Here is a 288358-nt window from a genome sequence, read left to right as displayed (position 1 = left end):
CACAGTGCCTGACATACCAAGGCTGCAGATACTCTTGCTACAAGAATACACAGTACAATTTGTGGCATGGTTAGAAGCAAGTGGCTTAATAGATTTTGCTGAGTGTACCAAGGGGAAATTAACCAGTGGCCTGGATGACACATCCCTGGAGCTCTGGTGCTGAGCTATCTGACTGAACAACAGAAACACAAAAGTGGTGGTCTCCCAGGAAACAAACATAATTGTGTGTTTACCTGAAAAATTTACCTCTAGAGCCAAGGCAATTCACTACTAATGCTGAGCATTTCATTTTAATGTATCTGACATTCAGCACTTTCTTTTAATAAGCAACAGCCTCTTAAGTGCTGGCAGATGGTCAAGGTTCTAAGTTCTGCAGTAAACTGAAATAATAAGAGATGTACTGCAAAGTTCTAGGGATAGAATTGAAGTTTTAGTAAGTATTTAAGGCCAGGTGATATGGGGGTCTGGCCTAGTGGGAGTTGCAATAAAGTGAGCTTTAAGGTCCAGACTATTCTATGATTCTGTGATTCTCTGAACATCTTCCTTCATTTATAAGAAATAAATACAGATGCAATGATACATCATTAACACCACTGGAAAGCTCAGACCTTTACTCAACTCTAATACTAGTTAGCATTACATTTAATTTTATTTTTTGAAGATCTTTGTCCATGCTTCTAGGAGTTCTGTTTCTTTACTTATCCTAAGGACATGATTGTCCTTCAGCTTCCTGTCTGAAGCTGAGTTTTCTCTGACTTTTGTGAATATTCCTGTGATTCAATGATAGCTAAGAGCAGTTGAAGCAGCTGGTGTATTTTTAACTTAGAATCTGTACTTTACCTCCTATCCTAGCTTAATCTATACTATGACATTTTTTAACTAGCAAGCTTCAAGCAGCTACAGTTTAAGAAATAGCAGTGAAAGTATTTATGCTACATCTCAGGAATCTGACAGAAGTCATCACAGAAGATTCCTATTTTAATACATTCCAAGTGCTGCTGCAATGTCATTCTTCCAGACACCAACACGTGTCCAAACTATCTGACAAGGTGTTAAGGGATATCCAACATTCAGGTGAATTAAGATGTTAATTTCCACCACCTCTTGTTGTTACTCTCCACAGTCTATCGTTCTTCTGGTCTGGTCTGGAAAAAACACTGCAGGCAGAAAGCTTTGACAGGTATTTAGAAAGAGGTTGTCTTTGTTCTGCTCCCTCTGTATCTTCAGTGAACTCTGTTTCTTGCAAATGTTTTGTGTTTTTTTTTTTCCCTTGTGCCCTGGCCATATGGCCAGAGCACTGTATAAACAGTGAGAGACACACACCAAAAAGACTGCATTCACATTTTAAAGACGTCAAAAATGTTCCCAATGACAGTCCTCAGAGCAAGGTGTGCTGCACAGCAGCATCCTTCCACCAGTGCAAACTGCAGTGAGTTTGCATAAATTGAGGTACAAAACTAACCACTGTGAACAAAACCAAACACAATCAAGTGTTTACAGGCATTTGGGATGGCCCATTTGCAGAACAACAGAATATAAGCACACTATGAGACAGGCAGATTGTAAGATATTATGTATTAATAGAAGGGCATTCAAATCTACTTCATTCCTGCATAATGTGCATATAACTTATGATAGATTAAAGATATTCAATAAATTGCAAGTAATTACCACAATTACCTTCCCTGCAAACTGCAATTGCCTGCTTGAGGAAATATTTGCAAATTGGTTTGGCCTATTTAAAATAAAAATAGATTTTTTTCTTCTTTTTCTTCATTTTTTGTTTTTCATAGGAAAAGGTCTTTCTACTTATCTATTTCCCTTTGAGTTTGTTTGATAAGTTTGTCAATACAAGTGCACACAGCTGTAGTTGAAGAGCATCTGAGAGGCATGTCTGTGCCAATGCATGAAAAGGGGAATTAAATACATTCTGAAAAGGCAAAGTCATTGAAGCTGCCAAAGCTTTGACTATGCAAGCTTTGATTTTCAGCTCATAGTAGCAGACTAAACTACAGGATCAGAGCACTTCTCAAGTTTGCTTTTAGGGGGGAGAGTGGGGAGAAGAGATCAAGCAATGCTGATTGGAGCTAAATGACAAGTTTTTATGAATAAAATGCACATCTACCACCAGACTATTTTAATAATGGATTGTAAGTGCCTTTCAAATCATCTAGAATAGCAAAAGGTCTCCTAAAGGTTGCATCATATTTACAGCTGAAAATTTCTATTGTCACCTTCAATGCAAATTTCTTTCTACTATTGTATGTAGTTCAGTGTGAGCCACTCTCTCTTCTCAATGTATCCAGGATAAATTCAAAGGCACTGCACTGCAGAGATCTTACATTTCCAAAGCATGTTTCTTCAACTGTAAAACTAAATTGCCAGTACTTACCAGCCTGCAAAAAGAGTTTTTCTGTGGAGTCTTCCAGACAAGGTGTGATGACTGCATGGTACTGCATGCAGCACTGAACTGCTACATCTTGCCATAAAAAGTTCTTAGCTGGCACAGAGCATGACCTGGATGTTATTTATAACCTTCCATCATCCTAAGTAGTTATTTTTCATATGAGACCATTCCCTTTCCAGTGAAATCCGGGCATCTGTCTATTTATTTAAACTGCTTTCATGGGAATTGCATGCAGCAACTGGAAAAGTCTTTGCTGAAGGCTTTCCCTGTTTCAGAGGGCTTCTTTCTGCCTAAGCTGAGTGTTGCAATTAGAAGAGAGAATCCTTCTTAAACAGCAAATAATTTTAAACACACTCAACAAAGTGTGCTCCTCACTGGAAACTGATGCCTTTCTGGTCTTTCCCAGCAGCACTGTCAGTGGAATTATATGCTTATTAATTATTGCATGAGCTTGCTTATCTGAAAGCAACTTTAAAATGTTCCAGCAGCTGAGCAAATTTGAAAGTGGATGGACCTCTTAATGTTTTGCATATATGAGCACCATATGTTATCAAGAATGTAGTAAATAAACAAGTACAAGAAGCCCCAAAAAAGTGGTTATTAATCACTGACCAATCAAAAGTTACAGAAACAATCATTTATTGTTACTTTTCATATTCCACTGGGAGTAACAATAAGTCATAATGATTATGACTACAAAAGAAAGTGGTGGTTAGAGAAACATTTATTTGTTTAAAGTACAACCTAACACACAATTGAGACAATTCCTATACTATCTCCTCCCCATAAGAAAATGTCAAGTTAGACCTAAATTTTTTATTATTCCGCAAATACAAGTTTGATCACCCCTTGCAATCCTAACCCAAACCCAATCCTTGTCACATCTCCTGGAATAAAGGTCCTGGAAAAAAAAGTCCAGAATTGTGCAAAGTGCATTCAAGAATTTAAAGGGAAGGAAGTAATGCCTACAGTGTGGCACAGAACTTTGCTATCAGTGCTAGAGTCCGTAAGTCTCTGCTTTTGCTACTCTGGGTAAAAGAAGTCAAGAATCCAATAATACATATACCTGGGGCTGATCACCCCCTGAATGTTTGCTGGGCACCCTCTCTAAAGATTTCCACTCTTGACAAAACAATCCTTGATCACCTGAACAAGGAGTGCTGAGGAAGCTTCTAAAAAGTCAGGAATACATAAAAATAGCAAGAGAGGTAAGTAGCTATACAACAGAGACTTCAAAGCAATTGCTCAAATATTAACTACATTGTTTTACACCTTCAGTTGGTGAAATAAATCTCCACCTCTATTGTCTTACAACAGTATTTGTAGGTGCTGTTTTTCTGCTATGACTAATACCTATAGTGAAATGCAGTTTGCAGACTATAACTAATACAGATAAGCTTATTTTTTTTTACCTTAACCCTATTGCTGGATTTGATAATATATTTTTGCTTTCTTTTACACTGTTTTGTTTTTATTCCTTTTCTCTTTGTGGAGCTTCAGAGATTTTTTGCAATTATTTAACTATTTTTTAGAGTCTAAGATGTCCTAAAATTATGTATTCAAAAAGAATTTATATGAAAATAGAGTACTAAATGATCATATTGATCATATGTCATTGTACCATAGGCTTAAATACTGGTGGTTTCTGGGTTTGAAATTTTTTTAATACCAATTAAAACTCCTGGCTTAAATAAGTAGGTAGATTGTAGTTACAGACATCCCTAATTTAATGTAAGCTATCTGGAAAGTATCCTGATATTGTCAAGATTTATTTCCTTTGTCTATTTCTGTAGTTGCTAGTCAGCCATGTTCTTATGTATATATGCTTATTACTTATATAATATTTCCAATCCTACCTTAGATTTCCTGTAAAATCCCATTCTCCTCTGTTTACCATGGGATTATCAAAATATCACAGCCTTGACATTGGACTCACATAATTTCAAGCAGTTCAACTGATAAATGAAGTGAAAGCCAACCAGGTCTAATAGTTTAAAAAATCCCCTGTAAATCTTTAAATGGGAATTCTGATAAAGATTTAAAGTTTACCAGACTCATTAAAGGCTGAAACATTCACCATTCCTTTTATAATCTACAAGGACCTAAAAATATGTTTGTAAATATCCAGAAAAATGAAATGTAAGTTTTGTCATGAAAATAAATAAAAAAGGGAAAGCAGGAAATGGATTGAGATTGGCTTGCTTGGAGTTCCACGGTCAAACTGTTAAAGCTGTACTAAGGCCTCTTAAGAATGGAAGAGTAATTTTATCTGCACAATAAGAATTATGGTGTTTATCTTAGCTAACAATATAAAGAATCCTTTAAATAAATTTTTTCTTTAGCTATTTTCTTTCTATAATAATTTTGTATATAAGTAAATATTTAAATAAAACATTACTTTTAAACAATTTTTCAATCATTTTAGATTTTGGCATGTTTTTTTTCCTTTTGCTTCTTTCAAAATCACAGGCAATTACTTAAATTCTTGCAGTTTAAAGTCATTCAGTCATTCTTTTTTCAACTTGATTGTGTTACAAGTCTCCAATTCAATACCATTTTATGAATTTTGCTTTCTAAAATAATTTTTAAATGCATCAGTTGCCCGTAAAATGGCTTTGTAAACACTAGTAAATCAATAATCTATAGAAACAGGAAAATGTTTTGTCATCCTCGATTGATTCAGGGAAAGTAGAAATGAGCAGTGCTTCTGTACCATATTACATTCCCTTTCAGTGAGGAATCATCTACCTTATATATATCTGCTGTGCAGCTGCTCATGGAGTACATAATAGACCATAACAGACTATCAAGGCACGTCCCACTCAGGAATTTAGATACACCTGGGATATGCCTATGTTGTCTTCTCCAGCCAGCACTCACATCTCTGTGATTGAAGTTACTGCAAACCAAATTTTATTCTGAAATTAGTACATAACCAATTTCACGAGAGTTTGGCTCAAGGTGAAATGTTCAATATTAACATCAACAAACATTTTTTATGTCCAGACACTGCTAAAAAGTGATGCAGATAAAAATGTGTTTCTGATTATTTTCTTCACCTAATAAAAAATTATAGTTCTTACATCTCCTTTTTAACCCATATAGAAATTTATGTCTTAATTTTTTTTATTAACAGGATTAACAAGATTATAAAAGACTTAGTTCCATGTGCATAATTGTAAAATATATTAGTAACACTGTTTCTCCCTACACTTTTTCCAAAATAATTCCTTCAAGTGCTGTGTATTTCTTTCAAAATATTGCAGTGCAGAATATTTTACCTGAATACAAGTTAATCTGAAAGATAATAAAACTTTTCAAAATGCCAAAGTGGTTTCTTAAGTATGAAATCCCATAATAAACTAATATAAGAAAAAGAGGACATAGTTTGTTCTATTTATCAGGCAGAAATTTCATGAGGAATACCTGATACCTTGCTAGATGTTCTGCTGATTATTAGTAAGGGCAATTACTGCAGATCACAGCAGAGCAGATGTGCAGTCAACAAAATTCACTGTTCATTAGTTATTTGCTATTTGGACTAAATTCATCAGATGTGCTTCACTAGAATATTAGAAGAACCAAAGGTACTAAGCTCTAGACTAGGAGGTCAAAAGCAGAAATAAAGGCAACAAGATACATTAAGTAGACCTCAAAGTTCAAAACACAGGACTACAGCCATAGTTCAAAAAGTAAGATACAGGAGGAGTTTCAGCTTTTGAAGGAACATGCTGCTGTTTTGACTGTGCTTGGAAAGGGATAAAGAACAAATGTGAGATTATCTTCTAGAAACCAGTTAAATGAAGTTGAAGAGTTCAGTAAGAAAGGCCCTCAGGGAGTTCAGACCTGAGTGCATGATACTGCAAGAAATTTATTGGTGGAGTTATCCTAAAAAATAATCAAAAGTGTACTTTTCTATGTTACAGTCATAGTGAAAATCTGTACTCTCGAATAGTGGAAAATGGAGGGAGGTGGTCTGTAGCTACAGAGGTGAAAAGTTTTGCTTGCTTGCTTTCTTTTTGCTTTTGCACACAAGCATACAAGATTAGCCAAACAGAACATCTATTTTCAATGCTAAGCAGCACGAAAATAATGTTCCCATATCCAAAAATAAAGTGGGTAAAGGCATCTGAATTACAAAGTCAGTTAACACTTGAGTTCAAACAAACTTTTATAGTATTTGATAAACTCTTAAGGAAAGTGGACAAAATTCCTGAATTTTCACAAAAAGAAGCAGAGGAAGTACATAAGCAAAAAGCCTGTGAATTATCAAGGGATATCAGAGATATTGCTAAAGATGAGCCTTATTAAAAGTCACTAGAATTCAGTATGTGACAAACAGCATATGCCTGCACTCTACAACCACCTAAAAGTGGCTGCTCTCAACCAAAAGGAGATCTTGAAAGATGTCAACATGGCAATTCCTCAGCTTGACATGAAAGAAATATTTTTTAATATACATGAAAATCATCTATGATCCAAAAGGTTAACAACTAAATATTTTTCCCTGGGTTCATATGACTAAAGGCACTACAAAATGCATACAGCCAAAAATAAGCCAGGCAAGTAAAAGAAATTATATTCCCAATGCTGTTTAAAATAGCCCTTGGAAGAGGAAACAATTTATTGTTGCCAGAAAAAAAAAAAATAATCTATTAACTTCCCTGAGAGATGCCTACCAAACACAAGTAAATAGGAAATTATGCTTATCCAGTCTTTCATTTTTAGATGAAGTATGTGTTATGAAATTACCTGGAAGACACATTTTACAACAGAATACAGAATCCTACCTCTCACTATTACCATGCAAAATGTCTTAGTGGAAAATACCAGGAAAATAATAAAATACCTTCTACCAAAATGATGCAGACAGGTTTTGATGCTTTTGTTAAAAAGCAGAATAACACTGGTAAAATACAGCTTACCACCACTAACTTTTTAAGACCTGCATTAGAAATTAGCATCAGGATATCTATTGACCTGCTGCTGTGTATTGAAAAAGAAAGCAAAACAATATAGTCAAAATATGAGGTTCCAGGAATTACTAGTATTTTTTGAAAACCAGGTTGTATCCACCTCTGGTGGAAACAGTTGTCACTTACAGCAGAGGCAGGCAGCAGTCAGACATAAATGGGCACCTACAGCACCTACTGATGTCTGCAGATCCAGCAGACAGAATTTAGCTGTCGAGATGTTTGCTCAAGAAATCCTCATAGACACAATTATTACATTAGGCTGTAATAAAGTCCCAGAACATACCAGAGCTAAAAGCAATAAATTAAACAAATCTGAACAATCTGCTGAGATCCACAGAGCACTTCATATAAAAGCACTTCAGGCTTGCTCACTGGCTATTTATCAAATTTATTATACAGTGTTGATGTTTATTAGCTGTTTGTTACATTTGGCTGGGAGGAAGGTGACAAACAGTAGTAATTTTTAAGAGCATATAGCCCAAGCCATATTGATTAACAAAACCTCTTGATCAGCAAGATAACTAATGATCCACGTGTGTTTTGAATTCCCAGATTTAGGGTGGCTTTTCACGCTGAGACAATCTTTACACCGTAAAGAGATGACTTTCCCAAAATGAATTTTTTCTTTTGGAAAAGTACACAAATATCAGTGGGTTTGGTACCACTACAAGGAAATCTGAAGGTCAGCCTCTTCTCAACTTCACTGCTTTCAAAGCTTTATAATTGTTGAAGACATCAGGGAGAAGAAGGCAATAAAATGGGGAAGATATATCTCACTCTCTTGAGTCCAATGCCATGCATGTTCATCAAAAGGCACATACTGGAAGATTCCTTGGTTGTAGCCATAACAAACTACAAAATACATATAGGTTTCATACCATCCATGCCTCATTTATATTTTGACACTAGGCTTCAGCCAGAGCCCTCTGAGAACAGGCATATTTTATTATCAGCCCACAACATAATTGTGTGAGTTTCATGGTTTTTCTTTAACACAGTAATATAAGATTTGTCAGATTTGGTGAAGCATCTGACCAACAGTTCCCATAAGTTTGCTCTATCTTCATGTTCTTGGAGTAAGATTATTCTCTGCTTTTGCATGTTTCTCTGTCAGAGCCCTTCATTACTCTGACAGCAATTTGCCTGTGCCAGAATAAGTGCAGACAACTGACACCAGACTTAATTATCATAACAAATTTCTCTCAATGCTATTTTCTACTGCACTTCACAAGCTTCACTGTGGACAAAGAAACAAGAGCAACAAGGGCAAGACCTAGAATACCACAGCAATCAGGATTTTCTGCAGGTGAACCTAGTCACTAATATATTTCCCATTGCCAGAAAAAAAAAAAAAGAAAAAAAAAAAAAAAAAAAAAGGAAGATTGATTGTGACCTATGAGCTTTCCATGTCTCCTCAGCAGCATTTCATACACCATGATACAGAATATTTCTCTTTCCGTTATCAGAAGTTTAATAAAACCACAGAGCATCTGAAGTGCTCTCACAAAAGTTTTGTCCCATACAGTTATCTTCCTGTCTTGTCTTTTACACGGTATTCTGATTCCATGTCATGTTAGAAACACTGTTGTAGAAAGGTGTGATAAGGGTAAAGGGAATTGATTTGAGGTGATTGATATTAGATTGGACATGAGGAAAAATTTCTTCAACAAAAGAATTACCAAACATCAGAATAGCCAGGCTGACAAGAGATGTAGATGAGTCACCATCCCTGGGGTTATTTAAAAAACCCATACATATGGTGTTTAAGGATGCCCTAATAGTGGATGGTTTAGTGATGGACTTGAAACTATTCCATGTTGGTAAGCTCTTGACCTTTCAGAGTACAGCCACATTGATTTCATCTTCTACTGACCTTTCCTTTTACTGCACAAACTTCCTTTCAAATCACTTCCACAGAATAATCTGATGCAGTATCATGCATTTTGTATTTAGAACTGTAAGACTGTTGTGAGATATGGCAAGGAGAAAAAAATTCTGTGGTAGAATAATAATTTGAAGTGTCATATTGACAAAAAGCCCCTCATGCTCATGCACCATCCTTTTTAGTACTTCAAAGACTAAATTGATGTCTTCCTCTTGTTTTGCTTTTAGGCTTAGTGGCTCAAGTGCGTATTTGAGGAAGAAATAGAAAACTCTCCCTCTAGAGAACACATTTTAGCTGCACAAGTTGCTGGAGTTTTTATCTTTCTTTCTTTCTTTCTTTCTTTCTTTCTTTCTTTCTTTCTTTCTTTCTTTCTTTCTTTCTTTCTTTCTTTCTTTCTTTCTTTCTTTCTTTCTTTCTTTCTTTCTTTCTCTTTCTTTCTTTCTTTCTCTTCCTTCCTTCCTTCCTTCCTGCCCTTTCTTTTCTTCTCTTTCTTCACAGCAAACACACTACAGTAGTTCCAAGAATTTTTCTTAGTTGATAACAATGTGATGATTATGAACATTGCAATGCTTCTTTAAAAGATCTTTTTACTGAAAAAAATATCTCAGCACTGATGTATTTCTTTACATCCTCACAGACATTAAAGGTTCCCTTTAATAATTTGCTTACTTGTCTCAAAAATTGAGAGAATCTTTAGTAACAACCTTTAGTACTTTGATTGCTCAGCAAAAGACATATTTAGACCTAGTGAGCACTGTACACAGCCAACCCGGTTATAAAAAAAAATGTTGGCAATATGAAATGGTTATTTCCTCTCTGTGGGTGCATAAGTAATAAACATACAATTATAGTCAATGACAGCACGGAGACTTCATTGACAGGGTCAAAAACCCAGGAAAAGAAATGACAATGAGCCAGTGTATTTATATTGAAAACTGTGATATCCCAAAACTGGATTCAGGAAATCAATAATGAAATCATTAAATTCAAATAAATGTATTTAAGGCAAAGAAATTTATGATTGAATGATTGGATGACTTTTCAGTCTCATCTAGGATGCCTAGTGATAGGCACGAAAGCCGTTTTATGCTGACACCTCCTTTGTACAAAGACTAGATTGTGCTCTTTGAGTTAAATTTAAGTTGACCCATCAATAAGACAAAGAAAGCCTACACAGAACTCATCAGTTCCCAGCTGTAATCTGCCTTAAAGTAGGCTGCTCCTGGCACATGTGATCTAGATGTCAAATCAGAACTCAGCAAGATGCCCTAGAGATCATCGGGTTTTCACTGTGTCAATAGAGAGAAGTGTCAGAGAAGGGCACAATAAATAGTTTATCTGAATTTACTGGCTTCATAGACTCATTCTTTTAAAATTTCTGCTTGACATTTTCAGGCAGTTTATGTTTCTGCTTTCTTCCTATGGTTATATTTATTCTTGCACCATTTACAAGTATTTCTTTGTCTATTTACATTTACAAGCAAATCTCAGTGTCTGCATAGGTTCTGACTTACTAAAGACAGTTCACCTATCTGAGATACTTACATGTATAAACACACTGGGTTTCCACACAATTTAATTGTTTAGATTATATATTCTGGCACATAGTAATTTTATGCAACAAAGCCCATAAGAGAATAATTAATATTAAAACCTGAAAATAATGTATTTTCAACAAAACATTCTCACTTGACTTTGCATATCCAACACTGCTTTCTAAGAAGTGAAAAATGTTTCCTTATGAACTGTGCAAATCCTAGTCTGCCCCTCTTTCAAGAAGAAGAGTACAACTTTCTATTTCTATGACTAAATAATCTTTTTCTGTTTTGTAGTTAAGTTCATTGCTCATATGAATGGCTGTAATAGAATAACATCACTACAGTGCATTTTTTTGAGTATGTACAGAGTAAATGTTTGCTATCACATTTTTGTACCCATGTTTCTCAGAGTGATATTGCAGGACATTGAGTCCTTATGAGACAGTAAATAATAGAGGCAATAGAAAATAGCTGTTATCTAAGTTATATGCTATTAAAAATATCTGTAGTTAAGGCGGAGATCTGCTCATTGGCAAGTACCCAATGCCAATCTTTTAATCCTCTGCTCCACTGCAGGGTGACAGCAGGGGGACCCTTGTCTGCAGAGATAACCATGCTGACTTCTTGTGTCAAGCGGGCATGACCAGCGGGAGAAAAGGCAGTGCAGAGCCAAAATGCCTGGAGACTCCACCTTCACTTCCACAACTGGATCCTGAGCCCAGCACCAGCACCTACTGCGCGCCAGTGCCAGCCTAGACCTCGACCCCCGTGCAGATCCCTGAGACCAACCCCACCCTCTCCATCTCCAGCTGAGAAGCTGCTGCAATTCTTTAATCTGCTGCAGGAGCACTTGCAGCTCCTAAGGGGAAAAATGCCTCGAGCAGCACGATGGATCAGCTCCAGTGCAAGCTGCAGTGAGGACCACAACCCTCTTCTGGGACAATGCATGCTGATCCAAAAGTATCCTAAGTGCCTAAACCATCTCTGTCCCACCATGACCCTCTCTGGATCCATGTAAATTTTGTTATGGACTTAGTTGTTGAAACAAAATTGACTGTTTTCTCAGCTAACCATGTTTGCAGTTCTCTTCAGTCTCCTGACAGTTTCCTAAGTATCATTTTGCATGATAAATCTGCATGGATGCGTGATAAATCTGCATGCACTATATATTTTAGCAAATAATCACTTTGAAAAGATATGAGTTTTCATGTGTCACATGAGATAGATCATGAATGGATGGGAGAAAAAACAAAAAACCTTTTAGCTTTACTGTTACAGCATGCCTGAATGTGGATTATTCAACAAGCTTTTAAGAAAACAACAACATTCTTCTTTTTCTGCACTACATCTTCACCTTTTTTATTTCATTATCTGCATTACAATAAGTTTTAGCAAACTGACAAGTAAAATCATAGGCCATAAAGCTGCTTTTGGAAAGGATAGCCTAAAACCAAATTGTTCCAGATATTGCTCTCGGAGTTTATCACTGGAAGACATATACCCGTGTATTCTTCATGCAGTGGTAGTGACAGCTAATATTCTTCTACAAAAAATGTTTTTTTAATCAAGTTAGATAATGATTTAGTAGCTATTTACTCACTCTAAAATTTATAGACATATTCTTCCAAAGAATCATATTGTTTAATGAGATGCATATGGTTTTAGCAGTCTTAAATCCCTCTAGTAAAAAGAAAGTTCTCACACAAAATACATAAAAATGCCCTCTGATCTGTTACTTTCAAACATACTATATAAAGCAATTATTATTTCTCCCACATTTCTTAAAGTTTTGTATCAATGCACAAATAAATAGTTTAAAAGAATAAGCACTTCCAGAGCTTGAGATTTCTACAGTTATCCATTAGCTAACATAATAGCTAAAAAGAAACAACAGAGACAACAAAGCTTTTACTATGGAAATAAAATATTGTAATATATAATTTATGAATAGAAGTTTGCAATTATGCTTTTCAGATTTCATTGTTTTATATCTACTTGTCATTGTTACAAGCTTAGTCCCTTCTGACCACAATATTATCTAAATTAAAACTGACTTTGAATTCTGAAATTTAGATGTTTTTTCACTAAGAGCCTCAAGACCTTATGCCACATACTCTGCCCATTTCGATTGACTCTATTTCCCTGCCTTCAGTTCCACACTTTGTTATAACACTTGTAAAAAATCAATCAAGTGTCAGAGATTGTGATCTCAAAACACTTTTTACATAAAGATGTGTGCACATTTACATGTGAAAGGGAGAGAAGAATAAGACTTGAAGACTTCTGGAAGAACTACAAAGTTACAAGATATTGAATTTTCTAACTCTTGCAAAAAGTGTCTGTTAAACTGCTGTTTTTAAACTGAATCATAAAAACATGAATGGAGAACAACTTAAAGACACAGAAAACAGAAAACCAAGTAAATATAATTTATTTAATTTCTTTGCTTAAGTACTACTTATTCTATGTGTAGATATAGAGAGCTGTCTCAAGAAAGACTAGTATTAATTTGCTTCTAGAATTTGATTAATTCTATTATCACTGCATCAGAATCCAAAATCTTCCAGTAAATTTACATGATGAGTCTTTCACTATGTTTCCTTTTGTTCCTGTTGTGGGGAAGATATGACCACAGAGGTCAGAGGTACAAAAGGCATACAGCCATTAGAGAAAAAAAAAATTTATACCACACAGCTTAAACACAATGTAGTTCTAGAATAATGTCATCAACTATTTTTATGAATCATCTTGATCTTACATCATTGCAGAATGGTCTCCCAGCCTAAATTACCTTTGCTCTTCCTCTGTTTTAACATAGTGTTTATGCCATTTGGACTAATAATAACATTTTCTGTAGTTCTGGTACATGTATTCTTCATTCCCATACTTAACTTTTCACCACATATGAACAATTCATCATTGATATTTACCTTACCTTTGGGTGGTCCAACAACTGCCACACATTTTGTTTGCAAAACGTAGAATTTAAAAATCAGTCCTGCAATTATAACTGAAGAATTTTAGGAGAAAATTAAATGACATTGGATTTTTTTACTAAATCTTCTGACCAAAAGTATATGGTACATTTATTGAAGACAATGTTTTGAATTGCTTTATTGTTGACTGGGACACAGAAGAGAGAAGAAGCTGTCATAAAACATGGAAAAGCTCTGTACTGGGGCTTTTCAGTCTCCACAGAAGGGTGATCGTGGAGGTGGGGAATCAAGGGTAAAAAGACCAGAGAATCAGCATGGAGATGAACACCCATGGCTGAGCAATTCTTCAGAGTGTGCCTCCACTTCCTGACAGTACACAGAGATTTTTGTAAACAGCACATACTGCAGAAACCTCCTCTACACTATACAGACAAATTGTACTATTCATCCAAGCCAACCAGGACAAATGGGTTTTTTTTCCATGAATAGAGACTGTATTCAAAAATCTTTCTGGATGAATTCACCTAGCTTTGGAAACCTTACTGCAGTCTAGTAAAGACCTCTTTCATAATGTCCCTTTATAAGTCTTGGCTAAAATTATGTAATAATGAGTTTAGGTCCAGCAGCTAAAAGGACTAATTTTAACAATGAGGTCAGTAAGAGGCAGAAGATGATGACGTATGGTTTGGTGGCTCAAATCCAGTCCAAATAGTCAGTAAAGTAAAGTAAATAGTTCTAGTCTGGCTTTGGTCTGCTCTTCCTTTGGTCTGCACCTGCTGAAAGACTTATTGATGTACAGTATATGAAATTGTTACATCCTGTGTGCAATATTAACATGCTCAGTGCTCACAAAAAGTCATAAGATTGCAACAGTTTAATTTGTTTATTAAGGAACTAACCACCTATTCTTGTTACAGGAGATATTTAGGATTTGTTTCCACTGTGCAGGTTGCACATCAATACTGTCTTAAATAATAAAAAGCAAAAGTATAATCTCTAAATATTATGACAGAACTGTACAGAAAAAAATCCCAATATTTGCATGTATTGAACTATAGCCCTATTGTACTTCATTTTCCTAAACAGAGAAAGAGAGGTTAAGGAAAGAGAACTAGTGCTCCCACTGAGTTTCACTGAATTTCATACTTCCTTACTGATATAGCCAAATCATTTATTTTAAGATCTGTGGTAGTCTGTTATTTTACAGTTTGTTCTTCTGTAGTATGTTTTAACATTCCTTGTTATAAGTTTGTATTGGTTCGTTCTATGTACCCCATTTGGCTCCTTCTATGTACCCCATTTGGTTCAGTCCTGAGTTGTTTACCACAGTTTTCCCCACCAAAATGTATGTCAATCCACCTGTATACTTGCCTTGTTCCCTTGTCTTACCCCTGTCTCTCAAAGATAGCACACTCCTTTGGTTCTGGAGTGTTCCCTGTCTTTCATCCTTTCCTCAAAGCAGAATTGGATTGTGAGTTCTGCTCTCACCCCGTGTTGGCTTCTGTTGGGGAGCCCTTACCCTGCAGCCCTCCCCTAATGCCCTCCTATTGCTCAAAGGTTGTGTCCTCCCTGTGTTCCCCCTCCCCTTTAAAAGTAGCCCCTTCAGGGTCAGATGTGTCACTTGCTCTGCCCTCCTTCAGGATGAAGTCTTTGGAGACTCGGACAAGTGTCCTTCCCTCATTGCTGTGCCTCGGTTTCCTCGTGCTCTGTGCCTCTGCTGTGCTCCCCACGCCGCAGCAATCACCGCCACCCGCGGCAGTCTCGGCACAGACTCGGGGCGGCCGCTCGCGTGTCTGCCCTGCGGCCACCAGCGGGACAGCCAGCCGGCCAGCCTCCGTCCCGTGGCCGGAGAGAGATGGATGCAAAGGTCCTTAAGAAAATCTAAGGAAGCTGCTATTTTGAAGCAGTCTTTACTGAAAATATAATAAATAACCCAAACAAATATACAGTTGATATTAAAACTTCAAGTCTCATCTTTTAAGTGCTTAGATCATTGTCGTTTCCATTGAGTAGTTCCTTCAATTCAGAACTTTCCTTTCCTAAACAAAATGATGCTGAATGACAGATAACATCATCAGGGCACTATGGATGAAAGAGGAATTAATTTCACATAGGGCTAAAATTCCAGATAGGGAGCCATAGTCAGAGATTATTTTGGATCCTAAAAATAAATTAGAAGAATTGATTTCCATCTGAACTATCTCTTGAAACACTTCGATAAAGCTGTGTATACACCTTTGGCTATACCTAAATATGCTCTATCATGCAATGAAATAAACATAAGCCAGAAATACTGCTCTTGCAGTAGTCTGTTCTGAAAGAGCATTATGTTTTTCTGCAAAGTTCTTCTTCCACATACATCATAATTTGAGTGTATCTTTCTGGTCATGCAAAGTGATTTCAAGGCTGCAGAGGTAGGGAAGAACTTGGGTATTTCTCCCAGTCTCCAAATTCCAGTTTTGCAAAGACACAGTGAAAGGTCACCATCTTTGTCTTCATGTGATCTGATTGATGCCTGCCATGACAAGACTACTGACTTCACATTGCCAAACATTCTTTGTCAAGTGAGAAAGTGTGGAGAGTAGTCAAATACCGCTTTTAAATGTTCAGGGTAAATTTTCATGAATGGTGAAAAAAGTGATATTTAAAAAAACCAACAACTTTAAAGTTCTATTTGAAATTATTCTTGACATTTAAGGACTGTGGTGCTTCCCACTAAATTCAGTGCTGGGAGTTAGTTGCTGCCTGTGTATTACTGTGATTAATGTCTCATAAGTAATAAAATGGGCCTTGAGGGGCCACTGAAACTTTCAGCAACTAAAGTGACCTGAATACTGGAGAAATGTCAAGGTATTTGCAATGCAGTTCCCTGTATCAATAACTATATTACACATGAGGTTAGGCATAAGGAACTACTCTCTTAAAGAGTCTGTTATAAAAGAGAAAAACTCTTCAATATCTCTCAGTAAATAATTCCCTGTAGGCTATAACTGTAACTTTAATATATAGCAGATTTGCTGGGCTGTTTCCCTCCACGTTCCAATTGACTAAACACTGCAAAATTACTGTGTAAAAGCTCTCTTGGCTTCCATGCTGTACCCAGGAGTTTGTCTAAATGCTATTTAACTATTATGAAGCAGGGGCCACAGATGAATTATCAGCTTGCTACTTAGTTACATAGTTATTAACAAGAAAATGCTCATCATGTCTTTGATCTCTAGCTACAGACATGTTTATCTTGAATACAATTTCATAATACATTGTCATGAATTATCAGTGTGTTTCAAGACTACTACATTCCCTAAGGGAGCTGATCTTTTACTTACTAAACAGCAGTTTTGTCCTTGTCAGTATTAAATGCAAAAGTAACCAAAGACTTCAGTTGTGTCAACAGGCATGAAATGGAGCCATTACACAGTTCTCTACCTGACCAGGCCAGAGAGAACAAAGAGAAAACACAGTTATTAATAGTTTATATTTAATCTCAAGATCTTTAGGTTCATCTCTTTCTATTTGCAAATTGCTGTACTACCTAGCACCACAGACATGGTTGAAACAAAGATTTCTAGGTATACTGAAATTTAGAATTGAATAGATCCTTTTTCCTATTATGGTTTGCCTCCAGTACCTTATTGAATGTGAAGCTTCAGAGGTAGCAATACAAAAATCCCAAAAAACTTTTGTCTAAGTTTTGCTGGGATTTGTAGTAAATTACAAAATGAGACATGTCTAAATAAAACTGGTCTTTACATTACTTTTTGTGGGTCATCCCTATGTCATCCGAATAGCTTTTCAGGATCCAGAAAATGCTTGGTTACAAAACTTTTCATGTTGTGAAATAAAGCCCACTACTGGGACAATTGCAGTAGAAAGATAAGAATGAAATTGGTTACATGGTGTTTACTCTCTAAGTCAGACTGATCCTCACAATGAATTTTGAATCAATGTTGATTCTGACAAACAAGATATTACCCCAGCAAAATAATTCCTGTGATAGAAGAGCAGAACAAGACCATTCAGACACTTCACTACCAAAGTAAATCAATCAAAAGTTGAACAACTGACATATTCAGAAGTTACAATGGATCTGCAGCCATGCAACACTAGCAAAAGTATCCATCCTTCTTTACAAAGGAAGTTATATTTATATCTAATTCTTACAACCAAATACTCTATGAGCAGCCAGAGACAAACATCACCACTGAGGTGATATGGGTCTTGGAAGACTATTTTTGGTTCACAAAGCTATCACTCTCTGAGTACAAAGATCTCTAAAATGAACAGTCACTGCACTAAATCTAATTAGTTCACTAGACAAGAATGAAAAACAGATCTTGTTGGACAGCTCACAGAGTAAGTGATAAATTTCAAGCTGTCTAATCTGACAAGATATCTTACAATAGCTTTTTAGCTTTGAATCCTCTTTTATTTGCATTGTTAGGCTGAAAATTACTAGGAAGAATGAGAGGATAAGGCTTTCACTGATGTGGGCCCGCAGGTCCAGAGGCACTTAACTATCCTAATGTGTACTAAAAAGAGAATACAAGCAGCACATAAGCAATGAAGATAGTTCATGGAGGACATCAATGCCCAATTCCTGAGCCATCTGTAAAGAAACCAATCATGATAGGTACAGGTCTGGATCTCATGTACAAAAATCAGGGAGGGTCTCATTGGGACTGTGGAGGCTGAAGGCAGCCTTGGCTGCAGGGACCATGACTTGGTGGGGGTCAGAACCCGTAGACAAGAGAAGGAACGGTACAAAAAGTATGATCACACCCCTGAACTGCAGCAGAGCAGAATTTGACCTCCTAAAAAATATCCTTGGAAGTATAAAACAGGTGACACCCTGCAGGGAATAGAAGTCCAGGAAATCTGGTCAATATTCAAGGATCAAAATGTCCAGGCTCAAGAGTAAGCCCTCCTAAAGAGGAGGTGTCCAGGCAGAAATGTCAGAAACCCTATGTGAATGTGTGATATGCTCCAGGTCCATTAAGGAAGAGGAGGTGATAAGGAGTAGTCAGAATGGATTTACCAAGGAGGAATCTTGCTTGACCAACCCAACAACTTTCTATGATTCTGTGTCTTACAAGGAAGGCCTGGAGCAGGCAGGGCTTGGGGAAATCTTATCAATGTGTTTATACACCCAGAGAGGATACAGAGAGGATGGAGCCAGGCTCTACCCAGTGTTGCCCTGTGACAGGACAAGGGCAATGGGCACAAACTAAATTGCTGTAATGAATTCTCTGTAGAGAAATTGAGAAACACATTTTTACTGAGAGGGTACTGAGGGACTGAGCACTGAGAGGTGCCTGGAGACACAAAAGAGTCTTCCTTCTTGAAGATCTTCAAAAGTCATCTGGTCATGATCCTGAGTGAGCAATTCTAGTTCCATCTGCTCAGCTCAGGCAAGTTAAGCTCAGATCAGATAAACTCCAAACTTGTCTTTTAATCTTAGTCCTTCTGAGTTTATGTATATGTGGGTGTTAGAAATGGGCTTCTGTAGATGCTACAATAAAGATAACAGGTAGGAATATATTGGATTCTGATGAAATTACATTATTTTTTTTGCAGGTCAGGTGTTCCATAGGAGGGTGTGCAGATGTCCATTGATACTTTTTCTAAGTATATTACTATCTCCACTCTCTTGTGTTCTTGCATATTAGTCCACTATATGGGTTTTGGTGGCTATGTCCATGCTCAAGGATGAATACATAGCAATGTGGGCTGAACACAAATTAGGTGTGTAAAACACCTGAACATCAGGAAACTCTTCTATACTGTAAGCATGAAAAGGTAATGACACTTCCACAAGCAAGTAATATTTGAAAATTATTGTATCCCTACAATAGGGATACCCTACAAAAGGTAATATTTTTTTTAATTGGATTCTGTTTACCAGTGGATTAATGGATCAACAATAAAGAAAAGAAGCAGGCAAGAAAAAAAAATATGTCAAAAATATTTTAAAGATTTACATGACTGGAAGTAAAATCTAAAAGCTTTCAGGTGACAGCTCACAGCTGGAGAAAAGCACAAGTCTCTTCTGTTTTCAGGACCATATATATTCATAAGCAAAACAAAAGAAGCATTTTTAGACTGTCTGATGATGTAGGAAATTGACCATCACAGAGGCAGCAGAGCATTCTTTTGGTGACTTTCTGTTGTGTTAAGGAAAAATAACTTTACCTAAGCCTAGAAATTAAGCCACTCAAACACAGAAAAGGGGTAGAAAAGGGAAGAGGAACATTTTGTCATTTATCTGATGTAGATTCTCTTACACTGCCTCACTTCCTATGAATAATGGAAGTGCCAGTGCAGAATGGCACCTCTTTCCTTTATTGTTCTCATTTTTATAAGCAGCTTTTGGAACTCCTTTTCTATAATTTTCAAAATAAAGTCATACTACATGCTATTAAACAATATATTTTTTTTGTTTGTTTGTTTGTTTTGGGTTTTTTTGGGTTTTTTTTTTGTAAAATAGTCTGACTGAAAAAGTGACTTGCATTTCAGTTTTCTGGGTATGCATCCTCAATTATGTTATAGGATATGCTGTTCCAATTATAGTCACCACCCAAGACATCTATATCATTCTTTAAAATAACCTCAGTTAATAATCACTTCATTATTTCAGCCCAGCTGAACCAGCAACTTGAATGTGCAATACAAAGTACCTAGAAGAAACTATTGAAAAGTGTGCAAATTAAGATCCATCTATAGAATTTTTTTCCGGACATAGTTCTAATAATGGCATATATTATAAAAGTTATAAAGAACCCCTGGGAAAACACAAATAGAGGCTGAATATCATAGTAGAATTTATTTACGGGAAATATGTGATACTCATTAAGTGAAGGGCAACTGCAGGAATAATATAAAATCAAATATATGTTCATCAGCCCTCACTGATTCTTCATGTGCAGACATATTCTCCTAATCAAGAACTGCACAGTGCTAGTTTGCAAATGACTGGCAAAATCTCCTTTCTTCCATTTCTTTTGAGCTATAGGACTTCACTGGTAAATGTTTGAACAACTTGTGGAGCTTACAGTGTGAGACACAATTAGAATGATTTTGTGATATTGCAGCATCATATCTGTTCTTTGTCAAAGAGATTCCATTAATCTCTGAAATAAATAGATTAAGTAAAGTTGTTAGATTCAAGTGCATGTCAGAGAAGTTATTTATCTGTCCTGAAATGCATGACTATATATTCTTGTAATTTAGTTCCATAGCCCCATTAATTTTACTGCAGCCAATTATATATTGTACCTTATGGAGGTGCATTCCTTCAGATACACCTTTATAACCAAAATGGACTAACTCTTCCCTGAGAGTTAATTTCCAGAATTAAACTGATGCAGAAAACCAGTCCTCTCTGCTGTAATGGGAGTAGAGTAGTCAAATGGTGCAGGCTGAAGCCTAAATTATGTAGGGATAGAAGAATCATAGCTGTTTTGCTTGCTTTTTCAGAGGAATTACTTTTATAAAATGTTCTATATTCCTGACTTACTGACACAATAACCAGCAAGTGATCTAGCAATCTACAATGACTGACAATTTTTTTAACAGATCTTCTTGATAACAGACCAAAATTGTTTTTAGTGGTCACAGATTACTAAGAATGTAGCTTAAAAATATTGACAACAATTTTATTGTTAAAGCTCTAAGAACTATGCACCTAAAGAAAAAACTTTCATCCACATTTCTTTTCCATTTGCCTGGAATAATTTAGTACTAAAAAAAAAACCTCAGGAAAATATATTAAATGGTTTCCTGTGTATGTACAACAGAATCCTTCAACTCAGGCCATGCCTATTATGTTGAATTTAAGACTGCAGAAGTAATTAGCCTTTATTATGATCAATTCAGATGAATTACTTTGAAACTTTTAAGATAATTCATTCACATTTCAGTATATATGTAAATGAAAGTCAGATGAATCAACAAATCAAATGAATAAGCTATAAGTGACAGCAGTTGTGGCAAATTTCAATCAGTTCTTGATTTCAGTCAAGAGCTGATTGAAAACAAGAAATCTCTGCCTCTGTCATCATGTTTACAGTATTTGGTTATTTGGATTTTTTTCTATTATACTTTAGAATATAGCATTTAAATATTTTCTGTGGCACAATGTCATCACATTTTCTTTGGGAGATTTTATTCTACTCTTAATTGAATTTAAGTAGGTGTGTTTGAGATAAGCAATGGTACTTTTGGAGAGCTGCAGATGTGATGGCTTGGATCCAGCATCCTTTGCAGTAAATGGAAACACTTCAACTGATTTAATGGGTCTTGGATTTGATCCAAGGTGCACTTTGACTTAATTGGACTATTCCTGGGAGTAAGTGCAGTATCTGCTTGAGAATTCAAATACAATGAATGTTTGTGAGATCTAACACTCAAAAGTAAGCATCTGAGAGACAAGAAGAGTCATTCTCATGATGAAAATAGTTAAAACGCAAAAGAAGTAAGTACTGTGAAAATTTTGCAAAAGTGAAAATAACTTTGTATAAATGTAGCAGAACAACACAATAAGAATGCACTTTTTCACAAGCTAATACATGCTAAACTCCCAGGGATTGAAAAAAGAGATGCAGAACTTGGTGATAGGACATTGTAGCTAACGACAGTAAGTGATCTTATCATCAGGGTATATGAAGTACTGAAAACATGCCTTTGTATTATGTCAATCACAATGTTAGACACTTTTAATCTGAAGATGTCTCTACAAAACTATGGCACAGTTCTTTTCCCATTCCTCTATCCAATGCAAACATGAAACACCCTCAAAGGGATTCATTATGAGCAATCTCCATCAGGTCTTGAAACAAAAGACTTTTAAAGAGTTTGGTAATCCCTGTACTTACTAATTTAATATATATATATATATATGTATGTATGTATGTATGTATGTATGTATGTTATATATATATGTATGTATGTATGTATATGTATGTTTAATATATATATATGTATATCCATTTTTTTTAGTTTTGAAACAAGGGTCTTCTGCCCTCTAATTTTGATTTCATGAAAAAACTCACCCAAACCAAAGCAAACAACAACAACAACAATAACCTAACCAGCCAAACCAGTGGACCAAAAAAACCCCTAACCACCAAATCGCAAAAAAAAAAAACAAAAAAAAAACAAAAAACCACACCAAAAAAAAAAAAAAACCAAAAAAAAAAAAACCTCAAAACTACAAAACCACAAAAGCAACCAAAAACCACCACTGTGCTCTTGCAGCCTACAGTGGTGCACAGTGGAGCAGACATCCATCTGCAGCCCGCAGAGGAGCCCATGCTGGAGAAGGTGTGCATCTGAAGGAGGTTTTGAGCCTGCACGCAGTTTATGGTGAAGGAGGCTTCTGTCAGGATCTGTGAAACTGTGAGGAGGAACTTGCACTGGCACAGGTTTAGTGGCAGGAGTTGTGACCTCACAGGGGACACATGCTAGAACAGCCTGTTCCTGAAGGACTGCATCCCATGGGAGCGACCCACACTGGAGCAGTTCATGAAGCACTGCAGTCCAAGGGAAAAACACACGATGGAAAAGTTCATGGGCCTGCACCCCATGGGCAGCTCTCCATGCCATAATGGGAAGGGTTGAGCAGTCCTGCCTCTGAGGAGGAAGGAGCAGCAGAGACAATGTGTGACAGACAGATAGCAGTCCCCATTCCCTATCCTGTCCTTTTCTCAACCCTGGAGACTTCATTATATTTTTTCTCCCCTGTGCAGACATAAAGAGGAACAGCTTTGGTGACCACTTGGCTTCCAGACAGGGTGAACTCACCAAATTTGTACAACCCAGAGGTCTCTAGAAAGCCACCATTTGAAAGCCACCCTCCTCTCTGATTAACTTATGACTGTGCCAGGTTGGTATGTAAAAATCTGCTGCATGAGACACAGAGACATCTGTTGGCTCCAGATGTATTCAGCCAACATGCCAGCAAGTTACACGTGAACACATGAGCTGCAACAAAACAGCAGAATTAGCAGTGCAAATGTGTGCATTTGAGTGAAAAGGGGAGGTTGGGCTGGGGGGAAGTTTCAGAAAGAAAAATTTCATTTGTTTGAACTGCAAAGAACGAAATTCAGTTCAGAGCAAAATTACTCCTAACATGTAGTAGATAGGGACAGGTGAACGGAAGATTTCGGGATGTGACGGAAAGAAAGACCCCCATCCCTCTCTCACCCTGCAACATGTTATCCATTACCCCAAAGAATGTAACCACACCTAATCCAGTAGTTTTCCACTCCTGACTAACCCTAGAGACCCTGCCAACCCCCCCTGACGTAGCAGAGTCCCCCAAGACTATTTAAACCCATGAGATAAGATAATAAATGCTTTCGACCGTGCCTGCGTGTGTCGTTAGCCCAAGTGGCCCAGGGGAGACTGGGCTGCCATGCTGTTCCTTGAAACCAGGTCGCCGTTGTCTCCCATGAAGGCAACATATCTGGTGCCGAAGCCCGGGAATAATTCGCTCGGGCAGCGGGTGTCGCCTGGACAAGAGCAGCGGCCAGACCGGTGAAACCGTGTTCTCGGCGAGGGAGACGTCCCCGGACCCACAATCGTCATAGACGCCATCGCCAGGGTCGTAAGTGAGGTTCATAAGCAATGGGGAATTGAGTGTAAGCTCAAAGACTTTTATCTTGCTATAGCAAGGCTGCTTGAGCTTGGGGCAATTGAACGCCCTGTGGATGTTTTGCATCCGGAGATATGGGAAAAATGCACAGCCATGCTGGCCGAGGACACGAAATCCTCAGGCAGCGGCAAATGCCTTAAGGCGTGGGGCAAAGTAGAGAAAGCCCTGCGCAGAGCAATAGAAGAGCAGGAGGCATGGAGTGCAGCACATACGTGTTTATTGGTTACACCCAAGCTAGGCGTAGGAGCGGCAACGCAAACCGCCCCTGAGGGTGATCCGCCCGGGAGCGGGGATCCGGGGGTGTCTGGCGCATCATCCCCGTCCCCGGACCAGAGCCCAAATCCCCCCACGGAACCTTCCCAAAAATCTGCGGCTTCCCCATCCGCCCACCACCGCCGGTCGGTGACCCGGTACCGGAGGTGCAGCAGCGCGCAGAGCTCTGTCGGCGGGGACTGGCAGGGGAAGCCAGAGGCGCGGGAGCTGCGGCTCGGGAGGAGAGCCTGCCCATGCCACCCCCGTATCCCTTTGAAAATGGCGCCGGCAGCCAAGGGGAGGGGCGGGGCGCGGGCAGTCTCGGCGCCAAGAGCCCAGAGGCGCGGAGTTTTGCTAATGCGCGTGTGCGGGAGAAAGAGGAGGAGAGCGGCAGAGGGCTTGGAGCCGATCGGCAGCCGCGCCCGACGCCGCTACCATGTAAGGGAGAAACCCTCCCCTGCAGGAGGCAGGGCGAGCCCGGGGGGCGGCAGCGGCGCCACCCCCGGGGGGAGGAGCGGGGTCGGAGCCGCACAAAACGGCACCGAGCCCCGGAAGTGCGCTGGCATTCGACTTCCGACTCGGAGTCCAGCAGCAGCTCCGGCAGCTCGAAAGAGCTGACGGAAGCCAGCTGGGACTCTGAGACAAAGGGAACGGAGCCAACGCAATTTAAAACAAAACCGAGTAAAGCTTTAAGCCTCACCAAAAAGCAGCTACAATACGAACCAGCCCAGTTTACCGACTGGGGAGAAATAAAAACAGCCTGCGCTGAACGGTCCCCAGCCGACACGGCAGCCCGCCGCGGCGCCTCCACCCCAAACACGCCCGAGAGGAGCCTATTGGGGCTGCGGGAGGAAGGGGCACCTCGCCAAGGAATGCAGGTCCCAGCCCCAGGGAAACGGGAGAGGGAGGGGGCGTGCGGGCCGCACTCAGCCTCCTCCCGCCGCGAATGCAAGGCGGCCCATCTATGCCAACCCCCAGTGGGACGGGGTACCCTTATACCCCATACCCCCACGGGAGGCAGCCAGCTTCGTACCCTTGCCAGCGAATTTCGCAACACAGCCTGCGGTACCTTCGTACCCACTACCACCGCAAGCAGCGCCCGTGCCGCAGGGTCAGCAGGGGACGCCCCAGAACGGGACCCCTGGGTGGCCCTGGCCATGAAAATAGGGAAGGAGCCCCCGAAGGTGTGGGGGACGTGCCGCCTTTATGGCAGTCAGGACCCCCACGTCATAGGGCTTCAGTTTTGGGCAGACACAGGAGCACACTGCTCAATTTTTCCCCAAGCGCTGTGGCCCCAACACTGGCAATGCAAAGAAGTCCCCCCAGTGAATGGAGTGGGAGGGCCGTCCCGGGCTTGGAAATCACCAGACTCCATATGGGTCGAGCAGTGGCCCCTGTCAAAGCCTCGAATGGCAGCCTTGCTGGAACTGGTCGACCTCGAGCTGCAAAAGGGTCACATAGAACCCTCCACCAGCCCATGGAACACCCCTATGTTTGTATGCTAGAAGCTACCTTTCTAACCCTAAACGAAACCAAACTGAACCTGACTAACTCCTGTTGGCTTTGTTATGATGTTAAAACCCCTTTCTACGAAGGCATTGCTTTAAACACCCCCTTCAGTTACTCCATAGCCGATGCCCCCCACCAGTGCAGATGGGAAACTCCCCGCAGAGGAATCACCCTGAGTCAAATCACAGGACAAGGCAAATGTTTTGGTAATGCAACTTTAGCAAAGCAGAAAGGCAACTTCTGCACTAAGGTCGTCAAGCCCAACAGAAAGACCAATAAGTGGGTGGTCCCATCCGCATCTGGGATGTGGGTTTGCCAGTGATCCGGAGTGAGTCCTTGTGTGTTCCTTGCCAAATTTAATGACTCTATTGACTTCTGTGTCCAAGTTCTGATTGTTCCTAGGGTCCTGTACCACTCAGATGAAGAAGTGTACCACCTTTTCGAAGAACCTGACAGACTCCACAAAAGAGAAATAATCACAGGTATAACCATTGCAATGCTGCTCGGCCTGGGAGCAGCTGGTACAGCCACAGGTGTCTCAGCCATCGCAACCCAACAGCACGGACTCTCTCAGCTGCAAATGACCATCGATGAAGACCTGCAGAGGATTGAGAAATCCATCTCCTATCTAGAGAAATCAGTCTCTTCGCTTTCAGAAGTAGTTTTACAGAATAGGCGAGGACTGGACCTCTTGTTCATGCAACAAGGAGGACTGTGTGCAGCTTTGAAAGAGGAATGCTGCTTTTATGCAGATCATACGGGAGTCGTTAAAGGCTCTATGGCAGAACTCCGAGATAGACTGGCTCAGAGAAAGAGAGACAAGGAAACCCAGCAGAGCTGGTTCAAATCCTGGTTCAATCAATCACCTTGGCTAACCACTTTAATTTCTGCCCTGGTAGGTCCACTGGCAATACTGCTTTTAGCTGTTACCATAGGACCATGCCTGCTGAACAAGCTAGTCTCGTTTGTTCAGGCCCGTCTAGAACGGGTGAAAATTCTGTTTGTGGGCCAGCAACAAATGCTATAAACTAAAAACTGCGAACACAGTCAGCTGCAAAAGCCTTCGAAACTCACCTTGCGAGAATTACTCAGGTTTACCAAACCCCTTTTTTCCTTACCAAGTTACAAGTTTGTACCTCATTCCAGTGCCTATATCTACGACTACCTCATTTTATTTATGAAAAGGAGGGGGGAGATGTAGTAGATAGGGACAGGTGAACGGAACATTTCGGGATGTGACGGAAAGAAAGACCCCCATCCCCCTCTCACCCTGCAACATGTTATCCATTACCCCAAAGAATGTAACCACACCTAACCCAGTAGTTTTCCACTCCTGACTAACCCTAGAGATCCTGCCAACCCCCCCTGATGTAGCAGAGTCCCCCAAGACTATTTAAACCCATGAGATAAGATAATAAAGGCTTTTGACCGTCCACCACATTGGTGTCCAGCGCATGTTGTTAGCCCGAGTGGCCCAGGGGAGACTGGGCTGCCGTGCTGTTCCTTGCAACCAGGTCACCGTTGTCTCCCATGAAGGCAACATAACACAAGGTTTAAATTTTTTCTATTTTTCTTGTCTTCCCCCTGTCCAATTCCTTCTTCTATATGGTCTGTCTTTCCTTCAGTCTTTTTAATGTTTCCATATTTAAGAGGATGTGTAAATATTTTTCACAGCCTGTTTGTGGCTTTCCATTTATTTTACCTTGTCTATGCTATCAGTTTAGACTTTGGAAGAAGTATGGTAAAATCAATCACTGAAGAGGCACATTAATTTGTTATTATCAAGTAACTCAGCTCTGTGCAGCTTTGAACCAAAGTAGTTAGGTTAGGAGAAATCTCTTACCTACACAGACAGTAATCCCTGCAGCAGCCCCTGGCTCCAAATCTGCTACACAAGCTGATGGTATTTGGTATGTTATGGGTACATTTCCTCCCACATATTTAAATTCAAAAGGAAAACTTTTCTGACCAAAATCAAAATTACAATACAATCTAACAATGTTTTCCCATCCCTTTTTAAAGATATGCCATGTTTTTTACAAATCATATAATTAAAAATTAATTGGTGTCCAGCCATCCTCTGCTGAAGATGCCAGTTATGTGTATTTCAAAGCAGTTACTATTTACACATCTTAACAAACAAAGGATTTAATGCTTATTGTCTCCACAGTTCTCTTATTCTTATGGTTAAATAATTCTCTCCCTTCTTATGGTAATGTATGCCTAGTGTACATGCCCAGTCATTTTCTTTTCAGTTGCTGGGTTTGTTGAGTCAGTGGTTGTGAGTCAGTGGTCATGACCTCCCCCTGACAGAATTACTTTTTACCTTGTTGGAGCTGATTCCAGCACAGCTGCTGAGGTGGCTTTCCTTGTGGTGTGTAAATTCTGCATTCTTTTGTGTCTATTATCAGTGATCCATTCTTGCCCCCAAGCTTTGCTAATCTCCACCTAAGTCTGGGAAAACACCTGGACAATAGAACACCATTATTTTATCTCAAATTCCTGGTGTGGTAGCTTATTTTACAGTCCAAGTTCCAGGTATCTATGGAAGCATGTTTGGGAGAGGAAGTGAGGGAGACGATGGCATTTCTGGTTGTAGTGGTCACAGAGGGCATCTATCCCATAAGTTGGGGTGATCTTTGTTTGACCAGTGGCATGTCTGTGTGTGAGCAGCTGCTTCTTTACAAAAAGTGTGAATTTTTGTCTAAATTAATTACTCAGCAGGTACTAACCAGATCTTGCCTCCATGAGGCCTGGAGGTAGCACCATCCTGTCACTCCCTTCTGTGCTTACCACATAGCAAAGTCCTTCTGTGGCCTTAACAGCATTTGAGAGAAGCAGCTGTGTGCTCTGTACATCCTTACAAGGGTCTGAAATAGTCACAAGGGTCACAAAATAGTAGGTAATATGACAAGGGTTAAATATAGGACAAAATCACTGAGCTCAATATATATCTTTGAATGCAATACAGTTGCATGCACAACAGTCTGAGTGCTAGCACTGTCATCTCTGTAGTCCTTTATGTGGATGGAGAGTAGAATATTCTGTCGGATGATTGCATAGCAGCAACCAGCCATTTCAGTTTTCTACCCATAATTTACATGTTGACCATGCACACATTAAGAATGCTGCTATTAAAAATGTCCCTTGGACAAGATTATTTAATAATGTACTTCCACGCTTATTCTTCTTGCTATAGAAAGAAATACATGAAATTGATAAAATTTTAACTTTAGGAATGTACAACACCGACAATAATCTCTTCTTTGCTTTAGAAATATCACAGAAAAAGTGAATACTATAGCTGTGGTCATAAAGCATACAGACAAAAACTCTGGTGAGGCCACCAGGTTCAAGCTCCTGGATATATCAGGCCAATAAACCAGAGTACTTCATTTATGCTACAGTGTTGTACTGTAGCACAGCAACTGGTACATGCTTATATATTCATGTATATATCTCAAGTGATTTGGTGACTTAAAAATGCAAGTTGGAAGGAAACAACAGGCAATATCAAGTGTCATAAATGCACAGCCATGAGGGAACCTATTGGCAATGTCTGTCCCCACAAGAACAGCAGCTGAGCTTCACTCAGAGCTGTAAAGGGAGGAAAACTCCTTAAGATATGTCACTCTACACAGAAAAAAAGTAATTCCACAACTAGAGTGTATCCACCAGTGTTACTCAAACAGGCACACAGCCACGTAGTTATACAAGCAAGGTGCCTGCAGTCTTACGAACTTCGTCTTCTAGTTCTGTCGCAGACACACATCATCAATTTGCTATATGAAAATCTCAAAGTAAGCAAATTACAGAATTTATTTAAGTATTAAAATTTAGTAAGAAAAACACGTGCAGGTTCTCCTGCTCTGGAGAAAGATTACTGCTTCTTTTTGGACTCTGATAAATATATTGCAGACCTATGCATCCCCTAAAAAGAGTGATCTGGAGCATACTCAGGTTCACCACAAAGGCACAAGAGAATACAGGTTTAATTCCACCATTTCCCCAAGAGCTATGATTTCTCCATGGGAATAGAGTAAACTAGGTCTTAAAATGCTAAATTTAATCACTCAAAGGAATTGCAAGAAATTCAAGTATCTTATCTTCTAATTAAACTTGTCTAATTTTTCTGTTGAATTTGACTAAGCTCTAGAATTCTGAATTGTCACATGAAAGAGGACAGAAACAGCCCTCACAAGCCTTTTCCACACCCAAGCATATTTTGCTGCAATAAACATTTGTACCAGCTTGTAATAAAATTTTGTAATTTGATACAGTATGTCAGTGTATCATCAGCATCTAGTAATTCCTGATACTTAAGCTCTGATTTTGCAAATAGTTATGTCTATTAAGACAGTGCTGTGAATTTTATAAACACCAAGCTTATTTAATTAAACTAAACTATCCATATGACTGATTACAGAATTGGCATGTCAGCAACAGAAAGTCAATACAGCAAAACTGCATTAAGGAAAATGCATAATCCTTAAGTTCCTGTAAAAACAATCTGTCTTTAACAAACAAGATTTTCCTTTTATATTCCTTGGAGTTTATATGGGTAAGTTTAAGTAGGTGATCACCTTATCTTCTGAAGTACTATGTTGGCAATGATGTTTTCTCACACATATTTTTGTGATGAAAATAAAATCTTGAGTGAGCTTGATAAACAATTAATTGAATTAGCTTGCAAAGATATACAGCATTTTCCTTAAAGTGGTAAAATACTAATTTATGAGAAAAGCATTTTCTATTCCATCAGTTGGACAGCCTGATTAAAGGCTCACTTGTACTTGGTTCTTGATATGAAAAAAGTCCAATCAATTTCTTAAGAACTGGAAAAAGGTAAATAAATTCTTTCAAGATGATTCAATAAATAAATTCAATCAAGATGATTAATCACTCAAAACACTAGGAAAAAAGTGTCGTTATCAGAAAAGAGTGGATAGCCTACTACTAAGAAAATAGTACTTAGAAAAATTAATTAAAAGCAATCCAAAGACAATGTAGTCCATCGAACTTGCATTCTGGGTTGCATCTAAAAAGGTGTGGACCCAGTAGGTCTGGGGAAGTGATTCTTCTCCTCTAGTCTGCCCTCATGGATTCCACCTGGAGTATTCCACACAGCTCTAGGGTCTTGGTAAGAGAAAATCTTGCACCTGCCAGAGTGAGTCCAAAAGAGGCCACAGAGGCAACCCAAGGGCTAGAGCTCCTCTGCAGGCTGAAACATTTTGGGTTCTTCAACCTGGGTATGAAAGCTCAAGGGAGACCTTAGCACAGCCCTGTATCTGAGCAGGGCTTACAAAAAAGGGCAAGAGTAACTTTTTTTATTTCTTTATTATTTGTATCTGTCCTACTCTACTGATAAAAACAACAGTGTTATCACATTTACCAAACCTGTGGTAACCTGTTATCACAGGTTCTCCTGTGGTTAAAGACACAGCATTCACACTAAACCTCTCACCTATTTTGAGAAAGAGCATTTAATTTGGCAATTTACACATTCATTTCCCTTACCTTACCAAGGCAGTCCACAATCCTACAGTTTAATAGATACAGTAAGATCTGGCTTAAGTTTGCATTAATAAAGTGGTCACTGCTACATATAGAGGTCAAATGTGTACTTAATATTTTTTAGCCTTTTTACAATAAAAGGCTTATCTTAGCATTTTATTCTTGAGTTAAGAACACAAACAACTGAAACATGAGAAAGACTAATTTAATGCAATTTCTTAAGTGGAGTTCTAACCTTGATAATATATTTCATTCTTTGTGCTTCAAATCCTTAGAGGTGAATGATGTCAAACTTACTGGAATAGCTTTTTTTCCCCTGCCATTCAGCTGCTGTCACTTTCAACAATGGACTTCAAATTTATCAAGTCCTATAAAGGCTGCAAAGATTCAATATTCATTTAAAGACAAACGACCAACCAAGAAATCCCTTCCAAACCCACAAAAGCACACAACAAAAAAACTCAAACCCAACTGCACCTTTGTTCCTTATCATAGCAGTAGTTGAATTTATTTCTGCAACCCTTTTTCATTTACAACACTTCAGCATTTACTTCTACTAATTTTCTATTTTTTTTTTTCCTGGCAGGAAGCCATGATGTCACTACTTTATATTTCTAGTCAATGTTAACTCGACTGTAAAATAAATTATGTGACCTATTTTAGAAACACTGAAATGGCAAAATGTTGCAGCAGAAAATGTAGTAAAATGTCCTCTTTTTAATCATCCAAATCAGCCTTGCCAGAACATGTAGCTGGAGTAAAATTACTGCTGCGTATAAAAGCCATTTTCAGGAACAGAAGACACAATATTTGGATTCTGAAGTGCTAAATAAGCTATAAAACTTTATTACACTTTATTTCAACTTTTTATTCTCTCTAAGCAAATGTACTTGCTCTCTGAAAGAACAGAGAAACTTCTAAGGGGAATAAGTTTCTGTAAGAGAAGCAATTGCAGTTCACCAAAACTTTTCAGAACACAAAAGGTAATGTTCCTTTTTCTGCTCTCCTCCCCTACTCTTTGTTTCCATGATAGAAAAATACTGCCCCTGAAATAAACCAAGGAACTTCCCTGTAATAGATTTCAACTCTCAAACCTCTATTTTGCAATCAAGTAACAGACAGCTTGGCATAGTGGAAAAATTGTTTTCTTTTTGGAGCTTCCAATCCCTCTACATCATGCAGCAAGCCCTGTCAAAAGACAGCAAGATAGAAAAGAGCTTTATTGCCACTGCCATGGTAAATTAAAAGCTATTACTTTCCAGCCATCTGAACCACATATCACAGGTAAAGTTAAATAGAAGAAATAACCAAAGGAGTCACTACTTGATTCATTGTCACAATGTGTTTTTATTTTAAAGTTGTATATGAGCAGAATTTACTCTGTAAGCATAAGCGGTGACAATTTCAAGTATAACTCCAAAGTACCAAATTCACAGTAGTCATGTAAACCACTTTACTTATATTCTGCAGAAATTGACAGAATAATAAAGCCTTCCACCCCAAATGATGGAAATTTTTATAGTGGCCAAGAAAATAAAAAAGTTCAGATAGCCCATTCCATTTGAATAATAACTGAGACTTTCACAGTTTAAAAAATATCTAGTAATGTATTCTCAGATTTGCTACCTGTTGAAACATTCCTTTTGTCCTTAAAAGAGTCTAAGCAAACATACACCCAACAAGCATTTTACCAGTTCTCTTTAAAACTTGCTATTACATTTCATAAGTAAAGGATTTTGCTCCATCTTTATCAGCAGGTGAAGTTGATTAAGAAAAGAACACTGGAAAACCAAGGACTAGATTGCTCATTCAACACAAAGGAATGCTTTCATCGCTGATTTATCATCTAGCAGGGCCGATTAAGTATCTTACTACACCACTGTTTACAAGAGATCAAAGCAAGTAAACATCTTCTCCTACTTTTCTAACTGCTAACAAAAAATAATAATAATAAAAAAAAAAAAAAAAGTAAAGCAGACTTTGATTTTGCGCCTGGCAACTGAACAACAATAGACATCAACACTCCTTTTCCTGGGAAAAGTTATTTCATTTCTACTAGTTGTCAGCAAGAAACATATCACAGGTGACTGCTCTCTTATACATGCACTGTTAGCTCTGGTTCTTTGTATACTCACTAGGATGAATGACACACCTGAACGTCCTCATGAGCATATTCAGAGTTAGTGCCATCAGCCTGCAGAAGTCATACACTTGTCTAGAAAATAAATGCATAAAATCCACTGCACTGATTGGAGATCCTATGCTTCTATTCATGGTACACTCATCTGTGTGCTGAGCAATTTATATTTCTGTACATGGTGTGACATTCCAGCTGACTCAAAAATCTGAATTTGTTACTTCACTAGGTTACCAAGCTACAAAACCCAATAAATTGGAAACAATTTTCACTTTTTTAGCCATTCTATAAAGGACAGTACTGCAGGATAAAAATGTTTGTTCTATGGAAAGTAGATAGAAACACACTACTATTCTGAGTCAAAGTGCCCCAAGGTAATTTAGAAAACAGATTGAAATATTATGTTGAAGAAGCATAAAAATTCCACAGGGAGGCATTGTATAATCTAAAACACTTTTCACTCTAAGACAAAATATTATACAGGAGCAACAGATTGGCAGGTCTAAATAACTAGAAACAAAACTAATCCAGAAACTGAAACAAAATTATGTTTGTTTTTAAGTCTTGTGAAAGGAAAAAACTAAAGTGATGTTCTTCAAACAGACTTTGTAATTTTGAATAAGGAATGAAGCACAGCTCTGCATTTCCTTGATTTGATCTTTGTTTTGCAATAAGGATTACAATTTTCATATTTTAGTAGTAACCTGCTGGAATGGAGAGGAAGAAATTCTCTTTAACATGGAGCAACCTAATTCCTAGGGTATGTTTTTTAAAACATACTGAAGGAACAACTTAGGCTACCTTGGAGAGAGCAGCATCCACTCATGGAAGCACAACAGAAAACAAGAAAAACACTGAGATTAAATTTCTGGTAAAGAACTGGTGTTTCACATGGAAAATAAAATCTCAAACCTAAATGAGGAACTTGCTTGGCCTGTCATGCTGCAGACCTGTTTGCAGGTTTCCAGCTCTGCCAGAACACTTGAGTGAGCTGTATTACACTTTCAGACATAAGCAGTGTAGGCTGCTTTGTAACACTTCTGTCCCACACTGGGAAGCTCCTGGGAACCAAGCCTACAATGCAGTTGATCAACAGTCTAGTTCTTTCAAAATGAGAAGTGTCTGACAGTCTAGCTTCAGATGCAGCTGTTATCCCACAGCTATCTTGCAGAACTGAAATTCTGGATTCTAGATTATTTGCCTCTATAAAGCAGAAAAAGCAGAACATAATCTCAGGATTAACCAGCAGCCCCTCCTGACTGACTTAAATTTAGTTGCAACAATGTTTGCACATTTCAGGCTTAGTTTTGCTTTGTTCTTTTCAATCCATATCTTATATTAGTTTACTCACATTTATTGACTGACTCTCCTACCACAATATGCTTCAATCATTATCATTATAGAGGGTACACATAAAGGATACTGTTTCTGTCCAGAGGCATTTCTACAAACTGTTTAATCTAAAGCCAGTATCGTCTGTTGATCTGAAGCCTAATGCCATCATAAATTTTACTATTAATTGCAAATAGATGGCTTAAATATACTACAATGTTTGTGTTGAAGCCTTACTTAAACTAGTAGCTCCTTCAGAATATGGCTGTCCTGTAACTAACAGAAGATCATACACCAAAGCCATCACCTCAGCATCAGGCCAGGCATCTTTATGGTACTAGCCTGATATTTATATTTCAAAGACGTATAAATAAGGGCATAATCTTTGTAGCATAATCTTTTAGCATAATCTGTAAAAACAAGCCTTACTTAGGTTTAGTTAGACCTTAACATAGAGCCAGATTTAAACTGTCTCAGTGGTTCCTTACTGGGCTATAGATAGATAATCTACACCTGTGCCTCCTTTCTTAAATTTGGCATCAACAGAAACATGCTGTTGTAGATGAGCTGTAGATCCAGCTTCTTAACTGTGCAACTAATTTGCTGTAAACACTGTGGAATAAAAAGAAACTTTACAGAAAATATAGGGAAATAATTCCTCTTATTATAAGACGCCTGAGTCTCTTGCCTATGTTGTGATGCAGTGCCTAGAAGAAAGGAACATGAACTGAAATGGTCTTAAATAAAACTGGAGGAGGTGCTTCATGTACAACTTTCTCTTTTTAACTGCATATGTGTAGCTCTCTCCTTGGGATGTAAGCTACCCTTCTAAGGACTCAACTGCCCCAGTAGTTTAATACCAGAGGTGTATCTATTGTACATAAGGATTTGGATATGACCACATTAAGTGCCACACCCTTTCGCATTTTACATGATAAGATTTTAATTCCTTAATGTCCAGAACTTAAAGATGAGCTGTGTTTTGCATAATGGCAAACTATACTGTGTACAGCTGATATGTCTGTACGAGACTATGATCAAATATGGTTGTTGATGACTGTGGTGGTTTGACCTTGGCTGGATTTCAGGTGCCCACCAAGCCACTTTATCACTCCCCTGTTTCAGCTGGACAGAACTGAAAAAATAAGATGGAAAACAAGATATAATTTGAGATATTGCAATTTACTAAAGTGAAAGCAAAAGGTTACACATGCACAAGGAAAGGGGAAAAAATTCTTCTCTATTTCTCACCATCATGTGATGTCCAGCCACTTCCTGGGAAGCAGGACTTCAGCATGGGTAGTGGTTGCTCCAGAATGCTAGTGCTGGAAATAATGAATGCCACTCCTTCTTTCTTTTTTTCTTAGCCTTTATATCCAAATCAACACCATCTGTTACGGAGCACCCCTTTGTAATTTTGGGGACAGCCAGCTGTTCTGGCTGTTTCCCCTCCCAAGATCTTGCTGAACTCCAGACACTGGTTGGGGTAGAATGTTTGAGAGACAGCCCTTAAGCTGTGCCAGCAGTTTTCAGCAATAGTGAAAGCACTGGTGCATTATCAATACCCTTCTACCTACCAGCGCAAAGCACAGCACTGTGAGGATGGCCATGCAAAAAATTAACTTGATCCCAGCTAGGCTCAGTACAATGACTACAGAAATACTTCCCTGGATTGAACATATAAAAGGGTATTTGTGCAACTAAATGTGCTTACTGAATTTGCTGGATTCCTGAAATAATTCAGAAGGTGAAAATAAGACTGCAGTATCTCAGCAGCTGTTGCAGCAGTGTTATTGCTGGAATAGCAGTAAGGAGGCTCCTTTGGCATATGAACTACAGGCAAGAATTTTTCCCTACATCAGATCAAATCTGTGTGCACTGGAAAAATTCTGTCCAAGTAGGCAACTCTTCTGACCTACTTGTTCTAGACACTGATCATCCGATGAGTCTACTCAAATGTCTGGCCAGCCATGGGCAAATATGGTACAGTTGCTACACTTCACTGAGGTGCAGCCAGGGGAACATTGGAAGGATGCTTCTGTACCCTGACAGATGCCAGTTTTTCTGCACCTATCCTCAGTCTATTCTATATGTGTTAGTTTGTATGCCTCCATTTACTGGAGTGCCCAAGTTAATGAGAACTGTATGAAGCAAAGTGACACAGAGTCCCCAGGCAGGTGCAAAGGAGAGCTGCTTTACTGCAAAAACCAGGCCTTTTCAAGAAGTTAGCTGGTTATCAGTTTATACAGTTTTAAGGCACAACCAATGACCATACACCACGATGTGGACACGTGGCAGTCACGCAGCTCATCTCTCACATCTCTCCTCCCCTACATGCAACAGAGAAACATCATTCTTCATGTTATAACAAACAACATTTAATAAAGTATTTCTCAGGATATTGTGATCTTTTGTACAACCCTAAATATCTGATCATTTTTTCACATCACTGGAGTAGTGACATGAAAGGTGCCGTAGTGGAAGGCACCTTACTAAGCTCCAAAGAGTTGTATAAATTTTGGCAGTAGCTGTAACATTCAGGAAAAAGCAAAGCTTTTTTGGACACACTGACTGCATTCAAAGCTTCAGATTAAAAAATGGTACATATTTGGAGTGATTTCAGAGATAACGATACAACAGCAAAACTGTAGACATTTTACCAATCTATGAAAAAGACAATAATGTAGACTTTTTGGCAGACAACTGAGAAGAATACAACTAATATTTTTCCCCCTGTGGAAATACCAGCCCTGGCTAATAGGCTTAAGTATTTTATGTATTGTTACTCCGCAGCCTTTTGAGTAGCTACTATGTGAAAAAAGAACACAACAGTATTCCTTGCATCCAGATAAAAGGTGGTGTACTGGGTTCTCCAAGATGGGAAAGCACAGCTAAGAATCCCTACCATTTGATTTCCCTGTCCTTACAGAATCTTTCTGCCTCCCTGCCCCCATCCTCCAAATCATCTGACTTAGCAGTTTGGCTTCTGGAAGCCATGAATACTTTGCTAATACCTGCTGCATCAGATAGTTTCTTCCTAACTTCTCCAATCAATCAAAGTAAAACCTGAAAACACAACAATCTGTGCTGTCTTTGGGCATCCAATTAGTCTGAAATGTTACATTTATGAAATAAGCAAAGCTCTTCAGTGTGAGTCTTGGGAACATAGGTACATGGGCTGGGTGCCATCCATCAATGAATTTTCCTGCAGGTCATTGTCAGAACATACATTTTCCTGAGGGCAGTTCCAGTATTTAAAAATTCTGAAGACAAGATTACGTATGACAATTTGTCTTTCTTGAATGGTATTAGTGTTTGAGATCTGCACTGCTGTTTTAATAGAATATATTGACTGAATTCTGTCTACGAAGTAGGGAAAAGGCTACACAGCTAAGTGACCCAAAGGCCCATTTTATTTCCAGAGTCCTACAGCATGTATCAATAAAAGAAAAAGAGAAAAGCTAAGAAGAGAAAAGCTAATATCATTCCTGCTTTTAAGAAGTCTTTTCCATTGTACACACAATTTGTCAAATATCTGCTGGTTCTAGGAGATTCTCAGTTATGAATATAGAATGAAGAAAATCCTGACCATTTAAGAGAGCCTCATCAGATCAATTCTTACTTACTTCAGCAGAAAACACATTTGGATTGAAGGAAAGGCATTGAACAGTGATCTGCATTGTCTAGCAATCTCTAACTCAGAATCATTCCAGGTACTCCAGTGAGCACATGTATAGAGAAAAGGAATAAAGTCTTTTATGGGTCTCAAATTTTCTTGCAAAGTGCCACTGAGATCTGATCAACTATAAAGAAAATTAATAACTACTACTCTTTTGCACAAAGGACCAATATATTTTCTTATGAGGCTTTCCTAGCTCCTCTTTTTCATCCTCTGGGTAAGAAGTGAAGCAGATTTTCCTTCTTAACTGCCCACAGTGTTACTCTAAAGTAGAGTAACAGCAAGAGAACAGCAATTAGATCATGTCTACACAAAAACTTTTAATTAATTTGAAACTGGGTCAAAAACAATAGCTACAATCTGCAGCAGTCCTCCTGTTTCAAAGCTGAACTTGCAAATTGGGGTTTTCTATTCCTCTCATGCTGCAAAATCAAATTTAAAAAAATTGCATGGGTTATGAGGTTAACCTGTGCACTGAAGAGACATTTTACAGTGAGTGCCACAGGTCAGCTGAGGAGGAAAAAAAATATCTATTTAATGTGTGCATTTTTGAATTTCAAAATCAGGGTTAAGGAGAAGGGAAAAGAAAGCTTTTTCGCTGGGGAACTGCAGCATTTGGGGCTTGGCCTGGGACCTGGATACAACAGATAGACTTATTTTCAAATACATTGTTTTAATTTAACCACAAGATGAAGACTGCTTTACTGCAGAAGTTTATAGGTTTAGGTTTAGCTCCTAATGCCCTTGACCAACAGGAATCTTTTTCTACAGCTTAGTGTACTGACAGTGATAGGCTTGTCCAGGCTCTCACTGAGATGCTGCCTCAGAACCCCAGCTCAAGCAACCCTGCTCTGCTTTATTTATCACCACAGGTTTTCTGTATCACCTTTGCTTGCAAGTTTAGTTAAATTTATTTATTTCCTACATTAAAATACATGGATCAATGTGGGAAAAATTTTAGTGAAACACTTCAGATGTCTAGAAACAAGCTCTGAGCAAAAGTTATGTTGCTCTCTGTCACAACACCAATTAGGAAAAGGCTTTATTCAGGGCTGATTAGGACCAAACCTTGATGCCAATAGAATTATTGTCCTCTTGTGAGATGAAACAAGCAGAAACTTTACTTTTAGATCAAGTGACAAAATGGCCTTCAGTAGGTTTTGAGCTGTGTCCATAGGCTTTGGTTTTTGAGGCCTGGGATAACCAGATTTTCTCTGGTTGGACAACCTTTTTTTGTTGTTTATTCCTTGAAAAATAGGAATAAACACTGAGTTCTGGCAGCTTGAAAAAGAAATTCTAATATGTAGGAATGATTGAAATGTAAAACTGCCCTAAATTGGAGACATTGTGAAGTGATAAATGCAGTATTGCCTCAGGTCTTTTATTATCTGTCACTTGCATAAGCATCTAATTTTGGTCCTCTGTTCATTAATGCCACAGTGCTCATCCTGTCAGGCTCAGCTTCCTACCCTCCATACCAAACCAGGGCAAGGCCTTATTCTGTGCAATGGCTTAGCACATCATGACATTTGGCTTCTCCACTGCTGTCCTTGAAGTACAGTTTCTCAGAATCAGCAAGAAAATAACAGCATTTCAGGCATAAGAAAGAAGATAAAAACTGTGTTTTAATTGAGATGTTTATGAATTTGACTCTTTCATGAATGACTCACTACACCTTATTCAATGTGTCCCTGATTCTTTAGTCATTCCTCTGAGACAAAGGATTTTCATAGCCACAAACCTTATCAGAGCTGGTTCTGATAACTCTTGGGAAGCTTACCCTCTGTGTATGGACAATGCCCATGCAGGGCCAATACAAGTCACTTGCAGCACCAGGCACATGGAACCCTTGTTTTCTTCCACTAGTTCTTAGAAGATGCTTCCTTTTGTACTGTTAGCTAGTTTTTAAAGATACTGGATCATCATTGCTTGTGGAAATACCAGAACCAGAACACCACAACCCTTCTGCTTACTTGTAGATGTGGCTGGAAAATTCTTCCCGCACAGCATTGCTGTCTCTGAAAAGAAAACTTCCTTTCCAGCCCTCAGGATACATCATTCCCACTATTGCATCTCAGGGAGGGAAGTTAAATCGTTTCATCAAGATATGGAAGAGACACCTTGAATATCCTTTCTACCATGCACAATATGCTGGGGGCTAGGGGTTGCCACAGGTATGTTCATACAAAGGCACACCACTAATGAGCTGTGCTCTTGACAGTGTAAAAACACTCTCTCATCTTACTACCAAGGACCCAGTGACCATATTATAATTAAAACCAAAAAAGAATGGTACCTGAAAAACATGGGCTTTTTTCTCAAGCTGCTTCCTGCCACAGCTAGTGGTATGGCTCAGAAGAACTCAGATAAGCAGAAAAGCTACCACAAACATTCCTGTACAGATTTGATTCACCTCACCCATACACACAAAATAGGTGACCTTTTTTGCTGACCTGATTTACCATATGCCACTGACTACTTTTTTTCTGAATTTGTGGGTCCTGTGCTTTTGTGTTTTTCTCTTCTGAATATTCCCAGGTCAGGATAATTGGAAGATCACAAATCTCAGCCATCCAAAGTATTAGACTGCTTTTTAACAAAGAAAAGCAGAAATTAGTTATGCCAACTCTCATATAGACATGGAGGTTTATTATAGCAAATGCCAACTACTATGGCACTACACACTTAAAGGCTGGAATACTCTTTTAAAAATGCATCTTCTTAAGCAGAACTGCTGATACTTTCAGGTCCATCAAATTCCAGTAAAAGCTTCTTATACACCATAGGAACTTGGATGACACAGTGTCCTTAGCTTGAGAAGAGTAACAGGTTCAAGAAAAATTCATCCTGATGAAAAAGTAATCCGGCAAGATTAGTCCAAGAGACCTGCATGGATGAAAAAAAACCCCATCATTATGCTAGCATCCGCATAATCATCTCTTGTGTATCTACATAAGAGATGAAAGTAAGGTCAGGACACTTGGAATGGATATGGAGAGGTTTTCAGAGTAACTAGAAAAGATACATGGAGGGCCAAGGCTCAGCTTGACTTAAATCTGTCCAAGAATGTCAAGGACAATGAGAAAGGCTTCTTCAAATATATCTATAACATAATAAAAACTAAAGATAATATGAAACCATTACTAAAAGGAGGGGGAACCCTGGTAACAGGATGCAGAGAAGGCAAAATTACTGAATGTCTTCTTGTCCAACAAGGACAAGAGGAAGAACCCAGGGAACTACCAGCCATTCAGCTTTACCTCAATCTCTGGAAAGGATAGAGAGCTACTGCCTATTGATGGAGGCCATTAACAACCACATGGATGACAAGAAGGTGATCAGGAGCAGTCAGTATGGATTAATCAAAAGTAGATCTTGCTTCACCAACCTGGTTGGCTTCTAAATTGAACAACTCTGGGGGAACAAGGGGAGAGCAGTGGATATTGTCTACCATGGTTTCAGTAAGGCTTTTAGCACTGTCTCAGCAAACATCCTCACAGCCATCCTCTAGTTTAGACTGGATGAGTAGACGGTGAAGTGAATGAAGACCTGGCTGAACAGCTGCTGTCAAGGGGTCATAGTCAGTTGAAGGGGTCAGAGTCAAGCTGAAGGCTTGTCACTAGTGATGTACTTCAAGGTTCCACACTGTGCCCAGTGTTGTTTAACTTGTACAAAGAGACAGATGCCTCCTCCACAAGTGTCAGCAGTGCCCATGTGGCCAAGCCAGTCAAAGTTATCCTGGGATTCATTAGGAAGAGCTTTGCCAACGGGTCAAGGGAGGTGATCCTGCCCTTCTACTCAGCCCTTGTGAGGCCACACTGGGAGCACTCTGTCCACTTCTGTGCTCCTCAGTGCAAGAAAGTCATGGAGTTCTGGAGCAGGTCCAGTGGAAAGCAATACAAATGCTGAGGGGACTTATGAGGAAATGTTGAGGGAGCTGGGCTTGTTCAGCTTTGAGAAGTGATAACTGAGAGGGGACCTTGCCAATTTCTGTCAGTACCTGAAAAAAAATTGTCAGAGGATAGAGCCAGGCTCTTCTCAGTGGTGCCCTATCACAGGACAGGAGGCAATGGACAGGAACCGATCCACAGGAAGCTCCACCTCAACATGCAGAAGAACTTCTTTACTGTGTGGGTTACCAAACACAGGAACAGATGTCCCAGAGAGGGTGTGTAGTCTGCCTCACTGGAGATCTCAAAGAACTATCCAGACAGAATCCTGCACTGTGTACTCTAGGATGGCCCTGCTTGAGCAGAGATGTGTGACCCGATGACCCACTGTGGGGCCTTAGAGCCTGACCTATTCTGTGATTCTGTGGAAACCTGATTTGGAGATAGAACAATGCTCTTGCTCCAGCTCCCAGAGTACCAATCATTGTAACATCTGAGCACTAGCATTAAAAAGGCACAAAGAGATAAATCTCTTATTTATCTGACATATGTATTTTGTTACTCTGAGAGAAAAACAACTATAAATAACAATAAATTTATTGTCACCTTGTTTTTTTTTAATCTAACTCACCTGCCAATCACATTTGCACTTTGACTGTTATTCATTTTATTAAAATAAAGCTGGATTGCTATGATTCAGTTTTTGCAGTACTTAAAAGACAGGAAGCAGTGGAAACAAAATGCTGCACATGATATAAAAAAAATATAGCTACTGTATCTGAAAAAATTCTGGCTAGATAAGTAGTTGTAGCGTAAATGAGACTGAAGACTTTGTTGCTTGGTTACAATTATCTCACCAAAACCTACATGTCTTTAAATTATAAAAGGAATTTTCTGTCAAGATCAGAAGGAGAATAGTGAACATTTGGATGTTTCAAACTACACTCTTGGATATATTGTTCAGTGCTATATAGTTGTCGAGGGCTCAACAATATATCCAAAAGAAAACTAGTTCCTCTCCTACAAAATATTTGAAATATTAATGCATTTAATGAATACATAGATCCTTGTACCATTTTTACAGTGCCAGGAATAATTGATATTGGACGTATTTTTAGCATACAGCATTCCAATGTTAACTTTCTTGCTGATTTCATCTACCCAGTTTTGCAGTACACACTTCTAACTTGAAACATGCCTTAGCATTTGTAAATTTCTTCTGAATTCTAGCTGTGGGTTTTTACTTGTTATTCTATTAATACTGCTTGCCTTAAAATGCAACTTCATTAATTAAATATGTTTCGACATTTTTAGCTGCAGAGATGTCAGGGTAGTGACAGACCGATTTTCTTATCAGCACTGATGTGGTGATTCACTGAATGACAGGAATAAATTAATAAGGTGAACAAATATCAAACAGAAATTAGGAGAAATATTCCTGTATGCAAAATCATAAATTTCAGCTTATAATTATGCCATTTTATTTTACCAATTACTGGCACTTTCAAGCTCATCTCTTTTAATGTGGTCTCCTTTTTTGAAGGGTTTTTGAAGGGCACTGCAGTAGACATGGCATTTGATTTTAAATTGTTTTCTGTATGTGACTCAAAACCTGCAGGGGATTCAGATGAATCTCTGAACAAAGATAGTTGCTGGATTTTGTCATAATGATAATGACACTGACAGGAGGTAAATATTAGCTAGGTAATGAAGAAACTGAGCTTATAAGAATTTATAGCTTGCCTCCTGAGGAAGCATGAACATTGCTTCTGAACAGATTCATATCTGTCCACAGCTACAAACTCTGTCCTGGAAAAAGGACCACAGAAAAGGCCCTTAGCACTATGAAAAGAGTAAAGGGCTACTATTAGAACAAGAAATGGGAAAATAATTGAAAAGACAGCAAAGCAACAAAAGAGAAAAAGAGCCTGGAAAAGGGATGGAAATATAGGCACCAGAAATAGTGATGCAGCTTTGGGAAGAGGACACTGACACACTGGGAAGTGAGCAGATGTGAAAACAAGGATTAAAATCAGAGTAGGTAAGGAAATAAAGAATGGTGATGAAGAATATAAACAGAACAATGGGCAAGTGAGGAAAATACACCCAGTAGTAAACACTTCTATCCTAGAGACATACCAGTTATTCCATGGCAAGTATTTGACAATTTTGTAGGGTTGTTTTACTTATCTATTGAAAGAGCATGAGCTACAGTTAGGCAAAAGAAAAAAAGACTTGAAAGAACCAATTCAACATGAAACTTAAATTGATTACTGCCTCACATAATATGCAAACCTGAAACCCAATGCAAGCACATCTCCTTGGAAACTTGAATTAGAAAGAACATCTTTCTACTATATTGCTATATAATAATTTAATTAGTTTACACGGCAGAATCTTCCTAGAATATTTAGGTTACATAGAGTTCCTCTGAATGGAGGTGGTCTGTGCTTCACAAATATTTGAATTATCAGACCTAGGAATGGAATGGAGACATACTTGGGCTTCTATTTCTTCCATTTCTTAGGGGAGAAAGGGATAAACTAGTTACCTATTCTTAAAAATTTTAGGCAAACTACCAAGATCCAACAGATCAAGTTTAAAAGACCACAGCCTGGAACCCAGCTTTTTTTCCTAAAATAAAACTAAATGCCATATTAATAAAATGATTATTGGAACCTTCCAGAATATAGGTAGAAACTGGACAGTAGTTTTCCTGTAAGGCATTGGCTGAATTACTTCAACTGGATTTATATTTTTATTCATTCTCATTCATTCATCCCTTCATTTATTCAGTAAGTTATTAGTTAGAGCTCCTGTTTTCTGGTAATTACCTTCTCTACTACCTGCCTGTGCTTTCTAAACATTTCTTTATTATGACTGGAAAAGAGGCATTCATTCCTTTTAAGTGCACTGCCCTGCCATAAGACTATAAAAAGTGTAGAAGAAAGCCATAGCAAATTCAATGCTTTTGTGTGTGACTCAAAATGGTTTTTATTAGCCTCAAAAACAAGCAGTTGTCTAAAGAAGGTCAAAAGCTAATTATTTACCTAATTGTACATTGAAGAAATTAGAAGAGCCAAAGGAGAAATAATACTAGTTAATTGCTTTCATAATCTGTAATAAGATCACAAGAGGTTAATAAAGGACTAAAAGCTGTTGGTCGTATTTTTAAGAATTTTTTGTAGTCTTCTAAGGAAATAAAAAAGGCTCTTAATGATAAACACAGAAATTATTTTAAAAACTGAAGTCCTACTAAATAAATTTTAAAAATCACCAATAAACCCCCTAAATTTCAATTGTCACAGATTATTTTCAGAAGTGAGCTCTGATTTTGGGAAGAGCTCTCAGTTTTGGGCAACAAAAATTAGACATTCTAAAACATTTTATTCCTTTAAATATGGATGTTAAACACAATTTTCATGTAAGAGATAGAACTTTTAAAATTATTAATGTCCTTTGAAAATTATGGTCTATATAAAATTAAATATTAGGTATGTCTAAGAATGATTTAAATGTATTCCCAGAAAAGAAATTTGTAATAACATGGAAGGTGGCTTTCTGTGCTGATAAAGTCTGAAGAAAACCACAAAAGTAAATGGTTATTCCTGAACTAATACTTGTGTCTTCTGGAAATTATGAATTTGAGTAATAATCAAAAAGGGTTTTAATATGTTGGGCAACAAAGAGCGAAGTGAAGAAGGTTCTTGTTTCTGTTTCAAAGTAGTTCTTGTCATCACATAAATCTACAGATAAAAAACCCAAGGTCACACATATGATCTACAAGATTCAGTTTGCTTCTTTGAAAAAATTTCTCTAGAATTTCTATTCTTCTGATCCTGTTTACAAAAAGACAGTAACTGAACAGCCCATTCGAGAATGGAAGGAGAGGAAAGCCTTATTTAGTTGCTTAGACAATCACACACTATCACTATGCCTGGGATTAAGTTATCACAATTTGATTTACTAACCACTGAATCAATTCCTTAGAATCAGTAATGAAATAAATTCTTATCAATGAAACATTCCTGTATTCACAGTTTGAAAAGCAGGAAGTCTAATAACCATTTTAACTGGACCCAATCTTGATGCACAGCGTGACTCATTGCTTTGGCAGGGGAGCTCCAGCAGTGCAGCAGAGCTGCAAAACCTGGTAACAGAAAGCCAACATATACCTTTGTTCTCCAAAATATCTCTAACTTTCATTGGTTGAGAGGATCTCAGCAGAAAATTTTGTAGTACACGTGTCTCTATGTTCATCTGTATGAATAATTATTAAATATTTTATGAAGAAAAAATAGCTTAGCTGTTCATTTTCAAGATAGCAAGGTGAGAAATATTAGTTGTCATATGTAGGCAATTAAAAACTTCCTTTGCCTTACAAAGATCTTTGGAGATGCCCCCACTACATATTTTGTCATGTCAGCCCATATCGCCATGTATCCAGACCTTAGCATGGGAATAGACAGCAATTCCCATGTAGAGGGATATTATGCAAGGACAAAATAACCCTGGAGACAATAATATACACAAATACTACTTAGAAAAATTACCAATGAACACCAGTCTACTTCCATATGGAGCCCCTCACCTAAAATAAAATAATGTAATTTCATCTGAATTCATTACATAATATATTCCTACCTATTATATTTGTTCTTAGTATCTACAGAACATCTTATCTATCAGTCAAAGATTGGACTGAATCACCTTGGAGGTCTTTTCCAACATAAATGACGCTGTGATTCTGTGAATCTATTTCTTAAATTCACATGTTTGCATAAACTCAGAAGGGCTAAGATTAAAGGATACGTCTGGAGCTCATCTGGTCCAATTTGCCTGAGCTGAGCAGGAATGTTGACCCAGATGGACCTAGAAATGCTCATGCAGGATCATGACCAGATGGCTTTTGAAACTCTCCAAGAAGGAAGATTCCACTGTGTCTCCAGGCAACCCATGTCACCCTCTCAGTGAAAATGGATTTCTCAATTGTTCTACAGAACTTCTTGTCTTTCAGTTTGGGCCCATTGCCCTTGTCCTGTCACAGGGCAACACTGGGTAGAGCCTGGCTCCATCCTCTTTGTATCCTCTCTGGGTGTATAAACACATTGATGAGATTTCCCCAAGCCCTGCCTGCTCCAGGCCTTTCACCTAAGACAGAGGCTCATAGAAAGTAGTTGGGTTGGTCAAAAAAGATTCCTCCTTGGTAAATTCATGCTGACTACTCCTTATCACCTTCCTTAATGGAAACAGGCACTCTTCCAAGTACTGAAAAGTTCTTTTTCTGAAGAAGTCAAATTCTGCTCTGCTGCAGTTCAGGGGGGTTTCTGACTTTTTGTACCATTCCTTTCTCTTGTCTCCTGGTTCGGAAGCCCACCATGTCACAGTCCCTGCAGCCAAGGCTGCCTTCAGCCTCCACATTCCCAGTGAGACCCTCCCAGTTTCTGAGTATGAAATCCAGCCCTGTACCTGTCATGGTTGATTTGCAGAGAAACCAACCATGACAGGTACAGGGCTGGATTTCATACTGCAGGCTGAAATTCTCATGAATGCCTTCTATTGCAATCCTCTTTGTTTATGTCCTCCTAGTTTTTCTTTCTAGTAGACATAAAGGTAGTTGAAGGCTCTAATTAGGATAAGATCCTGAGAACATGACTGTTTTCTGACTGCATAGGCTTCTTTTTCCTCCTCAGTAGGTGGCCTACAGTAGAGACACTACAATGTCACTCTTACGTGCCTTGTCTTTAACCTTCATCCATAAATTCTGCTGGCTCTCTGTTGAACTTCAGGCAGTGTTCCTTTCACCCCAGATGGCTTCTCACATAAAGGGTAACTTCCCCTCCTTATCCTGCTGGTCTGTCTTTCCTGTAAAGCATGTAACCCTCCACTGGAACGTTTTTCTCTAGGAAGTCATCCCATCTCTGTGACCCCAGCAAGATCACAGCCCTGCAAATCTCTGCAGATCTGCAGCTCATTTGTTTATTACCCTTGCTCCATACTTGAGTACGCAGGTACTTCAGACAGGCACCCCAGCATATTGATTTCCAAAAAATTTTTAAGATTTCTTCATAATGGTATCTTGTAGGCATTTCTTTGCTTACTAGCAAAGAGGTGGAGGCAACGCTGCTTAACTCCCATTTTGTTAATTTTGTGATCCTTTCTTATCACATCACTCCGTGATCTTCACCCATTAAGCCTGTCCATCATTCCTTCTCAGGGTTGTTATTAACTCTTTTGTATCACTATCAGACATAGTTTTAAGCCCTCCTTGCCAGCTCAGATATTCTGCTGGCAAAGATAATTCTGATCTTCTTAGTGAGATGAAGTCCACTTCTCTCAAGAAGGTGATGGTCTGCATAAAGTGACCAGTGCTTGTAGGACCTAAATCCCTGTCACTAGCAGCAGATCCACAGTCAGTTATCAACTTGAGTTATCAGTACCCTCCTTCTCACTACTTTACCCTCACTGTCAGGATTGAGAACAACACCACTTGGGCCCCATGCCCTTCAACTACCACCTCCAGAATTCTGAAATGACTTACACTGTTCAGGAGGAGCATCAGTGGTACCCACACTGAAGAAAGCAGGGAATAATATTTTGAGGGTCAGGAAATATTTGTCAGTCCCTTCAGAACGTCTCAGATCTGGGCTCCCAGCAGGGACCAAACCTGTAGATGATAGGTTAGTTTGGCAGATTGGTATCTTTGTCCCCTGCAGCATGAAATCAGCCATTTCAATTACTTGCTGCTTCTTCTTGAAGGACATACATGGCTTAGTGTCAGGGAGGTCAATTCATGGGCATATCTGGATCCTCTTCAACTCCAAAGGCAGTAAATCTATTTTGTAGTTGTAAGCCTATCCGAGGGCAAGAGCCTTCCTCTTTGTGCCTGAAGTCGCCAGCTTCATCCTTCACCTTCCCCCAAAGTTTGCACTTATGCTAGAGATGGACACTGCCTGTACCTCAACAGCAGCTGGGGCCCAGTTATTCTCGTAAAAGATCCTTGTCTATCTCCCTTTAACCTTTTGTGACATTGTGCAGACTGCTCACTGTCCCCTACAGCTCCTCCAGTTGGAGGTGAGTTCCTGCAACAAGGCACATCTCCCACAGGACAAGAGCCATCTCTTCTAGTGTCAGAGAGAGGTTCCAGGCACTCCCTGGGTCATGAGGTTTGAAGAAATGCTTCCACCATCTGAAGATCTGCCTGCACCTAAGCCTCTGCCCCAACAGGGTCAGCTTCTCCAACATTTGCATGGGCAACTGCCCTGTAGCATGTAAACTCTTGTACCTGACAGCTTACACAGGTACAAATTTGGCTGAGGTTCCCTTATTTATGCCTCTCTGCACAAACTCCTTTATCAGTTGGCTGTCAATTCCAATATAGGCTTCTCCTCAGCTTTGGCTAAAAGTTTCTTGATCCTCCCTAATCAGGGTCTCATGTAGCAAAAGCTTTAGGGAACCTGGCTCAAAGACAGCTGACTGCATACATTAAAATCTGCTAGAAATGCTTCAGACCCCTACATAACTGTTTAATGTGATTTGGGGGGGGGCAAAATTATGGGTCTGGTGAAGAGTGAGATTCCCATTAACTTCCCATAGATCATAAATTTAAATCCTGCTAACATTCTTCATAGGGTCATGGGAAAGTGAGTATTGTTTAATTTTTCTTTTCTGGAAACTGGTGCTCCTGAGGCACTTTGGTTTGAAGCAATACATAGGGACATCAATACTTGAGGAATGGCAAGACAATCCATGCTGTCTTTTTGCTAAGAATTCTTAACACATTTATCAGATTTCCTAGCAAGGATTAAAAAATAAAAAAATCATACTGAACTAGCCACAGCTATATATTTTAAATGGTAATTTTTTGGTAGAATTATCTAAGAAATCAAAAGCATTTGAGTCAGTGGCTGAGATTGTGACGGGAAGAAGTACATGGGTGAGTGATACAGAAAAATGATGTGCATCCAGATGAGTGATTTCTAGATTTTCCAGTAGCAGAGAAAATCCAGACCCAGACTAAGACATATCAGTCATGGTTGCTTGAAGTTAATGGCAAATATAGTGAAAATATGTCTAACTGTAGGTCCTTAGGTCTGCGGACCACACATAAATAAAATAACTCCTGCTTGCAGAGTAGAAAATTTAATGCTAGGGAGAAACCTCTGAATATATGTTTGAAGAAATATCTTATCTTCATTCTGTAGAACTGTCTATTTATCTGGTTCTATATTTATTTATAACATCCGAACGTAGGCAGTCCCAGTAAAAGGGCTGAAAAAAGAGAATATATAGAAAAGCAGTTTTCCATTTATAGAGCATCTGCAGAAATTCAGCATGCTAGTTATTCTATATAAAAAGGAGTGAAAATATTGAAGGGAAAGTCTGTACCATAAGGAGCATTAATAACGCTAGAACATCTATGATAATTTCAGGCAGAATAAGGAATACTTGTATCCCATGAAGATCATTGATTTCCTTTTTTCCTGTGCATTATTTCAGTTATAGCTGCATCAGCTTCAAGCTGATGTAAAATAAAAGAAAGAAAATGTTCTTTAAGAAATCAAAAATCTGTAGGATGTGAGTTGTATTAAGAATAGGACACATAAGACATTGGAGTATAGAAACTTGAATGATAAAATCATGCAGAATTATATGCTGTGCTAACAGCCTTTAAATGGTTCAAATTATCTTGTTACTATTCAGAAAAAAAAATCTGATTAGCTTACAGAGTATTCACTAATTTGGCCTGATTAGGAGGCTTTGCACTCTGCTGAATGCAAAGCAATTAGTAAAAACATTCCATACACCGCTTATTTTCTACAACAAACAAGGAAATTGATGTTATTAATCCCTTCAAATATTGCTTTATTTATTATAAACAATTCTATTTCTTAAAGGAATCTACTACATTTTCATATATAGTCATCATATATATTGCATACTACAATCCATAGAACATATCTAGATATTTCTGACAGCTAATGTTTTCTTGGAGTTCTGTAATGCATTGCATGTCTTCATAGAGAAATTCTTAACACGTATCAAATACTGCCCTCAGATCAGAAAAAAAGCAGAAGTTCATCTTTTATGTTTGCTTAATTTCTTGTGCTCAAGTGCAAGAAACACCAGAGTAGAACACAGTGAAAACATCTGTATATTTTAAGGAGTAGCTCCTTACAAGGGCTTTCTACCTCAAAAGGATTAGCTAAGACAAATCACTACATTATACAAGAAGCTCAATGGAAGGATTATTTTGGCTGGTGTTTGGCTGTGAATGCTAGCATCAACACTATCTTGTCCTATGCTAATTTAAAGTTTCATCAGCTTTAAAACAAGATGTAGATTTTGGTTTTTAAGCTTGATATTTAATATTAATTCATACAATCCAAAATTGTTCTATGGCCATGTAATAGATAGGATTTAGAATTATGCAGTTTCATTAAATATGCCAGAATTTCTTGAAAAATATAGTTTTGATTCACATATGCACTAGAGGAGAATGTAAATTAGAATAAGCAGTAACGCAATGAGGTAAGCAGTGAAGCTCTAAAGTGCTATAAAATAAATATGTAAATAACTGGATCCTCACAGGTAAATATTGGAGATTAAGATAAGTGCTCATTTTAGACTTCCTATTTGAATCCCAGATTACAAGGGTAACCCTTTCTTCCTCATAGGATTCTTTTCTTTTAAGCCCTTCCTCCTGGGAAACATTGCAATCACAACAAAATTTTTGCTGACTGCATTTCATTCCTGATTTTCTTTCTGAGAGGTGTGAAAAATATATTTAATTTAATAAAATCAAATTATCAAGTAATGTAAATAGGTACAATTCCTATCTTTTATTATCAAGAAAGGAGAAGAATTTACACAATTCAAGAATCTTTGCTTTCCACTGTGCTGTAAGACTATCTCAAGTGCTTTAATTCACCATATCTCTAAAACATATCTTCCAGCATATACAATATATATTCCCAAGCCCCAAATTTGCTACTCTGCTAAATTAAATTCAAAAGCCTGTCTAAAATGTCTTATTGAATAATGAAAAAGCAAAGTTTTGGAATGTCAATGAAGTCTTTATTAATATTAGTGAAGAAACTTTCACATAAGTAGAAAGGTAGCTTGAAGTCATACTCAGATGTTCAAAATTGCTATCTACTATTCAAGGAAATAGTTAATTATGGACTGTGTCTCCAAGTAAGGACTCTGGGTTGACATTACATTTTTTATTCAGTTGTAGTGTTTAATTTTAATTGTGTTTGCCTTACTCTTATTGCTGTCCACTTGCTAAAAGTTTGCCACAAAATAGTAAGAAAATGTGGTCAGTTTATCTACAGTATTTTCCCATTTCTTAGTCTTTCATTTTAGCTCTAACAAAGTTAAAGTTAGATTGTCTCTCTCAGTTAAACAGTTGTTATCTACAGTCAGCAGGAAACCTCACTGAATGAATATTCCCCTTCTAGACAGCACCATTCAATCTCCCATAGATTAATTTCTTCCCAGTCTTGTGAACTGAGAAGGTTTCTACAAGGTTGGTGATAGGAAAACATTGTTAAGTTGCAGATGAAAGTTTACAACTCTATAATGCCAGTAGAATGATTTAGTAAAATCTAGTGACCTAACCTCTGGAATGAAGAACTTCCATGAAAGAGAGCCATAAAAATACACACGTACTTATTTATTGGGAAACCTGTCTTTCTACCAACTTGCATTTTGACACACCACAGAATTGCCCACTGACGGGGAAATAAGTACTTGTTTCTACATTTTGCTTCATGAAATATAATTTCAACATTATACATCACCTTTCTTTTAAGCAGAAACTTATCTTTCAATTCTTCAATAGGATAAGGCTCTTTAGAGATAGGAAGTTTTGGGAATATTATGCATTCTTAAAATAATAGATACAGATTTCTGCACTTGTTATCTAGTATATTAGAGAAACTATCTCAAATATTTTATATGACAGGAAAGCAATACACACCTATGTCATCCATGTTATTTATTGATCCTCTTTTGGTCAATATATGTTGCAATATCAGACAATCATTCATGTTGATCCATATTTGCTGAAGTAGATAGGTAGTGTGTGAAAATTTATTGTCATTCAGTTAGCAGTATAACTTAATAATGCATCTAAAATAGAACATATTGGAAAATAGGGTGAAAACATTCAAGGTACTTTGCTGAAGGTATTGTAAAGTTTCTAGATGCTTCCATTGCTTTTATAATTTTTTTATTACCTTCCCTTTCAAAAAAAGCTATTTCAACAATAAATATGTAACAATTGCTTCTAAACTGTTTATTATCACTCTCTTAATTGAAAAATATCTAGACCTAGAGGGCTCTGAAAATATCTACTTATTTCATTATTGTAACCAAAAACAATTTGCAAGAACTGAGAGGAAAAGACCAGCAAGCAAAATAATTATAGTACTGTACACTTTCCCCTTACGCTTGTGTTTTAAATTCTGCATGTGGATCTGACTATTTGGTGTCAAAAGTATAGAAATACAATAAAATGAAAAGTACAAAGAATTATTAGAGTTGTAGAAAAATTTCCACATAATTGAACAGACAAAGGCTTCTTATCCTAAGAAAAAGCATCTGGGGAAGATTTTGACAGACGTGTACAAATTCCTGAAGGAGAGAAGAAAGGATGATTGAAGTTCTTCTTCCGAAAGTGCATATTGTAATCTTGTGAACTCACTGTTGCAAGATACTTAAAATACCAGAATAGAAGAAGGCTAATCATCAATTAGGTGAGTGAAGGGTAGAAAAACACAGAGATATTGAATTGTTTGAGTGTTTCTCCAATTCCCAGCTCACAGAGAGCTAAAAAACTGCTGGAAACTAGACTTTATCTCTAGAAGTACAGTGATGCCTCTCATTTTGCAGTTTCTTTGTCTGCGACCAGTGAGAAGCATAGCTTTCAGGTACTGATGCTCCTTAGGACTGACCTCACATATTCTTAGTTTGAATGAAAGCTGGACTGCTATGCCATGTGTTTATAATAAAAATATAGGTTAATTTTGTGTTAGAGGGCAGATTTATTAGGCAGTGCTTTAAGCACTTTATCAGTATTCTAAGCCTTGCTTCTTAATTTTCTTTCATAATGAAACCAAGGTGAAAAGAAATTACTGGATCAGTCTGCATGAGGCCAGAAACACTCTTGGGTCCCAAATAAAAAAATATTATCTGTGTTCTAGTCAACAGTTTAGAAAATGACATAGAAAATAAATATTGTCAGTTCATGCTGGTTGCTCAAAATTCAAGAAAAATAAAGAATTAAATTTGTAGAGAAGGTACCTAATGTCGTCATAAGCAGTCAAAACCTGTTACAGGGTCCAATGGAAACCTCAAGTGCTACTTCCAACATTCACAGTGGTGAAGCACACAGCATCATGCTAGACTCAGAAGCTTTTTTTTCAGGTCACCCATGTAACTGCCAGTCTCATAATGACAAGTTACAAAATGATGTATCATAGAACAGAATCTTAGAGTATCCCGAGTTGGAAGGGACCTGCTAAGATCAAGTCCAACTTTCGGCTCTGCACAGGACAAAGCCAAAAGTCACACCATGTGCCCAAACACTTCTAGAACTCTGTCAGGCTGGTGCTGTGACCACTTCCCTGGGGAGCCTGTTCCAGGGCCCAAACACTGTGAAGAACATTTTTCTAACATCCAACCTAAACCTCCTCTCACTCAGCTTTGTGCAGTTTCCTCAAATCTTCCTCCAGACAGAAGAGACCAAGTAACCTTAGCCACTCCTAATACGACCTCCCCTTCAGACCCTTCACCTTATTTGTAGGCCTCTTTTGGACACTTACTAAGAACCTATCACCTATTTTATTGATGTTGTGGTGCTCAAAACTGCACAAATTACTCAAGTTGAAGCCGCACCAGTAGAGCAGAGCAGGACAATCCCTTCCTTTGACCATCTGGTGATGCTATGAAATCATTACTCAGGAAACTGCAGGTTTTTATTTTACTTCCTTGTTGAAACCAGCACTTAGAATTAAATTCTTTCTTGCCTTTTTGTAGTTATCAAAAAATGTAGAAAGAAGAAAACAGGAAGACCATTGAATTTTGTTTTCCTCTGTAGGTAAGCTTTTCAGTGACAAATGACATGTCAGATGAGATTGGTAGAAATATAATTTTTGCAGTGATTGCTTAAATCCTCTGAGAGTCCAAAGTTCCTATTAACAAACTGACTACATCCTGGAAATTAATAAGGGGTTGCAAAGCAGTAGGATAATTATAACTATTTTAGCTCTCTGACTCAGAGGAAGATCAAGTAACAAACTGGCACTTCTTAAATTATGCCTTTACATAAGGGCAAGTAGACTGGATAATAAATAATAGGCAGGAATCGTAGAGATGTCCCTTTTTTCATGTAATTTGAAAATCAGAATGAAAAGTATGACTTTAGAGAAGCTGTTTCTGTGCAACAAAAGTGAAAAATAACATTTTTAAAGACTGGCCAGCAGAAACAAAACAAAACCCAAATAGAAGAAAAAAAAAGAAAAAAAATACTCAAAGAAAAGAAACTGTAAGGCAAGCCTGTATGCCCATGTGCCCTGTTTTTACTGATGGAAAACTTTTGCAATTTGTTCTGCTTGGTTCCCCACCATCCCCAGACTCTGAAGCCTTCTTATGTTCTTTCAGATTCATCTTGACCATCACTCCTTTGTGTGTTATTACTTGAAATCCAATAAAGATCTACAGTCTCTAGCTCTAAAGCCCCTAAGTGTCTCTGCAAAACTTGTACTACACTTTGGCAGTCTATAAAACTCTACTTTTCCTAGCAAAAAACCCAAAAAAACCAAACCAAACCAAACCAAACCAAACAAAACAAAACAAAAAAAAAAAAAAAAAAAACAAAAGCAAACAAAAAACCCCTAAAAAAAACCAAAAAAAAACAACAAAAAAAAACCCAAAAAAAAAAGCAAAAAAATGCCAAAAAACCCCAAAAAACAAAACCCCAAGCCAAACTAAACCAAACCAAAGCAAAAAAAAAAAAAAAAAAAAGAAAAAAAACCCAAAAAACCAAAACAAACCCAAAAATGCTTAGATCATAGTAATAACTATATTTATTGCAATGATCACAAATATCCAGCAACTGCAGAGATTTTAATATCTTTTAGTTGATTGGAAAGAAAGGCAGTTACACTGCAATATGAGAAACCTCATAGACTTGGGCAATGTCTGTGCCCAAGTGATAAAGACTTATTTAAGAGTATTTTTTAGAATTAAAGTTCTGAACTATTTTAATAGCAACTATGAACTGGATCTATAACCCTCATATTCTACTGATACTTTTTTTGTTGTTTGTTTGCTAGTTAAGATAGAGCAATAAAAAGTCATTCAAAAGCTACAGAAGAAAATCATTGAACAAAGTGATTATTACTGTGCTGCTTTTGGAAGCTTTCAATAGGAGGCCGATTTCTTTTGAAAAACATACCTTTTATTGCAGCATTACGGCTTCAAGGATTTTTGAAGTTTATACTTGTCAGCCTTTCCACACATGAAGAATTATACATTGAAAACAGATTATAATTAGTTTTATATCAGAAGTGACTTTTCCAGCACAGTTTTAAACTGGTGTATTAGTTCCCTTTCTCATACCAAAGAGGAAGAAGTCCCATTCTTAGAGTTCTTGAGTTTTGAGAGGGTTTGAGCATTTACACAGGGATAATGAAAAAAATCCTTACTGTAATTCACATGAAGGAGAGGAATCATGATGTCCCTGGTACAACAGAACAATGCATTTAGTCTCTGTCTTTAGAAATGTTGCTGTTTCAGAGGAAAGAGAAGGAAAAAAAACTTTGCTGGTGACTTAAGGGTGGTTTTGGATGATAATTTTAAAGCCATGTTAATAACTGTCTGACTTCTTCAGCAGTGTGCTTTCTAAAGGTGCTCGACCAAGAAAACAATTTGATTGCTATGTTTTCCTAATTTTGAAAATCTTCTAAAAAGCTTATGGAAAGTTCTTTATGAATTATTCTAGCCTTCTGTTTGAAGCCCCTATGTCCTCCCTACAAACCAAACTTCCAAGCATGAAAACTCTGTGTGTCAGTAAGTCACTCCTCTCCAAGGCTTGCTCTTTTCTGGAAAGGAAAGGCCAGTCAGCCTGTTTACAGTACTCTCAGCAGAAAAAAGGCTTATTCCTTATCACATCAAATACCTTTTAGAGAAAGTGCATGCAGAATTCACCATCCACTCCAAAGGTACTGATATTATGCATTATTTGGGCATAACTAATTCATTTCTGTGCTGTGCTTCTCTGCCTGAATTACTTTTAGTCTCCCAAGCATTTATAATTTGTGATTTCACACTTAAAAAAAATAAAATCCTGTGACAGTTTAGATCTTATAAATGTCTTAATGTTCTAACATCCAGAGAAGCACGACAGGACTTTGCGGGTAAAGCCCAGCAGAGACATTCCCATACGTCAACAGTACTGGCATCTGGTAGGTAAAACATTTATGCATCAGCTCTCCTGCCCTAACCTGCCTAGGTCAGAGACAATTCGTCAAACTCACTTGAAAAATAAAGTGTTTCAGTATTTGATAACATCCCACTTGCTAAATCTTTCCTGGTTTCCAAAGCAATCTCTGTTTTCAGCCTTCAGATATAAAAACCACTTGGTATGACAAGAAAACAATGGTAAGGCTGAATGGCCTTCCAACAACTTAGTACTGTCAGATTAATTATGGATTTTGAATGAGAATCATGATTCTCTAATTTTCTGTTATATAGACATCATGGTAGGTGAAGACTTAAATGATTATAGCAACCAAAGAAGTAATTTACTGTGCTGTATTCAAGGAAGACTATTACATAAAAAAACCTAAGATTTTAAATTTTCTAAAAATTTTCTGAACATCATAAGGAAGTCCACTTTGTCCTGTGGCTTATCTAAGAAGTGTTATCTTTTTGTATTCATATTTCATCTGAACATGTGAAAAGATATGTACAGGATGCAGTCTCATGGTTCCTGCTTTGGGGCCATACTGGATTGATAGTTAATAGGTAAAGATGTGAGTTGACTAAGTTTTCTGAACATATTTCCACTTTGTCATCCTTTAAGTTTTGTTTGAGGCTAAAAAAGGGCAATAGCTGTTTCAAATGAACACCTTGATGGGAAGCTGAAATGAAAATAGAAAGTCCATTAGTGTCACTTGTTTCATTTTTCCTCAAATATGTTCAGACAAGGACCTAGAAATCCAAGATGCAAATGTATTTTCTTTTTTTGCAAAGACAACAGCAAAATATAATGCCCAAGATGGCAGTTTAAGTCAAGCAAGTGGAAGACTTACAGGGGTTATTGCAGTTTCTGATCTTTAACCTGATATTGACATTTCACGTGATCTGCACATTCATTCAAAATGGAGAGTAAGTTAAGCAGTTTGGTTTTAGTTTTCTTTTATTTCTGGTTGGCTTTTTTTGTTAGCTTGATTTTCTGGTGGAAAACAATTTTTACTAACCTTTGCAGAGCAAAGTCAGCCAGGTTGGAATCACTTTCAATAGACTTGGACTTCTACAGGAACATTGAGAATTTTTTTTTTTTAATCTGGAATGTGAATTCACTTCTGTCTATATGACCACATAATGTTCTGTGTAAGCCTCTACGTTGTGTTTCACCTCATTAAAATATGAGATGCTTAGAATAACTCTTTTTTAAATTTGATCTTTAATTTGATCTTTAATTTGATCTTTAACTGAATGTTTCTTAAATGTACATAAGAAATGAAAGAATTATTTTGAAAGTATTACATTTAGTTTTAAAAAGACATCCAAAAATATTTTTATATCTGTGTTACATAACCAAATGCAGGGGAAATTTTTATTCTGATCCTGAACAAACATAACTGCTGACAAGCTCAGAGTAAGCACTACTTTTGTACATACATTAATGAAAACAAAAGTCATTTATGAGCTGCTCACTGTTTCATTAATATTCCCTTCTTCACCTTATCTATTGCAATTGTTTTACACATTCAGATAGATGGATGGATAGATTCCTGTTGGAACACAAGATCTTTAAATAAGCTCAGAAAGAGTTTAAAGTCCATCTATTTTAGGAATAAATTCAATAGTTAAATCAATCAACACAAAATTTAATTACTATTAGTAAAATGGTTGGAAAAACATAAAAAATCAAAAACTAACCAACCATAGCTATTATAATTATCTCCAAGTGAATTGCAATCATTTGAGGATTAGATGTTTTTATGATTCATACAATTTGCACTGCCTATTTTTCCAAGCACTTTGTCTGTAAAAATGACCACAGCAATGACCTCTCCCAGTAATTTAATGAGGAAAAGGAGGTTCTCATGCAAATTACTACCACAAATATAAAATTGTTGCTTATGTAGCATTGAGTGGTAATCAAAATTATTCCATTCCTGCATCAATGTTAACTATTTAAATGCCAGGCTCCCTTCTGTGGAAGCACTATTTGATACACTGTGGTAGCAGGCCTGCTCAGAAAACAGTTTAAAGATACTAAACAAATACAACTTCTGGTATGTGCAGAAAAAAACCCTCAGGTATGTCCTGACTCGGCTGCACTCTTTACTTAGGATAGCACATGAACCATTACAATTTGATGAACCTCACAATGGCTACAATGCCCTAATGTAAAACAGATCATTACAGTTATTTTGGAATATAGGTTATCCCTTCTTACCTAGAAACCATGATTATTCAAATAAAGGGTGAAATTTTCCCTAGCATACTAGGAGAACAAGAGCTTTGAGAGGAAAATTGAAAGAAACTGTAAAGACTAGAATCTCTAGGGTGGAGAACCTATTTGTTTTTAGAGACTCTGGGATCAGATCCCATGCATCAGTCCTTCCTGCTTTTACAAATAAGATAAATATATATACATTTATTACTGTAATGTTAATTTTTGACTTTATGATGTTTGTAGAGGAAACTGTAGAATGTTTCTATGACATCACACTCAGATAGCACTGCCCCACAGAAGTGCAGGTTTATTAGCTGTATGGAACTCCCACCTGAGCATTTGAACAAGAAATTAATTTTGCATAAATGTGAAAGGGGTGGGTTAAATCGGAAACATTTAAGCTGGCATTACTAAAACCAAATTTAGGACACTGAGAACAATTTCCCTCCTTTGTATGCAATAGCAGTTCAGCAATGCAGAATGAAAATGCAGAGGGGTCTATATCACAAAGAGATCAGTCCAACAAAAAGTGGTTATGTTTTTATATCTGATTTTCCAGGGTTTAGTTGAAATACCAATAAATATTTAGGTGATGAGAATTTTTTAGTGTATTCATGCAGGAACTAAAGCTAAAATAAAAATAAATGTTAATTCCAACTGAGCCACTAGGCTGCTTTGCTGAAGATTAGACTTTATTAAACATACTGAAAATTTATTACTTTAATGTATCATTTACAGTCTTTAATGTATGATACAAATTTGAGGATAAAGCACTGAAAAAGCCTACCCCCAGGACATGGTCGTGGCCCCAAGTTTCCTTGTGCTCAAGAAGCATTTGTACAGTGGACTTAGGTGAGAAGTCTAACTTGTAGATTGTCTTGTGTACAGTCAGGAGTTGGACTCAGTGATCCTCAGAAGCCCCTTCCATTTCAGGATATTCTGTGATTCTAAGTGGAAATTTTATACTTTTTATCGTAAAACACAACTGTTTATAATAAAATTTTATTTAATATTAAAACATAAATAACTCGAGTTTTGCTTTCTGTTACTTGTAAATTTTATTAATCACAATAGATAATACTTGACTGTATCCTTTAAAGTGCTTTGTGAACTTCTGTTTAATGTCTTTAGATAAATTTTAAAAATAAAGATGATCATAAAGTACTCTGATATTTAAAAGCAAACTCTCCTAGAAGACAGACTTGCTCAGTATTTCTCTGCATTTATTTGCCAGAAGTATTTCACATCAAAGCAGATACAAAATGTCTCCTTTGGTACCTTTTAGTATATTTAATAAGAAAACAACTAAGCTTTCACTTTAAAACCTGTAGTAAATTGATGTTTATAGAAACAGATATGTTATACCTTAGGAATATAGTTTCCTTGAATTTCTTCTAACATCAATAACAAGTAGTTATTTCTCTAATCATCAGCAAGTGCCTGACAAGTGTTAGCAAATCAGATGCTGACAACAAAAGAAGTGGTAGGAATGTATCTCTTCTTTTATTGGATTATTCATATCTCAGTTAAGCTTCCTGTAAAGTAATTAAATAGTAAGGCCTTCATCTAGAAGATAAATCATTCCTGCAAAACAGCAAGAGGAGAGCACAAGGAGAGAAAGAAGGGCGTGAAAGCTAGATAAATAGTTCATTTTTTTTTTTTTTTTATGCATTAGGTGTTAAAAAGGATTATGGAAATGAGATGCAATAGAGATGAATGCTCTCTTCTTGTGTTGAATGACTTTCAGGACAGGATTTCCAGCAGTTAATGGAGCTGTTTATCACATTGGAAGGTCACATGAAACATGGCTTTCAGAAGACTTCAGAATAAAATGCACTACATATGCTAAAAATAAAACTAGACCTCCACCTTCACTTATGTTTTTTTTTAATTCTAATGTTGTCATTTAATATCAAAGGAAAAATAATCATCATGATCATGGCAGCACTACTGAAATCAGAAAGTCATTCAATATCTGCTAGACTTCTCTGCAAGTTAATGAGATTTTTGTATAACACAGTCTTGGGGTAAAAATTAGATCAAGTGATTTTTGGGAGGGAGACAAACATATATCAAAATAACAGTATATTTCAAATAAGTTTTCAAGATTATTTTTACACTGTGACAACTAATATCAGTATTATTCCAAAGCATTCACCATAGCACTTCACACACAAAGATGGGCTGCTGGGTAACATGTGCGACAGACCCAAGTGGAATTTCTCTGCTGTTGCCAGGAGCAGGCACCAAATAAATTTTGTAGCTTCTCCATAATGCACAACTACAATTTCCCTGCTGACACAGATCTAAAGCTTAGAGCTTGTGCCCATTCTGATTTCAGTGCTGAAGCTTCCAACAGGAACAGCCCTGAAGCAGACAGGCCCTTACTGACAGGGTCACCTGGTCAGGAGTAACACAAAAAAATCCATTTCACACATCACCAAAAGTAACTTTTGCACTGTGCAAATCACCCTGTGCCAATACTACAGAGCTCCTAGAAACTTCATGGAGTACTCAAGAGAGATGAAAGGGTCTTGCACCAAGTGCACTGAGCTGATTCCCAGCTCCCAAGGTGGAAGGCTGTCAATAAAGGAACTATGCCCTTTTATTTTCTCAGGATTTTCTTAATGCTCTGCCAATGCCTGCCAATGCCAATGTCATGGCAAACACCTTCCATGCAGGACATGCTGATTAAGAACAAGAAATAATTACCTTACGGTTTTGCCACTCCTTCATCTTTCTGATTCATAACGGCAGTGTCCAGAGGGAAATTGTGCAAATTAAGATTTTCTGCAGTTTTCTCTGGGATTGACAATACTGTGAGAAATTTAGAGTGGGATTTATTGGAAAGGAAATATTTTGACAAACATCCCAGGCTGAACAGTTTCTTTTGGGAAGAAAAAATGGTGCCAGTGAGTATCAAACTGTGAGTGCTTGTTCGCTCTCACCAAATCATCCAGTCTTTTGTCAGAGAATCTAAACTATCCTTTTTTTACTCACTTTTACACCCATAAACAGTTTTGCCTACAATGAATACACACACATTTCTAAATTAAGGTCTTTTTCCAGTTAAGGTGGTTTTATTTCAAACAAAATCAAATCAGTTTTGTACACACATTAAAACCTAAGACTTCTTTACTAAGAATATTTCAATTTGTACTTTAAAAAAACCAAAACCAACTGATTGCTTTGATCTTTTTTGTTGCGGTTTGTGTTTATTTCATTAAGTTATTGCTAAATGGTTCATTCTGTTATCCCTCCACATTTTTCCCAAACTGTTCTTTCCCTAAATTGTACTCTCCCTTAAAGCTTTCCCTCAAGTTATTCTCCTCCCTTTGTTCTAGTCTCTTCCCTGCCTATCAAGGCAAGCCTGCCCCTCTTTCCCTGCCTGTCAAGGCAACCCAGCCCTTTATCCCCGAATGTTCCCTGCCACTCATCCCCTGCTCCAACTCCTTATTGAAATACCCACTTGGAAATTCCCTAATCCATGTGATTTTACCTCTCCTCCCCTTGGCCCCACAGTGTTGATGTAATCCCCTTGCCCCACCCTTTAAATCCCTCTATTGTTTGATTTTCTGTATCCAGACCCTGGTTTGTAGCTGTATTTAATTCCTTGCACGGAAAGAGGAAAAAACCTTTATTGATTGCATGTTGGTTGTGCTTGCTCTGTAGTGGGTTAAAGCAGTCAGTAGCCATGTTGCTTGAATTCGTAATGTCTCTTGGAGTGGAGGAATTAATGTGGTTCTGGTCTCTAGGGTTCTTTGAGGTTTTAGTATTTTTTTGGCAACTAGGATTATTGTCCCTGACTCGTAGTTTTTACAGTAGAGGAGCACAGATTAAAATACCTATTGTGCTGGCCTTGGTGATAGTGATTTATAGGGCAGTTACAAAGATACTGGAGTCTGTTCAAGATATGTATGGCTTATGGTTTCTTCATCCTACCCTGCGTCCTAGTTCCAATAGTATGTTTTGGGGGTTTATTAGTAATTGCACCTGGTTTGTTAGAGGAGGAGCAGGGGATAAGGTTTTCCAGCCTCCACTTTCCTTGTTCTCCTTTGAATCTGTTATGTTACTATTTGAGAATGTTCAATTTCCCCTAAATGTTAAAGAGACCATCTTTATGGTATTTAATCTGGTAAACTTCCTTTATACAATCTGCAGCTTCTCTAGAGTGAAGGCTGAGATGTCCAGAGGAGCTGATGAAACCCCTCACCCAGGTGTGGAAAATTCTGAGTGGTGTGGAGAATGGGAAAATTATAGGCCAGACCCTGAAGGAATTTTCTGACTCTGTAGAGTGGGATTTTCCACGTGAACAAATTCAAACCCAGCTGAGGTTGGGGAATATCTGAAAGAGAAGTGCCGTGATCATTCTAAGGAGAAAAAACTCATTGAAATAAACTGGCCTATGCTTATCACACACTGCTAGATACTGTATGGTGGCAGAGAGAGGAAGGGGAGAAGGGAGATAAACCCGCAGCTATCCCAGTCACTCAGGCTGCAGACAACACCCCAGTTACTCAGGCTGTAGCTAAAACAGTGACCCTAAGCCACTGGCAGTCGCTGACAGAAAGAAGCACACAAGCAAAACCAGTCGGCCAGTGACCAACAACGATGATCCAGGAGAAGGACCCTCAAAGCCAATTACTGACACAAAAGCTGGAGTTAGGGCAACTGAGGCAGGATCAGAAGCCAACACTGAGTCCTATTCCCCAAGAACCTTTGTGAACTAAGAAAGGATTGCACTCGAAGACCTGATGAGTCTATAATGAGTTGGTTGGTCCATCTTTGGGATGCTGCATGGGAGGCTACAATTTTGGATGGTAGTGAAGCAAGGCATTTAGGATCCCTGTCACATGATCCCATTATTGACCAAAGAAAGATGAGGGGGGCTAACCCTCACAGCCTCTGCGCACAGGATCTGGAAAGTGCAGCTCAAAGATATCTGTGTGCAGATGACCTCTATATGCAGCAAACCCAGTGGAAGACTATAGAACAAGGAATTCAACATTTGATGGAAATGGCAGTGTCAATCTGAGATTGTCTTCTCAGATTATGTAAACAGTGTAAATCCAGTCTTGGTACCATGTACATCCGTGATGTGGTGAAAACTTGTACAGCCTGGGACACATGAATACACTTCTGTAGAAATAATGAAGTGGAATGAGAGGGATGAGATGCTCAAAATGGCAAAGAAGCTCCGAGCATATGCAGATGCTGTACATGGCCCAACACATGCCAGAATCGCAGCAGTGGAGACACGTTTGCAGAAATTGTAAGATAAAATGGAGGAGAATCACAAGAGACTCCGGGAAGAGATTAAAGAGGGTTTTCTCCAAATCTCAGCAGTACAGATCAGAGGTTTTGGTACCCAATGCAGACGTTGCCCAGATAGGGAACTCAAAGCCATTCAACTTGCTGGACATTGCAGAAAGGCAGAAGTGGCCGAAGCCACTCTACACTGATCCATGATGGTAGCCAATGCTCTGTGAGAATGGCTGGAGAGGTAGAAAAAGACAAATTGGCAGCATAGAGGAAAACCAGTTTGGGCTGCTGATGAGTGGAAAGACATTGCCAGCAGGGTAGAGAAACTATCTGTGAAAGTGTGCCATGTAGATGCCCATGTCCCCAGGAGCAGAGCCAGTGAGGAGCACCAAAATAATCAGCAGGTAGATCAAGCTGCAAAAATAGGGGTCAAAGATAGACAAGTGCAAAACATGTGACACTGCCAAAGAGCTCAGGTGATTTACTTCAAGACTTTCCCACCTACGAAAACTGGCCTTTAAACACCAGACTGCTATGCTGGGTCTATGTCAGCATAGTTGTGACACTTAGATTTTAGCAAAGCAAACACTAGGCCCTCCTTTGAGGCATAGTAAAAGCGATCTGCTTTTTCAGAAGTCCCTATGCTCATGCAAAAAACCAGATACAACATGTGGAATTTTCACAGTGAAAGGACAAGAGACATGCACATTTTCATAGGATTTCCTGTTTTGAGGGAGCTCTTTCCCAGAGGAATACCTTTGGAAATTCCACACAAACATTGAATGACTTGAACACTGTCAGGAAAACTTATTCATATATTTCGTAATGAAATTCAAAGAATGATAGGATGATTTATGTTGAAAGGGACTTTAAAAACCATCTAGTTCCAATCCTCCCATGATGGGCATGGATGTGACCCATTAGATCATGTTGCTAAAAGCCATATCCAACTTGGCCCTGGAAAGTCCCAGGAAGAGGGCACCCACAGCTCCTCTGAGAAACTTCTTCCCATGTCTCACCACCTCACAGTAAAGAATTGCAGTAAAGAATTGCCTCCTAAGATCTAATCTAAAGCTCTCCTCTTCCAGTTTAAAACCTTAATCTGCTGTTGTATCACTTCTCTTTTGTTTTAAAAAACCCTTTTTTGGTACTAGAAAGTCTCAGCAAGGTCTCCCTAGAGTCCTCTCTTCTGCAGGCTGAACAATCCCAAATGTCTTAATCTGTCTACAGGAGAGGTGCTCCAACCCTTGGATCATTTTTGTGGCCCTCCTCTGTACTCATTCCAACAGATAAATATCCTTCTTGTGTTGGGGACCCCAAAGCTGGATGTAGTACTAGAGAGGCAGAAAATACTCTTATCCTGCTGGTCACATTGCTTTTGATGCAGCTCAGGATATGGTTGGTTTCCTGGGCTGTGAGCACAGAATGCTACTGAATTCCCACCACTTTTAATAAAACAGTACTTCCTTCTCATCAGTCCTTGTAAAGATATCTCCCAGCTTATATTTCGCACAATGAAATTTCAATTACTTTTTCATTTTTAACTGGTACTATTGTATGAAGAATTTAATGGGGAAATTTTTTTCCTTTATTGCACAAGAATGGGTTTTTATTATGTTACTATATTCTATTCATTGAGCAATTACGTCTTAATCACAGAAAAATTGGGGAAAATCAAAGGCAGAAACCCCAGAGGATTATATCATAAAAGAAATTATAGGTATTGTAATGCTTTAGGACCAAGTACTGTGCCCCCACTCAACACCTCTGGAAGCCTTCCCAGCCCTTGTTGACCTCAGTTTGATTCCTGCCTTCTCCTTCCATCGACAGTGTAACTGTCTCAGGGTGCATTTCTGACAGCTTTGAGTCTGACACTGGGCCAGCTGTGCTACAACAAGCCTCAGTGCCTCTCAAGAACCCCCAGATTTTGGGTTCTGAACCGGCCCAAACACCTTTTCTCTCCATAGTGAAAAATCTGCAGTGACCTGCAGTGATTCTGCAACCTCTGACTGAAATGAAAGCATAATATGCTGAACTAGATAGGGAACAGTCAGTACTCAGAGGCTTTGTTGTGCCTGTACTGGTGCTGTGTCAGGGCCATGACAGATTTGCTTTCCTAACAATGTTTCTTCTCTGTAAATACCTAAAATTTGTCTATTCCACCTCAACAGACCCTAATTTCTGTCAGAATTATGAGCATATTATGAAAACCTAGCACCTTCAGGCTACAACAGCTGGCTGGAAAGGACATGGATCTGTAGTCATTTCCACATTTTCACAGAAAGGCTGAGCAGAGGCCAGACTTCCATCTGAAACTCCATTAAGTGCACAGTTTAATTTAACAAGTAGCAGTATTTCTGCTGCATATTTTCTGACCCTCATTGCTGTTTGCAGGGTGAATTGTTTTTATTGCTTTTGTGTCATTTTGTCTAGTGAATTTTCTTTTAAACCCCACTGAATATGATTATCACCCTTATTTCTCTGCCATAAATTTAGTTGCAGGATGCTTACTCTACCAATAGATCAATTATTTTAAACATTAGGTGAAAGGGTCTTCTAAGCAAATTTCTCCATCACACCTTAGAAGTGTCCTCTGCCTTTTCTTCCTCCTGTCGCTGTGTATTCAACACCTTTATGTCTTGCTGTGCATACACTCCCCTTTGGAACATACTTTTTAGTAATAGACTTTGAGGATAAGATATCTGGGGGACTCCACTAGGCTACTTCTTCTAGCATTAACTGCATAGTTAACATAATTTGCTTATATATAGCCCTGATAGTTACAAAAGCCATCTGTGGATAGTTTAAACCATTAAACTTCAGAAAGGGTTGTCAATCTGATTTGATTTACCATCAACACATCTAGAAACAAAGGAACAATCAAAACCCTGGCAAAGCTATATTTTGAACTGTCATCTCCCTCATAAGCCCATTGAGCTCACACTACAGTGCAGTTTACATTGTTTCTGTCATTTTAAACTACTGTGATTTTAAATAGTCTTAAAATCAGCAATCAAGTAATTCATCCATTCATGTGCTCTTCCCAAGTTTTAAAGTGTCAAAACAGTAATCTGTGTTGAAGGCAAAAAGATTTTTGTGGCTTTAGTCCAGGGAAGCTCTCATTTGTGATTTACGTGTTAAAAGCTATGAAACTAATCCTGATATTTCCTGGTAATGACATATAATAACATAAAACAACAAACATAAAGAATGTGACTGCATAAAACAACAAACCTTATGACATATTTAAATTTTATGACACACTAAAACCTTATGACACACTAAAAATAATCTTTCCTCCCCTTTTTGTATTAGCAATCCCTAAAAAGAAAATATAACAAAAGGCAGAAAAAACTGGTACTTTTTCCTTTAGTTTAATCACCAACTCTAAACTGATTTTTGGTCTAAAACCTCTGCTAAGAATAAAATATTGCATTTAAGTCAGATTACACAATATAATTAAACAGTTATTTTTTTGTTATTCAACCTCAATGAATGTGTATTAAAAGCTTATGATCAGTATAAACCACAAGATTTAATCAAGACTTACCTATTTTATGGTATAATAGTGGAAGTAAATATTTTAGCAGCATCATAGTGGAAGTAAAAGAGATTTTCAGAATGTATCAGAACAGAACAGGTAAATTTTATTTCCCATTATTTTGATGAAGCAGGAGCATTTAAGGAATACTAGATAAAAAAGTATTGTACTAAAATAGCTTGACTTGACAAGATTTGCCTGCAAGATGCTGCCATTTTGAGTGTCCATTTTCTGTAAATCTTTAACACTGACAATTGCCTCAGTTTTTCACTGTTTATACCTGACAACCAAATAAAGATGATGGACGCAGAAGCATGTAAGCAGTAATTTCTGTATAACTGCATCCAGTTGACACAATTTCTGGTTGCAAAATTTATTTTGTCAGTCAGTTTTATATGCTGCATGGCATATGTTCCTGAAGCAGATGCGGGCACAGTCATGAATTTGCTTTATTTCTTCAGCTTGTACATGGATGGATTTCTTGTGCTCTGTTGAATAGCTTTATTGCAAGTGACTGGTGCAGAACACAGTGGCTGGAATGTGCTGTGCACTGAGTACTTAGGTATCTTTCTTTCTGAAACAGGCACAGCATAACACTGCCCTTGGACTCCTCAGGAAGGACAACATAATAGACAGCACCAAGGATCCCACTGAACTCTAGCCTGATATGTCATTTATAATTACATGAAAACTTTTCTTCCACTTGGCTATAGAAGAACAAAATATTTTGCATCTGGATTTAAGTGGTTACCTAGTTCAGATGCGTATTTTAGCTGGGTTTTCTGCTTCATGTTGACACACTGACACTCTGAAGAACACACATACCATACGGTTCATTTTCACAGAAACAGTTTTGCTATTCCTCATATTTTTTCAGGTCTTAACTTCAAAGAAGTTATTTGATTTTGCTTTACTCAGTCTCCTGATAGATAACCTCACACTGTTCCCACAAGAAAAAAAAAAAAGAAAAAAAAGAAAAAAGAGAAAACTGGTGTTTAACTCCAGAGCATACCTTATAAAGTGAATGGTGTTTTCACAAGAAGTAGCAATTGTTCACCCCCTTCTATGTGCAGCTGTATGGGATAACTTCACAGCCATCCTGTCAAAAGAAAATTTTCATTGATACAAAATGATTTAATGTGAGAATAGATGATGAAGAAATCAAGAATTAAAAAAGTACATCCATTCACTGCATTTAGGCAAAATACCACGTGGTTCTAATCAGTACATGATCTAATCCTAGTCTCAGCAATGTTTTATCAAGCCATTGTCTGCAGAGACAGGAATAAGCTTCATAGACTGACAATGTAATTTATGTTTGTTATGTAATTAAGGAAAAGAAGGCTCAATGCTAATGTATGACTTAATTAACCCTAGTAGGTGTTAATAAAACTTTATCTGTGTAAAATTACAGAATTATTTTAGATCTCAAATCTAAAAGATTGGATAAACTTCTCATAATCTCCCTGAACTAATTGAAGAGTCTTATCTCTCATTCAAAATCCAAGTACAGAGAACAAATGTTGCTCGTATCATGTTCCTTTCTGTAGACTTCAATGATAATGGTCAAAAAATATAATAGCACTGGTTGCATTACATGAGTAATATCTCTAGATGATTAATGATTCTTGAATAATTTATCCATTGTTTGGGTCGGACAAAGACATATCTTCAAGAGTAGGGAAGCAAAGGTCTTTTCCCACATATACCCTTGTCTTCTTTGCATATTTTTTCTGTTCTGTGTGCATGGCAGACAGAGGCATGTGCCTGGTTCTTTTGCAGAACTGATGCAGCATTTTGTAAGACAGCTACCCCTAGAAGCTGTCCAGCCACATTTCACAGAGTAGGCAAGAGCATCTGTCTGCTGGTGTCTGTCTTACTCCCACCTCCCCTCACAACTTATATCAGGCTTCACCAAAAGATTATACAAAGCAATTTGACTGGGAGATGCTTGCATGTAACAGCAGAAGTGCTCTAAAGCTGTGTCCCTAGGAGAGCAAGTCCTACAAACACCACCACTACAGACATCTGTAAAAGATGTACCCTGAAAAGTGCATTAGCCTGTCCCTAATTCTGGCCACACACCTGTACCACCAGGCTCATGCTGTAACTCTAGGAGAATGCCACACAGCCACGCAACCCTCACCACAGGCAGACCTCACATTTCTGGCAGGCTGCAGCCTGAGAATCACAGAAACTCCAATGCTAAAACCTGGCATTTCATTTGCACAGAGAGGCAAGCTATTAGAAAGTTATCCATCAATACCTGATACATCAAGAAGAGGTATAAACTGAGTAATCTTACATGAGGTAGATCTTCAGCATGACAGGAGACTGATACAAGAAGCAAATAAAAAAAAAAACCACCTTTTTTGTGAGCCAAATATTTTATTTCCAAAATAATAAGGCTGTGAAATCCCTGAGCATTAACAACTAAGAGGAAACTCTCTTCAGAGACAATGTCTTTCTAACCCACAGTAACACAAAAATAAATAAATACTACTCAGTTGATGTGTTTATAATAGAAGAATTATCACCTCACCTGCAACTACTTCCCTATAGTATTTCAGTACAATCGTTATTACAGATTTGCTATGTGATACATCAGTTTTAAACATTAATCTGCTGATACCCTTGAAGCATCCCAATTATATCTCTACTGAGTATAACAGGAGCAAATCAGGAGAGACAGCATGCATCATTGCCAGACTAGAAGCACTTTTAATTCAGTCACGCTGACTTTCCAGCAGGGAGCTTAAAAACAGCTGAAAAATGAACTTTTCAGTGACTAGATTGATTGCAATTGAAATTTAATTGTCCCTGCTGTTTGTGTGACTAAGATCCTCACCTTGTCAATGGACTAGTTTTTGTAGCACCAATAAAAAGAATGTTTTTTCAGCTTTGACATGCACACCCGAGGGCAAGAATTTAAAAAAACTTGTTAAAATAACCAAGTATATAAGCTTCTGTTTTGCAAAAGAGAAGTACTTTATATTTCTTACAAGGATGTATCATCTTCCCAGATGTGCAGTTTATCTGTTTCCAGTATTTTTCGGATATTGAAAATACAGTAACTAATTCAGGAACTGAACTAGCATTAAATTTTAATTAAACACAGCTCTGCCAACCCCCTGTTGCCTCGCTCCCCAAAAAAACAGGAAGTGTTGGTGTGCAACTTTCTGCACTGACACATAAGAATTGCTTAATTCTTCAGTCTAAGACATATTGGCACTTCAAAAATCTGATGAAGTTAAATTATTAAATTATTAATTCAGTTAATTCCATGAAAAAAAATTGAAGTCAGTAACAGACTCACTTCATCTTTAAGAATAAAGCTGTAAGTGCAGAGGGAGCATCTGTGAAAAGTACTTTGGGAAGACTGCACTATACATGTTCTTTTGATTTTTCATGTTAAAGCAAAAATTCTCTTAAATTGTGCTAATAGCTCATTTTTATTTCAGTTAATAACTTCAGGCCAACATTATAAAATATAACTTAATGTCTTCCTGACAACAACATGTAGGAAAAGAGGAGTAGGAAGCTTTAGAAAATTAATTAAAATGAGAGACATGGCATTTTATGATCATTGTGCCACACATGAACTGAACAAAGAACAAATGCCAAGCTAGAGACTGTCAACTTATTAAGATCCATGTATGGTGAATCTCTCTTGTGATTTATAAAGTGTTAGAACAGGCCTGAAAGTATCAAAAATACTTCCACGGGAGAAAGTATCTTTAAGCTAGCAGTAACTTGCTGACTAATGCTCACAGGAAAATGAAGGTGAACTCCTAAAGTGCATGGAAGCAGGGCTTTGAAAAGAGGGCCTTTCCTCCTGCTGGATTCACTTGGTCTGAGAGAAAAATGAGTAGGATTTTAATTGAAGGATATATGAGGGAGAAAGCTATTCTTTCTACAGAAGGAATTTAAAAAGACTGGTTTTCATCACAATTTCTGTTCCCACACCCTCCCAGACAGTTTGTGTCCTATTGTGTCCTATTCCAGCTAGATGGGAATCTCACTGTGAAAAATATTATTGCTTTTTTTTTTTTTTTTTTTTTTTTTTTTTTTTTTTGTGGCTAGACTAGACACACAGCAACAATTAACTTGTTTGGAACTCAGAGATTCTTCTGCTGAGATTCTTCATAGGGTTGTAGATAATTCCTTTGTCCCTACATGCAAAAGCAATTTTGGGAAGTCTGGAAAGCTGGGTTCGTTTCCTTCTATTGCAAGTTAGTTTGGAGATTAGTTCAAATACAACAGGAAAACTCCTGAACCTAAATGTGTTTATGACACAAAGATCCTGAATTAATAGCTATCTACAGACTCCTACCTAATTTCAACTGAAGAGACTACCTATAATTTAAAAAGAAGACATATCTCATGGACTGATTTCTAACACTACCCCTCCTTGAGAAAACTGAGAAAGAAAGCAATCCACATTTTCACAAAATCCAACCAGCATCTCTAAAACTACCGATGAAGGATAGACAAATGCACGCTACTGAAGTAAAACCTTACATTTTTTCTAACATATGTATCTAAAAGTGGGAAAAAACTACAGAACTAGAAAGTCAGTCTTGACGTATCTTTAGGAATCTACCAGAAGAAGCTCTAAACTGGCAGAAGGCTTATACAGAATGAAGGAAAATTAAAACCAGTAGAGACCAGGTAAGGGATGTTATGAGTTTCACCAGCATTCTCATTAAGGCATTCCTGTGAAACATCCCTCTTCCTATTCCCAGCCTTGGTAGATGATTCTGTAGAGGTATCAAATTGCTGGTGCCTGAACAACTTGAAAGTATCTTTGAGAGTTGAATTCATGTGGGTTTTTTTGTTTTGTTTTGGTTTTTGTTTTGTTTTGTTTTGTTTTTTTGTTTTGTTTTGGTTTGGTTTTTTTTTGTTTGTTTTGGTTTTTTTTTCCTTAAAAATAAAAAAGAAGTTCACGTTACAGTGCTGCCATCACAGCTGTCATGTGGGGTTCAAATCTTGTAAGAAGAGCTCCTGACCTCTGCAGTTTTTTTGGCTCCCCATCAATTACAACACAGTGTAAAATGGAGAGTGAAGACCCCAGATAAATTGGTTTTCTCCTCTTTCATTAAGATGTTAAAAATAGTCTGTGGAGCTTTTCCTTTATGGCCCTCAGGTGTCTGTTAAGTAGACTCAAAGCTCCCAGGAGTAATAAACTTTCTAAGACATCATCTCCTTTATGTAATAGAAACTTATAACCTACATTTTCAGCAGTGCTTGTCTAATGGAGAAAAGCACCCACAGCCACTACTATTTTAGGTGACATCACCTGAACAAGCAAAGTCAGAAACACAGCAGAGACTAACAGGAAAACTTTCTAAATCACTGACAAACATATCACCCAGACAAACACATGAATTATATTCCCAATGTAAGATATATCTCTACAAAATTTTGCATTCATAATTGAATTTCCTTAGGAGCATGGCTTTAGTCTGAAAAAAAAAAAAAACTGCCTTCTGATCTACAGTATTTTGATCTAGTATTAAGAATCATGGAACAACATAAACTAGAGCAATGTGGAATGGAGATTATGCATTTATACAAATACATGTTTACAATTTCACTGAGATAAAAAATAAATGCATCACTGCCTAGGAATGGAGGTAAGACAAAACCAAAAAAAAGCACATACCATGTTTTGTAGTTAGGCAGTTTGTGTGATGAAAGAGATAATGAAAATTGTTCCTTGCTATTTTTCCATATCACCGCAACAGAATGGTCAGATTTTACCCATGCTGTGCAGAAAACACACACAATATAATTTATTATATCATCTAGCTGTCTGGAGCTGGCAATGTGAATATTTGGTATAGCTGTCACACCCAATACTGTTTTTCAAAGAGTAACAGATATACAGGTGTACAAACATGGATGTCATTGCTTATTCCATTTGAGAGTTTCCTTATTCCAAATGGGGCCTTCTGAATGTATTCTGGCCTTGTGTTCTCTTGCTATTTCTTTGGAAAAATAACTGTTTGCACTGGAAAAATACACAGGATTGAAATTGGAAAAATGATTGAAAGTTGAAAAATACAAAGGATTGGTAAGACTCTAATTCTCCTTAAAATCCGAGGTGTCTTAACACACAGAATATTTTGTTGCTACTAAGCTGTTAGATTTAGGTCAATGTGCTATTCCTTTTGAGTTTATATAACCATTCTGACCTGGATTTTGATAATACAGGGATTTTCCAGAGCATTTTCTGTAGCTGGCAAGCTGCAATGTGTTAACATGAACATGCCTTAAAGCTTTGCTTTTAGGTATTAGATGGAGAGCCTGGGGAAGTTATGAAGAAATTATTCACAACACGCTTTCAGACATTATATTGTCATCCTCAACATACATAGCAGTTTATCTTAGCTGCTTCCTGTAGGAATGGGAAGACGAAATGTCTCCAGCAAATACCTATTTGAGTATCTTTTACTATATGCATATACAAATAAGAAGAAATTGAATATAGTAGTAAGGAGAAAATAAATGTTGTAATGTTTTAGATTAGATGCTTAACTGGTTATGCTATCAGTACTATAATACACAACAGGCATTCTTTTATTTCATACGGACCCCAAACTGTGTGGAAGTTCCTTCTTAAAGAGAACAAACGGTCTTGGGCTCCAATGAGACAGGAGAAAATCTGCTTTCCTATATTGTGGTGTGGAAGATATAATACACAAAGATTTATCAGACAAAAAATGAGAATAAGAAGGAAAGGACAAAGTTACCAAGGTTATTTGCTAGATAAGGAAGACTGCATCTTTTTATGCATCTATGTTTACCAAATGTGAGCTGAATATTAGAGTAAGAGCTTGCTCTAAAAATATGTTTCTTACAGAACACTGAACACATGACCTAAGAAGCAGAAAGAAAAATGGTGCAACATCCTGCACTAAGGAAGACAGGAAAAGAAAAAGCTCCTTCACATGTGTTCACTTTTCTTATTTCATCAGGAGTGGAAAAAATGTCGCTGAAAACTGATGTTTTATACAGAAAAATATCTGACTCAGCATTATAGAAGGCAGGATTGTAAATCCCAGCATTTCACATATATTTGTAGTTCCTTTTGTTGTCTGCAAACCTAAGCTCTTACTAATTCATTGGCAGACTCTTGTCTTCGTGAATCCATGAATGGCAGCTGAAGAAAAAAACTCATCAAATGCCATTTGATATATACATGTGTATATATTTCACATACATTTGGTGAAATAATAGAAAGGAACAGCTACTGCACTTTAGTACCTAAGTATTTATGAAATTGTACATAACCAATCTGTAGAATTTTGTTGTCTAAATCAATGTTAACATTAGCTCTGAAGAATCTGTCCCATTTTTAAAACGAAAGACTTTTTCCACTGTAAAGATGACATCTGCCTACAATTTTTTCACAGTAACACTAACCACAGCACTTGAGGCAATTTTGCCTTATTTCCAGCTTGATAGATGTCAGAATCTCTGCTATGGGACTGTTAGTACAGGTAAATCTAACTGCAGGTATGGAAAATAACCTGATTTCATGTGCAGAAATCAATCTCTATTTTAACAGTGTGAAACTGTGCTGCTTACACTAGATGCTAAGATTCTTAGAGTGAGTGCACTTTCTGCCTGCCTGTCCTGTTGCAAAACCACCGTGGCAGCAGGGGAAAAACCACTTGTTTCAGAGCATTATTGCCAAATGGGCGTCAAGCTGTTATATATGGGAGACAGCTCATCACAGGGCAGGACATAGGCTATAACCTGGATTTCTAAAGGGTTATAGACTCAAGAAATGTGTGCTGAATGTACCCTTAAAAATCTTTTATTTTCACTTGGGACTGCCTTTGAAATGCTCAGGGTGTACTCATGTGGAATCTCCTGGTGCAGATGCCCCAAATACTTGGGCAGTATGAAGGAGTAATGTACATGTTAACTCAGTGTGATGTTATTTTGCAGAGAAGAATAACAGTTGCCTGGGGATACAATTTTAGTCTAAGTGGTATACATATGCAGTGCATGATTTTGGAGTAAAAAAGAGTAGCAGTGAAACAGAAATTGTGTGTTTTGTCAAAGAAATACTTTAAAAAATAATTCCGAGTGTAAAGGGTTTTGGTAGCAGTGTTTGAAAGTTTTATCGGGTTTTTTGGGTGTATGGCAAAGGCTATTTATTAGAAATTTGTTTTTCATTTTCTAGGACTGTTTGTTGTAAAACTAGTAATGAAATATCAAAAAGAGGGTACACCACAGACATAGAGAACAGCAATTCTTATATTTATTTTCAGTATACTCTTGTACTAACTTCGAAGTTATATACTTTTGGATATAATACAGTCAGCCCTACTCTTTAAAGAGTAATAAAAAAATCATTTCCTCTGTAACTGCTGCATTTAAAGAGCCATTTCACAATCTCCTTTGCAGAACAAACACTTAGGCATTGTATTAAGGACTCTAAAGTGGTTACACATGGTTTTTTTTGTTTTTGTTGTTGGTTTTTTTGTGGTTTTTTTTCAGGGGATCATGTCAGGAAAATTTTTCCTTTCAGAGTTTTAAAATCTGCACTGCAGTGGATCATGTTTTCATTTGCTGTATGGCACTCAATACATACAATTTTAATACAAATTTGTATTGCAGAACATTGCAGGCATGGTATTATATTCAAAACACCAATTACTTCCATAGACATCATTAGCAGTCAAACATGCTTAGAAAGGTTCTTTTTAAAAATTTAATTCCATGGTTTTACTCTGTGACTAATAAAATTATGCAAAATCACACTACATCAAAAGATGCAATTACCTTAAATGAAGTACTCTACCATAATACGGAGAAAACCAACCAGACAATGTTTCACATCAAAGCCACTTCAGAAATAAATGTGACATTTTAGGAAAGGAATTTGTAAACTAACAGCTTGGAAGCCACAGAGGAAAATGGCCTTCCCAAATAAAAATCTCATATTTTTGGCATCCTAAGAACCTACTACAATGATAAAAGACATTCTTCTCATGTGCTTTTCATTATATATATTTTATAGACTGGTTTGTGTTTTGCTGTGCTTTCTAAATTTACTGCATTTGCTTTTTCTTCTATAGAAAAGATGAGATATTCACAGGTATAATTCTAGTCTTTCACCTCATTTTTGACAAAACGAAGAGGCCAAGTAGGGATCTCCATGTAGACCTTTATTCTCGACAGAGGGGAAGATTTGAGCTGATGATAGGGCCCCTTTTCTTCTTTTGATTGAGTAGATAATACTGAATTTTACATTTCAGTATATGATGTAAAGTAGTTCTTGAGATACTATGAATAGAAATACATTAATTGTTTTGTGGCCCTGTGCTGCTGACAATCATGACTTTAAGGATAAAGCCTAAAATAATATGGTTTAATGGGGATTAACATCTCTAATATTTGGAAAATTACACATACACAGATACATCCAGACACTTGATGTTTATCATAACTATCTTCCATTACTTTGCCTAAGTGCAATTCCAAACATCCCTGTACTCTGTCCTTCCACAGCCTGATGACTGAAGATTTTGCCCTAGGCTTATAGGACCCATAGGTATATACACACATTATTCTTCACTTAATTTTTCTCCTCTTCTTTCCCAGGAAAGCTCTGCACTCTGTTGATCCTTTTACTAACTCTGCAACTGGTCCTAAGAGAACAGTTTATCATGGAGCATAGTTTTTTTCCTTAAAGGTAACAAGTAATTAGAGTACCTTATGAAGTGAATATGAGGTTAGTTTTTTCTTGAGTGCATTTCTTTGCATTTATGGATACTGAATGAGATTTGCCCTCTCATTTGCAATCATGCAGCATAAACCAATTTTTTTTTCCAGCCCTTCCTGGGAGCCTTAAATGCAGCTATTTGGATAATTTTGTACTATGTTCAAAGAACTAGTGCAGAAGGTATCTAGTTGTGTTTCCATAATCTCAAATTTCTAGGCAAAAGCCTAGACCCTGTCAGACACTGAATTTGATCAATATTATATAGATGATATGATGATATTATATGATATGATATGATATGATATGATATGATGATATGATATATGATATGATATGATATTAAATTGGAATGAAAGACCTGAAAATGATATCTCTGAGAAATTTGTAAATCTGTTCTGTAAATCTGATCTGTCTATTCCGTTTTTACTGAAATGCAATTATGGTGGTTTTGTCTCTTAATTCACATTGTCATTTCAAAGGCATATCTTTTGTCTTTTGCATCATACAACTTATATTTTTAATTTTCTTTGAAGCTTTATTCATAGTAAATTCCAGTTAGATATATAAAACTTTATAACCATTTGTTAGAAAATATGTTTTGTATTTGTGAGATGCTTGCTTTAGCTTCCAATCTTCTGGATAAAAAGAATTTATAGATGAAGGATTTTCATAAATCTCAAGGAACTTCTATAGTCTATAGAAGTCACTTTTACTGCCTAGGTTTTTTCATATATTTTCTATTTTTGCAGTGAGTCGTAGTATACTTTCTCTTCCTGCAACAAGGAAGGACATTACTCACAAAAAATCAGAAACACAAGTCAAATAAATCAGCAGTCTGGCTGATGTTTTGGGCTAATCGCTTCATATGAAAATTTCTAATTTCCAATTTCTACTAATGTCCTAATATTTTTTGCTCCCTAATGTTGCTAGCAGCTTTTCTGTAGAATAAGAATTTTAGTCATTCTATGTTCAAGTGTTTTCATACCCAGCCACTTTTCTTCTCCAGTTTAGGTGCATTACCGGTGTAAGCAGTTTTGTCAGAATCTAGAAGATACATAAACACTTCTGTGCAGCTCTCAGTTCCCATGCTTAAATGGGGGATTGGAGCAGATATCTTCAGAGGTTCCTTCCAAGCTCAAACACTCTGTGATTCTGTAACATGTGTATGTGTGTGTTTTCAAGGATATAACATAGATATAACAAATGTATGTATTTATCAGATTTAGTTTCCCCTGAAGGCATTCAAGCTGTCACAATTACTTCACTGAGGTTTTATTGAATATCTTCTATACAGACATTAGAATGATTAACTAATTTACATGAAGCAACTTACAGAAATTTCAAAGCATCATTTGGAATAATGCCAATAAGTAAAATCCAAGAGTCTTGTCCTAGACAAAATTAAAAAGAAACCCATTTTTATTTTTTTTTCACTACTTTCTCAGTAATTATGGAGCATTGTGTGGGAAGCTCTAACAATTTATCTGAGAAATCATCATGACCTCTCTGCAGTGCCTGCACATTAATGCAGGCAAAATGAAGAACAGTAGAGGCAATTAAGAAATCTGTGTGCTACAGCAGGGTTACAGTCTTGCTTGTGTCACAGAAAATACTGTGGAAAAACTCACACTGCTGGAGTGCTGTGGTGGATGGACACAGACCCTTTGCAAAGGACAGGCTGGCACTGAGAGAAGGAACTCCCTTGAATGGGAAAGAGCAACAGGAACACACAGAGCTCTGCCTAGGACTGGTGGTCAGCTGCCTGGGAGTTCACAGGTCCGAATTTGAGGACAAACCAGTGTGGGAAGCATTGTGGTGAATGTCTGCTACAAACCCTCTCATCAGCAAGAAGTAGATAAGGCTTCTTGAGCCCATTGAAGAAGACTCACACTTGGAGGCCCTGGTCCTCATGGGTGGCTGAAAACACCCAGATAATCTACTGCAGGAACAACACAGCAGAACACAAGCAGCCACAGAGGTATCTGAAGTTAATGAACTTCCTAAGAGAGCTGATGGAGGAGTGGGTGATGAGGTAAGGCGCTCTGTTGGACCTGGTTCTTACAAACAAGGACAATGGAGACATAAGGGCAGTATGGACTGAAGCAGCCAAGAGAGCCTACAGTGCAGGAACCTGAAGAAAGGAAACCTGTAAATATCAGGATCACAATCCCTCACTACAAGAGAACAATCTTGAATCTGTTCAGGGACTGGCTTGGAAGAATGCCATGGGAGCTGGTCACAGAAAACAGAGGGCTCAAAAGAACTAATTTGACTTTCAAGGACATTATTCAGGCTCAAGAAATCAAGCAAGAGTGACAGAATGAATGAATTCCTGACTAGAATCAAATAAAACAAGGAAGCATATTTGAGTTAGAAGTGGGGACAGGTGACCCAGAAGATTTATCTAGACACTGTCTAAGAGTGTAGGGATAGTGTCAGAAAAACAGCAGAACTCAAGCCACTTGCACTGATCCTACTTTAAGCAGAGAGTTGGACCAAATAATCTCCAAATATCCCTTCCAAATTCAACCACACTGTTTTTTCAATGATGGCTGTTTTCAAGCAGTAACTTTTAAATAATAATTTTCACTTCATTTTAGTATTTTGAGTAAGACCAATGTCAAGAGCTATTCCTCTAGTTCAGCACATAATGCAAGAAATTTTAATAAAGACAAAGACAATACACATAGCAGGCCCTTGACAAAAGAAAACAACACATATGTCAGAATGCATTATACTCTTATAACAAAGACTGAACCACAGAACATGACTTTATGCAATATTAAACATAAACTGAAAAGAAGAGAAACATCTCATAATAGACAGTTTTCTACATTTTAAGTAAATTGCAATGCATGTCCTCAGTCCTGGGGGTCTTATGCTGTTCAGTTTTTGCTTATTATAGGTGTAAACACCATCGTCACATCAATTGGTCCTCTTAATCTTTTACACTATGTATGATTCTGTGACAGTCGCAGTTATTGTTCTTTGTTACATTGTAAAATGCATTGACATAAGGCAAATAGTCTGCAGAAGAGTATCTCTTCTAAAAATAAATGAAAAATATGCATTTATTGTTCTTCTGGGCAGATAGTTATATTGCACTAAAGCAGATCACATATAGCTTAAGTTATAATGTCATTCTAGATGTGTCTTAATGCCTTCATGAATACTTATCTTTGGGGCCAGCATTTCCTATACTAGGTCTCTGTTTAAAACATTATTGTTCTTCTACAGTATGAGCAAACATAGTTTCTTTCCAAGTATATATCAGTGAAATTATTTCTCTCTTTCTATATTCCAAACAGAAATGCCATGTTCAGACAAACCCATAACTCAGAATCTTAAAAACAAAAGTTACTTACTTTGTAGAGACAACTTATTAAGAATGTAGTATTTTCAGCACGATAATTGTTTAAATCATCTGCTTCACCATCGACAAAAATCTTCTTCTGTGAAGGTCCTTCTTGATTTTCAGGTCCAATGCTTAGTATTTGGAGAAGCAGGGTGTGATCAGCTTCATGGAGCAAAGCAAACCTAGAAAAATGCATCTGAAAATCCACAGTCTTATTTGAAGTGGAAAGATGCAAGTCTACCAAAGCCTGGGAGTCTCTAGCTTTTATAAATTCTTTGAGTAGAAGTATGAAATCAATGAGCAATCAGCAAACAGGAGGATTGTAGAAAAAAAGCTCCACAAATTAATTTCAAAACAAGCCATAGCAAAGTATTTTCCTCACACATTGCTTTTATCCCGCTCCACTTGATTTTAAAACCCTCAGAAATGTAGAGCTGAGAAAGAATTCAAATATTACTAGTCTGCAGCAATGTAAAGCAGTAGATTTTACTTCAGTTTTCGGGAAATTTGTTTCAGACAAGTAGGGTGATGAGATAGGCAAAACAAATTAATTATTATGAGGTAAGATACTGGCTTCCAAAGCATTGTAGGGAAAGAAAAACCTCAAAAGCCCCAATTCAAAACAATGGAATAATATCTAGGGAAGGAAACATTAGGCCATTAACTTGTAGCTGAATTCTATAGGCTCAGAATTAAGGTGGGGAGCTCCAAAGGAAGGACATTTGTAGATACCATTTTCTGAGCAGGCTTAATGCAATAGTTTGAAATTGTTTGAAATACTAAATGGAAAGAGAGACGTGTGTATTTTTTTTCCTCTCTTGTCAGTCTCTTCAGCCAAGAATTTCCTATGGAGAAGGATTCTTCCCTTATATAGTGCCCGGTGAATGTACAAGAATGTTCTGGAAAAATGTCAAAATGGGATTTATGATTTTTAACGCTCCAACTTCCTTGCTTGGCCTTCCTTGCTGATTTTTATTGTTATCAGTTTAATTCATACCTCCCAAGTACATTAGATGTTCTCAGATACGCTTTTTGACACACATATGAGAAACCTGTGTAATTCTGCATCTGTCATGCAGAATTAGCAACCACAATCTGAAAGGTTAAGTTTGTTTTTCTTAAGAGTTTGTTTACAGCAAAATACCAATGTGACGTCAAGGGAAGGAAATTATTGGTTACAGAGGCAAACAGGGCCAAACAATTGATTATCTGACTCACTGGGTTTTAGATGACTCAATTTCTGAATTTCTGAAAAGATTCTGTTAGTGAAGAAAAAAAATTAAATGCCTTTTTTTTTAACATTTTGGAAGTGATTTTGTTTAAAAGCAGACCTCATAGTCCTTGGCTCTTTGCATTAATAATTTTTCAGCTAGCCTCTCTTGTTTGATGAAGGACTGCAAAATTTATAGGAATAATTTTATCACTTCATCAGTTAAATCTCATTACTGCTCTTCCCAGGAAATTTGACAAACAGCGAAAGCAAGGGGAGCTGTAGTGAATTTCCAGTGAAAGCCTATGTTTACTTTTGGAGCAGATATTTTCAGCACATTTGGTTTAACTCATTGTCATGGACCCAAAACACAGGCTGACAACAATGAGAAGTGGACTAAAAGCTAACAAAAAAATACCAAGATAACTTAAGACATTTTTCAAAGCAAATATAATTATTCAGTTGTTATGCAGTATTCAGTTTTGTGTTTTAAGCCTTCTGCCATATATGAAATTGTAAAACCAAAATTAATTCAGGTTCTAATTTACATATTTCTGAACATTTTAAGGTGATAATCCAAGCAGAGTCATGCTTTAATCAAATATGTTAGTGTGCAAACCTTAAGGTGATTTTCATAGCTACAGCTGAGTCACTAAGGCAGCTCAGCCACTCAGTGAAATTAAATACAATAAATTAAAGGTACTTGTAATTGGCTGTCTGTATTTATCACTCTTTTGATTTTCACTGCATTTAAATATTCTCAGGGTTGATTTAATAAAATCTCCTTTGGCAGAATTTTTCTTATGTCTTTCCTTTACTTTCATTTAAAAAGGATCTTTGTAAACATGAAAAAACCCAGATTACAACTAGTATTTAATGAAGTACAGGCACAAAATGGTTGTTTGGGGATTTTCAAGTCTCTGCACTATTTGTTTGCTTTATTCTACACATGTCTCAGAGGATAAGAAGCTGATCATTATGACCTGAACTGAGTTTCTGTATGCCTTCTCATGAATTTGTGGCACTAACTTTCTAGTTTGTTGTTTTACTGCCTTGGTAGAAGGTGGCAATGAAAACAAATATGTACCATAAAGGCTGTCTTTCCCATAAATAGACAGTTTTTGATGTCAATAGCCTGCTAAGATCTGCCATCAGCGCCACAATTACAATGGCATTAGAAGTGCTCCTCTTCCATTTACTCCTGTCTGACACATCTTTTACCAGTACAACCAATGCTCCCTTCCACTGCCCAGTTACCTCCTAAGTGGCGAGATAAATCATGCCATATTTACTGGTTGTTGATGCAGCAAGAGCCCAGGAGAAAAGGTAGCTTTTTATCATTAGAATCTTCACAACTGGGGATGACTTAGTGCAACTACAGCCAGCCTGCCATCACAGGAATGACTATGCCCCATTGCCCCTCTCCATCTGCTCTTTCTCAGCCAACAACAGCCATTCAGAAGCAAACTCGGATACAAATTAAAGTCCCTACAATGACCAGTTCCAGAGATACCCCACCATCACTTGTGCTGTCCTGGCACTGCTCCATTGGTTGGAAAAACAGGGCAGGCAAAGGTCTAGCAATCCATGACATATTTTCTGAGCTGAGGAAAGGTTCCTTTAGAATTTGGGTTTGCAAGGAGCTGTTTTGAACTGCAGTGGACACCAGCTATCAGACCTGCATGAAGTGAGGTGATCTGAAGGCGAGCTCCTTCCTAGCAGCTCAGTTACTTCCTCAGTTGGAAGAGACAGCAAAGGGAAAATGCTCAGGCTCTAAGAGCATTTTGTGTCATGATAAGCCCATCTCTGAAAGTAGACACAGTTGTAACTGGGTGGTGTAAGTACAATAAAAAACCCAAAGCCCCTGTTTATTTCTCTCAAATAAACAAATAATCAAATGAATGCCCTCCCACTCTTTTTTTTTTTTTTTTTTGTACCAGCATTCTCCTAGGTTTCAGGTTGCTCTGTGGCAACTCCCAAAGGAACTCAAAATACATGCACTGGAAAACTGGTTTGTTTATGTGCGTTTGCTTCCCCAGGCAGGGGGAAACCCTCCTGAAGCAGTTCTTTGTCAGGAAAAGCAGATGCACAGAACTTTTTCAGTCTTCAGGTTCTTGTTTTATTGTTATCTTATCATGACTTCAGCACACTGTCTGCACCCAGACTCTGCATGCAGGAAAAGCAGCACAAAAATGGCTAACAAACTCATGCTACAAGGTCTTTTTAAATCTAATAAAAAGCTAAACTACCCAATTAAGAAGTGACACCTAGATTATTTCCTTTTCTAACTCAATAACTGACCCTTAAAGACCTGCAATGTGGATTTTTCTACCCAATTACAAGATACCACCCAAACCCAAGAAGAAGAAGGAAAACGAAGAAAGAAGAAAGAAACTCAAGGCAACACCCTGTACCCTCCACCTTGTACCTATCTACAGTATGCTAATAATCCTAAAATCTAAATTTTTTACCTATGTGACATACTAAACTACTCTCTACAATCTATACAATCTATTTCACACTTTTGTGGTCTCTAGCTTACTTTGAGGCTTAGGAGACCTTCTCCATGACTGAGGGTCAAAATCAGTGTTTTCCTGGGAGTCAGAGCACCCCAGGGCAGACAAGGCGATATTCCACTTGCCGTGGGTTCTCACAGATTATTTCTGTACTATGCAGTATAGGAATACTATTCCGGAGGTGGGTGTTTCAGTTCCTTGATGAAGAAGAGTAGCACTCACTGCAGCCAGAGTGTGGAGGCACCGTCTTGCTGTCTCCCTGTGTGGCAGGGGGCACCCCGAGAGGGATGGACCTCCCCGGGTCTCTGCAGAGACTTTCAGGTGTTGGCGTATGCAGCGGTGTGGGTGGCGCTTGCCTGAGAGCACTGCTAGGATCTGAGGCAAAGAGTGAAGGAGAGGACACTTTTACGGGCTCCAAAGAAGTTGTCTTCCAGGGACGAGTCAGGAACAAGTGCCAAAGAAAGGGGGTTGAGCTAGGGTATATAAAGGAGTGGCGGTGAGGGGTGGAAACATTACACAACCAATGGGAAGACATCAAGGGAGGAGTACGGAGCTCAGCACATCCAATGGGGATAACATGGGGGAGGGAAGAAGCCTCACAGACAAATCCTCTATCGAACAAAGGGTGATTGACATAGAACATTCTTGAAGAAAATGGGTGGAACTGGGTTGATGGACAGGAGAGGGGGGCAGCACAACTTAGATTGACATGAATATGTAAGGATAGAAGGGGTGGAACAGAGAGATTGACAACTTGAGGGCAGGCCAAGTGGCAGGAAAACTAAGGAGTAAAAAAACTTGGGACAAACCATTGTGAGGGGAAGGAATGGTGGGTACCTGGGGCAAAACCTTTGAAACTAACTAACATCACATAACTGACTTTCATAATAAAACAACTGTAAAGCTATAAAAATCCATGATCACAAAGAAGTATTTGTAAAACTCAAGGAAAAAGAATTCAATGATATGTCCATAAAATCATAAATGGAGTCTTTCAACTGCAACATAGCCTGAGGGGGAGTATATCCTGGACTTTATCACTCAGCATTATAAGGACAAGACAGGACATCAAAACTCTCACTTCCTGGAAGTTAAGGGAAAACAGCACCATATCCTTGTCTCTGAACATTCTTGGTTGTGAACAAGAACAGAGCCTTTTCTTTCTCACCAATTTTTAGTACGAATGCTGAAACACATTAGTTATTCCATGTTACCCTGCTGGACACCCCAAAACGCATAACCTCCTTGGTGCAAAGCTTGTCTTTATACGGCCAGCTATGAATACAAAATCTACCATGCTCCTTCTAGCAATGTTGCTCAGCACTGCAGTATTTCTTTACATTTCAAGGAGAAAAGAAGACTTTACCTCATTAACATTGGACTAATTGCTCCAAACAACCTTAACACTCTTCACAAAGAAAGAAAGCTCTTTCCATTTACAAAATAGATAGATTGAACTGATACCAAATTGAATCAATCAACACATAAAAAGCATGCAGAAGTAAAAGGCACACATCTAACAGATATAAAAGCCCCTTTATAAACAAGAAAGACCTTAATTATCGTTCAACTTACTGGAATACCAATTGTTACTAAAACCACTCTGTTTCTGACAGATTTGCATTATTTCTCTGGTATGTGGAGAAGTAGCTATTTGAAAAGCGTTAGCTATTTTCTTTCTTTTTTTTTTTTTATATGCAATTCAAAGCAATTAAAACCCTATCTTTTATATCAGGTGAGGAAAACAGGATGACTTCTTTTGCTTCCTGTTCAAATTGAATGGCAGATGTGTCAAAAATTTCTGAGAACAATGGCACATTGCAATATAACTGAAACTTTTACCAAAAAAAAAGGGAAAATGAAATTTTTAAAAGGAAATAAATTAATTTAAATATCACAAAAGTATTACTAGGTTATTCTTAACTGCACTGTCCAGCAACATCTTTAAAGTGGTCACCTTAACATAGATTGGTTTAACCTGCTTTCTAACTGAGCTGAGTTAGGTACTGAGCGCCTAAACCAGCTGGTGTAAGCTGGGTTAAGTGCTGAGGCTCTTGCTGGAAGTTATCTCAACCTAGCAACACTAGATTTGCCCATGGGAAAATAAGGGAAACACAGCATATAATCTTTCAAGAATCAGGGTGCCCAGCTGTCCAAGTACTGGAGTTGCAGACCTGGAGTAATCAGTTTTCTTTTCAGAACAGATGAATCCACCAAGTGGGGGAAGCAGGCTTCTAGCTAGGATAGGAATAGGCTGCTCACTTTAACACTTGCATTTTAACTTTCTAAATATTTTGCTTATACTTATTATACAAATTTACAACTTTTTGCCTCTTTCTATTTTTGCACATGCAAATTTCTCCTGCCACCTTCTGTATTTTTTTAAGTACAAAAGGTGAAAGGATATGCTTTAAGAATTACTGAACATGCATGCAGAAATTTGGTGGGAAAAGTCACATAACAATGGCAGGAAGACAGCATTTCAAAGTTAGGCAGAATTGTTGAATCAGTTGTATTGCCAGATTCAATTCTCATGGTTCATAATTTCCAAGAGATTGATTTAGCAGCTTTTCCAGTATTTGGAAATAAAATGACTCACTGTTACATTTCTTATTATGCCCTTAGGGCATTGCACAGGATGCAAAATGCTCCCTGGGCACTCCTAGCTGACCATCAGATTGGGGTTCTGCACAAATGTGCCCTGATGTGTTTCTCTTGGAAGGATAACCATGTAGCTTCAGGCACCCGAGCTGCCAGAGAGACTGAAGTCTTGAATTATCAGTGACTTTCCTCTCTCTCTTTCTTCCCCCAGCCCTCCATTCTTTAGGAAAAGGAGGAGCAGCTCTTTAGAAGCTGCTCAGTTGACCTGACAAGATATTTCCCTTAATTCCTAGGGATAGAGGATCTGTTTTATTTTCATATGAATCTGCCAGTCTCAATTCATCTGCTTACTATAGCACAAGTAAATTGGCATTCTTGCTTCAAAGAATAACATTAAGCTCACTTAAGTAACACATTTCCCCAGAGGGGGACAAAAGAAGTACAGAAAAAGCCCTCTATCCTGTCCTTCTCTGGCAGAAGGCTTGGCTGGAGACAGGGAGGGATCATGTTAGCTTTGAGGCAGGGGCTAAATCTGCATGAGCACTTTTCCAATTTATTCGATCCTGAGCTGGGCCAAAGCACTCAAGTCTCCTCTTCACATGGGACCATGCCTAGACCTGAAGAGGATGGTTCCAGATCTATTGGCAGATCAATATTATCTCAACACATTAAAGTTATTGGAAAGTTACTGAAAAGAGCCACTTCTCATAAACTAGCTGTTATGACCTGTAATAGTACACATATTAAAGATTATTTATTTAAGTTTTCTGCCTTCTTCACAGCCTCATTCAGGAGCAACATGCAATAAATCTTGTCTGTGTCAATTCAAGACATGTATGTCAGACATGACAAACTTGTATTTTAGATGTGGAATTTACATATAATATAATACATAAATATACTTATTTTCAAATATTTGGGGAGGGTATGGAAGGAAATGTAGAAAATCGTGGGGAACACAGATTTGAGAAAAGATAGACTGCAATGGGGATTATTTTTAGGGAAAATCTTATACTAGAAAAGCTTTATTTCAGTTGATGCATATACTATGAACCATACAGTCAGTAAATTTGAGGAAAATTACTCTGGCAAAAATAGCCATCATGCCTTTTAAACATAAAGAGTTTTGAATAAGCTGACATCTGCTGTAATTAAAATGAAAAAGTAGGGTTAGCTGACAAGGTTGGAAGAGAGTGAGTATTTGGAATGAGCAAAGAGAAATGCTTTTTTTTTTTTTTTTTTAATGCAGACACTCTTACTTTGTACCTACTGTAAATGGTTATTCCTTATTTCAGGAGATTATGATACCACCATTCTTTCAGGATAATTTACCAAATGTTTATACTAAAAAAGTCAAAAAGCCATGGAAATTGCTTTTTAACAATCCAAAGACACTGCAACAACATATGAAAACATTTTGTCACTTGGTGCTGAGGACTGACCTGTTAATGTGAATAATAAGGGATAATTCTCACACACATGTTGTAAACCCACTTTAGTTCCACAGTCTCCATAAGTATTTTCATCAGGTTTGGTTTTTCATATGGACACAGTTTTTTTTTTGAGATGGCACCAGACTTTCAGATTTTGATATTTAAGGATATTTTTCTCCAAGTTCAAAAATGGTCCATCACATCAAGTAGGGAATTAAGCAAAGGTGGCAGGAGATGTACATGGATGAGGAAAGAGCTTGTGATTGAACTTGGACATTAAAAAATTGTACAATATGTGGAAGCACCAACAGGAGGACTACGGAGCTGCTGTCGGAGCATCTTGTAGAGATGAGGATAAGAAAGTCAAGGTCAACATGAAAGGAGCATGGGATGCAAATGGAAAGAATGTTGTTCACAAGTACATAAACAGCAAAAGGAAAACACGGACCTGCTGCTGCATGGGGCAGGGGATCTGGTGATAAAGACACAAAATAGGCACATTTGTTGTGGTTCATGTTTCTTTTATTAAGTTTTATTAAGTTGATTGTTAAATGGTTTGTTCTGTTATCCCCATGTTTTCTCCAAGCTGGTTTCTTTCTAAGTTCTGCCCTCCCTTCTATCCGTCCCTCAAGAGATCCCCTCCCTTTATTCCAGACCCTTCCCTGCCTGTCAAGGCAACCCTGCCCCTTCTTCCAGAACGTTCCCCACCACTCATCATTTGGACCAATCCCCAACCAAGAATTTTCTCCTCCCCCTATCCTGGTTGGTTTCTGCCCCTAAACTCCATCTCAAGTATTACCCCATTGGCTGTCCTGTTGTATCCACCCCCTGTTTTGCTGTGCTTTAAAAGCCCATCACAGAGATGCTCGGGGCTCTCCTGGTTCTGGTCCCTGGTTCTAAATTTTGTTGGAACTTCAGGACTGGAGATCTCCCCTTCCTTCTCTGCTCGGTGCCTGGCCTGCTGCTCAGGAACGCCGTCCCTCTGCAGGGAGCACTGCTGGCTCTCAGGTTCTGCCTTTGGCTTCACCCCAGCCAAGGCAGCTCCCACTCTTGCCGCTCCACCGGAGCAAAGCAGAGTTAGCTCGGGTTCCAGTGTGCAGTGGCACATATTAATCTTCTCTGACTTGGTCTTTATCAGTAAGTAAAAGCTTCAGCAATCCCAGGCCCTTCAAACCACAGGCAAAGTCTGGAACAAGAAAAACTTATGCTTCTCAGAAGAAGACTAGGTTGAAGAGAGCTTAAAAAACTGGATGTACGTTAAGTCCGTGGGGCCTGAGAGAGCCTTGTGATTTCAGTGCAGGGCCGTTCTTGATAGTATTAAAATAATCATGGTGACTGATTTTAAAGAACATATTCAATGCAGGTGGTTTGGGGTGCAGTGGCAATGGGAGCTGCAGGTTGGAGCCTGAGGCAAAAGGTCAGGAACTGCTGACCCTTGGCACAGCAAAGGGCACTGGGGCTGGACACTGGGGCACTGCAGGAGCCCATGAACCCCAGACTTGCATATTTTCAGACTATAGGGATATAAAAGCTCCTTTGTTCAGGATGCCACCTCAGAGGGCAGCTCAAGCTGTTATTTAGTCACTGTACCAATTGTTTTAAGAACTGGCACATCAGAGACTCTGCCATGGGAAATGTGGAGTCGAGCCAGTAAGGAAATCTGACTGTGTGAGTGTGGGGGTCTGTTCAAAAGGGCTTCAGCACCAGCTCAGGTGGCACAAGTATGGAAGTGGCTCCTGGCTGGTTGGACAGGGAAGTTTCCTTAAGAATGGTATTGGTGATCAAGGCCGGAATAAAGCAAATGTCACACTCAGCTTACAAAATATTCAGTTTTATCTGCATTCAATAATACTAACTCTCAGCTTCACTTACACCAACCAAACAAAATAAATTTAAGATCTTAAATCATTAATAAAGGAAGTTCCAGTTTATTTATTCTCCAATTATAACAAAAAAATTGAAATAAACTGTAATAAAAGATATATCAAATTAAGGCATAAATATATTTTTTTTTCCATAAAATGAATATGAGTTTGGCTTTTTTATTTCAACACCAAACATATGTGTATAGTCATAGTGAATAATGTCAAACACTGCCAGAATCCTCATGGAAAATAAAAATGTACTGCTTCAAGATAGACTGGCATAGTTTCTGTGAATTTTATTTATTGCCTTTCTAAAATTGAAGTGGTAACGTGCTTGGGAGTTGTTGCAATTTTTTGTTTGTTTGTTTAGTTTATATGGATAAATGCTTTAGCAGCAGTAGCTCTAATTATAGCAATTAGCAAGGTCATATTTTTTCCTCTTCAAAAAAAATTCATCCAAAAGTAAAGAAATATAAAAAATAATAAATTAAAGGTACTGAAGACTTCCCATCATAGTATATTCCATTTACATTCTCACTGAATAAAGAGAGATCAGGATGACATTAATTTTTTAGCCGAGCATGCAATTTTAATAAAAAAATGCCACAACCATGTGAAGGAACCATACAGACCAAAGTATTTTTACTTGCCTAGGAGATCATCTGTTGCACACCAGAACCTTGGTTTTCCGTTTCATACTTGCCTTTATCCTTAAATACTGCTTACCCAGAGGCAGGTGAGTGACAACAAAAGCTTAAAGTTCAGGCAGCTAAATGACATCCCAAAATTTTTGCTACATTTTGCATTCTTTCTCTTCTTGTGCCCTTACTCTAGATTGGTAAAGTAACTGAGCAAAGAAAGAAAAAGTAATTTATGTTTTAAAAAGGTGTCCTGAAATGTTTCTAGGAATATGTTACATGCCCAGCCTGTCCCAGTTTTGCAAGGTAAATTACATCATTAGCTGCTTCATCCTCTGAAGAGGCAGGTAATGACAGAAGAAGTCTATAGCATCTACTCTTGACCCATCCTGCACCTCCACAAAACAATCACTAGCAGTGACCTGTAAGGCCAGCCTGAATGATGACTCTCCACCTCCTCTACCTCAGTGAAATGCCATGGACAGGCAGTATATCACTTCCACAAGAACATCACGGGTCAGAGGCAGAGCATAGCGGCACAGACATTAGCAAGTTTCTTGCAAATCCAGTTCAAAATATTAATTGTCAATTACAAGAGAATTTTCCACTGATTCTAGGCATGCCACTGAAACTAAGTCATGCCAGCTGTATCAGCTAAATAAAAGAGGAATATATTTTTAAAGGAAGGATAAAGACAGTAGGCATCTGGGTGGCCTTTAGAGGAATTGTTATGGTAGTCCTAATACTATTCAAAGGCTCAGGATCAGGTGTTATCAATATTTTAACCAGCTGCATATTTAAGCCACTTCTGCTAACCATACAGGCTAAACCTCTCTAGTAACCTAAGTGCAATTTCTTCTTTGCAGCTAGCATGTAGCATATTTAATGGTCTATTATATATCCTGAGGTAGTCCAAAGTTATATACAGCATTATTTGTGAAATCCTGATTTGCAGCTCAGTATCACTTTCTGGCACATCACATATTAACACAAGATGGCTGTTGTCTTTTGAGAAGAATATTTCCAAAAGATAGAAATATGTAACTACTTGAGTTTATTGCATAAGAATGTAGTGAGTTTCACTACATTTTTACTTTTTCCCTTTGTGCTCCAGCAAGTCAGACAAAAAAAGCGAAATTAATTCTGAGCAGTTTTTCATGTACTTGTGGCAACACTTTGTAGGAGGAAAGAAGGGGATAATGAAGAAATCAAGTCTCACTGTTGCAATTAGATAGAAATATTTTCTTTGCAATAAAACAGAAAGTCAGTGGCTGAAGGCCAAATAATTGTCTGTAGAAAAGAAGGAAGGAAAGATGCAGGGAAAACAAAAAGAAATAGGAAATTGATATATAGGTGACAGAACTGTTGATCAGGAAAAGAATAAATAAAATATGTGTCTTCAAAAAGCACATAAATGAAGAAGACAAGAATTAAGTTTTAATATGTATCTCCTGGATAGCATCTTTGAGTGTTTTATGTTTTTTTCCCCCTATTATCATCAAGCTTTCACATGCGAATGCATAGATGTAAATTAAATGCATTGATAAACTAGAACCTACAAAAACTGGTGAAATGGAGTTTTGACTGTGAAATGCATACAGGATCAGGATGTGATTCAGTTAGCAAAATTTTTTTCTTAACCATCTGTTCCATGCCTTGAATTAATATTAGTCTTCCTGGGAGATGGTTTTGGAGTCTTACATATTTCTGCTTCAATAAAACAGCCAGTTGGGATTGCCCCTGCTCAACAGCAGTGATGTCCAAAAACCTTTGCTAGGGGTAGAAGCAGTAGAAGCACCCAAGAATACGCCTATTCTTCAAGGACAGTGCAGATCAGGTTGTGCAGATGCCAGGCTTATAAAGAGAAGTAAAACAGGTTATTATTCCCTTCTGATACCACAGCAAATATAAAATATGGATCAGGGGAGGAGGGAGGGATAGAGAAACACATTCATTTTAATGGCTTTTTCTAGTAAAGAGGTTGTTATTAGTATTGTTATAGAAACAATCAGCTAGATGATAAAGTGCAATTATTCTTTGCAACTTTTTATTTTAGGATCTTTTCAAAGAGAATCTTCTTAGTTAGGATAACTTGGCTCAGAATTCCCTTCTCTGGAGACATTCAAAGCCCCCTGGTCACAAATCCTGTTCACCCTCCTCTATATAAACTTTCCTTATCATAGGGTTTGAATTAGATGATCTACACAGGTCCCTTCCAATCCCAGTTATCCTGTGACTCTGTGACTCCAGATGAACTAAAATATCTAGCAGTTGAATTCAATTTCCTTTATATATCATTCTGATAATTAAAGATTAAAGGGCAAGATACCTAATATATTTGTGCTAGCAAAATATTATTACTCGATTCCAGTCAGAACTGGGTTCATTTTTGCAGTAATCAGGAGAGGGCATATTTAAAACCCAGAGGTTATTATATACCACCTCATCTCATTGCTGGTGACAAGAGGAAAGTAGTCTCTTCTGGAGAAAAGAGGGTCCTGCTGGTTGACTGCTGGTTGACAAATGTGGTGGAGGGAGCATTTGGGTGATGCTGGTTCTCAGCAAACACATGTGAATTGTTCCCCTCTCTTGTGCTTTTAGTATTAATATAGTTGCTGTTACTGTTAATTTTCTTATCTCATTGCTGTTTCCAACAAATAGTTATTTACTCAACCCATGATTTTCACTTTTGGTGCCTCTCCAGCCACCTTCAGGAGTAGAAGGGAGGAAGACAGGGAAGAAGGGGAGCAAGCAAGTGGCACACAGTTTGGAGAGTCTCAGTGGGAGCACCAAACTAGGGAGTACCTTTTCTAAACCACGAGATGTTAGTACAAGTTCAGATTTTTATTAACAATTCTGTCTCACACATTAACTTGTAGAAGATCAGCTATTCATCTCCATGTGTAACATCCCCTAGAGAGCTCCTCCTTGCTAAGATCTTCCCATTACATTCCAAGAGGTCTCAGTCATTAGTTAAGCCCTGGTCACTGCATCCTTAATGGAAATCATAGAAGCAGAACCTTAGCTATGAATTTCAGTGTACTGAAACTCAGTGCCAACTTCAGGAATACCATAGAGGTCAACAACCATTATCCCCTGTGGCAGTAACCATGGGTTTTCCCTTCATTAGAGATGTTATATTAATGAGGGCCACACGGTGACATTTTCATCCCTTGTGGTAGTTTCATTCTGCCCTAAATTGTGTGAAGGTTCCTGGAGCTCTGAAGAATGATGTGAAGATAGACAACCATGGCATCGTTTCTGTATTTCTTCTTAAGGTTTTTCATCACACCATGGCAGTTCATTAAATGTTAGGTGAATGGCACAACCTGGCATGTTTTTTCTTTTACACTTAATGAGCAACTGTAGCACATTTCCTCTGCTTCACTTTATCTTAACAGTGAGTTTGTCTCTGTAAGCTCACTTAATTTTCTGAATTGTTTCTCAAGGTCATCCTTGCCTAACAAAGCATTGGGAACTATTCATGGCTTAAAATTCAGGCCTTTGAATTTTCACAGGATGCTGACTTCAGTTGGATTTTAGCTCTTTTGTAACCCAAGACTCTTTAAGCTGTTAATGTCCACAAAATGAGACTATAGTGGTAATGAGGATGTGCTGGACTTAGGCACTGAACTAGTGTGAAACCACCAAGAGTTGTGGCTGATTTGTCTTATTTCCATTTTTCAATATTGTACATACTGCATTTTGCTGCTGACACTTCTTAAAAGGTATAATCGACATTTTAACCTAGGACTCATAGGAAAGTTTTGGATTCTTTGTATAGCTTTCAGTTGGACTGATTTTCCTTATTGTAGCCCTACAGGAAAGAACATTACAAGCAAAGAGTTCCTAGACACCTAGGCCAAAATTTTGTTACAATATTAATCTCTTCCAGTAATTTTTATTCTCTTTCTTCCTTAATATTACACATTAAATGAAACCAAGACTGTGGAAATAATTAATTTACCTACAAATCCTGCAAGAGATCTCTGGCAAGAGCAGCTGCAAAACAACTTAAAATTTATTTGTCTCATCTTGGAGTCAATTTAAACAGATTTTGAGAGCTTGTAAATATATCACCAATCATATCATCATGAGAATATCATATTATCAGTGATAATTATAAACAACTTCTTATCTGTAGCCAGAAAAATATGTGACTGAATTTGCTGAGATGCTGTATTCAGAAGTATGGAATACTTGTCCTCCAGTATTTGCTGCTCATCCTCAGGGGGGAGGATTCAATCTTTGGTTGAATTAACAAACCCTACAGAGCACTGGGGGCACAAGAGCTTAAGCCAGTTATGATCACAAGAAATATTCCTGAAGAGTAACTAGAAACACCACTTTGCAGAGATCTGGCAGCTAACTAATTAATCACTTTTCTGGCACACTTCTCACACGGAGGAGCTAACACTAAGATATTATAGAATTCTTATCATCTATTTTCACGTGTATTCAGTGTCTTTCCTAAGCTTGTCTTTATAAACCAGCAGATTATTCAGTTCCTTTGCCATTTAACTGAATTATTTAAACTGAGGGAAAAAAAAATGCTTTAAAGCACAACAAATTACAATTTAAAAAGAAGTTACATGAAAATTCACATAATCTTTTTCATTATGCAAAGAAAGTACAGGATCCAAACTAAGCCACTTGTCAACAATTCAGCCTGAATATTTCTTTATGAAGATTCTCCTGGAATTCTGAATGAATACTCCTCCTCCTCCTCACATTCACAGTGATCACTTCAGAGCTATTGAACTACAGAAGACCTAAGACCTGTCAACTCACTCCAGCAGCAAGTGCTGACTGTGATGGAGTGGTTTGTGGCAGTGAAATCTAGAGACTGCACAGATTTATCTTACTGAACATTTTTTGTGATTGGGAATTTAGGACATTGTAAAAGAATAATAAATATTTCAGAGTTATGACAGGGCTAGCAAACATGCATATGATATTTTGGATTAGAAGGTCTCATGTATTGAAAAGCAGGGAATTATGATTATTGAAAGCACTAGAAAGTACTTCCGATATACAGAATTAAAAAGTGACATGTGATGAAGAATTCTTTAACAAAAAGTAGTAAAAGGGCCTGGCATTTGCCTGTGTGCTAAGAGATTACCCACCAAAAGAAAATTCTTTAAAAGTATATATTTTTGTTGTTGCAATATTCAAATGATGATTCTTTTAGCATGGTTAGGATGAACGGGTGACTTCTCACTCTTAAAAAAAAAAAAGATTGAAGAGAATTAGCAGTTTCATAGAAAAACAATTTTTTTTTTTTTACTTTCTATGTAGTTAAAGTGGTGATGTTTTCCCTTCAGTGATTTTAAAGACTCAAGCTGGTCTCTCACAAACCCAAAGCTTTTAAACCCAAGCTTTCTGCAGCTTGTCTGCAGAACGGACAAATATTATTTATAAAGCAGTATACAATTTAATTACACGAAGTTATGGAATCTTTGAGGAGTCAAATTAACTGTAAATTACAATAAATGTCTTCTTTTTTATAATATTCTGGTTTTGGATTATGATGGTGCTTCCTAACAGTAAACACAGAGTCAATAGCCAAGGCTATTTGACTTTTATATACTGGATATAGAACTCAAACAATCAAAAGATACAGTTTTAAAATTATTTTCATCAATATTGTCATAATTTCATGTGGTACATCTTTTATCTGGGGCTTTTATCTGAAATATTTCATTATTAATTTTTCCATAACTTAACTTTAAAATAGTTTATGTATGATATAGTATATGCTTTCTTGTAAACTGAGAGCACATGTTGGAAAACACTTTCTTCTTTTTCCCATTTCCATTCATCTTAATACCCATTTCTTTAATAGCACAAGAAAATCTGCATGCAAGGAAAACCAATCTGTGTTATAGCTGAAGAAAAAAATCAGTAATCAGGCAGTGCATTTCTGAGCAAATATAACAAGCCTGAAGTGGCAGTGAAAGGCAGGGGAGCATAAGACAAATGGCTCAGAAATGTGCTGCTGCAGAGCCTTGGGAAATGACTTTGTACATACAAAGGTGTGCAGCAGTCAGACTTGCCTGTGAGCTCAGGAGATCTTGGAGATGTAATGATGAGATCATCCTCAGACAATATAAAATCTTCATGCCTATTACACACCTCATGCCCATCACATACTTTACTGTGTTTCCCTACACAGAAATTAGTTTTCAATTAAGCAATGTAAACATTTGAGAGAAAGGAAAGCAAAGACCATTTCTACTAAAGAAAGCCAAAGAGTTTTGTCCTGAGGGCAAGCACAGATTAGTGCCACCTTGGTGTTGGGACCCCAGCTACTCTCACTGAAAAAAAAATTGTGTGCTGAAAATACTCCAGATGCTGAAAACCCCAAATCTGGTGTATTCCATTCTTCATCTGTGGCTGGTGAGAGTTTGTATATGAAAATCCTCCATGAAAATATACCCTTAAACTCCAAATAAACTTCAAATAAGCTTCAAATAAACTTTATAAACATAGGTTTTCACTATTTGGCCCAGAGCAGTGAAAGTTAAGCTTTCTTCTTTGTAATTTCTACACATTCAGAGAAATCAGGATCTGTTATTTTTCCAAACACTAATTTTAGTATCTTCCTACTTGAAACATCGTATGAAAGTTATTTGACAGCTTAAGTATGAAAGTCTTAGGGCTTCCACTTGTTTCCATATGATATAACTGATGTGATGCTTGAGAAGGATCACACATTTTTTTGTCAATGCAAGAGAATGAACATGCATTTCTCCTGAGTAATCTGACTTCACCAAGAAAGAAATGTGTGTTCATCTGTCATTTCTACAGTCATGTTCAATTTTCCTTGAATCTGCAATAGAAGTGTAAGTAATTTCAAACAATACAAACACATCTGGAAAATTGCTTCTATTTTTTAATCACCTTTTTATCAGTCTGCTGGTGAATATTAGTGATTAAAGTAATTTAGAATCTTCTCAGCTGTTCTGATTGCAGATGATTTTTGCAATGAATTATCTTCATTTTCTTGTGGTGATTCAAAATAATTTCATTTAGTCTATGGGAATTACATCAATTTTCACATATATGATTCCAGAGAAATTAAGATAATTAAATATAGCCTCACACCATGCTGCCGTAATTCCTGCCTAGAAATTTTAAGTGTTTTGGGATAAACTTGGTTCTTGGGGAGATTTTCTGACTAATTTCCCAACCAAACAGCTTTGATAAGTATTTCAACTTCAGGGCATTTCACATAAACCAGTTATCCTTCTGAGGCCAGCCCTTCAGTAATTTTTCTAAGTTATTCTCATATATAATTTAGGCTGGGGTTTTTTGGCTTTTGGTGGTTGGGGGTTTGATTTTTTTTTTTTTTTTTGGTTTAGTTTGGTTTGGTGGGATTTTTTTTTGTTGTTGTTGTTTGGTGGTTTTTTTTTTTTGTCAAATGAATTTCAAATAAATATAGCAAAAATATGAAATGTATTGTGCTGATTTATCCAGTTTTAAAGTCTGTTTATTTTTCCAGAATTATTCAAGCTGGGGTTTCAAGTATTAAAAGAATGAGTATTAATTTTGTCTCACATTATCTAGTATTTTAATGTCACAAAAATTGCTCCAATGTTGTTCAAAAATGTGTTCCCCCACTTAATTCCCTAAAATTGTAATGGACATAGGCCAGAACAAAAGTATTTTTTGTTGTGTTTTATCTCCAGAAGATCTAGCATTCTGGAAGTGGAATATAGTGAAAAATGAGAGAACTGAGCCATGAATATTATTTTAGTCACAAACAGAAGTGTCCTGATGAGTGGCTAAAACTCTTCAAGTTATTCTTAAAATGGAGATGGAATATGGATCCTACTAACATGGGCAACTCTGGAAGCAATTTCTGTCATCCTTTCTACTCCCCACTTTAAGCTTTATGATTTACCCTTTGTGTGGAAATGCTCTATTTTTGTCAGACCCTCTTGTATGTGTTGACTGTCTAACACATTGCTCCCCAACAAAACAATTACTCAGGCTGCTTAACAGCATTCCCATCAAAAAAGAGGAGAGCAGGGATATATCAATCTGGTTTGCAAATGAATGCTCTTGAGACATTATGTTCTTATTAAGTAGAAAATTTCACATGGAAAGGTTCTAAAATACCTACATTTAGATTTCTAAAATGGAAAAAGGTAACTTTTAATTTGTCAGACGGTAAGAAATTGTCAGGTGTTCCTAAAGTTCAAGAAGACAATTATGTCTCTATTTCTCCCATAGTTCCCATTTCAAGGACTTCTGAACCCTCTCATCAAGCAGGTTAATCAAGGTGCCATACTTGCAACATGCCTCAGTATGGAAATTTCTTTACACTTTGTAAGCAAAATATGTTAGAACATTACTACCTAGGACCAGGACCAGCACCAGCACAAATAAGTTTGGAATTAGCTACAAAGGAGTCATGGAATAAGTATGTTGAAGGTCTCCCTTGCCCTTCCAAGGGCCTGTCTTGCAGGGATACCTAATCCTGTCAGGCACAGCCAACTGATAGTGATCTTGTAACTACTTTCCAGAACTCACTTCTTGTAGACACAGAGGCTGTCATATTGAAGGGGAATATGCAAAGACTGAAAAAGTCAGCACAAACTACCATAGCATCTCTGGAAATCCTGATGTTAAGATAAAACACTTTTGTTTACATTTGTCCTTTTCTCCAAATGGAAAAAAAACCCAACATCACTTGCTACATCTAACTTACAGAGAAAATACTGAAACATATGTACATTTTTTCCATAGAAAACTTTAAATCGAAATAGGAATCCACAGAAAAACCCTGATTGTCATCTGAACTCTGTGAAAGATTGTAAATATGAAGTGAAAATTATGCACAGATAAGTTTTGTAAATAGAACTGAACAATGTGGTTTGGAAAGTAGATACAAATTACCTTCAACACATGCTTATCTCAGCAATTATTAAAATGCTTTATTTCCAAAGTACCAACTAGCAGTGATCTATGTGGAGAAGTAAAAGCTTGTAAAATATTACCCACTGAAACAATCAAAGGAATGTCAATGATGCACTTGAGAGGCACAGAAAATGTTCTTTGTTGGCTTAGAAATGAAAAGTAGATTTTAAGACAGATTTATCTTAGGAAGGGGGAAATAAAAATTAATAATGAAACCAAAGGATGTACACTGATATTCCCACCTGGCTATCAAGATTATAGTTGAATCTAGCATGATGTCAACTAAAACCCTGAGTTATTCTAGTATGTAAGAGAGATTTTTTAAAGAAAATCTTTTAAAAAAATTAAAATTCAAAATAGAGAAAGTTACAGATTTTCATTTCTACACATTTTGAATAGCCTTTCAAACTGCTTCAAATTAATGTGGAAATGAAGGCTGTACAGCATCAAGTCATGCAGGATAGAGGAGAGGATACCAATAATGCTTCCAGCTCAGTGGAAAGGGCAGCCTTGCAGTGTTTGTTTTTTCTCACACATGTAACAGCCTGAGCTAGTCACTACAAGGAACCCTCTAAGACTGACCCAGTCACTGGTAGGTGAGAGTGAAGGAGAATGACTGCATTCATAAATCTTGTTTGCACTGAGTTCTGGGAGAGGGCTTGAATAGCTTCCAAGAGTCTAGAGATGTACCAAAGCCTCAAAGTGTAAGCTGTATATAGAAGACCACTGACTTCAACAGAAATTAGCTCTGGTATCCAGAGCTGGATATCAGATATCAGCTGGATACCTGATTCAAGTCTCAAAACTATAGGTTTAGCTTTGAGACATAATCCTTCCATAACTGAATATCTCTTTAATAGGGTCAAAGTATACACATATCTCAACAGAGACAGAGAAAATAAATGAGTTACAAGAAAACTTTTCTCATTTTTATGTAGTCAGGTACTGCTCAATGAACAGCTAAATACAGTGCTAAAGTGGTGAGTGAATTTTTGTTTGCATTGTTCTTTTGAAAATAACAGCAATCAAAGCAACCACATTAATACTGGCTTCAGAAGCCCCTACAGATGCAGTGAGAATTCTAAGGGAGAATTCAAGGGATGAAAGAAAGACACTGTATCCATCACTTTCCATGATGGAAATCCATCAGTTTGTGATTGCTTACAGGCTCAGAACTACAAAACAACAGTGCTGTGCTTTACCACCTTATGGGTGCAGCTCTTCACTTCACAGCACATGAAAGATGTGTGGGAGGTAGAACAAAGTTGGGACTTTCAACAGAGCAGGGATCTGTGCTCCTTAACAGGCTTTGCCTTCCCTTTTTCACTTGGTCACACTTGTCAGTTCATCTCAAATTATGGAAATGCTTCCAATATGCATTTCTGCATTAGCCTGTCATTAATTTTACACTTCGTTATTTCATGAGTGGCTCTTAATTACTACAGTTTTATTCTGTGGTCATTGATAAACACAAACTCCCTTTTTCATTCCTTCATCCTACTGAATTGAAGGCAATGACTACAGCAGTTGCAAATGAAGTTAATGCAGGACAAAAATAACTCACCACACAGATGATTAGGTACCCATCATAGATCTCAGTTGTTAAGTTATTTCAGATACAGCTTTGATATGAGTTAAAGAAAGCTAAATGTCCAGCACAGAATCACAGAATACGCTGATCTGGAAAGGAGCCACAAGGCATTCAGTGCTTAGCCTTGTGTAGGACACATGAAGAACAAGCATGTGTGGAGGAAAAGGAGAAAAAAACCAGATTTCACTGCATTTTATTTGGAGTGAGCTGTGGCTTCAGTCCAGTTTCCTGGGCAGTTCTCTGCTGCCTGAGTAGGTTATCAGATACATGTGCTTGCTTGTCAGCATGAGTGGCCTGCAGGAATAGCTGTAGCTGTGGAGGTGGACAAGGGGTGATACATTTCACTAATTCCCAATGGAAAAAAACAAAATGCTGAACAGTTACAAACACCAATATTGTTCTGAGGATAGTTTCCATTTCACTGCTTCAGAACAAGTAAGTTTTAAAGCAGAGTGACCGTAACTAAAGAAGATCCCCAAAGCACAAGTGTATGTCTAGTTTTTTTGTTTTTTTTTTCCCTTTGGGGTTTTTTGTTTGTGGTTTTGTTGTTGTTTTATTTTGTTGGGTTTTTTTTTTAACTGATCAATGAAGATACATTCCCCCTACTGATATGGTTTTTTTCCCTTTTATTTCAGGCAGAAGTCAAAAGCATGCAAAGATTTTATATGACCAAATTAATTGCACTCTTAAGCCTGTCAGAAAAACATGTAAAGTGTGAGATCTACACAGTGGTAGGGGTAAACCTCTGAATATATGGTTGTGCAGCCATTTTCTTTTTCGTTTCTAATATTCCTACTTACTGAAGTATTTTTTTGTAAATTGAAAGAATTGGAAGTTGCTATAACAGAAACTTTGCTCATGTTCATATTCCTATTATTAGGGCTTAGATAACTTGCAAGAGATTGGATGCTATCATACTACAGATAAAAGCATTATCTCTGCAAACCTGGCCTCCCAAGATCCTGAATAAGTATTTAATTCTTTTGGAGGGTGAAACACAAACACAATAGAAGACAAAAATCACAGAAGTATTGCTTATCAAATCCAGCGCAAATATCTGTGTGATTTCTTGGGACGAGCTCCTGCAGACTGCATCAGGCTGGGCTGTGTCAGCTTTTCCACCAAAGTTTGGAATCACGATCCTGCAGAGGGGCAGTTTGACCTGCCAGCCCTTCTGCACATAAGTGATTTCATAAGCATGAAACAAACCAATCAATATGGCCAAGCAATAATTCACAGAGGGCAGCACGAAGTTACACAGCTATACATCTAGTTGTAAACAGTTTTTTAATACATCTATGACATCAATCATTAAATAGTAGAAATTAAAAAGCAGGGGGAAAAACCAACACAAAGCTTTAAGAGTAACAAGGAAGCTTCATTTTCATGCAGTTTAACAAGGCCAAGTACGAGGTCCTGCACCGGAGTCACCCCTGCTCTCAGCGCAGGCTGGGAGATTGAGAACAGACCTTGGGAGGCTTTGGAGATGCTCATGGGTGAGAGGCTGGACATGACCCAGCCATGGGCACTCCCAGCCCAGAAAGCCAAACGTGTCCTGGGCTGCATCCAGAGCAGCGTGGGCAGCAGGGGAGGGAGGGGATTCTGCCCCTCTGCTCTGCTCTGGTGAGAGCCCACCTGGAACCCTGCATCAGCCCTGGGGTCCCAGCACAGGGAGGACATGGAACTGCTGGAGTGGGAGTAGGTCCAGATACATTCAAAGGGCTGGAGCTCCTCCTCTGTGAAGACAGCCTGAGAGAGATGGGGTTGTTCATCCTGCAGGAGAAGGCCCCATGGAGACCTTACAGAAGCATTTCAGTACCTCAACAGGGCCTAAAAGAGAGGAGGGGACAACCCTTTTTGCCAGTTCTATTGTGACAGGATGAAGGATAATGGTTTAAACTACAAGAGAGTTGACTTCCATTAGACATAAGGAAGGTTTTGTTTCAATGCAATTAGTAAATTACTGAAACAGATTGCCCAGGTGGGAGATGCCCCATCCCTGAGAACATTCAAGGTTTGCTTCTTCCATGTTTTCTATCTCAGTTTCTGAGGTTTTTGCCTTCTTATGTCACTGAGCCCTTTAATATCTGCTGAATCATGTGACTCACATATACTTCAGACCTAATTTTGGGGTGTATTTTAAATCTGGGAAAGTTTTGTGTTTCTGTTCCTGGCAATAAACTTAAGATGTCACAAGAAGGGGCTGAGGGAAGCAATAATAAAATTCAGGATTTAAGGAGAGTGACAGGCTTACAACAGAGGTGGGAACTAATGCAACAAAACACTGTAGTTCAGCAATTTTACACACCAGTGACATCATTACAGTACCTAACTTCATACTTGTATGAATGAACTAGAAAAACTCTGAAAGATAATTTTATCTGAGATATATGATTTTGGTTTAAATACACAATACTGTAACAAAGTTTGTGTGAAAAATTAAATTCATTGGTATGATGCTATTAAAAGAATACAGATTTCTTTAATTTTCTTTACTTTTTTCCTTAGTCTAAGGTTATCATCAGTACCTAAGTACAGCAGAAGCTAGACACTGAAAATGTGAGGGAATGAAAGGTGGGGCAAGACTGCAGAAGTTCCTGCTGACTGACAACTTTTTGTAGTTGGAGGACATTTTAATGACAAAAAGAGAAATTCAGATGTATGATAGCATTGGTACTGCCATTTTGCATATTAAAAGATATCTCCCTTATGTTTTACTGAGTTCAAAACCACAAAATCCCTGTAACTAGATATTTACCATGCGGGGTGTGGGGGGCAAACCAAGAGGAAAACAAATGTAGGTATTTTGGGCTCCAATAAAAAAGCAAGCAAAAGAAAGAATATTTTAGTATTACCTTGGCATTTGGTCCCTCAGTTGCACCCAGGTAAGGCAGTGGGATGCAGTCCTACAGAACTGCTTTCCATAAGATGTTTCTGTTGTTTCTTGAATGGCACTATGACGAGTTCTGTATTCAGGGCATAAATTACATCTGTGCTAGTCCTTTGGTTGCTTTTTATTAAATATTTTTCAATTCTCCCTGTCTTCCTGCAGTTTCTTTCCTGATATTTCTTGTGCTATTTTTTCACACAAACTTTTATGGCTACTGTAATTAAATTTAGATGTGTGCTCTGTTTCCTGCACTGTGTCTTTTCCTTCCTTTCAAATCTATGTCCTTTAATTAATCACTTTTTCTTCTACGTATCAGAGCTAGTAGAATAGCTTACACACACACACACACACACACAATATTTCTACTTCACGTTCAAAAAAAATTTATTTTCTTGTCTCCTTATATGTTTTCCCATGCATTTTCTTTCCCATCACCCACCAGTATCTGGTCCTGTCATGTACACAGCATTTATGTTTTATTTTTAGTGCTTCTTTTGCCTGGTGCCAAGCTCAATCCGGGAAGACCTGCTAGCTCCCTAATGAGCAGAGCACCATGTCAAGGCTAAAGGAAAAAGAAGAGAATCTTCTCTTCGGTTTCTTGCATGGTCCCTTTGTCCACATCCATGTTTCTTTCAGAATGGACTCCCTTCTAAGGGTATTCCATGTTAAATCTTGATCTCTCTGGTCTCTCTCACACATGAGTGCCCTTGTGTCTGTCCCTTAAACATCAGTTGACTGTGGCAGAAGTTATGACTGATATATTTTTACAGGAAAGTTAGATCTTCTGTTACCAGCTGTTCTGAAGTGCAAAACAGTGTTTCCCATTCAGTTTTACTAGAGACATCTCCCTGTGACCTTTTTGGTTAAAAACACCTTTTTGGTAGTTTCTGGAGGTCCTCCAGGAACAGCACATGCTGTGGGCAGTGGCTTATCGCTTGGTCCCAGTTAAACAGATTTGTTCAACTTTGTCACCAAAAAATATTCAATTTTAACTCATTCATTTTGAATTTTCTACCAAACAAAACCATTGTATGAATGGAAAAAATAAATTACCATACCTGAATGTGCTTTGTTTCAGCCATACAGCTGTGGTTGCAAAGTTACATCTGGTGAAAACTACTGTCCAGAAGACTTTGTTTAAAGGAACCTCATAATTTAAAGCAGTGATGTGCCACGTTAACAGTTCAATATATGAAGATACAATGGGAAACTGAAGACCTTTAGGCACAAAGCACTAAAGCATCTATGACACACAGCTGTCAAAGATTCCACTTAATTAAATAATAATAAAGTGCATCATATCTCTAAAAAGAGAAGAGGAGGGACTAAAAATTGTCAGCTCAGCTATCACTTCCAAAAACATGGGCTTGCTAATCAGCATGTACAAGTGGAATGGACAAGGGGAAAAGCTTTCAGGAAGAAAGTAAAGCAGAGTTCTTCTTTTTAAAAGATGTTTTATCTTCCACACTCTTAAAATAAGAAAAGATACACAGGTATCTGGATCTACATCCTTACTATCTATCCTGTCACCTGTGAAACATATTTTACTGCATTCCTCACATCTTCAAGTGCTAGTAGCATTGTATTGAGACTGCACAGTGCCTGCTCCTGGCAATCACTCACTAAGCATTAAGATGGATCCCCAGATACCATGATACCTTGCACAAACTCAGGCTGCTCCTTCTTATGTTGAAATTGTCCTTTCCTGGTAGTAGGTCTCAGTTTTGGTTTCAAAATTGAACTACATCAAGCAGTTTTCCCTGTGGTCACTCACAATTCGATCACCATCTTCAAAGCAGTTAGTTAGCTTTTCTTTCCTTTAGCCAACAGTGTATGGACAAATGTGAAAAACAAGCATAATTTATTGCTCCATATAACCCTAATCAAAAATGAGAGCAAGCCATAAAGGCTTCCCAAATAACCAGTAGTAACAATGTTAATAATCTCAAGCACAAGCATTTTTAAATTTTTTAATTTTTTTTTCTTTTTTTGCAGAAATCACCTGAAGGTAATTTACCTGCTCTAAATAGAAGTGTTTGGCACCAATGTTAGCAAGAATACATGTCTTTTAGGAATATCTTCACTGAATCAGCAGCCTGCAGTATATAGTACATCTTTGGAACTCTACCTACATAGTTAAGCTCTCCACTAAGACTAGGTAAATGCTGAACCAGCAAGGATGCTTTTCATTTATCTTTAACGTCCTTATAAATCGAAAATATCTATTGAATAATAAAGTGACTAGAAAATAAGGATGTAAAATGACAGTTTGTAGTATGGAGCTAATATATGTGCTGCCTTACATCTTAATAACCATTATTTCTTTAATTAAAATTACAGAACTGTTAAGTAAGGTTTTGAATTTTGAGATAAAAGACTTGAAAACAAAACAAAACAAAAAAAAAAAAAAAAAAAAGGGGAAAAAAAGGGATTACACAAATCCCCTGGTTCTCTAATTTTCCTAGATGTAAGCATTACAAAGTTTTTTCAGTTCCTTGCTTTAGTGTGATTCTGGTATGAAGGAGACCAGAGGAAGAAATGAAGTAAAAATATTCAGAACACTTTTAATTTACAGCGACAGGCAAATGGAAATAATTTGAAGTAGGCTTGGAAACTCATTCACTAAAATATTCTAGTTCAGCAATTTTGCATGGAAGTGAAATCATAAAACTGTAACAGAAATGTCAGATATTAGCTCAAAAAGTTTCAATTGTGTAGCAACACATACTGCAAATGGGAAGACCCACGAAAAAGAAAAATAGGAAATTGAGAGTGAGTCATGACAAGTCATCTTATTAATCAAGTGAATAAATGTTGATGGAAGAAAATTTAAGTTATTCTTAGAAATGAATTAATTAAAAATGGATTACATGTTACTTACAGATATACAACAGACAATAACCTTCAGTGATAATCAGTTACTTTAAATAGTTAGACTTAGTGAAACATCTCATTTTGCTGCATTTTAGGACCACAACTATCACTACTACTTAATATCAGAGCTAAGTTTTGTGTGTATCTAACACAGTATTTTTTTTTCTCCTGATTTGATTGGCTTTAAAAAATACAGAAGAAAGATAAACCTTTCCCCTGTCAGTAACTCACCAATTTCTAATTCCTGTTTTATCCCCATAAATTTTAACTGATTTCAAGTTGCAGGAAAATAAGATATAGACTACACATGTGGGGGTTTTTTTGTGCCTTAAAGCTGGCATCATTCCTTGGAGCAAAATGTTTGATGTAGCAAACTACATCTTAAGTAATCATAGTGACTAGTTAAGACACCAAAAGAAGTTTAAATTGTTTATTTCCCTCTGATTAAAAAAAGTGGTTTTAACTCATGCTGCTTGAAACTCTACAGTTACTGAGGATGAGCAGTACACTCCTAGGAGTCATTTTATCAGCACTGTAATTTTTTGGAAGAATCTTGAAGTACTATCAAGCACACATAGAGCAAAGCCTCCAGAAGGCAGTTTTGTGCACAGCTGGGATTTGTGCACAGGTGGATGAGTGCAGAAGGTGCCTCTCTCTCTGTACTGCTGTTTAGGAAGACCGTGTGGCACCTTTCCCCCCTACATGTCCCATGATATGGCAGGATCCAAGTACATGATGCAGGTCCATGGGCCTCATGAAGTTTTGCCCCATCCTTCAACGCCCTTAGAGTGCAAAGAGAGGGAAGCCATGTGGGGACAGTGAGAAACGTGATCTGCACAAGACAACTCCACTCAATGAATCCCCAGTTTGGGACCCTCCTTTCATTCCTCCCTTTTCATTAAAATGGCCCTTTTGATTCTCAAGAGCAGTTGGTGGCACGAAGCACAGCTCTTCTGTGCTTGTTTGAGCTGCCAACTCATAGTTCCAAGATAGGCTGTGGGCAGCACAGGGGTAACTTGGACACAAGGTGCCAACTCCCATGGCTGAGCTTCACACCTCCCCCTGCCCTTCTGCCTTTTTTCAGCTTGAAAACCAGTACCCTGATGCAGAGTACAATCAACTGTCAGAGAGCCCAACGTGATGTTTTTCCTTCATCCAGGAGATGCAAATGCTCTGTTAAATTAAGCACTGGGACTGGGAAAACATGACATGATGCAGTAGTTTGGGGATTTCTAGCGTTTCTGAGTAGGGAATGCTGAGATTTTTTTTTAGAATGGCTGTGTCTGAAAAGCCAAAATGAGAGATGTTCACAACCCACTTCCCAACAATTAACCCAGGAAAACTATTCCCAGGGGAAGGAGGTTTGGGGCAAAATTGATTGTTATGTTCTATTGTGAATTCACTTGTCACGCATTTACAAAGGGACATCATACACATAGAAATTTCATTTTACAATCAAAATTATGATTCAGATTAGACAAAAGCAAACAGTTGATTAACACAGATATTCCTGTCTTAATCTGTACATACATAACATTACTCTACACTTTTGTGCTTTTTTTTTTTCTTTTAATATGATCTCCTTAGAAGGCATATTATTCCTTAAACAAACTAACACAAGTTCTCAAGTTATCTCAGGATAGTTATTTCAAAAGAAAATGCAATATTTCATAATAAACATTTATAATCAGGTTTTTAACAAAGTAATTCATCATATAAACAAATGAATCAGTCAAGACACTAAATAAATATTTGTACTGGTAAATACTAGCATTTTGCTTATATCATGTAGGACCTGATCCTGCAAGCCCTCTGTATACATCTTTATCCCCACTGAATGATTGGTTTCATTGCTTGTTCTAAACTATTATTTTACTTTGAGCTGAGCAAATACTTTATGGCCACAAAGTTATGTAATTGAAATCATCACTGGACTACATCCCAGCAGACAATGATTTCCTTAGATGTCTTTCTAGGTCATTAGGTTTTTTCTTGTTTATGAAGTCATCACAAATATTTATCAACAGGCAATCAGTTGTTGATATTTAGAATCTGAGTTGCATTGGTTAATTGAGATTTTTAAAAATATATCAGGTTCCTTGTTCTTGGCTTTTTTAAGAAAAAAAAAGTGTGACTTTTGCACTCAATTTGAATAGCAATTTCCAAGAATTTTATTATAATTGAATGTGAATTTTTCTTTGGTCATACATTTGAGCTAACAATGCTAGGCTAGGAAGGCAAGAGCCTCCAGGAAAATAAGCCAAGAGTTCTACTTGAGGAGAGCTGGTACAAACATGAATTACACTCTCTGTTCTCACCTACAACAATTATTACTTTTTCCAGGGCAAGGGAATGGACTTTTTTAGAGCACACAATAACCTATGACCAGTCTTTTAATTCTAAATTTACTCAATCCTTGTCAGGGTTGCCTTTTTGTTTGCATGGTAAGTCCAGAACAGAGAACACAGATAAGAGACATTAACTGACCTACATACCCTCTTCAGGCCTCAGGAAATTATCTGGATATTTTTCCACAGACAGTATTTTCCCACAAACAGATGTGCCAGTGAATTCCAATCACTTAGTTGTTTTGGGGCATTTTGGGTTTTTTTTGGTTGGCTTTTTTTTTTTTTTTTTAAGGAAACACAGAAGCAGTCAGTTACAGCTAAAAAACTTACCACTTTTTCTTGCCCAGCTTGCTTTGAAATATAGCTTGAAATCGAGGGTACTGAGGTTATTAGATGTACCCACTGTAATAACTTAGTTTAGCTGAATTCTGATGGTTTCCTGAATGTCTCTAAGCTCTTACCACAGCATAACATGAAATGTTCCAAGCATTTGGGAAAAATAACAACAATTGTAACAAATCACTGCCTGAACTGAAAAGTGGAACATACTTTGAAATTACTCTCTCTATATATCTATATATAGGGATATACACACAGGCACACACACACACATATATATCCCTATATAAACATTTCTTTAAAATACAGAAATTAATTGTATTATTTATTCTGTTGGTATTACTTTAAATACTTTACTTCATGAATCCACAATATGGCAACTTCAGGCTGTTTGGAGAGATAAATCTGAACACAGTCTTATAACCTCCACTAATATAAATATATTGGCAAGGAACTTTGACCAGCAATAGTAAATCTTGAAACTTAAATAACTATTCTACAGTTACCTTAATTTTAACAACAAATTGCTACTGAGTACCAATATTCGTGAAAAATGTAAAACAAAAAAATAGAGCTTTATCTTCTAACACTGAAGTGCAGCCTTATGAAAGGAATGTAAAAGAAAATTATGTATTACAGACTCATTCTAAAAAGAGAAAGAGCAACTTATACTATGGGTTTCAAAGTAAGAACACTGTATACTTGCACTTTATCATAAATGACAATGTTGAGTCATTGTTTCTTCTTGCCTGTAAATGAAGGATGTTGGCTCAAATAATCTTCAAAAGTGTACATAAGCATTTGAGTGAATCCTGTTTGTTGTGAAAATAAAGTTCATTTATACTTTGACTGAATAACAGTGAGGAGTTTGTTTTAATAAGACATTTAAGGACCTTGGTAGCCAGTACCAGTTGTATTTGCAAGTAGCTCCTCAGCTTTACTCTTTTTTTTCAAAAATAAAGGTACAGTTATAGTTATTCATTTACTTTAAAAATTCTAAAGATGAAGAAAAGTAGCATTTATACATATAAGTCCTCATATAAATTATAAAACTCAAGTTTATCTTAGAGAGTTCCATCCCCAGAAGAAGCATAAAGCACTTTTGTGGTACTTTCACCAGTAAATATTTGTATCACATCAAATCTGAGAAATGCAACAAAGATGATACTGAATCCAAAAGCTGAAAGACAACATTCTTCTAATGCAGTCTCTTGTGATGAATATGCTCCATGGGCTTGTATGATTTCCATGACAAGACTGAATTTCAAATACAGGAAATATAAAGGAATTCACCTCACCATTTCAGTAGGTATAAGAAACATCAGTGAACAGCAGAGTCAGCCCGTTTGAGGTCAACAGTCTTTGGAAGACTATAAGGAGGGAATTTAAAACTACAACAGCAAAATCAAATAACAGCAATGAGGTAAACTCCCCTAAAAAGGCCAAATAGGCTGAGTTGTCAGGAGAGAGTCCAATTGTACCTGACACCCAAATGTTTCTGTAGCCAGAGTCCAGCGAGTTGCACGGTAGAGGCAAATGTACTTGCTTTGGACCCTAAGCACATTTTATATTGTTTTGGATCTAAATTGGGGTCACACTGAACAGGATGAAAAATATGGACAACTCCTACTTCCTGACTTCTGAAAGCCTTCAAGCCAGATGTTATCACTTTAGTAAAGAGATCTACATCCTCAAGTCCCCAGCCTTGAATCGAGGTATCAAATCCACCAGCAGTAAGTAGATCACTTTTGTAAATACAGGTAATTCCAAATCCATACTCCCTCCAAAATCCAGTTCTTTTTGTGAAAACAAAACTACTGTCAGCTGGAGGGTTGCCTCCATATATTACTTTTGGATCGTATTGGCTGAAGATGATAGGGTAGTAAACCTGTTCTCCCTGAATAGTGTTATCTCTGCATCGCTGGAGAAAGTCTGATGTGAATACCAGATCAACATCACAGAACAACAACAAAGTGTCATTGTCAAAATGAGATGAGGCCATCTCAAGAGCTAAACCTCTAGAAAACTTTCCTGACATTGGAATCAGGGTCATATCTGCCTTGGGATACTTAATGCTGTATTCTTTCATTAACTCTATGTGTTTGCTAGAGTCTTGGCCTGAATCAGAACTGAAGAGAATTATTGCCAACTTTACATTCTGTTTGGGAATGAGACAAGTCTTCTCAAAATTATCCATAAATCTTGAGAAAGTATCAAATCTTCCCGTGATAGGGACAAGAATATGTATTTTCTTGTCACTGTGTCCCCTGATGTCTTTGGTGCCTTGGAATGACGAGGAAAAAATCTTTAAAGAATTTGAAAGGAAAGAGAAAGATTGAGTGTCACTGTTGGTATCATCCAGCAAGCTTTTTACGTCCAGCTCCTCTGCTTCTTTGAAGAAAGGTTTGCTAAACAATTGCTGAAGGTAAGCATGACGTCTCACTGGAACTGTAACTTTCCTTCCTTTGTGCCTTTTATACAAAAGGAGTAAATCCAGGATGTACTCGACTCCATGCAGAGGATCTACCCTGCGGTACCCATACTGTATTTCCTTGAAGTCAATGAGCCTACCTCTAGATCTGGAGTTCTCATTTATCATTTCCATGACCTGCATCACAGTATCATCCAGTGCAGCCCGCAGGACACTGCTCAGGCTCTGCCGGGGTGGCTGGTTCTCCACCATTGAGTAAAGAAACTTTCCTGTCAGGAACTCCCACTCAATGACTTCATCCCTTTCACGAGGCTGGAAATTATTGAAAGATGGCACCACTCCCAGCTGCTGATCTTCCTTATTTACTTCAGTGTTACTGAGCTTACTCATCAGGACACTTTCTCGATGGAGCTGGATGGTCCGATGGCGCAGTTCGGAAATTTTGCGACTCAGTATGTAATTGTGCAGCCTATATTGGTAGGCAGGTCTTTTGTTTGGATGAAGTGTTATGGCTGTGTGGATCTTGCTGTTGTGAAGATCTTGAATGTAACCCTTGCGGTTGTGTTCATAGTTTTCATGGAACAATTGCTGCATCTAGAAAGAGAGAGAGAGAGGGGTGTAGGGGGAAAGAGACATTAAGTTGAAGTGCTTCTACCCAAAAAAAGGACTCACAGTGGTACTGGTATCATTAAAAATTCTAATAGATCATGGTTATTTTTAGGCATAGACTTTTAAAGCATTCTGTAGAAAATCGTTACATTGTTTTGGTCTGAGTTTCAGTAGTGTCCACAGTAAGCAAATATTGTCCTATATCTAAAGAGAATGTCAGTATCTTGGGTTTACTTTCATTTTGTCCAGCTGCAGAACTATGGGAAATACACAGGCATAGCTCTGTGGGTAATATTTCTGAGTTCATAGGTGCTGTGCATGAACCACTGACTTAACTTCAATCTAAACCCCAATTAGCACAGATCCTTAATGGAAGGTTAGCAACATTTTTTTAAAGAGCACCCTGTATTTGTGTCTGTGAGCACAAAGCTGATTGTACTGATATATGCAAATAGTTGGTGCTGCTTAACATTAAAAAACTGAATGGCCTTTACAAAACTTTTATTTTTCATGTTGACAGAGAATTCAATAATTGAAATAAAACTATTTGAATATACATTTTGTAAGGCCCACATATAATAGGGTATGTCAATTAAGCAATTGATTGTGATAGTGATTTCCAATTTATTTCTGTAGCAAGAAAAGACATTCTGCTTCTGTCAAATTAGTAATTGTGATAAAGTGAAGAGATACGTTTTGTGGCTGACAGGTCTAGGATCCAAAATATCTGGCCTTTATACTTTCTGTGCTGATAACTAAACTATAAGCAAATCATAAAACTCTCCTTGACTCAGTTTCCTCCCTAGAAGACAATTTAGCTCATTATTAATGTGATGAGTATTTATTCTTAAATGGGAAATAATATGGAGCAGTAAATTACTAATATCATAAATACATTTAAAACCTGCTGCTCTTTGCTAACACCTACTAACTCCAGAGAGTTATTTCCCATGAGTAGCAGATAAAGGAGAAAAGGCTGGGGTTTTTTTAATCTGCAAACAAATTGGTCTGTAATTAATACATAAGGAAAATGTGCTAATTAGATAGAAAATATTGTTCATTAATGTGTTTTAAACTTGAGCTATAATCAAATTCTGAGATGGGTATTGAAGTTTGTCTTTTATACACTGAAGAAATCAGGAGAGGTAAGTCCTGATTGCACAGTATATCAGACTCAAACCAGCTCATTTTACTTCAACTCTTTCAAGAACAGAAGCTTTGATACTGGAAGTAATATTAGGAATAGGGCAATAAATGTACAATAACTCCTAACAAAGGTAAGAATCATGAAAGCTGTGAAAAGTCATTAGTATGTACACGACATAAACACTGTCACAGTTATAAAAACAGAACTGTAATACAGAACTCCTGGAGTGCCCCTCCCATCTCATTCAGACCCCAAATGCCTCTGGCTTGAGCAAACATGGCTGCTACTATTACTCAGATTAAAATTTTTGAGGTTAGTCATATAACATGTAGAAAAGCAACAGACACATTCTGAGAAATATCTCAAGCTATGTTAAATTTGCCTCTAATAAAACAGGTACCTCTGTTATATTAAAGTGAAAATTAATGTGAAAGATACATACAAAGTCACAACATGACTCATAGACCCCTTATTCACAGAACCTACCTAAAGCTCCCTGAGAACATTTGTTCTGTCTTGAAGTGTGGGTGTTTTGCTTCTAACATGAGATGAGATGAACCAGGGACATGAGGGTTTGGCTGATTTCCTTGTACTCACACAGGAACTAACATCATCAGGCCTGTTAGTGTTTTAATTAGCAGTGCTGAAAAAAATGAAATATAGCTTTCTTGAGGATTAGAGATGGTTGCTGGCAGGACAGGTGGATTAGAGATTGAGAAGGAAAACAATGTTTAGGAAAGTGCCGGGTGATGGCATTTGCTCTTCTGAAAAACTATTTTCTTTTCTTGCTGTACAATTTACATTTTGAATAATGAAAAAAGAACAGCTGATCTGGATAAATTTCCAGCTCTCCCTTCCTGGTCTGTTTTACTTAAAATTGAATGGTGTGAGCTCTGCAAGGTAACTATGCTTTTGCATTGTCCACTTTTTCTGCAAAAAGCTGAAGGCATGATTTTTACATCTAGAATTTCATAGTAAAATGCCCTTAAAGGAAAACAAAGAAAATGTGTAACGTTGAAAACAAAAGAAAGAAGGGGAGGTGGTTTACATGACTTTCTTTTCTAAGTTGTCTAATGAAGAATGCCATTTGAGTATAAATTAAACAACCATTAATTTACCAATTTACAACCATTAACACCTTTACACATTACATTTAAAGTACATGATTTTTCATAGTAAAGCACATGAAAGTTTTATGTAAAGTAATAAAATGCATTTTATCCAAGAGATTTCCAACAAATGACATACTGCTGCAAAGCTAAATGCTGTCCTCCAACTGTGCAAATTCTTCTGTTACCCTTGACTTATTACAAAATCAGCTTTACAGAAGACTCATTAGCAGCACTTATTTAACAGAAATATTCTGTTGACATAAATACTGCATTTTTCACACATTCCAATTTCAGATGCCTGGGTTTATTTGACATGCTCCACTGAAACCATGGAGAGAAGATATACTCCATTATAACAATGATTTCATCTTTGATAATCAACAACAGATTAAAAGTACCAATTCAAAAAAATTCAATCAACTCAGCTATGCAGTACTATCACATATGTGGAAAAACTGTACTAATCCACTTTCAGTTGTGTTACTGATAACTTTTAATAGCTCCTGATTTGGAGAAAACAGAACAAACATAACACTGAAAGCATCAACACACTTCCTGAAGATACCCTGTTTTAATCTTGGTGCAGAAATTTGTTCTTAATGTTGCAAGAAAAAATATCGTTTTATAATTCAATTTACTAACATACTAACGAAAGCAATTCAATTTGATTCTCATTTTGCTTTGAAATTTCTAAGCAAGATGGTGAAGCCCAGAAGGCAAAAGGAAGGATGATTAAGTTTCCTGGAAGATAGATTTGTGTGTGAATCTGAATTAAAAAATGCAGCCATAAATTATCTGGCAAAAGAGGTGGGTTTAGAAGTGGCAAGATTTATTGACTATAAATTAAAATTATTCAGCATGGTAAGAGTAAACCTTCTTGCAAAAGGTTTCATGATTTTGAATGGCAAGGTAATAAAATGGCAGATTAAATTCTGCATAAATAAATGCAATGTACAAGTGAAGAACAGAATCCTAATTCTACCTGAAGAATGTCAGACTGTGCAAACTGTTAGGACTCTGGGAAGAGAACCCAGTCTACACAGTATGCAGTTATGTGTAGTTATCACACAGAGGTTCTGCAATGATGAAAGGAAAAGCAAATAGCATGAGGACAAGTCTAGAGTGAATCAGAAGCTTCATTACATGGTTGTGTCCATAGCACAGCCTCTTGAGGACTGTGGCCAGGCACCTTGTCAGTATCGTCCCATCTGAAACTGATAACACAGAATTTAGCATGTCAAAGGTTGGCAGGGACCTTAAATATCATCTATTTCCAACTCTGCCATGGGCAGAGATACCTTCCAGTAGACCAGGTTGCTCAAAGTATTATCCAACCCTGCCTTTAACAATGTCAGTGTTGGGATAGCCAAAATCTCCCTTGGACAACCTGTTCCAATGTCTCACCACCCTCACAGGAAAGAATTTCTTCCTAACCTGTAGCCTAAGGTTTTCCTCTTTCAGTTTGTACCCATTACTCCTTGTTCTATCAATACAACCCCTGAAGAGTTACTCTTTGGCTTTGCTGTAGGCCTCCAGATGGTAGAAGGCTGCTACAAGGTCTCCATGCAACTTTCTCTTCCATAGAGTGAGCAGCCCCAAATTTCTCAGCCTTTGTACCTCTTATCAACTATGTGTCCTCTGCACTTGCTCCAACAGTCCCATGTCCTTCCAATGTTGGGGACTCAGAAATGGCACTCCAGGTGGGGTGTCACCAGAGCAGAGCAGAGGGGCAGAATCCCCTCCCTCCCCTGCTGCCCACGCCGCTTTGGATGCAGCCTAAGATCCCGCTGGCTTTCTGGGCTGGGAGTGCTCATGGCCAGCTCATGTTGAGTTTGTCATCAACCATCATGTGAGTACAAAGGTACTAACCAAGGTACACCCAACCTTGGCACAAAGGTACACCCCATGATTACACATCTGGATCATTAAATAAGCAGGTAACTAGGGCAAAAGAGAGAAATCCAAATAGGGCCAGCCCTGAGATCAAAAAATGGAGTCAGCGAGCACCATAAGAAAAATTTATAGGAATGGTACCACCTCTTCTTACATAAAGAACTACGACACTTGCAAGGATGCACTCAAGATCTGGAAACAGAAAAGGAAATAATCACATGGCTCAAGCACAGATCTTACTGGCACAGCAAGCTGCCAACAGTAAAATTTTGGATCACTTTAAAGAGCAAAGGAACAGCTTAGTGGGAAACTCCAACCATTGCCATCTAGAACTCCTGGAGCCCCAGCTGAAGATAGATCACAATACTTCCTTATTGTCCTGTACCCCTGCCTGAGTGTCTTCTATGAATTACCCCAGAGAGAGATATTTTGCCAAATGAACATTTAGTTTGACATGATACAACCAATTTACGTTCACTGAAAACAGTGAATGGGAGAATTTGTCTTCAATTCAATATAATACCTGGAGGCCCAACATTTTATCTCTTCACATTGCATGACTTTGGGACTTTTCTGAATAGTTTGCTGTCTTCTGAATGGCTCTTACAGCACAACTAATGCAAGAGTTGGCACAGACTTCTGACTGTCTTTTTCCATGCCAGCTAAAACTAGAAGTTGGCAAGAAATACTAATGATCTAATCATGCTCTGAGGAACTCTGAACTGCAAGCAGGAATTTAAAAAATTATAAGAAAGAAATCAGAATAAAAGCAATACTTTATTATTGTGGCAGAAAAATACAATAGCTAATACACAAGCACAACACAATTTGCATTGCAATCTCTGAAATCATTGTAATTGCTGTGATTTAGCGATCTAATAAAAAAGGAAAGTTCTTACTGCATATACACAAAAGCCCAAACCTACCAACTTTATTATTGGAAGACTATCACATATGAAACGAGTAAATGCAAATGGTGCTTTTTCAATTAACATGATTTTTCTTTGAGCATTAAAAACATTTAATACAGAAGACATTAAATTTAATCCTCCATTCACTCACTATGTTCTTAAATCCATGTGAGTCCTAAACTGGACTTTTAATAAATGTAGAAATAAGATGAACAGGAATTATTCCTGGTCTTTCTTCCCTCTGCTCTTTAGAGTAGCTTTGCTAAAGATGATTTATTAATTGCTGTCAGTGAATTCAAGGGACATATCATCCATATGAATTACATATGTAAATCTACCATGTTTGAGATGATACTGTTTTGCTGAACAGTGGGAAGTTGAGTGCTTAAAAACAAATCAGATGACTATAGGCACATTAGGATGGTTTCAATAACATGTACTATAATAAAATGCAACACTACCACAGGTAATCTAAGTTTCTGGACAAGAAGACAGATCTGAGCAGGCCAGTTTTGATGTTCTGAGAAATACTATAAGCCTGGATAAGATAAGGATTAAGACTGCAATTATGAAATGCATATGAACTAGATAACAGAGAAGCAATAACAAGCTATGTAGAAGTGAGGAATTATCAGTTTGGAGGGAAGTTATTACAGAAGCTTCTAAGAATTGCTATAGTTCCCAGTGACACTGGCACAAAATCTTAGACACTGCTCATGACACATACATTATGACCAAATGAGAAGAGAAGACAACTTGTAAGAGCCAGAGAACTTGGAAATTAAGTCATTATAATAAAACAACACATATAATGCTATACCCATGGCTGTAAGAGGTAGGTGATGACTAAATATCTTGGGGAAAATGGACTCTTTAAACTAGAAATAATTGACATAGAAAACATGAGAATATTATCAGACAGTAAGGTGACATGAAGAGATTATGAAAATTCACTGTGAATCCTCTGCAGAAAAGGGACACAAATTTAGTGTTGCATCAGTCGGAATATTTCAGAAAGACACAAGAAACAATTTCACACAATTCTGACTTGTATTTTTATCAATGCATTGGACAAATCAATGCAAAATAAACTTGTCAGGATTTTTCTAATTTAGCTTGCAGATAGACAAATTAAACAGCACTGGTATACAAGGACAGCAGCATGCATGGAAAGAAACAGAAAAATGTCTTAAATTACGCTGGGCATTATCTAAGTGAAACAGTTGTGGGAAAGGCTGCATTTTAACAGGCAGCAAATTTAAGGAAGCAGATTTAAGGAAGGAGGTCTTTCAGCCTTCTCAGGTTTGGACTGCCTGATGTCACTAGCCCCCTTCTCTGGAACAAACAAGCCTTTAGAAGAGAAGCAGCAGGGTAATGTGGAAGGGATGACAGGTTAAGAAGCTGGTAATAACAGTTCCTGTTACAATGAACAGCCCCCTATGCACTGCCAATTTTCCCATTAGGATGTGAAATGGAAATGGCTGACTTAGCAGTTTTGATGATGCCAAAGATCTGACTCATATCCTGTTCTGGATGAGTGATCACGGAGAAGGTATAACTAATTTTCCTATCATAGTATAAGCTTCATTTAAGTCAGTGATGTTCAGACTTGTGCTTGCTCCTACATCCTCAGTCACTAAGAGAGCTCAGCAGAGAAAAGCAGATTCTATTACCAGGGTGTTTCACAGACACCAAAAAATGCACTGGGACCAGCTACATAAGTTTTGGGAGCTGAACATGCCCTCCACGGAGTTAAACCAATACCCCTGCAGTCCAGCAGTTAGAGCCACCTGCAGCTTGGCCACTGTTTGCCTCATTAGAGAAGATGGTTTACCACAGTAGCATTGCTATTATCACATCCAGGTGACATCCCTCAGCATGTATGTACTTCATGTCCTTATGAACACCTTGGTGGGGCATATATGCTTCCTTAGGTAACAGCTTGATGCTAAAAACTTTTCCAAATGCTGTAATTGTTCTCTGGCTTCCACACATCAAGCAAAGGAGCAATCCACCCTCCCTGAAGAAAAATCTCCCATGACTAGTTGGCCATATTCCAAACTGGATCTTGCCAAGGTTCTTGACCTGCCACAAAAGATGCTTCAGATCTGTTACAACCAAATACTCTTCCCTGACATGTCCCATACAGTATGATAATTTATTAATAAGTGGAAATTCACAAATTTGGTTAATCAATGATTAATTCTTTCTGCATTTGTATCAAGCCACTAAAATACTCCATTGTTAAAATAACACACGTTACATTATTGTCCACTAGTTAGCTATAACCTGCCTCAAGTACAACTTATAAGAAACCCTAGCTTTTTATGTACATGCTTTATTATTTACAGAATTCATACTATATATTAAAAGCATTGTAAAATTTCTCCACAAAAGTGATACATAATCTTTTATACCAACACATCTTCAGTGCAAGACACTAAACCTTCCTGAAGGCTCATAAATAGCAATACACCAGAGCATTCATTTACCAATATTTTTTCCTACATTATTCTTTTGAACATATGTAATATACATATTCTAATGTACATATGTACATTAAATACATATTTCTTCCTTCCTTAATACTTTTTTTAATACAGAGTTGAGAAAAATACTTAATCATTAAGGATCAAAAGAAGAAGGAAGTTATTTTGCCAACCTCTTACCCTTAAGCATAGTCCTGAAGGTAGTTTACAATGACTATTGAACCATAAAACTAAAAAACAAATTTTTGTGTTAGCAAAATAAAAATTATTAAAGTCTTAGTGTGCCCATGGAATTATTTATTAAATTAAGTGAAAATTACAATTAACTCTATTACATAATACATGTATGCAGAGTGTGTAAGTACTTTTATTTCATAGTCTGTACCTTTCCACTATGCGACACATTTGACCATATAGAGGCAGAAATATTAAATCTGTCAAATATTAGTCTTCAATGTGCACAACAGAAAAATATGGAAAAAGTCTTTAAGGTTATATATTTAGACAGAAATATCAGGTTCTACCCTCTGTGTTAAGGAAAAAAGGATGAAAAACTTATTTGATGACTAACCATAATTTCTGAATTGCTTCTATGTGTTGTGACCTAAAGTAGTATATATTTGTTTAATAATAAACTTTTCTAAAATATGTTATCATGCATCTGTGTATCTGACCAAAGATTTGAATACTGTAATTATTCTCTGAAGTGCATGAGCATCACAAATGCTGATTCCACATAGACACATTCTATAGAAATTGGAAATTTTGCTTTTTTTGGGTACTTTGTGAGTAGTGTCACAGTTGAACTAGCAACACACCCCACTTAACAGGATTACCCCAGAGGGACTTTTTACTGAGAAATTTATTTTCTGTTACACCAACAAAGATCATATCCTTTTCACTCCCACTCAGTAGTCCTCATATGTTTACATTTCCTTTATCCCCAAAGCCTTCCCTCCTAAAAAAAAGGTCACACTTCTAAAGAAAACATCCAAATACTGACAGCTAGTGTGGTGAACACTTTTTAACATGGATATACTCAGCACTCCTCAGAGCATTACAGAAGAGAGTAGTTTGGTTTACGATAGTATGAAGATGCCTGGGACTGTATTTCATTCCCACTTTGCTAGAGCCATTCCTAAAAATAAAACCAAAAACAGTGGCAATGTACCCTTTCTGCTTTTCACTTGTTGAGACCAATCTCCTTGTACATGTTTGAGAATCTTTGTCCATCCAGACCCATTTCACGCTAACTAAGTGAAGCTGAAGCCACAGAACTAACACCCTGTAATGGCCTGAGGCTGTGCTGCCTGCTTCATGTGATGACTTCACTCCTGTCATACCAGCTGACACCAGTTCAGATGCTCAGACACCATCTGCACTCCTGTCACATCGCCTGACATGGGAAAGTAACCTGCTCAGAAACCTGCCATGTTCAATGCAGGAAACCTCTTCTGCTGAATGAAGAACTGGGGAGGTTTCCTTCTGCAGTGCAAGATCACAAAATTAATGCTTCTAGAGCCTTTTGCTTCAAGTACTCTGAGTGTGTAATCTTAAAACACTGGGAGAGGAAAACTTCATACAGCAAGACAAAGCAGCCTTCTGCATGCCCCTGCCCCAGAAACAAAACTAGCTATAAAAAAAGTATGAGGTTTCTGTCTCATGGAAAATCCTTATACTGCAGTGATATTTTACAAGTTATAATTCTTCCTACTGCAAGATGAGCATCCTGAAAACTACATCAGTCTGACACAAAGGCTTCTCTGGTATTTATGACTTCCCTTAGAAAAATCAATCTTCCTGAAGAATCTGCATGCCTGTGGCTTAATAAACCTGTTACCCACTACAGAAAATGTACATCTTACTCTGCTCATCAGGAGCTTAGAAGGACTTTCTAAACTGAGTCCTAAGTATCCTTACTTTTGAAGTAACTCATCAATTCAAATGTTGAAGAAAAATTCAAGAAAAAGCCATTTTAAATTCTAATTCTTCTCAAAAAAGCCCTATTAAAAAAATAAGGCTTCAGGGCTACAAATTCTGAGATCTAAGTGCTGAGTTAAAGTGCAGTATTTCTCTGCTTCATAAGCTGGTCACATTTCTCACTAAATGAAAAATTCTAAGTGAAAACAATCATTACGGTGTATTTATCATTATAGTCTACAAAAGGGAAATGCTGTGGGCTACTATCCATCAGTGAAGTTGATAAATTGGGACACAAAAGGTTTTTCCTATTGTTTTAGGAGTCTAATAGTACTGCTGTTTGAGACTAAAATTTGAGGCTAAAATGAAAGTAATAAATATTCTTCTCAAGCTGTTTTTATTGCTTTTTACTCTCAGCTTTACCTAAGTTTCCACAAAATCCATTTTGATACAAGACAGCAAAACCAAATAGCCTTATCCTTCCAAAATTCCACAGTTATTTGGAAACAGAACTTCACTCTCAGTAAATGTGAAATCTTGAAGTAGAGGATTTATCTATGCAAGGCATTACCAAAAAGTTCTCCCTTCAAGTTTATATCTCAATTATTTATAAAGAGCTACTTAATATAAACTACTTTTTCACAATGATAGGCATTCTATTACATCTGTCTGTCACTCTCTAACACTTCTGTTTGCAGAAACATGAGGGTTTGGAGCTTATTTAGTAATGTTAATCCAGTGCAACCTGATGGAACTTTGATTTCCAGTTTTATAACAGATCCTGCTTGAAGACCAAGGGGCTGGACCGGATGATCTCTGTGACCTGTTAAACTTATATTACTTCACAGCCTTACTACAAATTAATTAGTAAACTTATACTACAAAACATAATTTGAGGAGGAAGAGAGTAGTAGTAATGCCTACTGTAGAATCAGTATTAGACAATCTGCACCTGACCTCCTTCAAAAGTTTTTTACTAAAATATAAACTCTGGGAGACTGCAAACACTGACAATTCAGCATAATTTTTAATTTGTATAATATGATCTATATTATACAGCATGTGTGCAGAGACAAACACATAGCATGATTCAAAATTATTTTGAGTATAAAGAGCCTTAAAGAGTTGCTACTTTCTCTGTTCATTTATCCTTTTTTACAATTATTTTACAGTTAGTTTTTTCACTTACTTCTTTTCTTGGAAGTGTCTTACTCTTCTGCAGATTTGTGGAAAGTACACAGTATAGTAAAAAAATAATAGTTCTCCTGTGTTAATTTGATACCCCTTCACATATACTTTTTTTTCCCTCCACACATTCTATATATGCCCAAAATTATGCACTGGGAGTCCTACAACATATTTGAAAAAGAAACACATAGTCTCAACAACTGTATTGTACGCATCCAGTTAAACAAAATTACACTAATTTCTTTAGCTGAACATTAATGCAATTTAAAAAGCTGGGTGATTTGTTAGTATCACACAGATAATGCCATAAACAGTACATCAGTACACATCTTGTGGAGAATACAGTATCTCTTTTTAGCTAACGAGTCTGGATGCACATCTACCAGACATATGATAAAGAAGAATAGTAAATGCTTATTTCTTCGGCAAAGTAGAGCTGCTAAAATACTGCATGAGGAGAAACATCAGTTTGCTAACATTGTCTGAAAAGCCCATTGTCCTGGTTTAGGGCAAATCTGGGAGAAAAACTCGGCCCTCCCCAGAAAGCAAACCCACATGGCCTGCCTCTCAATCAGTTCAGGAAGAATTTCCTCTGAGAGAGGTGGAAAAACCTGTTTATTTAACAGGCAAAGCATTCCCCAGCACACAAAATGAACAACACCAGGGGACAACACTCATCTGTCACTCTGAAGAGCTGACAGATTCAGAAAGTCTCTGCAGTGCATGGTCACCCTGTTACCAGTCCCGCCAGCCCTGGGGAAGGCTGCTGCCCACAGAAGGCCCTGGTGGGCCACAGAGTGCGAGCTCTCGGTGTTTCCCCGGGCACAGTCCAGAGCAGGGCCCAATGGATCCAAGAAAAGGGAAAGAAAACCAGTCCAGGGAAACTTGGGCTGCCTCAGCTCGCTGAACGAGCTAAACAGCAAAGGAGCGCGGTGTTCTGCCCTGTCTGTGCCCAGAGAGCACAGTGGAGTTCTGTGTCCAGCAGAGTGTGGAGAAGTGAGTGCAGGCTGGAAACAAACTCTGTGCTTCTTCTTCTCCCCACCTTCGCTCTCAGAGCCAGTCCTGAAGGCACAGGATAGAATATCCAGCATAAACAGATCACACACCTGGGGACATGAGCATCGTAATGTCACCCTAGGACACCCATGAAGGTGGAGAATAGAAGTTAGTAAGAAAGATGAATTTCAAAGAGTCAAAAGAGAAAGCATGACAAGAGGGAACAGATGGGATGCCAACCTATCCTGGGGAGTGGTGAGGATCAATTAAATTACATGAACATGCAGAAGTTGGAAAGGTCAGATAAACTGGAAGGAACTTCTTGATCAGGAAATATATCTTGCCGCATACAGAAGAACGTAGTGCACCAGCAGATCTCTCCTTTGATACCAAGACACTTCTGAACAGTAAAGACAACAAGGCAGGGTACTGCTGCACATAGGGCTTGCTTTGTCAGAAACTGTATTTGTGCCACAAAATGAATACTGATGGCTCTTACCACCACTACAACATGTCTTACCTACACCCAACTCCTCCCACTGGGAAATTAAGCCATATCAGGAATATTCCCATAGCTGAAATAGGGGGGTTTAGCTACAGGGGACCATAATAAAAAAGCAGAAAGTTAATTAAAAAGGCTAATTTTCTAAAACTAAACCGAAGATCAGCCCAAAAGTAGCCAAGGACTCCTAGCCAGAGCAGCAGTGATACCAGGTGAAAATGCCAGGAGTCTGAAGTTTGCCATCCCCTACAGACAGGAACTAAAGAGGAAGGAGTCTGGTGAGTTTCTCAATACAGAGTTTGTTCAGATCTCTCATCTGAACAGATCTGTAGAGCAGAAATAACAGAAATTGTGACTGGTCTGATATTTCTAGAGATACTTTCTGCTCAGTATAGGCAGATATGAAAGTAAATGTTTTCATGCCTGAAATAATTGTAACTCCTAATGGTAAGTCATATTACTAATAGAAATTACTGCAAGCACTGAAATGAGGAAAACTTTTAAAATGTCAAGAAGTGAAGAAAAAATGAGACTGCTTGGGGAAAAAAATCCTGTAACTCCCTATATATTGCAACACAATCCATAATTATGCATGTAAAATTTTATTTCTTTTGATACACAGGCATGCAGCTTATTTTCCTTGCTACTGTTTACCAGCTAAAATTTTATTTTTTCTTTTAATCTCAAGAAGTTATAATTCCATTGCAAATGCACTTCAGAAAACTCCTTGGTCTACCCTTCAAAGAAGCTTTTGAATCCTTTAATTATTCAAAGAAAAATTCAATAAATGCTTGTATAGCCAATTGACTACAGATTTATATTCCAGCACTATCAGATAATGCTGAAATAATGCATAAAAAATGACACCCATAACATCCATTAAGTAATACCGTGAATTCTGTTTAAGTACTTCATCAATCAAACCATTTAACTGTCTGCATACATTGCACATTTTGTTTATATAATGTGTAAAAATCTACAACAAAAACAGTGAAGGAAAACCCCTGGCCTTGGATGACTTTGTTTATTCATAACTAGGAATATTTCACTACTATTTTATGTATTTTAATTCCTTAGTCCATTGGCCTTACCTGGATAGATTTTTCCACAAAAGATAAAGAAAGGATAAGCATTATCAAGTGATATACATAACAGGAAAACACAGAAACTTAGCACAGGAATGATACTTGATTATAGCTTCTTAGGGAGAATATGAATTCAATTTGCAGCATTCTTTATAAATTACATGCATCCAGGCAACATTGGATAAAAGCTTAGTGCCACCTTTTAGCAGTGCTGGTCTAAGGATGAAGCCAAAAATGTGAGACAGAGATAATATATGTTTCTAAAACTATCTAGCAAAATGGACATATAAACTTGCTCATAGGGGAAGCAAAGTTTTGAAGACCTAAAGCTACCTGGAAGCCTTTTGGATACCTTAAATAGCTGAATAATCTCCTTGCTTTAAGCTCAGACCAAGTTGTTTCACTTCCTGTTTTCTAGTAATAAATCCAACATACTGACAAAATCTGAGGTGTCAAAAGAGATAAAAGGTAATGGAAATTGGCAGACAAAAAAGAGAAAAAGATCAGGACTAGTGCTTCTAGTGCCTATCTAGGACTTACAAGGAAGAATTTATTAAGATAAAAACAGGCAATCTCATAAGATCAACACTTGTAGCAGAGCACCAACTTTTTGTTTAGAACTCTAAGAGCCTTGAAGCTATTTGATTTGCTTTGAAGTCTGCATATTTGTTCAAACTGTCATCAAAATCTGGCTTTTTATAAAAGCTGTTGGGTAAATTAAATGTTAAGATATGGATGTGCTAAGGCACAGAATTCCTGAAAGACAGCATCCAAGTGGGAAAAACAACTAAGATACTATAATGTTAGCTAGGATAGACAGATAAACAGGGTAACAGGGCTGAAGGAAGTGCCTTGAACACAAGTCTTGTGAAGAGTAGCTGAGGGAGTTGAGGGTGTTTAGCCTGGAGAAAATGAGGCTCAGGGGTGACCATATCACTCTATAATTCGCTGAAAGGAGTCTGTAGACAGGTGGGAGTCAGCCTCTTCTCCCAGGCAACTAGCAATAGGACAAGAGGACACAGCCTTAATCTGCACCAGGGGAAGCTTAGGCTGGTCATCAGGAGGAAGATCTTCACAGAAAGGGTAATTAGCTTGAAACGGGCTGCCCAGGAAAGTGGTGGAGTTACTATGGAGGTGACATAAAAACCTGGAGGTGTAGGGAAAGACTGGATGTGGCACTGGGTGCCGTGGTCTGGTTGACAAGGTGTTAGGTCACAAGTTGGACTTTATGAGTTCAGAGATCTTTTCCAATCTGATTGATTCTCTGAAATAGATTACACAAGCACACTGAAGTCTTTTTAAACACTCAGCTATGACTATATTATTCATTTATATTTGTATTTGTATTATTTATATTTATATTTATATTTATATTTATATTTATATTTATATTTATATTTATTTATATTGTCTGGGAGACTTAGAGCTATGGCAAGGGGCTGCCCACAGCAGGAAATACTGACAAGTGGTAATCTTGCATCGTTAAAGCAATGATCCAGTGAGAAGTGGTCCTTTCTGGGTGCCATACATTTTTATCTACAGGAGGCAAAAGGGAATTATTGCAAAGGAGCTTTAAAGGCCATCTAGTCAAATCCCCATTGCAGTGACCAAGGATGTCTTCAACTAGAAAGGTTGCACAGAACTTCATCCACATAGACACTGAATATTCACAGGGATGGAGAATCTCCCCACACCCTGGGCAATCTATTGCAGTGTTCCATCACCCTCATTGTAAAAATTTCTTTCTTATATCCAATCTAAATTGATTAACCTTTAGTTTCAAAGCCATTCCCTCTTCCACTCCATGCCCTGGTAAAAAGTACTTCTCCAGCTTTCTTGTAGGCTTCCTTCAGGCACTCGGAGGCTGCTTCACAGTCTCCCCAGAGCCTTTTCTTCTCCAGGCTGAACAAGCCTAAATTTCTCAGGCTCATTAGGAGACATGCTCCATCACTCTGGATCACCTTCATGACTCTCCCCTGGACTTGATCCAAAAGGTCCATCCTGTCTTTTTGGGAACTCCAGAGCTGAATGCAGAGTTCAGGTGGAGTCTCACCAGAGCAGAGCAGAGGGGCAGAATCCCCTCCCTCCCCTGCTGCCCACGCTGCTTTGGATGCAGCCCAGGACACGTTTGGCTTTCTGGGCTGGGGGTGCCTATGGCTGGGTCATGTCCAGCTTCTCACCCACAGCACCCCCAAGTCCTTCTCACAGAGCTGCTCTCCATCTGCTCATAACACAGCCTGGGTTGGTACCAGGGTTTGCCCCAGCCCAGTTGCAGCACTGCAACTGGTTGCAGGCCATTTTAATTTGGCCTTGTTAAAACTCATGAGATTCCCAGGGAGCCGCCTTGAGCTTGTCCAGGACCCTCTGGATGGAACCCCATCTTTGGGTGTGTCACCACACCACTGAGCTTGGTGTCATCTGCAGATTTGCTGAGAGTTCACTTGATCCTGATGTCAGTGTCACTGATGAAGACATTAAATAGCACAGGCCCCAACACCAACAGCTGAGGGACACTGCTTGTCACTCATGTCCCTCCATCAGGACCCTGATGGATGGGTCCACCAGTCTTTGGATGTCACCACTCAATTCTTACCCATTGATCAGTCTACCCATCTAATCCATCTCTCTCCAGTTTAGAGACAGCACCTGACTGCCATGACTTTTCAAAAATTGTGGAGAGTAGCTTGGCAGCTGTATCAGCCAATTCCCTTCATGTTCTGCTCTCTGCTCACTCATACAGTGGTGAGGCTTTGTATTCCTGCTATGCACAGCTGTTGCCTGCCTGGGTGGATCCTATCCATCCCAGCCAGAAGCAGATGACTGAGTTGGGTACTGGAAGCAAAACCTCTGAAATAACTGGAACTAAGAATTGCCTCCAGGGTTTTATTTTAGTGCTAGGAATATTAACTTTATGGAGGAAACATACAGTAACAATAAAACGTGAATAATTTATAAAGAATAATTAACATAAATCAGACATTTATGTTTTACTAGGACAAAGAAATAGAAAATCAGCAAATGCAAAATGGAAAAATAGAAAATGTGTGTAAAAAAGTACTTAAGGGAGATCAAAATTATTGAATTTTTAAATTATTGAAGTTCATAACTTAGCATGAAGCTAAAAGGATTAAACATACAGATAATAAGATATACAAGATGATATTATAAGGAACAAGAGCATTGAGAATCCTTACTGATTCAGGATAAAAGCAATTTGGTAGCTCATAATGGCTTATCGAAAGGTGTCAGCACAAGCTCACTGCAAAGATCAAGCCTACAGAATGCAATGTTAATAACTTCTCCAATGGAAATATATTTAGTAAAAAAATACATCACATTAACATTCTTAACACAGGATTTTCAACATCTCTGGACAGCAAAACAATAGACTGATGAAAAATGAACTATTCTCTTCTTTGGTAAACATATCTTGAGAAACCTTAAATTTAAAGTCATATTTTAAGCTCTCATATTAAGTAAGAAAGAAGAAGTGCCAGCAGATCTACCTAATATGGACCAAGGCTCTCTAATCCATTCCCACTAATGTAATACTCCATAATTCTTATAGGAAGGTTAACCATAAAATTTTAACAACTTCAAAATTTGGGAATGACTGGAACCCGGTTCTGGTGGCTGGTAGACCTAAAAGTAGTTTCTCAGAAGTTACCACTGGGGAACTAATGACTGAACTAGTGGATCCAAGACATCCAACTTCTTTCAATGAAAGAAAAGGCAAAATCAGTACAGTAAGACTTCCTGTAATACTTCATCATCCCCTTGATATAAAAGCTTTTCATCAGTCTGCACACTGGCCAGATTTCTGCATGATAGACCAGATTTAATCTGGTTATTTATTTATTTTTTCTTACACTTGTACTACATCAAGTCATTACGCAGCTGAGACAGTGAACAGCATGACCTCCTTGTCAACCAAGTCTTCACTTCTTGCCATGTCAGTAAAAGACTATTAAAACAAGGATGTTGAAATTAGGATTTAATTTTTTATGGTGTAATCAAGGAGATAAGTATGGCTTCCTTCCAGCTTATTGTATTACCATTAAAGTTTATGATAAATTATGCACACCCTTGAGCTAAACATCCAATTAAAATAACATAAGCATGGCAGGATGTCTGTTACAATGTTTTCCTTAGAAGAAATCCTAATTATAACGCCATTATACTTTTCCACAGGCATAGCTGTGCTTTCTGGCTGAATGCTATGAAAATATAACATTAATTAACATGACTGTGTTCTTATAGCATCACCACAAATTGCTATTTTGTTAAAATAAAAAAATCCAAGCCTACTGAGTTACATGCTCCATGGTGACAGGAGATCTAAGATTGAACACTGAAACTTCATCCTCCCATTATCATAAAATACCCTTAACAAGATCCTTCATTGTTGCACTTCTGAATTGGAAAGTGTGGTTGATTAGTAAAAAGAAAAAGTCTTTCAGATAGACAGTGATAATTTAAAACCCATTTTATACTGCTTCATATCTTTTCATGTCTGAAAATATTTTTAATGGAGATTTGAAGGTACCCTCCTATATAAGTCATAGATTTGAAATTTATTTTTTTTTTTCCCCCAGGCAGTAAAAGACCTGCACATTCACTGATTGGTTCTTCAATAAAAATGATTTTCTTACAAATCACTGAAGTATATCTAGCTTGGTCATTTACCTAATTACAGAATTCATAATTTATATGCACTATTCACTGTCTTCTTTTACATTATGTCACTGTTTTCACACAGTATTCTGTCACAGAATAATCAAATACATAGAAAGCAGTATTATCTTTACTATAGATTTTCAAATCAAATGAAGCAAAAAGAAAAACTCTAAAAGATATAACAAAACAAATAGGAAAGTACAATGGAGTACAGAAAATAGGATTTATATATTTGGAGAATTCTCAGTGAAAACAAATCAGAAAAAATATTAAAGACCTCAGATTTTACTAATCCAATTGACCTAAATAATTCAGAAATTGTTTCTCTAGATTTTATTAAATTTTTGATTGGCTTGAGTTGTGCTTTGGATGGAATACATAAGACAGAAGAGAATAGACAAAGAAGAGTAAAAATTGAAACAAAGGGCAATAATCAAATTTACTGTTTTCTTGTCTCTTACAGTAAAAGGTAATAATACCCTGAAGGAATGAGAACAGAACGATACATAAATAAGGCTTTTTCATAGGAGAACAATACATTTTTTAAATAGGATGACTATTAAGCAAATAACTACTCTGTCAAGATGGCCAGTAGTTCTAGTGCATAACAATGGTGACACCATATATTAACAGAAACTTTCTTACACAATTTTCATTTATGATCAGGTTAAAATAACTTGGAAGAGAGAGTTGCTTGAAACCCACCCAATGTGTTTATTACATGTATCTACTTGGATGTGTGCCTACAGAGAGCTATTATTACTGTTACAGCTATACATAGCAAATCCTGTAAAAAGTAAAATTAGGCAGTCATAGAATCATACAATGGTTTGGGTTAGAAGAGACCTTAAAGACCTTCTAGTTCTAAATTTCTGCCATGGGTAGGGACACCTTTCAATAGACTAGGTTGCTCAAAGTCTCATCCAGTCTGGCACTGAACACTTTCAGGGATGATGCATGCACAGCTGCTCTGAACAATCTGTTCTAGTGCCTCAACAACCTCTGAAGAACTTCCATCTAATATCTAATCTAAATCTCTCCTCTTTTAGTTTAAAACCCTTCCCCCTTATAATATGATTATCTGATAATGTAAAAAGTTGTTTGACCTTCTTTTGTAAATCTCCTTTATGTACTGGAAAGTGAAATGAGGTCTCCCTGGAGATTTCTCTTCCCCAGACTGAACAACTCCATCTCCCTCATCCTGTCATCAAAAAATAGGAGCTCCAGTCATTGGATCATTTTTCTGGTTCTTCTCTGGACTCCCTCCAGCAGGTTGGTATCTTTCTTCATGAACGACAGAGAACTGCTGAAGACTCCAGAGCTGGATGCAGTGCACCAAGTGAGACACACAATGACAGAGTAGGAGGAGAATCTCCTCCTTCAACCTGCTGCTGATGTTGACAATGTTTGTTTAGAATACTGAACAAAATGGGGAAAGCACAAAGAACTTTTCAGAGAGATGATAACAGAAATAAGTTCATTTAAGTATGTGGCAACAAAATTATTTTTTCTTTATTGTGGCTGAAGACAGATGTAGAATGAGGAAATATAAGCAGTAAAGTCACAAAGGATATGGATGCAAGTTTTAGGAAGATGAGCTGAAGTATTAAGTATATCTGCCTCAAAACCAGGTAGCCTTTTCCTTCTGAGAGCTGTGTACTAAAACGTGCAAATCCCCTCACTTCATATATGAGGTTCACTAATACTATTGAAAAGGAAGAAAGAATAATGTATTGGAACTTCCTCCTAGTAAGGCAAAATGCACTAAAACTAGAAATTACTATCATCAGTGTTTCTACTAGTGTTGTGACTATGCTGATCTGATCACGTGTTCCTGAGTTTCAGCAAGTAAGAAGAATCAGCTATCTTTTATTTGGAAATTAAATTTGGTCTTTTTCTGTTTAGTGTCAGCTGGGTCTTTTAATGTTTAAAGCATCTTTCGGTGGTGGCATTCAGAGGGTGATGGTCAATGGCTCTGTGTTGTGATAGAGATCAGTGACAAGTGGTGTCCTTCACTGGGAACAGTGTTGTTTAATGTCTTCATCAATGACACAGACATCAGGATCAAGTGAACCCTCATCAAGTCTGCCAGTGACACCAAGCTGAGTGGTATAGTTGAGCTGGCACACCTGATGAATGATGATATACAGAGGGACTAGGACAAACTCAAGACTTGGGCCCATGGGAACCTCATGAGGTTTAGCAAAGGTCAAGTGCAAGTCTGAAAATCAAGATTCAAAAGTTAGGAAACACAGGGTCCTTTAGAAAAATACTATATATTGTATTTTACAAGTATAAAGTATAATTCAATTTTCATCCTCCATAAACAAAATGACCACCTATAGCATAACATCCCATTGGAATAAATGACTCTATCACATTTCTAATCCTGTCAACACCCTATCACTCACTGAAATTTTTCCTCAGATAGTCTAAGTCATTTTATGTAATGACAGTGCCAAATAACTCTTTTAAGATTGTATTTAGTTGGAAATTAATGTTAATGTCCATTAATTAATGGATTAATTAATTCATGTGCATATTGCAGACTTGAAGGGGGCTTCTATGACCAAATTTTCTCACCTATATTGAGTAGGTCTAACAAAAGAATTACATCTCTCTTCATGCACACTTTTTCTCTTATAAAAACTCAAAAACATTGATGCAATGAAAGAATTAAGCCTGACTTTCCCCAGTTTATAAGGTAGGAAATTTCAGTGCTTCTATTCTTTACTAAATTCTGCATGTAATCTTCTTTTTCTTTCCAAAAACCCAAAAATTAAAAGCAAGTACCCATTATTCCATGTTACAGAAATAATTGCTCTTATCCAATTTTGCACTTTACAATAAAGCTAAGGATCAAAGGTATGGGACATTGCAACCTAGGGCTGGAAGATTAGAAGTTCAAAGCACAGAGGCTCAAGCCTGGGTCAGAAATAGTCATGGCCATTTTGACTCCTTGCTGCTACTATTAATTTAATTAAATCCTCTGCACTTGATTAATTTTTGAACCAATGAAGGCAAATTAGAAAAAACCTTTCAGTTTGGTTTGAGTTGTGGCTGAACAGAAAGGACTGTAGGAATGAAAACTCTGACTGTCTGCTCCAGAAGATGAATGCTCTACACCCTACGTGCCTTCCGTCCCTCTTCCTGTTGGTCCTTGTGATCACTCCTCCTGTGTTTTCTGCTTAAAGCCCTGGCCAGTGCTCCTCTACCAGTTGCAGAGCCCTCTTTGTCATTCTCTTCCTATCTGCAGTCTCATGTGATTTGTATCTCCTCCACAATTCCACTTCACACCCTCAAGTCACTGCACTGAAGTAATAAGTTACCCCAAGGATAAATGTGAACCAGTTTGTCTGTCAGGAGGCATTTCTCTTTTCAGATCAGCAATAGAGTTCCCCTAATCTTGCTGCTGAAAGGACGATATTATTTTCAAAATTTAAACAAATCTGATCATGGCATAGAAAATGTTAGATACTATGGTTTAAAACTAGAAGAAATATAAGCAAGAAAATAAAGCCTTTTAATAGGAAAAATTGTGCACCCACACACAGTTAGTGGAGGCTATACTAAATAACTGCATATGTCTGTGAAAGACCAGTGCAACCTTGGGCTTCTTATACAGAATTAAGTTTTCTTTCTGCTCACTAAAGGAAAAGACAAATAAATGTCTGATCAGAAGTCTAATCACGATGACAAAGACATTGTCTAGCAAAATTTCCCAGTTATTTCATTACTATAGACTCCTCAGGGTTTGCTACTAGTTTAGTAGCTGTTTAGTACTAATTAAATTCTGTAAAGATTTTTAAATATTTTGCATAATTTAAAAAAATTTGCTTAATATTTAAAATACTGAAACTTTTCATACCCTTTTCATCATTTTACTTATATATGCTTCTCTCTTTTTACTTAATTTTCTATTACTTTTAAACTGCAGTCATAATAGGTCTTTTACCCCATTAAGAGAAAAAAAATATTCCCTGGCATCAACCAAAATTTGGATTAATCTAATGTTCATTTCACATCAGAGAGTTACATGATTTAGATAGGAAAACACATAATTTATTTCCCTCTATTAGAAAAGTAAGACAATGGGACATTTTACTGCAGATAACAGTTGAAAATTTAGTTGTCCTCAGTTTTGGCCAGACATATTCTGAGAGGAACCTTTTGGGGACCAGCTGTTTTCCTAAGTATCCAAAAATGCATTGGGTACTTCAGGCACTACAAGCACTAGAGATAGATACAAAAGTTCATGGATTTTTCTTGCAATGTATTATCACAGATTTGAACTATGATGAAAATGTACAAGAAAACCGACAATTAAGGAAAACAAAATGGAAAACAGCTTCTCTGGATTATGGACTTATTCACTCTGGATAAGTTTAAGTCGCGAAAGGCAAAAAAAAACTCCAAGAAAGGCAGAAAGCGCTGGTCAATTAGTGTTGCTGTGCAAATATATGCAAAAATCAGAAGGAAAAAAAGTGCAATAAAAAATTCTTTCAGAAAATTAATTCCTACATACTATTCTCCTCAGAAGGCATGCTTATGCAGATGATGACTGTTCCTGTCACCTTCAGGCAGCATGTGACATGGAGACGGGGGCTTGCACTTCAGAACAGCAGCACCCCTGAAATAAATTTCCAGTGGAAGGAATCCAAGTTAGACTTGTAGGCTCAGCAGTGTTTGTATTGCATTTACAGCCTTCTACTCCTATAAATGGAATCTTTACTGATAAAAGTAAACCCATCATTACTTACACTAGTAAAGTGCTTTGCACAGATGTTCAATAGCTATGAAAAAAAAAAAAAATTGAGTCAAGCTGATTTTATATTTGGTTGTATTTTCTTTTAAAACAGATGGGTTTATTTTTATGGCTTATAAAACCAATTTTTATATATATTTTAATTATCTCTATCCCATCTGTGCAGTTTAATTACTGATTTATTTCCTTTTTTAGTAAGATATCCATCCATATTTCATTCCTGTCTATATTGAGGAATGCAAATACCTTCATTTTCCTTAAGAAAGTGGTGATGCATCTTTTAAAGATAGCACAGCTAGAACATGTCACAAATAACTAAGCAAACTGCAGAGAGTAAGAACTGCAACTGCAGTTCCCTTTACTAGCCTCTGTATTTTATCAGCTAACTGTAAAACTCTCTTTTGCTGATGAGATAAAATAGTATATATACACCTTAATATTTATACATTAAGCCAGTATCTGATTCCACCTCACTTTTCATAAAACTTGCCAAGAAATGCATGACAATTGTCTTTGCATATTTACAAACTCTATCTTAGGGTCTTTGATAAAGTTTGCCACTTTTTAATATAAAGACTACAATATTAGTAAAATTCCCAATTCCAGTGTGGACAGACTCATTCTGATTTTTATATAATTCTGCAGATACAGAGAAAGTGGCAGCACTTTCCCTTGAGAATGTGTCTTTTTTTAGTAATGGCATAAATCCTAAAATAGGTCCTGCTATGAACATTCCAAGATTTTAACACAACACTGTCTAAATTACACAAGTGCTTTAACAGTCATAAATAAACACAGCAACAGTAAAGAAATAGTACAATGGATTTAGTTCACAATTCTCAGTTGAAAAGTTACCTTTGTTAATATATATAAAATTTAGGAAAATGGCATAGTTAACTCCTTAGAGAGTTAAGTGCTCACCAGGATTAGTAAAACTGTTTTATCACATGAATTTTTTTTATATTTTAATCCAATCTTTTCTACACAAGTAAGCTGCTTCCAACTAAATGGAGTATGAAATGTCATAATCACTTATTACTATGCTCACAAATCATATCCTTCTCTAAGAAAAATTGTTGAGAAATTACTACAATTTAATACTGACATTCCTAGTATAAGCAAAACATTGTACAAAACTGCAGCCAAGCAGTAATATTGCCACAAACTAGTATGTGTATCAATCCAAGTTTTGAAAGGCCTTCAAGAATGCGTGTACCTTTTAAACTGGCTGATACAAAAGGAACTGAATTGCATTCAAAAAAGAGCGTTTTTACAATTAACCAAGTGAAACACAAAAGAAAGCAAAAACTATGCTTCCATTCTTTGTAAACAGCACCTGCATTTAATCCGTATCAGAGCTGTTGTGAAAGATAAGAACTTAAAAGCCACCTTATGACAGATGAAGTGTTTCATTAGAAAGAGAAACAAACTGAGAAGATCCTTCTGGAGGAACTGACAGATTCACATGCTGAACTGCATCACTGACCAGAACACAGGGTTTGTTGTAATTAAATTATTATCTTTTTCACTGTGATTATCATAGAGGGAAAACTGCAACGTGTAGATTGTTGTGCCGCGTTGGTTTTATGTGGCACGATTTCGGTAGTGGGGGGACTACATGGGTGGCTTTTTGTGAGAGGATGCCAGAAGCTTCCCATGATGTGAGACAGAGCCGGTGCAAATCAGCTGAGCCCATGCTGGAGCAGTTAGTGGAGAACTGCAGCCTGTGGAAAAGACTTATGGTGGAGAAATTTATGGGGAATTGTCTCCTGTGGGAGGGACCCCACATTAGAGCAGGAACAAGTGTGAGGAGTCCTTCCCCTGAGGAGGAAGTAGCGACACAGTTAACATATGATGAATTGACCACAGTCCCCATTGCCTGTGCCATTTCATCACAGTGTGGCAAGATGTAGGGAACTCGGGAGTGAAGTTGACCCAGCAAAGAATGGAGGGGTTGGGGGAAAGATTTTTAAAAAATTATGGATTTGTTTCTCATTATTCTGACCACATTTGATGGGTAAGAAATTAAACTAATGTCCCTGAACTGACACACTTTCGTCCATGACATATTTGTAAGATGTCAGTGATCCCTCCCTGCACCTCTGCTGATCCAGGAAGCTTTAGTCATATTTTCTCTACTATGTCTAACTGAGGGGAGGGATAGAGAAGCTTTGGTGGGCACCTGGCATCCAGCCAGGGTCAACCCACCACGTGTACTTGATTCTTTATTTTGGATTAAGAACACGCTTTAATACCAGTCATCATATAGCATTATGAAGTCTTCCAAAAATAAAAATATTTACCAAGTAAATTTACCTAATTTGGCCCAGTTAAGTCATGGTAGACTTAACTGGAGCAGTTAGCTCAGGTTACTATACCTCAATTCCTCCCCTTACTTTAGCCCAAGTGAAAGCAGCATCCTATGAATCGATACTGAAGTAAGCATGATTGACTGAGACCTCAAGCACTCCTGTAGCTCCAGGTCCCACAGTTCCCTTCAATTACTGCTATACTGTCAGCACCCTCTGGTTTTTAGGGCTCACTTTCACACATCGACCTGAGCTGCCTGACATTAGTTTAACTGATCACTTAAATCAAGAATTTTTGTACAGAAAATCTGTAACAGGCAAGACCAATGAGAGTCCATATTCATTACCCAGAGTAATGGAATGAAAGAGGATTCCTACAACAAAAGGATAAAGCAGATCACACAGGATTAGAGAGCAGTGGGAATGGGTGTGTGTGCATATGCAGTGGTGTTGTGTGGGTGTGCTTCTGCGTGGGCTGTGTGCTGATAGCTGCAGGTCTATCAGCCCCAAGCACCCCACACTGCCTTGGAGCAGCTGTTCCACCTCACCTGGAAGCCACAGGGGCACAAATGTGAAGGCACTGGAGCTGCCTGCCCTGAGCCAGCTTGGCAGATGATCAGCTCTGCCCTTCTGTGCCCTGCTCAGTTTGCAGCTGAGCAATTCAGGCTTGATTAAATAAAGTGAGAACCCTGCCTGGGGTTGGAGCACTGAGTAGACTCTACACCAGCTCTAAACCAGCACCACCTATCACTGTGGTGTCTCCTGTTGCTTGCAGAATCACCATTTATTGCATTAATCATTTCAAATCTGATTTCCAAAAGATTTATTTTTTCCAAGAAGCTCTCATTGCACTTAGTTTAGTTGCTAAGCCATAAGTTTTGCTTTTCTCTCCAAGACATTTTAGCTACTTAAAGCAATATGGTTTGGTTTCCTATGTTACCTAATGTATAAGGATTCTAAAGTTCTTATTTTCCTAGAGAACTTATTTTCCTAGGTCTTCTAGACCTAAACAAGACATCATAGCTCTCCTTACTTAAACAGCAGTAAAATACAAGCCTCTTCTGTAAAATTAATTAGAAACCTTGATATTGAAGTAAAAAAGAAAATAGAAAGCAAGGTAACAAGAAAAGACAAATACATAACTGATAAAGTATAGCATTTGCAGAAAACAAACACTTGCAAAGACGCTCAACAAGACAGGTCTCACTGACAAACAGAAATATAGTAAATTTCAGCATGAAAAAACCCAAATGAGAGCATATAGAAATCCAGTATTTTTAACTTAAGAATTTCACAAAATAAGAAACTGAATTAATTTAGGCAACCACCCTGGTCTCAGATGATACAATTTAAGAAACATTCAGATATAAGCAACATTGCCTATGGCCATTGCTCCAGAGTTGTGGTGTCTCACTGCAGACAGAGCAAAGTACAATGTACAATGGTGAGATACATACAAGAGCAAGTTCTGGAAAAACAGGGAGTTCCACAAGGTGCCTGAACAAAATTGTTCCAGATTTGAGACTGTTTCAGTAACTAGCCACAAATAAACACTGGTTCTATAATGATATTCTAATAAACCAAATATTCAATACCTTTTTCAACCCCTAAACCAGAAAATCAAATGTGCCCTATATAGCCCACATAGAAAGTAACCTGACTTACTTTCAGCTAAAGGTGGGAGCAGATTTTCAAATTATGCAATTAAAACTAAAATATATTACAAAGACACACATTAAATTTAAACTAAGGAGCTAATTTTTTAAGATAATGTCAGTGGCCTGAAGCTAATCTGACACCTTTACAGATTATTACATAGAAACATGGACTTCTCTCATTCTTTCCCTACATGCCTCAAGTCAGAACCTTAGATAATTTATTAAATAGTCTGCAACTACTGTAGCTAGATCAAAGGTAAAAGTTTCAAGAGAGAAAATTAGAGGAGGAGGAGCATTCACATATGCATAAAATCAAGAAATTAAATACTAAACGAGGAAAGAGGAAATAAATTGGGGATTTTTTTTTTGTGCCAGGAAATAAAGCTATTAAAATTTTTTGAAAGTGTTTGAGTCAGATTAGAAGATAAATATAACAAGAACTAATTAAGATAAAACTTTAACTTCACATCTGGAAATACTAGCTAGCTATGAATCTCATCATAGGTCATCACTTCCCTTGACCACTACTTACCCCTTAGCCTGTTCTTGGGGTGGCTATAGTAACTGAGCTGCCTTTTAGACACCCATTCCTTCTTTCATCTGTCAAAAACATTTAAAAAGAAAATTTAAGACATCATTAAATTCAAGAGGGATTATTCTTGTGTGCAAGACCAGAATTATTTTGATTAGTTTTGTAGACTCCAATAACCTTAAGGAGTAACACCAGAGCTGTCAATCTGCTGAAATGGTTGTCCAAGACACAATATACACAACTGGCAATGCTGTAACATACAGCTAAGCCCACACTCACACACACCAGTCCATGTTTATAAATCTCTCCTGGAACTACTGATTCCTTGAAAGAATATCTCAGATAAATAATACAGGAAATGTAAGTTACTGGTTACTTTTATTATGAAGTTTGATGGGTAAACTTATAAAACTAAATGCTCTAGCACTTTAAAGGAAATAGGCTTAGCATAGATGGTGCTACCTTGAACAGAACCACACACACACAAAAAAGCTCAAGAAGACTGACTGATAAAAAGAGCTAAATTTTAAGCAAAACAAAGGCAGCCATTTCAGTCAGACATCCTCAGGTATTACTAGATGTTATGGTTAAAACATCATGCTGTATTTCACTTAGTCCCCTTGCTATAAATACAGCTAACAATGTTACTGATAAACAAGGTTTATCATGAAACTATGTTGCAGTAATTTTGTGGGTGCTGTTATCTCTAATCTGATCAAAGCAAGATTTTATAATCATATTTTTTCACCTCCTTATGCCTTTTCCCCGCTTTTGCTTCTCAGATGCAAAAAACACTGTAAGAAATAAAACCCCAAACCACTAAATTCTTTTGTGAAAACTGAATTTTCTTTTCAGCAAAAAAGATGGCTGAAAGAAACTAATAGTCCTCTAACAATATAGCAATCATTATTATTGTATTGCAAATGTAAATTGAAATACAGCAATCTTGTAGATTGCGTTCACTATTGTTTTTTAATATCATTATCTACAAGGAAAGTAATGCAATGTATTTTGCAAAACTGTTCTCCTTGTGTTCTGCAGTCGTTTTCCCCACGAAAAGCTTTTGTTTTTTTAAAAGCAAAAAATGAAATGCATTTGCATTATAACTATATTTCCAACTATTTGAATTGTTAATAAAAAAAGTTGTAATGGTGACACAAGATTGGAATTCATGTGCTATATTGAAAAACTGACATAAGGAATTATGTTGAAAATTAATATTAGTTATATCTCCATTAAGTGTCAGAGTTTCCTATCTTCACTAAAGGATAAGGATTATTTAGGAAATTGCTGGTTTCAGATTTGAAAATCCTATGTGTTTTCACATTTCCAGATTCATACACAAGAGTACCTCATACCATGTTTCAATATTGAGATATACCTAATGGAGTTACTTTATCTAACATTAAAAATTATAAATTATAAATTATACTCCAAATCTTAAAAAAATAGCACAATAAACATCCAGTTTTAATCCAACCAAGGACAGTGGTTTGTGGATATTTACAAAATCTCATCAGGAAACAGGAGGGGGCTTGGTTCTCTCAAATCATAAAATCATTCAAGAGCCACCTAAGAAAACTCCCATCTTGGTCTTATGTTTTCACAGCCAGACACTGTATTTTCCTGTTAAATAGGTTGAATTTGTGCAGCAGAAGCATTAGAGCCCACTCTATCTAAATGATTTTGCAGAGAATCTGTGCAGCAAAAGGATCCCATTTATGTGTGAGTAACCACAGGCAGATAGAAAACTGTGTTCTATTACCTTCTATTTCATAATCTGCTTTCATTATGAAACTGTAATAGTGGAGTTACTGTGCTTCAATTAGTCACCTCCACATACATGGTGAAAGGGAAGAAAAAGAGAAGTAATGAGTTTTGTTCTTTTTCCAATAACTACAATATTTCTTGTGCCATCTGACTAAAATAAAGGTATCAGAAGTTATCTGACTTTTCTCTCAAAACTCAAGCTCCAGTTTTCAGACAAAATAATTTCTAAATGGAATATGGGTAGTTAGAGGACAATCCAATTTAAAGAAAAGAGAATCAGGAGAAAAATCATACTCATTGCTCATTACATCACCTGACAATTCACAGTTATATTTGTGCTGGAGAGGGAGCTTGTTCAGCTTTTCTGGTTAGTTCACTACACTAGCTTAACTTTCTGATACAATCAAAATCACTGTCACTGTGTCACTAAAGTTACCTAACAATGGGCAAATATGTTTTTCGGTATATTTCAAAATCCTTTCCGGAGTTCACAGTGCAGAAATACAGAAATGCAGAAATGTTTGGAATAATTCCCATTATCACTCCTGTCTCCAACTGTGTCACAAAAAGCTACTAGCTCACCGCAGCAGCAAGTTTCCCTTACTGGACTGCCATCATTAGGCAAAGTAAGGGGCTAATGGCTCTCCACTATAGCTGCTGTAATGAAAATAGCTCTCTTACAACTAAAAATGTAGAATTTATAAAACCAGACCCATCACGAGCATATCTATTGTAGGTGTCACATTCTATAGAGATCACAAAGATTTTTTTCAACACAGAGTACAATAAAAAGTCTTTTCCCCAGAAAATTAGAATATCTATGGAATTCATGTGAAAATATATTTCCATTACATATAGCCACACACTGTTTAACTGTTTCATTAATGTAAATAACATTATTTTTTTCCAACTACATTTCCAGCAGGAAAAGACACATAAACAACCTGTACCTCCCAAAAGGTTTATAGCCATCTACCTCCTGTTTTTCCAGCCTACAAGACTCTTACATTGAGTGCCACTAGGAAATTCTAAAAAAAAAAAATTAATTGTGTAACACTAACTTCTACTCTAATATGCCAAAAACATAAAAAGAAAAATATCTTTAATGATTTTGCAAGCAGAAAAGAAAAAAAAAAAAATCGTCACATTGCATTTACAAATTTTTCAGTGGAAGGAGAACACTTCAGGTTTTCTTTTGAACTTCCTAACACAAATCATCAACTTTAACCTTCTCTGCAGTCACTCTCCAGCATGTCAGACTTGTGTGCCAACCGTGGTTAAGAATTCATAACCTCAAGCTTCCATTAGGGAGCACCTCACCTGCACAGAATGCTGACCAAAATATGAAACCTCACTGCTATACTAACACATTTTATCATACTTCCCACAGGTCACCTGCTTCTTTCATAGAGATCAGTCATGTCTTTAATTTACTTTATGCAGAGATCTGATGATAAAACCTTTCTAGCTTCACAGAAATGTACTACGGCACAATCTGTTGCTAGAGATTGTTTAATGAGTGTCTTGGTGGCATGGGGGTATGAATGTGTGCTTGTCTGTTTTAGAACAGAAAACAGACTCTTCACGTTTTTGAAAACTACATCGAATAGACTGACAATGCTTGCAAAAATGCTGATCTTCTCCATCATAGCTGAAATATTCATTAAGCAGAGAGTAACAGCAGATAACCAAAAATGAAAGAAATCTCTGTTCCATGATTCACTGCAGTTCAAGGAACACCTATAGAGTTCCTTATGTCACCAGAAATCTACTGGTGACACTTGACACCAGTCATTTTCTGTTATGATGACAAAACTGAAGGACAAAGTAAGAAGGCACTAAAAAGAGATTGAGGTCCCCAAACTATCCCTGAAATTAGTTTCAAAGCTTATGCTAATGATTGCATATAAGGCAATACTTGCAGCCTTGTTCTGTTTGCGTGGAGCAGTGCCATCTGCAACAAGATATTTAAAAATAACATCTGCAGCAACAGGCACTGTGTACAAATACAGATACACCTCTAGATGCATCATAATACTGTTTGGCCATCACTGCACTGGCTCCTAAAGATCTGATATGCTCAAACACATGCAAGGGTTTCTTCTAAATCCAAACTACCTCCAGGAATGTGAGACAACTGGGTTTGTTTCCTTTCCCTGTCTTTTCCTTGTTCCTCTCTTCCCCTTGTGCAGTGGCTCTTTTTCTTTCTTGCTTCTTGTCTGGAAGTGAGAGGAAAGTGTTACTCACAGAAGTAAGATTAAAGCACAGCTCAATTTAACAAAGTTCCTCCCTCCATGTCCAAGATTTTCCGAAAGAACATGAAGAACCATCTCTTTCATTAAAAACAAAACAAAAAAAGCTCTTTGAAGTTAAGAAAAAAATACAGAAGGCAGTACAAATTTAAAATTTTCCTTTAAAATTTGTGTTTCAAATAGCAGTTATCCTCATTTCTGTATTTTAATGAAGTAATGGAAAGGTTTAAGAAGCAATTACTTGACAGATGCAAGTTTCTAAAAACCCAAACCCTGAATGACTGCTTAGTACTTTTCAATGAGAGGCTGACACTAATAGAATTGAATTTCTGAGATCATTTAGTTTACCAGAATTAACACACTTAAAAAAAAATAATTAGACATTGCAGTGTATCAAGGAAAGGATTGTTTAAATCCGCAAGAAATCTGTCAGTTATCACCAGAACTTAACTGTACTTGTCTAAAACAGCAGAAAGCTCTACAGTGGTTTGCAACTACATCAGTGTACCTGGAAATATGTTTCAAGGCATTCAGAATTCCTTAACTCCTTCCCATAAAACAGAGTAAGAGATAAAGAAATGCAGACTCTTCTTGGCTTTGTGAGATAAGGTGACAGGTGTTTTGTTTTTAGAATAGAGCTGGGCCTGATATCTCTTTCTTTTTAAACTTTGCATCTGCCTTTAAACTAGGAAATGCAGATTTTCTCAGTGTGTAGACAATATAGGCATTCTAAACAGAAGAGCAACAAAATCTGTGTATATATAACAGTATATTTAATCTGTTAGTTCCTGTACATTTCTCTCTTAAAATTTTGACGCATTGTTTGTTGTATCTTAATATTTTAATATGTACTCTCTTCATAGCATACAATGCAATTAAGAAAAATTACACCAAGCAGTATTAAGCAGTCAATAAAGTCTTTAGTTCTACACAATTTACCTTCATTAATCAAATCTGAATCTCATCAAGGGATGCAAACCAACCTAGCTGACAGTTTTTATTTTCCATGTCACAGTTCTGATTAATTTTAACTACATTCTTCACTTTTAACTCTAATGAGTTTTTCTTCAAAAAAACTAAAAATAATAGTGGACTATTGAACAGTAAGATGCTAACGTGGTTCCCAATAGAACACATTTACAGAAACAAGTTCTGGAAGAAGTGTAAGCCATAATAAAGAAACAAAGAGGGACTGAGAGCTGCCAGTGTGTGAATTTGCAAAGTCCCTCAGAAAAAACCCATAAAACAAGCTATGCTCGAGATATGTTATTGGTGTTACCAAACTTTGAAATTAGTTCAAAATGAAAAAGCTGCAGGCAACATGATTGCCTATTGTCATCCCCCCAAAAAAAGAGAAAAACAAGACAATCTTTCCATGGGCACGTGAGAGGAAATCACCAGCAATTTATGAGAAAGATACCTGACAACTGCAAAACAGCTGTCCAAGTCTACAACAGACATGATAGGATCTAATACAGAAAATACTTCACAAGGCTACTAATTAAAAAAATTAAGGTCTTATCAAGCCACTAATGAAAGTCCTCAAAAATTCAAATGAAAGTATTTTCTTGTTGCCTCAGCAAAAGCTTCTTCTCTGTAGCCTGCTTAAGTACAGGATCAACCTTCAAGGTTACATGAAATGCTGAGAACATTGTGCTACTCTCAAGCACAGTAAACTCTCACGTTTTGCTGCAGACCCCTCGTAAAATATCTAGCCTATAAAGACAAGAACATACAGAATGGCCACAACCTGTGAGAAGATCAAATGCAGATGAACTGCAACCATGAAACCTCCAACGCAAACAAAGTTTCTTCTGTTTGGATATAACTGACTGAGGCCAGCAGCCAAAGTAAGCAAATAGTCTATGCTTTTACAGTAAATTACGTAATTTCACATTTGTAGATCCTATTACCAGATGACATCATATTTTTGAGTTAATGCTTGAAAATTCTGGCTGAAATTGGCTACTATTGTGAGCTTACTGTCAAAAAGTCTAGCTAGCTGAAGTCTAACTGTCCTGAAATCTTAAACTGTGTTTTACAGTGTATCAGAAAATGCACAGGCCACTATAAAATGGTAAATATTGTAATATAAAGTCTAATTTTTACTCAGAAAGTTAAGTGTTAAACTCAGGTATATGCTACCTAGGAAATAAAAATAAATAAACCACCATAAACACAGTGCTTGCTGCGTATGTTAGCTGGGAGATGACAGAAAAAAACTGCTTCAAAAAAAAATCCCAAAAACTGCAGTATAATTACAACAAAATAGGACTATACTAATGAAATGTGTGGAATATGTTAATAAAGATAGTATCTCACTAGGAAAATCTTAATCAAAAGATAAGCTTCAGTCATCATACAAGCAGAGTACCAGGATTCACACAAAGTGATCACAAGAACAAACTAACACAGTAGCCACATAAGGGTTCCCCTTAAAAGAGAATTTTTAAGTAAGTGTTTGTGCAAGTCATATTATATCAGAGGAACAATTTCTGTTCATAAGTTCACTAGATACAGTGTTCACTGGGAGTCATAGAAATTAAATGTAAAATCAGTGGCTGTGAAGCAGGGATCGTAACTGAACTCAGAAAACACTGTAATATGGGCTAGTTGTGCCTACATGTTTAAGAGGATAAAACTGACTCATTTAAAAAGTATATTTTCTAAGTTTTTGCTTTTGTTTTGACTCTTAAAAATGGCGGTGGAAAACACTAAAACAATTGAGAGCTTAAAATGAGAAAAGATTGGGAGAATTTAACAAGTAATGATGACAAAATAAGATGAGACAAAGAAATAAAACATTAAGGAAAACATAGAGCATATGATACTACTTAGCCAGATTAATGTTTATTGCAGGTTATGTAAACACCTGTGAATAATATAAACCCATACATATTACAGGAAAGAAAATATTAAGGTCTTAAGCTTGTATGCAAGGAAGTCTCCACAAAAAATCTAAGGACAGCAAAATAAATAGACTCATTAAAGATATATTCTGGAAGGGGGTGAAAGCACTGACAAATTATTCAGCTTTTTTCAATTTCTATGGCAGTTTGCAAGACTGAAGACAAATCTATCATTCTTGGTTACACTGTTTATGAACAGAACAAGAGTATTTAGGACAACATCTGCCTGAATTTACCACCAAACGTTCTTTTGAGTGCCAATTTGTAAATAAATCTCCTTAGATTTAAAAATTACGATAATTAGAGTCTTTCAGATCTAATTTTCAATGGTGTCGGTATCAAAGAAGTACAAAAGCATAAACAAATTTTGGCACAAGCTTTAAAGTATTTTGTTTCTTTTTCAGAATCTATCAATCAATAAACAAATATTGCATTCCCCCTCCTCAATTCTTACTTTTCTGCAGTGATTATGTTTCAGTCCTGTTAAAAACCATCACTAGTTTGACTCTCATCCAGATTTGCTTCAATGTAATCTAACCTTTGTGTAATCTCTCCTTGTGTTGGTTAGATTTCAGACTGTAAAAAACTAGGCTATATTCTAGCATTTTATCTTTCTAAACTTTAGACCTTACCACAAAGTTTCACTCTACTAAAAGTGCTTGACTACAACACTACAATCTTCTAAGAAGGCACAGAGAAAGAGCTGCAGATTTTATGGTAGTATCATTAGACACCAGAGTTTCAATTCTCAAAGGAGGAAAAAAATACACATTACCACTCTTTGACATTACTCCTTTTCCAGAAACAAGAGCTTCCAGAATACTAAAAATATAAATACTAAAAATATAAACATACATAATGACCTTTTGCTGTTACAGTACTTTAGCCATAAGATTCTAATACAATTACAATTTTGTGTATGTATATATACATATGTATACACACACACATACATATTATATATAGCATCAATGTAAGAGGAACCAGATTGATTCTGCTTTTCTTTTTTGTCAAATCACATCTGCTTTGCTATCAAATGCACATGATAAACATAATAAAAATAAAATACAAAAATCACTTGCTTTACAAGTAGATGATCTAGGCAAACAGCAGTTTCATAAAAACAAAAAGCACTCAATATCTGAGGCATATTCTGTTCCCCATGATAATTCTCTGTGCAACAGATAATCAGCAGCTTGTCCCAGGTGTTGTTCATTTCTCCACTCCGAGGTACAAAGCAGTTGGCTTCAGAGCTTGGAGCAGAAATTCACACGGATCACTGAAGTGATTTTTAAGAGCATATAACATCCTCTGACCCTACACACTCAGTATCTATGACATTAAATACATCTGCCAGCTGTATGTTTCACGATAGGACCTGCCCAGTTAGACTCCCAAAATCCTACTGTTAACTCTGCTTTTTCAAGCATCTGCCACTCACCATTTTATTCATCCTGGCAGGCAGCACTGCAGGAATGACCAGCAGCCGCTGTCTGCAGATCCTGACAGCGGGTGACAACATGCTCAAACAATACATCTTGGAGATGCAAGTGCTGCCTATTTCAGTGTGCTTTTTACAGGATTCTAAGCAAAAAAAAAAAATTGAAGTTTCAATTTAATGGAGCTAAGATAACAAACTAGACAAATGAAGTCTCACTCTGCCTTCCAGAAGAGACAAAGACTTTTCAGTGAAAAGCAGAGGTCCAACTCTTTAAGAGCAGAGAGCTCGATAAATCAGGTTGCACTTATCAAAAATTAACTTGAGATAATAAAAACAATTTACAAATCATAAAAATAGGTTTACAAAGGGCTTTATAGATAGTAATGAGCTCTGATAGGATTATTAGCAATTATATTGGTGGAGAAAGTCATCCCAAAGTCAGTAGTATGGTGATAAATGCAAACATATTTACTTGAAGAAAGCATGAAGTCCTCTAAATCAATTTATAACCTGTGTGTTGTGAAAAAACAAGCTGACCAGTTTTTATACAGAGTAAAACATATCTTCATGAACAGAAAAGGATTTAGTTTCTCCCACATAAAATCTGAACAAACTTGCATTGCACTGAAAAAAAAAAAACCCAAACCACAAAATAACAAAACCAAGAAACACCTGAAAGGAAATTCCACACAGCTTGCAGGCTTCTTTCCACAATAAAATCATAGTGTGTTGGCTCCAAAGCTGGGACCTCACACAACACAGTAGAGTCTGTGTTCTGGGATTATGGGATGTCTGCGTCTCAGTGTTGGTGGCACAGGGCTGTGGTGACCTGTACCAACCACCACCAGCACATCCACAGCTGGCGGTGACTCTGTGAAGGCACATTTAAGGACAGGCAAAATCACTGGACAGGGAGAGAAAGAAGTAACCAAAAGAGTCAGAAGTAGCAGGGAGATCGTGAGGGTCAGAGAAGGAGGTGCCTTTTTAATTGGCAATAAATGAATTAATTTCCCCCAGGCTGAGTTTACTTTGTCCATGATGACAACTGGTAAGTGATCTCACACTCTTGGTCTTTATTCCCCCCACTCACTGAGACAGCAGCGTGAGCAAGCAGCTGGGTACTCAGAATTTTGGTCCTCAGCCAAGGCTAACCCACTACACTTTGTCAAATGCTAACAAACGTGGTTCTGGTTTTACCAGAGCAACTACCAGAACAATAGTGTCCAAATATTTTTTTGGCATGAAAAGCTTCTATTTTCCAGACACAACAACAAAATTCATGACAAAGCCTGTTCATGACCTAATTTTCTAAATTTGTCTGTAGAGAGCTACCAGGATATATATCCCCAAGCAGCACTGGGCCAGTTAGCTAAGGGTAAGCTTGACTCTAAAACTGCATATTGCACAAGCATAATTCTCATTGTGAACATACTGGGTTCACCAAGCTACGTAAGATGTCAATAGGTATATCTGAAAAAAGATTTAAAATTCTCCCAGTGTAATTAAACCAAAGTGCAATCCACTGAGTACCTAGCTGAAACAATAGGCTTGGTGAACAAATGCTGATGACACTCATTTTAGATGCAAGAATAAATTTAATCTAAGTTAGTAAAAAAAATTAACTGACATATGCAGTGTATACCTTTTGCAATATACTTTGAGTGATGACTGACTTCCTCATCTTGAAAATATGTAAACTATAGAGCATTCAGACACAGAATTCAGCAACAAAAAAGGAATAGATAAAAAACAAACAGTTGTTCCTCAATTCTTTAAAAAACAGATTTTCACTCAGCCATTCAGCTTTGGAAGTATTGGTATTTTAACATGTCAAAACAAGATGAAAGCAAAATTCCTTTAATAATTATTTGCATTCAGTGCTCTAGACCCAGTAAAGCAACTGTTGCATAATGGCAATGGATAGTCTTAAAAAAATTCACAAAACCAAACCCAAACCATTCTTAAAACATGACCTATTTTTACCTTCCTACACAGGGCAGCTGTATGTTGTCTAGAACTAAACTGACTATAGAGTATGTGAGGATATCAAGAAGAAATGTAGGTTTTAGGAGTAGAGAGGTGAACACAGATTTAATACTTTTTTTCAATATAAGCCTAAAAGACAAAGCAGCTATATCCAAAAATCAGGTCTCACCTTTATTCTCAAGACATAGTTAATGCACATCAGAAAGCATTAATAGTCATTTAGGCCAGTGGGAGCAGAATGATGACAACAGCCTTTGTATCTGTTGAAAACTTAAAGCTCTAACAAGAATGCAAAAATGGGAAGAATAGTAGACGTTAACCAGAGCAGAGGATGGAGAAACAGGACAGGTTACACAGACTTAGCATCAAAAGGAGAAGAAATGCCAATATTTAATATCGGCTCTATACAGCATCATGATTCTTTCTCACTACTAAAACTGGGTGTCTAATTTTTTCATAGAGTGGTAAGGGAAGAAGAAAGCAACAAGCAATTTGGTGATCAAGGTGTAACCAATTGCTCTGCATAACACTTGTCATACTGTTTTCCAACAAATCTTTCAAAAGCCTAAATGAGAGAGAGATGAGTACAGAAACCACCACCAGAAATTCTAGTTGAGATGCAATAGTTAAATCGAATCCTTTTCAGTGCATGAGAAAAGACCGAGGAGAAACATGCTGTTGGATGCAAAGCTATAGTTCCTTGTCTCCACAGTGGATTGGGTATTAATATTAAACTGTTAAGCATGAGAGAGGGAGAAAAAAAGGCAGGAAAAGGAAGTTGGGTTAATACTGAAACAGACTTCCTAGTGAGGTTATGGGATGTCCCTCACAGGGAATTGATCCTGGAAGTATGAGCTACATGATCTTTTCAGGTTTGTACAGGCCTGATTTTTCCAAGGTTTACTGTTGAGAGCTTCCTTTATCAAGGCCAGTAACAGTCAATATAGGTGATCATCTTCCACATGGATGGGAAATAGATATATAGAATCCTTGTTATTGATATAAGAAAATAGACAAAAGATGTTTTGTTGCTTGTTTTGTTGGGGTTTTTTTGTTTTTGTTTTTGTTTTTTTTAATATAGCCCATTCATAGCCTAAATTGCTGTTGTTTTTACACATGCAGCTTTCAGAAGACAGATCATATGTGGTATGCTGACCATCATGTTTAGATATAGGTAAAGGGATCTAAGGATTTAAAAAAACATTCTGAAACACACTCCTTTTGGCGAACCTGAATGTTATCTTCAGGTAATCAGATAACACTGAATGTTTTCTTTAGGTAAGCTTTGCATTACAGATATTGGGGAAAGCAGAAACCCAGCTCATGCTGGAAACACAATTTAGCTAAAGAAAACAGAAACTATAAAGAGAAGAATGAGTGAAAAATAAGAAAAAACTTTCCAGTATTCAAGGAAACCACTGTGAGGAACGTGGCTATGAGATTTTCCTTGCATTTACTGGCCTCCAGAGAAGGACTACGAGGAATGGGATTTAATCTGCAGCAAGGCCATTTTGCTCGCACATTAGAAACAGGCCTTTCAACTATATGTACAGTGGAAAAATTATATGATGTCATTAATTAGGATACATTAAGAATGTATTAAGCAAAAGACTTTTAGGAAGATATTTCCATGTTCTTAAACTTACAGAAGAGGTGGTCAAAGCAGATTTAAGAAGGCTTCAGTGAACGGAATCCTTTAAGATCAGATGACCTTCACACAGTTGTATTTCTGTGTCTTAAATTCAGCTATTTAAAATTTATGTAGCCATATTATAAGGGAAAAACAGATAATAAATATATTTTTAACAGTGAACTAGGTTAAAATATCACCCTCATAAAAATGTCTGAGGGCTCATCATATAATACTTTAGATATAGAAATGTCTACTTTCATATAGATACAGTTTAATAAAGACTTCTGAATTTTAAGTAGTATCAACAACAAACAAAACAAAACAATGATCAAACCAACCAAACTAAACCCCCTCAAACATGTGAATAATGGTATAAACCTGTTAGTATTTGGAAAAACACCATATTCCTTCTCGAGGACTTCCAATAACCTTGGAGTTTTTTAAACTGCTCAAATCCAAAAGTCAGCAATAAAAAACTGGCTCTAACTCAAAGGCTATATTTGTTTGACTCTAAAATACAAAGACAGGTCAAAAAACTCATGGTTTCCCAGAGGAATGCCTTTCATGTATTAAGAAGTTCTGCACCTACTCTTGAAGTAATCAAAGCTTTTACACATCAGCCAGAACAAAGTCTCTCTCACTCTCTCTTAAATTTGTCCTCCTGAAGACCACTACAAAACTCTAGCTCAGAGGCATTAAACTTTGTTTTCCAACTAACTCCCATTGCTTTTTGGGTCTTGTTTACTGATTCTTTTGTAAACGGGAGAAATCCAAAGCTTCCTCTTTAAAACACTCTCAAGGACAGACAGTATGTGGCAGCTCATTCATAACCAAATGGTGAAAGGTCTGTGCTACAACATCACCTACAGCACAAGCTTTGCAGCATGTGGGCAGCAGCCACACAATCCAACACATTCTGCCAGCAAGACATGAGAGGTCTAAGGTGAACCAATCTAATATCAATATCAAGGGCAAGTAACACCCATCAGAGCTCTTCTTGCTGCTCATGTTCTGAAAGAGACTACTAAATTCAGCTTAAGGGAATACAGGAGGGGTGGGAAACGTCCACTTTGGAAATCGCACTAATGAACTTATCACTATAATCTCCCCATTTCACCAATTTTTCCATTCTTCTCAGGTGTTAATGCCACTCTCACTCAGGGTTCATAATCCACTTTGGAAATCGCACTAATGAACTTATCACTATAATCTCCCCATTTCACCAATTTTTCCATTCTTCTCAGGTGTTAATGCCACTCTCACTCAGGGTTCATAATGACATTCTATTCTGAATTTCTTCCATTCAGTTCTTTTATAAACAGACTGTCAGTGGATAAAAGTTTCAGTCATTTTATCCATATTTTCAGGGTGATGTAAAAATGTCACAATGTGATTGTCATCGTGGAACACAGAGCACTCAAATCATATAGAAAAGAGCCTTCATGCACTTTGGCATCTTCCAAATCAATGACTAACAATTGCAGGTAAGGTTTGGACATTTTAATAGGTACACTAGTAAAACATTCAGCTCAGGTAGGTAGAACCTGCATTTATATCAAACTAACAAGTTTATTTTGCTGGCATGATTATTGTTGGAGAGCACATTTCTTGGCTCACTCATCAGACACATTATGCACATTCCACTTTATTAAAAAAGCTTTAAAAATGTTTTCTGTAAAAGTCAATTTTAACAGTTTGGTGAAAATGCTAAAAATACTAGCAGGAATGAAGTCTATCCAAACACATTCCTTATTAACAGAGGCTATTGAAACTGAACTTCACTACAACCAAAATAAACATTCAAAGACTTCCACAGGCTTAATTAAACTTAAACCACTTTAATTACAAACACCAATAGGCATCAGATTTCTTACCCTTTCATCATTTCAGCACAGTTTGAATGTATACAAACACTGAACTTAGACAGCAAATCAGGTCTGCACTGTTCCAGTAAAAGTCACAGCTATAGAAAGGGCCCATGTTCTAGAAAGAAATGAGACCTTGCGCTTTTTTAGGTCTAAAAGAACCTTTGTGAAGCAGCATTACAGATGCAAAACAGATTTTGCAGTATTGCCATATTTTTCTAATGTAGTATAGTTTGAACAGTAAAATGGTATTTTGCCACCTCTGTACTGTGAATTTAGACTAATTATAAAAGTCTGTATAGACCCAACTCCTTTACAAAGGCATTCACCAAATATTGTCAGAAAATATGGCTCCTTTAAATTAGATGACTTTCAATCTTCTGTTACAAGGCTGTCTATGGAACAGGTCCCACAGGAGTGGGATGCTGTTACAGCAAAGCCTGTCTGTGTGAAGGCCCTGTTCCAGCAATCCCCAGGCTGAAATGAGAGACAGGCAGAATCAGAGACAATTACAAGACAGAGTATGTGCCTGTCACACCACCTTGTCATCCTTGACCAAACAGATCTCAAGACAGATTATGACTTGTACAGTGGGTGGAATGGGAGCAGAAGGAAGCTGAACAGCATCTCTTAAAGACAAACATTTGAATTGTTTAAACCAAGAAGCTAATTTAGCCTCCTTCCCTGAATCACCTTCAAAAATAAGGAGGCCCCTTTTTCCACTCAGTATAGTATGACTTCAAGAAGATGAGCTGATGAGGCTGATGCACAGTAAGACAATGTGCATAATCACAAGTATGTGGCCACAAAATTCCCACCTGTACCTTTCCATCTTTGAAGAGCTCCTTTGCTTTACATTAAGCCTATTCTTCTGCATTGTTGTAAGAAAAAAAGGAACACAAGCCACTGTTTAAAAGTGCTCACCTAAAAGATCACTCTACTTATAGAGTTGCATTACACCATTAATAATCCTGATTTATTTAGTCCTCCAGTGTTATCTCACTTTTCAACTTTCCTGATGAGATGCACAAGTTGACAAATATTTGGATACTAATAGGTAGCTTACATGTTAAAGATACCCTATTTAAATTACATCCCTTGAAAGAAAAAAGCTACCATTAAGACCTCAAATATTGAAAGCAATTAAATATTGATAGAAAAAAATAGTTGAAATGGAAAGCTATTAATAAAGATTAGATTCTCAAGGTCACATGTGAAGACATAAAATTATTTTGGAACTGTTCACAAGCACATATCATGGTCTGACTACTCTCTGACTGAGGTACTGCTTCAGTGAAAGAGGTTAGGAAGATGGTGCAGGAAAAAATATCATGAAGAGCATCTGAGATGCCGCATTTTGCATGTCCTAGGAACATTTTTTTTGGCTTCCAGAGAACAGGAAATTAAGCACACCAATGAATCAGATTCATTCTGATTCATTCTGAGAACTACTGGGATAAAATAAGTATAATTTTAAAAGAGTTTTATATGCTGTGTTCTATTTTGCAACACTAATAGAAAGAATTCTTACAGTTCTCCATAATCTCAACATGCAAAATACAAAAGATCCATGGTTTCTTTAAATATTAAGTATTTTCATAAGAGAGATGTTATTCAAGGAAGGTGGCTACTGTAAACCAATCTGATCTACTACATTCTGCTGAAGAAAAGAAGGATCAGACTGCACTGTGTATTGCAACAATTTATAGTCATTTTGAAGTAATTTTAAAAGTAATTTGAAATTCTTCCCAGCACATATTTTCAAGCTTCCTCTCAGCTTTCTTTCCCTGACCCACTGCCATTATAGCAAAACACTTAAATATGCTATTAATAAACTAGCAGTGAATCTTCAGGAGTTCTACACAAACCCAATAAGCCTGAAATGAAGCTTTTACTTAGGGCAATTTAGGTAAGGTTGTAACTATTGTGTTGTCTTAGAATAATTTTGCAAGCAATTGATCACTGAACTTTGAGAGGAATTAATTAAAAAATATTTTTGATACTTTGAACTTCATTTGGTAGTTCTGCTTTTCTTTCTATGTTACTATGAGTTGCAGAAAAAATGAGCTTGCTAGACCTGAGTGCAAAATAGCAGTTCCCATGTCCACATTTAGGAGCAAACAAAGCTAAAATGAAATCAAAGACTCAATCAATATCACTCTGATGTCACCACTAATTTCACACAAGGTGAGAATTTGTCTTAAGGATGAACAGCTCCCATTAGGATCAATGAATAAAAGAGTTACTTAGCAAAAGATATTAGAAAAAGTGTTCAGCTTAGGTAAAAGTGAGAACTGGTCAAACTCTGTCTGGGCTGTTTGGTCATAGAAACCTGTTCCTAAATCTTTATTACCTACAACAGGATTGATTGCTGCTCTGAGAATATCAGTTCTCTAAATGCATTAATAGTGGAGGCTAAGGGTATTATTCCTTCTTTTCTATTCTATTCAGCATACAAATCTCTCTAATCCAGCAAGAAAGATATCTGCAACAGCATCTCATGCAAGAACCTGCCAAAGGAGATTTACTTGCACAGTGAACACACAGACTATATCCTGTTTTCTGTTTCCTGCCATGCTGAGTATTGTACTGCAGAGAAGCTTTGCATTAGGCTGAAAACAGGCCGGTAAAGGCAAACAACTTGTTTCACACTCTCCTGCTGATAAACTTTGGGGGTTTTTTTGGTTTGTTTGTTTGTTCATTTTCTCTCTGCTGAGTGTCTTGCAGAGAAGTGCTTCCATGGCTTTGGCATTTCAGTTCAAAACTTTTTCAAGTCTTCCTTCTGGAGGACAACGAGTTTGTTAGGGGTTTTTTTGGTGTTTTTTGTTTGTTTGTTTGTTTTGTTTTGTTATGAAATATATCTGTAGTGAACCACTGGGACCTTGCAGCTGAATTTTACCTAAAACATGTTGTTTTTAAGATAAAACAGAAGCTGACATAAAGCAATAGATCCTGCAGAAGCAGGGTCAGTGTTTCTTTTAATGCCAGTCTCTTTCCCACACTGTAAGCCACCAGTGCAAGGCCACAAAATTCAGAGTTTACTCCAAAAGTCTATCCAAGCACAACCAGACAGATAGACATACACTCATCCCCATCTTTCAACACGACCAGACTTACAGAATTTTCTCCTATCTTTTTCTCTGTTTTGTCTCCTGGCAATTATCTTCTCATAGGGTAATCATGCACCCCAGAACATCTATATACACCCTTTTCCAGATAATTACAGGGTTTTTTTCCAGTCAGGTTTTCAAAGTTTTTGTTCTAATAAAGTTTGTTGCTTTATTGGTTATTTATCATCAATTTGCTTTAATCCACCCCAAAGGGTCTGTGAACAATCAACCTGCCTGAGAGGCAGGTCACAACATCTAACTTACATATAACTTACTTTGAAATACATGGAGCACAGGATACCACCTTGTTGACATGTCATCAGAATTCCAGAGTGCGGTATCACAAAATTTGAGTATGGGGAAAAAACCTCTACACAAGCCAAAAAAATTAGCTGATTAAAGAAAAATACAAGTTTCTATGTCAAGAATATACAACAGTATATTTGTGAAATAGAAATATTTTTTTGTGGATGAAAAGTGACAGGAATATATACATAGCTGTGGAGTAATGTTTTGCGATGAAATTTTGACTAGATATTTTAGTTACTCATTTATTCTTCATTAAAAATTAACTCTAAATACCTAAATCCACAGATTGCTGCACTTGTTATTCCACAGATCAACAGGATTTATTCATGAGAATGACAAAAAATAAAAAAAAAATTTCATTTCCAGTCTACAGTCCTGTTACTCAAAGAGCTGCACTCTTATGTCTCTGGATGCTGAGGGAGGCACAGAGAAAGTCACACTTCTCTGGCTGCTCCTACTTGGCTTCTGCATAGCTGAGGGAGGAGGCTCAGTGCCGTGCTCAAGACACTGAAGCACTTCTGCTGACAGCTCTCTGGTTCTGCACTACAGCTATACCCCCCTGCTGTTGATGTGCTTTGCTTCTGGTCGTAGCATTACACAGCTAAAATCCAGATAGGTGTCTCAGCAGGCAAACTCATACTATGGAGCCACTAAGCACAACCTAACTCCTTTTTTTCAAGCTTTCAGTCAGCTGCAGGAAAAGCCTGTGGCAATGGCCAGAGTTATCCAGCTGAAAATTACTCAACATAAAGCTCTGTATTTGCCCTGTGTGTATACCTGCCAGTATATTTTATTAGACTTAAAGATTTTCAGACCTAAAAAATAATATACCATGATTTGATATGGTAGTTATATTAAATCAGGGAGCCAATGATGCAATAGTAGCTGTGACTGGAGGACTCACTTTAAAAGCACACTCTTTCCACAATTAAAATGTTGATTGGAGGGAAATGGGGGTATGTTTTTAAATGCTAAATATCAGCAGTTTGTTGTTAATTATAGACATGTAATCAAGACTTGGATCACAGAAATGGTTTTCCTGTGAAGGAAACATCCCAGTGTGAGCACTGGTGAGTCTCTGGCAGTCGCAGTCCCAGTGTCAGAGCTGTCACTGCTGGGACCACAGCCCCTTCACGAGCAGGGGCTGCACTGAGCCGAGGCAGCCCCCCGGAGTCACCCCAGCCCCAGTCAGGAGACTTCCCAGGGCAGAGGCTGAGATGTCTCACTCCACAGAGCAATTTATTCACAGCACAGGGACACAGAAACAGCCTGAGCTGGTGCCTCCCAGGAGGATCCAGAGCCAAGGAACCCCTGGGCTTTTACAGCCTCACAGCCAAGCCACGAGCAAGTCTCCAGCCTCCCAAGCCTCCCGAGCCCTGGGCTCCTGCTGTGTCTCCCAGGGTCCCTTCCCCTGGCCAGTGCCACTGCTCTTTGTGAGCTTTGCTGTGCAAAGATCACAGCCTCTGTGGGCTCTCAGCCTGCATCTCAGCCTGCATCTCAGCCTGCATCTCAGCCTGCATCTCAGCCTGCATCTCAGCCAGAACTCAACTTGCATCTCAGCCTGCATCTCAACCTGCATCTCAACCTGCATCTCAGCCAGAACTCAGCCTGCATCTCAACCTCCTTCCAGAACTGCAGCTTGCAGAATGAGATACCTGCACCAGGGGAATTCCTCAACATTTACCATAATTTTAGGTTTGACGTAGGCCTTCCAGGTTTCCAGGTTTCATAGGCTGAACACATGTATTAAAATTGCAGTAACTCCTTATAACTATTGCAGATATTAAATAAATCTATTTAACTAAATCTTCATTATTATGTGATAGTACTTCCACCATATTAAATACAAAATGTGATAAGAAAATCAAAGTCAGTTGTGATTGCTTTTTGAAAACTTTGAGGAATTACTTTTAATTGCTAAATGCAATAAAGAAAATTCCCTCAAAAGAAAAAAAGTAATATTATTTTAGTAAATGTTTACAGTTTTATCATGTATTTTTGTTTATTTTTTTACAGAGTTGGTATTACTGCCTTATATAGAATTAATTGATGGAAAACATAGGTTACATATTGCATTTAAAAAGCAATGGAACAAGTGTCTTCAGTGGAAACCACAATAAATTTCCCTGCTAATCATTTAAATTTTTAATTTATTTCTTAAATAAGTATCTCAGTGCCAAGCCCCTAAAGCAGTAATCTAGAGACATGAGGAGCCTCTGAATAATATGCCAACCACATGGATATCCTGAATTACAGGCTGCAACAAAGTGAAGAACACAATGAGGGGGAAACTGGGCCTTTGCTGCCATGCACAGGAAGCTGATTTGGTGCCATGGTGGCTTCTAGAGGCACAGAGCCCAGCTCATCTACAGCTATAGATGCTCACCCACATGCACAGGCACACTTTGGCAGCAGAAGAGGATGCTACCACCCAAGAACAGCATGGGTTAGTTGTTATCAAGACTGTGCTGTGTGGTGCCCAGGTGAATGAATTTTAAAACCCAGGCAACTCCATAGGCTAGGCCATGTTTTCACAGCAAACAGTACTCCACCTCAGCTCTCAGGAATAACTTTGTCAATCCCAGACTTGCAGAGATGGGCTGTGTCAGCTCTGGCTGAGCCCCATGGAGAAGACAGCCACAATGTGCTTCGCATAGAACCTTATTAGTGTGTAATCTAAGTTAGTAATGACTCCATTAGGATCTAGAAATTTTTCTATTCTAAAACATGTAACAGCTATTCCCATCTGGCTAATGGATTTTTGACACTGAATAAACCACATCATTCCTGTTTTGTGTAAGAGCACTCCCTCAAAGCTCCCCTGCACCATGCTGTCAGTGGATGCCATTATCAAAGCAGAATAAAAATTAATGATTTTACCAAGCTGGATAAGGTCCTTCTGTGGATGGCTCCCCTATACCTAGTGTCAGAGCTTTGCACTGCTACAGTTAAAGCACACTTCTGGTGCCTTGTGAGGCTGTAGTGAGCATACGCCACCAATTATATTTTTATCAAATTTAATGCCAAAGTAGCCACATAAAACCTTATGACCTTATAACAATATTCCAATTAATTATCTCCAGACCAGGTGTCCTTCCCTGTAATCATCCACAGACATAATCCAGCTCTGTGAGGGTCATTTGGGCTGATGCTGCATGAAAGTGCTAGTTTAAAAACAAAACTGATCACACAAATTTTCCATATGAAGACGCTGAAGAGTTTTTACAAGCCTGCTGGGCAATGTATTGTAAAGACATAATGTAATTTAAAATAAAAAAAAAAACTTAATTCCATTCAGAAAAATATGTATTACATTGATCTTTCTAAAAACCAAGAATTTTTGTTTGGTTTTTTTTTTTGTTGTTGTTGGCTTTTTTTTTTTTTTTTTTTTTTTTTTTTTTCACAAAATGCAAACCTACAATCTGGAGAGTTTGACTACTGTTTGAGCTAAAGCAACAGTAAAATATTACAGTATTCAGTTTATGATAGCTGTAAAATCTGGAGAGTTTGACTACTGTTTGAGCTAAAGCAACAGTAAAATATTACAGTATTCAGTTTATGATAGCTGTAAAATCATCTTACAGGAAAGGACAAATTATATAAACAGGAATATATTTATTTGACCATGAGCATGGACTTACTGGACTGGAATATTTATGTTGACAGACAAGGTAGGTGTCAGCAGCAGACATGTATTTATGCATCACCAAATGTTTACATTTAGGAATTTAACTGTATTTCACCCTAATTAATTCAATTTAAATACATCTAAAAATAGTAACTTCAGCAATTAATTGTAGTTTCATCTTGCACTAGTTCTTGTTATATGTGCTCTCAATTAATTGGATTCTCTCTACACCCACCAGCTGTCTTTCCTGTCCTGAGGCTACTCTGTCAGTTTCAAATTTTTGCTTCACATTTCTGCCTTTCTCTGCACCCTTGACTATTTTCACTGTTATTTTTGCCTGGTCAGATTCTATTGCTGATATTTAACTTTACCAGATATTACTCTATTAAGACTAAGATACCTGACAAACCATTAGCTCTTCCATTTATTTCTACCCACTCAGATTTTTTATTCTTTATATGCATAGTCCTTTTTTCCTTTCTGCTAACAGTACAGCTATAATTAAAACTGAAATATCAGGGGCAAAAAAAAGAAAAAAAAAATTAAAAAATGAAAAAGGGAATAGAATAGTGCTGCTGGAAACAACAGTTATGTCCCAACACTCACCAGTCACAGGCAAGTCACCCACATGGAATTTACATCTTTCTAGGTGTCAACCTAATTGTTTGGCATTGGTGTTACAATGAAGAAATTGTATGTTAGATGGACCATATCACATCAATTCCCATTGCAAGTCTGAAAATCTGCAAGTGTAGCTACTGCATGCAGCACTGTCTTCAGTTGTCCTAAAACAGAGAATTCTCTGTTGTTTTTTTGTTCTCCAGTCTTTTCATGGTATGCTGAGCCAGTGTGAATTTTGGCCAGCACAATGGCTTCAAGCATCACTACAGCTGCTGCAAATCCCCTAAAATTTAGTAACCTCATTTATGGTGCAGAAACAGAAAATGAATTTTCATATATGAACATAGATTTTATTAAGGCAATGAGAAGTACCCAAACTAATTTTTTCCCTTAATTCATGCTTAAAACTTGATAGTTCTACTGTCTGAAAATATTTTTAAATCCCATATAAGAATTATTTGCAATGGATTCTTTTTAATCTATGGTTCCAATATTCCCACAGACTAAGGCTAATTTTTGAAAGTTTGTTACATTTGCTTATTTTCAACACAGAAGACAATCACATTAGACTGGCATGCAGAAATAATAAATAGAAATATCTTTTTAGAATTGTGACATATACATAATATGGAAGCGTAAATAAGGATTCCTTGAGGGTTCTTCCATTTACCTGATGTCTACCTTCCTGAGATTGTACAAAGATTTCACAACAAGGAAGAAATTGTACTTAAATTCTATGTATGTTGGAAGTTTTATTTCACTGTTCTACTGAACAGGTAGATGACCCCCGAAAACAAACCATCTAAAATCATGAAGACTGTTTATTTGAAAATGTTATTTTGAATGCAGCAAAACTCAGAAGTCTTATTTAAGCACATATATAAGTGGATCATTGGCTAAACTAGATCTACATTAAAATAAAGCAATAATGACAAAATCCCTGATTCTCAAGTCATAAAGAATCAGCTCTTTCAAATTTTACCCATAAAAAGGTTTGACTAAAGCAACACATTGACTACCCTAGATGAGTATGAAAAGCATAATCAATTCAAAAGCAATTGGGAAAGTCCAACATTTAGATTTAGGGTTTGTGGGTTATTGGTTGGTTGAGCTGGGTTTCATTTGAAGTTCAAAAGTAACTAAAATAAACACAGATAAAAAAATATAGAATTGTTTCTAATTAACTGTCACATGTTAATGATCTGGTGAATAAAAATTAAGTAATCTGTAATCCTTTATGTGTGTTGCCATGTAATACAGTAGTCTTTGACTTTTGTTTCCTAAAGGTATAGCTCCATGTATAAATTTCTTCTATATTTTTTCTGAAATACTTCACCAATCAAAAAGAGGAAGAAAAAAAGAAGACAAGTTTTTTTACAGGTCTTCTACTACAAAGTGTTAAAAGTCAAATTCTCAATTATTTTATTAACAAATGAGTACTTTATCTTATTAAAATTTCACATTGTTATAGCATGAAGTCACTAAACAGCAAATGTTAGTAAATATCCAAAATGGGTTGGGTGTAATGCAGAGAAACAGAGCATTGACCTAGGCTGTAAAACTGGTACATGTATATTTAAATGTCTAATTGACAGAACTTATGCAGAAGGAAGTGACAGAGAAAAAAAATATAAAAACTAAAAAAACATATGAGTTTAAGAGATTTTTTTTTTTATATACTGCAAATCAGATTAAAGAATTTGATGTCTTTTCCCTTAAGGAATACAATGTTTACAGGTGTCTTAGAATTATTACAAGTGATCAAAATATACTGAAGACTAAAATAGCACAATACTACTAGAAGCTGGGGAACATAAGAGGGAATTAAAAGGAGAGACTGCAATACTGAAGTATCAGTGTAATTGTTCTTTTATCATCTTTTATTATAATTTTTAAAAATAAAAAAGTGCCCAAATTAATCTTTTCTTTCACATCTGACTTTACAAAAAGTTCATCATAATATAACTTTCTGCACACAACTTTCTCTGTCTCTGCATTTCTTTCTCATCTGGCAATTCAGAACTGCATCCAACAGCACACAGGCAGGTGTGTTTCAGGATTTCCCCCTACCAGTTCCTCAAATACATCACATTTTCAAAATAAGAGCATGAAGATGAGATTCACTATTTGAGTGAATTTGACAATGAGGATAATACACATAAGGTACACATGGGTAAATATCTTTTCCTCACTATGTGCAGAAAACTAGACAGTACTAATAGGAGACAGCTACTTTAAAAAATGCCAATGGATTGTATACATTCAAGTAATTTGGGAAACAGAACATGAGATTTTGGTACTAAATTAGAATATAAAAATCCATAAATTATACAAAATCCAGTTCTTAGAAAGTCATGTGACATAAACAAGAATACTGCTGGATCTTGACCAACCTTGGAAAGTGGTTTCTCTTTCACATCTTACAGCAAGGTTCTGTACAGCACAGCACCATCTACTTGCCCTCACAAGGAAACAGACCTTGTCTGTAGACATTTAATTTAGCTTTAATTAATATAGGTAATAAGGTTTCACAGTTAGTTATATTAAGATATAAGTAGACACTTACTACAATAAAACTTGAAAGCTTTTTGGGGAAGTTCTTACTTGTAAAGAAAGTAGGCCAAGATATGAGATACTGAATAAATATTGTATTTTCAGCCCCATCTGTAACCATTCTTGGTCTTCTGTTGATGCTTACTGACAAAAATGTTCAAGATAACATAATTCCTAGATTATAGCAAAATTAATAACATAATCCTTATAACAAGAGAAGCATTCAAATATGAATTTAAGACTAGTATCTGAAGATTGGAAAGCAAAAAGTCCAAAGGGAAGTAACTGAAGAGGTTACAGATTATGGTAACACAAAATACCACATAAAACAACCGATTAATTCCACAGCATCACCACTGATGTTGTGGAATTAATCAGTTGTGGCACTGATCTTAGTTTCCAGAACGCTCGGAAAGTAAGATTACAGGAAAACAATTTCATAGTATAGTTAGAGATCAGCTTCATCTAGTCCAACACAACTGCCAAGGCAGGGTCACCTAGAACAGGTGACACAGGAACATGTCCAGATGGGTTTTGAATGTCTCCAGAGAGGGAGACTCCATAACTTTTTTATGTAGTTGTTCCAGTGTTCTGACACCCTCGCAGTGCAATGAAGTTGAGGTAGAACTTCTTGTGGTTTTGTTTATGGCCATTGTTCCTCATCCTGTTACTGAAAAGAGTCTGGCACCATCCTCTTAGCACCCATCTTTGAGATATTTATATTCACTAATGAATGACTGAACCCTGCTCAGTCTTCTCTCCTCTGGACTAAACAACCCAAAAACCAACTCACATCTCCACTAAACCTGTCCCACAAGCAAACAAACAACGACCAAAACAAAACAAACCCCTACCATTGTTAATCTTTCATGTTCCTGTTCATGTTTCAAACTCATTATAATTTTTCTTCCGCTAAAAATCAATTTCAAGTAGTAAGACTGACAATTGCACTCAAATGTTGGTAACCTAGAAACTAGGGTTGACATGCTTTAAAATATATCAGTAATGTTCACACATTTTACATACTGAGGGACATCTCACCTTAGTGAGATGAATACTGGTTGAGTACTCACAGTTACATTCATGCTACTTATGCTACTGTACACCTTGCAAATGAAACTCAAAACATATTTCACACGTGTCAAATAATAGTGAGGTTTTGAAGAAAAACCAATAAAATCAGATTAAAAGAGCCAAAACCCAACAGTAGAGGGTAAAGTCCCTGTGTAGGTTATACAAGAGGCCTGAGATATTGTCAAGACATAATTCACCCTATGAGCAAATCTTCCAGAAATATTTTTCCCTTCTCATAGGTATCTGGGAATATATAACAATAGCTCTATTTCCTGTGCTATGTAGCTCATTCAGCTCCTTCCTGGAGGGGTTTTTATCTTCCTTCACAACCTGCTCCAGCTCCCAAATTTTTTTATCTCTGAATCCACTCATCTGTTTTCTCTGAGGCACTTCAGTCTTGTTGCCTTGAATTACCAAGTAACCTACTACTAGCAAAACAAAGGGAAGAGAAGGGATGTACTGGAGGAAGAAGTATGATATGTATCTTTATGTACAAAGGAGACATCTGGAGATAGAAAAATCTATCCCCTTTGCAAGACACCATCACTGTTGAAGGGATTCAGCCTGTGAGTGATAGGATTCAGAGGATAGAAATTCATATTGTTTACCAACATGGGAACAGACTTTTGATATTTATAATAATTTTCAGTAGATGACTTAAAATTACTTTTTTAAATACCATATTTATTAATCTACACCCCATTATTCCCAGCAATTACAATGGAGAAATTCACAATTTTTTAGTATGCCTTATGAGAGTAAGTTGAAAATTGTCTCTTTTATAAGGAATGAACTATGGCACAGAAATTAACATTAAGTTTCACATTGCAAACACTTAGGTCATTCTAGTGGTTTCAGTGGCTGGGCTTAAACCACAGCAGTCACTCATTATGTGCTAATCCTTTTTTCCATCTAAGCATCCCTAAGATATATTTCCTGTATCCAAGTAAAAACAGAACTTGGATAGAACATTGGAAACTGCATGACATGCACAGGCTGAGGTGATCAAATTAAAATTGGTACGGTCAGTCTTCACAGTGACACAATTTTAAACATGAGTATACTTCACTGTATTGCCAACAAATATTATCAGATTTGGCCCTGCCTTTAAAACCATAGTTTTTCCTCATTGCAACAATAAGAACACCAACCATCAAGCAGTTAAAAACTTAAAATAGCTTTCTGATTTGCAGTATGTCTTGGAGATGATCATCTTGATTTATATTTAACAACTTAGAAAACTGCTCTTTCAGTAAGTTCTACTAAATTTTAACTAACTGGAGCTCACAGTTGTTATCTGCTTTGTATTTCCTTTATTATTTGTAGATAAAGACAAATGTGACAAATACATGTGTATGTGCCACTTAAAATCATAGAGTACTCAGCTCAGAGAAGACAAATCTAGTTGCATTTGTTATTTTCCTGCTCATTCTGCATTCTTCATAGGAATGAAAAACACTATTAAATGTAAGTTTAAAGTAAAAAGTAGTCATCATCGCACTCTTTCTAGATGTAAACCTAATTGTACAGTATCTCTGTACTAGTGATTAATATGATCTGAAGTTAATATGATTACTTCAGATGACACTGGAATCTCATTATATGATACTTAGTGATAAATGCATTCTCTTCTTGTTGATTATATTTCAAGGAAAAATAAACAGATAAGGAAATAGTTTCTACTAATGAAGATTCCTCTTGACTCCTACTGATTAATGTTAAAGCCAGCAAAACAAATCTTCTGCAGTAAACATTCCTCTTGCTGTTTCCATGACATAGGCTAAGGCATCAATTTAAAGATTACAGGAGTTACAACAATATTCAATGATAAATGGTATAAATTAAGGCAAAAATTTGAAATAGCATCTACATCTTCCTTAATGTTTTTTCTGTAAATTCTTAGGTTACTGTAGCAGCATCATAAGATCACTTTCTCCTGAAGTGATAATACTGGCAGTTTGTGAATAACTAATTTGAAATGGAGGGAAGTGGAAAATTTAAAATTCCATTCTAGTAATTGGGAGGACATTAGAACTGAGATTCCTTTCACATTTGCTAAGGATATATTTGCAACAAATATGACTAGACTGTGCAGTGGATAGGCAACTGACAGCTAATGTAGATTTTCTGAGGAGTTAGTTTATTTTAAGGCTGTAAGAAGGCTGTTGTTATTCATGCAAAACAGCAGGGTTTCTCAGGCATATATTTCAATAAATCTTAAAATATATGAAAAAAATTTTTCCGTTTTGTTAACAATAAAAAAATATGCTAGAGGGAAGACTTACTCAAAAGAATATAGTATTTCAAAGAAATAAAATTAATGTTGTTTTTTGATTAATTTTAAGAATTAATCATCAGGTTAGCATCACAATTTAAGAAATAGTATTATGGCTTCCTTATTGTCACATCTACATGATCCACTCTGTGGATGAGAAGCTTAAGGCTACATTGATAAAAGCCTATATTTAAGGTAGGAAAACCAGGAAGTGTTATTCAACCTCACAGACTATTTTGTAGAGGTCTCTATATTTACTTTATCCAATCTGAAATTTAAATAAAATTATTCAGAATAAAATTAGCAAATTATTGAGCAATTAAATTATGTCTTCTTGTGAAATGAGAAAAATAGTTATTCTATAAAGCAAGAATTTATGTTGTTTTAGTACAGCAAGTTTGAAATAAGGTTATTTCATTATTCCAACTGATGAAAGAAATTATTTAAGCAAATTTAACCACAGACTCTGGCTGAAGGAGGAAAATAAGATAAGCTGTTTCACATGAGGTTTCACCAATCATATATTTCAACAGATGATACAAGGAATTTTAACAGGTAGCATTGAAAAAAAAAATCTGTTCAATGGTCTGCTTCTGAATTCACTAAAGGTGACTAACACTAAGTATCATACATTTGATGTCTTTAGTGTTTTGACAAACAAAGATATTTTATCTGCACTTCTATCCACTTTTCCATCTGATTTTCACACATTACTGGAAGAATTAGGAAATATTCATAGTATATGTAAATATAGAGCTGTCTAGCTAAATGGTTTTTCATCTTCACTGTACTATTTAGTGGCAAACAATCCCAAGTTTTTAGATAAAAGCACTGAAAATTATCAATACATTTATATTTATTCTTAATGCTGAAGGAAGTTCCCTAATTGAACTTAAGATGACAAGAGGTTACACATGGAAATATCTACATGTCTGATTCCAGAAGCATGACCCATGATGTAAGTAATATTCCTTGAACATCAGATGCAAAGAGGTATATGCTAGATGAGGATTTGGAAAAGCCTGGAATCCAGTCAATGGCACATTGAGCCCAGAACGCAAAAAACAGAATTTGCCAAATCCCCTGTCTGTCATACATATGGTCTTAAGCACAGACTGCACTGTAAATTTCAGTGTCAGGCAAGACAGAAAAACTCTTCAACTCAAAATATAAGACCAGTATTTTCTCTGCTTTATTTACTTAAAATTGATTTCTGCACCTCAAACAGCTTTAAGTGGGATGCCGGTTATAACCACAGGTTGGCAAAGATGCAGCAGGGGTACTAACAAGTTTTAAAGATTTTGAAAACTTCCAGTAACAGTTTAAAGTGCATAACATAATTTCAGAAAACTTTATTAGATTCCTCTACTCAACTCCGTTGATTTAATTCTTCCCAACTCTCACTGTCAAAATTCCTACAGTTTTTTAAGCTGGCACAATTATTCTCTGCACGACAGAGGTATCTACAGTAATGCTGAAAGCATACAAATGGATGATTTTGAGAACAAATCACACTGTAGTATCCACACAAATACAGTATTACCGTAGCAAATTGCATTTAACAATTCTACTTTCTAGAATATTATATGTTTACATTGCTTGTAGATGAAAAATACTGACAATGCAATTCTACAGTGAGTAACACAATTTCCTGGTGACCATTTTCTTTACAGATGTAGTAAAGAATTAGGATAGTTGAGATTTTTTATAGTGCTTTGAAATATGCTGAAGGACTTTCTTCTGTTTAGGAGTATTTGCATAGATTGATCTGGAATATAAAAGCTGTAAGGATCACTTCACGTCGTTCTTTTCATAAAAATCTTTAACAAATGTCTCTGAAACCCAGCTACCAAAAGTACACCAAATATACTAACTGACATTGAGTAAATTAACAGGTACATTTCTACTATTAAAAATACTTCACGTTAAGACTACACTCAAGGACAATTGCCAATTTTAAAAAGCACTGAGGTTAAACAGAGGATCAACACAATCCCTTTCTAAAACTAATTCTAAGATTTTCTTCTGCCTTGTATTGGCAAGTATAAGAACCTGCTGAAATAAAATTTTAACACTTTCAGCATGCTCCTAAAAACAGTGGCAAATAAAGACACATCTGGTATTTCTCATCAACAAAAACCAAATGAACTCTCCCTACTACAACTATCTCTCTCTATACAGACATGAAAACAACTAAAATATTTTTAAATTAACATTTCAGATTTTTTAACCAGCACTAACACTGAAAAACAAAGCAGTGCCATACTTCTTCCACAAGACACTTCTAATGTTGAAAACTCTAGGCATTAAGTTTTTTATGATCAGCCAGTATACTGAAGAAACTACCTCCAACATCTTTAAAGAAAATAAATTAAAAAAACATTAAAAAATGACAAAATAATGGCCATCCTACAGATAAATTTTTTATTTGACATTCATAACACAAAATAACAGAAAGAATCATGACTCTCTGTTTTTTTTCTATAAGGTGTCTTGAGATCAAATATTGACAGACTGCACAGAAAAACAGTGGCAAAATTTTTACAGCAAGACTGGAAATGGTCAGCATTCCATGTGTTTCTCTGCCATGAAGTCTGAAAGGCCACACATAAATTCTTATAGTAACAAATTATGAAGTACAACCTTGCATCTCATTTTAAGAAGGGAGGCTTAATTTTTATTTTTTTTACCACAATGAAGATTGTGAAAGATGGGAAGATATTTGGCTGACTATGAAGTGATGCTTTCAAGTTAATACATCGCAGCACAAATGCACTTATATTTAAGGGATTAAGGGGTGAGCACTGAGGGCTAATAATAAAAGCATATGTCCAATTTTAAGCCAGGTAGGCAACATTGCCCCTTTTTGATTTGAAAAAGTGAAATTTCCCCTTAGAAACCTATTAAGTCAAAATGCAATCTGTTTCAAAGCTTTAATAGTGACCAAATTACTTACTTTCAAGTCAGCTGGCTAATTTGGTGTCTGTGCTCTCTCACTGAATTAACATTGTCAGTAGGATGGGATAAACTGGCCTTTATTGATGGAAGGAGCCAGCAACAGGAAATACTCTGTGCTACAGAACAGCCTAACAGCCCAACACCCAGAACCCCTGAGTACAGAGATACACTGGTCTGCCACCAACCTAAAAGTGGGGAAAACATGTCCTTGTACTGAATGACACTGCTTTGTAACAGACATGCAATAAGCCTTCCCACTTGTTTTCCAAAACCAGGGTGAAGTTTATTTTTTGTAGTAGTTATCACTATCCACTACTTCTCACTACTACCAAGCCACAATTTAAATAAGAATTCTTATAAACAGAATTTACAGTTTTCATTTTAAAAAGCTAACAGAAAAATGATGTTATTTAGAAAGTATATTCTTCTAAAATGGGGAATATATTAAGGATAATTTGTACTGCATTAAGTGCTATGGGATTATACTATTTTCCAGCAATCCTCAAAAATCTTCTGTTCAGCAATATATCGTGTAATCCCTGTCTGATGGCAATTTATTTTTTTTGCTTAAGAACAAGAAGTTCCCAGTGCCTTTCCACAAGAAGCAGTCATCACTCAAAGCTGCAAAGAGAACAGACATGAAGGGCAACATTTGCTGCCTAAAACGTGACAACTGGAGTGCTTTGCTTTGACAAATCTGTCTATACCATAGAGCAGACTCTATACAAACTCTGTTTCTGTAGAATTAGCTAATCCACAAGAATTGAAATGATAAATAAATGGCAAAAATGGCCATTAAGCTTTATAATGACTTTCATAATCTCTCAAAAAAGACTTTTAAACATTTCTCCTCTAACACTCCAGACACGATGTTTCTCAGTTTCTACCCAACTGGGACTCTTTCCATGGTTGTAGGACAGTAGCTGCATCATGACCACTGAAACTTTTATGGCTCTGAAGTTTCTGCTCTAATCTGCTGTTAGCTTTGGAAAAATCTTATTGTTACTGTTCCCAGATATGTCTTTCTGTTTTGCCTTTAGAAATGCCATTGTCTATCCTTAGCCTGCATGATTTTTCTTAAAGATACAGTTGTTCATAGTGACACTCACATACTCAAATAATAGTAAAACAAGTATTCTGCAGGTCTTCAATACTGAGAACTGCTGCTATGACATAAAGATTTTATTGTCTTTAATGTTGGTGAGCAGGAAGATGGAGAAGAAATAATACCATAGACAAGATATAATACCAATGGAGAAGATATAATACCACAACAATTTTGGCAAAGAATTTTAAGTTACTCAATATTCAGTTCCAGAAGTTTAAATTTAATCAGTCCTTCCATGGAGTGACAATACAATGAGAGTTATAAAAACATCAACAGTATTAGCATCCCTTATTAAGCAGCAATGTAAATGAGATAGTCTTTATTCATCTCTTTATATACAATCATATCTTATGCTGTCACCATTTGACGCTGTCACAATGCCAGTGCAACCATGAAAATATGTTTTTGTCAAATGACTGCTGTGAGATGCAACCAGAAACAGAGCAGAGCAGGCTTGAACTTAAAGAAAAGAACTTTATTAACCTAGAACTATAATAAAAGACACACACAGAATTCAGAATGAAAACCTCCCAAAACATTCCTCCTCCTCCCCACCTAATTTCCACCAAAACACAGTGAGGCAAAACCTTGGACTCGATCCAGTTACCACCCCTCAGACAATCAATTCTCAGACAATCAATTCTCAGTCCATCAAGAGAGATCAGAGTCTCTCTTGCACCACAGACCCCCAGGAAACACAATTGTAATCTCCTGTGTTTCCATGTCACACATGGCACTGCCTGCAGAAAATCTGCCATCGTGACATCCTCCTTTCCATGTACAGTGCTCTCACCACTGTGCATGGACTGAAACTGCTCATAGGGCTCCTTTTCAGGATGCTTTGCCAAGGACCAAAGAACAACAGTTCCTCAATTTGGGACAACAGACCCCCCCCCCCCCATTTTCTCCTCCCCTGGGGCCAAGGGTCTCAAGAACAGAGATCTTCTACCCTGAAGACTGAGGGCACCACCACACCCTACTCATCTTCCTCTGTTCACTCTACTCCTGTCACTCTCTTGGCTCCAACCTCTAAAAATTGCACCTCCCTAAAAATGCAGTCTCTGTTGCAGGAGAAATTGGTTCAGTCTACAGTTATACAAGGAAAGTCCACAAGACCACTCCATCATCTCCTCCCAACTAGGATTTCTTCTTCTAACATCTCAGGCCCCAGGCTGTCTCTCTTTCAGATCAAGGAGGATTAATGTTTCACAAAGCTTTCTTTATCCAGAAAAGGGTTAGAAGTCTCGGGCTCCCAGGACAGCTGGAATCTTGGCTGCCCAGAACTCCCATGGCTGGGCACCTTCCCCCAACCCTGCCTCACTTTCTCCTCCACGGGCACTGCCGGCACACGATCCCGAATTTCCAGGGTTTTAGCACAGGCTCCCTGTCTCTCTCTCTCTGGTGGGTGGAACACACAAAGACATGTCAGATTTTCTCCACCCTCCCGTCCATCCCGGTTCCAGTCCCTTCAACCCCTGGCCGACCTCTCCAGGCTTACGGCTTCCCCTCCCACACCCAGCCTGTGGCTGGGCAGGAGAGGCCTGAACTCTTCCCTGAACAGAGCAAAAGAGAGTTTTCCCTGGGAATTCTCTGCTTTTAACCCCCTGTGTTCTCAGAGGCATATCCATGTCTTCAGTGGCCACACCAGGTGTCAATATTCAAACCCAATTACTAATTGGTTTGACTCCAACTTCCTGAGAATACTCACTTCCTTGTCAAACCAAGAAATATGTAAATGAATTCTGCAATAAAAAAAGGCAAGTAACTAAGCAAGAAAGAATTCTTATGTGAAAGGTAAATGCAAAGGTACCTAAATTTGATATCTCAAGCAACATTATCCCATTTGAGGTGGTGTAGCATGGCTGGGATGTAAAGTTTAGGCAATGTACATCACGTTATAAGCCTAAAGACAAAATGACTGAGGAAGCAATGACTGGAATGAAAGGCTCTGCAAGTGACAAATATAAATAACCCTCTTACATATACTAGCACAGAAAACAGGTGGAAGACTTATCCTACTTTGGAATTAAATAAAGTATTTTTCCACTAATTTTCACTACATACATACAAATGTGAGAGAAAAAAAAGGCATACATGTAAGATTTTTTCTTCCTCACCTGGCAATTGTCAATTTGAATCAAAGAATCTTAAAAAAAATTAAAAAAAAGAGAAAAAAGGAAAGAGAAAAAAGGAAAATAAACAAACTTAAACAATTGCAGCTCTGCTGTTGTTACTGCCTCTTTCACCCTAGCAGTACAGAAGAATGAATAAGTAACAAAGCTGCCATGTGTCTGACCCTCATTTTTTTCACCCTCCTCTTTTTCCTCTATTGTGAAACAAGCTCAAAACTACCTGTAATGCTTGGTATAATGCTACAAGTAGTACCATCTTTAAAACATCATTATCAGTCATATTCCTATAAAGATAGGGGGAAAACATGTGTTAGTCGATAAAAGTTGCTACTTCTTAATACTTTCTAATAAAAAAGAAGAAAAAAATTAAGCCCATTAGACTCAGATTTTTATTTTATCTGTAGTTGATCATTACTATTGCTTACAGTCTTTGAGAAAGAATGTCTAGGTTAAATATATTCCCAAATTTCTCTATCTGGTCTCACAGGAAAGGCATTTCATTCAGCAACTCTTCTCAAGAGAGCATAAAAATACAACCTTAATTTAACAGTACAAGATTACCAGGGCCACAGCGATGAACTATGTATCCAAAATAGAAATTAATTATGCTAGGGAGTTCTAAAAATATTCTAAGATTAATCATCCTCTTCATTCACCCAGAGAGGTCAATCCTCAGCTTTTGCTCTTTATGTTCTAAATGTGCAGTTTACACATTGAGATGGTAAGAAACTGATTTATTTCAGACTTTTTGTCAATTGTGTTACCTAACAAGTTTAAAAGAACATCAAGGATATCATACTATGCAGATGGTAAAAACCAGGCAATTTTTGAAGATATTTGTTGCAATTTATTTTTATTGTTTCTTTAAATACTTTCCTATTTTTAAATTTAAAAAAATGTTTTGTTTTTTAATTTCTGTAGTGAAGCCTTTGTAATACCAGCATTAAATATACACAGCATTTTCCTAATTGCATTTCTTAAGTTATATCAACTTCTTTGTCTTATAATTCATGGCAACTATGAAAATATTTATGAAAACAACTCAGTTTGTAAAGTCGTTTCCTACAAGTGAACCATCTCATCAGAGCACTGTCTGCTGGAGTGAGTACAGCCTCTGTACTCACTCATGGCTGCAGCAGCCATGCATTTTAAATGAATTAGGCTATTGATAAGACTAAAAATGCAGAAATAAAATGTCCTTGAGAAGGATCTGGCCATTCTTTACTAAAATAGAGAGGAAGGCAACAGAAAATACTGTCTTTTAAGATCTACCTTTTTCATAACTGCAGTTTTACAAACCACATGCAAAACTTGCTCTAGGGTTGCTGCTTTTTGGATAAAAGCATATCCTATACTCAACAGAGCACCAGAGGAATAACATAAAACACAAAAAATATTTTCGTACTTCTTATAAATGCCGCAATGTTAATAATAGTTAATAAAAATGGGATATTGTGGAGACTGACCTGATCCTCCTCAATGAAGAATTAATTCTCCATTTATGACAGTGTATTGAAGCCTGCCTATACAAGTCTACTGAATAGACTAGGATTTAAAAAAACACTGTTCTAGTTTAATTTTTGTACAAAGTATTAAAATGCACACATACACACATAAGTACGTTCCTTCTAAAGGAAGTCATTTGGAACTAGATTAAAATAAATAGACATATAAAACCAGCAGGAGTTAATTAAGCTATTTTCCCCAAAGAGTGTTTTATATTCATATATCAAAACCCAGACATTCATGATCAAAATTACCGTTCAAAATAGTTGTTAAATGCAGAGATTTTGTAATTACAAAATTACAAAGAATATTTTTTATTATAAGTAATGTGTTGAATTTACATCCAAGTGGTAAATAGCTGAGAGTTGTTAATCATTAAATTACACAGAGATTTAAAATTAATTTTTGAGAACTAGACAAGAAGATGCATAAGTGCCTTCTTAATATCAACAAATAAATATTAATCTATACCGATGGCAAAAATAACCACGTGTGTACCAATTACCCACAGAAAACTTGTTTCGTTGAACACAACTTTAATTATCAAATGTTCTCCTGTTATTTTTAACTTTCCATGATTATTTTTCAGGCTGCCTTACAGCTCCTGGCTGGTGAAAAACAGTACAGTTGCTTCTACATTGAAGGTATTTATCTAGATAGCCCCAAAAGCCCAGGTTTCTTAGAGACCTGTTTCTAAAGGAGACATGCAAGTCTTGTTCCCTATAATGTCTCTCTGCAAGTATATCCGTAAGTGTTTACAGGCTAATGAGCTGAAGAGCTCTAATCTGAAGAAATTAGCAGTATTTCAATATAATATTACTAGTTTATAGGAAGCACAAATGTATTACCATGCAGACAAGGGAAGAAGGAACAGGACAGCACTGTAAAGCCTCTGGGACATCATAATTTTTATTTATATTTCAAACAATTGTGGGTACTTAATTCATGACTAAAAACATAAGTATTGTAAGTAAGATAAGATGATATTAATAAGCTGAAATAAAAGTAAAAAATGGAAGTGCATTCCACAAACCCACAAACTTGTACTTAGTTCAGATGGACTTACTGGAGAGAATGCTCTTCCACAGAGTGCATATAGTGCAATCAAGCATTGGATAGTAAATAATTAGTATACACTATAATAAATGCCAAGAGCTCAAGTGTCTGAAAGATGGGGCTTCTACAAAAGGGTAGCTCAGGCTTCTAATCCTAATATAGAAAAATTAATTTCCATATGCAAGCAAAAAAAAAAGCAAATACACTTTTCTGCGATGTGTATTTTGTTCCTGCATGGTTATTTAATGATTTAGAAAGTTATTAAGTGCAGATACCTATCCGTCTGTGTGGCTTTAAAAGCACCAATGTTTACTGTCAAAACATTCACATTAATCAATTTGTTCCTTAGAAGAGCACTTGTTTTAATATGCTAATATCCGAACACATAAGTAAAAACAGCTGTGGAAAAAGAGGAAGGAAAGAAGCCTTTGGCACAGAAAGCAACACACTACTATCTTTTATCCTTTATCTTTGCATGAACAACATACCATCATCTTTTTCTCCCTCATCTTTCATGGGGCACAGCTTTAATTGGAGGAAGTTTGCTTCAAGTACCCAGTAGCTGCCATCAAAGGCTTCCTGGGTCAATGAACTGTATTCACTACTGTGAATAGAGGATATGCTCTGAAATGAAACAAAGGCACATGATTTTCAAGAAATCTTGGCACAAAGATCTTGATTAGTAAGGTCTTGAAAAGCCTGAAGAAAAGTTTTCAAAAGAAAACTTCTGACCTATTGCAAGATAACTCTGAACTAAGTCACTATTTGGGTCTTCTAGATTTAGAGTAGTACAAAGTAACTTCAATCCATCTGCAGCCCAGACATAAGGCAGTTCACCTCTTTTGATGGCCCTTGAAAAAAGGAACAGCTACCCTACAGCACTTATCTAAATACCACAGCCTCCTCATCTCAAAATAGCCTGTGCTCCAGTCTTAACCTCAAAAAACAAAGTGTACTTTTAACTGGATAATTCCAACTGCTAATACTCTAGACTGCAAAACTGCCAAGCCACTTGGGCGAAGTTCTTTTCATGAACTAAACAATGTGTCAAGAAACACACTTAATGAAGATGTACTATACTGAGGAATACTGTCTCTCACAAGGCCCTCTATTAATCAGAGACTGATTAATTAGGCTGAAAAGCAACAACTGAAGAAATAAAATGGAACAGTTTGGCTTCTATCACATTCAAATGCAGGCTACACTACCCTGATTCCATTTCAAGGCCTTTTGCACTTCCACAATGATATTTCTTAGCATAAATAATATAATTGTTTTTTCTGGGTAGGAAGCAGAGATGAATTATAATGAGAGCTTTTAGCTTAATTCACTGGATGTTTAGACTGGCTCTCATTTAAGAAGAGGTGAGGAATGGAGCAATATAGTAAGATCAGCTTTGGTGTACTTTACAAATATGTGACAACAGGTAAGTTTTAGGGAAAAATAATTAAATTATTTGGTGCATTTCAATGAAGAAAAGTTTTACATACACTAATTAACTAAAGGAAAAAAAAGGACAAACAAATAGAAAATATTGCAATCTGTATTGTACTTAATATCTGTGATTACTATTGGATACACAATAGCAGCTGACTCCAAAATACATTAAAAATGTTAAGCCTCCAAAACCTCCTTTCTGTCCTTCTGAAAAAATCAAAGCATTCAAATAATTAAAATGCCCAGACCTGCCAGCACGGTTCACATGGTCATGCCTAAGAGTATTTTAAAAGTCTGATGAGTGCATGTCTTTGGCATTTACAATTAAAGTCTGCATTGGAAGGAGCTAAGTTTTGCTCCCAGCTCCACAGCTTGACCAGAATTCCATTCCTGCAATACTAGATAAGAATTTTAGGCATGTGTTCTGATTAAAAAAAAAAAACAACCAAAAAAACCCAAACCAAAACAAAAAGAAAAAAAAAAAACCACAAAAAAACCAACCAAACAAACAAAAAAACACACACACAAAAAAAACCCAAACCCTAACAAAACCCCCAAAACCCAAAAAAACCTCCAAACAAACCAACTAACTACATTCTACATTAAAACAATGTGAAGTGTTAAGTGTGATGTGAAGATCCAAAGATAATTATTCAAACAGTGAATGCCAATGCACATTTCCCTCTAGGATGTTGAACTCTATTTGTTATCTATAATAGAAAAGCTTCTAGCTGCACATATTTTTAACTATACTGTTTGTCTGTACATTACCTAATGCATCCAGACTCATCATCCCTTTCTCTTTTCCCAAGTAGTAAACAGATTTATTATTTAAGTATGTATTTAGATAGCATGAATGATTTTACAAAGTTATAAACACTCAAAAAATTCATTGCCATGTTGCAAATTTTGTTCTTCTATGAACATTTCTTTTTCATCTAGAATTTCCATTCACAACAAGCAACATACAACAAAAACCCAACAAAAAACCCATCTAGACACTGTAGGGAGAAACTTACAGGAACATCAGTTAATTCATTTTCATCTATTAGTGAATACTGGTAAAGCAAACTACTGAAAAAGACAAATATTCCTTAAAAATAAATAAATATCACATAGTATTGTGAAATACTATATCTATAAATAAATATCACATAGTAGTTGAAATACTGCACAAGTTTCATTAAATGCATTAACTATATTATATATAGTGTGGCAAGTATATTTTTGGTTTCTGTTACACTTTCCTCAAATTGTGAAATTGTAGCAGGAAAGCATGTTCTCATAGCTGATTCTTAAAGTGAACTGAACACAATTCTGTGAGACTACTTTTTTGGCACATATATTTAAAAAGCAAGTCTATCTAATTGATGGAAAATTGCAAAAGCAATTATCCTGAAATCTCTAAAATTTATTGCAAACACCTGCAATAATCTGAAAACAAATGCAATTGGGCTTGAGAAAACACCCATTCACAATATTTTTTTAATCTATTCTGCAACAGCATGCTCCTATTTGTGGAACATTTAAGGAGTTTCACACTGTTCTGCAATTGCAAATACCAAATTATAATTTTAATGTAGCAAGCATATTAATATGGAGTTCACCAATCATTTTACTAGAGAATGAAATTATGATGCAACATAGTAGACATTCTGTATGCAGTTCAGCAATATTTAAAGAAAAACTCTTTTCAGCTTGCTGTGAAAAAAAACCCTGTTACTTATACATCACCAAAATTCTTTGTAGAGAGCAGCATTTTAACTGAGTGGGGCAGGAATCCCTGATCTAACTGAGATGCACACTTAAAGGGCAGAAATAAAATGGAAAGACGTGTATACATTTAATTTATTCTCAGTTCAGTCTGTGCCTTTCAGAATTGTTGTATAAGCTTGAATAAATGAAAATAATATGAACCTGACCATTTGTAATTCTACATTTACTGGCCCAGACTTGACGCAAGGTAGCATTCTCAATTGCAATTTATGCGAACGATTTTTTAGATGACTAGAGAAACATGAAAACTTAGCAAACCCACGGATACTTTAATTCTTTCATTTTAAATTGGCTCTGCTTGGAACTTCCATCTATTTACTTTTATTCTTTTTAAGATATCCTACAAGATTCTTGATTAAATTCAGATAAAAGGCCAATGCTTTTTTGTAAGAGACATGCAGTAGTTTGAGAAAGGTGCTGTGATACTTTTATGATTCAATGCATGAATAGGCATTTCAGTACCTAAGTTACCATAGGTTCAGGCAATTACTGTCCCTTCCAACTGAAAACAGTGAAAAGGTTATAAATAATCCTTGTTTCAGGAATAAGAAACTGCACTTAAAATATTCAAACATCTGAAAGCCCATGAAGGCCTGTTAAAGAAATTTAGAAATTAAGCTGATCAGTATAGCTTAGGACAAACCTGTTTCAGTGGAAATTTAAATTTGTATTTCAAAGGCCTGAGCATGTAACACCCACTGAATCAGTCTGGCTGAACAGGACATGGCCTGAATATGTGATCTTTACTTAGGTCTAACAGAACAATAAAAACTGTACCATCTGTAAACGCTCCTAAGAGTTTTGACCTATTTACAGCTAATTTAGCTATAGATATCTCCATATGATAACTACAAACTGAAAAGTGCAAACTCTCAAGAGTGATAAAATTGGTGAAACACTCGAGGAGCCTGTGTAAATGCATTACCCACTGGGAACACTCTGCAGGTTGCAGTGACATTGCATTTTAGGCTGAATTGAGTGCAGGTTGTTTTAGCTCTGTGTCCAGTCCCTCTTCTACCAGCAGCTGAGTAAGCTACTCCTCCTCTGGCACTCCAGCATCAGAGATGAATGTATATACTTGCTGTTCAACCAGGGTAAAGTAAAAGCCACTTGCAGAACTACATTGATTTTAAACATCTAAATTAGGTAAACTGAATTACATGAGAGACAACTCCTAATCTCTTGAATACCAGTTGAGCTGCTAAAAAAATTAATTTTCTCTCTTACTGTTTGGTTTTCCTTCAGATATGGAATACTATGGTATGTGCTACTTCAATTCTGTTTTACAAAACAGTGACAACTTTTAAAATCACAAATATGTTTCTTGATGCTATAAGAAACATTGTAGGCAATGTGGCAGAAGAAGATCAAGTAAAGTGGAGAAGGTTTTTATGTCTGTATTAATATTAAAACAAAAATTTAAAACATAATGGCACTACAATAATACAGTTGAAAAAATGACTATGTAAAAAATCTAACGGCAGAATTAATACCACAAATTCGTATGTTGCCTAGCTCAAATTAACAGTCACAATTAACAGAGATCTTATATTCTCTTTCTTCTACTCTTTTGTGTACATACTCATGGGTCAGGAAACCCCCAAACTGAAGTTTAATCACACAACCACAGACAGTAATAGTGGAAAAAAATGCCAGGTACTGGGCAGTAAAATAGTCACTACCTACTTGATGCAATACAGATACAGTCAAACTTCTAAACAATTTTTACTGAAACATTCTTCTGATGTTAGGGTATTTTACCTGTATTTGAAGAACAAAATCAAATTTCAAAGGCTTGACATGAAATGAAATTGACATGAAATGAAAGTCACCATGAAATGAATTTGAATCCTCCTGATATGTCATCTAATACCTTCACCTCTGCTGAGAATATGCAAGCTATTCTGAAGATAAATATAAATGCAATTCAGAAGTTAGAGCCATGCAATCTCATGAAGTGCACTCATAAAAAGTGATTCAGAAAAAATAATGAACTAAAACCAACATTTCAGTTTAGCTCAATCACCAAGTATAGGTTTAACACCAACTTTGGAATTGATCCTTGACCAAGATTTTACTAGATTTAAAGACTGGTTTCTTTTGACTTGAAACACAGGCACGCTCTATCATTTCACAGCTCTCCATGCAGAAAATACTTGGGAATTTTTTATCACTTCTGTCTGAAATTCCTTAGTAACTCTGTTAGGACCACAGATACTGCACATTTCAGCATTTCAAAGGTGACCTGCAGAATCAGGAACACACCCATGATAGCTATTAACATGATGCCTAGGAGAGCAGACAGGATTTTTCAGTCATCACTGGGGCAATGCACTCAGCCCGAAACAACAGAGCCTCAAAGCGGCTTATGCAGCATGATTCCTGAAATGGGTCCTATTTAATAAAAAAAAAAGTGGAATTCAGCTGAAAGAAGAGATGCTGCCACTTATCTGAAGTAGGTGGTTTTGGGTTTATTTCAGCACCATTACTTGAAGCTAGAGGCAGAGTATTTTGCTGCCAAGCCTTAGTTCTTGTGGCTCCCTCGTAACTGCTGAGGTGCCAGCAGCCCCCAGCCCAGACCTGCATCTCATGGGGAGCAACTCACAGGGCATTAACCACAGTGAAGGGCACAGACAGGCACCTATTTTACTGGAAAGACAGCAGAGACCAATCACAGTTCTTCAGAAGGCCAGAAAAGCAGCAACCACTTTAGTATTTTACAGCAGATTCACAAGTACTTTTATCACAAGCTAATATACAACCAGTGCTGATTTGACACACTCACAGCCCTGTGCACTGGCCATCAAAGGAAAGATCTGCCAGGTTTTTCTCTGTTGTGTACAGTCAACTTCACCCTAGGTTTTATGCAAATTGCTTTTTCTTGCAAAATCCTCATATTTAATTAAATAGGAAACTGTATTGCTTCCACATAGTTCTGTAAATACCAATCAAATTTAATTAAAGTTTCTATACTTTGAATTTTTACAAAATGGCTCAGCAGAAGCTATGAAAAAGAATGCTACTACTGTCTTCCTTGAACCTTTGAGCTTCGTGGAAATTGCTCATTGTGCTGTTCATTAGACTTACAAAATCAGTCTCACAGTCACCTCTGTGCTGGGGCTGTGTAACAGGGCTGGCTGCAAGAATGCTGCACCTTCCCCTACAGACACCAACCTAACAGCTGAATTTTCTGTTCTTATGGTCCTTTACTATTGACATATGTTGGGTACAAGTTTGACAGAGAAGCAGCGACTTCAGTTTTTCCTTTCAGAAATGGTGAAGCCTGAAATTTAGCTTCACTGAACACAGGCTCTTGCATCCTTAATGAGTTGCTCCTTATGCTCTTTCCATACCAGTAAATGAATGTCATTTCAGTGCTAAATATATCACATATAAGCATCATATCTTCATGAAGAAATTATATTAAAAGGTAGTAACTGCATATTTGATTTATTGAAGCAAGGATGCACAAAGAATTGAAGAGTCAGTTTTAGGATGCATGATTTGTCTTGGACATGGTATAAAGTTGTTAATTTTAATTAATAATATGTATATACCTCTATACAAAGAGATATACATACAGCAATAATTCTGTAGGGAAGCTCACTTTTCTACTTCTCTTACTGCTCTTCTCTTACTTATTAGCCCTGAACCTGAGTCTGAATATTGAAAATCTTATTTTCAAAGCATTTATAGTGAAATGATAATTATACAGATGTATCCACAGTGTAACAATTTCTTCTCATCCTCAAATCCCATTCAGTCAATGTTCATCTGGCTACAGGAGGAAAATGTTGAAAAATCATATATATTCTAGAAACAGTTGTCAAAGTCAGGAATTAGAGATCAAGTATGACACTAAAGCCTGGCTAAGCTGTACCAGCAGTAAGCATCATTTGAGATTAAGTTTAGATTGAATTCCAGCATTCAATTTTCACATCAGTATCTATGCCTTTACAGTGCATCTAATCCAGCTCACAGCAGATTTAATTAAAGGCAGCAAATCCAGCAAAATGAGTACCCCAATTCCAACTCCAAGCCAAATCAACACATGCTGTAGCATAAAATAGCTTTTCCCTTTTAAGTGTAAAGTTGTTTTTTCATTTTATGTACTAAATTGCTGTTTGGTACACCGGTAACCAATTTCCTTCTAGAAGCTGACAAAGTAGTACACTTACATACACACACATACGTGCACAGTATGTACATACAGTCCTTACAGTTGCTTTCTGAGTCAGCTTATTGCTAAAAATAAAACTAAAACTTCTACCACAAATCAGAAAATAAAGATTTTAAAATGTTAATTAACGATACCATTCCTAAAAAGGAGCAGGAAACAAATACTAACTTCTGGGGATTAAACTGAGAGAGATTAAAGGATAGGAAAAATTTTACCTGCTGATAATTTTAATGGCTGAGGTCAATAAAATTCACATGGATAGTCACGCAAAAAAGTTAGGATTGAAAATATTTTATGCTGGGATTGGTAGTCTGTTGAATGAACACTAACAATACAACCTGGCATAACCAAAACTTTCATATTTGACTGTTCTGACCTAGTGTCACATATAAATATGGATTTTGCCCTCACCTGACAGACTGCTCCCCTTGAATTTTAAGATGCCCCTTGGCTTCCTAAACATCTGACCCTAATAATTCTCATACCAAGACTCTTACCAAATTACATTGGTCAATCCCACAACAAAGAATACAATTGAAAGCATTATTTCCTGGCCTGGCTGTTGACAGTTAAGACACAGGAGTTTTGCTCATTTTGCAGCAAACCAGAATTTCCAAAATAAGGTTATAAAATATCCATTCCTTGGATTTTCTTACCCCTACTGAAGGACTGCACTTTTTAAAATGCAAGCTGCTTTGCAGCACTGCAGAACTGCTGGCTGCCAGTTTCATATATATTTCTAGTTTCATATCCTCTGAAACCAGACTTGTGACTGCATAATTTTGGTTAGAGATCTTCAAGATCTCTAGAGAGATCTTGAGATCTTCAAGTTCAGAATTCCAGAGAACTGGGTACTGTTCAAACACATTGGAAGTAATATTTTTTTTCCTCCCCATAGCTGTTGTAAAGTCTTTTTACAAAAACACACCCCTATTGGCAAGTATTCAGCAGGATTCCTCAAAAGCAAGAAAAAAGTAAATAAAATAAGTGTGTATAAAAATCAAGACGCTATCTAATCTTACACTTTTTCCTTACTATAAGCAGTCATCAGATAAAAATTAGATACATCTTCCCAAGTTTACTTCAAAATAAGCCAAATAAACTTCAAAATAATTTAGACTATTATAGAAGAATATAATCTAGGAACTGAAAAATACCTAGTAACTGTTGACAAAGAGCATTTAAAATACAAATATATATAAAGTTGGAAAAAAAAATCAGTGTTTATGAGCTTGAAAACAAAAGGAGGAATCTGTCAAAGCTGCATGAGCTAGCTGATCTCCAAATGAAAGTTGTGAAGAGAGGTAGATTAAAATGTAAATTATTGAATGTGGAGATATTTTTACTGTATTGTTATACTTGATTTTCCTGTGACTCTTTTCATTATTATAACACCTTTTTTGCAAGATTGATTGTCGTTGGCTGTAAGAAAACTCAAAATCTGATTCTTTATTTCAGCATTCAAACAGAAATATCTGCTAAGTGTCTCTTAAAATCACAGAACAGGGTTGGGTGTTAGAAACTGATATTAGTATTTGTTTAGTACTCGTAAGACTGTTAGAATCGGAATCATAAAGAATGATAAAAATAACAAACTCAATTTCCCAGTATAAAGTACAGTGAATATCTCTATTTAGCACCACCTGCTAGCAAGAACATTGGCTCTGGCTTCAAAGCTCTTTTATCAAGTATTTTAGCTGCATAACTGTATTCTTACTCAAATCTTATCATCAGCCTTTTAAAAAGTCTCACTTAGCCCAGCTGGCATTTTCTGTCAGTACAGGAGAATTGGGCAGGTGTCTAGTACCACATGTTAGCATGGTACATTACGTTCCAAATGTCAGTATTTTCTTATGGGGGACATCACACTCAGTCCCAGAAACTGTGAAGTAAAAATGCACTCTTCCTGAAAAGCTACATTTTCAACTACTATCTTTTAAACTTAAACCCTGTCTTAAGAAGAAAATTAAATTTAAATTTTTATATACAATAAAATTTGAATTAAAATTTAAAGACTGAGCAGAATGCCCCAAGGAGATAAAGTTCTCAGTACACAGTTCATACATCATGCTTTGTTTTGATACAAACACTTTTATATCCACACTCATAAAAAAATCGCTCTTCAAGTCAGGATATTTGAATATAATAGTAAAATGACTCTTCTAAAGTGAAGAGCAATAAAATTTTAATATATGATATTTCTGTCTTACTATAAATGAAGGACAATAGCACTCTTTCTAACAGCTAAGTCCACAGAAAAATAATAATAAAAATTGTGTTTCTGAATGAATGATGCTCTGAAATTCTAAAACCAAAACACCTAGAAAAACAAATTATAAAGAAAAATTATAAAATATTCAATTTCAGCTAATAAATAAGGATATTATTTTTTCCAGTTTTTCAAAGATGATGTTTACAAGTGTGGGATTTTTCTTTTTCAACATTAGAAGTTAAAAAAAAAATAACTACTAAAAAACCCCTAGATAGAGGGAAAGAAAATACAGAGGGAAGAAGAAATACAAGGACATAAATTTAGAAAATATGAAGCCAGCTTGAAAAAGTCTCTAAATGGAAACCCTTCATTCTTCTTTTACTTTGTTCTAAAATTCAACCCAAGAGTCTGATGAATGAATTATTCTCCTTCTCCAGTCAGCTCATTTAACTCTGTTGCTTTTATATTTTTTTAGCAGGCGAATGTTATAGTAATATAGCTTCCATAAACTCTCAGGTGTATCTTCTGTGTGCTAATACAGTCTTCAAAAAGGCATAAGAATCTCAAGTGGTTTATTTTTCAAGATATTAATCAAATATCAAACTAGCCACAGGAAGTTTCCCTCCACATTTGATAGGGGCTGACATGTATTTAGGAAACAACTCAAACTACAGACTTCCTATTAGAATAAATAAATAATTAATGAAATCCCATGCCACTTATTTTCAGGTTCAAAAATAGAAATAATTTGAGAATCCAAAAAATGAGACCTGTAAAACGAAGTTGTCATACCATGTAGCAAAACAAAGTAAGCTTTAGGAAAAAGTTTCCTTAAATACATGCTACGAGAATTTTTTACATTCAATAAAAGCTTCAGCATATAAAGCATCTAAAGCACTTTCTACTAAAACATGAGGATAATAGCAATTTGGGGAAAAAAAAACCTTCAAAAAAGTTACAAAACCTGTTAAAAGTTAAAAAACTGTTAAATCTCCATGTAATTATATAGCTTTCCCTAAATTTTATCAAGTCAAATTCAAAACATTTCAGTGGAATCTGCACATTTTTATACATTCATTTCTAATTAAAGATATCTCAAAGACATCTTTCAAATTCCAACAAATTTTTTCTAAACAGTATCTGTGCAATATAACATTGTATTGTGCATTAAGTATCAAAATATTTCAACAATCCAAATGTCCAAGAGAGAATAGGAGATGAAACAGTAGGAGATTTTTGCTTTCTGCTTACATCTACAACATTTTAAGCATTCTAATTTGCTACAGTTCTCAATAAACCACACATCATTAGTAACGTATTCAGTTTGTATGGCTTGTATATTTTTAGTTGTCTCTGGCTTAGCCACAGGTTATATTCTCTTGCACAGGATAATAAACTAGATCAGTTTATTATCCTTTTCACTGCTCCTTTAAAATCCTCAAGATTGGTCCTTTTCTGTTAGTATCTGGAAAACCAACTTTGAGTCTGGTCTTTATTATTTCATTACTTGTTTCTAGTTGGAAAGAATGAACCCCTGATTAAGACATTGGAAGAAAAAAAGCCAGTATTTTTATGCTTCTGTTCCAATAGCAGTAGTGTGCTAGAGCTGATTAAAGGGACAACTCAGAAGGGGTGGAATGAAATGCTTAATGAGGCAGCCAAAAAACAAATCCCTCTCTGTCTCTCACATAGGCTCAGCACTGTGAATACTCTCATACCTACATTTTCACAGAAACAACCAATCCAGAAAATATTTTTTGATGAGTCGAGCTAGGACTGGGAAAAAAAAAAAAAAAAAATTAACACTACCCAAAACACCTGAATAGCTACTAGTGTGAACTGTAGGATTTTTTAAAAATCAAAATATATTGTAATGGTAGAAGTACCATTTCACTGCAATTTAAACTTTACAGCAAATAAACATTTGAGAGATTATAATATAGTGTTTGCAACCTACACTGATAATAACTACAAGGGAAGTAGCACAAATGAAAACTTTTAACACTTGTTCCAAATGTATTATTGTGGATGGTGAGCCATCAAAAAAATAAATCAGAAAAATAAATTAACCCCCCAAAGAAGCAGCCCTACAATAACCTACTATAGACTCTTGCTGAAATTCCAGTTCCTGTTGAAACAAGCAGGTGAATAAACAGTGACTAGAATTTAGGTTCAACACATTAGCAAACCTCAATGTTACGTAACACATAAAATGTCAGAGATACACAAAAGATGTGCAAAAAATCTACAATCACTTCCTGGTTGGAGGACTATTAGTGGAGTGGAAAAACCATAGAAGCAGATTTAGCTAAAATGTTATTCTCCCAGGAAACAACAACAAAAAACCTAACAAAATTCCCCAAACAATAACAACAATAAAACAGACATAAATAACAGTCTTCTGTCTTCCTAAAGGTAGCAACTCAGAAAAACACTTAAATACACTTATTAAAAAACAGTCCTCAAAAGGAAATTAATACATTTCAGAACATTACAGAGGGAAGACCAGATAGCTCCTGGTTCCAGAAAAGCCTTCAATGTCTTCATTCTCTTCAATCACAGAAATTGTAGGTAGGAATAAAAAACTTGATAGAAGGATAAAAAGCCACAATTAGAATAGATTTTGGCAAATAGTATGACATTAAATTAAATGAGATTGTTGAGTACATAGAATTTAGGCAAACATTGAACAAAAAACAGCCTAAGAATATAGGCGAAGTCAGCATAGAGAATGAGAAACTGTTTAATAGCTACAGGAAAACTTCCTCTCCCTATATGAAATGGCAGGGAAAAAAGACAGGAAGAAGACTGTCAATGGAAAGATCTTTTCTTTTAGTTTTGCTACTCAGTTCAGAATTTTAAGTGTACGTATGAACAGCATCAGAGAAGACTGACATATTGAAAATAATGTTAAATTGATGCAGATCACCAGAAACAGTAACATAAACTGGCTATTTTTTTAAAAAAGCTAAAAAGAAAATATGCCAAACCACAAGATAAAGAGGAGAGGAGAAGCCAGAAGACACTGAATACTGACAAGGTCCTATAGGCTGGCAGAAATATGAAAGAATAAGTAAAACAAAATCACAGAAAAGACAACAGTAGGACATCAGAATAAACACAGAGTAATAGAGGAAGTAATACCCATTTTAAATATGAAAATGAATGGAAAAAGAGAACTTAAAAAAGTCCTTCATAAAGCACTTCCCAGACATCAGTCTCTGACAGAAGAAATAGAGTGTGACAACTCCAACACCAAATGTGCTCAAAGTATTGCGCACTACAATAAAGAATCACCTTCAAAAGAACAAGGTCCAGAGGAAAAAAAGTCTTTCTTTTCATATATGGGAAAGCAGAGACAAATAAAAACAACCAAATGTCAAAAAACAATAGACAATAAGGATAATTTAGAGATGGATAGGAAGTATGACTTGATTTACCAGACTGAGAGCAAAAACAGAGAGGGGTATGAAGTCCCAAAGCAGCCCATAGAATTGGAACATAAAGGAGGCTGTATGGAGGACTTAAAGACTTTCAAATATGCTAAACATAAATAACAGTATTGGAAGTCAGTGTAGACACAGTTATTATACTGCAGCTGAACACAGACTAAAAAAAGGAAAGTATTAGAAAATGTTATTAGGTATGAGAAATGCCCTGCATTTACATGAGAGAATGTACACATATTCTATAGAAACAAGAGTTATTAGCCACTCTCTTGGGCAGAAATGTAATAAATTAGCAGATAGAAATAGACAGCATGCAAAAAACTAGAGCATTAGCATGGCTTCAAAAGAGAAAGCATTATCAGTTAAATCAGATCAACTACCATTTTAAATACATCTGATCACCTACCACCTATAATCTCGGAATTATGAAACTGCAAACCTACCAGAATTCTATTATTTAAAATATTATTATATATTCTAGTCTTAAAAATATGATTATTCCTAAGTAAAAGATGATTATATATTCTAGTCTTAAAAATATGATTATTCCTAAGTACCATTTATAAGAAAAAAACACAATAAAAATTACTTAAATTAAAAGGTGTGGGGTTTTTTTCCCTTGTGGAAATGTCATCCCATGGTGATGAAATCTAAGGCATGATATATACTTCTAGAGATAGTATGAAAAACAGCATTACCAAGAAACTTGATACTGAAAATGAACTTCAATATAATTGTCATAATTATTTAATAAACAAATGCATTTTTCTCCAAGGGAAGGAAGTATTTTATTTTCAAAATACAATGCTGCTTCTGGGAATAAAGCCATATTTCTGTTTGTGATATCATGGAGAAAGCTCCCTGTGTTAGTGATTACTGTACTTGAGACTAAGTGATTTACAAATTCCTTTCTAGTGGAATGGCTGGAAGCATGGATCAAGCAAGTCACCATAATCTGATGTTAAAAACTCCCTACAGTTTTGGTTCAGAGAAATAGGGGGAAAAAGCACACCATTGTTTTAATAATTTTAGCTGTTCTGTTTATTTCATATCTACTGCCAGCTCATTTTGACAATATACACAAAAGAATTCAAGTGTATCTAGTATAATCAAAGCATTAAAATAATTTATAAATAAAAATGTGACTGAATAATGCATGATTTAGGAAGTACATGTACTTGCTCAGATAACCTAAAGGGCTGGAAGATAAGGTTCATTTAAATTAATATTCATTCACACTGATCTCTATATATTCACCCAATACTTGCATTTACTTTACTAATACAAAATTCTGGTTTTGCTACTCATTTATATAAAACTACACTATGTGATAAAGCAGTGTTAAAATGCTATGTTGCATTAAAATTGCCAAAATTCAAGTTTCACAATAGATATAGCTACAAATCTCACTGATTTACAAAGTCCTTCCCAGCAACACTACAACACATGGAAAGTGTGAAATCTGCACAACTACCAACCAATACAATGATTTTGGATTGACAGAACCAAGAATTCCTGGGGTTTTTTATGTGCTTTGTGAGATCCAAAACTTGCCTGAAATATTGTCTGAAGTGACATTACTTGGATAGAAATAAGCACTCCTCTTCAAAACAGAGTTGCACAGGTGTGGTGAAACGGAGAAGCCTTTTCTTAAACATTACCTGTATCTAAGTAAGTAACCAAAGAAAGCCTTATGCATAAATACACTTTTTTTGCTATGAACAGACAAAGGAAAACAGCCACCCTGGCAGCAGTTAGTGATAATCAATTTGAAAGCACATTTGTTTTGCAGTATTCAAGTGCTTCTGTTCTTCAAAAGGAAAACTGGAACTCATCAGGATCTTCTTGGCAGGCAAGAGACTAAATTGCTGAATGAACAAAGTCTGGCTCTGTAGAGCTGAAATACAACAAAATGAGCCAAGGCCTCATTACAAAATCAGAATACTTGCAAGAGAGCCACTACTTCTGATGTAAATATAAGAACAGCCATGAAGATTTGCTCATCCAAAGCCGCAATAATGAAAAGTGGCTTAAATTAAAAAGAAGGTAATTTAATTTTTATTCAGTAGTAAATTATGCTGCTGTAATATACTTCAGTAATATTGAAACCCTTGTTAAAAATACAGACTTACCAGGAAAACTAACTGCAATGTACCTGAAACTATAACTACATTTAAACTCACATAGCTTATTTATCATATTTTATTACAACATAAATCACAAGTTATCCAATAAACTGACACTGGAATTAGCTTCCATATTTTAAAACTTGTGTTTCTTCTCTAATCATTACATACTCTTCTTCCTAAATTTAACAAGTTTTGATTCTGTCACTGTTCAGAATCATTTATCAGAGAATAATTTTTCTGTCCTGCTTAACTCAATTAATAGTTTTTTACCATCAAACATAAAGGTTCTTTCTCTCCTTTCCCCTCCACAACTCATTCACCTGTGACTGTGTACCCACTACTTAGTTTTGCCTAATTCTGATGTCTTTCCAAGCAGAAGGTAAGCCAACTGAGTTCCATTAAGCCATTTCATAAAATTAACATTTCAATGTTTGAAATATATGAAATTATAATACTTTGATGCTTCCAGGGAACAGGTGTAGATTCAGACTCAGAGGAACAAACTGGACCAGGACAGGATGGGACTGCTGTCCTACTACAGTAACATTTGTTGACCACTCAAATTATGCAAATGTGCAACTACAGTATGTAATGGCATAAGGCTATTTTTAATGTGAATACCTGAAGGCATGATGGTGGTGAAGGTATACTTGAAATAAAGGGGTAATAAAAAATATGACCAGGTGTTTTCACTGGTGCCCAGTCACAGGACCAAAGTGGGTCCAACCTGAAATAAAGAAGATGCTGTATGAACTCGGAAAACACTCTTTACTGTGAGAGTGACTGAACACCTGAGCAAGGTACCCAAGGAGGTGGTGGAATCCTCAACCTTGCAATCTCAGTGTGGTCCCAGGAAAACAGATCCCCTGTTTAAACAGCATGCTGACATCAGATGCATTGACCTTTCTGGGATTCTGAATGCAGCTCATTCCTCTGTGCTGTCTGGCTGAGAAAAAAAAGTCACTCATAGAGCACATTAATAATCTTAGAGGCAATTCTTCTCAAAGTTCCTCTTAAGTATTTATTTATTCCATCTTAATTGATTTGTTCCTTTTTACCAGACTGAGCTTCTGACATTCCAGTTTTTATTTCCCAGGGAGAAAAGCCTATCTGCTAGCTATAGTCTACCAGTTCTCTCAATAGCCCACCGCAACAGCGACTCTTACACTCTATCATTTCTTACTTTGCATTATTTTCAAAAAATACTGACGGAAGTTCTTCTCTTACAAACTTCATCTTCTGTCAGGAAGCAGCTACCACTGATAGTGCCATACAACAGAATAGCAATTGATATTGTCTACCTTAACCTTAGAAAAGCTTTTGACACTGTCTCATAAAAGATCCTCAGAGAAAAGCTGTTGGGCTGCATAAGCAGATAGTGAAGGGCATGGGGGAGAGGCTGAATTGCCAGGTTTCTTACAACAGGCTTTGTTACATGTCTCAAATACTTCAATATCACTTACCATTAATATGTTGGCTGCTTTGATCCTATACAATTAAGCAATCCAACTAAGAGCTGAGGTAAAAGAAGCAGCTCAAACACACACCAATCCCTGACAGGAAAGCTGTTAATTATGGATTTAAAAAATAGCCTAAGCTGCTAACATTTTTAACATTTCAAAATGTTAAGATTTTTAGGAAGCATACTCATTTAAATACTTACAGTACTGTAAAACTATTTACTAAAAATGCTAGAATTTTACTGTTATTTCTTCAATATAGAATGTAAAGAGAAATATCATATTAATAGCAATGTGCAGGAAATCAAAGTCAAGTGAAAAGTAAGATACGTCAGTGTAGCAGCTACTAAATATATCACTTAATGTGCTCTACTGATAAGAAGAAAATATAAACCAGCTACTTAATAGATAACATTATGTTTACTATCTTAAATATTATATGCTGATATACTAACTTCCTCTACTCTTTAGTTATTAAAAGACTAACTAATCCTCCGTAAAGAATCACACAAATCAGCTTGATTTTGTCTTGTATCTGGACCACTTCCATTTCCAACATCGTATTAGCTGGACAGAAAAACCTGGAAAGAAAAGTACAAAAATACACACCACGGATGTTGTCTGCAGGCTCAGGCCACACAATACTTCAGAAATCTGTGATTTGCACATTGGGATTGATGCTGTTTTGCTGTGGATAAAAGGCCAATACAGCCACCTGGCTGCTGTCATGCCACTTGCACAGTGGTGTGTATTACCATAAAACCATAATAAGGAACCCTTAGCTCACCCCTTCCTCCCTTGGAATATAACTTTAGCAAACTCTTAATTCCTAAGTTTCAGCATGGAAATTGCGAGTGTCTACCTCAGAATAAATGTTGTTTTGTGTAGAAGGAGGGAAGCCAGGCAAGGGAAAGGTCATGCCAACTAGACAAACCACTGTTTGATCACAGCAAAATGCTTGAGAACTGTTTCAGCAAAGCTGAAAGCAGAAAACAGATACTTGAAATCTGGAAAAAACTGAGTGAAAGGGATGTTACTTTCTGCTATCCTCTAGGAAGAATTACTGCACCAACCATACCTCTTAAAAGAGTTTTTATACAATATTTTAAGGACTGCAGTTGTGAAGCCCAACATTTCATAAGAGCACTCAGAAATAACAGTATGCAGGTTCCTTAATTTGGGTCACAGGTATCCACAGAATACAATCCTGGGTATACATTTCTCTAAAAGGGCTGACACTTTAATAGAGGCACAAAATGTATTGTGGTTGCTGAAAAAATACAATGAAAAAATACTACTTTTTTTTTATCCAAACATTTCACTGTGTACTCCATAAGTTATTCTGAATTAACAATGATTAGTTTTTCCTATGCTCTTCTGCAATGATTATAGCTAAAAGAACACCTGACACACATTAATACCTTTCTCCTTCTCACAGTAAACCCATAAATTTTTCCACTTTAACAAGTGAAGGAATAAAAACCAATTAAGATCCTAAGGATGCACTGGCTCTGAATTTATAGTTTGAGAACTGTAGATTTAATTTACAAATGATTAAATATAGAAATCACTGTGCTAATGCTAAAGCAATGTTAGATTCAGCAGCCACAACTAACATACTAGAGTTAGACTGATTTTGCACTTCAATTATTTTTGTTTTAGAAAAATAGATTGTGCATTTAGACATAATGTTAAAAGATAGGCTGGCCTTTTCCCACCAAGAAAATCCCTTTTTTGCCTAAAATACTAAAAACTGGCTAGATATTTGTAATGGCAGAATCTGTGATATGAGAGTGTGTCTTTTTACAGCAACCAATTACACTCAAGATGCTAGGTTTAGGCAATGCTGAGGCACTAGGAATAGTCCATTTTTTGATCCGCAAATTAAATTTATGCCCAAACCTAGGTTAAAAAAATCTACAAGGAACTACATAATTCAAATACTTTTCATTAATTTATAGGTATGATTTTGTCCCTTATTTCAGTCATGGGGCAATCTCTTTCTAAGATTTACAAAGAACTATATATTAAATGTAGAAATTGCACCCTGAAACATGATCACCTAGTAGAAATACTAGCTTTTAATTTTCACTTTTCTTCACTTCTTCATACATGATGAGCTCATTAGAGGGCTTAAGGCGGAGCAGTCTGGGCTGTGGTGACCACACCTGTGTTGAGCTCAAGATCCTGAGGAACACAGGCCCAGCAAAGATCAAAGTCAAGACCCTGAATTTTGGAAGAGTAGAATTCCAGCTGCTCAAGGAATTAGTGGGCGAGATCCCATGACAAATTATCCTCAGGGACAAAACAGCTGATAAGAGCTGGCAACTCTTTAAGGACACTTTTCTTAGAGCACAAGAACCCTCCATTCTGATGTTTAGGAAATAAACCTGTAAGGTTTGAGAAGCAAGGTCTGCTCCCCAAACTGAAGAATAAGAAAAAAATGCATAGCCAGCAGAAGCAGGTACTTGTGGCCTGGAAAAGTAGAGGGATATGGTTCAGATGTGTAGGGATGGGGTAACAAAAGCTAAGGCACAGATATAATGGGACTTGGCAAGAGATGTGAAGAACACCAAGTGGGGATTCTGTAAGTGGTCTTTTCTGGTCAGAAAAGAAAGCCCAAGGAGAATATCGAATTTCAGTAAATGTGAAGGTAGAACTGGTGACAAAGGATATGGAGAAGGCTGGGATTTACCTCAGTCTTCACTGGGTTCACTTAAAGCACTTTGGGTTTCTCACTCCTCAACAGTCCATGAACCTCTAAGTGGGTGTTGAAATCTCTCTCACTGTAAACAAAGAGCAGGTTTAGGAGCATGTGATAAAACTGAACAACCAGCAGTCTATGAGGCCTGATGAGATGCATCTCAGGGTCCTGGCTAAGGTTGTTGCTAAATCTGCAACATCTCTCAATCATATCTGAAAAGTAATGGCAGTCAGACAAAGTCCACTGTTGCAGGACAAAAGGGAAGCATCACTTCTACTTTTAAAAAACATAAAGGGAGACTCAGGGACTACAGACTGGTGAGCCTTACCTCTGACCCTGGGAAGATCATGAGGTAGATTTTCACAGAAGCCTGTTAAGGTACATACAAGATAAGGAAGTGATCCAAGACAGCCAAAAAGATTTTACTAAGTCCAAATTTTGCCTGACCAACTTCTGATGTAGGGGCCTTCAGTGACTGAGGCACTGCAGCAGTCAACAAAGGCAAGACTGACTAACATAATCTACCTAGATTTCTTTAAATCTTTTGACATACATTTGGGTGGACTATTTGGAGGCTAAGGAATTGGCTGGATGGACAGAGCTCTGGTATAAAGCTCCAAGTCCAGATGCAGGCCAGTGGAAGTGATGTTCTATTGCTACTGGACATAAAGTAAGTACACAAATGCTTGCTAAGTTCAAAGACCAAAAAAGAGAGTGTTTTATTCAAGCATCTGATATTTATAGAATTCCAGAGGTGACCATGGACTGGAGGATAGAATTACCACCCCTCCAACCACACTGGTCAGACCAACAGTCACCAATTCTCTCCTCCCACCAAGAAGAATGCAAAACAATCATTATTTACATGAACAGTGTGTGAGAACTCCAGTAGAAATATGTAAACAGATCAGAAGGCTGAAGAAGTTTTATGAGAACTTTAAAACTTTCAAAAGAACTATAAAAGAAAACCTAACACTTCTAAAAATCAGGGCAACAATGTTCCTCAGGGCTCTTTTTTGGGATGGATGCCCTTCAATATCTTCATCAATGAAACAAGACAGTGGGATTAAGTGCATACTCAGCAGGTTTGCAGATGACATGAAGATGAGTGATGCTGACAGAATGATGGAATGTCATCCACTGGGATCTGGAAAAACTTGAGAAACAGGCCTATGACAACCTCATGAAATTCAACAAATTTCATAGGTTCAAGGTTTTCCACCTGGTTCAGGGCAATCAGAGACATGAGTACAGACTGGAAATAGAACTGAGAGCAGTCCTGTGGAGAAGGACTTGAGGTTCTTCTGGATGAAAACCTGGAGATAAGCCAATAGGATGCACTTGCAGCCTAGCAAGGTGATCCTTCCCCTCTGCTCTGCCCTTGTGGACCTCACCTGGAGTATGGTGTTTAGCACAGGGGCCACCAGCACAAGAAAGACATTGAGGGGGTCCAGAGGAGGCTATGAGGATGACACAGGGCTGGAGCACCTCTCCTACAAGCACAGGCGGAGACAGCTGTGGTGGTTCAGCATGGTGAAGAGAAGGTCAAGGGAGACCTTACTGCAAGGTAGTTACAGTACTTAAAGTATTTCCCTTTCTTTATAAAGGAAAAGGGAGAGTAGCTTTTTACACAAGCAGAGTGATAGGACAAGAGGAAATGGTTTTAAACTAAAGTGGGAGATTTAGATTAGATATTAGGAAGATATTCCTTACTGTGAGGGTGGTGAGGCACAACTTGCCTGGAGAATCTAGGGATGCCCCATCCCTGGGAAGTGTTCTAGGCTAGACTGCATGTGGCTCTGAGCAACCTGATCCAGTGAATGGCATCCCTGCCCATGACAGGAAGGGTTGGAACTAGAAGATCTTTAAGGTCTTTTCCATCCCAGACCACTCTATGATTCTGTACTGGGTGACTAGATGCCATGGCAATACTAATATTGCCATGCAAACAGAAATATTTACATCATGCCACAGGTACCCAGATGTATTTTATTCTTAACTGTTTCTCTAGAATGAAATTTGACTTTTTTAGTAATACACATTACTAAATAAATAATAAAATTAATGGCTCTTTAGGCTTTTCAGTAAGATACATTTATCTTCCAAACCTCTTCCACAAGACAAAGTTTGTGCCACAAAGAAGTACACTAAAATGCTAACAACATCCCTAATGCCCAAGATCCCTGTCAAACATGAATTCTCAGGAATACTCTGAAGTGCTTCATTGCTAACTGTGAAATGGTCCCTTCAAATGCTTCTGCAAACTGGTTTTCCTTCCCTTGAACAAGAAAGAGTCTGTATGAAATTGCTAAAAAGAGCATCCTTACTCAGCTGTTATGAACTACATTTCATAGTAAGCCTGCAGACACACAATTTACTAGTTCCAAAAGCTTTTTTGTTAAAAAAAGAACTTACACAGGCAAACAATTTAAAAGTAATTTGAACAATAAAATCTGCATCAAGGTAATGTACAGAACAGAAAAAAATTCCCTAGATTTGTCATATTAAAAAAAAAAAAAAATTAAAAATACTTTCAGCTCCAGGGGAAAAATTATGACTCTCACTACCTCTGCTCTCAAACAGTAAATTAGCATCTTATAGACTACATTACATCTCATGAAGGATACAAAAGGTATCAAATCTAACTGAAGAATACAACACCATATATGAAGCCTATACTTCATATTTGCCTTGTACATGAACGTATACACATATATATTTTTTCACACAGTTAATTAAAAAATGACACAACTACAAAACAAGAAACTATTTCATTTACTTTGAAGTATATTCTACCTCCAAAGTCCATACAAATTTATATGACTAAGTAGAAATACTTGCTTGAAAAGGCTGAACAATATTGTTCATAGTTTTATGCTTCACTAAAAGCCTTTTCTAGTCTTGATTTTCATGTTACATGTTTCCTAGCTGCCACCTCTTTTCCCATCAATTCCTTCCTCCTTAAATACACCTTCAAAGCCACAAATATTTTATTTTTCCTCTTCAGACCTAGAGCTTAGTTCATTTCAGGAGCCTGATTTTGTACTTGTTGCTCTCAGGACTCATAACTGACTCTTCACAGCACAGTGTAACTTATTGAATAAATAAAATGTGTCATTGTATGGTCATTAGAGTAGATGGGTGCCTGTAGCAGTAGATCCCCTTCCACTATCACAGAACTGCTATTCCTGATAGAGACATATTTGTGATGAGAACAGAGCCCCAAAACACTGTTATTTGAAAAGGCACATACAGGATTCCCAATCTAAACATGTCTATTAACAGATTGTGTGGTTTCAGGGAAAACTTAACATGGGTGCTTGGATGGAAAATGAGACTGACTACCATAAAATAATAGTAAAGGTAATAACAATAAAAAGTTAAGATGTTTTCAGAAAGTTTATGTTTATCCTGAAAGAAGATACTCCTTATTTCCTTTATACTGGAACTTGGTCCCAAAAGGGGGCAAAGTAATGCTACTAAATGCTTTTCCCTTCAGAGTGCAACACATTTGGAATAAATACAGACATCTTAGATAATCAGCAGAGAAATGTAACATAGAAAAACTGATTTTCCGTGATAGCAATCTAAACTTCCAGTTAGTTATGTTTAAAATTATATTGTTTATACAACCATGAGTAAAGCTCCGAGAGCCAATTGTTACAGAATCTAAGCAGAAAATACTATTGGGTTGTACTGATAGTACACACTTAAAATTACTAAATTCCAGCCAGTCAGTAAAATGCATTGAAGAAGACACTCATAGCAGTTTTAAATGTCACTCAGCAATTACAGAATTTATGGATCTAATAATCAGTTCCAGATGCAGAAGCTCCAGTGCCTGATATGCATTTTTAGAGGAAGAAGAAACAGATCAGACTGCCAGTTAATTAATACTATCTCTGAAGTCTTCTTCCAAAAACATTGCATTGAACTGAGAACTTAGGAAATGACAAAAGAGTTCACTGAGGTGAAAACCTTTTAAAAATAGCCCAAGGAAAAAGGAAACAGTGTGCTACTAAAACATGCCTCACTTTAGCCATCTTAAAGGAAAAGAAAATGCCTGAATGATGCAATACCCCCTTTCCAACATGAGGCTTTTGAAGAAAACGTTTAGCACAGTTTAGAGGCGACCAGTATCAGCATCTTGTAGAGGACAAAGGGACTTAAGTGATTAAAGGCAAACTTAAACATTATGCTTGTATTCTGAACAATAAAATTAAACCTCAGGAACTTGTTACCAATATTAAAACTTCTTGTTCCTTATAGTAAACTAATGAATTCTAATCATGCCTTGGATCTAAAACAGTTGTGGATCATGGATATGGATGTCTCTGCAACTGCAGCTGCATGCCCTGAAGCAAAAGGAAGCTTTGAGGGGAACACTTGATAGTTCATAAGATTTACCAGGACTGTTATTAAGCTGGATGTGAACACATTTATTTTCATGCCTTCACTGTAGATGGACCAGCATAATTACAGGTACAACTGCTTGTAAAGCAATCTCCTGCACCTTTCACTAGTGCTGGCAACAAAGGGGAAAGAAGAAAGCTCTCAGATCCTTCTCCCTGTGCTGAAATTCATTGTGAAAGAAGATGATTGGAGCTAATTACTATACATCACAGAAATAAAGAATGTAAATGGTTATTCTATTTTTTTCTCAACTGCTCAGGTTCTTGCCCTGCTTTATTACAATCCTGGTTTTATTTTGCACCAGCCCCAAACATAACTGGAAATTTTTGGCTTACAATTACAGTGCACTATATGATACCCTCCAGTAACTTACCAAAACTCATGAGATGCAGGCTACATTACTGCACACAAACTCCACATTGTCATGCTTCCTGCACCTCTGTTATCCTAGCTTCTTCTCTACTATCCTGAATTCTGCAGTACTGAAGAACTCATATAGCAAGGTATTTGAAAGGAATTGGAATGTCATTATAGTTTTCACACATATATTTTATTGCTCTGAAAGAAACACAGTTTTGCATTGATCTAAATCCTCAGAAAGGATTGCTCAAAAATTAGTAATTATACAATTGTGTCAGAAGGAAACTCTACCCTATAGTTAAGCTGCAGCAAGATTAGATAAGAGGATTACTGAGTTATACTTAACAATGTTTTCACATATTTTTCTGCAAAATCTTCTCCTTACTGAGGAGTTAGCCAAATAGGAATTAAGCCACTAATATTCAAGAAACAGTATTTGAAAGTTATGAAACATCATTAAGATTAAATTATTTTCTAATTCAGCTAAAATAATCAGATACTTTAATGCAGTCAGGGAACATGCAAAAGAAATTTTAAAAGAAGGGAAAACCCCAACTGAGAAACAACATATAATAGCTACTATACTAATTATAAAACATCTATATCCTTATCTAGAAAACACATGAGACACCAGGTTACCTTGAAATAATTTAAAGTGGAATAACTCTGAAGACACAAGGACCACACTTAACAAAAACAGAGGAATTACAGAGAAAGGAAAATACCATTTTTGCAGCAGAAAAAGATGCTCACATCTCAGATGAATGACAGCAGATGTGTGTAAGATTCCTGCAAATGAAACTGGCAGAGTTTGCAAAGCCCAAGTATCTGAACCAAGTATAAACAATGGAGCCACAAAAGAAACATAATGTATGCATCTAATCAAGTAAGTATGAAGACTATTCATATAGCACCCTCTCACACTCCCAGAACCAAAAGACATCTCATCAAATTTTAGAGAGTCAAATCAGGTACTCCAGGTGCTGGGCCAGTCCCTGGGATTAAAAAAAAAAAAAAAAAAAAAAAAAAGGGAGGAAAGGCTAACAAATTTAAAAGAATGGAAAAAAATCTTATTGCTCTTTAAGAAAAGACTGCTCTTCTGCAGAACCATTTCATCCATGGGACAACTGAAAATCAAAATCCAGTGGCCAACTGGAAACATTAAGATTGTGGAAAGGAACTAATTTTGATTAGTCTTCAGTCCCATCAATTTCCCTTTTTCCTTTTCAATTGCAGAAATTCTAAATAAGCTTAAATCTAGTAAAAAAATCACCTCTGTAAAGATATTATTCATCCAAATCAATTAAATCAAATAATGGAACCCATTAGTAATATGGTTTATGCCTTCTAAAAAGATGCAATTTTCCATATTTATAATAAATAGTGCAATCTTTCCCAAAACTTTTAGTAATAAAATTTCTTACAAATGCTACTAACACTTGTTAAAAGTTCAAAGCAATCCCTCAATGAATGTAATGACTAATTACAATAAAAGGAAAATGCTTCCAAGCAAGAAAATGCCTAATAAAAATTAAAATCTTTATTTCTAGAGAAGTATCTCTATAAGATTGAAGTAAGGACAATTTATCATTGGCTAGAAGTCACTGACAGAGTACTCCAAGAAAAATGCCATAGCCATAGCTGTACCATAATTTTTGTTACAACAGCAGCAGCTGGCAAGATTATAATTAAGGTTTAACTTTTTATTTTATTGATTTGCATGAAAGATTAATTTTCCATCTGCTTTTACAATATAGTAATTTGCCAATGTCCTCAGCTGGATTTAAAATTTGTGTGCTCTAATATCTCACTCTCTAGAATGTACTAAAATTAAAAGTGATAGAAAAAGCCACATTTCTAAATTCTGTTCCATGGTGAAACCAAAAAAAAATCTGATCAAATTAAATTAACAGTAGTGGCTATGCACTGTGCTGAACTTACTGTGATTATGGAATCACATTTGAAATATTTTTACTGTAACATCAAGGAAAATGTTACTCAGCAAAAGACAAAATATACTATTTACCAATTTGAAGTGTCTCCTCCAGTTAAAAGTGCCTTCAGTTTTCAAGATCAGAATAATTTTGGCCTATGTGGATTTCCTGTTTTTTATGCAAAAATGTCACAGGCTTTTGGAAAACAGCCTGCTTTGGATCTGTGTTTTTTGGACAAATTTCATGGTCTTTTCCTGGCAGAAGCTTTGCACTATTTAGGGGTATCTAATGTCATCCAGTAAGTGAAAGTGCAAGATGTGTTAACAAGAGATTTATCCTCTACAAGCATGATGTTTCAAGGACAAAAAAATCACGCAGCAGTAAAAAATTAATTTGAGTAAAAAAGGGTTTTTTTTCTCATTTAATACAGTAATTTTGAATATTTCAGAGTAAAATCAAGAAATCACATCCAGGAAATTGCTATTCAGCTAGAGAAAACTGCTTCTATTTGATCCTCCTTCCCCAAATTAGTGTTTTTACACTTACAATTTCAGAACAACTCAAATTTGCTAGTTTTCACTCACTGTTACTCAATTATTGCCTTCATGCATAATGAACAAAATTCAATGTTCTTTCTCTTTTTTTTTTCCACCAGCTTTTCCTGCACTTCTGATATACAAATACCACTTTCTTAGTATCACCAAAGCAATTAACAGACACATGTCACAAGACACAGCTGTAAGGCTGACAATTAAAAAAGTAATTGCTTTATAGTCTGCTTATCTAAAAAGCTGTAACTGCTTGATAGAGCCAGTTATTAAGAACTTCATAAAATGCACCATGGAAGAGATTCAAATGAGAAATGACTTCCCAACAAAATACAGGAATAATTGCTTAAATACCAATAGCAGTATCTGTAAATATAGAAAACCTAAGGTGTGTGTTTCACACTCTTGAGTGAAGTTTCAGATTCAAAAACTTTTTATAATATTAACAAATATAACCTAGGTAATAAGCAACAGAGAAATAAACTGCTAGAAGAATGAAAACATTGAGTTTTGCAAGAAAAACAAGTACATGATAAGAAATGTCACTCCTTCAACACTTGAGGACAGGTATCAAAGGCCAGGTTTAAAAGTCCATATGGCATGCTGAACTTGCACAGTCATCCTATTATTTTGAATACTTTCTTCTCTTCCTTACCCTGCTGGAAAACTTCTAAAAAGTTTTCTGCCTCATACCTTGCAGAAGACTGTTACTCTGTTTCCTACCTTTCTTCTTCCTCTTTTCCATATTTTGGGACTTGCATTCCAATACCAAAGCTGTCACCTTTGATCCCAGTGACTGCTTACCCTTGGCCACAATAACTATTTAGAGGTCCATTCCAGCTAATGATATACTCAAGAAAGATGAGGGCTCTACTCCAAGTTATTGTTTTCACATCAGACTTTAGTCCCAAGGTTTCCAGAAAGACACTTTCAGAATCCCATTTAAAAAAATAGCAGTGGTACTGATTGTAGAAGTGACTCTCTTGGACTTCCACCATTATAAAGCACAAGTTTTCCCAATTTACACTGTTAATTTCACGGCACAATCCATCAAAAGGACAAAAGCTTAAGAAAAATAAAATAAAAACTGCACCAATGAAAATTTTCCTGCTATCTCCCTGTCTCCATATGCTAAGCCAGTCAGATAAAACACTTAAGAGACTGATATGCCTGAAATCTTACAGTGACAGGTTTGGCATTTGAAGTAATGAAAAAATCTGCAACATTAAAACACACCATTAAATCCATACAGCCTCAAAAATGAATGACAGCTTCTAAGGTCTGCCAATGTAAATGTCCTCAGATATGAACAGTAATAAAGCAAGCACTCAACATCAGTTTATTAGGGTACTTTGCTGACCTAGAAGCATAGGTAAGAATTCACATCTCAGCCTTCAGCATTTAAGTTTGGCCCACAGAGGATCTGGACCTTAACTTTTATGTGCTGAACATCAGATAGTTGATGTTTAGCATAGAGATGTCCGAGAAAGACACCAACAGCTGTGAAGTATCTGTTGTCAGACAAGCCTTGAGTAACTGTAGAAGGCTCCAGATTTAAAAATAAAAACACTGGGTTTTTTTTTCTCCTGGGCAGAGATCACCAGAAAAAAGTCTCTACTATATGTGTAGATATTCTGGATGTTTCTATAAAAAGCTGTACTGTAACAAAGAAGAATACACTGCAGTTTTATGCTGCATATACACAAGTAAAGCATAAAATTCAAAACTAAGAAATAAATAAACAAATTAAAATATTCTGAAATTATAATTGAAAAGCTATTGTGGTTTGACAAGATTCCGAGAATCACATGACCACCTGACTATTTTTCCCCATACTTCAGGTCATAGATTTGCTTTAATCAGGTCTTAGTGTTTCAAAATACTGACCTCTTATTAACCCACGTCATGATGTCAAAGCTAAATATTCCAGTTAAAATATTCAAGTTGTGTTCTGATTGCTATAATCCATATTCTTTTTTCAGTACACAGTGACCTGTGACATGGCTTGAATAGGAGGAAAGAGCATATGCTAATTCAAATTTTTGGATTAAAGTAGACTGACTTCCAATTTTCCATATAACTTGGCCAAACTTGTGTTTTAAGGTGCATATTGTCAAGAAACTACAGAATAACTTCACAAAAGCCCACAGAAAATTGCAGGATGTGGTTCCCAAAAGACTGATGGTGAAGCAGTAATTTTTAAACTTGTCTTTGAGTGGCCAATTTTTATAGTACATCTGCATTTAAAGTGCTCTAGTGCTCTATGGATGATTCACACAATTAAGACTGCATCACTCAAAGATCCATGAAGAATTAGAGATCTTTACTTGATACCTCTCCTGAATATATCCAAATTGCTTAAGTGGTAAAATAATTGTACTTCCCAGACTACAATGGATTTTCAAATTATTTAGGGACCAGTGAGCATAGATCATTCCACATAAGAGCAGGAGAGGCTGTGGCTAACTGGGGAAAGAAAGCCCAAGAGTTTTAAGAGCTGAAAGTAAGCTCGAAACCTAATCATACTACAAATCAAGCTAAAAATTCTACAACATAGCTCCTTCCATCTCTATCTGTATAATCCTGAGGTTTTACTAATCCTATCTGGGGCAATCACTCTTTCTCTTCCTGCCAAAGCAGAGTCTGCTATCAGAATGTGGAACTGCTTCAAAGAAGTAACCATAAAATTCAGTTCTCAAGTGCACAGAAGCAAACCACTAACAATCAGTAGGAGTAAAGTTAGGCACTGCTCAGTTTTTCAATAATTACCACCTCAAGGTTGTCAGAACAGAATTCTAGTATCACAAATACTTGCAGTGTTTCAAAGTACGTTACAGTAGGTGGATTTTTTAATATCCAATTCTTATTGATTCCATAATGTATGTCTCATCATCAGAGTGACTAGACTAGAGATTAAAGACAATTTACAAAACCTTACACATGAAGGGCTACATAAAATTGTAATAGTTCTTCAAAGTCTTACAAATGTAGCTGTTTTAATCTCTTATTTTCATGCACAAGTAAAATAATTTCCTACCACCTCAATTAAAATAACCAGATCCTCTGGCATCCCAACACTGCTACAGACTCTTGAAAGATGTCATAATATTTGACTAAGCTCCAACCTTTGAAGTACACCACTAGTGACATGCCTCCAACTAGACTCTGTGCCACTGATCATTACTCTCTGAGCTATGCCATTCAGTGATTTATCAACCCACTGTTCACTGGTCCAGCCAGTACTTCCTGAGTTTCCTTACGAGGCCATCGTGGGAGACAGTGCCAAAAGCCTTGCCAAAGTCTAGGTAGGCAACAACATTGCTCCTCCATTTATCATTTTTCCCAGCACAGAAGGCAATCAGGTTGCTTTAACAAATCCCTGCTGACAACTCCTAATCACCTTCTTGTCTTCCACATACTCAGAGATGGCCTCCAGGATGAGCCATCCACAGTGAAAGCCATCCCATCAACTTTCCATGGTCTGACATGAGAGCTTTCTTTTCATTTTCCCCACAGGAAAATGTCAAATGCAGACCATGGCTGTATTTAGTTTCAGACTGAATGATATACCTTGTTCAACTGAAAGCTTATTTTGGCACACTGGCACATTTTTACATAAAACTGAAATTAAGTTTCCAAATGCCAATTCATTTGGGAACTTGAGAAACAAAAATGTCACAACTTTCTGATTTTGGAGCCGAAGATGCCTCTACCACTAGCTCAATTAACTTAGTGAAAATGATGTGAATTCACCTAAAAAAGAAAACCCCACCCTATATACCAGAGTCTACATACCTGTGGTTAAGCTACTTGACTGGAAAAAAAAAAACCACAACACATGCCCTATTCTGGCCCACTAAATATATTTAAGTACTTTTCAGTTCTTCAGAGTATGCTGTGCACTCCTTTTAAACATGGTAGGAAAGATCTACTGAAGTTTTTAAGTCATAATGATCCAAGTTGCTGCAAATTGATTTTTCTTCATGAGTCTAAAATACAAACCTCCCAAACACCCACTACTGCACTGAAAACATGACTTTGCTTTAAATCCCATCACTGTGGTCTAACATAAAAGATGAAAACTCTCCCCACCAAGTGCTAAGGAAATACCAGTTGATCAATGTAGCTGGAAAAAGCACTGTCTAGTCAGCCAACAATCACTGTGACTCTAGATAACAAAAGTATGCTACTCTCAATTTCCCACACACACTTCCAGTTGACCAAATTGAGACTTGCTTAAAATAGACACATATTGTATCAAAATATTAAAATTGCAGAATTGTACTTGTTGGAAAACAAAACAAAAAACAAAAAGCTCTCCCAACTCTACATGCTGCTTCACAGGGGGAATTTAATTTTTCTGATTTTTTCTGTTAAGAAACTTCATTGACTCAGGAGTCACAACTTCCAAAACTCAGAGAGAGGGAAAACCTTGAGAGAAGTCCATGACTGGAAAATGACAATGTCTACTTGAGTATTATAAGCCTCTCTACATCTTAGCTGCAAGTGGTTAAAATGCTTTGAGTTTCCTCATTCTAATAATGATATTAGAACTTGTATTGAATCTGATTTCACAGAGCTGCTGTTTTCAGATTGTAACTGTGAGTCAATGCTGTGTTCCATTGTTTTCATCAGTTATACTTCCTATGTAGGTATTCATTCCTCAGTTGTAAAGAGATCACTTGATTTTTTTTTTCCTTTCTATTCATGGGTATGAATGAGCTACACACAAGAACTGAATCCTCAAACATTACAAAATTTAGCGCACTGAAATAATTTTTGCAGTATTTCAGATGTAACCCCTTAAACCTAGTATTGAATTTTCCAATTGAAGACCATGGGGATCAGGATTATATTGATTATATGAAGAAATTACTTTAACTCACAGTCCTTTAGAAACACATGCCTCAGAAAAAAAATACCATTAAGTGTGACTCAAAAGCATTTGGTGCTTTGATTTGGTGCTTGAGTGATATGACTCAGAAAAAGCATTTGGTTGTTCACTGTATCTTTTCTCACAGATTCCATGCAAAAGCTGCCCAGGTGGTAGACCAAAAGCTTTTCTAGCTGGAAGTATTGTAAATTTAGTCTAGGCTGAGAGCCAAGATAGGCATTATCCATCTCAGGAATTATCATGAAAAACAAAATGATCTTCACTCTGCAGCATTTATTAGATTCTCTCAAATCTGTTGAATCAAAAATTTATTTCTTCCAGCAAAGGCCTTTAAAATCAGGTTTCCATTTTTCAATCCTGACATTGTATTCAGAGTTTTCCACTAGGTTTCCAGGCCACATTCTTCACCCTTTCAGGCAAACAGAGCATCTCCATTACTGAGAGTGCTGGTGTTACTGAATCTAGTTCTCAAGCTTTACCCTTCTGAATCTAGTTCCCTCTTCATCACCTCTGAGTTTCTGTCCTGATTCAAAGCAGAAAAACAGTGAACCTAGAAAATCATGTGCAAACCAAAAGTAACACATGGTCACAACATCATTCCTCAGAAATGTAACTGGGAGGCTATTTACAACTCCAAGTTTTGAGTGATATTTGTTCTGCAGAACTTTAGGATAACTGCCAAATACAAACAACATGTTTGATTGTACACAAAGAGCCATGATGCTCTTCAGATTTAAACAGAATAAGACTTTTTTAAGAGAACTTTACTTAAGGTTATCATCAGTATTTCTTTCCTTGCTACAAACTATTTCCTTTTTTTAGGCAATATAAATTATTATGTTATTATTACTGGATTACAATTATTACTGATTTATAATGTGGAAATAAAGATGGATAGAGAGTTCTTCTATCCACCCCACAATTCATTTTAAAAAAATAAAGGAGAGTAAGGAGCACTTTTTTATTCTTTACTTTTTTCCCTAATGCAAGAGCATATTTAAAAAGAACATTAGCAAATATTGTTTCAAGCTCAAAGGCACCATATCACCCACATTTTAGTATCTTCTCAAACTTTTGTTATAACACAATACAATCTAACTCACTAGGATTGTATTCCTCCAGCAGACCACACTGCTGTTTCATTTGTCTTTGCAACGTAACTAGTTTGCCTAAAATTTAAAGTAATTAATTCATAACTACTGCATATCATATCCATAGTATTTCATAAAATCACAAAATTTAGTTGGAAAAGACATTTCAGATGATCAAGTTAAACTGTTACCTGTACACTGCCAAGTCCACTCAAACACATCAAGTGATATAGAATGATCATATCAAGATCTTAATAAGTATATTTTTTATGGTTTCCAACCAGTAAGAAGCTATCTTTGCCTCTGCTTTAAACTTTCCACCTAACTCTCCTTATGATGTGCCACCTGAAGTCTTGAGCCTTCCAAGAGATTTGCAGTGTGATGATCCTATCAGTCAGTACATCCTCATGCAAAGAATACACTGCCTTTAATACATGGCTCCTCAAAATTTCAGATTAATACCACTTAATTTTTAAATTATTTATTATTAGGTCGTTCAAAATACACCCATTTCTTTCTAAAAGTATGCAGCATAACTAAGTTTAAATATATAACCATGGCAAGTACAAAATAGGAAATTTCTCACAAATGATGTGGCTAACCAGGCACAGCACACTCATTGACACATCTTTATAAAATGTGTAATTATATCTTGAACTGCATGCCTTTAAAACACAGTAAAATATTACAGTATAACTCACAGTGGGAATTTTTAACAGCCTTTTAGCATCAATTACAGCTTGAATAGGATTTCACATTAAGAGGCATCTCTCTTTTTGTCAGGTTTTATTCATCTTGAATTCTTATTTGCTGCTTTTCATCTATCAGATGCCTATAACAAATACTTTGAGATAAATTACTTCACTACAGACTAAATTAAAAGGATTCCAAATATAAATAATAATTTTGGCTGTGACCCTTCAAGACTTTATCACAGAAAAATCTAAACTTTCTGCTTAATTAAAACCTCTCAGTGAAAAGGTACAATGCTTAAGGACAAAAACAGCTGTCTAGACAGTGTGTCTTTGTATTATTCTTTATACATCCACCTTGTGTCTAGTGTATGATTAACAGCCACTCCACAAAAATCACAAGCCTGTTAAAGATATGCAGATAAAGGCTTAAAGCTCTCTACTGTAATTGTCTTTTTGACACTTTTTGGGACACCGCTCCCAAAACATCACTTCCACAATGAAAAACCAACACACATCATTTTGCTAAGGATATCCTGATATATTTGGCTTGTCCTAATAAATAGGATGATTTTACATCAATTGTAAAGTGGTAGCAGGTGGCAGAAAGTAAGCATCATAAAATGACTCCAGTTTATAAATTCAAGATGAAATCTTTCAAGAGTGAGTTTATATCTTATTTAGTCATTATCAGCAGCATTTAAGAAATGATGGATACACTTAGAGCATGAAGATTTGCTTTGAAAATTTATAGACCAATAATAATGCCAATACTGATATACTGCAGAAAATATTCCACTGTGAATCACAGAAATGAACAAGAGTCTAAAACTGGAAGGGGGCAAAATTTATTTTTGAAATTCTAATGCACTAAGAACTTCTATCTCCAATCTGTTACTGGATATCACATCAAAAATGTGTTAACATCTTTATAACATTTTTGCAAATTCTGCCAAACCAGGCTTCAAAAGCTGGCAGCACTGCTGCAGACAAAGACTGTGCATCACTGAGGTGTTCAGCAGCATGATGTAATGTTAGTTAAATCCAGGATTTACTTATCCCAAATCCAGGATTAAAAGCAGTTTGTAACCAAGCAGATCTGAAAAAAGTTAAAGGATAAGGCTAGCTCATAAAATTTAATAGGGGGCATGGGAAGTAGCGGAATGGAGAGAAATAGAAAAAAAAAAAATTAAAAGGATTTGTGTCCTGAATCAATCCAGATTACCAGATGCTAACCAAGCAGAGTAGGGAGCAGGAAGAAGGGGAAAGAGAAAACAAATACAAATGTTGCAAATACAGAGCAAGAGCCTCCATTTACTTTGGTACTTTTCCTACACTCTCAAGTTCCTGAAGCTTAAGGCAGGGACTGGGGGAGTAAATTCCTTTCCATCATTGTAGGATCATTGCAGGAATTCAAATATATGGAAGACTACAGAATCCAATAGATGCACCTCAGGTCCTTGAAGGAAATGGCTGATGCAGTTGCTTAGCCATTCTCAAGCATTATTTGAGCAGCCCTGGCAGCCTTGTGACTCAAAAACAGATAAACATTGCACAAATTTTTAAAAGGGGTAAAATGGAAGTCCTCAGAAACATCCTAAGCCCAGTAAGATCATGGAACACATCCTCTTGGAAGCTGTGCCAAGGCATATGGTAGACAGGGAGGTGGTAAGAGTCAGCCAACTTGGCTTCACCAGTGGAAAACTCTGCTGGACTGATCTGGTTACCATCTGCAAGAGTGACTTGTGTTCCAGGGCAAGGCAACAGTATCTCCCTAGACTTCTGCAGACCTTTGATTTAGTTACACACAACACCCTTGCCAATAAACTGGAGAGACATGGATTTTCTGTATGAACTATTCCATGGACAATTGGCTGGACAGCAGCAGCCAAAGAGAAAATACTGCAGACAATGGCTCAATATTGAAATGGAGATAAGTAACAGGTGGTGTCCCAGCAGCCAAAGCCTCTGCCTAATGCAATTTGTTCATGGTTCTATGCAGGCTCCAAGAGGACCTTTGGTTTGCTTTACAAAGTCTGTCATGGGGGAGAAAAGCGAGTCTGGAAAAGTGCTTCCTGGTAACCAACCACAGCAAGCACAGTCAAGTCCCACATGGTCCTGCTGCTGCTCCAATGTTTTCTGCCTACAATCTTACTGGTAACGAGAGCATCAGGTCACCTAAGCACTAATCCCTTTCAATCACACACCCAGAACTTTGCCATCTTGGTTGATTCTGCCCAATTTCTGGTTGCTGTGTTATTCATGCCTACCTAAGAGAAGAACAAGGCATAATAATCCCTATTTCTACTAGGCTGTGGTATCTGTGACATCCCAGGCCATAGCACCTGGAAAGAAGCAAACTTCAGGCTGACAAATGAGTCAGTACTCCTTTGCAAACAGATACTCACAATGTGGACTCATAATTTCTTTTTGTGGTTTCTGATATGTGCTGTGGGTATGGTTTCTCCCCCCAGAGCTTGCTCATTGGTGTCTTTTAAGTGTTAAGATATCCTAGTATCAAAGAATGTTTTGGGTTGGAAGGTACCTTGAAGACCACCCAGTTCCAATCTCCCTGTCATGATCAGGAACACCTTCCTCTAGGCCAGGTTGCTCAAAGCCCCATCCAACCTGGCCTAGAATAGTCCCAAGGATGGGACTTCTTCAACTTTTCTGAGTAACCTGGGCCAGAGTGCCTCACCACCCCTACAGTAAAGAATTCTTAATATCTAATCTAAACCTGCCCTCTCTTCTAAATAGTCTAAAACTATTCCCCTCTGTTCTGTTACTGCTACATGCCTTTGCAAATCATCTCTTTCCATGTTTCTTGTAGACTCCCTTGACCTGATGCCCTGAAACCTTCTCTTCTCCAGGCTGAACAACCCCAATTCTTACCTGGTAAAGGTGGTCCATCCTCCTAATCATCTTGCTGGCCTCCTCTGGACTCAGTCAACAGGTCCATGTCCTTTCTGTGCTGGGACCCCAGAGCTGGACAGAGGGTTCCAGGAGAATCATCTCCCTTGACCTGCTGGCCACTCTGGTTTGATTCTCATCTCATCCTGGTTTCTATGCAGGAGAGTGGAGAGTGCACCAGTTCTGCTCTTGTGGGTCACATTACTCAGAGTAGCATCAACCATAGGGACTGGTTACAAAAGCCCTCCTCGGTGTCTTCTTCAGCCTGTCCAGCACCACACAGGCTCCTGAAACTCAGCCAGCTGGTGTGGCCCTCAGCCTACACCTCCCACAGATACTTGCTTGTGCCTCACCAGCGAAGCCTGGACACTCACCACAACCTCAGGGCCACCCTGCATTCCTCCCCTGGCACTTCTGCCTGGGAGACAGGCCCCCAGACATCTCAGGGTTTCTCCCAGTTTTTTCTTGGAGATGAACATCTGCTCCCATGCGCTGCCTGCAGCATGTTTTTAATTAATTACAAATACATGAATAGGATTTATTTAGAACTTGCCAAAGACATCAGTTCTTAAAAGGTGAAGACAAAGGGGAAAGTGATGGCTGTGTTTCCGTACGACCAGTTTTTGCCCTCCGTGCCACTCACACCTATTTTCAAATGCAACGATGGGTTATCAGCTACTTGTATTGGCTGAAATACCAGTATGTTTCACACCTTCCACAACACAAATGAAGGCTTGATTTGATCAAGGAGGAAGACAGTGGAAAAAAAAACCCTGTTGTTATAAATACCAATTTTCACTGTTTGGGAAATTGTCTGTCCTCCTCAGGAAGTCTACTTATCAAAGTATATGTCTCACCACAACTGTCACCATGTTTGCCTCTGGTGAAGACAAGAAATAGCTGAAGCATGATCTTTGCTGATGATGAATAACTTCAGGATTCCCAGCACAGAAGCCAACATAACTAAAGTTCTGAAAACACTGTTGTATTGCTGACACATAATTCTTAAAATCACCGATGGCAATTATGCACATACAAAAAAGGATTTGTATATCACAAAAGCCCTAGGACTATGCTGAGATTGTTTAAGTTAGATACTACAGCCAGTTTAGTTATCTCCACAGTCCAGGAAATATTTGTCAAATTAGCTCAGTGATTCAGCCATTACCCAAAATAAACTTGTTGGGATACTCTTTTCAGCTCAATGAATATTCAGATGTCAAGATTTTTGCCCTCTATTAAGAATGAAGTGTATCTGGACACACTTTTCAACAAACAGTATAAAATGCCAGCATGTTACTAACTTGCACTTCATTTGACATGAATATCCATTTTACATAATTCTTCTAAAAATATTGTTTAAAACAATGAGATGTCCAGAGAATTTCAATGCAAGCAGTTTGTGAAAGAATGGAAAGAATTCCACAGTGCTCATACCAGGATAGATATGCAAGAGGTTTTGTAAATGAGACATCAGGTATCTTCTTTCCAATTTAACATAACAGTATTTGTCTTGCCAAAAATGTAGGTGAGTCAGAATGTGCCAACAGAAGAACCCAATCACTGTAATGCATTGCTGTCAGCTTTCTGAAACAACAAGGTGACACAAAGAAATCTTAGAGATTAGCCTCCAAGAAAAAAAAATCTCACCTTTTCTGCAGAACAGAAGCTGGATCTTTTTCGGGGGTTTTTGTATGTTTGTTTGTTTTGGTTTGTTTGTTTGTTTGTGGTTTTTGTTGCTTTTTGGGGGCTTTTATTTGGTGGATTTATTTGGTTTTTTGTTGATGTTGTTTTTTGGGGAGGTTCTTTTGTTTGTTTGTTTGGGTTTTTTGTTTTTGTTTGTTTTTTGTTTTTTAGGTTGGGTTTTTTTTCGGTTACTTGTTTCAAAGAAATTCCAGGAAAAAAAAAAATCAGGAAAATATTATGGTTGTCTTGATTTCAGTGAAGCTAGGAAATACTGACCTAGAAGGAAGTGTATATTAGTACTTGGCATCAACACATATTAGACATGTAGAAGACATTATCCCTATCTTTAGATACCTAAGTACTCCTAATCACAATTTCAAAATATATTCTTCTCCACAGAAGTCTAGAAAAATTAGAAAACCTGCTTTACAATTTGGAGATACATTAAAATATATATTTTGCTGCTATATTTTTTTTATAGCAGAAGCTTTTAGGACCTCTAGTGTAAAATCATTTATTAGTGATAAGAGCCACAGCTCATGCATATAGAGACATACACACACATAGATAGTTAGATAGATAGATAGATAGATAGACAGATAGATAGATAGATAGATAGATGGATGGATTAAGTACCTAAGATGGTTAAATACATAGGAAGTAGGCATTTACTTTCCTGAATTTTCCTGCCAAAATTGCTTGGTTTAAGGCTATTTTTCCTTCAAAATTCACAATCTGTTTCCTTTGAGTCCTTAATTTCAAAATGGTGGTAAGAGTGCACTGAACACTTACAGAATAACTGTCTCATGTTTCCAACATTCAGATTCCCAAAAATTAAATCAATTTTAGTGATAAATCACTGAAATCTAGAAGTTCCCTACCACATTTTTGGTTTTTTTAATTAAAGAACTGTTTCATTTGAATACCCAAGATAGACATCAAATAACAGAGAACAATGAAAAGGTAGAGCTGATCATAAGGCATAGTCCGTTACTTCAAATGGCAAAAAATCCAGGCTTGTTGTCTTTATTAGTAACATGTTAGTAATAAATCAACATATTATTTGTAGATTGCAATCTAATTCTTAAAAAAACAATAATTAATGTGGAAATAAATCTAGATCAAAGGTTTGCAGGCTCTCATCCTGCTGGGGTGTTTCGACCACCCTGACATCTCCTGTAGAGGTTGCATGGTGAGCAACCCAGGAGACTCCTGGAACGCATGGAGGATGGAGGACAACTTCTTAAGATATGCCTACTTCTACCCAAGATTCCCCTACCAGAGGGCAAGAAAGGCTAGTACTAGTGGTCACCAGTACAAGTGAGCCATTTGGGATCACCAAGATTGGAGGCAAGCCTGGAGTGCAGTGGAGATACAGTGGTGGAGTTTGCAGACCTTGAGGGTGAGGTAAAAAGGAAATAAAGTCTTGAACCACATGAAAGCAAATTTCCACCACCTAAAGTGGCTAGTCAATAGGGTCCCAGGGGATTTGCCCTTGGAGACAAGGAAGCTGAGAAGGCCTGGCAGATCTTAAAGAACACATTCCATAGAGCACAATCCCCAGGAGCAAGAAATCAGGCAAACAAGGCAAGAGACCAGCATGGATGAGCACAAACCAGCTGGTCAAACTAAAGAGCACAAAGCAAATGCAGACATGGTGAAAGCAAGAACAGACTTTCAAGGAACAGTATAGAGAAGGTGTATAATTATGGTGGACCCAGCACTGGCTGGGTTTATGGTTGGTCTCAACAATCTTATGGGTCTTCTCCAACCTGTGATTCCACACAGTTGCCAATCCCCTCTCTATGATATCTAAAAAGCCATGGCAATCAGATGGAGACTCTGGTGAACAAAATCAGAAAAAACTGAACCCATTTTTAGAAAAGGTAGTAAGCAAGATTCAGGGAACTACCAACCTGTCAGCCTTCTCTCTGTGTCTGGGATGATCCTTTTAGAAACTGTGCTAAGGCACACGGAGGACAGGCAGGTGACTTGAGACAGCCAGCATGGCTTCACCAAGGGCAAGTCCTGCCTGACCAGCTGGTGGGTGAGAGGCTGGACATGACCCAGCCATGGGCACTCCCAGCCCAGAAAGCCAAAGGTGTCCTGGGCTGCATCCAGAGCAGCATGGGCAGCAGGGGAGGGAGGGGATTCTGCCCCTCTGCTCTGCTCTGCTGAGAGCCCACCTGGAACCCTGCATTCAGCTGTGGGCTCCCAGCAAAGGGAAGACACAGACCTGCTGCAGCCCAGAGGAGAGACAAAGAAACAACCTGAGAGAATACCTTTCTAATAAATAAAGGCTGAGAAAGCTGGGGTTGCTCAGCCTGGAGAAAAAAGGGCTCTAGGAAGACCTCACTGTGGCCTTCCAGTACCTAAAACGGGTTTACAAGAAAGATGGGCACAGACTTTTTAAGCAGACCTTGTTGAGATAGGACAAAAAGCAATAGTTTTAAACTAAAAGAAGGTAAATTTAGGCTACATGTAGGGAAAGTGTTTGTCCAAATAAGGGTGGTGAAAAACTGGAGGATACTGCCCAGAGACATGGTAAATGCCCCCTCCCATGAAACATGCCACATCAGTCTGGATCAGGCTCTTGACCTAGTTGGAGATGTCCCTTATTGCAGGGAAGTTGGAGTAGATTGTCTTTAGAGCTCCTTTTCAATATAAAGTCTTCTGCAATTCTATAATAAAGTCACTTGGATTTGTGCAAGACTTAGAAAAATTGAATTCTTAACAGTAGCCAAAGTAATCCTTTAAAAAGCTGCATCACAGTGAGATCATGAAGGAAAACAAGTATGTGAAGTAATAAAACAGACATACAACCTTCTCATAAGAACATGAAGTATTCCCAAGGTGATTACTGCCTACTGGTTTAGCAAGCAAAAGATTAGGGGACTGTAATGCTGAAATTTGATGCTTAGAAACAGAGACTAATGTCTTAAGTAACTGCTAAAACAAACATCTTAAAAATGCATTAATTCCAGTTCAGCATATAGACTTTTTAAAAAAGGTATAAGTTATACACTGAAAATTATAAAACTATAAAAGATATACATGCCTTTTCACTTCTTCAGTAGTAGTGTTAGTCTGTAAAACTTTAACTCATTTTTACTAAAGCAACCAAAAGCAAGTATTTCAGCTGTACTGAACACGACACCCACTTAAATGGAAGATCCATACCTAAACTTTAATCCAGTACCACAGAAATTGTTAACTCCTCAAAAATATCTTATTCACTGGCTCTCTGTTCTAACTTGTTCTAACAGTGCAACACATGTCACATCATCCAGCTGGAAAAGCTATTTCACTGTCCTCCACAGAACCTTGTGAAAAAGAACAATTTTCTCCTTTAGATTGCATGTTTTTAAAGTTTTCTGGGATTATTTCTTAAAAGCAGGACAAAATTAAACCTCTAATTTAAATTATTTTTAATGCAAAGAAACAAGAGAATGTATTTTTGTGGCAGGCACATTCCTCTCTCTCATGATTTTTCATAGAGGAGCACAGAGAGAAATGAAAGAGAAGACTTTCTATTTCTGCTCCTTGTTTTCCCACCTGGACTGTGTTTGAGAATTGTTTACCTGGGGTGATTGCTTGATTGGATTCTGGTGAGGATTGTTTCAGCCTGATGCCAATCCAACCCACCTGGGGCTGGACTCTTGATAGAAGGGTCACAAGTTGTGAGGAGTTAGATATGGTCATTAAAAAAAAGTAGCTATGAAGTTTTACTACCCCTTTTAAATAGTGTATTAATGTATTATAGCATAGTTATAATAAAGAAATCGTTCAGCCTTCTGAACTGGAGTCAGACATCATCATTTCTTCCCACCAGGTTCACCTGCATTTACAATATATTTTCAACTCATTGAACACTTCACTTATAACAACATCCAAAAATGTTGTTTTTACACTTTTAGGCACAAAGCCATGAAATGAAATAAAATTAATTTCTACATGTCTGAAGATACTGTTTTATGAAGGAATAGTTCCAGCCTTTTCAGAATACTCTCCTGTTATAACCAATACTCAGTTTCCTCTAACTTGTAAAGCATTAGCTGAAGGGCAACTCAATAAAATTGAAAGCAAACAGAAATGACAAAGCAGATTGTAGTCAGTTATCTTTGAGATGCAGAGACCTGCAGCACTTCAATTTTACACTGCCAAAAGAAGAGTGCCTGTTATACTTCTGTAAAAGTAACTTTACATTTATGAGCTGTCAAAGCTAAATTGTGTTCAAAAGTTTAAAGCCAAGAAATATGTAATGATTCTTCACATGATACATGAAGTGAAGAAGCAATTAAGAGAACAACTTTAGATGATGCTACACAAATTCTCTATTTTATTCAAAGATGCAGCTGACTACAAAATAACCAATAGTCCACAAACCATGGCTGATAGGTCTATATTTCTTAATTTCAAACATCAATAAATGCTACACAATTAGTGAATTAATTTTTAAGTTACCCAAACCTATTCAGAAGGCATGTTATTAAAGCCTGTTTTTGTAGTCTACATAACACATTATTAAGGAATATAAATATGCTTTAGAAAGAAGAACTCATTATTTATTATATTACCCCCATTTACAAGACTGTTGTCATTTGGGATGAACTGCCTAATAGAGACGAAATAAATCATGATCTGCTGTCTTACCAAGGTCACTGTATGTTACTGTTCAGCAATGAATGCTCCACCAGCTTGTGATGATTTTATGAAAATCCTTTAAAGGCAAATTTTTCATTTTTCCTCTGAAATAAAAACACCTACATGCAAGTCTATAATTAGAAATTCTATTTTAACACAAGCAATATGCATTGAAATTACATCCTGATGCTTCAAGTTTTAAATACTTGACAAAGCAACCTGAATTGTTTTTAACAGATAGGTTTAATTTGCTTTGTATATATGCTTTTAATTCACTGCCAAATGAAGAATCATTTTAGAAAGCAAATTCAGCAGCTTACAGAACTAAGTTTCAAAGAGCAGTTTGAGAAGGATTTTTAATTAAGTACACTAAGTTGCTTCCTTCTGCCCTACTGATAGTAATTTAGTAACACACCATGATAACTGAATCTAGTGCAGGGCTTAAAAATGCCCAGAGCACATGAGCCTTGTCACAGTAATTTGTCCCAGAATTTGGTAGACACCAAAGATTTCCACTAGGGAGCAACACCCCATATTGGAAGTAATCTCTAGACTGGGCAGCAGGTGATGTAAATATCTAGCCTTGAGCAGAATATGGTGGTAAGACATATCAGAAATTTAATTATAAATTCCTATAATAACATATTGCACAGTCTCTTCATTACTTTTCCAGTCACCTCACTCTATTACTCTTCCAGGCCTATAAAAGTACATAAGCTGCTTAATAGCAAATGGCAGTTTTTTAAACAAGCATACTTGACAACACAGCTTTCCTAAAAAGGTTCCAGATTTTATTATATAATACACAAAAGCAATAATCAGCTCCATTGGGTTTTGAAACATTTTTACTTTTTTTTTTATGTTTTGACATCAGACATTTATTATAAGCCATATTACCTGACCACATTTAATTAAATGGTCTTTTTATGCTGAAGGATTATTTTAACAGTTATATACAAGGAGAAACAATCCATAAAAAGGGAGATAAATCTCCTAAGTTTTATATTGATCTCAGAAGTGTATTGTTGCACAGCAGTGTCTCAATTTCATTCTTCTGTCTCAACACACTCTAGAGGGAGGTTGCTGCTATAGCTACAATAATTTGTACAGCTATTGTAGCTTCTGCTTTGTTTCAAGAGATGACCTATATCCCTGTTGTACAGCAGATCTAACAAAAACGGAATTAACCCAAGTAATCCTCCGTAACTAGGCTATATTTAATCAAGAGGGGGGTTGTAACAGATCACTCCATCCTTTTCCAATTATTATTAATTTTAATTTTAATATATTTTTTATTTTCTTATCAGAAAGTGATCTGAATGGATAGGACACTTTTCAATAACTTTCCAATTTGCAAGAAGGTTTGAAAAAACATATTAAGTAAACCGCTCCAGTAGAGTCAGGTCTTAAAACATTTGTGTGCTCAACATTTGTGTGATTTAAAATTTAAGTCTGAAACTCATGGCAGCATTTAGTACAAGAATCTCATTCCTGCTGCTTTGTATGTATACAGTTAAACAAGATTACTTACTGTAAGTATCATGCAGACAGGAATTATAATCAATACATATACAGACATTTGCCATCTCTAACAGCTAACCAGTCACTGAAAGACAACAGAGGACAATGTGGAAAAAAACAACTAGAGAATTTATTACTTAAAGTATTCAATAAGGATAAAGTTGAATCAGCCATCTGTTCTTAAAAATGCAACAGTTGGCATTTACAATATCTACTGATGTCAACAACAGATAAGCTCTTTTGAACAATTTAAGAGGGGCTTAGCTCTGAAAAAGAGAAACCTCTTGATGTGCTCACTGAAAGAGCTTCAAACATAAGCTTTTGTGGTAACTCAATTTCAACTAATTAATACTTTATAGCAATGTATTAAATGCACACAACTCATATTTTGAGCAAAATTCCTGTTTTCTGTATTTAAAGCCCTTCTTATTCTTCACTTCCTCAGACTAATTTGTAAAATGCATACAGAAATTTAAGTAACACAAAAATTTCCATAAAGAGGCGATGTGACTCATCTACAGAGTCAGCTTGCTTGCTCACTCTTCACCAGGCTTTTAAGTCTCTGAAATCAAGCTGCAACGAATTTCAGCCTGTGTAGTGCATTAGTTGGTAAATTATGCCTGAAAATTTGTTTCCTAGTAGCGTAGCATGTTTTTTTCTTCTCCTTCAGAGAGGAAAAAGAACTACCTTCGGAGCACCACTCTAGTCAAGTGAGGTTTTTCTGCATGTGTCATAAATCAAAGTACACGCGTTATTTGAGTGATGGAGATTTTGCTCCTGTAAGAAGAAAAATGTTCTTATGAATTGTCCTGTTCACACTTTTTTTTTCATTGTACTCACTACATAGGACTATAAATATGGAGACATCTTTCTTAAATCTTTTATCATATATATAAACAACACTGTTATTTCTGAGTAAGAAAGTGTGAAGCCTTGACAGAAGCACACAGCAGACACTTCCCTTGGGAATCAAGGAAAAATTCCTACAGAAGTCAGGAAGGAGAAAGGGAAGGACGGAAGGAAGGACGGAAGGAAGGAAGGAAGGAAGGAAGGAAGGAAGGAAGGAAGGAAGGAAGGAAGGAAGGAAGGAAGGAAGGAAGGAAGGAAGGAAGGAAGGAAGGAAGGAAGGAAGGAAGGAAGGAATTTCTACTGATTTTCTTAACATAATAAAACCAAGTTTGCTTTTTCTTTTTTTGTATCAAATGCTGCCAAGTCCTCTGGGTCACTTCCTTTGAGTAACCACAACTGCAGTGCAACCAGCAGGCAAGAAAAGCTCACATGTCTTCAAAACAGAAAGAATAGTCACAGATCTGATTTCTGATCATCAATAATGCATAACAATACTGTAAGACCATAAACTGTCAATATGTTACTGACAGGAAGCGTATGGATCTCACAGGAAATCTTTCATTCTGATGACAACTGCACATTGTCATATTTTAAAACACTTGAGTTTGCTGCATATAGTGACAATGATTTTTGCTAGTGGTACATCCTAATAGTCTCATGAATTAAGTGTTTCCCTACAGTGAGAAATAAAAAAGACTACAAAAGGGAAAGAAAAGTAGCTCTGCATCCATGATTTTGGTCCAACCCGACTAAAAGAAGTCTGACCAATTTCTTAAAGACAAAATATTGCTGCAATTTGATATCATTAAAAGCTGCCAAGTCAAAGAGTTTATACAACAGACACTGCTTTTTACTTACAGAACATTAACAAAATTTGAGATAAAAATATGAAGCAGTGAGTCTGTCAGGCATAAAAGCACTGGAAAAATACTATAATCCTGTCTTATGGCTTGAATGAAATTTATGAAAACGATAATGAAATAGCCAATTAATATAACCAAATAATGTATGCCATTTAAAACCATTACAGAAAATTAGACGTTGTTGTGTATTTTTACAAGACTCCACTCTGAACAGTATTTAAGCTACTGATTTTTATCATTCTACCTTTTTCAAGCCTAAGTCATTTATTTTCTATCTGCTTAGGATTTAAGACTGCTGAAACTTCAATTTTTTAAAATATCCTGGGAAATTCTAATGCCATAACTTTAATGCTATGAATATTTGAAATTATTAAGATAACACATTCTTTTCCTACTTTTTGTTCTTCAAATTAATTCCCTGTGCTGGTCCATAGCTATCTTTAGCAAGGGTAAATGTACTTTAAAAAAAAGCCTATTAATGTACAAATATTTGTATATCAATGTTACATTTTACAGTAGACTCATATAAACTTGAAAGGCTAGAACTGGTGTCACGACATTTCACTCAAACAAGGCAGCATTTGTACCGATCTCCCTAGCATCAGGCAGCATCATTGATTAGTCACTGACAGTTCAGCATCTTAGTGTCTTTTGTGTATAAATCAAAATTAGTTCCTATGTACTACCTACTGTCCAGTCACTATAACCCAACACATTATAAAACTGAAAACTAACATAACATCAAATCTTTACAGTATGCATTTTGTTATGTATTTCTTATTTTAAAATTTACATTACTAAATTGGATTAATAAAAAAATGCTACAACTAAAAATATTCTAATTTCCTTCTCTTGTTAAACAGTAAATAACAGGCCTGCACTTGTAGTAGACAAAACACACCTCTACTGATTACTGTATATTTTCAGGTAAGGAGAAAAAAAAGTACATATTTCTTATCTACTTTATCCACATATTCCTTAATCCTGAGTATGTCCATTCAAACAGGATTAAAATCCAAGCCTCCCTTTATTTATTTATTTATTTATTTATTACTATTTTATTGTTCTCCCCATTCATCTACCCCAGGCAGATGAAGTAAGCCTGCTTTCACGTACAGGTAAAACCACTTTTTAGCAGATTAATTTACTCCCTACTGTCATATCACTACTCATGATACAAGCTGAGAAGTATAACACTTATTTTTCCCTTTCCAATATTTTACCTCTGACAATCAACCAGACCTGCAGAGCTCTCACCAAGCCATGGTCCTCTGACTAACCACAGCAGTATTTTACTGTGATTTTGTGGTCAAGGAAATTAACAGAGAGTGCATTGGACTAATTGCCTTCTTCATACAAACTTAAATTGAAATGCACTGGACAAATAATTGATCCATCTTCCTTTAGGTACTTGTTGGAAACTGGAAATTTCCATTACAGTATCAAACTAATTTTTAAAACAGATGTCAGAAGAAATAATCTTCCTGGAAATGTAAAAAAAAATGGCACTGCATTATCCATATCAAATACAAACATTAAAATCCTTATTCCAGGATTATAAACTATAAACTATCATCATGCCTCCACGAGACCTATATAATCTGTAATATGACAGCTAATGATGTACAAATCCAGCATGATAATAACACAAAAACATATTCTAAAAATACTCACAATTAATTAGATAGTTGAGACCTCAGAGAAAATATCAAACGTAGATTTTGTCAAGCACTGACAAGAGTAATTTTTGAAGTCAGCTTGAATAATAAAAAGAAAAAAACTGGAAAATTCGTAGAACCTAAAAATTATCATTACCAGTTCACATTCTGTTGTCTTACTTCCACACCTGTTATGAACCTGAAGTTTAATTTCAAACTGGTATCAACAAATATTATTTTAATACTGAGAGAAATGCAGAATTAAGAAGGGGTTTATTAAAAATATTTGTTAGCACAAATATTGACAAAGTATTGAGAAAAATAAATTTGCAAATGGAGAAATTAATAAAATTACAGAAAACACCTTATCTTAATGCCTTTTTTTTAAAACTCAACACTGAAAAGCAGCTTTTGCAATTAGGATTGCCTGAAACTATTTAATCACTGAGAGAAAACACATAATAAACATATTATCCTTGCTATTGTTTTTGCCATGTAGCTTCACTGTATTTCGTGCAATAAATAATAACTGACTCATTTGAAACCAAATATTTGAAGTGTGGTTTTTTTCCCAATATATCCTACCCTTATGGCATACTAATGGACAGAAATAAAACTCACTTTGTGTATGCAAATTAAAGCAACAAAAACATAACTGTTATAGCAAAGAGCTAAAAAGACACTGTAAATAACATGCCTTTAAACCAATTTAAATATTAACTGCTTTTTGGGAAGAAAGAGGGTGTCTCTCCAACTTTGATCTTCCCTTTTTTTCCATGTAGAGAAAGCAAATTATTTGCACTTGTAATTACTTTTTGAACACAAAGAATACTGACATAAAGATCACCTTCAGTCTTCACAGGAAAAATTTCCATTTTTTTTTAACACTTTTGAATTTGCTAAATAAAGTTATTTCCATCTTCTCCAGCAACAATGTAAACAAACTAAGTAGTCAGATCTATGTATTCCTCTACTTTATAAACCATTAAAAAATAAGTTTCTTTATACCCTGAAACATAACAACTATGAAGAAGCAGCAGAGTTCTTACAACATAAGAACATAAGTATGGATAGAGAAAGTAAACTTCAAAACATGAGTGAGGAAAGTATCAGAAGGTGAAAAGCTGAGAACAGATAGAATGATATAGAAAGTGTTTCTTAAATAGGTTTTTAATTTCTGTCAGTCTTTTTTAATTCAATTGCATTTGATTCTGCAAGTCAAAGTAGTATGAGAATAGTCATTTTAGCAACCTTCTTAGAGAACACCATCATAATGTCAACTCCTTCAGAGATGCCACAAGAAAAGAAGCACATGATACTTACTAATTATGAACTGAGAGCACCAAAACCAAACTAATCTAATTACAACAGTGAAACCACTGCCAGTGAATGATTTTGATCAATTATGGAAATCTCTTAGAAACTAAAAGATTCCATCACTGAAGATGTATCATCAAAGACAATGTCTATCCATCTCTGCTAACTGTTCAATGGAGTTTACTATTTCTCCATCACTTACTAGCCAAAAGAGAAGGTTTATTAAGAGATAAGTTGAAAACTTAAAACTATATAGGCTCTTTCCCACAAAGCTAAAGTGAAGCAATGTATCCTTCAACTCTGTAATAGCTAACTACTGCTTTTAGTCAATCTGTATTTTAATTTTAATCATAAACTTAACACACAACTTTTGACCAAGTTAAAAAAAAACCCAGCATCTGAAAAAAAAAAAACAAGGTAAATCCTCAGAATACCTAGCAAAAAGGGAAACCTGATAAATCGTACAGAGAAACCTGATAAATTAATTCCTGTTTAATTATTGTTACAATAGCAAATTCTGTATCACATATCTAAAGGTCCTGGGAAACTGCTGGATAACTATGAAAAGTGTTAGGCACACTGGAAGAACATTTAGAATCTAAGAACCAAAAGAAACACAACAACAGATGGGAAATATTACAACACATTATCCCAGGGATCAGAAGAAATAATAAAGATTAGCATGCAAAGCATAAGCTGTCATTCCACAGTAGTACAGCTCATGAATACTACAAGTTTGAGATAGTGAATTAACACACGCTGCTTGTCTTTGAATAAAGTATATTATGGTTTAGCTTTTACTAAAAAAGGATTTCTCTCTGCAAAAGGAGCACATAGTCACATAGTAAAGCTCAGTCTATCAGCAAAGCTGCTGAAAGCAAGACACTACTCACAAACAAGAGTGGCAACAAACTCTTCAGTGCTGTTTGTCATCCATACAGAGGTTTTTTTACAGGGTCTCACTATCTCCGGGAGAAAGTGTTGGACTACAACTTTTTCAGGAAGAACAAAGTGTCATGGCAAATATAAAATCTATGGAAGAGATTTTTGGAACAAAAAGTTGCATTAAAAAAATGACAAAATCGTTATTTACACACAGTCCCAGAAGTACTTTTCCATAAATAGCAAGTTCATTATATATACATATATGTTCCTTTTGCCCCTGGACAGAATAAAATAGCTGTCACCTCATGACAGAGAAACCCTGCATCTTTTAAATTATATCAGGTTGCACATCAGAGGAAGTATGCTGATAACACAGGGTTACCATTAGTATAGACTATAAATAAAAGGTGGAAATAAAACCTTGAATTAATCAGTTTTGATAAAGTATAAAGCCTTGAATTAATCAATTTTGATAAAGTAATCATCCAGCAGGAAAGTTCTCAAGAGTATTAAGTTTGAAATCATAATCTACAACTGTGGGGGCTTCTTTTTTTCTGTGCCTCTCAGGCAGATTTACACAAAAAACCCAGGAAAGGGAAATACATATGCTCTGCCCTTAAAGAATATCCTGATTCTCCTACACTTTGTGCAACAAAATGGCACAATGAATGTCTGCAAAATATTCTATTGAAAGTCAGACAGGGACAGAAATGCCACGTTGCATCATATACATCCTAGATACTTTAAAATCTTCAGATACTATAATTTTGAACCAAAAAAAAAAAAAAAACCCCAACAAAAAACCCTAATACTTATGGAGCTGACAATTTGTATGACAAATCATGCCTGCTTTTTTTCTTTTTTCCTTTTTTTTATGGGACAAAGCCTGGAAGTTGCAATGTCAGAGAATAAAGAAAAATGCATTCAGAAAAACCCCTATTTCTTCAATTCCTCCCCAGTTCATTCACAAAGAAACATACAATTTTCCTCCTGTGTTACAGCAAGTGAAGGACTGCCCAGATTGTGACTCTGCTGTGCCTAGAGAGGGTCTTGGAGGATGCTCACATATAGGCTAAAGGGAGGAAAAACTACCTGGCTGGTAGTTGGTTGCACCTAGAAAGGGAAAAGACCTTCCAGTCCCTCTCTGGCTGACAAAAGGTAGGCTCCTGCCTTTTCCTCTGCATTCCTCAGCCAGCTGATGATGTATCCTAACACTTCCTAAAGCGAACAGATGTGCTGATGGAGTTTCCTCACAGTGCTTCCTCCCAAAAAGCTTTTCATGATAGATGACAGGCATAATTGAAGAGTTGTGGACTATGACACTATGGAAAAATCAGAACATTCACAACTCATTATCTCCACTTGGCTTTATAGACTTTTTTTTTTTTTAATGAGATGATCATTTGCTTTCATGTTGGATTGCTATCTCCATTATAACACTCTTGAAATTTTGGGATGGAAAACAGATAAATGAACAGTCTAGAAAACATTTAAAATTACATTTTCTTAACTGTAAGCTACCATCTTTAGGTGAACTACTAAGAACCCCACAAGTCTTTAAACTATAGGCTTCTGAGCAACAGCTCAGTTTGTCTAAAGTCTGAAGTCAGTTTGTGTGGGAGCTTGTCAAGCACACAGAGAGAGTCGGCACACAGCCACATCACAGACAACCAACATCATGCCTAAAGAAATAAGAAGCCACAACTAATGACATCCAGGCAGCATATGGTGAGGAGCAAAGGGCTTGCAACGGCGTCTGGGACCAACTGGGAGTGGCCATGCAGATCAACAACCTGTGAGTAGCCAGAAGGCTTCCAGAACATTCTATGAGAGCCTAGCTATATGTGTGTCAGCCCCACCTTGGAGTCTTCTGAAGCAGCCTCTTTATGTTTTGTTTTGCACCCTTTTATTTATTTAATAAATATCTTCAGTTTTGGCACTTCCATTGGACTCGTCCCTTCCTTGTTGCTGTGCTGTGTGCCCACAGCATCATCGAGCTCCTGAGACCAGAGGCTTTCCCGTGGGCTCCACAGATCCTTCAGAGTTTTGTTGCCAGCCCTTCTCCAGCCACTCTGCTGCTAGCAGGGTCAGAGAGATCACCAATGGTCAAATGCAACAGGTTTGCTTTTCTTTTGTTTCGTTCAGACACAACAGTCTGCAAAAACCACATCTGCCAAGCATCAGAATTTCACCTTTAGCTCACACTTGCTGAACTTGTTCTGCAATGTAGCATATTAAAAACTGAGCTGCTTTACAGTAAGTTTACTGAAGAATAAATGTTGATAGAAATTAAGTACAATTTTTCAGCTGAAAGCCTGTATGAAAACAACAGTATGCAGCATAACATATATCCTGGTTTAAAAATAAGATCTGTCAAAAAAAATCAGTTGAATCAAAAGGTGACTGAAATTTGATGATGAGACTACCAAGGGTGCAAAACAGTAAGTCTAACAAAATAAACAGGAATATATTTTCAATACTTTTTTCTTTTTCTATTGACATTTTTCACAGGAAGAGAATATACTGACAAAAAATATTACATACAAGATGGGAATCATTCAATAAGTAGAGAGTAAAAAAAATCCCATTAATTTGAAAATTCTGGATTCAAATACCATATTGCTCCCCATGATCTGAAAAGCTTGTTTGAAACATTAGGTACCAGAGCCTCTGCACAGAGGTGCTCTTGACTTGGATTATGCATTTGGACATTGAAAGAAGACATCCAGTTTTATCTAAAGCCTGAAAAGCAACACCTGAAGGAAAACATGAGCCTGACAGGTATTTAACATGGGATAACTTCCACTTATGTGGAAGTTAAATGATTACAATAAGTTCATAGGGAATCAAAAAAGCTGCAATTTTATACTTTTTTTTCCCCTGCTGCCCACTTAGACTAGACCCATTCCAAAACTTTTACAGAAAATTAACCTAACCAGGTGTAGACCTAGCAGACCTAGACCTAGCTGTCTGACTTAGCTCATGAGGTAACTGGGTGTTAGAATTGGGCGTTTCAGTCCATCACTCACCTAGGAAGCAAGATACACATGCACATTGTGAAAGTGGAGGTGTTGAACAACATCATCAGCCTACTGCACTCTGATGTGACTTCTTGTTGGTAGTGTAGATAATCATGAAAGGCTGCAGACTTACTGTTCCAAGAAATTACAGACCAAGGATGCCTGAGTGCTGGCACTAAGCCATTAAACTGGGAGGGGTGGGGGGGAAACAACACAAAAAAAAAAAAAAAAACAAAAAAAAACAATAAAAGGAAATAAAAAAAAAAAGCTCCAGCAAAACCCCAACAACAAAAACCAAAACAGCAATAGTATATAGCAAATCCCTATAAAATATAGCTTCATACATTAAAGCTTACTCACTCTTGCATGTATGAATCATTGGGTTTTTGTAAATCTTTATAATTTTGTGTTGATCTGGGTGCCTAATTTAATTCCTAAATTATTAAAGGAAACTAAACCAGGAGAGCCATAAAAAAAAATCTAGTTGTTTAAGGCTGCTCAAGGAGAGGACTTTTTGTTATTAAAACTGCAGTTGATTCAAGTGTCCTTTATGTTAAGCATGAACCCTTAATGAACTGGCTACTTCCATCAAATATATATCACATCTTAACTAGTGCAGCTTTAATTTTGCTTGGAACATCCCATCACCACTACCACTATATTTTGACCTATCTCCTTAGCTGGAAACAAATAATTCATGACCACAGAAAGCCTCCCTCTGTTCTCAGCTCTAACAGCACTTGGCTCAAAGTCCTCAACTTTAAGACCCTATCACAAGGCTGTACATGTTACCCCAGACTGGAGATACTTGGTTTTATCCCTTCCTAGATAAGCATATTTTTTCCTTTCACTCCACTTTACTCTTTCACTCTTACTTTGTCACATCCATCTCCCCCTACATAGGACACAATGGTGACACTTGCACATTGTTCACTTTTTTGTCTCTTCAGAGTTCATAGAAAACTATTCAGTTGAGGATCTGTGCAGGTATCCTCATTTTGCCTAATAAAAACATCTCTCAATCTTGCCTTCCATCTCCAGGGATGATCGTGTGTCGGAGTCCAGGACATCCTTCTGGCTGCCCTGGCTGTCTCGAGATCCTGGCAGGGGGCTCGGAGACCTTGGCAAGAAGTCAAAAACAGCTGTGGCTTTGATTTTAGCCCGTGGAAAACAGCCAACTCTGGACGAGGAATTACAAGCCACAAGGGTTTTAGTAGTGCCATATTTGAACTAACACAGGGTGAAAAAGTAGAATTTTGGGATCTTTAGAATGGGGTTCAAGAGTGTACAATTTGGGCGTATCCTAGCCTTCTTCTTTGTCTTATCCTCCATGTCTTGGTGTAATGGTGGCACTTTTCTATTTGCTTAAAACAGAGATTCACTATCTAACATAGATGATGGCAATTGGTAAAGAAATTGTAAACATAGACATGTAGTTTTGAGTATACAAGGTGGGAGCCACCCAGGGCTCAAGGTCAGAATGTTGTGGCCTCCTTGCTAGCCAGAACTCAGCAGGTCAGAGAAAGAACGTTTAGATAAGAAGAAATAAACAACCTTGAAAGTGCAATTGGACGTATTCCAGATTCCTTCTTTGGCTGCATTCGGCCTAGAGGAACAAGGATTCTCACTATCTCAAGGATTCTCTTCGATCTCTTGGGGTCACCCCGACTTAGGAACCCTCAGAGAAATCGACAATCGTGCAGATGTCCAAGCCATGCATGTGATGCTCCCACCCCCTCCAACCCCTCAGCACTGCAGGGCTAGCACCTCACCTTGAGGACCCTCTTAAAGGACGTATTTTTTTCTGTACCTATATTTCAGAAACACTTCACAGTCCTGTTAGAGAAACTCTGCAGCCAAGCCAGTATGCTCTAGCAAGTCACAATCCAAACAACCAATTAGGCTTTGCCTACTGCTGATCACTTAAAATGCACACACATAGTAAAAAGTCACCTCGATTAAGATCATAAACCATTCGCACACTGGAATATTTTCTAATCACTTGTGCAGAAGTCCAAATAGTTCAGCTCTCAAACAGGGCAAGAATCTGTCTAGCTAAGAAAATTAACATTGCTGAGTTGGTTAATAATGCGTGGCATTACTGTAACAATTTTTAAAGAGCTTTATGTAGGCTGACCATAGAACAAAAGAAGTTAGACGAAGATTGTCAAGCAGATTAATATGGGATTTCTTTGGATCACTAGTTGCCAGAACCACAATTGATACCTCTTCTAGAGAAAGTGCCTCAGCAAGCAGTACCCCAAGAGCTCCACTATTCACTCTGGTCTGCTGGCATTCCCCAAGTGTGGATTAAGGAAAGTGAGAAATGCACAAGGTACTGCCAAGATAATTTCTTTCAATTACCTAATGTCTTCCATAAGTCTCCCATCCAACTGATTTTGAGAACTAACCACATTTAACTGATTATATCTGAAAGATTTAGAACAGAGAACATGGCTGCAGGCATTTAGGGAGACACACATTACTAGGGTGAAAACATTTTTATTGCTTTGTGATTTCACCATCTGGAGGACATTATGGTATTAACGTGTATGAAATTATTAAACATTAAAAATGCTTTCTAAAAGCTATTACTGGCCTATTATTAGGGAAAACCTTGAAGATATGTCCCATGAAAATTACATTGTTCAGGTTTTGAAAATATGTAACAAAGAATACTACGTGTAATTAATATTTAAGAGCTGAAGAACTATGGATTATGAGTGAACAAAGAGGGTATGTGGTCTTATAAATGCCGCAGCAGTTTATATGACCTTTTGCTACTTTAAAAAGGTACTGAAGATACAAAACAAATAATAAAAAAAACAATAAAAAATACTCAAGACACAGAGGTGTATAGGAAGCCCCAAGAAAATTGAGTTTATCTTAAAATCTGTCTGGTGTCAAAGCAGCACTTCAGGCAATGGCATTCAGCTGCTCAGCACTATGGGGTAACACAGAAAGAAGGTACAACCATCTTCAATGCCATCATCACTGTGAGGAAAAACAACCTGGTGTCTCACACCTTTTCATTTCAGTATAGAGGGCACCCCAGACTGCCACAGCAATAACCTATACTCCATCCAACCTGCGAGAAATACCTTCCAGTTGTTGCCTTCCTACAAAGCTAAAAAACCTTTTAAAAAATCATACAACTTTCTCTGGAAACATAAGACTATAGAGACAGTATTCTTAAGAAAATACATATATTAATTAAAAAATTTGAAGACTTGAGGAAGAGAATATAGCTGAGAAGTGTCTATGGACATATTTCTTAATTGACGCAAGCAGCTTACTTAAAAGCTACTTTTTTGGGACCTTGATAGGGAAAAAAAAAGCTCAAAAACTACAGAATAAACATACTTCCTCATTAATAACCTTTAAAAGTGATTAATGTTTCATGCACTGAAAATGACATCTCCCCTTTCTATGTGTGTTCAAACCACTGAAGGAAACATTAACAGCCGTATCAATCGTTTCATATGTTTGCCTTGCATATCTATTTCATTAGCAAGATTTTTTTTTCTTTTCATAGACAGATCACAGTTTTTATTGAAACAGTTTCACTTCCACAGTAACACTGAGCAATTCTGTATGGTTTTATAGGCTTTCGTGTCACTTCAAAAGCAGAGGCAATAGTCAGAGTAAAAATTTTATTGCAAATGAGACAAAGTGGCAACAGAACACAAAGGGCAAAGCCGCAGAAAGAGACAGAGGATGAAGGGAATGTAAGCTCTGAACAAGGAAGCAATTTTATGGTAGAAAATAAGTCATTATATTCAGTATGTGACATACATTTAATTGAACTTTAAATTGAAGAGACTTCCCACAAAGTAGGCTAAAGAGATGTATACAGAGAGCAACTGCATCAAGGTAGGAGAGGAGACAAACTTTCCTTAGGGGAGAAATTACTCATCTTAAACCTAACACTTCAGTGAGATTCCTGCTCCCACATGGTTTTGTATCACCCAAAAGCAGAACACCAAAAAGCTGCTGCAGACTTTGACAAATCCAAGGGCCACATCTCTCCTACATGCCACAGTTTCCCTGCTACTCCCCTGTAAGTGAAGGACCAAGAGTGATTTTTATCAGAGCAAAAAGAGATGATCTTATAAAAGAGAGAGAAGCAAAGAGTTTGCAGCCCAGAACACCCTTCATGGGCAGTAGCTTTAACGCCTGCACGTACCAAGGGCCCTCAGAGCTTCCTCAAGAGTTTTATGGCTCTTCTCATCCTTTGAATGCCAAATAGGCACTGAAAACGTATCTTTTTATACCAAAGGATATATCAATATGCAACACAGATCACTGCAAGCAGATTCCAAAGGCAGTTTTAGGTCTACAACTTGCATTCATTTATTTACTTAGGAAAAGCTAAGTTCTGCAAAATTTGACATCTCTCTTCCAAGAGAGCTGCCAGAGCTGGCAGGAACAGGCTGCTTCTACACTGCAATGACTGAGCCATTTGTTTGCTATCAGTTGCAGGACTGGTGCCAACCTGAACACACTGACACGAACTAAACTGCCTAAGGAATATAGGCATACATAAGATTTAACACAGATATATTTACTACTTATTACTGAAGTTTAAAAGCTCTGAAGAAGCATCATGGAAAAAATCCATGCATTTATGCAAGTCTTGTTTTCACAAGAGCATGACTGCCAACCTAGCCAAAAACCTCTTTTAAAATGTTGTATATTATTTTAGATATTTCAAGGAAATTGCCTCAAGTTGTCACATTGAAAAGCAGTGGCATGCTCTTCCAGCATTTGTCACACATATGTACTTATCTACATACATACAGACATGTGTGTGCACACATATACGTACATACTTCTTCAACCTTTATTTCCTTAAACAATTAATAGGAATCTGCCACTTCAATTCTTCACGAATTAAAACATTCATGAACAGTATGCAGAGGATTTTTTTCCTAAATTAGGTATGAATTTGTAGCACAAAAGGACCTGTATTACACTGTCAACATGCTTTAACCAGAAACATCAGCTCTGCCAGCAGATTCCAACATCCATTTGTTATTTGTCCTTGCTATGAAGGGTTCAGAGCAAAATGGGAGACTAATGTATGCTTGTCTTTCATAGATGTTCAGCTTTAGAGACACATAACAAGTGAGATTTAGATTTCAAAAAAAGTCCAGTGTTAAAAGACAAATCTTTGGGGGTTTCTGATCATCTCCACATTTATTTGCAGTCATTTAACTAACATGAACAGCAGAAAATGGCAAATGATGGAGCATAAAGTTGAAAAACCAAAAGCTGACTTCCTTCTAAGATGCACTGAATTGCTTCCTTTAGTTGGAATTAAAGTCCTCAACATGTACAATAATTTATAGGTCTTTGTAAAATGAAACCCTTCTTATTCACTAACCATTTTCCTGCCATGAGGTACAAGTAGACTGGACACAAATGTGGCTGCATTTTCCACATACATTATATTATATACATACATTACTATCCATTCCTCCATACCATAGCATCTGCCTTTGCTGTGAAGGTCACAGTGAGAAACAAGAACATTCCCTTTACACAAGAAAAACCCATTTATTGGCTGATATTGAGACATGATGTTTAGGATGGCACAGTTTTCCAACAGCAACAGGATTAAACAACACAACTACTATACTAGCAAATTTTAGCACAGCTGAAAGTTCAGTAGCTGGAAACAGCCCAAGATGACACTGACCTGGCAGTACTAATCAACTGAAAACTGGTGATGAATTTACAGAGTGACAAAGCCCTAAAAATGATAAATGGAATCAAGAGCCACAGTAGCAACCTGTTAAATACAAGAGAATTGCTGGTTTATTATCTGTATTGATTAACAGATACCCAAAACTCTATTTAACATCTCTCATTATTATGTATTTCTCCCTGGTGCACAAAGAGTAGTAAGTATACCACAAAACATAACACAAAATTCTTTAAACTGTTTATAAAAACAGAGCAACTCTTTACAATTCTTTTTTTATACTGATCACACAGCTTATTTTCCTATATAACTGAAATACTTAACCCAGCAACTATTTTTGTTACCTATCTACATGGTTGTTATGGATATGATAAGGGCAAAAAGTTATTTCATTTGTACGGGCTACTATCTACTCTGCAGAGGATGTTGGACCAAACTGACCAATATAATTATGGTCAAAGAGAAATAACTAAATAAAACTCATCAAGAAAAGAACAAATCCCTTCCTCCCCCCAGTTCAGGGCATCACTTTTTTTCTTTATTTCAAGTTGGAAACAATACAGAGTATACTTACACTGAAGGTAACATGGCTATTAAAACTAGTATAAACACCAGCTCACTTGTTTTTGTTGGCCACATCATGGATTTACGACAGAACCCTCAAAAAAATCCTTTTGGAGGCCATTTCCAAGGAAAGCATTAGGTCCCCAAATGATGTTTAGCAATGAAAAATTAACAACAAAGTTTTTTACTAAAATTATGAGTTTAGTACTAAACTAAACATTCCAATAAGCAAAGTTCTTTTAAACTGAGATGAGCAGGAAGTTCCTGCAGTTCTGGACTTACTCTGCAGGAAAGCTACTTCTGAAACGTATTTTCAGATAAAAAAGAAGGTACCACCAGCATTCAGAACTATGAAAAATTTGACTGTTCCTACATTCAGGAACATATTTTAACATGATTGTTCTGAAGCCCTCAGTTAGATCTTTTGCCTTCTGAGCTCAGGAAATCTAATCAGCATTTTATCAACACTATACATAGCTGATGAAATGCCATTCTGATCAATGTGGATGAGTAAGCACTTTCACATCACTCAATAGACTAGCAAAACACAGTAGTGAATACTATATTACTGGCATATTTAACAGAAACATGACAACATTCTAATGCTGGATTCTCACATGGGGATGATTGGTCTACGTGATCAGCTAATTCTAGACATAACAATTGCTATAGTAACCAACAGTCTCCAGAAAAAGTAACAAATTGACAAGTATTTACTGGTCTTTATTATTATTTGCTCCCCAGAGTGGAGTAAAAAGGCAAATGCCAACTTAACTGCAACTTAACTGCATTATACTTAAAAATATAAACTCCATTATACTTATAAATAAATACTTCCACACACACATATGTATATACACATGACTGCACACACAGAGAGCACTTCAACACCACATCCTATTTCCAGGCAAAAACTCATGAAAGAAGTCCTACTTGTGTGGATGAAACCCAGCAACAAGCAGCTGATTCATAGGAGCTGTTTTCTACCTTGCCAAACTCAAAGGCAAGTCAGTTTATTACTCTAACCCACCTCCTTCCAGTTTTTCCTTCTCCTACTTTGAGCATTCACAAAATCATAGAATTTTCAAGGTTGGAAGAGACCTTCAAGATCAAGTCCTACCATCCACCCAACACTATCACTGTAACCCATAAACCACATCACTCAGCATCAGATCCAGATGCCTCTTAAACACCTCCAGGGACAGCAACTGCACCACCTCCAGGACATCTTTTCCTCCAAAAAATCTATTTCAATGCCTGAACCCTAACAGTGATAACTTTTTTCTAATATCCAATCTGATTCTCCTATCTCAGTTGAAGGACATTTCCTCTGGTCTTATCATTGCAGGGCCAGTAGAACAGACCAACCCCCACCTCACTACAGCCTCTTTTCAGGGAGTCGTGGGGAGCAGTGAGGTCTCCCCTGAGCCTGCTCTTCTCATGACTAAACAAACCCAACTCCCCAGCATTCCTCATAAGACATGTTTGCTAGTCCTTCCATAAGTCCTTCCTTGTTGATTTTAGCTGGACAAGCTCCAGCACCTCAATGTCCTGGAGGTGTGAGGGGGCCAAAACTGGACTTGAGGTGTGGCCTCAGCAACCCCAAGTACAGGAGGATGATCACACCCCTCGTCCTGCTGGTCACACTGTTCTTGGTTCAGGCCAAGCAAGATGTCATTGGCCTTCTTGGCCACCTGGGCACACAGTGGCTTACACTAGGCTGGCTCTCAACAAGCACCCCCAAAGTCCCTTTTTTCAAAGCAGCTCTTAAGCCAATTCTGCCCCAGCTTGTAGTGCTGCACGGGATTGCTGAGACTAAAGTGCAGAACCCAGCAGCTTGCCTTATTGAGCCTCATGCCGATGTCCTTGGCCCACTGAGTCTGTCCAGACCTCTCTAGAGCCTTCCTTCCCTCAAAAGGATCAACACCCCCACCCAGCTTTGCACTGTCTACAAATTTACTGAGGGCGCCCTCAATCCTCATGTCCAGACCATCAATGAAGAAGTTAAATAGGACTGGCACCACAATCAAGCCCAGGCAAACAGTTCTAATGATCAGCCACCACCTGGATTTACCTCCACTCACCACAACAGTCTGGGCCCAGCCATCCAGTGTTTTACCCATTAAACAGTCCACCCATCCAAGATATGGGCAGTCAGTTTGTCTAGGAGGAGTACAGATAAAATAATAAAGCCACTGCTGTTCAAAACATTTTTCCAGCCCTGAGTTACGACGCTCGGGCTGGGCAAATTGTTAAGCATACTGCAAAAAGAATATTAGCTCATTCAAGGCTCTCTGCCCCACAAGGACTGTATATCTTTTCTATCTCACTCCCATGATAGAGTTGCCATCTTCAAGCATACATGTCAGCCCCACAGCACGGCTAAAAATTTAAGAACAGAAAGGTGTTTATTCTTGGACTTAATAGTCTAAAAACTAAGGGTAACAGATTTGGAAGAGGGGACATGAGCACCAACTTCCTATGGCAAGGACAGAGCAACTCCCAGTGCATAGTTTTGGTACAGAATTCTTTTTTGAAAGTAAAAACAATAATCAATTTTCGCAAGGATGTAACAAACACACTCCATAACTCTAAGCAAACCTCAAACATTAAATCCCACAAAAGAAATACATATACATTTACATGCCCCTCTTGGACCCCTCAGTACTATATTTTTCAAAAATATTTTGTACTATTTCACCACATTTTCTATGGTAGTCAACTACCCTCAGGAGCAGATTTTCTCCCCACCAAATGAAGAAAAAAGAAATTATAAAAATACAGTACAGAAGAAAAGGATGCAGAATACTACCATCTGCTTTCATTCCATCTTGCAGGCCAGATTCATACCTAACAGATTATTTAAAAACAACAATTAAATATATCAAAAGTACATAACAAAACTGTTTCATTTGCTGAGTTAGGCACTTTCCTATAAGCTCAGCCACCAGTTACATTTTTGAAGCTAAATTCCCTGACTTCTGGAACTCACTGCACTTCAGAAAATTCTTCCCAAACTGATAAAAAATGGCATAAAAAGTCAGTGTGTTTTGTCATGATCAACAATAGGAACTTTTGCAATTCCAGTAGGATAAGAGCTCCATAAGATGGGCCTTTTTGTGATGAAAAGTCGTTATGCAAATAGGTGTACTACAGTCTGCAGCAGTAAAGAAAAAGCTTTCAAGGAAGGCTAAAAAAAGCTATTTTAAATTGAAGGCAAAAAAAAAATACATACATACAAACAGAACAGAAGGATAAAGATCTAACTGGAAAGATAAATGTAAAACAAACTAAAAGCTAAATTCTTAGTAGAGAGACTGCAGTAACTACTTAGAAGCACAGCTTTTTCTCCAAAGAATTTTCACTGATGCCCTGGGAAGCTTGGTTATCACCTAGGCACAAGCCTTAAACATATGCACATATACATGCACATTTCCATGCATGCAGAGTTACAGTGTATGACTCATGCAGCACCAAAGCCCACATGCATTTCCACTATACTGCAGCCACATATACTACTAAAGAAATGCTGCATTTCTTCAATGCGTTTGTTTGTACACCATGAGCAGCTCATTCAGAGATGCTGCAATCAGAAAAGACCCCATGAACAAGCACTTCTCTTACACCAGCAAATGCAGAGTCAAAAGCAGTGTCCCTGGTGATCAGATTTTTGTCCTTCAGATGTTAACTTGTCCCTGAAATGACTGTAAATAATAATAATAATTGAAGAAAAAAAAAATAAAGGAAAATGTTTCAAAAGCATGGCAAAACACTTGAAAACACTCCTGAAAGTATTAAAGTCCTTCAAAGTAACAAGCACACACACACAAAGAAAAACCCAAACCAAGCAAACAAGAAGCCTACCATCCTATTTTAAACTTTATTTTAAACTAAACTAAATAGTTTTAGTTTCAAGTTTCTAAATAAAGTATCACAAACCAAAAATTAGAACTGAACAGACAATCTGTCCAGTCAGAACTTCAGGTTTCAGCTTTCAGTATTCAACTGTATGGTTAAACCAACATACTACAGAAGACTTATTTTAAGCCTTTTTAAAAATATTTTTAAGTATTCATCTTACTAAAGGTAAAACTTCAACCAACATGTTGGAAGTGCATCTCAAGAGTACTACATAAAAGATAATGGAAATGTAACTCAACACTACTACATTTAAAAAAAAGCTAACTCCTTTCCTATGTTCATTTTAAGACTAAATCATACATAAAACAGTATTCAAGAAGCCTGTATCAGCTACCAGGCTGCTTATCCTCCTCCAGAATTTCCTAAAATTATACCTCTAGTTCAAGATGTTCTTTATTTTTGAAAGTATATGAGTGCTTTAAAAGATTTCTTACAGGTACATCAAAATTTTTTGCTTAGAGTAATACCCAGAAGCTAAAAATATTGCAGCAGGGGTGGAACTACACATTTATTTGCTCCCCAGTTCCAAACATGTACAAAAAAGTGACTAACCTGGCACTCATCTTGAGCTTAAAGCAGTACCCAGCACTGGTCTGATGGAATAAACTCCTCAAAGCTGTCAATTCTTGCTGCAATTTTAATACATGAGGTATTCTTCAAATATTTTGTATTATTCCATGCAATGAAATAACTACATTAAAACATATTGCAGAGAATATGGTACAGCAGTGTATGCTGATGATAAGTTAATATATGCCTTCTCACATAAGAACTGAAAAGAGCTGGCAAGCTCTTTGGTAATGAGAATCATAAAATAAAGCAAGAAGACTTAAATGATCCAGCTACATTTTATGCCTAGCTGTCTATGTGAAGAAAACTAACAAGAAAAATACAATCTGGAAGAGTATCTAGAAAGCTTACTCTTCCAAAAAAAGACATATCCTACTGTAGTATTCCACTAGGTTTCAAGAGGACATTTACTAGGTTTTTATTTCAAATAGTTTTTTTAACTCCCTCTGTTTACAACTTCCAGCCTCTCTCTTTTGCGAGCATTTTCTACTTCAGTAGAAATATGTCTTTTGATTTCAAAAGATGTGAAGTTGGAAAGTCAAAGTCAGGAAAAAGTTATTTCTGTGAGATTTTTCTAAGTTGGGATAAGAGATACAAGGAATAGTCCAGAACAAGTAACAAAACCCATCTACACTGGGGGTCAGGAGGGAGAAAGAGGAAATAACTTGTGGACTATCTGTGTCTTCGAGAAAACCAAACACACTTTCAGGAACTCTCTACTATCCCATTTCAACCAACCATGCACCTCAGAAAGGCTGAAGTAGGACAGTCTAACAAAACAGTTAGCCAAAGTATGACCAATTACCACAATCAATCTGTACATGTGAAATACGGTTATTTTAGAACTTGTAGGGAAGACAAAACTTTGAAAGCATAGGTAATTCTGGAAATACCTACAGAAACGAATGCTTCCTGTGTGGTTAGGTTTACTTAATTTTAAGCTAAAAACTAGAAAACTATTTCAGGAAAAAAAGTAAATGTAAGAGTTAAAACTTGCTTTTCTTCATAAATTCACTTAAAGTTGGCAATAATGCAGTTATTCATCTGTTACTCTCACTCTTAAAATCAAGCTTATTCCGTCCACAGTAATAGGGTGCTGTAAAAACTTATGATCTGATGGGATAAAACAAGATATGTCTTACAATATTGTGCCACAATTGCATCAGCTCATGACAAGCACTCTTTTAAACTCTTGTACACCTACTTCTGCACTAGATATCTGGGGAAGTGCCACCTAGATATATACAATAGCACAAGTCTTAAGAAAATATTTCCAACAAAATGACAGCAAACTTGAGGGAAAAAAATCTAACATGGTTAGCTTTAAACATTCAGACACACTGAGACATGGGTCAGGATACCCATATGCAGAACTAAAGACACATTTATAATAGTTTAGGAACTTTTTTTCTTCTTGTCTGTGGGATCCTTTGGTAAGTCAAACAAGAGCTTATTCTTAGAGGAAAAACTTTGAAATACTTGTTTTAAGAACATTCAAACATTTGCAACTGACTCAAAAGCTGTTAGCTAGCCACTCAGTCCTCCAAACAAAGGGCTGCTGCTAGACAAAAACACACTGGAAGGAAGGTGTAGCCATTAATTCATCCCTTCAATACCAGGGACATGAAAATATGCCCCAGAGTATTTCATGAACTTGGTAACTCAGCACCAGGTGTCACACAGCTGTAAAACTCCAAAATCACACAATATCTCCTCTTAGGGCAGGGCAGAAAACACAGGACACTAAACCTGAAACCAAATCAGGAATGTAAGAGACCTTAGCACTCAACCAGGTGAGAAATGGCTCCAGATGCCCTTATACCCTGACCCACAGCCACAGGCATGTTTGTCCTTCTGCACATCTCCATGGTAGCTATGGGAATGCTATCCATCACAATAAGGATGCCAGAAAAGGTATTCCCAGCTCTTGCTGCTGTGCTCAGCCACATGAGGAAACATGCAAGTACCAGGAATGACTCTGCTTTCTCACCATGACGTTCCTCAACTTCCCAACCAAGCCAATCATGACAGGATCAAGAAGAGCTTAGAAGACAAGGAATCCCCAGGATTCATGAACCCAAGGGAGGCAGGGCCCTCAGGCAGATCCCCAGATTCCCCACATAAAAGAGAAAACAAATGACAGGAGGTTATGCAGAAAGCCATAAGGGGAAAAAAAAAAGCAGGAAATCTGCACAGCACAGTTAGGGCTGGCAGCTCAAGTGAGGATCAGGCAGAGCCACACAGGGCAAGAGTAATGACCCAACTTAGCATCATGGTCAAAGCAACAGGATATGCATTTAAGGATTTACAGTTATTTGTATCATGTACACACAGAAACACGATACTACAATAGTATGATTTGTGACCAGGTGAGACTCACATAAAGGAAAGAAATTTGGTATGTACAGTTAACATCACTAATAGGATAGATGTTGGTATTAAACAGTTAAGACAGCACACAAGCAATTTTGCACCAAAAAATGTCCATTTATGCAAAAATTCAAAGGCCTCTGGGATCATGTGATTTATCTTCCTATACACTCAGATGCCCCTACTGCAAGGGTCCACTCTTCTATGCATTTTTATTCTAGGATCACTGATTTTTTTTAAGTATTGGCTGCATTTATGTAACTGCCTAATGATGCTGTCCAAATTCAACAACTTAAGTGAGGGTGGGGCACTGCTGCTTCAAGACTGATCATTCCAGTACCCAAAATGAGCAAAATACCATCCTATCATCAAAGGCACCCACACCTCTAATGTTTCTGTTTGGTCCAGGGTTGAACTCAAAGCTTAGTACCTATCTTCAACAAAGTGAGAGATAAAGCCTCAAATGAGAGATTAAAATACATCAGGAAGGAAATCTTAAATTAAAACAGGAAATATAAAGTATTTTTAGAAGTTACATAAAATGGTTTACAAAATTCTAGTGCCACCAGAGACAGTCAAAATACCAATGCACTGTAAAGGAAAAGTTTCTGAGTACACAGCTTGATCCAAAGAGGCAGTTTCCCATGACACTTACTGCAATATTTACTGTAACTACTGGGAATCAACAACAAATAGGATAATAGAGATCTTTTTTACTAAAAGAATGTTGCAGTAATGAGACTGTATTCTATGGTTGTCCTTGAACTTTGAAAACAAAGGGAAAAAAAATAATGGTAAAAATAGATATATTATCTATGTTGACTACTTGTATGTAAAAAGTACCACATCTTCTTTCAACATCAACCTACACAATACCAAAGGAACAATACTGTATTGGATGCTTTGGAGGAATGTAGTTTTTAACTCTAAAGTGAACATAGCAAGCACTGGACTTGATAGTCCTTATGAGTCTCTTCTACCTTAAGATACTCTACATGATTTTCATCCATAAAAAGGGAAAAAGGGGTACAAAAAGAAAAGCTTTGCAAGCATTTGAATATGTGTTAGAAATACACCAATGAATTGTCTTTAGATGTTTTATGCTACATTTGACATTTTTTATTTTCTAATAAAACACATTCTCTGATAGTATTTACACTCTGACGCTGTTTTCTTCAATTGTTATAGCTACTTATTTCATACACAGCATTTCTTTTAGTCATTTTATGGAACTACACTATTTGCTCTGTTCAAATCTCAGGTTATAAATTACAAAATGGTCTTCTGAAACCCAAAATGTACTCTTAAAAGAAAGGGGGAAGAGAAGAGGGATAAAATGATCAGACTTTTATTTCAAATCATCCTCTATACTCAAATTCCTCTTAAACAGCAAAACGAGGAAGTACAGGGCATCTCAGCTTTTTAATTATATTTTTGTTTTCAAAAGAATACAAAACATATGGCTCATTAAAATCAAGATAATTTCTTAATTCCTTTAAAATAAAAATATTTTAAAGCTTCAAAAATAGTGGAAGAGAGTGATCGCTTGAAATATGGATTCTGAAAACAAATCAAAAAGCCCTTTTAATCTTTAGTTTCTGATTTGGGGAAGCAGAAGATGTTATGACCTTACAAAAATGAACAACTTTTTACAGAGATGCTTTGGACAAATTTGTCAGGTTTTTTATACCTCAATCATCACAGCATCATCAAAACTAAGAGTAAATTAAAGCATAATTGAAAAAATATAGCAGAACAAGGGTGGATCTTCTGTAAAAAAAAAAAAAAAAAAAAAAAAGATCCATCCAAAATACACTTCCAGCAGATACCTTCTCATGAAGCAAGGAAATGGACTAGATTTAGGCTACAGTTCAACTGTTGCTTCCAGACAATTTGAATCCAAGCTGCTGTATTGACAGTAGTTTGACACTTTGCTGGTCCTTTATTGCTGGCTATGACCACCTCTTTTTCTCCTGATGCTCATGCTCAGCAAAGTGGATTCTCCCCTGTTCCAGCTCACCACAGGCTGCCCAAGTCCAGCAGAACAGGACAACAACTAAAAAGAGACACTAACCTGAATCTCCTCCTCTTTCTGTCCTCCATTTTTCATAAGGACCCTAAAAACATTGTCATTAGATTCCCTCTCTCAGCAATCTAATGACTAATTCTTTATTTAGAGTAGAGGAGCTCCATCAGCAGACACAGAGAGAGGCTCATCACCTCAGCCATGAGTCACTTGGTACGTAGGAGTCCCAATCTTTAGACCTGCCTTCAAATCTGGCAGAACTAGAATTTAACTCTAGAAAGCTCAAAACATGAGTGGCTCACTGCAGGTCCATAAATATCTTCTTTTCTTATTTATTCTTACAACAAAAAAAAATTGTTTATTTTTTTTTTTAAAAACACACCAAAGTTGTTACCCTCTTCTTGTCAGCAAGCATATTATGCATATAAGCTACCATATGCTTCTGGCTAGCCCTAAATAGCAGCAGAACAAACTCTGACAGGCAGCCAGTCAACTACACCATCTAAACCATCCAGCAGAGATCAAACATTTCAGGTTTTCTCAGCAACTCTTTGACTTTCCAATCCAGTTCTTCAAAAAGAAATCTAGTAAAAAAATGAGGCAACAGTGATTCAATTCTTCTGGAGCTAAAAAGGTCCTATGAATTTTAATGTCATTGTTTCCAGCTTACATTGGTCTTCACAAATACACACAAAAGACCAATTATTGATCTTACTAAAATCAACTAAGTTAATCATAATCTTGCAACTCAAGAAGACTCAGTTTATTACTTACATAGAGCAAGAGGACAAAAGTGCAACTGGCTATACAGGAAGTCCTGGCCCCAATCTTAGATTTTGTGCACATGTATCTGAAGGAATATTCCCCTTCAATCACATCGAGAGCATTTCTGATTTAATACAGGAATAAAAAAGCACACAGAAATATTTTCAGTGCCCCAGGGGAACAAAATCATTCTTTTCACCAAATAATCTAGCAATCTGCACCACATTGATCTCCTCAGGTGGAGTATCATACTGTTGCACAGCACAAATTATGCCAAAGCACAAATGCAGCTTCTCTTTCCAGACAACCCATTTCACTCCTTCCCATCTAAATAGGTTTAATTCTGGGATAACATCCTAAGCAGCTTTGCCTTAATCATCTGCATTTTCCCAAGCAGCTTCTGCACTGGAAACAGTCAAAGATTCTTCAGAATCAGACAGAAATACTGGTCAGAAATTAGTAGTAACTATTGCAATGCCCAACACATTTTTTCTTGTTTACTACATTCTTTATTACATAGACCTAGGTCCTTCAAGAGCAATTGACAACTAAGTCTGGTGTCACTCTATTCCAGCGTACAAGCCTAAGTTTTTTTCATAAAGTCTGTTTTCAGGCCTCAATCCTACCATGAATAGCTGAGTTTCTGGGCAGTCATATAAACCAGTCTCGAAAACTGTATTTTTTTTATTCCATCTCCCCTAAGATCAGTGGCTGGAGCTAACATTTCCTGACATTCAACATCAAAACAAATTGTAACTATGGTGACAATATTATCAGTTTTCTTCCACTGATTTCTCCCCAACTCAAGCCATAAAAACAAAACCAAAACCCCTTCCATGATACAACTGTCAAGAACTTAATTTTGCCACCTGATACAGCAAGCATCACCATGTCCATAAGGACTGGAAAATAGCTTTGTACAGGCACAGCCCAAACAGAGTGTATGATCAGAGTCAGAGTGTGTGATCAGTGTATGATCATACATCAGAGTGTATTATTAGGCTGCAGATGCACCATGCAATTCGAATGTCTGATTAGGAACCACTGGTCCTATATAGTCCTACATGGATTTCCATCAACACCATAAATGCCTTCCCTTCTCTGCCAGAGCAACGGGCATATTATTTCACAGCAGCATTTACAACACATAATGAAATAGCCTCAAAAAAGCATATTTCTATTGTGAAGTAGATTTGTCCCTCTAAGATTTCTACCTAATTAGTAACAAGCATCCAGTATTTTCTTTTGTTCTGTTTACATACACTGTAGCCTACTAAACACAATTATAAATGGTCACCTTTGCCTGGGACATTCAGAATTTTTTTTTTTTATTACACAAAATTAATTTTTTTTCTGACTTGTTGACACTAAATCCCACATAGCCTCTTTCTGTGGCCCATTTAAATGGTTTTTTCCTGATTAATAAGGGAGTGCCACAAGAGCAAGAACATATCATATTAATATTAAATAACTGATCCAAATAAGTGAAATAATATTCAACATATTAGGTTTCACCCTTTATCCTTTCTTGTAGTTGTATGCTCAGCCTCTTTTTATCTATGAAAATAGTCTTGCAAATAAGTACAATAATTCCAGAGAAACCAGCATGAAATTTAGTTATGGCATTGCAGATAAACTTTTTTGGTACTGCAAAGACCCTTATTACTTTAGAAAATGCCACTACTAAATGAAGTAATTTGTTTCTAAAATTACTTCGGCATGGGAAAATTTATTACACTGTATATATACTTAATCCACTTTAATACTGTTCTATGCTAAGAAAAACACTAGCAAAGTTGTATCATAGAAAGGCAGTGTAAAAAAATTCATTTCTGTACAAAAAGAAACAAACCCAGCCAAACAACACCTATTTCTGCTTTTATCAATAAAATACATGTGAGTAATTAAGAAAATGCATCCCATTCTTTAAATGCTACAATGTATTTTAAGAGACTGTGATACAGAGCAAACAGATATGCTTTGTGCTTAACTAAACTTGAAAAGATCTGCTTAAAACAATCTGTCCTGAACAGCATATATATCAAATGCAAGAGCTCCCTGTCAAGGATTGTTTTGAAACCCTCTAGGTAATGCTTTAACAACTTACAGCATAGCAACACTTATAACATGGCTGCAGTAAATTGTTACCAATGAAAACTGTAAGACGCAAGTAGGAATAAATATGATTACAGCAATATGCTCTGAATGCTTTCCTCTCATTTTTCCTTACAGTCTGCAGTTCACATCCTGATGCAAGCACTGGAAGACAATTAAAGTGGAAAGAGATTGCAGATACAGCTACTTACCTTGCAAGATGAAAAACTCTGTAAACAAATAGCACACTGCAATCTGTACTGTCACTCACCTCATAGGACCAAACGCACTGAGTTCCTCCAAACCTCCGGACACACCTGCCCACTTCCACATCCTCGTGAGTGGTGTACATTTCTCGAAGGCATTCACCTATATGTGGCACCATCCTCCGGAGAACCTCCCGGCTGAAGATCATTCCTGGCCCTCCCATACAGAAATTTTCTCCAGGCTCCAGCCCCAGTTTTCCGAGTTCTTCAATATTACCCAGACCAGTCTGCCCCAAATAGAGAGGTTTACTGCTGTTCAGTGAGCGAAGAAACTCCTCCAGTTTTTCACCTGACAAAAAGACAAGATTACTGTTATTTCTCTGACTATTCTGCCAGCCATCTCTTTCCCTGTACTCCAAGCTTTTAGAAAAATGTAACAGGTACCTGAGACTGTCAAGAGGAAATCCTAGACCTAGAGAAAACATCCTTAGACAAGTTAACAGGTTTTTTAAAATCAGCATTACAATGACATTTTCCTTCCAGCCACAAGCTGGAATATCGTCAAAACTTAATTTTTGACAGTGGACTTTTCTGTTCAAACAATACTGATGGAAAGCACTTGCTAGTATAGAAGTCCCTAAAGCTGGACAATTTAGACAATATAGTTCCAGGCTGGGGAGGAAAGGAAGTGGATGGGAAATAGGTAAGATTTAATAGGATTAATTTTTGAAAATACCAAAGCAAATCTAAATTAACTAAGAAAATCAGGTTTGATTATAGACTAATTCTTGGAAAGAAAGAAAGACTCTTGTTAATTTCAAACTGTTCCAGTGCTACAGTGTTTATCATCACTTAGCTAGTTATTTTGGGAAACTTTAGTATCTATTTGAAATTAAAAGTTTCTTGATAGGTTTAATGTGGTACCATTAAGGCAGAATCTTAATGTAATCAATTAAAGATAGGTTCGGTACAACTTCGGAATGAGCTCAAAGAAAACACAACTTTATGCCTGCAACTGAATGAATATACATATATACGAGTGTACATCTGCAGGTATTTGACAGGTGAATGACAGCGGATGAGCAGGCAGCCTATTAAACGACTCAAAATTAAGCGACAAATAGGGAAGGGTACAGCTACCACCAATGAATTTACAACAGTGTAAGCAAGCAAACTCACAACCTTGCCTTATGCTTTCAACTTCAGCTTCTCTTTCCTAAGCGCGGGACACGGAACAAACAATACCAGCCTCAAGCGCAGTTCAAAAGGAAGCAGGCTGCAGAACACCACGTCTTAAGGGTGCTATGAAACCCGCACGGGAGCTGCTGCTTCCCGGAGGCGCCCGCTGCACTGAACAGCATCTTTATCGGATGCGCTCGCCCAGCCCAGGGTGGAGGCAGCGGGGAGCCGGTAGCGGTGACAGCAGCACCGCTCACCGGGAGTCCCGCACCTGAGAGAGTCCACTGGAGAGCCGGGGAGAGGCACGACCGCCAGACACCCCGCAATCGGATCGTGAGCCCTGCACTGCCCCGCAGCCCGCCGCGCCCGGACCCGATCCTCCGGAACACAGCGGAGGCTCGTCCGCAGCATCGCCACGGAAGCGAGGGCGGGGACGGCAGCACCTGGACCACACGCCCATCCACGCTCAATGTGCCCGGCGTGGTCCAAGCCGCAGTTTTGGCTCCGCAGACCGGCGCGCCCCGGACACGCCGGGGTTCTCTCAGGGATGGGGAGGCTCCCGTACCCCGCACACTGGGGCTGGAAGCAAACGCCGGCGGGGTGGTGGCAGGTCGAGGCTCCCCATGCTCTTCCCCGCCCCAGGCGGGAACCGAATCTCTCCCCGACCCCCGGGGAGACTCCGACGGGCTCCCAGACAGCGCTCCCCTTCCTCCCTGACTCCCCCCGGCGGGATGCTCCCCTGTCACCTTTTATGTAGACGTCGTCGTCCGCCCGCATGAACCACTCGTACTTGTCCAGGTAGTGGTCGTGCATGTACTTGATCATCATGAAGGACTTCTTTTGCGGCGGGTAAGAGTCGTCCACTCCTGGCAGGGCGACGACGGGCAGCGGGGGCATCCCGGGGGGCGCGGCGGAGCCCTGGCTGGAGAAGAACTCCACGCGGCCCGGCACCGAGGGCGCCCACGTCCGCTGCGCCGCCACCGCCCGGCTGCCCAGGTACTTCTGGGCCGTCATCACGCCCACGTAGAGAAAGTTGCGGGGCTTGGCGCAGCCCTGGGCGCCCCCCCAGTCCCCGCTCCCGTTGTGGCTGCCGCCAGGCCGGCCGCTCCGCTTCTCGCCGCCTTCGTCCTCCTCCTCCGGCTCCCCTTCCCCGCCGGCAGCGGGGCTGGAGACCGTGCCCTCCGCCGCGGCGGGCGGCAGCTCCCAGGGGCTGCTCCTGAAACTCGTGCCGCCCAGCACCGCCGCTGCCCCCGGCGGCGCCTGCTGCCCGCCCGCCGCCGCCGCGCCCCGGGCCGCCCCCGGCCCCGCCGCGCGGCCGTAGTAGGAGCAGAGGCTGGCGCCGCGCCGCTTCTTCTCGCTGAGCTCGGCCACTCTGGGGGCGATGAGCCAGGAGGCGGCGGTGAAACCCAGCACCAACCCCAGCACCACGCTCAGCCAGGGTCTCCGGGACCGCGCTGCCATGTCGCGGGCGGGGCGGCTCCCGGAGCAGAGGCGACCACCGTCCCGCGGCGGCCTCGGGCGCGGCGTCTCCTGCCCGCGGGTCCCGGCCCCGCCGCGGCGGCCCGGGCGGCTGCGCTGCTCCCGACCAAACTTCTGCGGGCGGGAGCGCGGCAGAGCGGGAGCGGCGGCGCCTCCGCTCCGCTGGCACCTCGTCCCCGCCGCGGCCGGTCCCTCCCTGCCCCTCCCACCGCTCGGGCTCCCCGCCCGGCCCCGCGCAGCGCCGCCGCCTTCCTCCGCGGCTGCCGAGCGCCTCACCCCGGAGGGCGCCGCCGGCGCCCGAGCTGCGCCGGAGAAGTGGCGGCCGTCGCCGCCGCTCCGGAAGGAAACGATTTTTTTAGGTGCCTCGGCACCCGAACCGGCCCCGCCGTCCGCCGGCGACCCTCCTGCCCGCCGGGGCCGGGGCCGGCCGCCGGGCAGTGGGGAAGGGTGGGGCGCGGTGGGCTGCCCCCGGCAGCCTCGCTCAGCGCTGGAGCCTCCGGTGCGTCCCGGACCCGCTGTAGCAGCGGGCGAGGCCGGGGTCTCACCAGCGGCCGCGGCTCGGCACCATCCGGGGCGCCGGACGGCATCGTTCGGCCCGCTCGTCTCCTCCAGAGGGGTGGTTGTGAGAGGCAGGTCCGGGTGTCCTGTCGAGAGGAGACATGGAGAGATGCCCTCTCCGCTGCCTCCGCTCTGGCCTCTGCCTTCTGCCCTCGACAGTTGACAACTCCCCAGCTAAAAGTGCCTTTTCCTGTGGCGTGGATTCCCACGGCCTGAGTATATCATTAGTGTTAGAAATTTGTATTGTTATTTGTGTTGTTAATATTGATTTGGTTCTCATGAGCTCCAAGATCCTGGGCTTCCTCATCCCCCTGACCTCTGGGTAACCTCTGCAGTCCAGGATAACTGACAGCAACAATATAACGTTAAGGACACTGTGCCTACAGGGACGGTTTTAATTCTGAAGCTTAAGATTGCCTGCATATCGTCCATATTTATATGAATCCCTTATTTAATTGTGCAAGATGTCTATCTCCAACAAGAGCTATAAATTGCTCCTCATATCCATACATCTTTTCACTGAAATACATCAATACAACAGATCCAGTAGCATATATTTAATAGTTCTCAGCAAAACCATCCATTTTTGTGGCTAATCTATGGCGTTGTCTATCACTTCTTGTGATTTAATCAATTGTCAGACACATGTCAATGTGGGAGGAGGAGTATGGAGGCTGGTGGTCTGTGATGTTAGCAAAAGTATGTGAATAGTGAGAGAAAAATATCAAGCCTTTTTGGAAAATGATGCCGCTTTACCCACCTAACAAAGCAAGTCCACTCTGCGCAGTCTTTAGCTGTGGTCACTTACTGAAGTAATTTGCAGTTTTAACACGTGACAGCAGATACATGCAGTGAGCAGGCTGCCTGCTCTTTGTGTTTCTGAGATGTGGAAGCATCAGGCTCAGGAAGCATACTCCTGTGGTTTTACCAGGACTGAATGTCCTTTCCAAAGAGACCATGGTTAATTTCCTCCCCATGTGCACACAGGCTAGCTCGTTTGTAACACCAATCCGTAAGGCACTAGGCATTCATTCCAGCTGCCACCACTAAAAACATCAGCCCAAGTCTTGTGTCCTACTAACAGACAAGCTCAGTGGAAAGGACGTCCTCCAGAAAGGCTTTACAATGGCATTGGGAATTACCAGTGTTACGAGAGTCTCAGCTTTCTGCATGAGCCTTGCACTTTAAAATACTATCTCACATCCCTTTCCCCCATCTCCTTGCCAACAGTTGGCGTTGCTGGGCCATGGTGAGTCATGTGCAGTACAACCTCCCTGGGACCTTCACAGCCCAATCATAATGGTGTCCTAAATTTTCAGACAATTTACTGCCCTTGGGTTGCAGTGGTACACTAAGCCACTTCCCTTGCTTATGCATATACTGAAATTACTCCAGTCAGTGTCAGCTGCAGCAGCTCCTCAGATCTGACAGCTCTTACTTTTGTCACAAAAAGAACAGGTAAACCCATGAGAGGCGATTATAAAGCCCTTTACACAATTCTGAGTTGAAAATGGACCCCCAGGTGTTGTGTTTATTTTTAAATTATCAAAATAATTCATAAATAAGTTTAATATAAAGTGTGTATCTACCTGCATTTGTATTTTTAGTTCAATACTGTTACACTGTTTTGGAAAAAAGAGAAATCTGTAGAAGGTTTGTGGGATTTAACGGACACAGACGTAGACTGGACCACTTTTATAAGAGTAATGGTGGCATCTAGTGGTTAACAATAACAGTCCTGTACCTGTGTTCAGAATGCCTTTAAAAACCACGTAAAGAGCATATAAAACACCATATATATTCATAGCAGCCATAGGTGGAAAGCAATGACTAAATCTAGCTGTCCTTTAGGTGTTCTGTTAGAAAGTTAAGAAAGAGTAATGGCTGTGTATGCCATTTTCAAAATAACAACAACAAAAAAAGCCTGAAAAAGCAGTGGGAAGTGGATATGCTTGATGCAAGAAAGGGGAAATTTAAGACTGGAATTTATTAATTATTAAAAAGACTGAAGCTATTTCTATCAGTAATCAGACAATTCTGAAAAATTTACAATAGGGTGGCAGTGTTCAAATCTGAAACAAAACCTTTTTCACTACTTTTTCTCTTTCATTCTTTAAAGTATCACCACAAATCAGTGAATAACTTCCTTTTAGGTGTGTGAGATTAAAAACTAATTAGAGCATTTGGCTCTAAGTGATGGAAAACAATGTGCCCAGCCCACAAAAATAGCTCATATCAGAGCTAGCACAGCCACGTGAAAAATATAAAAAAATATCAATGGTATTTGAAAAGCAAACTTAAAGGAACTCTAAGCTTGAGTTGGGCATTTGGTTTCATTATGGAGTTATACAGACATCATTTACAGAGCAGTAGTTGTAACTGCCAACTATCCTATAACATTTTTGTAGGCATATATTTATTCATTGATACACCTGGGTAATTGTATCTTAACAAAAAAATAGTCTTTAGTTTTTATTACAAACTCTTCAGGGTTTATGGCCGAGCTTGGTATTTCTACATTGTGTTGCATTATTGCAACATCTGGCTCTATAACCATTTGCATTTCTATGTACCGTTTTATTTTGGAAGGTTATTATATGTTCAATCCATTAACCCTCACAGACATCCGACTAAATATGGTTAAAGCCTTTTCAATTGATCTTTTCAATTGATTTTACTGGGCACTGGACACAGCCAGATCTCAGATGAATATACCCCTTTCTTTCAAGAGAGATCAGCTGCTTATGTCCTTACCAACTGTCTTAGTTTGAAAAACAGGTGCCTGCCATGGAAGGCAGGAACCTCCCTTGGAATGGAAAAAAAATTACCCCCTTCTGTCTGAATTACTATAACTTTGAAATTAAGGGGCCTTCAGGCAGATATGGGAAAAGAAATAACAGTTCTTTACTAGTTTACGTATATGTAACAAGGCAAACAAACAACGGAAGCGACAACAAGAACCAGAAGATCAAAGCACCTCTGAGGAAATTTGTTGACTTTTTTTCCCCTTCTTGCTAGTCTGTCTGGCAGGAGGTGGGTTTTGGTGGGACCAGGGAAAGTGACATCCCAGTTGGAAGCGCCCTCCCTTGTACCTGTGGAAACCCTTGATCAGTATACCTCACTATCTGTGTTTATACAAGGCAGGTGCAATTTATCGGAAATCCTGGGGTTTCAAACTAAAATTGGTAGGTTGGAGTTAGGGCTAAACATCTCATGCAAACTCTTTTTCTGTGAAGCAGCTCTTGGAAATTGATTCCCACCTGCCAGTGCCACAGGGACCATCCCTCTGAGGGGGAGAGGGTCGGGCATCCCAACCCAGGTAAAGAGAGCAGCCAGCTGCACCCTTCCCCCTCCTCCTCCTCTTCCTCCCAGCTACATCTTTTTTTCCTCTTAAGTATCGGTCATTATTATTTCTAAGCAGCAGATGGGACAAAATTCCATGAGAGAAAGAAACAAAAGGAGTAACCCTAACCCCCAACACAGTCTTACCAGAATTTCCTTGCAGAGAAATTGCACCTAGTGCAGCAGGAAGCCAACTGCAATATCTTGCTCCTTCACTACTGTCCACAGAGCCAATTCTGATGCTCATTTATTGAGTCCTGTTCCAGGCTGAGATCAGTGGATCCTGGTCTAAATTCTGGCCTACTACTATGACATTTCTCTTTCAGCAGGATTCCATGATTTCTAGAGAGTGAAGTCAGAATGGTCACACATTGTAACATACTCCAATTCCACATGAGTGTTAAAATAGACATCATTAAACTTATAGTAACCAAAATTAATAAAACTATAATGGGGTGACATAAAGTGTTCATGAGCCCAGAAGTACAACAGGTATTACTAAAAACAAAACTTTGTATTGTCTAGAATTATTTGCATTCTGAAAATCCATCAGTAATTAAAATTTTTGATTCAAGATGATTTTGCAACATCAATTATTAGTAAACCCATCTTTTATTACTGTAAAACAAACAAACTACACGATCTGCAATTTAATTAAAGTGTGGAGCTTCTTACTCAAATTTAAATAAAAACAAAATTTAAATACTATGATAGACTATGCTGGGAAATCCATACTTCTGAAAATCCATTTAGATTTAATGTTTTTCTCCATTATTTATGAAGAAATATCATTACACAAAAGTTTACATGGGCAATTCATATGTAAATTTGTTTAACCTGCTTTATTTTAAACTCTATTTCAAACTCTTTATCTTGACTGTATTTGTAGTTGTTTTCCCTCTCTTTTTAGAAGAGAAATAAATGAGACTAAATCACTGTCTTTTACAAATAGAAGACCTCCATACATAGCTCCCACCCCTACTTGGGATACACTAAAAGGTTCTAAGTGGTTGACAGCAGTGTTTACTCTCTTCCTTCTCAGGTACCCCTATAGCCATGGACTAGAATGGAAGACATAGTCTCAAGTGGTTTAAACAGATTTGTCTTAACACTTTTGTCACGCATTATTGCCTACTACTCTAATGAGAGATGAAAGAATTAAAAGAAAATTAGTAAAGTTGCCATTTGAAGGAAAGTCAGCAAAATGTTGTGTTTCCAAATACTTAGGATGGACAGAAATCCACTGTACCTCAATCCTGGTAAAGAGGTGACTACAGCTGTAAGGAACACAACAGAAAATTTCTCTTTTAAAGACCTCAGCAAACACATTCTCCATGCACTCTGAGAACAGCGTGTATAGAGGAATATCAAGATTGAAACTAAAAACCTTTCTTGTTTTACATAACTTACCTGCAATTTCTTCATTAGGAAAATAAACTGTATAGTGTTTTTTTTCAAAATTTTAAAGTATGTTCATAAGACTAGAAAGTTTTAGTTCTAATAGCTGTTATTAATTGTTCTACTACCAAAGGTAATAGCACCATTTGATTAACCTGGCCACAAAAAGCCTTTTTTCATTTTCCACCTGGAAAAAAAGAGAGGGTAAAATAGTGGAGTAATTTCTAATAGCAATGGCAGTATCCTACATACACAAATGCCTTACTGGTTAATCTGCAGACTGCAGTAATGCATACCAGGAAACTCTGTGATATACTTTGTTTTGTTGTTTGGGAAAGGTAGAGGTCACTGTTTTAAGGCTGCTCAAGCAATCTGAAATGAAAAATCTGGAAAAGTAAATAAAAATTTAAACTGAATTAAAAAAAAATTCCACTCAAAAGAGAACTGGAAAGATAATAGCAGGATGTCTACAGACATGAACAGCTATTGCTTCCAGAGAAAGAACTGAATAGTTATCTTTCATTATAAACCACAGATTCCAACAGTTATAAACAAGTTGATAACAAACAACATTTTTTCCAAGTTTTTTTAGGAATTGTACTCAAATATGACTTTTACTCAGATTTGACATCAAAGTCACCTAATGGAATATCCTTCTAGTCTGTAATTTGAAATGCCTGGATGAAGGACAAATAGTGATACTTACAAGACTCATCCTCTTTATAAAAAACTGCAATAATATTATTTTGCAACTATTATATAAAGCCAGAGAAAAAAATTCTTTTTTATATTATGTCACTTTTCCCATTTGATTATAGAGACAAATTTCCAAAGTCCGAATAAAGAATATAAATAATTATACTTAATATTAAGAGAGCAAAATATAAAGAATTTTTATTGGAATCCAGTCTTTCAGGCTGTCAGTATTTTGAATTTATGTAGAAGCTGTCCCATTGAATTTGGTAGGATTATGGATGTGTCAGCTTCTTGTTCTTATTACTAGATTAGTGTATTAGTAATCATACTCACCATTTCTAAAAAGCCAGACAAGAGCTAAGCATTATGAGATTATTTTGCCTGAGAAGTTTAATATGTTGTCTGCTGTAGCTGATCACACACAGGATTAGAAAGCCTGGCAGGAGAGTTTAAAGATGCCATGGATAAACTATTAAATTCTTATCAAAGACTTTGGAAAGCTGCTTATTGATTTCAACTAGCTTTGGAATGGACCTGAAATCTCGTTTATGCCTGAGATCTTTCTTATGCTTTCTTGATTTGAATACAGGTAGGTTCTTTAACAGCTACACTGGGAGCCTGAATAGACGTCGGATGATGAAAATATACGTGCACAATAGGAAGAGAGTTGTGCCACCTTGTGAAACAACACCGTGGTTGCAGTCAGATGGTCTCTGGCAGCATTTAATTGCAATTCAAACCATTACATGTCTTCAGAACCAAGTTATTATTACACTATTTTGTTTTCTACCTTTTATTAGAAAAACATTCAAAAAAACCCCAATTTTTCTACTTGCATTCTGATTTATTTGATGAAAATGCTATCACAGTTTTGAAAAAATTATCTTTTACCTGGTCATTTCTGCCCTATGTAGCTGCAATACTTTGCACAAAGAGTAGATATCTCTTAATAGTAGTTCTTCCCAAATAATTCTATCTTTGTCAAAAGTAATAACTAATTTGTATAATGTATTTTATTCAGAGAATCTAGAATTTTGAGGGGAAACACATACAAGCAAGCAAGCAAGCCAACAAACAAAAAATAAATCTTCTAAGAGGCATAAGGTATTTCCCAAGGTAAAGTTGGATTTTTTGTTTTATCTTTCTATGATTGCATTCAAAATTTTTTAAAAAATTAGAACAAGTGAAAGAAAACACTTTTTAGGTTTAAAATATATTTCTGTAAAAATGCATGCATTAAATATCAATCATGTAATCCATTCAACAAATTCTACAAGAACACAGTTGCTCTGTTTTAAAAATACATCATAAAAAATATATACATCATAATTTTTATTAGCTTTTGTACTTATAATACAAATAGGAGATTTAATTAGTAATGTTGCAAACCTACACTTGACTGAAGAGAGCCCCACAGCTGAAGAAGGAATCATCCCTGATTTCCATTCTATCATTTCAGTTGTTCATTGAGCAGTTTTTGGCATATTTTCTCTACTCAGTTACCCAGTACATGGTGGCCCAAATTCAGTGGAATATATTCTTTTTAGCATGAAAGCTATCTTGATGGAACTAGGACAGTTAAAACTAGAAGTTTCAAAACAAAACTATAAAAGGTTAACTTTGTACATAAAATAAAGACAACACCACAATATTTTTATTTAGAATGGCTATATTTTAAGAGATGCTATGAAAGAAAAGTACAGGTTTGTATTTAAATGCAATATCCTCAAATCCGTAATGTGGGAATTAAAGCTTCTTGTGATTATAGAAATAGAGTGCTTTAAATTAAAAAAAAATTAATGTATTTTTACTCTTAAAATTGGCCATAGTGAAGAGAGAAACTATGAGATTATATTTGTGACTCATGTGCATTTAGAAACTTAATATTCTCAGGGCACTGGCATCAAGCATGAACTCTGGCAAATTTGCTTTGCAAAATCCCACTGCTTACATAGCTGCTTGTATTTCATGCAACATTTGCAAAGGAAAAGTTTGCTTGGTGGGGAACTGGCATTTACAACAATGATGAGCATCAGCATGTAACAAATTGCAGAAAATATCCAGGATTTAGGACTGTTTATCAATTTAGATTGTGGCCTTGAGGTAAGAATGAAGAAAATTTACAAATTTAGTCTCATGCCACAAGTTTCTAAGAGAAATTTTCTCATGGGTAAGCTTCTGAAATTTCAGATAATCATAAGAAAAATACTGATTAATTTCTCTGATGATAAAATAAGCATGTATGTCTTACTCTTTTTTTGTATAATCCTAACTATAGTTGTCTCCAAGAACTGTGTCAATGCAAAATCTAGCTGAAGTAAAAAAGGCTTTGGATTTTAAAGTTAGACTAGTTAGTCAGGCTCCTGTCCCATGTGGGAACCCATCCTTCCAGGCTGTAAGATGCAAGGTTGATGACAGCAGGCTGATCCGTATTAATTCTCATTTAATTTATATTAGGGAACACTTTTATATGCCTTGTGCCTCCAAGCTGCCATGGCATATGTGGCAGCCATAGAAGAAGGGGCTGTTAAGATTTTCTGAGTGCTCTGTGGACAAAGATGTGAAAGTTCCACTGGGGCAAGGAGGATAAATTGCCAATTATTCTTAATTAATAAACAAAGGACCTAGGAATTCCTCAAGTAGTATATTCCACCACTTCCATTATGTATAGTTCTTCCCAGATGGCTGATACAAGCAGGGCTGATATGGAGAGGTACCATCACATCACCCAAAGGAAACAGCCACAAAGAGTTTAGCAGGAGGGCATGCACTGCTCCTTTTGGCTGGACTGGTAAGACTGACTGCTCTGGCCATCAAAACTTACCCTCTGTCATTTTTCTGGCTATAATCTTTTGCAAAACAGGAAATAAGGAAAGAAGATGCCAGCAACCAACTAAACCAAACTTTGAAAAGCTGGAGATAAACCTGAAGGCATAGCTGTGCAGCACAATACAAAAACATTTCAGGAGGGGAGACAACATCATTCCTCCCTATTCCTGGGACATGACAGTAAACAACATTTGATATCGTTACAGAAAGATATTTTTATATTAAATTAGTGGTTCAAGTCTATTATTAGCTATATTTGTCTTTATTTCACCAGTAATTGTAAATGAGAAAGCAAGAAATCTGCATTTATTAGTCCTTGCTGTGTGTATATGACTAATCCTTGTCTCTGGCTCCTTTTATTCAAGTAATTACCACTAGGAATTTTAACACTAGAACTTTTATTTTTCAGCTAACTAATTATTTTCTCTCAATAACATTTTAAACAGATTTCAACTATCAAGCACCTAGTGCAATATAAGAGCATATAAAATAAAACCATGCCCTGTCTTTGCAGCATTTCTCTTCTGCCATGGTACAAAAGGTGATTAATATGCTAAACCAGTGTTATTTGGTAAATACAGCTTATAAGTATTTTTTCTGTCAAGGACACATCAAGATCCCTGCTACTACCCTGAAAGTAGCATTTCCCCAGCAGCATAAGGCTGCAGAATTTATTTGCTGGAGAACATTTTCTACATTTTCTACTGACTTTCCTATTCTGATGGAAAAGTTCAGACCTCAACTCTTCTCATATCTTTGCCTTTTCCCAAAGTGTGATTTCCTGAGCAGAAGGGAGTCAGAATATCCCTTATCTGTCTCTTGCAGTGTCAGGCAGGAAATCATAGATTTTATTGAAGATCTCAAATTTGCCATTCTCTTCCATTTATTTAGCTTCACTCTTTTAAACCAGGGACACAGGGAAAAAAGTCTTATCTTCACCTTCAGTACACTCAGTGATTCATCTTTTCTGTTTTCAGGGTTGTATTTGAAATCCATTTCACACTGAAGAGTGCTCAGCATGCTGCTTTATGCTTAAACAGCAGCTGATAGATCCTACACAAGAAAAGAGTCTCCTTTTCAATGCCTCATTTTCAATGAAACTGAGGCTAGCATGGGGGCATATTCTTAGAAGAGAACTCATCACTGACACCAGTTTTCAGCAGAATAATACATTAGAGAATGGGCAGGCATGAATAAGTTGCCATGCAAAAATCCCTTGGGTTTTAAAAGAAGCAAAAAAAGTGGTTTCTCAAAGAAACAGTGCCAGCACTAAAAGAAATTCCCATTGTGTGCTTTTACAGTGCACCCATTTGTAAGTACAACAACTGAACAAACCTGACTTAATTTTACATTTTTTAGTGCCTCAAATAAAAGAAAGAAATACGCAGAATGTGAAAAATAAGTACTGAAAATAAGTCTGAAAATTTAATAAAGTATCCAGAGACTAAAATTATGCAGGATAACAGTAGGTATCAGAGATGACAAGAACTTCTTGCGTAGGTACAGAAATAGCAGTGATGATGTGCAGGCCAGAGGGCAGATATGTGAGTACTCATTATATCTTTCTTGCCTTTAAAATGCCTTCATACTTATATTTTTCATTAATTTTAACCAAGGCTATTTTTGAACTGGTTGATAACACAGTACCAAAGACATAAGAATTCAATATAGAGTAGGGCAGGAAGACACCAGTGAGAACCCTTAGGGAAATTAGATATTGCAAAGGTGAAGTTTAGGATGCTTCAAGAACTGGGTTGCTGCTGTAAAACCAGAAGTTACATCTCATAATACAGAGTTTGGCGAGGTTCTACACAAACAAAACAGTACCAGTGTTAAACTGGTTTAAAGTTCAAACTTCAGTGTTTAAAATCTCATCATTTGCTTAACTATTCTCCAGAGAGAATTACCTGAAACAAATCCAGCAACTTCCTATTATGTAAAAGCCTAAGAAGAGCTGAGAGCAGAAAGTCCTCCTGAACTTGGGGCTTTCCTGAGCACAGGAGGCTGTGCTTGGCCAGTCTCCATCTTTGAGAACAAAAATATGTCTTCAGGCTTCAACATGTTTACAGAATCAAATCAGCATTTGATTAAATGACTCAGGTTCAGTATCTAAAAAATTCTAGATTTTTGAGCATGATGCCCAAATTTGGAGCAGGAAAAATTCATAGATTATACTTAGTACCAATACTTTAACTCTTTTCAGATTTTTCAGGTCCAATGCTGAGATTGGCATTGAAAACTAGGAATCTGTACAGATATCTGTACTTCAAAAACCTTCTGCTATAGTTCTGATTAAATTAAACTTTGAAGGAAAACATAAGTTTTTAAACATAATTTAATACATCCTTAAGGCATATGCAACACAGCAGTAGTCACACTTCTGTTCCCTTGTTTGATGCCAGTATTTTTATCACGGGAGTAGATGTTTGCTGAAGACCTTTTTTTTTTTTTTTTTTAATGTAAATTTTCATCAGAGCATTGTAGCTGTAGATGGAGAGGTTACACTAAGTGGAAAACAAATTTATATTCCATAATAAAAAGTACACTTTCACAATAGAGCTTATTGACTGCTTTAGTGTGTTAGTATTCTCTGGAAGAAAAGAAGTGTTTGTGAACTAGACCTCAACCCTGCAATTATATTGCATAGTAGTTATGATAATTTACCTTATAAAACAAACATGAATGGTCTTTTCTTTTCTTTATTTTAATTTCATTTGAAATTCCAAAACAGGAGAACTTAGAAGACAGAACCAGGTTAAAAGTCAAAGCCATCTGCTTTACTTCCTGAGGAAAAAAAAAAAAAGAGAAATATTTAGGTTTTGGGCAAATTCTGCCAGCATAATTAAAATAGAACAAAATCCTTTTTTATTAGCAACATTTACTGAGAACTTTCTTCTTTTTTTCTCTGGAATAGATATTAACTCATTTTGTGTCTTAACATTGCCACATTGAAGAAATGATGAGCAAGATGAGTCAAAATTACTCACCTCTTTACAGAGAGCAAGGAATTTTTTTTTTTATATATAAAAACCAGTTACTGCTATTTTGTCAGAAGTATCCTGGTGATAATTTAGGCAGTGTCTCTGTGCCAGGCAGCTCTGTGCTCCTGCCATGTTCCTTAGAAGTAGGATCTGTGCACCCAGGAACTGGGTGATGGTTTAGTGACAGCCACCAACTCCCCAGGAGCTCTCAGCTTCTCACTTCTTAAAGCAGCCAGCACCCTGGCGCTGTGGCTTAACAGCACCTGATCACCTGCATCCTGACCCTGAAAGCATCATATTCCAGACTCTACCTGTTTTCATCAGTCTTTACCCATGCATTTTGAAATCTGCTTATTTAAATGTATAGTGGCCACTTTTTGAGGTCCCTGGCCCTTACGCAAAGCATGACTCTGATATAGGTGGTGGTGCATCTTTCCTGCCGATGGTATAGCACTGGATGAGAGATCTCAGTGTGGCAAGCCAGTCTCCAGAGAATATTACGTCACCTGCGGTGTAAATGATGCACTGAAAAATATGTCAGAGGGAGCTGCAAATATAAACTGATTTATATTGAAGATTAAATGTGCTTGCCAAACTTGCATACTGTCAATGAGCTGCATGAATGGAAACTGGCAATAAGCAAGCAGTGGCTGTAGCTGGCTCCATAGGCTTGAACCGTGTCAGAAAACCAAATATGATGTTGGTATAAACATATTTAACCAGATAGCAAGAGTTACCTTTGTGTCAGAAAAGAAACTTGAGAAGAATCTCATAAGTATACTGTAAAAGGAGAATCTAACAATGCTGCTGATGTTACAAAGAACAACTTCCAAGGGATCCTGACATCCTCTCTGAATGCCATGTATGAAAGGAAAAAAATTACAAAATCTTAAGCCACTGAACATTTTTTTTGAGGAGGATATTACTCAGAATCCTTAGAATGAATTGTCAAGAAATGCCCCTTATTGTTATCAAGTTTTAAAGGTATAGCTGGAAGCACATCTGCCAACAGATGGCAGGCAGGGAAAGCCCCCTGGACTGTAGTACTTGTCAATCAAAAGTGCAGTATACCACTGTGCTACTAGAATTTAGTTTGCAGAACTTTATAATGGATGTCTTCCTCATAATCTCAATTATCAATACGTTTCTGCAATTGAGTCAGCTGAAATCATCAGTAACAGCTTATTCCTTAACACTTCATAAGCGTGCAGCAGCAGTTTACTTAATTACTAGGTTTGAAACTGATTTTGGACACCAAGCTCCTGATAATCCACATAAATACATATAATTTTGGTTTTGGTGAGCTGTCATTGTATCTCACACAGTCCATATCGCCATGCTGAATAATGAAGTTAAAATGGATTAAGAAAACATCAGCAAAAAGTTGTTTTATTTTCAGCAAGTTTTCAGCCCCCAGCCATAACATGTTAAAACATTTGCAGGGGAGAAAGTGGGGAGGATGTTTTTCATTAAAAGACCGGGTAATCTCTCTGGAGTGAGCTGATCCCACAAGAAGTTTCAGTGGGAGCCAGCAGAGGTGACCAATGCTGCCTGCCTGGTTTGCCCCAGCTGCAGGACACAGCCTGCTGAGCTGCTTCAGTGTCCAGCTCCTGTCTGAACTGCCTGTCTGATAGGCAGGGTGCCCTGCATGCCCTCCACTGCCTCAGCTCATAGCTGTATGAGAAATGCAGTTTTACAGACCTCTGCACCTCTACTAGGTGCTAAAAGCTTTTGAAATTTATCTTGTGCAAAAAAGAGATGATACACTTCATTTTACACCTGTCACTTGTTACAGAAGGTAACTGCTACTCTTAACTTTTGAAATCCAGATGTGTATTCTAACCAGTAAAATCACATGAAAAAATAGTGGACAGAATTCAGGACTGAAAATACACTGAAGAGCATGCCTGGAGCAAGAGGTGTATGACTGAAGATCCAGGACAGCTGCCTGCTGCCAGGATGCAGAGGGAGGAAGGCCAGGCACTTTGGCAGCATCTGACTGAGCCATCATCACAATTGTTGTGTCCAAACCCAGGGGTGCAAGGAATAATCTACTATAATGGAAGGAGATCTCTCTTGGAATAGAAGCAGATTTTCTGATTGTAGAATTGCCTTCTGAAAACAAGGTCACTCACTCCTTGGTTGTCATGAGGGTATGAACACAACACTGGGGAAAGTATCTGACCAAGGCACATACTCTTAAATGTAGTCACTAAGGTGAAATTCAATGGATTTCACTATACAGATCCTACCTTTATTTTTGTCAAAAAATACCCAAAGAAGCTGATTTCTCACTTCAAGGTCAGACATGCATTTAGGCCCTGAGTTCTCTCCCTCAGCAGTTTGCAGTGTATTGCAACATTCATCTCCACACAACATTACTGCTATAAACCTTTCTATGCACTTGTTTTCTACTGCCTCAGGACTTGACAACTTGCCAGTTTAACACACTGCCTTCCAGGCTGCAAACAATATGACTATTCCATTTGCAAGGAGAACCCATTTTCCTCTAGCTTTGAGCTTTGCATAAACTTATACTTCCAGCTTAATTGTTTCTAATATTTAATATTTTAACCCATATGTAAAAAGTCAGAGATACTGTTGTGTCAGCTCATTCAATTCTAAATGCCTTGCCCGGGATTTATTCTATGTCCTAAGTATACTTTCTATGTCACATTTCAATCAGGGACAAAGCCTGATTTAATGTCATAGCTTTCTCTTTATCCTCGGCTTAATCTTAACAAATTAGGAGGTTTTCCATTCCATTTTTCATTATTTTATTTTTAAACAGTCTCTATAAACTGTGCTCTATGGTAGCCTAATATTGCAGGCATTTCAGAAGTGTTTATGGGGTGCAATAACTTGTCAAACCTTTAGAGCAATACAGACCATTTCAAACAAAACAGAGCTTTCAGATTCCTTACTTAAATTTTTTTCCCCACAGATTATTCAGTTAATAAAACTTGATGTAATTAATATTAAGAAAGAGATATTTAAAAAATGAAAATAAAAATAAAAATTTAGGCCCTCAACTATGCAAATTACCAATATGCCAGTTTACTAACACTTGGTTCAGCTCCCATCTCAATGAGCTGAGACAATATTTATGGCATTGCTCATTAAAAAAGCCAGAGAACTAATACAAATTTAAAGATTGAATGCCCTGTGTTTATTTTAGCCTAAGAATTACTTTTATGAGGCACACAGTCTCTCCTTTAGCAATTCACCAGCAGGGCTAGTCAGACACAGAAATTATTTACTAATGGCTTCTGTACCCAAATTATTTTATACACCAAGCAGTTTAAAAACATCATAATTCTCACAGTTCAGAATGTAAAAAATGCATATGTATAGGAAAGAGGAATCAGACTATGAACAAAAGCAAGCACCTCCCACAGCAAAACCATCCCCTGTTATTTCCACTATCTTCTATCACTTCCCTTTCTGAGGCAGGATCAAGATATCTAGAAGAGAGACCCAAACATCTCAAAAACAACAACAAAAAAACTGCTTCAGCATGCATACTGATGTGTGTATTTTCAGTATTCATTTGTGCCTAGAGAAAAGCAGCTTTAAAGGCTGAACAGGCACACGCACCCACAGGTATTAAGAACAGCAGTCTGCCAAATTTGAAGCAAATAAGCCAAACACTCAGTAGATTTGTGCTGTGTGTTGAACAATAACTATGCTGCCATAAAACTTTCTGCCTTCCACCTTAACTCCACAATACTTCATCCAAGAAGACTAACCTTACCACAAGCAACAAGAATTCCCACAGATGAACCCACTTACAGCTACAAGAGGTTCAATTTACTACAGCAGCTGCAGCAAATTGATTTCTGAGCTGAGAGTGGCTTGTTGGAGAATTTCCAAAAAGAACACAATCTACACAGGCGAAACCCCAGAGAAACAAGTCCTCTTCAGGGAGACTGATTCATATTCTGGGTTGTCTGTGAAGTTAAAGACATGGATGGAAAAAATAATGCACAACTCAGGATCTGTGTGTTTACGTGAAAATGACATAGCTAGTCATGCTGCTATAAATTAACCATTCTTCTCTCTCAGCCTAAAAATTACTGGCCAACTGGTTACAATAATCCATTGAAAATATAATTGTGTACAGGATTTTTGTTGCTGGGTTGCCTTAATAGAATGTAATATATCAGAGTGTCCAGCATTTTTTTCCACAACCAGATGACTTACAATAGCTCTGGTGAGGGAAAAAACCCTTAACAATATGTAATTTGTAACAGAATATTCTGAGTCTTGGATTCAATGTCTCATGATCAGCATTTCACCATATCAGGATCATTACAACAAGTTTCCAGTTGCAAAGATTCACACTCAGCTTCCATGATTAGAAAATCCTGCCAAGTACCTCTGTCAGGAAGAGGGTTGCCTGTCAGGATGCACTGCCATCCCTGACCAGGTAGGCTGCTCCAATGGAGAAGCTTGCTTAGAAACAGCTATAAATTGAAGAAATCAAGAGGGATAGAGCAATCTGGTCAAAAGCTCCTTACCTAAAGCACATGTTCATTTAGACTCCATCTCAGCTCAGACTTGAATTACATATGTTCTTCAACAGAAATCTGCCTGGAATGTGGTTTTCTTTGTTGAGGAGGGGAGGGGCAGTGCTCCCACAAATCCCAAATCTTGCAAGTTAAATCTTATACAGATTTTGATTCATGGATTTACAGATGACTATTACATGAATAAATTTATTCTTCTCCACCATTTTTCTGTTCTCCTCCTTTCAGACAATGAACTGTAAGTGGGCACAGGCCTATCAAACTTGACTTAAAACTCTGAGTTTGCAGTGCTACCAGGTTGCTGAGAAATTAATTGAACCATGGCACATGCCATGTTCCTATGAATATATGGTACCCTATGTACTTGAATAGGGGTATAGCAGCATCTTGAGTCCAAACAAATATAATGGGAAATAAGAGTTGGAGCAGAGAAAAGCTTTCAATACAAGCAGAATCTCACAGGCAGAAGAGCCTTTCCTGCATTCAGTAATGCATTTCTCCAGAATGAAAATAATCATGTTCGCAAATAAGCACGTTATGGCTGTCCAGGCCCCAGCAGAACTATCAATCCACAGAAATTTGTATGCTTCTTCACCCACAAAGTAAGACTAATTAGAAAAATTATAATATATTTTATTAAAAAGTAGATAATTCTAAAGGCACCTTTCATGAAGGAAGCTATATAGGGAGGAAGTGCTGTTGTTAAATCAAAAAGTGTAATCCACTTAACATACTAGGTGCTAATAACTTTTGAAATTTATCTTGTGTGACAAAGAGATGATACACTTTATCTTACACCTGTCACAGAAGGTAATTGCTACTTTAACTTCTCAAATCTAGATGCATATTCTAGCCAGTAAAACCACACGAGATAATAGTTGGCAGAAGCATTGTATTTGTTGTGCCTGTCTGATGGCTGACTAGATCACTCATAAAGTTGTATTTCAGTGAATTACTCAACTTTCAGGAGCATAACCACATAGAATAGATCCTTGGCGTGTATTCGGCAGTCTGATCTGCTTCAAAATATCTCTGAACTAATCAGTGGAACCTGGGTAGGGAAATTTGTGGCAGACCTTCCTGATCTTTCAGCGATAGATAGCAGAGATACTGTTTCTATGCAGATTCCACTGTTACTCATTTACCATTCACACAACAAAATATCATAATTAAAGGAATAACTTCTGCTCTACCCAGAGATCGTTATAGTATATTGCAATTCACAACTTACATTGCTTCTTTCTTTTTAAATCCTGATGTGACCAGCTAATTTTACTCATGGCAAACTCAAAAATGTCTCCTTCCCGCACTTTTTTTTTTTTTTTTTTTTTTTTGTTATAGACCTTGCCTTCTGCATTGGCAGAGGAAAAAAAAATAGGTTGGAAGATGAAAAGATGTACCCTGCTAAAGCAACAAGCCCTGTGAGATCTTTTCATGGACCAGGTCTGTGCTTTACTGAAGGGGAGTGGTAGCTGTAATTTTCCCGAATTGTGCCTGTTGAGCTGCCAGAACTGTGCAGGATTCTTTTTTCAGCAACTTTGCTTGCCAAAACAAATTTAATGTGAACATAGTTGCATATTTCTGGACACTTTTGGGGTGAGAAAAATGAAGCAAAGGAAGAGAAAGGCTGAGAATTTCCTCAGCAGTCTTACAATATATTCTAGTGACTTGGGAGAGTGGTTGTACTGAATACCAGTATAAAAACTTCAATCAATTAGGTAGTTTAAACAGCTAATCCTCATTTACTGGAGAATAGGTAATTTCTCTAAAATAATTTGTGAAATATAGTAATTGCCAATGCAATTATTAGTGGGCACAATCTGCAGAACTCTCATTTGCTTCCAGGTTGCTGCTGTGCAGTTTATAAGAGAAAATTCCTGCAGTTACTGCATGTTACTGCAAATGCCAGTTTTCCCAGCAAAAGGCAGTGTTCTACCACGGTTGTACCATTGTCCTACATCTTTTTAGAGGTGCTGGTAAGATATTGATCTATCAACTTGGTGTAGTACGTTAAGAAGTTTCACTGACTACATAGGAGTCTTTGCTGCTATTTTAGTTGATTAGTATTGGAATAGAAATTTTTTAACCAGGCCAAGATTTATCTATGTTCTGATGCAAACTTGACTTCTTTCTTATTCTTAAGCATTTGCTTAAAGTCTTATTGAAGTTGAGTTTTCTGCAGGGCTACAGGAAGGTGACCTTGGGGTCCTTGTCAAGGGCAAGTTGAACATGATCAGCAGTGCCCTGGGAGCCAGGAGGGCCAGCTCTGTCCTGGGGTGCATCAGGCACAGCATCACCAGCTGGGCAAGGGAGGAGATTGTCCTGCTCTGCTCTGAGCTGGGGCAGCCTCACCTCGAGTGCTGGGGGCTGTTCTGGATGTCACAATATAAAAAGAAATTAAGCTATTGGAGAGCATCTGAAGGAGGGTTGTGAGGATGGTGAAGGGTCTGGAGGGGAAGCTGTGTGAGGAGTGGCTGAGGTGATTTGGTCTCTTCAGCCCGGAGGAGACTGAGGGGAAACCTCACTGAGGTCTTCACCATCCACACAAGCAAAACAGAGGAACAGGCACCAACCCTTCACTTGTGATCAGTGACAGGACTTGAAGAAATAGAATGAAGCTAAGTGAGGGGAGGTTTAGGCGGGATGCCAAGAGAAGGATTTTCACTCTGGAGGGTGGTTGTGCCCTGGAATGTGCCAGGGATTTGGTCACAACACCAAGCCTGACAGAGTTCATAAAGTATTTGGACAATGCTCTCAGGCATTGTTGGGGTGAGATTCTTGGGATGTCCTGTGCAGGGCAAGGAGTGGGACTTGATGATCCTGAAGGTCCCTTCCAGTTCAGTATATTCTATGATTCTATGAAAGTGTGAAATTATATGTGTTAGTGTGTTCTCACAGTAGGAAGAGACCAATGAATGTAAATCATAGAGATTACTTACAGGAAACTTACCTAGTAGAGTTGTTTCATTCATGGAATCATATAATGATTAAAGTTGGAAAACAACTCTAAGCTAATCAGTACCAACTCTAAACCAGCATCACTGTAATGACCACTAAACTGTGTGCATACAAAGCATGTCCATATGTTTCTTGAACACTTCCATAGGTGGTGACTCCACCACTTCTCTGGGCAACCTGCTCCAGTTCATGGCAACCATTTCAGTGAAGCATTTTCTTATACTATCCATTTCCAGTCTTCCCTGGCACAAACTTGAGGCCATTTCCTCTTGCTACGTGGAGAAAGGGGCTGACACCCCCATGACTACAAACTCTTTCTGTGTAGTTGTAGACAGTGACAAGGTCCCCCTGAGTCTCCTTTTCTTACAGTGTTTTAAGCACTTTTGGAATATAGTAAACCTTTTGTTCTCTAACCATCAATACTGATGCAAGTTTATTATGAATACTGTGTGATGAGCTGTGAGAACTTTGGCCTTGATTTGGGGTATTGTGTGGTGGTAAAGTCTTTTAACTTGTGCTTCTAAAGAAAAATTCTGTAGCTTCTTGTTGTTAGGTTTTAAGGCAATTTATTGTAAGTTATTTAAAAGATTGTCTTTTTGGGTTGTGGTTGTTTGGTTAGTGGCTTAGGCAGAGACACACACATACTTTGACATCTTTTCTGTTTGCTGTATATTTTTTTTTTATTAGGGCTGTTGCTATCTTTTATATGATATATTATGTATTACATGTTTATAGTTTTTTCTTAATACTTATTATTTATATTACAAAGTGCTTTTTTACTCTAAATTAATCTGTGAGTGCTAACATCACCAAGAACATGGAGGCAAGGGAGGAGAAGGAGGAAGAACAGGATCAGCCCACTTTTCTCTATCTTAGAACTTCTGACCCCTATGTACAAAGTAAAAACCCCCCTGCATAGGTGCTATAACCCCCCTGTACAATATTAAAAAATTTTTGTTTCTACTTTGTAACTACTTTTACTACACTATCTAACTTTGTGACTGCTTGTTCTACCTCTAAAGTTGGTAACTCATTCCATGGCTCAAACTCAAAATCACAGCTGTTTCCAGCTGCCTGCCAAGATCTAAAATGCTTCTGACCAAGGCCTGGAACCTCTAAAAATGTCTGAGAGACATTTTGAGTTCCAACAATGAGCCATCACACAATATTCATAATAAACTTGCATCATGGTTTTCTTCAGTCTCTCTCACTAACAAATTAAAAGAACCCCAAACTACCCAAACCAACCAAAGCAAAAAACTCACATGACAAAAGAAACAACACAAAGCAATGTCCATCAACCATTTTTTTTTTCCCCTACAAGATATGTAAAGTAATACTGCAACAAATGGTTAAAGGAGGGGTGTCTAATTTAGAGTTACGAGATGGTACAAAGGATCTTGAGCTTCCACTGCTCTCCCCTGGTGAAAAGTGTTTGTCTCAGTCTGTTGAGCTGGCTGGTTCCTCTCAGAGTACACGGGTGGGAAGGAAGACGCTCCCGCAGGGCACGGAGGAGCCTTCCCTTCCCTGCCGGCGCTCCGCACCCTGCGCACTTTCCCGGGAAGGCGCTGGAGCTGCGGATTCCCTCCGGGAACACGCTCCGCCGCGAGGGGTCACCAAAGGAGCCCGCATCGCGACGGCTCCCGAGGATCGCAAAAAAACCAGCAGCCCTTCCCCCACATCCAAGAGAAACATGACACGATGTTAAAAAATAAAAATAAAAATAAAAATAAAAGTAAAAATAAAAGTAAAAGTAAAAATAAAAATAAAAATAAAAATAAAAATAAAAAAAAAATAAAAATAAAAATAAAAATAAAAATAAAAATAAAAATAAAAATAAAAATAAAAATAAAAATAAAATAAAAATAAAATAAAAATATATATAAATATAAATATAAAAATAAAAATAAAAATAAAAATAAAAATAAAAATAAAAATAAAAAAAATAGAAATAAAAATAAAAATAAATATAAATATAAATATAAATATAAATATAAATATAAATATAAAAATAAAAATAAAAATAAAAATAAAAATAAAAATAAAAATAAAAATAAAAATAAAAATAAATATAAATATAAATATAAATACAAATACAAATAAATATATATACACACACTATATATATATACACACTATATATAGACTATATATATACACACACACTATATATATATATAAACTATACATACATACATATATATACACTATACATACATACATACATACATACATACATACATATATATATATTTCCAAGCTGCATCTTCTCCCCTGACACGTTTTTCCTCCTTGCTGGCTCTCCGCTAGGTGACAGCAGTGAAATCGGAGTAAAACATCCCGTAGTCCAGCTTGTGGAGAAAACGGCTTTATCCTTTCAGCTAAGCCCTCACAGAGTAATGTAGTTGAGAAACTCGCATTATTGGCAGTTTTCCTGGAAATTACAGAGCTCTTTGCTTTTAGGCTTCCAGCCTGCAGGCCTCAATAATTTACAAAAGTACGGCTCTGCATTGGATGCAATGCACTTAAAGCAAATGTACTTGGGCTGGAAAAAAGTCAAGTATTGTTGGTTTAATGTTAGTAGTTACTTCATAATGTCAGCTATTAGTCTTGTAAAATACTCCCAAGTTCTTACTTTTGTAAACTGAACGAGCCTGATCTTTCAGACAAGAACCCCCATCTGCACTGAAACTGCAGCAAGGCAGGAGACTGAGTTCCCTTGTATATTTACACCAACGTCCAATTTTCTAACAGGGATACACATTTTATGCATGTGCGTTTAAATGCTGCTACTCTTTTACTGTTGTCTGCAGACCAGATTAAAGCAGTAAGCTTTTTTAGCTTGAATTTTTTCAGTCTGAATCTTCAAACTAGTTACAGTACAAGCTAGAGTAAGATCCAAGAAGTTACAGCACACAAAACAATCAGTCATGGACTAGACGAGAAGGAAGGAATGAAATACACTTGTCTGAAGATGAATTCATCTTGACATGAGTTAAAGCAGGGTAAACCTGCTGTAGGTAGGGCACATTCTAGAATTCTGAGGGGTTAGTATAAACCTTCTACCTTAGTTCTACTCGTGACTAATAAAAAAGTATTTTCTGGGGGACAAAAAGTAGACCTGGTATAACTTCAGCTTTCCAGATTATGTGCATCTGTGAGATTCCTGTTCAAAAGGGAAATCCCTATCTCAATAGTATTCATAGCTCCTTAAATACCAAATACAGAGGTATAAAGGATTTGCAGCATCCAGAGTATCTTTTCAGGAAGAAAATAATTACTTGAAGTTCTTGTCTCCCTATTCATGTAATTTTATCTCATGGTTTGATTCTCCCGAACTATTCTGAGGCATATTAATTTAATGGTCCATGTGCTCTAAACATTTAATTTTGTTCCTTTAATTTACAAAGATCCCTTTTCACAGCCTGGTTGTATAACTGCAATATTTTTAAGGTGTATTAATTCCAGTATATACTCTTGCACTCCACAGATTTTGTTGAAAAAAAAATTAATGTCACTCCATCTTTTGGGATGATAGAAATATCTTGAAAGAATATGACCTAGTGATGGAAGAACTTTATCACAGGTTATGGAATATTTTTTTATAGAAACTCAGTGATTGATTTTCTGTTTTTCTTCTCTGAAAAAGTGTAAGAAAATATTTATGTGTTTAGGCTGGCTTTTACTATGTGCTGCATCATTGCTGCAATGCACTCAGTGACTAAATAATGTGTTAATTTTTGTTTTATAATTCTTTGCAATCTCTTGAATTATGATTTATAATGCTTTTCTATATTCTAAAAATAGCTATCATAAAAAGACAAAGAGGATGGTAAGTGTTTATTAGAACAAATAGTCAGCTGGTTCTCTATACATGCTATATGCAACATACCACATACTGACTTAAATCACTAGACTAAAGAAGGCACTAAAAAATATAGAGAATAGTTTTGTTTTTAAATTATACCTGTAAGGAGACACTCAGCTATGCACAGAATATTTGTCTTTTTTCTGGGTCAATTCCTTGTGCTGTACGGGAATATTTTGAAGAAGTGGTGTCAAATTGTGCTTGTGACCAAAAGAAATGGAATTCAAATAAAACCAGAGAAGGAAATAATTTAATAAAAATATTTATTGAAAAAAAATTTCATCATCATTTGGCTAAGCTAAGTAAGTAAAATGCTAAGTATGATTACAGTAATTAGGATGCAAATGGCTAGTACCATGAGCAGAACGATTCGGCAATATTTTGAATGTTTTTTTTCTCGCTCCTTCTTTTTTAACAAGGTATCATATCCAGGAGTATAAATATCCCCCATCCAGAACTGCAGATCATTAGGATTTTCCTAGAAGAAAAGTCAGAAAAATTAAATTAGTTTCTCTCTTTTATACACAAAGTCATTAGAATATACCCAGAAGTATTTTGGCTATCATCAGACACTGATTAATGAATTTAAGACATCACAACACATATGCAAGACACTTTCACTTGAATGTAGGTTGTGCTACTTTCCAGATGCTGCAAATGTTCCACCAGGGAAAATTAAAACCACACTTTTCATCCAGGAACCAAAAGTAAGTAGGACAGCAGCCATTGAAATGTATTTTAAAACCCAGAACAAGCTATGTTGCCTTCTCAAGAAGAGATGTCATGCTGTATAAACACAGTTCTGGGTCCCCTTTAAGAAAATGGAACACCAAAAAAAAAAAAAAGTAATCTTAGATGTGATTTGTGCCAACTCACAGGGAGGCAGAATCCTGTATAGTGTGGATGAGACTGAGAAAAACGTATGTAATTTAATAACAGAATTTTGCTACAAAAATTTATAAAGTGATTCTATAGTATTTAAGTGCCACATTTGTAGCTCTTCCCTACATAATTTGAATTGTACAATGCTGTGGTTTAAGAGTTTCTCTAATCAGAGGTCATGTACTGTAAAATTGAAATTCCTGCAATCTCAGCAGATATGTGGACTTCTTTACTGATCAGACTCATGTTAGTGTCATGTCTGTAGCAGAAAATACCTCTACATTTATTTCTGTAATCCCACCAAAAGATCCAAGAGAGCTGCACAGTGGTTTCTGCACACACCACACAACTCACAGAAATTCACTTGCTCAAACTCAGCACAACAGCCAATTACCTTTATGTGGCTGGCCAGGTTAGAGTGCAAGGACTGTCTGTCATACTCTTGCACAGTCCAGGAAGGAGTCTTTTTCTTCTCCTCCCAGTCATCATCCACATGGATATCGCTGTACAATGGGTTGCTCTTGATTGTGGATTTCAGGGTGATGGGAGTAATGTGTTTCCCCAGGGATTTGTCTATTATTTCTTGACTGACCCTGTTCAAGTCTAAGCCTGGCAGCTCAGTGGCAGCTCTCTTTTCTCTCTGTAAGACACAAGTTAGATCAGAACCTGGCTTTCACTTGCATTACCTACAATACAGGCCCCCTTCCAGAATTATCACTTGTAATGCAACAGAATCATTTTAAAACTGAGCATGCAACCATTTTTCTCCTTCTGGCAAACTTCTACAGTGAGGGAGCTTGACTGCTCACTGGACAGATTTCTTTCTTCTAGTGAAAGGAAGACATCAGGTGGGTACAATCTGAACATTAAGTTCTTTTGCAAATGTGAACTGACATTATAATGCCTGCTGGAAAAAGGCCTCTGCTTTGGTGAAACAGTGCTATGGAGAGCTGCAGTAGAACATTATACTTCTGGTGGAAGTCATGGATATGTGATGCAGGAGCAAAGATGTAAGGACAAAGCAGAATGATCACAGAGGCAATGGTGTGTAAATAATATTCAACTGGAAATGCATCACTGATAGCAGGGGTGTGGCACAATTCTGTTCACACTCTTGAATTCTAGATCCATGTCAGGTCAAAGAGGGTCTTCATTCAACTGTCACAATTCACAGGTAATTAAATATCTGAGCACTTTCCCAATAACAAAAGCTGTTAAATAAGACCTTTTAGAACATGTGTGTGTCAAGGGAGGAAGAAGAAGAATAACAGCCCTGGTGGGATCATATTTTTTGAGAAGTCACCAGCTGCCTCCTAAAACAGCACTAAGGGCCTCTTTAGGGATCTGTAAAATAGTAGTCACCATACTTTTCAATCTGTAATTGCCTGGATGAATGCAATCAGACTCTCTAGTCCAAGTTATTCAAGATTTGTCCCAATCTTCTGTCACAATACTTTCAATTAACCTGTCACTGATCTTTGGTATCACAGTGTATCAGCTGGACCTGATTTTTGCTGAGCCTTTGCCTTACACTGACACCTCGCCCATCTTTTAGGATTTTAGAACCAACACAGAGCATATTCATCCCTCCGCACGAGTACTTTTATCCTCAGGAATTTTATGTTGAGTCAAGGAGAGCCTTGGCTTAACCCAGTGGCCCTGTGTCAGGTATGCTGGGAGGGGACAATACCCACCTCCCTCCTACTCTCAGGAATCACAAAGGTGTGTGCAGCACCTGCTGCATGAGGTCCATAAGGTAAAGTGCACATAGTAAATAGCCAGTGTAGAAGCTGGGTCCTGAGAAACTTATTTTCATTTAAGGATGACTTTCCCTGAATTTTTTACTTTTACTGAGATCTCCAGATGTTAAGCTACTGCAGGCTGGATGGACTTCAGCTGCAAAAGGGCTAGGGGCATGTACTGCTTTTTCTTCCACCTTTCTGGTGGGAGCTCAGGGCAGCTGATCTCCTGCACACTGACTTTGAGAACTGCTTGGACACCTCATCAAGTCCATGAAAGTCCCTAAGATGAAAGCAAACTGTTGGCTTCTTCTGCTTGAATAATTTTCTGTCCACTTGGTGAGCTAGTAAATCCATTTTCAGTGGAAGTCAGCTGCTGTGTACCATCACCTACTTCATGACTGCAGTGTCTGTGGGCATGTATAGATTTGTATACATTACTCTGAGCCAGGCAGTTGTAGAAGGAAGCATAAAAACTGATTTCCTTCAGAAAGTGAAGGTGGAAAAGAGAAAACAGCAGACTTTGTCTAAGAAACTCTAGGAGGAAGCATCATGCTGGCATTCCTATCACTAAATCCTGCAGAAGTGACTAAGCATGTTTCCCATCAATAACTGCCATTAGTAGGCGGGTGGATCCTCAGTGACCTCCCATCCTTCTGTTAGTTCATCATTTCCACATGTCATTTGTTAGCCTCCACACATCCCCTGATAATTTTACTCTCTGCATTGCAGTTACAGCTGGCACTGAAGCCCTCTGGGCTGTACTGGCCAGATTTCAGCTGAGCTGGTGTTTTTAACTGCCTTTTCTTTCTGACTGCATTTTATTTACTTTATTTCTTATTTAAGATTTGTCATGACCTTAATGCCTCTTCCCTCAGGCTTGTAAAATAGTTGAAGTTGGAGAACATTTTGTTGAAGAACGCGAACTGTCTCACCAGGGGTTGATTGGTCTCCCTAGGCTAAAATGTTGTGAAAAGAATGTGACTTGACATAAATTTTTAAAGCTGTTTTACATAAAATACTCCAAAACTTGGAATAGATGGCATGATGCAAAAATCTGTTCATAAACAGTGCTTTGTAGCAAAATTTTTTCACCTACTGTCTGAAGTACCTTTCTTTTCATAGGCATGAGGAAAGTGTGGTGGCTTGGAGCAGATATAGAGAGGGAATCAACTGGGAGGAGCAACCAGGTTTTATCATGAGAGCGAGACCAGAATTTGGGGTAGGATATAGTTTGCAGAAATGTTAGAGAACAGACATTCAAGTGACAAACTAATTGGGTGAATGTACTTGAGTACAGCAGATGCTTGCTTGTGAAATTTCTGCATTGGATATGTACTACAGACTAGTTTGTTAAAAGTAAGGACAAAAGCTGGAATGACATCAGATCGCAAAAGGTTTAAGACAAAGATATCATACAAAGAAATATGAACAACATTGCATTAAACATATGCACTTCTAGAAGCAGAGAAACATAAGGTTAGATAACAAAAATATGCTTGCTAGTATTAATTATCGAAAAAGCTACTTTTTTACATTTTCTTTTAAGATTCAAAACATATCCCAGTCTTTGTCACAGACTCTGACTCATGCAGCAAATGTTCAAAGAAAGAGAAAAGTATTGTAAATTTAGGTATCAATAACCATTACAGGATTCATACTATATACACTGAATATAAGAAGACAGTGTGAATGAGGCTGGAACAGAACAAATCAATTCATGTTATCAGTTCATGTTATTATTCACCGAATGGAAGAAGAGAACAGCCAATACTCAAAGAAGCAGTAATTAGGAAGAATACTGAAAATTGCAGATGAAATAAGTTTGTGAAATACTTATTTAACAAGCTGAAAAGTGCTCAACTCTACAAACACATAACTGTGTTTCGTCTACATAACTCATGAGCAAGAGAATTGTTATAACTGGTTAATAACTCATTTTTCACTGAGAAAAAGATGTTCCTCTTTGACAGACCCAGAAAGCTGTCACATACAAGTACTAGTATTCTGTCAAAAGCTCAGAGATCTATAGAAGGTTGATGTTAGTTCCATTACTGAACATGTGCCTACTCCATGTTTTTTTCTTGCTGATTATTTCATAATGCAAATTATGCATACCTTACAATACATACAACTAAAATTATAATTTAGTCTTTATTACTAGGAAATATTTTTATCTTGACTTCATCCTTCTCTCCCCACTTCTGTTGTTGTTGATAGCACTAAAACAACCCAAGAGCCTAACCATTATTATTGCAGCCTGTGATACGAGGTATCACTCATCAAGCCCTGGACATCAACAGTTAAGGCTAGACCTTGGTTTCAAGCCCATCTACCTGAAAGAAAACAAGAGGCAGATTAAAAAATTAAGGAAATATGCTCCCTGGAACTCAAGCTTTTCTTTCCTTTCCCCCCAGACGGAATCAGTTTCTCTGTTCCTGTGGGCAGCCCCAGTTTCCACCTGATGTTGGCAATGATGCTCAGGGAAAGTAAGAAATGCTGTTGATGGGCAGCTACAACTAGAAATTTTAACCAAGGCAGTCCTACAGAAATTTACAGACACCAAATACTACAGGATTTGTTTCATAACAGCATTCTCAATCCTAATGACTAGAAGGATGGTCATTATATTTGACAGTAGTTTGTTTAATACTATAACCCTCTGTTGTGCAAAAACCATGTAACAGATTGTGGAGGGCCCTCCCTGTACTAGTGAGGACATTCTTCTGATGTAGAGAACTATTTTGAAAGCAAACAAAAGGTCTGACAGACAAAACTTCTAGGGTGTAGCTAAGAATCTCTGTGGTAGGTGTATCAACTGTGTAGGTATTACTACATTTGCTGCATTTGGAAAATTAAAAGCTCTTTTGTTATGGAGAATATTAGCACTTGAGAGCTTCATTCAACAAATCACATCTCATAGGAGATGCAGTGGAAAAGCAGTCGGGAAGGCAAGGATTAACCAAAGGTACATAAGGAGATAAGGAATACAGTAGGGCAGACAGCTCACATCAAAGGTTCCTGAGAAGCCTGAGCAGGTCCAGACAAGGCTGCAAAGGTGATTAGAGGATTGAAGCATCTCTACTTGTTCAGTCTGGGGAAGAGAAGGCTACAGGGAGACCAAGTAGCACCTTTCTAATATATACAGATATCTGACAAGAAAGCTGAAGAGAGAATTTTTACAAAAATAAGACAAGGGAAATGGCTTTAAACTGAAAGAGGGTGAGTTTAGATTAGTTATAAGGATGACATTTGTCTCTGTGAGGATGCTGAAACACTTGAACAGGTTGCCCAGAGAAGTTGTGAATGCCCATCCCTGACAGTATTCAAAGCCAGGCTGTCTGGGGCTTTGAAGACACCTGCTCAAGTGGAAGACATCTCTGTGTATGGCACGGGAGTTGGCACCAGATGACCTGTAAGGCCCCTTCCAACTCAAATTCTATGATTCTAGAAATGAAACTTAAGGAAGGAAATGAAGGAGATCTGGATTCCTTGTCAGAGACACTAAGGCAGACTCAGGTTGCCTTAAACTTAGCCTCAAAACTGAAAAGCCACCTGACATGGGCAGGAAAGAGATGGTTACAAACATTTCAGCCAAAGTGACAGAGACATTTAGACAAAAGTGAATATTCATATGGACTATTTTAATTGCACAATATTGAGAATACTTCTTGTAATGAATTGTTTAGTTTAAAAAGTTTTTTTATCTGTCATTGGCAATGCAGCTCTGCAGGGCTGTGCATTATATAAAAACTTTTCTACAGTCACAGACCAAGGCTCCTGCAAACCTTGCTGCTGGCTCTTATTGTGGCCATTGGCAGTTGTCTAGGGAAGAATAAGGGAGAGAGTGGAAATATGTAATTCACATTTGAGCCAGGGGGCAAATAAGTGATTCTAACTCAGCACCTAACTTACAGATTTTTAAAAACCCTCTTGTCTTGGTATACTTAATATAAAAGCAAGGATGGGACACAGGCATTAGCTCATATGTAAGGCTCAAAAAACACCATGCCAAGAAGTAGCATGCTGCTAAGACTGAATGCTCTCTTCTGTCTTCCAAAAATAGGGGGGCAAAAGGGAAATATGAACAAGAAAGAGAAGTCTGAGAATTGCACAAAACTACCAGGCTGACTACAGGGGAGACATGCATGAGAAACAGATATGGAGGATTAATCATCTGGTGTGTGCTGGGCATTAAAACATATTGTGGGGCAGAGAGTCCAGCAGGACTGGAAATTGTCAGGGTGAGCAGAATGCAGTCAGCAGTGATACATTTGCAGGAGAAAGTCTGTACTTTTATGCTGCTTTTCACAAGAAAGGGCCAAAATTCCTGGACTGCTTTATGGTTTGTTTTAGTCAAAGTAGACTATGAAAGTACATGCTAAGAGGAGAAGCTGTTTAGTTTGCCTGATACCAAAGACGAAAGTGAGGAGAAAGACAGCAGTTTTTTGTCATTACATGAAGCTGCTTTTTTAATGGAAACAGATTTTAAAACTTAAAGGTTGAGAAAACACAAAAGCATTTCAGTGCTTTTGAATATAAACAATCTCATAATAAAAGTTTGGGAGAGACAAATATACCACTAAGCAAACACTTTGCATAGGGAGACTTGAGTAGCATTAGTTTCTTCAGAGAATATTAACTTCTAAAGAGGGAATTTAGGCTACTCTCAAGGTTTAATGACTTTAGGAATCTTTACATCATGCACACATGTTGTGAAATTAATTCTCTCTCTCCTCCTCCCATTCCCCCTTTTTCTATTTCTGAATTAACTAACCCTTGACCCCATTATCTCTCTCATCTTGATGTGGAATATGTTATTCCTGCACCATTAGTTGTCCACTGTGCGATCATGTTTTTGTCTAATGTCTGGAACTCATCAGTACTTTTCCCTTTATTTGATTGTCAGCAAAAGGAGAAAAAGAAGGCAAGCTCCTAAGGGAGAGAGAATGGCACAATGAATTTTATCTGGACAGCTTGAATTCACTAATGACTACACTAAAAACTATAGACTGTATCCTAGGTTTAACACTTATACAATATACCACTTTTCAAACTCCATTTTTGGAGTCATGGAGAGTACAGACATTTCCTTTGTAACAGCCATCCCGGGATGGGACACAGAGTTCCAGGAAAACCTTCTCGCTGGTGGCAAAAACGCAGAGCACAAAGTCAAAAAGCGCAGGGCTCCCTACATACACATTTTGAATCCTCCCGCAGCTCTGCAGCCCTGGCTCGGTGACAGCGCGTCCTGATTGACAACAATGGGGAGAAGGATCCCTGCTGCGGAGGAGGCTCTGTGTGTGGCTGCCTCCCTCCCGCACAAAAAGGGGGGCTTAGACGGGGGAGGGGGTGAGGCCAGCATTGCACCATAGCCCATAGCTGGGGATGCTGCAGGCTCTTGGCTGCGGCCGGCTGCATGGAGCATCACGGGCGGCCGCGCGTTCCCCGCCCCGGCGCTCCTTGGGGAGCCGCCAGCAGGGATTATACAACACGAGCGGAGCGGCTGGAGGCGGTGGACAGGCACAGGGAAGGGTGGATAGCGTAGGGAAGGAGCTAGGGAAAGTAAAGGGGGAGCATGGAAGCGGGTGTCAGACTTCTGCAGTTGGAAGAGGACTGGGATGGGCTCTGGGAGGGAGCAAAGGGGTTTAGAGAGGTGATGGGGAGAAATGTCTGAACGGGGAGAAGCGCAATAGGAAGTAGCTGTGGGAGACTTTCAGCATCATTCTCCCTTCCCCCACTTTCAAATTTTTTTGGCTCTTACTCCTCATTCCCCTGGGGAATCAGACCCCTACACTAAGGATCCTGAGAATGTAGACCCTTCTCCATCACTCCCCTCACCCCCAGCCACTTATGTATGTCTCCATCCCTTGACAAGAACCAGACCTTGGAGCTTTTGCTCGTGCTAGGGGTGGGGAAAGGCGAGGGGCTCCCCGGGCAGCAGGAAAGGAGCACTGTGGAGCAGCAAGTGGGGCCCAGAGGGGTGTGAGCTGATGCAGCTGTACTGCTGCTGATCCAGACATGAACTTCTCCTCCGCCAGCTCCAGGGCCTCTGCTAGGCAGTGCACATTCACGTTTTTACCAAGAAACTGCTGCTACCTCTATATAATAACCTGGATTGATGCAGTCATCATGTTTCACACTTTCAATAGTTGTCTTTCAGTATACCAGGAAGGACAAAGTTGAATGAGGGAAAAAAAAATAAGGAAAATAAAAAGGAAGTTATGGGGAGCTATGTAGATACATTCATTTGTAGCAAGAATCTCTAATGTCCCTCTAATGTGCCTTTTCATAAAGTTTAAGGGATATGGCTTTACTTTCAGTTTCAAATCTGGGGCTTTTCTTACTTCAGAGAGTATATTCCACACACATCTTTAGTACAATTAATTGGTATTTGACTTCAGTAGACATTCTAGAAAATGCAACGAAAATGTTACAAAGAACAGAAGAAATCCTAATGCACTGAAATAAAGTCAGTAGACCTCCCTGAAGAGACTAACTCTTCTCATGGAGCCTGATCCTCACTGATGTCCATGGGAAAATACACAGGAATATTAACAATGCCAATTAAAGAGATGCAGGAAGCTGAAACCACAGCTGACCTGTCACCACCATATAATTTTTCTCCTGATCCTTAAAACAAGGTAGAAAAATCAGGAAAATATCAGCCTCTTTTAGACCTTACCTGTAAATAGACCCTGTTGTGCCACCGCTGCACTCCAGGAAAAGCTGCTTCTGGGAATTTTGCCCAGTTGGCTGGTAGAAAGGCAGAGTTTTTCACTAAAGATTTAACCTCCAGTTGCAGAAATTTATCAGGATGGTTGTTGTTTGGCAAAACGGAGAGGTCCATGTCTTTGTGCTGTAGAGTAATAATGAAAACAGCCCCAGCTTCTGCTTCCTGGCTGTGCATGCTCTTTCTATTATTAATGATGTGAAGAAGGATACGACAGTTTCCTGAAACTGTATCTGACCCCTGTTTGGTATCAGGCTCACTTATAACATCTACCAATGATAAAAGATTGTTTAGAAGTGGCAGAGCAGACAGGAGAAGTTTCTGTAAGTGCCTGGCTTAAGTTTTCAGGTTCAAGATCTATTTTGATAGATACATATGTGCTCATTAAAACTAACTGAGTAACAGTGAAGAGATGCATAAGACACTTAAATGCATACCAGCACTTCCTCGAGTTATCTGCCAAAAATGTCAAGCCTACAATACTTCAAAGTAACATTTTTTTCCCCCGAGAAAATTAGAAGCAGCTTCCCGTCAAAGCAAGTCTTCCTTTTCTGCAGCAGCACCAAGAGGCTCCATTGTGCTGTGTGGGTTGGTACCATTTACCACAAGAGCTATGACATGCATTTTTTTTAGGGTCAGGGATTTCTTTCATAGTAAATTCTTCTTGACCCTGGGAAATATTAGATTGTTTCAAGTAATTGATAACAGAAGTTTTCAGGGAATTGATTCTGCTCCCATTCAAATGCAAAAAATTCACTGTAACTGGTTTGAATGATACGGTCTCAGCCCCATCACCTTTATTATTTTATTTTGAGATTTGACATTTTCATCATAATTTTATGAGTCGTAAGTCCTTTTGAATTTCAGCAAATGAAATTCCCCTTTTCATTATGGCCTCTATGTATGACTAGCAAATGTAGCCTCTCCATTCTTATTTGAACCTTTCCTTAAAATATGTATGTTTTCTAGGATATATTTCATTTTGATGAAATGAAAATTTCATCATATTTCATTTTGATGAAGCTCCCCACACAGCTTATCCATCACCTTCAGGATTTTTTAAACTGTCTCAGTTTCTTTTCGATCTGAATTATCAACTTTTTAATTCTCATCTTGTAAGCCACCTATCTATCTCCTTGCTAATTTATTTTCCATTTTCTATGTGTTGCACTGTAATTCCACAACATTGTTTATAAGAATACAGCAACCATAAAGGAATACAATGCTCATGTTGTGGTTACACCAATTCCAAAAATAGGAAAAATTATGTCTTCCCTTCTGAAAACATCCATCCGTTTTTGCTGCCTCTTTCCCTGCTATTCTCATAGCAGCAGTAACTCTCACAGGGCTAATAACTTCACTTCTGTGACTGCCAGTTGCAAATTCAGTGTCTCATAGGAATGGTTCAGGCTATTTTCATAGCTATAATACTTGACATTTACCTACATCAAAGTTTTTCAGTTAATGTCTTGAGTGATTGTCTAATCACTTAGTTTTGTGTTTCTTGCCAACTGAGGCAGGAGTTAACCAGGAGAGCTTTATGTCACCTGCATAGACAAAGATCTCAGTTTTTACTCTTCTTCATCCCACAGATGAAAATGCCAAAAAACCTAACTCCTTAGGGAACCATACTGCTGACTTCATCCTGAAAGATGACCATTTTGCTTCCAACCCTTTAATCACCTTTCATGTCATAAAGATTGCTCCTGTAGTCCTGAATGCAGTTTCTTGAATATCCTGTAATACTGAACTTTGTCAGAGATTTGTGTGTCCAGCAGATCCTCTTTGCTCCATTCACAATTGCAGCCATGCTGACTCTCACCCAAGAGCACATGCTTATCCAGGTGCTCAAGGATCTTACTTTTTTCACTGGCTATTATGGCAATCTGCAGCTCAAGGGGTTCCCTTTTCCACAGGCAGAAATTATACTACAGCCTGACAGACTGAATCTTTGCAATGACAGCTTGGGCACCATGGCAATTTCCCAGTTGTGTTATTCCAATATTCTCAGGTGACTACAACGCTAGATGTTGCTTGCATTGAACATATTTATTTAGTCTTACTTTCCTGTACATTTCCTTCACCTTGATCCAACTTATCTGACATCTCTGCTAAAAGGAACCTTGCAACATTTCATCTGGAAAAGCCAACACAAGTAATTAATTGAGTTTCTCTTTCACTGCTTTATCACTCCTGAGTGTCCCTTTCACACTTGTGCTATCAGATGGTCCCACCATCTCCCCTTTCAGCTTCCTGGTTTGGATATATTTCAAGTTCCCTTTCTATTAGTTTGTACATCTTTTTTACAAACTTTTAAAAATTATTTCAGAGTGATTCTAAGTTTCTTTTTGTAATCGATCTGTTAGGTTTTAGGGCCTCCATTGGTCTCACGATGCAGGCAAGCTTTCTATTTTCAGTGTATTTTTGGAACATGCAAATGGCTGTTTTCCTGTCACTGAAGAAGATAATGAAAACTGAATGGAAAAAACCTGAAACAACCCAAAATGTAACCCACTTCCTCCAGAAAAAAGCAGCAATTTCCCTTCAGAATAAATGACAATCCTATTAAAATTCAGGTATTTCTTTAAGAGTTATGAGAAGTGGTAGCTATTGTAACTTTTGATCACTGCTCTAGCTAGTCAGCACATATGTGTGAGGAAGGAGGAAGTAAACCTGCTGTGCACTAGCCTAATACAATCCCTGTGTACCACTTAAATCCCACTTAATCCAACAAAATAGGGTATATGTGGTAATTAGCAGAGAGGCCAACTCTAGCCCTTAGGAGCCAAGAGAGAATTTCACCTTTACATGGCAGCTGAACTTGATTGATTTGACACTCATTTGTTGAAATGTTGCATATTAATCAGGCTGGAAGGAAAATATGTTAATGCAGAGGGATTGTTCTTGAAGAAGAAATAACAAATTAAAAAAAAAAAAGTAAACTCTGGACTATCTATGCCTGCATAAGGCTATGGCTTGCCTGAAGACAGCTGGAAAGGGTTGTCTGCTGCCACCCAGGTTTATGGAAAACTCTGCCCTCCCCACAGCATGCTGCAGCTCAGGCCATAGGCTGGGCGTATTTTCTGACCAAAAGGGTATTTCAGTCTGCACTGCTCCTCTGAATGATGATAGAATATACTGAAGCAGTAAAATGAACTTGCTTTCAAATTCACAGGTATATTTGCTATTTAGACAAAAAATTATTCACACACATTTAACTAGTAGTTTTGTACTACAGATGCGAAAGGAATCAGAACCAGACTTATCAGCACTATAACATCCTGACCAAAGTATAACATCCTATAACTTCCTGATTTCACTAATTACATTTAAAAAAAAGGTCATTTTAGACCACAGCTGTCTAAATCCATCCCTATCTCCCAATGAAAAGTACTTCCTTTTTATGATCTTCTTATAGAGGTGATGGGAAGATGATTTCAGCAGCAGTCACTGATTTGTTTTTGACAGATACAGCCAAAGTTAAAACACACTTTTAAAATTTTGTAATTAAGATGACATTCTTGTTAGTGAAATATTCAAAATCCTCAGAGCATAAACATTTAGAACTGTAAGGGTGATATCACAGGCTGATAAAAATTTTCCTCTGACCCCGAGTCTGGAGGCATCTTTTCCTTTGCTTCATTTTCAATTGTGATTCAAGTGTGTGCAGGAGTATTGCCAAGATCTGGTGCTAAGTATGAAGAAAATTTAAAATAATAATTGCTTCTTTTGCCTGACAACTACAATAATTCTATTAGACTTTTAAACGTGCCTCTGTGACTTTAAGTAATTATGCCCCAAAGCAACTGAATTTTCTGTGCATTGAAACTTTTTAATTATACAAAATATAACATTCCATGATGTCAGCATTATTTTTCTTTCTTTTTTTTTTACTTTTCCAAACCAGAAGGTATTTTATTTAAAATCACCTAGCACCTCATTAAAGTTGCAGTTTTCAAATACAGAGCAGTAAGAGGCCAAACTAAAGATTTTGCTAGTACAGATGTTGATTTCAATGGTAGTTAAGAGTGCATCTAAGTATTTTTCCTGGACAGAATCACAGTCCTAACTGGGGGCCTCAGTTTATTGTCTGTGGGTGTCTGTGGGTATCTGTGGTTATCTGTGGAGAGTGTGTGTCACATCTATACACTAGTCTCTTTGCAGAGAAGGAAAAGCAACGCTCACTTAAATAAAGCTGCATTTCCTTTTTTGCTTCGAGTAGTAAATATGCTTTTCTGGCTTATTTCTCCAGCTGTCTTGCCTTCAGGATTGCTCTCCTACATATTTTAAGAACACACTTAAAGACTTGCATCACAAAATGCGGGCAGAAGACCCACTGCTGCGCACGTGCCAAGTTCAGCAGTTACAGGACTCACCTGAGATAAACA

The 288358-nt window shown here is 37.3% G+C and overlaps 2 protein-coding genes across 2 annotated transcripts; both read right to left on the bottom strand.

Annotated features, from left to right (window-relative positions):
• Positions 1–110277: 110277 nt before the first annotated feature.
• On the bottom strand, positions 110278–251439 carry CHSY3 (chondroitin sulfate synthase 3). The gene is made up of 3 exons (XM_021540160.3): positions 250725–251439; positions 248865–249148; positions 110278–114559 (listed from the first exon to the last, which is right to left on the bottom strand). Exons 1-3 carry the CDS (start codon positions 251437–251439, stop codon positions 112994–112996), a joined length of 2565 nt encoding a protein of 854 aa, XP_021395835.1. The 3' UTR covers positions 110278–112993.
• A 23475-nt stretch (positions 251440–274914) lies between these two features.
• MINAR2 (membrane integral NOTCH2 associated receptor 2) lies at positions 274915–284147 on the bottom strand. Its single transcript, XM_021540159.2, has 3 exons — positions 283923–284147; positions 275893–276138; positions 274915–275094 (listed from the first exon to the last, which is right to left on the bottom strand). The coding sequence occupies exons 1-3, from the start codon at positions 284145–284147 to the stop codon at positions 274915–274917; spliced, it is 651 nt and encodes a 216-aa protein (XP_021395834.2).
• Between the last annotated feature and the right edge of the window lie 4211 nt (positions 284148–288358).

This window comes from Lonchura striata, chromosome Z (genome assembly GCF_046129695.1).
Source record: "Lonchura striata isolate bLonStr1 chromosome Z, bLonStr1.mat, whole genome shotgun sequence".
Classification (NCBI taxonomy): Eukaryota; Metazoa; Chordata; class Aves; order Passeriformes; family Estrildidae; genus Lonchura; species Lonchura striata.
The sequence above is the reverse complement of the archived record's forward strand: the minus strand, read 5'-3'. Positions and strand labels throughout refer to the sequence as shown.

Excerpts from the sequence above, each read along its gene's own strand:
- CHSY3 (XM_021540160.3), bottom strand. The coding sequence starts at position 251,439 with ATGGCAGCGCGGTCCCGGAGACCCTGGCTGAGCGTGGTGCTGGGGTTG. Across the intron at positions 249,149-250,724 it reads CGACGACGTCTACATAAAAG|GTGAAAAACTGGAGGAGTTT; the intron begins GTGACAGGGGAG and ends TCTTTTTGTCAG. Across the intron at positions 114,560-248,864 it reads AGTGCGTTTGGTCCTATGAG|ATGCAGCAATTGTTCCATGA; the intron begins GTGAGTGACAGT and ends CTCTCTTTCTAG.
- MINAR2 (XM_021540159.2), bottom strand. The coding sequence starts at position 284,147 with ATGCACAGCCAGGAAGCAGAAGCTGGGGCTGTTTTCATTATTACTCTA. Across the intron at positions 276,139-283,922 it reads ACAACAGGGTCTATTTACAG|AGAGAAAAGAGAGCTGCCAC; the intron begins GTAAGGTCTAAA and ends TGTGTCTTACAG. Across the intron at positions 275,095-275,892 it reads ACCTGGCCAGCCACATAAAG|GAAAATCCTAATGATCTGCA; the intron begins GTAATTGGCTGT and ends CTTTTCTTCTAG.